Source organism: Idiotropiscis lumnitzeri, chromosome 8 (assembly GCF_059441095.1).
Source record: "Idiotropiscis lumnitzeri isolate Australia: NSW breed Sydney's pygmy pipehorse chromosome 8, RoL_Ilum_1.0, whole genome shotgun sequence".
Classification (NCBI taxonomy): Eukaryota; Metazoa; Chordata; class Actinopteri; order Syngnathiformes; family Syngnathidae; genus Idiotropiscis; species Idiotropiscis lumnitzeri.
This window is the reverse complement of record NC_142398.1, coordinates 16116910-16401380: the sequence shown is the minus strand read 5'-3', so window position 1 is coordinate 16401380 and position 284471 is coordinate 16116910. Positions and strand designations below refer to the sequence as shown.

The 284471-nt window shown below is 39.3% G+C and overlaps 2 protein-coding genes across 2 annotated transcripts; one reads left to right on the top strand and one right to left on the bottom strand.

Moving 5' to 3' along the window:
- Nucleotides 1-67594: 67594 nt before the first annotated feature.
- On the bottom strand, nucleotides 67595-260425 carry ctnna2 (catenin (cadherin-associated protein), alpha 2). The gene is made up of 18 exons (XM_088303017.1): nucleotides 260045-260425; nucleotides 250927-251033; nucleotides 242873-243068; nucleotides 241027-241193; nucleotides 239661-239780; nucleotides 239165-239431; nucleotides 219955-220158; nucleotides 146118-146198; nucleotides 138366-138518; nucleotides 106209-106301; nucleotides 104214-104370; nucleotides 103935-104135; nucleotides 95719-95870; nucleotides 92293-92406; nucleotides 84508-84689; nucleotides 82897-83002; nucleotides 71555-71689; nucleotides 67595-68955 (listed from the first exon to the last, which is right to left on the bottom strand). Exons 2-18 carry the CDS (start codon nucleotides 251026-251028, stop codon nucleotides 68668-68670), a joined length of 2718 nt encoding a protein of 905 aa, XP_088159143.1. The 5' UTR covers nucleotides 251029-251033; nucleotides 260045-260425; the 3' UTR covers nucleotides 67595-68667.
- Nucleotides 161804-165201, top strand: lrrtm1 (leucine rich repeat transmembrane neuronal 1). Its single transcript, XM_088303474.1, has one exon. It carries the CDS (start codon nucleotides 163022-163024, stop codon nucleotides 164582-164584), a length of 1563 nt encoding a protein of 520 aa, XP_088159600.1. The 5' UTR covers nucleotides 161804-163021; the 3' UTR covers nucleotides 164585-165201.
- Nucleotides 260426-284471: the final 24046 nt, after the last annotated feature.

Here is a 284471-nt window from a genome sequence, read left to right as displayed (position 1 = left end):
CTAGTGTCGGTTTGTTTTGCAACAAGCTGGCGATGTGAAGTGCAGTAAACAAACCCTTAGACAACCAGAAGACATTTTTAACAGGGATGAAAAGAAAGGCGGAGAGAAACGAAGATAGTGAGTCAAAAAAAAGTCGCCCGAAAGCAAAGACGCGCAAATATGACGAAGCATAAACAAATGCTATTATTTATAGTTGCGGCGGAGAGTGGAGGGATTGGGGGCGCAAATTGTTTTCTTCTTGCTAGGGGGCGCGTAAACAGAAAATAATTGAGAAGCACTGCTTTAGCGTGAGAGTCAAACCTCTTGGAAACTTGTTAAAGTGTGCCGTTATTTGCCTTTAGGGTTGGCCTTCCGCTGTGTCATATGTGAATGACAAAAGTGTTTGCGATTTTCGGTTGCTTTATTACTCCCTCCTCCCTAGCTTAAATGCACAGAGAAAAGAAAAGAGAAAGAGAGAAAAAGCGTGTGTTATCAGGGAGTTAGTTGCATAACGCTGAAACCAGTGATTGCCTTTGGTCGCAGGTCTATTATTTCCCCCGATGACTCAGGATGGCAATTAGGCGATACTGTATACAAGTCGTAACAAGTACGGTGTGAAAAAGGGAGAGAGGTCATAACAACGGTAGTGTGGGCTTGTCATGTGTACTGAGCCATAAGGGAGTGGAGAGTCAGAGGCTAAGGAGGGTAAGTGAGGATGATGCAGTGAACGGATCTGATCTTTGCGGTGAGTCCATCGCCGAGACACACCAGGCGGAGGTGCCAATTAAAACACGTCAAGGAAGTTCCCTCTCACCTCCCTCTGTCACTTAAAATTGATTTTCTTTTGAGACCTCTTGCCTCTTTGTCAGCACGTATCATTACAAATGTTGTCATTGAAATATTCGGAATAGAGTGTTGATTTCTTCATAGGATGATGGTGAAATCTAAATATCTAATTAGCTAATGGCGCAATTAAGTCATTGGGTGGTTGAAAAGCTGCTCTGATTTCTTATGTTTACTGCAGCAGTCACAATGTAGATTGAAAGTAAACACCTACCAGCTTAGTACAATATTGAATATAATATATGTTCTTGTCCGCGTCTCATTTTCTATAAAGTTAATGGAAATGGCTTTAAGCATTTTGATTTTACAATTTGTCTAAAGAGCCGCAAGGCTGGTCCAAGTTAGAAATTCTCAAAGTAATCCCAGCAAATGAATAATTCATGGAAAAAGTTATGTCCCACTGGGTGAATCCATCCTTTTGAATGCAAATTTATAGAACAACTAGGATAATAGAAAGTTGGAGTGTTTCGGAGAAGGATGAAAAGAAATGGCGTGAAATCAGAGTGTCCTTTTGTGTTGCATTTGAATTGTTCCGTTTAATAACAGAAACGACGGGTCAATTTATGGGACACATCTGAATTTGTTTTGTTTTAAGGGTGGAGATGATTCAACCTATGCATATACTAGCGAATGTTCGTCGATGGAAGCCAGGTCTGAAACACGTCTCAAGTTTTCTAACAACACAATTTGTTCAATTTCCTCTTCTGGTGTCATCAGTCTTTTCCCTTTCTGTGCTATCACAAAAAAAAAATCTCGTAGAAATAATTGACAAAAGAATCATTGTTGAGGTCAAGCCAAAAGTTTTTCTATGACTTTTGGAGTGTAATTTTCCCGAACATTTTTCAGGTTGAATGGGTCAAATTATACGGTTTTGCCAATTTTTGACAGCAATTTGTGATTACTTTTCATGACATACCAATTTTTGCAAACACTTGCTTTTATCACCTGACTTTGCCAAGTCTGCTTTCTGGAGGAGCCAAAATGTGCCAATTTGTGGATCTTTGACAAGATTACGGCTTGTTTACAAAGCGTGCAAAATCATGGATATGCCACAAGCAGCAATATGCTCATACTTCAGGCAACATGTGTCTTTGTGGTTTTTTTTTTTTATCCTTTTTTTTTTTTTGAATAATGTAAATATAACTGTTGCTGTATAATCGTCACTGTCACTTCATACCAGTGTTTTAACTGTTTATAAAAGCCCAAGCAGCAAATTTGTTTTTGCTCTAAGCACTCTGTTTTTGTATCTGTCCCTATTAAAAAAAAATAAAATAAAATAAAAGTAAAATTTAAAAAAAAAATAAAATAAAACTAAAACTAATTCTTAGTTTACTCTCTGCATCTGATTGGTCCAGCCACAATTTAAAACAACATCAAAAAGTGTCCCTATGAGTTTCAAAAATCTGCATAAATTACTCGGAAATCAAAATCCGAATGGAGTTCTCAACAGTCAATGCCACCATTTTCTCATCATTTACTTGCAAGAACTGAAATGCAGTTCATATATATTTATCTCAGAAAACGCTGTACATCACAATTTAACAAGGTAGTATGGGCATTCTAAAATTAATAAACTTTTTTTTTTTTTAGCTTGATAACCTTCAAGATCTGGTTTAATTTGACAGCTTGCAATGATATCCTCTGGGAGTAATTAGCAGATGCACAAGCCAAAGCTTTTCTATTAGCCGCCATGCTCTGTAAGCCATGGATGTTCTTAAAGACATCGTGTACTGTTGGGTTTTGAAATAGTTCATTTCCCATCACTTTTATGTTTAGAAATTTATAGAATCTACCCCTGATGACTTAAACACAAGCAGCTTCATCCTTTCTACTATGCTAAAAAACAACCTGCAGCAAATCTATCATCACTCCTATGACTTTTCGTGCGGTTGCTCCTTTAGCATGTTTGGGAATTTGTGTACAGCTCCATGCTGTACATTGTGTTTTACACTGAACTTCCTAACGGAAATGCTATTTAAACTCACTCTGGGACGAAATGCTGTCATGATTTAGCGTTACTTGCTTTACAGTTAACACGCAGAGTGTTGAAGTGAGGGAGTTTCTTCATGACATGAACAGACAATTATGTCGTCAACTGTCCTGCGGTTTGATGGGCAGTGTCGTTGTGGGTGTGAATTCTTATGGCATGCTAATTATCTGGAATGACAAGATAATTTTGCGCTGCTGAATGGACCCATATTCCACTTTTTAATTGATTTCGCAATACAGACATCATCACTCAGCTGTATCGGGTCCACTAGAAGCCATTCAAAGTTGGATTTAATTATTTCTCTTGCCCTTCATTTCAAACATCGTACTCTAAAGGTAATTATATTCTATGAAATGACCCACGATTGGTAGTGTGTCCACATACTTTCTAATTAAGTAAATGTAATGTAAAACATGTTTGACTGAACTTTTTTTTTTTAACCCTCTAGTTTGAAATAATGAGGTCATTGTGTTAATTCAGTCTGTTTTAACAAGAATAGAAAGACTATATAGTGAGCGTTTATATTGTCCTTGTAAAATATGAAAAAAGGATTTAAAATGCTGCCTATTGATTGCCAATTTGAGAAATTTGAGAATTACCAACTAAATCACGGGTGTTGAGAACCAAAAATTGTCAAGCACACCAAACAACTGGATCAAATTTGCTGGGTTTGTCGATATTTCAGTTAAGCTTCCTGCCCAAAGCTGACTGATGACCACCAATTAGACCAGGGGTGGGCAAACTTTTGGATTGGCGAGCCACAATGGCTTCTAAAATTTGACAGAGGGGCCAGACCAGGCGCAAATGGATGGAGTGTTTTGGTAACCTCAACTCGTCTGAGAAAGAAAATACATTTCATTTTAAATGAAAGTGAACAAAGGTATTACAACAATTTATGTCTTTGAAAAAAACACAGTATTTAGAAAATAAAACATGAACAAGGTTTATTCATTTAATTTTTTTTCAAGTTCGGCGGGCCGAATTAAAACGTTTAAGGGGCCACATGCGGCCCCGGGGCCGTAGTTTGCCCACACCTGAATTAGACGTTGAACCTCCTGTCTAGCACATCCACAAGATTTTGTTGATGTCACGGTTGTTTCTGTTTTACATATTGTTGTATTCCCGAGGCCAGACTAAGCTATGTTCTTGTACATGTGCCCTTAATCTCCTTAAATCTAACACCTTTGTTTTGCCGATATTGAGCTGTTCATGTGGCATCGGGGCTAATGGCCTCTGTCAGCCCATTAACAGTTGGCCCAGCAACCTTTCTGTCACATCTTGCGTCAGCCTGTATTTCCATAACCTTGTCATTTTTATTGCAAGCATAAATTGTAGTAAGGTCAGCCAAGGTTTGCCAGTGTGGATAGAAGCAGGGCATGAGGTTAATTAAAAGACTAAGCCGAATTAACCCCTTGCAAAAAAACCCCACCAACAGCGGAAAAAAAAACAACTTGTGGTCAAACGAGAATAAATTGCATGTGAAGCGCTTTGATGCACATCAGTGACCTGCATTGAACAGTTCAATGCATTGTGGCATGCAGTAGATCCATGAGCAATGTACGCTCTTGCTTTCAGTTTTGTCTGCCACTACGAGTTATGCTTGCCTCCTTGTAATGGTTCCTCCAGGCTTGAAATTAGCCCAATTTACACCACTGTGCAGTCTTGGTGCTGCAAACCAACTGGTTTCAGCGCTCTCCGCTACCGGGAAGCCATACGGCAGAGCAAGCCAAGGACATAAGGGAATATAAAAGTTGTCAGCTTACATGACCAAGTAGTGTTGTGTGAAATGACTTTAGCCCGACATTGTTAACGCTGAGCGGGCTGCCTCCGCCATGCTCGATAAAAGCAAATAAAAGGCCAGATAAAGTGCTGATGGAATGCAGTGTGTGCGTGTGTGTGTGTGGGTGCAGGGGTATAAAGTTTGCCATCAAATCTTTGGCCTCTATTATAGGCAGTGTTTAGCAACGGAGACACACCCTCGGCTCCTTTCACCCTTTAAGACTTCCAGTGTGTCACTCACATTCCCCTCACTCCATCTCTCCATAGGCACTTTCTCATGAGTTACAAATGTTGACTCAAAAAGAAAAATGCACTTTTCACCATCTATCTACTCTTATTGTTGTCTTTCAATTGTTTATTTATAAGTAACCTTTTCCCCTTTTACATTATTTTCTATTATTCAGTACTCTGGTGCTTACTCACCATTCACCAGAATCACGCTCGATCAGATTGGTTCATCTTAAACAAACCCTGGGGTTAGTACTCCGATAGGGTGGTTTGTTTCAAGAGTGTACTGTTCAGTACTGGGAACAACAAACATCCTGCACAGTACCGTCAAGCTCCTAGGCCAGGGATGGGCAAACTTTTTGATTGGCGGGCCACGATGGGTTCTAAAATTGGACAGGGGGGCCGGACCGGGAACAGATGGATGGAGTGTTTCGGTAACCTCACCTCATCGGAGAAAAAAAAATACATTTCATTTTAAATGAAAGTGAACAAAAGCATGACAACAAAATATATGTCTTTGACACACCCCGGTTTTAGAAAATAAAACATAAACAAGGTTTTTTCATTAAATCTTTTTCAAGTTGGGCGGGCCAGATTAAAACGTTTAACAGGTCGCATGTGGCCCCCGGGCCGTAGTTTGCCCACACCTGTCCTAGGTCATAATTTCCTGTGTATGTATAGAAAATATGCCCTGATCAGTCCAGGATGTACTGTTTCCTTCCTGTTGCCCATCGTTAATGGTCACTGCCGTTGCCGACCATGTGTTCCAATAAGCATGAGTAAAAGTCATTACACCGGAAACGCGGGAGTATGTTTGAGAATCATCTAGCAGCTATACGTCTTGACACTGGACTTAATCAGATCGTGCGCTCACTTAACGTGGCGCCTTCCCTATAAGCAAGTGGTGTTAATAAAGGAAATCACGCAAATGGTGCCAACGAGAACATGCAAGACAGCAAGCGATGCGAGAGAGGGGAGTGTTTATGTCAGACTAATTGTATCTGATTAAATCCACCCAAAAAAAAAAAAAAAAATAACTGTTGCTGCAGTTTTGCAGCAGTGAGGAGCCTAGAAAATATGAAGGCATACTACAACCATGCGAGATGTTGAAGCAGTGTTGCATGAGGAGTCAATCTACTTGATTAAGAATTGTTATCCGTTTATTTGTTTTACGGCCATTTTGTGTTTCCAGTGACCTCCATTGTGACATAAGCAATTAGATTGGATGCCCGTGCAGCCCCAATCCAACAACCATGAGCAACACAATACGACACACTGATACAAAACTAGAACACAGTAGGCCTAAAGTCACGCCAAAATGCTCACACGCAGGCCAACTGGCTGAGTTGAGCAAGCCAATCACAGCGCCTGATTTCATTCATTAGGCCACACCCCTAAAATGCAAACATGCAATTGTAGAGAGTTGTTGTGACTTTGCAATTACAATTACACTAAAGCAGTTTATTTATATAGGTTTTTTTTTTTAATTAAAGTGTATGCTATTTCTCATTAAATCATGAATCAAAATGTTTTTGGGGGGCTGGAGCAGATAACAGGCATTTGGATTCTCTTTAAAGGGAAAATTAAAAAAGAAAAATACAAACTTGGGCACAGAGCAAATCAAATTAGTCAAGTCAAGGTGCAACTGCCAAATCAGTAATACCGTTAAATGTTTTTAGTGAATGATTTGGGTTATAAACACAAAGTTAATTTATAAAATGGAGACGCAAAGGAAAGAAAAATTGGAGCAAGAGACTGGTAAATACTGTTCGTGTCAGACTTCTGACTGTGGGCAAAAAAACACTTGACAGGATCGACTGCATATTTGCAGCCTTGTTTGGAAAAAAAAAATGGACTTCCTCTCATCCAACCGAGGGAACACATGAAGTCAAAAGTGATGTGATTGTCATCTTTATCTTTTACGCCAAACCATTTGATGGATACGAGATGAAAATGCCTGTTTACCCCCTGAAAGGCGATGCATCGCATGCAAGACGACACGATAACGGCTATCATCGACGCGTGCCCTTGGGGGCCCATATTGATAAGACACTCATTTCGAGAGAGCGTGTTGAAGGTCTGCACCACCTGCAGGCAGACTTTTCACATGAAGTCGCAGCTCATGTTCTCATTTTCAAATCCTATCCTATGAGGAAGGCATCCAGAGATGCATAATGACAATGTGGTATGGAACGTTGTCTGAAACACAAACTCATCCTCCGCCGACTGCTGTGCAAGAAGCTGAACACCTTCCTCTCCGCTCCATTTACTCAAAAGAGTTGACTCATAACAGAAGGGCAAAGAAAATAAAGTTTCACCCCCCCCCGTTCATATCCTTGGCTCCAAGTGAAAGTTTAGATGATCGATTATAGGGCTCACTGCATTTATTTTGCAGAGTCTTCTTTTATTTCTTTTGGTTGTATGTGGGTGCATTTGCATGTTTTGTTTGTGTGTGCGTGCAGTCAGGCATATATTCATGTGTGGTATATTATAAACTGAGGTGTACATAAATGGTGCGCAGGTGCGTATACGCACAGGAAGTATTAAAACCCCACCAGATTCAATTGTGCCACTCCTCATTTGCATACTTAGCTTTGTGCATTTATTTTTTTTTTTTTTTAGGGAAGTCGAGAAGGAGCTCGCAAAGTGTCCAAAATAGTGAATGTACTGAATGCAATCACTTCATTCATTTCTCATTTTTTTTTAGCTCAGCCGCAAGCATGTGCGGCATGAGAAACTACCCCACAAATGTTAACACTCGCACGGCGGCAACGGTGGCTGAGTGGGTATCTCGGACTTGTTGCGCAGCGGCTTCGACAGTGGCTCAAAGAATATGTCTTGATGGGAAATTGGCCATTGCCCCCGAGCGAACCGCGCCAAACCAGCTGAGCGCGGGTCAGTCAAAGGGATCATGTAACAAACTGAAACAGTTATCGAGAGCCACACCAACATGCTCACCAATTACGTGTTGCATGTATTGAATATCTTTTTTTTTAACTCCTAGTTGTGTAGCTTTGGTATGGTTTTATTGTTGTGTTTATTAATTTTATTATTTTATTGCCACTATTTTACCCATTGAAAAAAATAGTTGCTGGAAGGAGCAGGCCAATACAATTTGATTGGCGGGCCACAATTGGGTTGTAAAATTTGACAGAGGGGCCGAACCAGGAGGAGAAGGATGGAGTGTTTTGGTAACCTCACCTCATCGGTGAAAAAAAATACATTTAATTTTAAATGAAAGTGAACAAAAGCATTACAACAATATATATGTCTTTGAAATACCACAGTATTTAGAAAATTCAACATTAACAAGGTTTATTCATTAAAACTTTTTCAAGTTCGGCGGGCCGGATTAAAACATCTAACGGGCCGAATGTGGCCCCCGGGCCGTAGTTTGCCCACCCCTGCACTAAAGAATGTGAACAGATGGATAGAATCAGTCGCCTTCATGACTACAACTACGATTCATCATTGATACTTTGATGATCATCTTACCGAGATCTCTTGAGGCTCGCTGGCATCTCACACACATGATGCTGGTTGAGGCTTTAAAGGTAACATTTTTCTGCAAAATGTAATTCAACAATTTGTGCGCCCAGGTTTTTCAATAAAACAACGCGATGTGTTGTAGGTGATACGAGATTATGTTTAGTCTCGAATTTGTGATGAGAACACAAGAGCACTATGAATATTATTGCTTTGGATGTTTAAAGAGATACTCAAGGCTCATCACAAAACCAAGATTAATACAAGAACTGAAATTAAAGCAAGACATGTAATCAAAATAGATTCCCTCCAACTTTCCCCTGGTAATCATTACCTTCGTCATCCTTGACCACCACGCAATGAACAATAAAGAGGCGTCGCATTCAAGGGGAGACCACTTTTCCGAGACATCTATTTGCAATAACGTTTCATGTTGCGATTCCTATTTGACTTTAATTACTCTCTCTCCCTTCATTCAAGTTTCCTCATGTTGTTTTCTCCTTGTCTGCCTGTCACATGCTTTGAGTACTTTCTCTTTCTCACTGCAGCCGTCTAGCCCTCGGTCCCTTGGCACTCAGTGAGACACCTCCGAAGCTAGTTGTACTCCCGGTGCTCAGTGATTGCTTTGCCCTGACATCAGTGCGGCTGTCACTGATTATAAAAAATTAGCTCTCCCCGTGCATGGCCCACTCCAGCGAGCTTGCTCGTCTGCCTTCAGTGACGCTTCAGTCCGCTGTTGTTGCTTTGTTTTGAAAATGGCACTTTTGCCTATGCTTTGAATACTAATAATGGAGGATATTACAGTGCTGTAGCAGCTTGAGCAAGTGTTCACCAGCCTGTTTTTTTTTTTTTTTGTATTCAGACACAAAATAATTGTAGAGGGCAAAGCTTATAAATGGAAGACATAGAGATAGTGTGGACATTGTAGTGGTGCTGGAATACCAATGCTTTTGTGAGATATATTCCACTCATGACTGTGCATGGGGCACACATTGTTTTATAAAAAAAAAAAAACATTGTTTAAACTCTACAGTCATATAGGACACCACTGCACCGTCAACGACTGAAGCAGATTATTTTTGTTATTTGTAACTTTAAATTCAATTGGTGTCTGAGGGATAAGAGCTAACAATGGGGCGCAATGACTGGCAAAACTATCACGTAACAGAGCTCTATTGTACAATCAAGCTGACGGCTGGAGCTCTGACACGCTTAATTACTATGTCACAGTCATAAAACCGCCGCAGTGTTGAAAAGATGCATTTGTGTGGTAATTATTGTTGTACCTGCGAGTTTTATAGTTTATTTTATTTATTTATTTTATTTATTTTTTTCTGTGAGTCTGTTTGATTGTTCCCAATGGGCGTGTGGGGCAAATCAAATGAGGTCCAATGGACACATCAGTCCACCCACTTTTTCGACATAGATTTTAAGACCAGTTGTCTGCTCGAAGGTCTGAAACGGTCTACTGTTTTACATTATAGTCATCATTATTACCAGATTAAAAATAAATGGAAAAAATAGACAATTTTGATGCTTTCTTTTTTTTTCTCCTTAATACTTTGCCGAGGTCCGGTGCTTGATATCAGCAGATCTTCAAAATCAGTTGAATCTGGTGCAAAAAAAAAAAAAAATAAATAAATTTTTTAAGTAGCTGCACAACACGACCTGCTGGCCCCGTCTGATAAACGAACATGAAAATTGGTGCGTACATGAAAATTATTCTTTCGCTTGTTTTTTTTACATGCAAAGTAGAACATCAAAATGCCATAGCATCGTCATGTTATATAACCACCAAGCTATTCTCTCCCAATTACAACATAGACACAATTAAATGAGGAGCATTCCCACCTTAAACAGACATTCAATCAACTGCAGACTCCAACGAGCGTCAATGACAAAAAGTACCGTGAAGAGATTCAAACATGAGCTTTGCAAGTGTTTGAAAAGCCATGTCGCCTTAAACAGATGGTAGCGGGATTGAGCTACATTAATGAGAGGTCCCTGCTTCACACTAGTTATCTGTCTTCCTGACAGTTCATGTCCCTGTTGAGGACTTATCAAAGTTTCACCATCATTTTTTTTTCCAAGTTTCCTGACACCTCCATCGCCGAGGGCACTCATTTTAACGTCCTCAAGGCCAGTCAAACGAGCAGGAGGTGATTATGACGACCCCTCGAGGTACATGGGCAGGGTGTCGTGCTACATTACCGTACGCTGGGTAAATATGTACAAACAGCCTCACACGAGCTCCAACCATTTTCTTTGATAGACGATTTTTATAGATCCGCTTTAGCTTGTTTATACCACCCCATTCAGCATGCATTTCAAATAATTTGATGGTGGACCTTCAGATGAAAACAACAAGTTTTCTTTTTACTTTCAATTCGGGTGTAATTCAAAGTAGTCCTAAAAAAATTCATGTGTAAAATTGTAAACAGGATGCATAGGTCAAACATTCCTCAATTCTGAATTTATATTGTATATATGTTGGGACATGTTGCGTAATTTTCATGTAAATGCCATTCATCCAAAATGTCGCTTGCAGGAAATTTGTTCTTTTTTGGGGAGTAGATGATACATTCCAGTACAGCTATACATGTAAAAATAAATATATATATATATATGTATATATATATTTTTTTTAATTTTATTTATATTTGTCCGGCCCAAAAAAATAACAACAAAGCAGTCAGTTGAGGCCAATTCGCTTTGTCACTCACCCTTTTAGTATTGAGTTTAGCATTCTTTTTGGATCAACTTACCCTCAAACTAATGATTTGGTTAAAGTTATTTTTGCAATTTGTAGCTTTGGGTTCCGAGGGTTCATTCGTGGATAGAAAACCAGGCATTAACCAAATGTAATCCGAGGTAGTCTTCCATGACAAATATGAACAATACGTGACAAAAGAGGCGACGCTCCGTAAAACTCAGAAGCACTCCAACTGATGTTGAAGTCGTTTCATCGGTGCTCTCAACATTTTGTCTTTGAGACTATTTGCACATTTGCCTGCAGTTGCCGTTTGAATATTTCAAGTTATAAGAGTGCACTTATCTCATGGTCAACGGACTTTATTTATAAAGTACATGCTGAAATGTACAGTTAGTGCCGCTGAGAGCCAGGGTTGGTTTATTGGTTTCAGCTAGTGTTCTGATAAGTAGAGGCATCTGCTTTGGTATTCCACAGCACGGTTAAAACTGTTAATCCCAAATAAATAAATTCACATACGTGTCTATGAATGAGAGAGGGAGACTGTGTACAAGATATACAGTATATACTATGAACGTATTTTTCTGAGCTGGACAGTAAAGGGAATTAATGCTTATGCGCTGGGCAGAAGAGTTCTCTTAAAGGAGCTGCTCACTAGTGCAGAATGTCCTTCTCACACCAATGAATCGCATACTTTGATACAAGGCATGCTAACCTTGCTCTTTGCTCATTACACCTCTCTTCACTAACATGCCCCACTGACACGTTCTCTACCTCGGTCACCAGGGAGGACAGGGCATAACACAAGGAAACATGGTGCGCTTGACAAATAAAAAGCAGCTTTCCAGCTTTACATGGAATGACTTGTTTGCAGGATAGCCATCACAGGCAGAACACCAAAAGAACATCTGTGAGATCATGCTGACAAGCTAAGCCAAAGCCATGACAGGCTGTGGAGACGAGCGTACCTCTCACCCGACACTGTCACAGTAGGCCAGTACAGATGTGTGAAGCTATCTCTGTCTTTATACTGCAGTTAGTGAGAATGGAAAGTAAAGGCTGCGAAACTGTTTCATGGAATGTGTTTTCATCCGTGTCTGGCACGTTGTTAAGACAGTCATATGAACAGAAGCACGCTTTGACATTTTTCAAAGGGAGAAGGCAATAAACAAGACGAAGCAGGCCACACTTTTACAGATCGGAAAGTGACACCAATGCCATTACTGTTCCAACAAAGTCCTTGCGTCCAGTCTGGGGTCCTCAACAGGGGGGCTCCGACATCACATGTGTCCAACCAATCACCGAATTGTGGCCCCCAAACATCTACGACCCTTTCCTAGATCCGACGTGATTGGTCATTCTCTATTATGGCCACACTTCACTTCCCACAGTCATTTCCGAAGTATAAGGTGCTACTTTTTTCATACGCTTTAAACCCGGCGGGTTATACAATGATTCAGCAAATGTATCGATACATTTTTAAGGGCCAATCCCATTTCTACCCCTTAACCCTCGGTTGCGCACGCTCCTGAGAGCGAAGAGGTGTCCCAATTGTCGCAGGGCTTGTCTAGCTACGTCACCTCGGATCTCCATCGACGTTTTCAACACACCGCTGAGTCCCACGCGCAGAACTCTGATGTATGATGGAGCGAAGAAACCTCCTTCCTGGTGCCATGGCTGTCGCAAACAGGTCATTCGTCTTCCCCGTCATTGAGGGAGCACCGTCAGTAACCAGCAGGTTGCCTTTGTCCAGATTCAGCTATTATCTTGAAAAGTCAGCAATGTTTTCAAACATTACTTCCCCGTTTCTATGACCTTCAAGGGATATCCAGGATCTCCTCTTGAAAGCAGTCACTGTTCAAAAAAATATTGAGCAGTGTCACCGTTGTCCATAGATTCATCATCTGTGGTATCCGACAACGGTATGGATTTGATGTATGCTCTTATCCAAATTTTCATTTGGTCATCACCTCAAGGAGAAGAGCCAGCATGCAGTCCTTAATTATATCAGCATCGGCGATTGCCTTTTTATTTTTGGCAAGAAATCCAGCAATCGTTGCTTTCTTTGTGTAGAGTAGAACAGAGTGACGATATTCCGGCTTCATTCCAAGTTGTCTTGTAAACTTTTTAGTTTCCCTGTGTTTATCTGAATCGAGGGGATGAACTGCATGAAAGTTATATTTTGTTTGAAAGTGCCTCCGCAGGTTGTATTCCTATGAGACCGCATTCGCCTCGTTACAAAGAAAACACAAGAGCTTCTTCTCGGAAATTCTTGTGAATGCATATTTTGCCATTCGCTGCCTATTTTGACTGTCTACTTTTGTCGATAGTAGCATGTACATTTTAAAATGAAGATGAAGATGGGTGCAAAATATTATGGCGCTTCTCCAGTTCGATTGAATAATTTACATTATTTCGGTGATGCTTGGTGGGCCATATGAAAAGTTTTTGTGGGCCAGATTTGGCCTGCAGGCCACAATTTGAATACGTCTGGCCAGTAGAGACAGCCACGAAGCCATTCATTGGCTTGAGCAAGATCCCCCAACTATGTTGGCTTTGGATTCATGACAGGGGTCACATTTTATTTTATTTTTGTACATTTTTCTTTTATTTAATTTAAATGTGTCAAAATTTGAAAAATAGATTTTTATTGCGTTTGTATGTTTTTAATGTAAATGACATGGTTATCGTATTGTCGCACGCCATTGACGGACTTCAATAAAAGGTCTGTTAACTCATTGACTAATTTATTTGCAGTCCTTGCGGACGTTTTTTTTTTTAGAAGAACACTTGCCAAATTGAGTTACCGCCAAGTTTTATCGTAAAACTGCTGCTGCGCCTCATCTTCCAAATTCCCAGGAACACAATGATGAATTGGCTTGCTGTGATTCTGCCTCTTTGCAACTGTGTAGACTGTTAAACAGCCCCGGGATCATATCTAATAAACATTTTCCCTGCACTCATACGCTTTTAAAGATTCAGTCATGTAATATGTCTGAAAGCATAACTTTGTTTCATACTTATTGGATGTAATGCACGAAAAAAAAAAAAAAAAACCTCCGTGCATAAGGCACACCGGATTATGAGGCACACCGTGGATTTTTCATAAAATATATGAGAGCAATTGTGATGAATAGCTGTCAATCAATAAACTTGGCAACTCAATAAGAAGTCACCCACGACTACGTTATTTAAGTTCTGAAAGAGGTGTTTTAGGTCAAGGAATTCAGACTTTTAGCTGTAAAACTTACAGTCCTTACACTTGTCTATCTGCTGGAAATTTCACAAAAGGCAAAAAAAAAAAAAAAGCTCTGCAAAGTCAGGTGCACAATAGCTTTACAAAACTGGCAGACCTCCAGAGAAGGGGGGCGGGGGGGTACTGCTCCTAGGTGACCCCGTCTACAATGTTGGTTGGAACAACAGTTTAAAACTTGACTGCTTCACTCGCTAAATCTTACATCGGTTCAAACCACTGCGGGACAATCTTGGATCCATTTTTCAAACACACTCTAAAAGCAGATACTGATCCACCACAAGTGTTCCCGCAATGATCCAGATTCTAAATCTTAAAAGAAACGACAACATCTGTATTCACGATATAGTGTTCTGTCATACCGCCGTTGCTCTTTGTTCATTCTCACCTTATCTCAGATTATCCTGGTAGATTTCGTCCTCCAGAACAAACATTCACCTGCACCTCCGTTGTTTTATGAATCTATGCATGAAGCAGTACAGAGTCTCTGGAGGCTGTGTTTATGACAACCACCGACACACACACGAAACGCGAGAAAAGTCTTTTGTAGTTGAGCAGTATACAGATGAAAAAGCAGGATCGCATGCCGTCTCAGTACGAGACCAATGCAACACTCCCAAAACAGTCAAAACTTGCGTAAGAGAATGACAAATGCTGAGTCACTGCAGCAGCTATTTAAGTAGAAGGTGTTTCGTCTTTGGCCAAAGGAGAGATCTTCAGACACCCAGTGACATTGTTGATATAAGGTTGTACGTCTTCAGCTGCATTGAAGGCCATCCTATTTGTGTGTTAAAAGTCCCACTGCAGAGACTGAAACGGACTTGACAAGCCAGTTAAATGTATTTTGCCTATCTTTGGTCAGTGCTTCATTTTTTTACAAATCGGCTTTAATGAGTCGCTTTCCATGGTGTGGGAATGCCTTTGCTGGTTCATGGAAGTGTGGAAAATATCTTTTTAGTCAAACAAGTCTACACTGCTCCTTTTTGGCTCTGTCCCGACAACTATTGGAAACTTGAGGTGTTGTTTACTTCTTGGTCCCACAGACCGCAATGATATTGTCTCACATTGGAACATTGGAAACGCACCAACAGAAACGCTCCGTTTGTGTTAGGTCTGACTGCAGCCGTTCTTGGACACGGCTGCAGGAAGTAATTCTAAATCAATACTTTGCAATTATTTTCTGTTATATTCCACCTCTCATGGGGGGGGGGATAATATATTATGCACCCCCCAATTCCTACTCTCCACTGCAACTATAATTAGTACGTACTATTTGTCTATAAAAATTATCAATTCACCTTTGCAAAACATCATGTCCTTATTAACTCATTTAATCCCAGAAATTTTCACGAGAGGAAACCCCTCACTTGCAGCGTTTTTTGGGGGGATTTTGACTGAGTTAGCGAGGCCAACAGAATATTGTGTTCAAATGCTATAAAAACACGGAGCCATGATGTGAAAAAAAAAAAAAAACTAAGACGTATAAATACGTCTACGGGAGGCGGGGACTACGTTTTTGAAAACGTATATGTATGACTTGAGTTAACATTAAAGATAACAAAAAAAGACAAAAATCAGCTCAATTAATTTATTTATATTGTTTATACTCCCTGCATACACTCTGACAACGAGAGCGCCACTGACACCTACAGTTGTGAATGTGTAATTACAATTCAAGCGCAGCAACAAAAACAAATAAAGTATGTTCCCTGGCGTCACGTCGCAGTCTATTTGATGAGGATTGTGATAAACGCAAAGAAAGAAAACAGACGTTTGTGTTAACATTTATCTTTGTGACACTTATGGACCATTAAGTGTTGAATTACTCTCAAATGTCTGCGGGGGGCGGGGGGGAATCTTCGTCAATTTTCTCCAGACTCTGTGGACTCACTTCATAGCATCACTCCATTCTATATTTTTGTTCTTCCATTATACGTTGCAACTGAAAAAAAAAATCATCATACCAATATTTACCAGGCACTTGAACATTTAACATGTTCCAATTGTCGCAACCCAAAATCCATTTTTGAACCTTTGCACCATATTTTATTGACCTCTCATCTCGGATGTGTCGCATCTTTGAGTGAATGGGTGAGTGAGTGAGTGAGGCAGAGAGCTCACGGAGACACTGTTCTCGCCTTTCCAGTGGGTGACTGAGCCTGTGATGGAGGACATGGACTGCTGCTGCGGAGTCATCAGTCACCAACTTGATAAATGAATATGTGGGGTGCTGCGATGAGGGAATTGAGCAGAGAGAGAGAGAGAGCAAATCAGAGCTTTAGCTCTTCTTCTTTGGGCTCACAGGTCTGCCTCCCCATTTTTAATGAATCACGACGTTGATGTGTGAAGGAAACAGAAAATGTGCCATTTAGGGAGAGAAACTATCAACCTGTTCTGTCTTGTCCATTGTCTGGGATTTGAGCAAGAAAATCAATTTGTCATGACACTACGCCGATACAAGTAATTCCCTCGTTCTCTCCCCTCTGCTTTTATCTGATATGCGCACCAAATACAAGCCCTGCGCTTCCATTTTGGGACAGACTAACACATGCTTCAAGCTCATCTTTCAGAACTAATCAGCATACGGCACTCAAAATGTGCTGGCTGTGGAGAGCTGAGCCCGTTTGTCCAAGAGAAAGTAAAAATGTGGCAATGTGGATTGACTGTAATAGTCCAGGGCAACATGCCTCATGGAAATGTGCCTCATAATGTGTCTCCACACAGCACTTGGGAGGAGGAGGGGGAATTTATTATCAGGCAAGAGATCCAGTCATGAAGGCCGACCTGACAAAGTTTTCCCTCGGTTCAATCAATCACGTATCCTCCGCAAAGAGGCGCCACCACAAGGGGCTCTCGGAGGTTTTGCCAGCAGATTTGTCACAGCCAAGGCGCATTTCATTGCCTGCACCGGCACGAAGATGGAATGGTGAAGTAAGGAAGGAGGGGGAGAGCAATAGGTGGAAGATAACTAAAAGTAAATGATGGAAAGGAAGAGGAAGAAGGAGGGAAGTAGTGGGAAAGACTGGATGTTCCGTAGTTAATAAGAAAAAAAAAAAGCCCGAAATCTAAACAGGTTAACGACAAATCTACTTAATGAATGAACGAGCAGCAGTGGTTCGATACATAAAAAGACATTTCCTATACAAACTTTTTATACTGAATATTAATGTTTCATTAAACTTTATTTACAAGACAGCGTTCCATCAGAATAACGTCTTCTCGGGTTTAAAATGTATTTGCTTTCGCCTTCAGTCCGACAACCTTTTCTACAGTTCCAAGGCAAACCCTGGACTATAAGGCGCACCTTTATATAAGCCGCAGCAACTCTTCATTGAAAAAAAAAGGGTTAACACAGGGCCTTTTAACTTTTTCTTTTGATTAAAATAGAACAGACCAAAGAGAAAAAATAATCTAGATTTATTTTGCATATTTTTTTAACTATAGAGCGCCCCTAGTGGTGAAAGAAAAATCCACAGAAAAGCTGTACCGTTGAATTAGCCGCATGGTTCCAAATCTTGCTTCTTAACTTTATGATCAGATTTAAATCCAAATTTAAGTTGGAGAAGTCTTCTTCAAACGAAAACTTGATTCCACCACCTTTCATTCTCTCAGCTTCACAGAATTTGGAAATGTGTTCAACTTTGGAGGATGCACGTTATATAAGCTTGGTGTTAAGTGTTGATTGGATAAGCACACATTGGAAAATCGCCGTAAAAAATGCATTAGGTGGATGAAATAAAAAGTTTCTTTTTTTTTTCACAATTAGTGAAAGACGTGTTGTCCTGTGGGAGCACAATTAAAGCGATGCACAATAAAATGTCCCTTGTCTTCAACGTAAATGGTTCTAATAGACCATTAATTTCCCAACTAAAACCCGCTAATGCAACAACCACAACGTCGACATTTATACAAGGCAAATGAAAGCTCATAATTCTTGAAAATGTGCACTTTTCCAAGTGAGGATCCCCCAATAATTGTTTCATCAAGCATATAAACGTTGTGCTCCTGTCGCTGCGCCCTTCACGGCTTCTGGGAGAGCCAGCTGGCCGGTAGACAACCTCGCTGGTCAGGATGAGGCCATGCTGACGATATTCCTGGGGAAAGCTTTTGGGACGTGGACTGTGCTGCTGGCAGCTGGGAGTGAGGAGCTTGACAAGCATGTCATGGTCCACTCCAGCACCATCTGGGCTTACAATTTAAACCACAAGTTTGTTTTTCAACTCACTTTCTATTTGTTTTGGGCCTCATCAATACAAACAAACCAAAACCATACCATTTATACGATAACAATTTCAATAAATACATTTAATCTTGTTGACCTTCATTCATACCCGACAAATGGATGTTTTGGGGTCCAATCGTTTGGGTGAGTCTTGGATTGTGATTTGACAGACCAGGTGGTCATTGTTTTCCACCTGCTACCTTCTTCTTTTTCTGGTCAGTTAATCTCTCGTTCCGGCTTTCGGGGGGGAAACAACATTCACTGCCTCAGCCTTTGCAGCTGTGCTCCGGCACCTGAATGATGTTGCTGAACCAAAATAGTCAGGAGGTTTGTCTATCTGAATCTTACAACAAATCGTTCGGTGTTCTGATATGACGCAGGTTTCAAATGTGATTTTCTAATTCATTAAGAGCTGATTTTCTTATATCGTTATGTCGTTCAAAACCATACGATACGGAAACGCATGTAAGCAATATTCACCTACACGTGTCCTTATAATTATCCATTTCTTCTTCTTCTTTTCATCCACTATACCAATCATTCCCTGTTGTATTTTGCATTCCTGTCCACTCCTGCATGGGAAGAGTAAAAAAAAAAAAACAATTATATTATATTATTTCCTATTTTAGTAATCTGGTCTGTGCTTGGCATGGATTTAGTTTTTCACGCCAATAATGACATTAAAATAAATCCAATTGCTCAATGTGCGTATTCTTTGTTCAAACACAGTGCATGAGTGTGAAGGGAAGACAGGCAAGGCACTTTTTTGGGTCTCCAGCGAATACATGCTCATTAATTGGCAGTTGGCGGGATCACTCATAAAAGATATATATATGATATTGCTGCCAAGCGATTGAATATTTGAACTGATTAATCGCAAAAAAATCTGCAATTAATTGCAATTCATCACATTTTTGATATCTTGAATAATATATTGGAATTAATCATGAAATATTAATATTTAGAATACAATCTAAGATGAGGCATATTTCAATTATTCTCTGATGTGATATCAGAATGTAAAAGATTTTGGAAAAAAACTTAGTACAGATACTGTGCATGCGCAATACAACTGAAACGAACAGCCCCAGAAGGGTTTCCCGTATCTTTAAGTTATTACCAAAGTCCTCCCAGTGTGCTTTGAGGTAAAAATCCAAACCCATTTGCAAAAACAATGAGTAAAAGACCAAGTTTTATGTCATGGCCTTAGTCCACCCAGCTTTTCGGGCCGGTGCATTGTTAATCAAGTTTAAGGGTTGATGTATTGTCTTTAATCACGCCTTGGAAAGCAGATCAGTCTCTTCATTATCCTCTGGTGGAGAATGCTGACCCAGCCCAAACTGCCACAGGTCTATTATCTTACCATTATTAATCTTTCCTTACTCTCACACTGTAAGCTTGATGCACTTTTTTTTTTGCACCGTATTGCTCGTGTGAATAAATATCGTCATGCATTTATGAGAGTTACGCGTGGCATTTCAAATAAGTGTACCAGTAATGGCTCCTGGAAAAACATTTTTTTATTTTATTTTTTTGACAAGACTACACTTGTTTTTAAAAACAAGCAACCCCACTTTCTCATCTCAAGGGAGCTATTCTTTGTTCAACCTTATTAGCCTCCACAATGAGCAGGGTGCAGGTTCACAGTCTCGGCCACTTAAGTTTGAGCATGACCTTACTTTGGGCTTACAACTGTCTAATGTGCCATGACCTGGCTGCTCTCCAGTGCAAATTCGTATCCACCCAATCAGCCCTGAGCGGGAGCAAATAGGACAGGAAGGGCAAGACCAAGTCATTTTGTGACGTTTACAACTTTCCAGGACATAAATCTACTGCTTCATTAGCTGTATCGGCACATGATGATGCAATGCATTCCAGCCCTATTGTAGCATTGTAATTACTATTTAATTACATCCATCTATTCATTTTCTACGGTTATTACTTGAGCCTATCTCAGCTGACATGAGTCCAAAAGCAGTCTTCCCTGAACTACATTTTCCCACTAACCACCTTGTATATTTCTACAATTCAGCCGAAATACATTTTGAAAACGCACACAAACACTTATCATGAAGTATTTTTTTCTCTCAAGGAAAAATAATAAACATCCACAGACACACAACTTCTATTTATTTATTATCCAGCAAGTCTATGTCAGGGACATGACGTCTATCCATAAAATACTCACAGTGCTTGACTTTTCCCCCCACATTTGGTCACGATAAGGCTTTATCCCCAAATTGAATAAATGCAAATTTCAATAAAATAAAATGAGAAATTACGAGTCCACAAGTTTTGTAGCCACACCTGTATTTCAACCATTTCTCTTTGCAGCACCTCTCAAGCTCCCTCCAGAGATGCTCACTGGCTGAGCCACTCAAGGATATTTGTAGTTGACATGAAGCCGATCCGCTGATATCACGTTTGTGTGCTTAGGATGGTCATCCTGCTGAAAGGCCGACTTTGGCGCTTATCTGAAGTCGTGTACTCAGGGGCGTGTTTTAATCCAGGATGATTCTGCCCAATGCTGCATCATCTTTCCCTCCACTCTGAATCGTCTCCAAGTTCCACATCCTACCAGTGGAAAAACATCTCCACACCACGAGGCTGCCGACAATTTACTTGACTGTTGTTATTGCAACGGCCATGTGATGAGTTGTGCCAGGTTTCCTACAAAATTGACTTGTGGTATTCAAGCCAAAGTGTTAAATCTTTGTCTCATCAAACATTCAGATTTTGTCTTTTGGGCTTTGAGAATCCTTCAGGTGCCATTGTGTCGACTCCACACGGGTTGCCGTGTGCCTTTTACTAAGGAGCGTGTTCCCGTCGGGCCACTCGACCAAACTGTTTGCCTCGTTCCCCTGAGGCATGCTGCATGGCACTCTGACAGAGTGACCATCCGTCACCTCCCGGACTAAAGCCATTCTCCCCCGGTCATTTAGTTTAGACGGGCTTGGAGCTCCAGGAAGTGCCTTGGCAGTTACAAACACCCTTTTATGGATGACGGAGACCCCTGTAATCATTGGGACTTCAAATCCACCTGCAACCCGACATTATTGGCATGTTGCTGTGTTTTGCGTCACATTCTGAAGGAAAAACAATTAAATGGATTTTTTGGGAAAAAGGCTGCAAAATGTGGAATAAGTGAAGTGCAATGAATGCTTTCTGTATTCACTGCATGCATACATGTAATTGCGCAAACAAAAATAATTAAGTAGCTCAAAATCAAAGTTATTTTCTGGATTCCTCACTCAAAGGGACAAAGCTGCAATCCATACAACGAGGATATGAGACAACCCTTAAAAGTCCTGTGGCAAATCACACTGCTACGTTTCGATATTATGAGTAGTTGGCCATTGTTCCAAATTCAAAAAGAGAGAAGTGTCTCAGTCTCAAGTGCACTCAGGGTGTGCTACTTCTTTTTAATGTGACTGCCTCTGCTATCGGCTTAAAGGGAGCGCCAAATGGCCTCTTATCCATCTTTGCACATTAAAGTATTGAATGCAGTGACATAATGCGACATTCATATGGCGAAAAGGCTCTAGAAAATTTTACATTTTGGATTGGGAGGTAAGAAAATGTTTCATCTAATATATTTTTTTAGCTTTCAGCAGAGCAGTCTTGTCATCCTTCCATCCATTATACGTTCTGCTTTTCCTCACGAGGGTCACGAGCATGCTGGAGCCAAGGCAGAGTACACCCTGAACTGGTTGCCATCTTGTCGCAGGGCTGTTTTCTAATTTTTTTTTTTTTTTTTTGAGACAAGGATAACAGTTGCCCCGAACCACCCCCAGCAACATACACTATGATTCAACGTGTGTAAATATTCACAATTCCATTAAGCTCAGAGCTGAAGTGCGCAACATGAGTATGTCAGCAACACAATAATTCTAAAACAACAATATCAGCAAATTTATTGGTTGCACATGCATGAGTAGAGAAAAAAATTACTTGCACTGTCTCAAATTTTAAAGGCAAAAACGAGCCAATTTAAGGGTGCTCTGGAGCTCTGTAATATATTCAAAAGCTTTCCCTTGTTTAATAATGGTGTCATATTTCAGTCCCGCTATATCGTTGTTTTTTTTTTTAGTACCCTTTTTCCAAGCCTGAATTAGTTCCAGAAAATGTCACTTTGTACGCTTTACGCATGAGTATGCATCATATTTAAATTCACATTTGATTCAATAGGCCTATATGCACTCTACACTCCCAAGGTAGAGAAAGGAGTCCTCAAGGGAATTCAGCAAATAGGACTTGAAGAACTGGTGTTCATTTCACCAAGAAATGTTGATGAAAAAGAGTGTGAGTAATGCCCCCGGGGAAAGATGAGGAGATTAGACAGAAAAAAAGTCGCTCTGGTGTTGAGCAGGAATTCACAGCAAAGTCATATTTTATAGTCTGAAGTTACAAATCTCTCTAGGAACGCAGGAAAATACGTAAATGCCACGCTCTGACAAAAATATGCTTCTCTCCCATGTCATCCGCGCTGTATCTTGGATAGAACACCAAACGATTACAAAAAGTTGCCAATAGGCTTTCCTAATTCACATCGTCTTGGATCTGCTGAGCTTTCCCATGTCAGATCTCACGTGTAGATGTGACCTCGAAGGTGGTCTAGCTAATACTTTCAGAATAAGGTCTTTTGTGACTGTCGGACCAGCGTCTTGCATTGGTGCACAACAAGGACGTCTAATTAATTTGACTACAGATATTAAGGATAACTGCCAGGTTGCATAAAATATATAAACGGAAACAATTGAAAAATTTGGAAAGGGCCACAAAGAAACCTTGGAAAACAAATGTTCCACGTCATTCTAAAACCTGTTAAAGGCTGATGTAATTAATAAAAAATGAAATGTGATTTTTCCTTACTATTAAACAAAATACAAAGTGCTCGACACCTTGAAATGAACAAAGATGAATAAGAATGCATTAATTAGAATGTGCATAAATTCCCAATTGCTGGGAATTAAAATTAATGTATGTTAAAAACGTCATCATTAATTTAAACTGTTCAAATCTGTTTTTGGATTCCCGCTTATTCTTTATCTCTCAGATGTTCTGTGTTGAACAGGATCCAAGTGCAATATAGATGACTTTGACCTATTTAAGATACGCACCGAGGAGGTGAAAACTATTTTTTTTTTGTTTTCTCGGCTCCTTCGCTTATGCGCCGTGCTGGATTGGCAATCATCTGTTGAACATTTTTCAAACTGGCCTTTCAATCATTATTCACAAAGTAACACTAAATATAGCTTTTACCCCCATTTTTGTTTCACAAAGGCGCGCCTGAAGATCAGTTTCACCACTTTAAAGCAGCAGCACGAATGGCTAATTAAATTTGTCATAGAATTAGTTGAAGGAACCCAAAAATCTGCACTTTTTTAAAAAAAGCAATAGCCAAGATTAGTTTTACATGTTCCAATGAATATCATAACCGATACTCGGTCACACATCAACCGCCAAATAAAAACACTCAGCCGATGACCAGCTGTGAGCATATTTTTATTCAATAGGACACGACAGAAATGTGCGTAACAGCAGCCAATCAGCATCCAGCTTTTCCTTCTCTACTTTGGTTGTTTAGTTGATGATGTAAACAGAAAGTAAAGAAACACAAAGTAAACAATCTGTCGTGGGCAGCTCTGACTTGCCGTTATGTTCCAAAGATGAAGCTATGTTGACAAGAGAATCTCCTCCTCATCGCCTGCGTGGCGGTTTCTCCAACGCGACGTGGTGTGAAAGGAGCCTTTGTGTAAGGTATAGCTTCCAAAAAAAAAAATAATAATAATACAACAATCCTGTTGAATCGTTTCAACAATTAGCTCTTTCAGAGATCATACAAGGACTAAATAGCCCACCAAACCCCCAAGACAAGACAACAAGAGCATGCAGGGCGCAAGAACCACCGGGAAGCCAAACGAAGCGTCGCCAAGAATCTGAGTTGAACTGCAAAAAGCATGCCAGCCTGCCTCACGGGCACCTCCACCATCACCAATCATCACCGGCAGCAATGCTACTTCAAATATTGTCTCGATATTAAAATGTTTCATGTTTCCGGCAGTGTTGTCGTTGGCACAGATGACTGAAAATAAAATAGGATTGGAATTGAAACAAGTTGGAAGTTGACTAGTGCTGCAGTGTAGAACTTTGGAGATTTCATTGTAATCCTGATGACTGTATTTGTTGAGTAAAACTAAAAAAAAAAACAGCTATTGTCACCCTTGTTAACAGGATGGTCAGTTCTAATCCAACCTGGACTATTTTGGAACATTAAAAAAAATACTTTGAACCATATAACACTTTTTCGTAAATATTTTTTTCACTCAATGATTGAGGTCACTCTTTCAAATTGCAATATCTACGATAAAATTCTAATACCATCGCAAACATTCATACTCTATATGATGTAGACTCATAAATAGTTTCTGGTTTTATTAATTTCAATAAACAAACATTTTCTTCATACCTACCTGTTCTCATTGAAATGTCATCATACCATTGTTTGTCAAAAAGAAAAAAAACTATTAATTTTAATAGCACGGTATTCACAATTCTCCCTTCACAAATTAACCTTTACATTTGCAATTTGGATCCCATTTCTATTGCTGTTCACAACCATTAAGCATCTTTGGTGACTCCTCCATCTTTGTTATTGTTTCGAAAAACAAAACTATAAGTGATGAATTGAAAGCGAGAACCCCACTGAGAGGTGGCTTTTTCCTCCGGATGGGGGAACCTAAAATGTTAACTCCCGTCAATGAAAATGTCAACATATGCAAAAGTTGGTATACATTAAAAAAAAAAAAAAAAACACCTCCAATACTTTGTTTAATATACAAAATAATCACTCTCAATTTTAGAGTCTGGTTTAGTTTTTATTATAAAACAAGCAAATCATAAATTTATCCAAATTTATGTGTAACTTTCCGAGGAGCCGCTGCTCTTCCGCGTTGCTTGGTGCAAATGATCATCTTGCACATGCCTAATTGATGGTTCCATGTTCATCACGTGCGCCTTTCTGTTGAATGGTGCATGTTGCTGCTCGTTGGAGTTGTTGGTTATTCAAGTACGTTTCAATTTATAATGGGTGAAGACGACTGAATTTATGGCAAGCCGGGGGGAGGTCAAAACAACACTTCTACACGTCAATGGGAGTTTTAATAAGAACAGGATGCTTTTAAAATATTTGATATAATTCCATAAACATATTTTTGTAAGAGTGACCACATTATTATTATTTTTTTTTTTGTAAAACCAATAACTCCAAGGGGGAAAAATTGTTGTGCCACATCAATACAAATAATCACTTTTAAAACAGGAGTTTAAAATAAATGTGTTTCGCATCTATAGAAGCAACTATGTTCTATAGGAAAAATGGAATAAAGCATGAAGTAGATTTTGAAATTAGAAATTTTTATTCGCACCGAAAGCAAGGTTGCCACTAAAATGCTCAAATAAGAAATGCCGATTTCTATAATTACAAGTATGTAAGCAGCAGTATTATTTGCATACTGTCCAATTTCACCAAATATTCCATGTAGCTGTGAATTTAAATGCCTTTCAATCAACATATTACATTCACTCTTGAGTTATTTCTGTTCAATGTGAAAAGAGCTTCAAATATTGCAAATCCATCAGTCGTTCTACTTTTCTCCAAAGCTGCCTCCATTCCCCAGTGATTCTAAAATTGGAGCCCATTTCTGGGCAATTGTATTCAGGTCCAAAGCTGAAAAGGACTGGCATATGCAGTGGCCCTCGAGGGACTCTTCTAGTGTTGGCCGTCTAATTAGGTGTGGCTACCGGCTTGGCTCACCGGTCTTTTCCACATATGCACATTCACCAATATGGCAGTCAAGCAAATTCCAACCAGTACTTGAATCAAGTGTCTGGGGTTGAAGTGCAATGGCCAGCCTCGGGGGAGAATGCGAGAGAGAAAATACTCAGAGAGAAATTGTTATAGTGAAGCGATGACCAAAAAAAAAATAAAAAATGTAATTGCGGTACGGTATAATGGAGTCCAGAAAGCACGACCAAGAAGAAAATACAACAGAATCCAATCCAAAGTACCCCACATACTTCGGATGTATTCTGTTGTATAATTCGGGTTTGTGCATCTGAATACAGCAGTGATGTTTGACAAATGAATCTTGGGACTATTTGGATTGCTCCGACCATGGACTTTTTTTTTGTTTTTTTTAACTGGCTACAGCCCAATCGTTTTGAAGTATTGGCACCCTTGCGGAATGAAAATGTGTATTGTCGCAACTCCATGTTTCATGATTTGTTGTAGTCACTGATGGTGATGTGCTTCATTTGCCTGACATCAATGTTGGCTTGTTGTCTGTGCAATGTGATTTACTTGCAATTAGCCCATCCATCCATTATCTTATCCGCTTTTCCTCGCAAGGTCGCGGGCGTGCTGGAGCCTATCCCAGCTGTCTTTTTGGGCAGTCAGCGCGGTACACCATCCAGCCAATTGCAGGGCACACAAAGACAAACAACCATCCGCATTCCATGCATGTTTTTGGAATGTGGGAGGAAAGTGAAGAACCCGGAGAAAAGCCAGAATTGAACCACGCGCCTCTGATGTGCGGATGTTCGTTTTTAGACTTACCTTCCAAGCAGACAAATGGACCCTCTGTGAATGTTCTGCCCTGATGAAAGTCTTCTGAAATAGCTCCCAGGTCGTACGGAACCGTACAGGCGCCGTGTGAGCTTTACCCTAAAATAATGCTTGTTTTTAAACTTTGTGACTATATTCGCCATTTATTTCTTCAGGCAGGAAGTTAGGGTAAGCCCAAGGCAAACATACTTTGGAATTCAACTGCCTCCAAGGAGTCAAGTCTTATGTCCTTTGGTACATCTCCTTCTCATTTATCTTACTATCAAGTGAACCATATAGGACGATGCTTCATGAATAAAAATGCCCTTTGGGAATTTGCTGTACCAAAGAATACAAAGGTGTTGAGGAGAAAAAAAAAATCAAACTCTTTCACCTTTCAAAAAATAACCAAAGGCAAAGTACATTATAAATTGTTCATGACTGGCAGTTGAATAATTCAATTGCTCCTTATTTCTCAGCATAGTAAAAATAAAATGAAATATTAAAAAAAAATGCTTTTAAATTATTGCCTTCCCTTAATTATTGACTTTTTCCCGTCGACCATTTCACAAGGGTATCAAGAGAATGCTAAGAAGAGTCACACCTTTAATTGGTGGCATCTCTGCAATTTTATTACTCATCATCGGAGTGTTTATTCAGAATCAGAATCAGAATCACAAATCCCTTTATTGTCAGAGCTCCCCTCTCCAGTGCAATACAACAATAATTCAGTTCATTTATATGATGATTATAAAAAATGCCATTTTACTATTTAGCAAACTGTTCTTGTATAGTTTTTGTTTGATGTAATGAACAGTTTGTTTGTTTCAATACTTGAATATTCACGCAGTACTTATTGCATGATTTTTTTCAAATCTGCTTCCCATAGATTTGGTCATTGTTGCCAACCTGTGAAGTCAACTTAATAATTGTGCCAATATAAATACATAATGTAAAAAAATAAAAAAAAAACATTTGGGGGTGGCTACAGACACTTGTACTAATTTTTAATATTTGTTTGATTGATTTGATGGTTTTGGTTTGGTATTTCGACTTTAGTTTCGTAGCTTTTAGTTCTGGGTTACGATTTTGTGCTGGAGGATTTTTACTTTGCTAACGAGCTAATGTTTTACACCTGTTGAGTTGTCACGGTTTCACCCAATTGACTTGAACACCTTTAAATTGCCAATAACATCAGCGTGAAAGTGACTGCTGGAGAAGACGCACTGTGGTTTAATTCTCCCGGGCATTCGTGTTTGGCACGTTTAAATTTTTTGGTGTGTTTTGCATTTTAAAACCGTAAAAAAAAAAAAAAGAAAATCGAGCCAACTGTCTCTGCTCTTTTGTGCTTGCTATCCACCACTCGTGCCTGTCCTGATCACATTCGCTTTATAAACATACGTCACAATTAATTTAGGCTCAACGCATTGTTTTAAGTATTATGTATAATAAATCGAAATTGAATTGAAATTGAAATTTTATGATGTCTTATGACCTTTAAATTCCAATCAAACTTGCCTCAAATTGTCTTTTGGCAGGTTCACTCTATAAATACGCCTCACCTCGGTCATCTCTCAACAAATAAACAAACAAATGATGTTAAAATAACTTTTACTAAACATAGGAGGAGCCTCGGAGTGAATATTAAATGAATGCACCACTAGAAGAGCCCAAATCGAATTATTTTCTGTAATAACGGATTCCTCGACCCGGCGCGGTCATGAACGCAAGTGTGCCTTGCGGCATTATTTGCCTGGTTGTTTTTTTTTTCATTTCTGACCACAAACTTTCGGTTCATACGAAGTCCAAGATGAAGCCACAACAGTAGCCTGCTGTTTTCAGCAAAAATAATGCGAACCTGCTCAGCAGTTCACGTCAACCAGACAAAGCTGGCATCTTGCATATAGCAGCAAATATGCCAGACAGTTCCCTGAGCAGTGCGCGGAGATCAAACGCAGTGATAAAAGGATAATATTGCACCATATGTGTTGGATATGGAACGGCTGTCACTAAATATTGTCATATTATCTTTATAGCGTTCCTAATAGGTGGGGTTGGGGATTGATGAGATTTAATGGCCAGATCTCATACCATTGTTTAAAATGAATGGAAATGAAGGAACGTTCAGCAGTAAAATGTTGAAATGTTGTTTTAGCATGCAAAACACTTGTTTAACATTTTCTTTACAGTACATCGGCAAAGTGCAACTGATTGAAACAAATGATAAAAGGAACAAATGGTGGAATTCAAGGAATGTCACAAGCTCTCGATAGATCAATGAAACACGGTTTAAACTGTCCGTGCTGATTGGGGAATTGCGTTTATCTCCCTTTTCAGTGCCTGTTTCAGCATTTCTGACAGATGTAGATTTAAGTGTAATTTGGACAATAAAAGTCGCATTTACGAAATGTCAAAAATAAAATTCACTGTGAAGAAGACATAAATGTTTGAGGGCAAAGAACGCTGTTGAAGAGTGATTTTGAATCGGCGTTTATAGCTTTTGTTGATTATGTAGTGACGAAACTCAACCGCGGGTTGCTGGTAATCACTTCCAATTTGGGAAATATTTGCGAGATGGAGGAGGTCTGTTGGGGGCCGTGATGATCAGAACCAGCCTTTGAGAAAATGTATATATTATTCTGAAACTCCCGATGGCCAAGCCTACAGATTCACGCAAGATCAAATGTTAAAGTGAGGGAATTCTGCAAAAAAAGTTTTTCACCTGACTGTATATGTTTCAAATTACCAATATTCTCATTTCTAAATTCTCAAGAGATGATTTTTTTTGCAGATTGTGTATTACCACTAAAATTTTGGACCTTGGGGATGAACTAAAAAGACTTATGGCACATCTCTTTTTTTTTAGTTATTATTTATCTTCATTGTGGTAGAGTTCAGGACTCAAACAATTTTCTTTTTCTTTATTTTTTTTCCCACAGTTTACAAATAGCATTTTTTTCCACGCCTGTGTGATACACACAAACCTGTATAGTTAATAAATCTATAATGCTGATAGTTTGACCGTGCAACCAATGCTTTGAAGACCTTGAGATTACTGCGGTACGTCTGAACAAAATTTTACTCGGAAGAAAGCGAGTCCAAGACCAATTAACTCATCCAATGTCTGCTAGTAATAAAATAGAAACGGTACAATCAAATATTCACCAGTATTGTAATTTTATAATGAGGTAAAAAGATGTGTGTGCGTGTGTGTGTGAGTGTTCGTTGCTAATTTGTCTTTTTTTTTTTTTTTTTTTTGGCCTCTACGGGGCATTTTCTGGTTACCAGTCATCCTGATTCCAATAGATGACCCATGATGTTGCTCATGCCTTCTCGTCTCATCCCACTGTGATCATCCTTGAGGGAAACAGGAGTAGAAACAAAATGAAGAGGCTATGAGAAGACATGGAGCCTAGCAAGTCACAGGGCAATGTGACCAGAGGCAAAATAAACAAAGACTTCTGCGCCTTCATGGTGATGTTAGTCCATACATAATTAATCAGCACGTTCTTGAGGATTAAAAGTAGCGTGAAAAAGCATCCGGCTTTGAAAGGAGCTTCTCATGCAGCCAAAAGCGATGTTCATCACAACATCTTTAATGTTTTTAATAGGCGTCGCCCACCATTTGTCTCAAAATAATCAATGTGAATACTCAATCAGAATATGTAAAGGAAATGTCAAAAATGTTTTCCATCAAGCAAGATGCAAATTTTCCGCATTGTATAAGATACTGTACAGTACATTTTCAGATTAACCACTACTTTTCAACCTTTTTATTTTTTCTTGCTAATGACTAAGATGTTTAGAAGCACTCTACAAAATCATAAGTACCTTGGCGGGAGTAATTGGGAATTGGAAGTTCTAAAAGCACTTTGAATTAATAAATTATGTTTGGTCAATAATATATATTTTTTATTTGATTTAAATTCATTAAATTAAAAAATATATATTTTATATATTTATTTATTTAAAAACTAGATTGATAGGAATTTTCAGCTCAATTCAATGAAAACACATATTTTCTTCAATTTTTTTTAACTGTTGATCTCTTTATTAGCACAAAGGAAAAAATCAGAGCATGCCAAAATGTGTCATCTCAAACAACGTACTATAATGAGTCTCGTAGGGCTGAATGATTTTAAGGAAAAAAAAAAGATTGCGATTTACAGTGACATTTACAAACATGACAGAAAATGCCATTATACCATAAAAACCATTAAAATCTAATAATGCGCACTCTAAAGTGGTTTTGTGTGGGGGCGGGGGAGTTCTTTCTCCAGTTTTTTGCCCTCAACTATAATTTTGTATTTGTGTTATTGTGTATGTGGAAATAATTTTTTTTAAACCCCAAAATGTTTTACATTTCTCTTTGCGTCTTGTCGCTCGCCTCCTCGGTTAATTTGCTTCTAGTTAGTGGGGTTGTTCATTTGTCACCACGGAGGAGATGATCCATATCGCACAGCTTGTTGCTGCTGCAGTGCACGGACTTGCATATAGTTCAAATAAAGTCCGTTCTGCTGCGGCGCAAGATAGCTTGGCGCCAAGCATTCAAGCAGTGGCGAAATAAAAATACTTTCGGGACTACTTTTTTTTTTTTTTTTTAATAATCAGTATGCAGGTGTTTATTGTGACCTGCTTTGTGAGCAAGGGGCACAAAAGCCCTTTTAAAAAAAAAAAATGCAGCTTTGACGCTCTCGAAATTGTGTTGTCTGAGATCGCAATTTTGGCCCCAAAACGATAAATCGTTCTGTCCTAGTGTCTTGCTTTTCTTATTGGTCACATTAACTGAGTCAGGAAGAATGTTTTCTTTTTATACTGTTTCAGCAAAGGAAATAGGCCAAATAAAAGAAAAATGGAGCAAAATGTGTTTGTTGTTGATAACTTTATTAATTATCTGGACAATCTAGAAGGCTGCAGTACACCAAGCGGGGGAACTTGAAAAGCACAACTCAAAGATATATCCTCATTGGCCAAAAGGCATGTTGCTATCAGACATCGCAACGGGTTCAAACTGCAAACATGCCCAACCGCGAATGTCGATAAGTAAAAGATCTTTACTGTTTACATGGCCAAAATACATATTTGTAACTTTTTATTCTTATGCTAACTAAAACAGTTAAAAGTCATCAATGCACTCCCAATTTGTTAGCTAAGATCGACGTTTAAGAAAAATGATACCAAATAAAGTGTGCAAGTATCGATACCACTGTATCGATACTCCCATCTCTGTCGTCAAAAGTTTTTGGAACTCCAGCGAGAGACCAGAGGGCCACTAAGTCGGGTTACTATTCCAAATAGTACAAAAAAAGGAACTTGGATAAAGTTTGATATCATTTTTCCAGCAACTCATTAGGCAGGGAAAGCCAATAATGTCCCACAAGCACTCGCTGGAAGACGTGACATGCCCGCAAATCCTAGCATTGCCTCATGACTGTTAATTCAAATATCTGGAGAAGTAGCACACTGATTAAATCATGTGACTGCAATGAAACAATGTCAGGCTCGACGTACAAACATTAGCAGGGAACTGTTGCCGCTCTGTGCTTATTGTCCTTCATCGTGTGTAAGGAGGCCTTTATGGCTGATTTAATGGCGCTCTTTTTGTGAGCGGCTGAGATGTGAATGCGACCATTCCTGTGAGATTGTGTGTCGCTTTTTGTGCGGCTGTGACAGACAGATTGTATGGTGCCATTATTGATTTTTCTGAAATTGCTTCACATTGTTACCTGGTAAATCGTTTGCATGGTTTTAAAATGATTTTTTTTGTAGTTGGAACCCTACAAGAAAATACGAGTCATGGCACTGCGGACAGGTGAATTTTTACGATCAAATCCTTATTGAACTGATTTGGTTGTTAGTTAGGTTTGTGTAAATGACCAAATGGATCTTTTGGGAATTTCAACTCCAGATATGAGGGCCACCCTCAGACTTCACCGAATCACGCCTCTTTGTTGGTTGTGCACCAATTTCCAGGTTACTCACAATGTGTGTATCAAAACCCTAGACAGGAAAAACACCTCACCGTGAAAGTGTGCAAGAAAAGCACATAAGAAATTGACTTAAGCGCCGAGAGGAGAACCTGCACCCAGGTTATTAAATAAAGCATGAAAAAGTCACTTTATGCTAATTTTTCATCTTTGCTTTAATTTACTCAGCCTTTTTTGTGAACCGTTGTCGGGGTCTTTGCTTGATAATGAAATTAATAAAGGCACGGGGAAGGTCTCTTGTCAGCAAGTCGGTATCAGGTATGCAACCTCTCTTCAGACCCCCAGGCTCGGTCCACCAAGAATTGGATCAAAGTGAGAAAGAACAGTGTCATTTGTCCAGTGTGCCTGTCAGTTTTTCAGAAGATCTAAGAGAATGAATCCACCGGCAGGAGCAAACAGTGTGAGGACAGAAACAAAATGATAGGACAGAACAAAGTAGCTGTCGCTCACTCAAGAGACGGCTCGAGGTCACAGTGTGGCAAGCATCACCCCTCTGGGAAATTCCTTCACACAAAGACTCAAACAATCTACCATTCTCCTGTCATATAAACATTTAGTGCTGTATCTTTTTTTTTTTTTGCAGTCATGATTCCACGGTTGGGGCGGCACAGTGGATGAGTTGTAAGCAAGCACATCTACAGCGTCGCAGTTCTGTGGTTGAGGGTTCAAATCCGGGTTCCTTTGGGGAGTTTGTATGTTCAACCCGTGCAGGTCATCGTAGACTCAAAGTTGTCCTTCGGTGATTGTGAATCACCGCCTCGCCAACGACCCCAGTGAGGATAACAGAAATCAAATATGTAGGGCTGCAACCTACACGTCACATTGGACTTTGCTCCTGAAAAGAAGGAACATTGTGCCGCTTGATGCGCCAATGTGGTGATTATGAATCGTATATGGAAGTTCGAGGCCGAGAGTGAATCACATGATGTTGACATTTGCTATCGGTTGTCATCTTTGAGGGCATGTCGGCTTGTTTCTGCTGTGCTTCACTGGATACTCATTAACACCCGTTTATCATTTAATTGTCAGACTTATTCATTCACTCGTACATCCCATAAATGACCCCGGAGCATGTTGGGCTCACATGTAAATGGCTGGCCGATTTACATGTGTGGTTCAAGAAATAGCAACATCGTTTTAATGTCAAGCAGAATGACGCTCCAGCCGTGGATGTTTCACTCAATTACCTAGATAGACTTTCGGGGGGAAAATGATATTATTTTAATTTTATTTTGAATACAATCTCAGAATAAAGTTATGATAGTGAATGAAAATGAACAGCATAATTTCAGCTAAAAATTGAAAATACATTTTTGTGAACAAAATCAAACTAGTGTTTGTTTGTTTTTTTTGGGGGGGGGATAACTTACATTTTACATTTATAAAACTAACTAAAGCTAACTAATTATTACAAAACTGTCTTTTGTTAATCCATGGGTGGGAAAACCTTTTGATTGGTGGGCCACAATGAGTTCTAAGATTTGACAGAGGGGTCGGACCAGGAGCAGATGGATGGAGTGTTTTGGTAACATCACCTCATTGGAGAAAAAAATTACATTTAATTTTAAATGAAAGTGAACAAAAGCATTACAACAATATATATGGATTTGAAAAACCACAGCATTTAGAAAATAAAACATTGACGAGGTTTATTCATTTAATTTTTTTTCAAGTTCGGCGGGCCGGATTAAAATGTTTAATGGGCCGCATGTGGTCCCCGGGCCACAGTTTGCCCATGCCTGCCTTAATCAGTTAATTTATGAACTACCAGGGTTGATTTTAAATGCATTTATTCCTGTTTTACTCTACAATCATTGGCCATTTTTTAAACTCCCTAATTTTTGTTTCATGTCCCAACACAAACATATTCATTTTTCCAAGACGCCTGATTCAGGTTGTCAAGTTCAAAGATTGAGTTGTGAAATGCTTGCTCTTCTGTCTGTTCTGTTTTTATTTAACCTCATGTATTATGTGTCTTCCTTTGTGCAACAAACCCAAATGATGACACATCCAAGAGGCTGCTTGAGTCAAAGGCCATATCAATGCGTGTAATTTTGTCAGCAGTTTTTTTTTTTTTTTTTTTGGTTTTGTTTCTTTTTATTCATTGTTGTTTGATTGTTCCAAGTCACCTTTGACAGTGCATTGTAGGAAAAATAGTCGATGGTGCATCTATTTAATTTTTATTCAACCATTTCTGAAAATAGTCTGACTTAAAAGTGGCAAACTTACGACTCAAGAGTCCCCGAGATGCAGGGCACTGCTGCCAAAATTAACAACACAAGACCCGGTTCAAATGATTATTAGCGGTAGCGAAGAGGCTTGATCACAAAACGACTCAGATAACCGAGAATAGCAGATGTTTGAGAGTCTTATTTATTTTTCTATGAACCTGCGAGAGATGCAACATCTTCATCCAACACAGCTCATAACACCTTGCCGTAATGACTGAACCTCTTTCCTCTATGTAACGTCATCAATTATTCATCTTCTGGTACTGTCTCTTATATTATTGAAGACTTGCCCGCTGGCCTGTAGTGGAACAGACAAACTAATTAGAATATCACAGTATGGGGCACAGTCAAGCTAACGTTGTGCTTCCATAAATGGGCATAATTCCAAAAATGAAAAAGGATGTATTGGATGGATGGTAATATTTTTGGCGCAAGTGGTTAAAGGGGCGGGGCCACCTCGGATGCCATCAATAAAATGTTAAAGTGACAAATAGGATGAGTCAGAACGTAAATAGACATGTCGTAAATATTTTAAGATCTTGGCCGAGTTGCTTTGCGCGGCTTCAGTTTTTCTCATCTTGTTTAGGGAATACGTACCTTACATTCGTCATTCGAAACATGGTGCACGTGTGTGAGATGAGTAGAAACACACGAGTAAAAAAACAAGTGCACTTCTTTTTTGAGGAATCAATTTTCCGAGACTTTTCAAGATAGAATTTCAAGAAATCCCTCCTGTGTAATTTTCCATGTTCATACTCCTCATTGTGCAGCCACGCACACGAGGTAACGTTCAACAAATACACGTGCGATTATGGATGAATCTGCTGGCGAGTACGCTGGCAGTCGTAGCCTGAGAACCCATCTTTAAGACTGTCTGCGAGAAACACACTTTGACGAAACAAGCCCTAAAAAAAAAAAAACAATGAGTGAATTTTGTGTACTCAATATAACAATTTGATTGGCTAGTACAACATGATTTACTCCACCCAAGACTCACACGATAACGTGCATATTGTTCCATGGAGATTGAGCATTGGAGCCAATCACCATGAAAATGAAACGGGATTCACATGCTTTGTGCATATCGCTGGTATCAGGCGAAAAGCTCGCGTCGTCACTTTTCAGGAGACCCCTAAAGTGTCAGCTTTGTTCAGGCGTTATTATTGTATGCAAGCTCTTTTCAACACTCAAGGTGTTGTTTAGATAATTTGTAAGAAATAGCAGCCACGCATGTGAATTTACTGTACCAATAGTATAGATAAATTTGACATTTTTTCCCGAGGCCAGTGATACGCAAATTAAAGATTAATACGTGTCGTATTTGACACAGTGTTACATCACCTTCCCTTGAACACCTCAGTAAGATTTTAGGAACTGAAGAAACTGTTGAAGCTTTGTTGATTCTTTCTCATTCTTGCTTAATGTTTAACTTCAGTCGCACAACAGTCCGCTGTCTCTGTCGTCGTATTTTGTGCTTCATAATGTGCCTCACGTTTTCTACGGGAGACAGGTCTGGACTGCTGGCAGGCCAGTCTAGTCGTCATACTCTTTTACTATGTATCCAGCTGATTACATTCCGGCTATTTTCCTTTTTGGACCCAGAGGACAAAACATCTAGTTGAAATGTGGACTCGTCAGACCACAGCACAGTTTTCCACTTTGGGTGAGTCCTTCTCAATGAGCTTTGGCTGCTGGCGTTTTGAGATGTTTCATTTCTAGCTTCCACTTTGTTTGGTCGAGCGTTAACTGCTGTTAATTGACACTGGTTTTCTGAAATGTTCCTGACCCCTCATGGCAAGATCGTTTTCACGCCGATGTTAGATTAATGCTTTGCGGCCTCAGGGATCAAAGGTCACCGGTATTCAATGTTGGTCTTCGGTCTTGCGTGCGTCCGAGCAAAGGTGACTCCGGATTCTTTGACGGCATTATGGATCATTGATGTCTGTTTTTTTTTTACTCATGCAGTGGTGAACTTCGTCCCATCCTCGCCTGTGAACAAGCGAGCCTTTTGGGGACGCTGCTTTTATACCCAATGATGACACTCACCTGTTTCCAGTGACGCTATTCCCCCGTGTAATCTTCCAAACAGGTCTTTTTGAGCATTCATCAACGTTCCGAGTCTTTTGTTGCCTCTTCCAAAGCTTCTTGTGAATGTGTTGCAGGCATCGAGTTCAAAATGAGAGCATCTTTGCAAAAAAAAAATTAAATCAACGTTTTTATTAATCAGTGTGAACATGAAATATCTTGCTTGCTTATTGAATTGAAAATGGATTTGCAAATCATTGAATTCAGTTTTTATTTGCGCTATTATACATTATTGGGGTTTGAATCACGCCGTTTGTTGATCGAGTCGGTGACAAGCTTTAAGCAAAATCAGTCATTGTTCTCGAGCCTACCTACACTCGCCAGCTGTCCACCGCTATTACACACACACACACACACATGCACACACTTACTCAGAGCCAACATGACAGCTTGGCCCTGCGATGCAGAAAGTGATAAGCTCATCTCCAAGTGTATGTGGTGCTAGGGGGAAAAAAAAAGAGAGAGAAAATGAAAATGAGAAAACCAACGAAAAAAGGAAATGAGTGCAGTGGAGCCAGAAAAACGATGGAAGCGGGGAAGCGAGGTTGGGTGGTGGGCTAACGGGGTGGGTAGAGGGGGGGGGGGGGTAAGGGGATAAGACAGGATAGAGAGATAAAAAGAGAAAACAGCAAAGCGAGCGCAAGACATTCAGGCTTGAGGACCTGAGCCAGAATGAGCGGACAATGAAGATGAGTGAATGATCCTCATTTGGACTCGGGCGTGTAATCACAGAATAACCACGTGACAAGAGATACAATTACAAGTCTGCCATTTGGAATAAGAAAATGGAGACATTTGGGCATGTAATGAAGAGCCTGTAATCTGAGGCCTAACTGCCAATGTGTCAGCAGAAAATGTATGTGTGGTCATAAATGATCTTTAGCTAATGTGTCACCACAGAGTTTCAAGCCCTCCCATCTGCTTCACACCTCATAGCTCTGCACCAGCGACCAATTTCCCGCCGCATCGATTGGTGGTCAATTCCAGCCTGGGAGAGAGAGGCAACTCTTCTTCTCCATGGATTTTTATGTCACAGCGATGACTGACTGCAAATAACCACTCCACCATCATGTGCCTCTTTCCTAAACACACTTAACACTCGGATGCCGTTATGTGCTTTATGGGCGGCACGCAGATGAGTTCCATGTGGCCAAAATGAGACCCAAGTTTAGGGAGGGGAGGGGGGGGATGTGTCGCTTGTTATGGTAATTGTATAAGGTTAACCGTGCATTTAACTATCCACTATAAGTTCAGCTCATTAACCCTGCCCGTGGCTTTCCTGCATGCCACACTTAGCATTAAAATACGATTGTGCTCTATATTCAATTTGTTTTCGAATGCAACCTTTCAAGATGTCTTTGATATCAAACAAAACTACTTTTGTCATATATTTTGTACTTATTCATATTAGCAACGGCAATGAGTCTGGACCCAGCAGATGTAGTTGTGGGGTAAAAAAAAAAAAAAAAGAATTATATAAATATTATCAGCATTTACAATACTGGAGTTGAACTGCATCACTCGGAATGTCGTTTTTATTTATTATTATTTTTCAAATTTCAGACTGACATGTATAGGATTGTTTTTCGATTGGTGAGAATGACATGCTAATTATGCAAATCAATATTCTTGTCATCCCAGCAAACGGCCTACTTTTGTGGACTTCCAAGGTGGTGCCATGGTGACGTAACACATACACGATGAACATGAATATTGCTTGAACATCATACGTGTGTCCTACCACCCTCTGAGTATTTCTCCTAGATAACTATTTATCAGGTTCGAACAATGTATTTCCTTTTTAATGTTGGATGGATCCAATAATGAAAGAGTTGACTGAATAAGCATCCATCCATCAGTCCTTCCCTTCCCATGAGGCGATGTCAACTACTCCGTAAATTCCTTTAAGATACTCTCTCAAGTGACTCATCCTTCATGAACTGTCTCTCACCCCCACCGAAACATTCATTGATTCATGAACGTGGCGATGATGCTCATCCTGCAGAGGCTAGTGCGGGCGCTGGAGCCAAGCCAGCCCAGCAGACCTTGTGAACCCTGTAAAGGTCGCAAGTCTCGCACATGGCTAACACATGGAGACAGCCGTTCGCACTCACATCCTCACTTAGAGGCAATTAAAAGTCATCAATTAACTTATACGGCATATTTTTTATTCAGTGGCAAGACGCTTCAGCAAATGGGGGGAAAAGTGACTTTACCGAGAGAAACTAAGCACCGGCAGAATGACGACCTCGTTGGTGCTAACCGCTTAACTACTAAGTTGACCTTCAAATTTATTTTTTTTCTTTCCCCGGTAAGGTGGAACTTCTAAAGTCAGATGCAATCAGTTAAAAAATGCTGGTCAATCTTCGATTTACTCAGATTAAGAATAAAAATCAATGAAATTAAAAATGATCTTTTTAAAAGGATGACATTTAGTACCGGGAAGTAAATAAGCACACTTCTCATGAGGTGTACTCAAGTTTTTCTACATGAAATTAAAATACACAAACCTTTTTATTTATTTAAGAAATGAAAACAAGTGCTATTGGGATGCCTACCTTCAAAAAGCATTTTTCTTAAAATGTCAGCATAGAGCCAGCTCAAAGGAAAGTGCATCCCACAATTCAAGGACAACGGGCTGAAAATCTCCATCAGCTTTGCATTTTAATTTTAAACGGAATCAGCAACAGAGCCAGTGACCACAAAATTGTGAAATGACGCCATACAGCATGGAGACGCCTGACCAATGAGCTCCATTAGTACATTTTCTTCCGCTATTTTGTACTACACGTTGTGGTAGGATTGTGAATGTATGGCAGGTGTGGCCAAACTACGGCCCGGGGGCCACATGCGGCCCGTTAAACGTTTTAATTCCAATCATTTTACATCAACATGAATATTTTCCGCCACAGTTTTATGGAACTCCATCATTCGAAAGTGTCCTTGAGCAAGACACAGAACACCCAGTTGCTCCTGATGCTGCGTCATCAGAAGACTGAATGATTAAACAGTCATAAAGCACTTGGCGCACATTGAAAGTAGAAAAGCACTATTCAAACGATATGGTTAGTTTTTGTTCTTTCTTTTTTTCTAAAAGGCCACCTAATAACAGTACAAATGTATTTTTTTTTTTAAATCCCGCATTTGCTTTAAAATCTTCAAAAATGACTATAAAAAACATAAATATGAGTTAAATAAATACAAAAAATTACATCTGAAACAAAAATGCTTTGTTAGCATAAATGCTGTTTTCCATGCAGACGAGGCCTGTTCGAATTTCGACCAGTGCCACAAACCATTGCGGGCCTCAGGCCCAGATGGGAAAAAAAATGGATGGCTTGCAACAGCAGGTGCGTCCGTCGGGGGAAAAAAAAAAATCAAACAAAGCATGCAAGTGACACACCGCGGCAACCCCTGATGGGTTTGGCCTCAACTTGAGTTAAAAATATTTACAATAGTAAATCGAAACTATTTTGTCTAATTAGATAGATTTGTTTCCAAACTACCGATTTCGCACTTTAAAATTAGTCTTTTGAGAATAAAAAAAAAAAATGCCTGGCTGCAGTTTTAACAGTACATGCAATAATAAAAAAAAATTAAAAAAAGCGGGAATGAGGCACAAGCAGACATACACGCTTTTCATCAGACAGCAATGCTACGTTTGATGCTGGCCGCGTGTTCAAACACTGTGCGGAAACTTGCTTTGCATTTTAAAGTGAAAAGCCTCCTTTGCTCTTTAACCTGCGCCAATGATTTAGGAGGGCTGGTCATGCTCTGATTTCATTAAATTCATTAAATGCGCTTCAGCTACTCCCTTGCTTCATTAATGAATCAAAGAGGTAGGTTAAAGATAGCGCTATGCTAATAGGCGGTTCGTGAGACAGGAGCAAGATTGAGGTAGACATGGTGTGTGAGAGAGCGAGCGAGAGGTGCTATGAGGAAGCCGGGGCGGGGGTGGGGGGGGGGGTGGGCGAGGTCAGATTCCGAAGTCGTTAAGGTCATTTAAGATGAGGTCTCTTGCTGCCTCTGTGACATTTAGGTCATCAATACAGAGCTGTGAGGACCAGAGAGGCGGTAAACAGCAACACGAGTGCCTGAGTGGGTTGTGTAATGATGCCCTCCTTTTTTTTTGGAAGCATCCGAGTTATGTGTCGGCACACAAATGCTTTATCCTAGATTCCAGGATTTGAAGCTGTGAGGATGCGCTTGTGTGCAAACATCTTTTCAAGCTTTGTATAAATTAACAAGTGCTCATTTGCAATCGAGTTGGTTGTATAATGTTTCGTATAAGGAGATTTGGATGCATTTAAATGATTTATGTGCACTGTTTTACGAATTGGGGCATTATTAATATTATCGATTCATTTTTTTGTTATCATATTTCAGGGCTGGAAGTGATGTGAAGCGTAACCACGCCGTCACGAGTCAATCACAGGGCACAAATCAAGAAAGTCAACAGGCGAGGCAAACCATTAGACCATGAGTGACTGTTTAGTTGACAGATTCTGTGAATTTATTATCAATGTTATAAATGACTAGATATTTGCCATCAATACTTTTGACAATTGCGTGCGTGGAGGTATGATTGCAAAGCATGTTGGTTTAATAACCATGTGGGCAAATTAAAAACAGCGGCGCAACTCAAACATTGAGATAAACAATTTCGTAGCTGTAAGTTGTGGTGTTTTTATGAGGTGCGAGGTCCTCAGGAATTTTGTTTCTTCAATGCAATAAACACCTAGAAGGAGTCTGAGCATGCATTGAATATAAAATGATTGCAAACCGAGCAGAAATATTGACTTTAAAAAAACAAAAAAAAAACAACAACAAACACTGTGGATCCATTTGTAAAGTTGGCACATCATGTTACTTTATTTTTCTGAATTAATTAAAGTTGAGCAATATACACTCCCCTGGAGTACTGGAGCGGTAAGGCCAATTCCTTTTTTTTTTTTTTGTGCTCTAGATCAAAAACATTTCAGCGTGACATAAAAAGGTGAATATGAGACGACGGATCAACATTTCAACCATTTATTTGGATTCTATTCAACACTATTTTTAGTATGATGCAATGTATCATTATTTATGTCATTATCACTCCATACACTTATTAAATTGTCGAATTTTTCTGTTCAAAGTTGGATCCACTGCGCTTTAACGTGGTTCCAGCCAGACTTCTGTGAAAAGTGTACTTGTTCACCCAAGCACTAAATTCCGGTTTTTCACAATTACGTGTCACTCTTAGTTTAGCTTAGCGATTAGCATGGCTTAGTGTAGCTTATTTGCTGCCACTGAGGTGATGGAGGAACTGCTTAGCCAAAGTCAGCCGAAGCGCGATGCCAGTTAGCCGGTGTGACATAAACACCACTGAGCTTGTTGCGTCCGTGACGTAAGCGCGTATGCGCCTGCTTCTGCCATTCAGTCTTACAAAGCTTGCAAAGTCTTGGAGTAAACTGTTTAGAATCGCTGATTCTCCGTTTTGCTCTAAATTGCGATGAAAAATCACTTATTACGATACACGAGCTGTATGTTTACTTTTGAGGGATGATAATTTAATTTCTTTTTTATTCGTATTGTAGTTGTAGTTTGTGGTTGCATAAATCATAATGAGAGGAGCGTGGAACATTTTGTTGACCTCAATTAGTTACGTCGGGCAGTCAAAATGAACGGGAAGTAGCGCGAATTAGAGATGCGCAACTGATAAATTAGCAATAAATGTACGTATTGTGGAGGAAAGAGCTGTGCTCATTAAGTACCCGTTTAATTTGTGATGTTATCCTGATAAAAGTGAACATAGAACACAATACAGGCATGAGTATAAAAAGGCTCTTTTATAGGTTTTATTAGTCTGCAATGTTAAGTGTTACAATGTCTGCTAAAAAGGGCACTGCCACCGTGGAGTCACGGCGGCCATTGTTTATCGTGCAAAAACCACAGAGTGGGCCAAGTATTAAAAATGCATAAGATAGCTTCTATAGGTTACTGCTTTCACTGCTGTTTCTATAAACAGTTTACTGCTGGTATAGAGGTCACTGATGAAATATATCCAAATTGCGAGCATTGTCTTTTGGCGTACAATTAATATGAGTGTGATCATCGACACTTACTTACTCAGTAAATATTGTATCGTAATCATAGATAATAAAGCATCTTGTGACCAAAGCACACTGACCAACCCTCTGGGGGGTATCAACCATGAATCAACCACCCCAAACGCGTGAAAGGGGCATGTACCTGAAGGCAAAGTGCATATCTGGCACATTTCCATTGACCCCCATGTGCATACGCCAGGTACAAATGAAATGTCACAATGGGAAAAAAGCCAAAAAGCCTTTTTGAAACTTAACAGACGTTCCTCTCTGTAAAGTATTGTACATATGCAGTAAATGAAACGAAGCAGATTCCATCTGCTGTCATGATACTCTTTGGTCGGACTTTGCACCCAAGTTGCATATCACCTTGGACGGTTTCAAGTCAAAATGGTCATTTTTAGCATCTTCCAAAGGTTTGATGGGGATTTTAATGAATTTACTGTGCCATCAAAGATTATATTAAAGAACATATATATCATGACTTTCGTTATATAACCCATTAGAGCAGGGGTAGGCAAACTTTTTGATTGGCAGGCCACAATGGGTTCTAAAATTTGACAGAGGGGACGGACCAGGAGCAGATGGATGGAGTGTTTTGGTAACCTCACCTCATCTGAAAAAAAAATGAAATTGAACAAAAGCATTACAACAAGATATGTGTCTTTGAAAAACCACAGCATTTAGGAAATAAAACATTAACAAGGTTTATTCATTTAATTTTTTTCAAGTTTGGCGGGCCCGATTAAAACATTTAACGGGCCACATTTGGCCCCCGGGCTGTAGTTTGCCCTCGCCTGCATGAGAAGTCTGGCTATTTTTTAAATTAGTGAAAATTTTTAATCTGATTTCCACTTCACTAATTAAATAAATACGAACAGACTATAAATTAATATGCTCTTGACAATGTCACTTGGTATGTATAAATGATTATTTTCACCTAATTCTTTTTTTTCTGCAGTTGCAAAGATGCTTGGATTACTGAATCCAACTTGATGCATCCCACAGTATCCCATTTGAAAGTATTTATTTGTGCTGATTTATTTTATTTTTTTTTGAATAAAAATGTAAATTTTTGCAGCATTTCCGTGCCTTGGACAAAACTCCGCATGTCACCTCTATTTCGAAACCAATACCTTGGCTTACCGCCACACGGGACAATGCAATTGAAAATTAGCCGACGGTGCTAAAGCAAATGAATGCATGTTTCTCTTGGAGATTTGACTGCTCGCGTCCCTTATGACTTGTTGGGTATTTGTCAAACAATTTAGCAAATTTCACGGCGTATCAGTGGCAACTTTAGAAGACGCATTAAAAGATAAATGACAGTGGGAAAGTTTCATGGCTAAATGTCTGGGGGAGAACACTGGGGTTGACAAGAATGTAGTAACATCAAACGCTTTCATTATTGTTCACACAAACAGAAACAGCCCACACGAGGAGGCGTGATATGTTCTTCTTTTATTATTGAACCAATTACCTCATGCGTACCGCTGACAGACGTCTTCATGAATTTTACATAATCTTCAGGCCTCCGTCTAATTCCACCTACAAGGATTGAATCTCTCAAGCGGGCGCGTAGAATGCTTGAACATGAGAATCACTCAGGCATAAAAAAAAAAAAAAAATCTAATTCAGAATATTCCATATGTAGCGTTTAATATTTAATAAAATAACACTCTATATTTGCTTGTTGATTTATTTATCTTTTTTTTTTTTTACCACCTTTGGGCATGCATAGTCTGCTCTTGAGAGGACTCAAGCCTCTCTCGTGAAATCATTGATAAAAGTCGACATTATGCTGTATCTTGCCGATCTCACCTTGAGAGGCAGACAAGGATGAGGTTTTTTTATTTCAATAGCACACGTTGAAGACACACTGTTTCCTCCTCACTCGCCAGTGCTCATGCTGGCCGAACATTTGAATCAGGATCATGGAGGAATTGCTCATTTAATACATGATGCCGTGCATATTTGGTCACCAAGTTGTGTGGCGGATTTGTTAGTGGTAAGCACATATGATGAATCCTTGGGATGTGTAAGACGCTGATAAGGCGGCCTTTGAGGCTAAAAAAAAAAAAAAACAGTAATTGAGTAATTGAATATGTTTCGTGATATGTTTGATTTATTTCTTTTTTTATTTTAAATTATTTTTTATTTTTTACTTTTCTTTTGAGATAGATTCAAACTAATTTGACCTTTTTCGGACAAATTGTTTTATCGACGTAATGTTATGCATGTGATTTGCACGAATAAATTGGTTGCTGCCTGTCAAGACAAAGCTGAATGCAAATCAGTTGCGTAGTTTTTGTGATATCCAATATTTGATGAATTGTTGCAGCGCCCTTCAAAAATGTTGAAATAATTCAATGACTGCAAATGGTCGTTGCTTGGTCATATTTGGAGGTCTCTGATCAGAAGCGGTGCAACTTGCTCGCTGTAACTTGCGATGCAGTCAGGACATTTTGTGGACTGCGCAAGGTAGTTTACAATCCATTCTCATTTATCACAAAAGAATTCTATTTGTGCGATGGTAACGGTAAATGTCTATTGGATTTTCATTGCTTTCTCATTTTATAGTTCAGTACCGGGAACGGAAATAGGTGTGCGGAGAACATTACGCGTCCGGCGACTGATAGCGATACAATATGCTACAGGCGTGTGCTCGGTTCCCAATTCTACATAAAATGGTGATTGCCTTTGTTTGTTGAAGTTGATTCACAAAAAGACGGATTGGATTTCACTAACAGTTGCGAAAAGTGCTGAACAGGAAATTTTATCATTTGGATATAGTCCTGTCAGTGGTTGACTAAAAAAAAAAAAATCATGAATGTAATTCATTTTATTCCACTGGCATGGTCTACTTGTGCACATTGTCCTTTAATCCAAACATCTTCGTCCGCTTCTCCGGAATCGGGTTGTGGGGGAACACGTCACCAGGAGCCACTTCATCTGACTCCTCTCAAATCACCAGAGCAACGTCCCTACTCGGAGCCCTCCCCATACGACCGGACCTCTCCCCATGGAGGAAACTCATTTGGCCCACTGGTATCCGGAATCTTGTTCTATCAATCACGACCCACAATAGGTGGGAACGTAGATCGACCGGTAATTTGAGAGCTTTACCTTTCTGCCTGTCAATCTCCCACTCCACTTTTGGCAGGATCTCATCCCGGACGTGGAGAGGACCCTTTCTCTGTTTTCCTATTGAAGGAGCTGATTCTCATCACAACCGACAAATTCATAACGTTGCTTTTGGAAGAGATCTTGGAATGAAAAAAAAAACAAAAAACAAACGGTAATACCTACCGATATGACATTTTTTTTCTTAATTTTCTTGGTATCTGTTCTAGGATAGACAAAATCCTTTCAAATTAAAACATTGCTGATTAAGACATGGTTATTACTTAATTACTAAATATAAGGTAACTGCGTAGTAACATGTTCATGTCAGCTATCCGGTGATAAAGTATCACTTCCTGTTCTAACAGAATATTTACAACACAATTAACACATTCCAAAAAGATGATAGCGGTTACTTTGAATTATGGGATGTCAAGCATGTCATTTGACCCCTCTGGGGCCTAAATGCAAAGATGAGCATTTTGCTAGCAAGACAAAATACGTCAAGGCTTGGTACAAGCCGATCTGTTATTAAAATGCCTGAATTTCAGTTCAAGGAGGTAAAAATTCACGAGCGCAAAAATCTTTTGCATAACTACCAAGCAACTTTTTTTTTATTTGATTTTCACTTCAGCCAGTATGAAACGAAAAGCCGCACTTAAATCCAAACTTGTGTGTTTCTAAATCTAGCAAACAGCTGGCTAACTGCCCTGTGTTGTTTTATGCCAAACCATGACGAGGCCAAGACGTCCTATCCTTCAAACAGCACCAAATTTAAATGTTTTAACGCATCCCATAAAAAGCCAGCCAAGATTCTGGGTGGCTGGATCCAAATATGCAGATTTATCAGAGCGAGTCTTTTTGAGCTGTGAGCATACAAATGTCACGTCGGCAATCAGCTGATGAAATGCATCTCAATTAAAAACAGAACAAAATTTGGAAAAAGTGATCAATTGAAAGGTTATTGCCCGTGATGGGAAAATGAAGCTTGAAATTTGCTTCATGAACCAGTTGTTGCATTTGTGAGTCCTTTAAATAAAGGTTTTAAAAAAATGGCAAGTCAGTGTTCTTTCAGCTCAATGTTGAACAGAGAGTGCCATCTACTGGAGTCCAAGAATACTACAACTGGTTCATGAAGCACATTTGAAGCTTCATTTACCCATCACTAGTTCTTGCTGTTATTTTCTCCCAATATGGACCCCATATGATAACAACTAGCAGAACCAAGCACGTGCACTCAACTAGAGTGGCAAACAAACATATCTGAGCCCAAATGATGGCGGAGTGCTGACGGCTCTCAGCCTTTCCTCCATCACAAGGATGATTCCTGTCACAGACGCAGCCATCCAGTGTGGCATTTAGACCCTTAATTGACCCTCCAGAATAAAACCACGAGTCATGCACTGGAAATAAGGCCCCATTTGCTGACTAGATTGGTTTCATTATCTCTCATCATTCACTCAAAGTGAAATGACATCACAGTAAAGGACGCTCTTTCTTCTACTTTCTTTTTTTTCCCCCGCAGAATCAGAACCAGAACCAGACGACAGACTCCATCTGTCTTGTTATTAAGTGTCCAAATGCTTTCTAATCAATGACAGTTTCAAAACTGCAAAGGCACATTGTGGGATTTTCTGACAACAGAAAATGGCAAAGTAGACGAGGGGAGAAATGACACACTTCAGGTGCCATTTTCTCACATTAACCCAGACTGGGATCGGCCGGTTGAAGAGAAGTCAAAAAATAACGGAAAATAATTGCCAGGCTGTCAAAAAAATTGCTTTACGTGAGAATTGCTTCATGTTGCAAAAAAAAAAAAAAAGGTTGGGGACTGAAAAACGTATGTCGTCTTAATAATCATTTTCTGTTTCTTTTACAGAAAGGCAAACTACGTTTACATCACACGGAAGCCAATTAAACGATAATTACTGTAACAAATCAGCATTGTTGGAACGCTAATTTTAATGAATAAGGCCAGAGGGTCGAGGCCGGAACTGTACCGAGAGAGCTGCCATAGGGCGAGGGACTGAGGGTCAAGTGCCCGGTCCGCTTATTTGCATGAGAAAGGGACAAAAAGATAAGTGTCCAAATTGTGACAGATGTCTAATTGTCTCATTTCCCCCTACGCTGTTTTCGACTCAAATACACTTCCACCCATTTATGCACTGATGCTTTTTTTTTTTTTGTCTTGCCACGGTTACAAGTATTGGACTTTCCTTCCTATTTGAATAATGTCACCAAAGGTCAGCAGCAGCCGCTTTGGCAGTTCCTGTTCATCGTGTGATCTTTCTCTGGAGAACAGTGTGCTACTTGTAAGCCAACAAAGTTACTGATCCATTTCTTGTCGCAACTCTTTCTGGCTGAACTGTCACTTTGGTCACCAAACCAGTCTTGCTGATATTACATCGTCTATTCTTGAAAATCAGGCATCAGAAACGGAGGAAATGACTTACGCTTCACTGACGCCTGCATCATCTCACTTGCTGATGTATTTTGTGTAGAAAGGCGAAAAAAAAAAAAAAAATCCCCCACAGCCTCGTGTGTGCCTGCTGCCATGTTTTCTTTGATGCACCGTGCATGCTTTACCCAGGAGCCTTCTGACAGCCTGCTGCTAATATTGCTTGAAACTCTGCAGAATCAACTTTATATTTACTTCTTTTTAACATGCCGTATATCGTCTTCAGAAGCCCTCAGCGTCCTCTAATCATAAATATGTACTTTATTAGAATTTTGCGTTTACGTTTACGTCAACATTTTACAAGCAAACATCATTTTCCTTGCTTAGCTTTTCATTGTGTTCCCCATTTTGTAAAGCAGAAGGGAGCACTGTCAAATGAGACCCCAGAGGCCAGGAAAAGGGCAAAGGTGCATCCATGTTTGGCCTCTGTCTCTCATTCCCGATCCGCTTGGATCAATAAAAATCTCTTTCCCCGCAGGTGTTCTCCCAGGAGGCCGATCTGAAGACCGTTCATCTCAGCACACTGGATATTGTTCCCCATCTGTGTAAAACATACACGTGATGTGTTGAGATCCACGTTTTACCTCAGCGCTCATTTGCCTATCACAAAAGATATATTACAAATCCACATGACAAGTTTTCACCTTGTAACTAATTTTCGTAGCCTTCTCTGCCAAAACATTTCTAGCATAGAATAAGTTATTTTTTTGGGAGTGAAAAAATGGCCATTCTGGCAAAATAGCCCTTTTAAGTGACTTACTTTGAAAAATCAGATATAACTTTTGACCGCAAATATAAATCTTCAAAGACAAACCAAACCCTATATATATATATATATATATATATAAAAACCAAACCCTATATATATATATATATATATATATATATATATATATTTTTTTTTTAATTTATATATATTTATATAAATTTAATATATATATATATATATTTAATTTTATATATATTTAATTTTATATATATTTAATATATATATTTAATATATATATATATATATATATATATGTGAGTGTGTATATGTATTCAACTCCAATATTGTCTTTTCGTACAGTAGATGATCCCCGACATCACTGATATTTCTCTTTGAATTGCAACTTTATTACTCACCAGTGAAAACTCTCCATCTTCCACTGTTCTAAATCCATCATTGTCTCCCGTGTAGAATATCCAGATTTCGCAGTTCTGAAAAGATTGACTGGATCTGTCAGAGAAGTCGAGAGCCTTTACCGCAACAGATTCACTGAATAATGTCATTCATGGGAGGGAATAGATGGATTTTTAAACTGCGCACCTTGGGAGAATTGTTTTATGCAAAGTGGGCTGTGCAAAATATCAATATTCAGATATAGGGTAGACTAGTGGAACTGATTTTTGATGATTATGGATTAATGACCTGGGTGGAGAAGCCACCGTGCGACTGTCAGGCTCCCCGCCTTCTGCTTCTGCTGCTTCGTTCTCACACAAGTCGAATGACTTTTTCTCTGCGACGACCAAGGTGCTGTCTGATGGCCATCCTCAAGTGCTCTTTTATTGAAATTCACAGGAAGGAAGGAATCCGCACGCTCAAGCCTACCCCTCAGCTGCGGGTTCTGCTGCTATCTTTACATGCATACTTGCTTGGGCTATTATGGCTCTCAGCACTTTCACACGTCGGTTTGAATTCACTCTGCCGCTTGGAACAGAATTGCACTTTATTCAAAGGTGGGCACCAGAGGCTTTTCCGAGCTGGCTGAAGGGCAGAATCGACTGCATGCAGGTTGACTATTGTGAATTAAAGTCAATTGTTGGTCTTTTCCTTGCCAGATGACGTCAAGTCTTCGGGTAGGAATAATACGATTTGTTCGTTGGACATCAAGAATAACCAAGTAGAAGAGCTGCTTCTTTTTTGCATGTCCAAAAATGTGATTTTGATTGAAATTAAATTTGAATAATTGAAGCTTGGGAAAACACTAATAGTGGATTCTTTGCTTTGTGAAAAATATTTTTATATTACTTGAAACTGAAAGATAATTAATTGAATGATAGTCATGTACTTTTGTGTATACAACTTTTGGATGAATTTTATGTGCTCACACAATGGGAACTCCACTGAAATTAAAATGAACTTAACTTCGCTTTTCCTTTACTTTACCCAATTCTCCCGTCTATCCTCGTTGACAGACACACACCTAAATGCTGATGTCAAATACCTAAAATAGTCGTCGTTATTTTCACCAAACTAGTACAACTTGTTTTTATCCATGTATCTAAGCGGAAAAAAAAGGCTCCATATTTCCAAATCCAAAGAATAGCAAACTAGAATTTGCAAGGCATTATTAAATGCACCGACTTTTGCTGCATTTCACTGCCACATTGTTTCCTCTAATTGTTCTCTTACTCTGCATGTTAACATTCGTTAGACACAGCTTGTACTTTCCATTCGCTCTTTGTGGGGTTGGTTGTTTTCTCGTATAAATGTGTTGCTCTGTAATTACATGTGCACTATTAGCACTAACAGTGTGCAAACAAAATTAACCTGTCAGTGTTTCACAATGAGTCACTTGACCCGGAAAATACTTTCACCAACTCATGCTGAACGTAATTGTATTCCGTTCTTATAGCCAATTACAAACCAATTTTCCACAAAGAAAACATCCATCAATCTAGACTTGAACCTCTAACCTCAATGAATGAAAATAGTACATGTTGGCTGCATGAAGCCATATGTGACGGGCGTTTATCAGAGAAAATATCCACGCTTGCGGTGATGTGAGGAATTCTATTCTCGACACATGCCAGGCAGTAAACTTTTATTGCTAGCTTGCGCATGCTAGCTTGCGCATGCTAGCTCGCGCATGCTAGCTCGCGCATGCTAGCTCGCGCATGCTAGCTCGCGCATGCTAGCTCGCGCATGCTAGCTCGCGCATGCTAGCTCGCGCATGCTAGCTCGCGCATGCTAGCACTCATGCGAATGAGGGATCGCTGTCAGTAATAGCACCTCAGACCGATTAGAGATGTCATGGCAATACATGTAATCGACAACGGCAGGGAGGGATTTCACTGGTCACCACACTCCTTAGAGTCACGGTTTCAAATCAATGTTGAATTGTTGGAAGGACTCCTGTTGGGTTATTAAAGAAGCCAGAGCAGATTGAAGGGCCACGGAATGATATAGTCGGACATGTTTGTTTACGTCCCTGGACGAACAGGGTTTTTTTTTTTTTTTTAGTTTTGTGCCGTGTACAATGTACACGACAGCAGAACGTATTCAACGTTTCCACTCTGGAGGGTGCTTTCAAATTTTTGTGTATTCAAGCCCCGAAATGGCGTCAGCATCTAAACCAAAGGCACGGCCGAATATTTTGAAATTTATACCCGCCAGCGTCCTCGTATAAACGGGCCCTAATTGACAAGGGTAATTTGGCCATTTAATGATTTAATTAAGGGCTGCCTTCACACATGAGGCGGAAAAAACTTTTATTGACTTTATGGTTGATTGAGTTTGGCTTTGCACTTGTTGTTGTCTTTGAAAGCAAAACTCTAATATCGGACCTGTGAACAGCGCTGCCGCTGGTCATCATGCTGACTTAAAGATGTTCATATGGCATATCTCCAAGTAGAGTTATATTTTTCAAGAAAATTCAAAAACAACTTTTGGAATACGTACAATTACATTTTGGTTCACTGGACTGGCATTCTCTATCTGGACACAGGTGGTCTTTTTGAACATTTTGCATTGCAACGTGACACATGCTTTTAGCCGGGGCCGCTTCGGGAGCGTCAATGTCGGATATTGACTTTATATGTAATCGCGCCACGAGAATAGCTCAACTCACGTCCGGTATCACCGCGGTATATCTTGCGTCCTCGTTTAGCGAATGTTTAGTGCATCTGTCAACAAAACTCATATTTGTGCGAAGTGTTGAAGGCTATATTTTTAATTGAAGCAATATTAAAATTAATAAAAAAAAAAAAAAATTTTACATAATTTGTTTTTACTTTTCCGGATTTTCCGATTCAATTGGTGATTTTGCATATATTAATATATTATCGACTGATTTCAATCCAGTTGATCAGATCTGTGTCAAGTCTAGTAAAAACTCACAACACACCCGTGACACTTTGAACTACAAAACTGACGGCGTATCATTGCTGCAGAATAAATGACAGAACCATCATCTCACCCATGTATGTTTTCTTCTTTGTCTTCTCCGTGCCGATGTATGAACTTAACATGAGCAAAAAGTGGATTAAAAAAAGCAGAGAAGCGCATTTAGCTTGTCCAAAGTTGCATGTAAGGATTGGGTTTTTGCGTCCCTTTTACGCTGTCATCCCAATTTAGGCATCTATCTGTCACCGTTCACATCAAAGCAGCCCTGATGGGCCGCACAACCTATCCTCATAACAACAGGAGATGTTGCCTTATTAAAAAATAATACGAGCTGTTTCATGAGGCAGAAAATGTCTAGAGGAACATCTGTGAAACAAGTTGGGTATTAAATATGTAGGAGCAAGATTCAAAATTCCTTTTTGCATGGGATGGCAGCGCTCGAAAGAGAATCCAGAGTGTGGGCCCCCAAGCTCATTCAAGTGCTGCCATCCTCTCCATCTGACAGCCAAAAGAGAAGGAGCCCCCCCTCTCCAGCCTCCTTATTTCCAAACATCTGGAGGGAGAAAGCCGTCTAAATGTTCCTATCAATGTCAGAAATTAGTGACTCAGGCCTTTTTTTTTTTTTTATCAAAATGGAAAAAAAAAGACAAGCAAAAAGAAACTATGCAGAGATGTATTGCGCTGTGTCGTTTTTCTTGAAAGCATTTGTGTAGGAAAAAGTGTGTTCATTAAGGCCGTTTTTGTTCTGAAGAGGCGGTCCCCGGAGACGGCCAGACCAAACTGGAGAGGGAAAAAAAATAGTGGGAGTGCTCCAGTATTGGTGCAGTCATTAGATTAAGAGAGCGGCATTTCAAAGGTTTCTTTACTGGATTTCATTACCATTTTAACTCATTCACGAGAAAGAATTATTACAGGGATACTGTCTCGTATATCTCAATAATGCAATTTTACAAACCACAAATAACAGTTAATTAAAACTTTAATTTTCCACATAATTTCTTTGGTAGTTAAAAACAAAACAAAAAAAAACGACCGATTGCTTAATATTAACTAGATCATGTTTTAGAAAATATTTTACATTTCCGTGCTCATCGGGATTGTCATGTAAAAAAGATGTACATTGTTTCTTCGGCTTTATTGAGATTCCGATGCTGCACTTGGATGTTTATGTTGTATACATTTCTTGACATTCTTACATATTTCCCTGAACAGATGATTATCTACTGAGTTGACTTCATATTAGATGATGAAACTAAAAACAACTCAAATATACAGTTATGCCCCAAATCAGTCTTCCCCAAGATATCAAAGTTAGCATTGGTGCATTGCGAAAAGGGGGAACAAACAGAATTTGTGTTATACTTTGTTCCATCCTCTTTGTCAATACACAATTATCATGTATTAGATAAAATGACCCGGATCCTTTAGAACGGTGCAATTTTACTGCTTTGCCAGGTTCTTTCGTATCAAAATCGCACCATCACAATATATCCGTGGCAATAGCGGGTGCTAGGGAAAAAAATTACTTTAGTAAAAAAAAAATCTATATAAATTAGTGCTGTCAAGCAATTTAATTTTTTAACTAATTAATCGCAAAAAAATCCGTAATTAATTGCGATTAATCACTTTTTTTTTTAATACAATTTTTTTGTGAGGCTTTTAACTGGTATTTACTTGAATATTATTAAGTGTGTGATCCTTCAATGTGATCTAAGCTTCGTCATCTTTACAGGATTTTTTTTTTTTTTTTTTTTTAGAAACAATTCTCAAAACTTATACAGTACATTTAGTTGCAAACACCACACTCCAGCAGCGCCGGTTTGCAAGGCCCAGTGGTAACTTAAGCAAAATGTTTTGTTCTGAGATCATGTGCTAAAGATGTACAGTTAATTTGAAATTTGGCTTTCCAAAATTATGCAAATTAATGTTTGAAAAAAAAAAAAACTGAGTTAACTAAGTTAAAATATTGAATTGCGTTAATTTTCTTTTTTTAATTAATCTTGAGTTAACGCTTTAATTTTGACAGCCCTAATATAAATAAATAAATAAAAGAAAAGCTCAATGAACACCGCATATGAGTGTGACCACATTAATTACCCATGCACCATTATATGCAGCCAAAACTACATTTCATTTGATAAATTAAAGACAATTTTACAATTTCATTCATGTTCTCTCGGTGGGCAAGAGAGGACCCGGATGCAAACACGAACGCTTAATCGAAACTGCACAACTAGCTGCTGCCCGCAGTGATCCGATGCTAAAATACACACAACGCAAATGTAGGCATTAGCTTCCTGTTGGGACCGAACAATCTCATGCAAATGAAAAAAAAAAAAGCATCCGCACCAAAAAAAAAAAAAAGGCAATCTCTGTTTTCCAATTTGACTTCAAATTGGAATTTAAGAAGGCCCCGTTGGCGATGTTGAGCTTGTTGTTATCAGAAGCCACAACTCCCGCGCTGAGCCACACGGGGGGACGTGCGCTTTTCACATCCCCTTGAATAGAGCGAACACGTATGGCTCGTATATTATTGATACCCGTACATCGTGCTGAAGCAGATGCTCAAGTTTGCGCAATACTGCTTCCATCAGAAGAAGTGATCATGTCACGAGCAACACCGCAAACATCCATCCGATCGACGATCTGCGGCATGAAAGTGTGGCGTGGGCGCAAAACGTTCGCATGAAGTCGACGCCATTCACATCGCGACATTCCAATAAACAACAAATCTCCGGTCGTCTTTCAAACCTGACTGATATTTATAGATTACAACCCAATAAATGTATCCAGATGAGTCGTGATTTCGGTCTCCGGGCTTTTCATCGAAGCGTGGGGATCTTCTTTTTGGTTTTATTGCTCTCCTTCACAGTTTGGACCTTGAATCGCATTTTGCCAGCAGTGGTGACATGAAAGGCAGCATTCTGAAGTGCTTAGTGCCGGTGTGCTTGACCGGCTGCCTTCTATTCCTCCATCAGTCCGAGACATTTGGCCAGGCATGTGTGAAAAGCTCTGTTATCACATGAAGAGTTTGCTCTCTGACCGTAGGACACGTCCAAGCACGTTATCATCCGTCAGATCGTCCCATTGTGGCGCTTTTCCTTTGAGTCGCACGCACGGATTGCAAGTAAACAAGCACATTTGCGTATGCTGATAATCAAGATGTCATTTGGAAATCTGTAAAAATGTTCTCATAAAATATATCCAGGATTTTTTTTTTCTTCCACCTCCCCAGATCAATATTCAAACAATTCCTCATTGGAGTCTCATTTGTTCGTGTTATTTTTCTTTTTCATTGCTCATAGACGCCTAAAAGTGGGCCATATTTCTGCGTTCAAGCATAGATTCAGCATGATCAGCCTCTGTGGGAGCCGGCACCGACCATAATACTGATTGATAGCACCACTTACAAAATGCAACAGATGCATTTAATGGCCAGTCCAACATTTTTATAATTAAAGGAACACCTAAGTGTCTTACCCTAAGCTGTCGGCGCTATTAAATGCAGCCGGAATGCAATCGTAAAGGGATGGTGTGGAAAACAAATAGCACCCTAAATCCATCAGTGGACAAAGAGCGATGATAGCATTGTACTTATTCCCGATCCCGGCATATTTGGGTTCTATTAATGTGGGACACAAAATAAAAAGATCCATCCATCCATTTTCTTGCGCTTATCCATGGCCGGGTTTAGCAGCGAATCCCAGACTTCCCTCTCCCGAGCCACTTCTGCGGGAATCCAAAGACGGTCCCAGACCAGCTGGGTCGCATCGTCTCTCCTGTGTGCCCTGGATCGTCCCCGGGCCTCCTCGCAGTGAGATTTGCCCGAGCCACCTCATCTGGGATGCCCGAGCCACCTCATCTGGCTTTTCTTGATCGCGTCAAGAAATGGCTTGACTCTGAATTCCTCCGAGGCGACGGAACTTCTCATCTCTCTTTCTTTGTTCCGACATTCCAATCCTACAAGGTAATCCAGCATCGCTCCATAAATGGAAATCTGGAATCAAAACTTGGAATTTGGAACCAAAGTTCCATTCTTCTACGGCACATGTGAGAGTGGAATTTGAAATCTTGCAATCTGGGTCATATTCTGCAAAATATAGGGCGAGGGCATTCACAATGAACCTGAAACCACCGAGCCCAAGGAAAAACAACCAATCAGAACCTTTCGGCTAGCTCTTTTAATCGAAATGCACCAATTTTTGACTTTGTACCAATCAAATATATTTAAATATATATAAAAAAAAAACTATGGCCATTTGAAAACAACTCTCGTCATTGGTAATGAATAATTACTGTCGTTTCCAGGGAGCCCACTTTGCTTTCCGATTCTGTATTTTAGTCCTCTTTTTTTTTTTTTGTATCACTCCAAGTGGATCAGCTCAGGCTGACACAGTAGTAAAGTGGTCAATGTCATCACCTCCCAGCAAGGGGGTTCTGCTGACCGTGGGTGTTTACTACGCTCCATTTGTCAGTCTTGCAATTGACTGCGGATCCACCAGTTCCTTCTTGTCGCTTTTCCCATCCTTGCAATAGCGTCTTAGAAGCGTTACAACTTACATGTGCGTCTTGTGTGAACTCAATGTCATCATTTTTTTTTTTTCACCAGTACATATCCTGCTGTAATGTCAACGCAAGTTAATTGAGTCTTTGTATCGTTCCAAATCCGTTGTTCGAATACTCCCGGGAGAACTGTTCGAAAATTGTTCAGTATTCTGAAATGCTTTCAAGTGAAAAACAGTTCCATCATCAGATACGGCAAAGTCAAAATAAAGTTGACCAGTTGTTGAGTCAGTATTTTGTGCTCTTGCGTGATACCTGCAGTCAAGATTTATTGAATATGGAAACATCGCCCGCTGTGCGCTCTGCGGTACATGCAGGCTTGACTCCGTTGCGCTGCGGGAAGCTGCTGATGCTTTGGACTTGACCTTGTCGTGGAGGTCCCAACATGCGCGGTTGTTGTCATTACTCAATTAGATGGAATTAGGCGCTGGCTAACATGACGGCGGCATGCTGGGAAAAGTGAATAGGAATGAGATTGCGGGCGGAGGCAACATTTGTTGTGGCAACATAGCCAGTCACAACAGGTCAGTTTAATGCGATGATACAAAAAAAAAGCCGACGGATGTTTGCGGCAGAAGCCAACACGCAACTCTCACGTTGTTCAGTTAATGAGGAGCAAGGGAAGGACATATTCGTCGTGGCTCGCTCTCTCGGGGCCGCGATGTTGGTGGCGGATGTCGGTGGGTCAAGTTGTTGTGGCTCCTTTCTGCGAGGACGCGTTCAAATTCAAGTTATGGCATTTAAATGCATGAGCTCGTTTGTGTATTTTGTTGAACCCGCAATTTGACAAATTAGCATTCATACAATATGTCTGTTTGGAAGCAAGTACTGATGACTCGCTGTAATTACACACCAAGCAGAAAATTGTTTTTGCTCTCAGTGTGTGAGCCTTGTGGAGACGGAGAAAAGCTCTCATTTGTAGTTTACACGATGAGATGTATCAAATGTGTTTCTATGTCCTTAATTGCGTTCAAGATTTAGTGAATGGCGGGCAGTCCAAGATTGCCTTGAGATTTCATCGCATCATTGACAACAATGTGTGTAAATGATACGTTGACCTTTGACCTGCACAACAAGCAAACGATCGCAATCAGCTTTCGTCTCTTTGCTCATCTGAAATAAAATACAATATGAATTGGCCAGTCTCAATAATCGCCGCGTGCAAGTCCAAGTTGCCCAAGTCCGGTCCTCGAGAGCCCCCGTCCAGCCCGTTTTAAATGTCTCCCTCCACCAATATTATTCAAATCATTGGCTCATCAGCAAACTTTGGAGAAGCCTAATACGAATCCTCATCATTTGAATCAGGTGTGTCGAAGGAGGGAGACATCAAAAAGAAGCGAGTTGGAATTTGTCAGGAAGAAAATGCTAATTACTAGGGAATGAACCGTTAACTAACACAACATACTCAATGTGTGTTCGTTTTTATCTTTTAGAAGGAAACTGTTCAAATGAAGACTCAACAACGGATCCAAATTTGTTCTGATAGGCTCTTCAAATCTCTCAAGTACAAGTCAGATATCTGGGCTACTTTTCTTATCCTCGCAAGGACCCGCAGTCAAGAAAGAAGGTTCTAGATGGGTTCTAGGTCCTCATCTGGTCCCGCCCAGCATTCTGCAGGCTTCCTCATCTTTTATGTGGATGTCTCTGAGTATCCCAGGATAAAATCCCCAATTGTCGTCTTTTTAACTCATTCACTACCAGCCGAGTTAAAAAAACAAAAAACAAAAAGGATCTTTGACGTCTCTAGCCGTCATTGGCAGTAAATGAGTTAAGTGTGGGTGCTGCTACTCGGCCATCTTGAACCCCAAAAGTCTCAAATTTGTTGTCTGTGCATAAGGTAGATGTGCTTTATTTGTGTCGCGCCATGTGAAGTGCTCACCACTGTACGTGTATGCTATAAGTGTGCGTGTGTGTGTGGGTGTGTGTGTGTGTGTGGTGCAAAAGTGGGGTGCAGATCATTGAAACTGAGTAATGCATGAATAACACGCGAGAATATTTTTATTAAGACCAGTAAACAATTACTTGTCATTACTTTGCATGGGGCTCTCGAGGACGGGACTTGAGCACCCGAGTTATAAAAATAAAAAATAAAAAAATAAATGTTTTCCTTGAGAGAGAGCATAGACAATACATTGCATTAAAACGTAAAATAAAAACGATGTCGAGTCTCCGCGTGAGGGCTTCTGTATTTCATTGACAGCTTTCATGCTGGCAACCCACGCTACGCTGCTCTTTGCTCAAGTTTGGAGCTGAATTCTATAAGAAACATTGAGACTTTTACAAATCCAATCGTACTACTTAATGGACAGATAAAAAAAAAAAAAACACACACATTTACATTCCGGAAACACAAACATAATATGAGAGGCAGTGCATTCTCACGCTGCAGAACAAGAATTCCAATCAAGGACTGCCTATAGAAAATGTAAAACAGCGTTGGCGTTCCTTTCGCACACGTTCTCCTCTGCCAAATGTCTCCATTGAAGAGACTCCATTTAAAAGCTGTCATTAATGAAATAGTTGCTCAGATGATAATAGCGTCGATGATGGAAGGAATAATTCTTCTACCCGTGTATCTCGCTCCCTTATGTGTGATAGAATTGCCGTTTGGAACGTCCACCAGCTCGGGCATAACAAGGAGGTCGCGCTCTCCTTCCTCATTCAATTACAGACGGACATAAATCAAGCTGTTATTCCAGACAGTTTGGGCATCTGCTGACCGCTTTATTATGACCTTGTTCATATTTGCAAAGGGTACTTTTCCACCGTTGCCTCTCTATTCCTTGGCCCTGTCTGGATTAAACAGAGACGGTGTTGGCTCATTAAGGTGCCATCTGCCGGAAAGCAAAATGAGCAAAGAAAGCAGAGCCCGCACCTCCAGCCGGGTCTAATTATCTCCCGTTCACAATCGGCGATGGATGTGATCGACTGGAAGTTGTTACATAAGAGAGGGCTAATGATGCGATGGGTTTTTCATTATTTTATTTATTTTTTTCTACAAGCATGGAACACTGCGAGGTCCACAGATTCGGAGCACACGTATTTTCAGCCCTCCAGAAGTGCGCCATGCACTTTTTTTTTTTTTTTGTGACCACTCAGAACACAATGTTGATCGTATTTGAATGCAGCCAAAACATGCCCCCAGCAGAGAAGGAAAGCAAAGAAAGTCGCAGCTTTTCACCCACTGAAATCACCTAAAATTAAATCAGAGAACATAGAGGGAATGTAAGGTTACAAATGTGGCTGGAAAACATCTTTTGTACTTACCAGCCTCTGTGGCTACTACTTTAGCCACGGACCACTTTTACTAGCCACAAAAAAAAAAAAAAAAAATTGTCCAAGATGTGGGGAATTTAGAGGTGCCACAATTGATTCGTTTAATATTTGTCATTATTTTTTTACAAATCAGATCAAAAGTAAATTGCATCTTATTGCATCAACAAGCAGCTTGCTTTTGCATAAACATCATTAGCAGCTAACTTGAAATGTTTACGTTAAGTGTTTAGTGCACCTTAAAACAGAACCAAAACGATGGATAATCATTTCCAATCACGAGGAAATTGGTTATAACCTTTCATATGTAAGAATCTGTTTTGACTCTTTTAAATGTTGTGCATTAGAACATGCTTTGATGTCGGCATAAAAAGGAAATATCGTGAGATATTTTCAATTTAGTGTGCATGCGTAGTCTTGAATGTTAACGTTGCCCCCACCAACATGGTCGCCACTGCCAAGTGTCGCTAACTAGCACAAATAGCTGACTGAGAGTGAATCAGCCACAACTTGCTTTCTTTTTCGATGGTCGTGCTGTGCTCACTGTCACGTTGCCATGAAAAGCAAGCACTTTTTTGCAAGTTTTCCATCACACGTTCCCCTCTCGTATTTTGGATGAAAAAACTTTCTGACTCGTTAGCCGTGATAGCTGTTCTCACGTGACAGATACAACGCTTCTATCTTATTCATTTTTCTTCTATTTGCATGCGCTGACCAATAAATTTGTTTCATTTTGTAGCGCTGTAGATATATTTCCATTAGAGAGCTCTATGACGATTTCCTTGCGATGTCTGTTTCGACTTATAGATAAGTGCTTCTCAAATAATTGGGGCGGGCCCCCCTGGGTGGGTATGTGACCCTGGGGAACATGCTTTTTTTTTCCAGCGTACCACAATAAAGTGTAATTACACATCCACTCCAGTAGTTGGCAGTGGCGCTCTCCTTGCCCAGTTTGCGCGGCGTAGGTGTAGGTTTGTTTTACAACAAAGATGAGAGTGGGTGGTCATGGGGGGGGGGCAATTGTTTTTTTCTTGCTAGAGGGGGGGCGTAACAGAAAATAATTGATTTAGATCAATATCGACCGTCGGTTGGATGCGGGGCGCACCAGCCATCGCCGCAAGTTAGAGCCCCTTTGTGCAGCCACATGTTGTTAAAATGATTGCAAACTGAAATAAAATACTGTATTCACTTTCAAGAAGCCAAACAATCAGGAAGTGTTGGAGAGTTGGCGCATCATGTAATCAAATCAAGCAAATCAATCGCTCGTCCATCACCAGTGATGTTCACGTAAGATACATCCATTATCCAAAGTGCTCGTCTTGACGAGAGTTGCGTGCTGGAGCCTATTTCGGCTAATTTCGAGGTCGTAAGCGCCGACACCCTGAATTGGTTCACACTCACAGTCACGTTGAGGGACAATTACAGAATGTTCAATAATCCTCCCATGCGTGTTTTCAGAATTCAATTTGACGATTTGTAATGGGATTTCGTTGTTTGACTATGACACATTGTTGCTTTGTTCTCACTTGTTTTTGCCGGAAACAAAAAAAATGAATAAAATGGTCAGTTCAAATTTGTGCTTGACATAATATTACAAAAGTTTTCTCCCATTTACACTTGAGTCAGTTTCTTACGCATCTTTCTTGAAGGCGCTACAGTTTTCCTGTCAAGACCCGTGCCACGACAGGATTCTCAGTAAGTGCTAATGCATCCCTCGATATTGTCATCATTTTTGGCTCTTTTTCAGAAGTACAATATTGTTACTTGTAGAGTGTATGTCGGGTAGAAGTTTCTTCACACTTTTGACATTTTGACACGTCTTTCCTGATAACTTACATTAGCTTGCATCAGAACTAGAAAAAGAAAGGTATGGTACTCTGCGATATTTCTTTCTCCCCGTTGTTACATATCCGAGTTCCGAATGAATTCCTTCAGTGAATCTTACATCTGCTCTATGATGTAACTTATCGGTGCGTTCTTGTACGAATGTCTGCAGAGTAGAAAATAAAACAAATCAATGAAATAAAACATTCATTTTATTTACTTTTTTGACCTTGGGGAAAAAAGATCTGAAATTATAAAAAAAACAAGCTGCTCTGTCATATACGAATCGTTTCGCAAACGATTATCCAATGACTATTCGATTAATTACACTGGGAATCACCAATCAAAGGATAACTTTTTTTTTTTTTTCCATGGGGAAAATGCCTGACGATAATGACTCCTCTCCACAGAACACTTGAGTTTGCCAAACTTGATGTTTAAACTCGATACTAACTTCAAAGTAAAGTGCTTTTCAATGACTCTTGGGTCGTCAATAAAGTGCCTCTTGCGGCCATTTATAGCTTCTCCGCTGCCAGAGGATATGAAGACTTAATAATAATAAAATAAAAAAATACATTCCAGCAGCAACTGTCATGCTCGCCACATTCTTATTTATTTTTCTTAGACATTTCCTACAATAATCATGTCACGTTACACCCAATGGGCGATCGCTAGTGATGGGAAAATGAAGCTTCACATTTGCTTCATGAATCAGTTGTTGCATTTTTGAGTCCTTTCAATAAAGGTTTTAAAAAATAGCAAGTGAGTGTCCTTTCGGCCCAATATTGAACAGAGAGTGCCATCTACTGGAGTCCAAAAATACGACAACTGCTTCATGAAGCAGATTTGAAGCTTCATTTACCCATCACTAGCGATCGCTGCTAAGCCATGTAGCTTTGGAGCATGCTATGCTACGATCATTTCACCAAAGAAGCATTAACTTGGCAACGGTAGGATATATTTCATTAGCTAATGAATAAAAACAGACAATACATCCTCGCTTTGTAATCCGACAGTGAGGAGCCATCGGCTCGTCACGCCTTTACGACCCCACCTCCGTTAAATTTGGTCCATTTTAATGAAAACAAAAACAAAACATCCACCTAACCTCATCCAGCAAATGTCATGTGGACTGATGGATTGATTCCAGACATCATCTTTATAAAATTCTTAAATAATTCTTCTTTCCTTTCGGTCTGAGTGCATTTCAAAAAAAGCCACAAGGCTCACTTTTAAGCAACTTCCCGGACGAGTGAAACACGGGCCAAGGCAGAAGTCATTAAATGTGGGGGCGTTTCTGTTCTGCAGGTTACACACAAGGCCACTTTCCCAGGGAGGACACGGTTTGGCTCATAAAACTCAATGCTCCTCATTCTAAATGATGACTGAAAAATTAATAGCGCAACACAATCACTTCAGGACTTCATCGTGAAGAATAGTAAGAAACTCTTGTGAAACCATTTCAGTTTTAACTGTTTTGGGGGCGATGAGCAAAACAATCATGTCAAAGTATTTTGCAGCTGGTGGCCACAAACCGATTCCCGTACTTGGTCCTTTCTCACCACCCCCCGCCCCCCTCGCCGCCCCCCTTTTGACTTCTTTCCTAGTGCTTTCATCACTAATCGTAGCAAGAAGTGGTACATGCGTCGCACAGAGGGTAATAACTTAGTGCAGCTCCCCCAGGGTGGCACGTTCATGCATGCCGTGGCCTGGAGGAGAAAGCAGAAGACAAAAATACAGCAACAAAGGAGGAAGATGAGTTGAATGAGGGCTTAGGAGGGGGGCAACAGGATAGTTATCTCCTCTCCTTTGGGCAACAAGGAGGAAGAGAAGGAGCTCCACCAGTGATCTACAAATTTACCTCCAACAGGACAAAAACGATCACAAATTCCCAGGCCACGGGAATTGCTTATTGATGTGTTTCCTTTGATAATTCTTACATTTGTCATATAGCACAGCGCTTTGAAGTAAAAAAAAAATGCCGGCGCTCACTCCCCTTATTCGACTGTTGCCAAGTAAATTAGGAGGTGGGCAACAGCATTTAATTATTTAATTCATGAAAAAATAGAGAATAGATAAAAAAAGAAAATGACAGTGGAAATAACTTTTCTGAGCATCATAAATTAGTGATTGAATATGATTTCGGGATGGCGTTGTGTTGATGTTGGTATCAACTATCTCAATAAAACGTTTTTGGCGCTGGTTACATTATGAGTTTGCAGCTTCCATTTGGATGACGATGATGAAGAAAAAAACTGTTAGCGGAGGTTGAACAAAATCTACAAGTTGTTTTTCTTCACTCATTCACTGCCAGCTGAGTAAAAAAAAAAAGAATGGATCTTTGACGTCTTTAGCCGTCAATGGCAGTAAATGAGTTCATTTGAGGCACCTGAATGACCGAAGGAGCCGTGCGATTATCACAAAGTGCAAGAGAGAATTTTTTTCGAATAATCGTAAGATGTCATTTAAGACGCACTCAAGACTTTGCCATGCGACGTTTCAGTTGGGCTATTCTTCACAAGTGAGTTCTTACAAGAGCCAACTTTTTGGGGGTCCTTCTTTTCACCGTCAGCTCTCATATACATACTTATCCAGCGATCAAAGACATTCGACGCATGGGGGGGAACCTCTGGCTGCTGTGAAAAGTGGACACGGCCCCTCGACAAATCTGGCCTCCATCCTCCTCCGGCTGACGGCAGGAAAGGCTGTCACGAGTGCCGACCCCAGCAAATGTACCCCTAAATTATTCAAACACGATCTTATTAATATGCCGAATTGTACCAAAGGGGCTTTTCTTTTCCAGTTTGTTATTCTTTCTCCACACAAGCGGCAAAGTTCAGAAAACAAAAGATTCTTTTTTTTTTTTTTTTCCTCAGTGCAGTCTGTCATGTTTCATTTCGAGTACACAGATGTATGCACACAGGGATTATTGTAGTTAGATAGCGTCACAGAAAGGGAATTAATCCCTCCATTAAGTGGACTGTGTAACAATGCGTCCCTCGTGGCCCCGTTTCCTAAATACAGAGTACTTTGGTGATGCATGTCGTGTTTAATAGCCATTAGCAGCACAACGAGGACGCCACAAAAAACAAAAAAAAAAACACAGCTGTATTCATGCCCAGCGACTGAACTGATGAATTCTGCTAAACGCACGACGTATCCTCCTCGTCGATATTTCTTGATCTCAAGATCTCAGGTTGCGATAATATCGGGTTGCATGGGGAAACGTCACACCGTGTTGAACGGAGCTAATTGACAGCGGCGAGGAGTTGCAGTCACAACTCAGACAAGCTCATCTGTGGCGGGCGCTCGCAAATTGTTGGTCGTCGCGGAGAGCTGCTGGCTGCGAACATTCTCGGCTTGCCTGCTTTGCTGACTGAAGCTGTTTTCAGCCTTTCAGCCCTCCCGTTCTCAGCCTCCATCCCTGAACAAGCCAACAGACTTAAGAGGGATTGACAAGGACTTCATTGGTCAAAATGAGATTATGGGCCTTGACACAGTCAGCAGTTGACTTTGAGACCGTGACACCAACGAGCCGAAGCTTACGCTGTTCATCATACGGATGGTGGCGGAACGGACAGTGGTGTGATGAAAGTAAGACTCCAAAGTACCAGAGCGGACGATGAGGCCACTCAAGGGCATTCTGGGTAAGGAGGAGTTAAAGACACGTGAAAAGAAAACATTTGACTCCATTTCGAGAAAAGATTTGGACCTTTAAGGATTATCAGAAGAACAAGATGGTTTTCGAGTTGGAAGATTCAAGATCCATCGTCAAGAAAAGCCGCGTCACCACCAAGTGGGATCGTTCAGTTCAGTTCAGTTCAGTTGAGTAAATCCTGATCCGACTGAGCTACGGGAACCGTGTGACATGACGGCAGTAACTCGTCAATGAATTAAAAAAAAAGTCTCAAATGAGATTTTCCACAATTAAATATCCTTAAAAGATGCAACAGACTCAATTAACGTCGCATAGAGATGTGTCATTTTTTTGCAGTAGCCATCAACATATCTCGTTCTTCGGACCTCATTCATGGGCCACAAAGTGAACAAATGTGACGTTCAGTCCCTCCTCGCCCCTTCGAAGAACAAACGCAATTAAGTTTTAACACGCGTTGGCCAATCAGAATGCACGTTCCAAGCGCCTAATGGGGACAAGAAATGTCGAAAACGGGTGGGGAGCCAAATCGCATTTCGCAGCAAAGTCACATGACGTCCGCGTTGCTCACACACGCCCATTTGAACAATTTATCCAATTTGCTTCTCAAACGGGGATCCGGATGTGGGTGCGAGATAACATCTCAGGGAGGGAAAACAGGATTGTGTTGTGCAACTTTCAGTATTTCTTCACCCTATCTTGTTAATTATTTTTCGGGGGGAGGAGGGGGTGGGCAATTGGAAGCGCATAACAGAGAAAAGGCACTCTTTACTCTCGTAAGTGAATTTATAAAGCAGCGGGTGTTGGTCAAACGCTCAGATAACACACTTGAACCTGAGCATTAGTCCGTAGCGCCGAGGCCAACTTGTGTTTAAGCATTCTTGTCTTTGGATTTAATCGCAGCCGGTACCTTCATTTTTGTTTATTCTCGGCTTTGCAAACTACAAAAAAAAGTCAAACTAGCTGCATAAATGGAATTGTTTTGTGACAGGAACTACACATTTCCAGCCGAGTGTGCAAAGCGGCAACAAAGAGCATGCCGGGTGATGCAAATTGGAAGTGTTATGTCCTGCAAATGCAACACTAATAAATAAACATGAATCTTTGAGGGCCAACTTGGGGGATTTATTAGAGATAAAGGGAGCGTATGCACGGATTTTCAGAGCAAACCACAACTAGTCAAACCACTCGGGTTATATTTATACGCTACACAACTTTCAGTCAAGGTTATCATAGTTAGTGATGTCATCATTAAATATCTTTAAAAAAAAAGAAAGGCAACACAATTTGGATGCTTTGGATAAAAACACTGTATCGGAACAAGGAAACTACTCGGATGCTGACACTTCTGGGTATCTTAAACAGAAGTTATTATTCCTACGACTACTGGTTACATTTGATTTCCCCCCCCAAAAAAACAAGATAAAAGAACGAGGTATACCAACCCCAAGAGCGTCTTCTCTACAGCACAATCCAGGATTTTCATTCAGACATTTTAAATGTGTATACAAGAAGCCAGTCGGCACCGTGTTCAAAAGACTGGCCAACAGATTTGTTTTTTTTTAATCAGAGATGTGGGTAAACCTTTTCAAAATGACTTTTTTTTTGGCGCTGATTTCGGTATCTGGCCTCGGCACATCAGATAATTCTAATAAAAATACAAATAATCATAATAATAACAATAAATTATTATTATTATTAATAATAATTTATTCATATATTTAGCAATTATGAATAAAGAGTTTGGATTTATTTCTGAAAGGTAAAATGACAAATCATTGTAAAATGTATTGCGCAAGCTTTTATAGGTCAAACTTAAATAAAGCCATCTCTGATTAAAATGTGCTGTTGACCAGGGTAAGACGACTACAATATCAACCGTCATCATTTTTTATTTTTTTTTTTAAACTTCTTCCTGATATGTATTTTTAATAAGTTCCATATTTTTGTCACAGTTTGGCTGTCACATGTTAAGCTACGATAAGATTGATAAATAGTGTTACTCGTGTGTGTGTGTGTGTGTGCTGGCTGTTCGAGAGCCACAGTCTTCAAAGGCGCCCGAGTGTGGCAGTTGAAAATGTACTGTCATTCTCCTGAGGTGCACAAGAGTACACGCGCAGGAAAAACAGGTGGGCGAACATGATGTAAATCTTTCCTTGGGTGTTTTTCTTCTTTTTTAGAAGGAGTCCATAGCCTTGAATTCGCTGAGTGCCTGGACAGGGGAGATGTGTTTCTTCTGAGAGCCTCGTCGCACGCGAGTCTGGCACTCCTCCGGTTTCTCCCTCTTCACCAGCGGCTTCTTCTCCGGCGCTTTCATGCGCCAGGACACCACGGGCGAGTTGACGGCGGCGGTCCCGTACACCTTCTGGTACTTGGTGGAGGCCACGTACGAGGCTTTGACCGTCAGCACCACGGCGTTCATCAGGTTCTTGGCGGCCTGGATGAGCGAGGTGGCGCTATCCAGCTGCGAGAGAGAAACACTGAAGGTCAAGTCCAACGAGTTGGATTGTTTTGCGCATGAGGTAGCATTAAGCGCAGCTAGGTGGGAGAGCTTCGCCGCGACCGTCAATTAAGCGGCATAAAGCCGAGTGTTCGCGATGTGACGTCTTCCTTTGGCGGCTGCTAATGAGCGGAGGCGGGGTCAGGTGCGCTCTGATTCCGTCTGTTTTGTTTGGCTGACATTTAAGGGTCGCCGGCCAGTGGGCCTCCTCGGACCGCACGCAGAGACAAGTCAACTGCTTGGTTTTAATGAGTGCGGATTCGAGCCGACCACCATGAAAAGGTTCAAATCTCAGCGGGATGCGCGCATCCAACATGGGATAAACATGTATACAAAAGTTCAAAGAAATAATGATGAGGGTGCAGGGAAAGCCACAGACGGATAGATGAGAGTCTTTTATTTGAAAAGTGCAGAGTTGTGTTGAATAAAGTACCGGTATTCCCGACTAGTGAATTGTAAAGCGTCAGCCATGAACATTTGCGACCGTTGGCGAAGGGATGCACGTTCACGTCGGGGTTCGTTCAAGATCAGAAATGTTTGCAAAATGTTCGCCAACACTTTGAAGGGTTTTACAAGTTGCAAGGAAAACTGAACATTCAAGCGTTTAAAATTCTGAAGAAGTGTCAGATGAATGTCAGGCGACTGTTTGGTGAACATTTTGCGACGAGAATGCAATATTCGCTATCTTCGCAAACACTTGCAAATGTGGCGGGATAGGATCACATAAGACCCGCAGACCACATCGGGCGCGTCCACAAGTCTTTGAGCGGCGAATGTTGTTTTTTTCGTCAGGGTTCGCAAAGAGATTCCATGGTCGCAAATAGTTTTGCTTGTCGCCATCAAATTTTGAGCATGTTCACAATTTGTTTGTAGCCTTGAACGAACCCTACCGAAAAAAACATTCACTACAACTGCAAAAACTTTACATCGCTGCTTCTCCATTATTTCCTGTTACGCCCCCCCCACCTTGCACGAAGAAAACAATTCACGTGGGCAGTTCTTTCTCAAGTCTAATTTCGTGTTAATGTGATTGTGACTTGTTGCATAAATGTCACATTAAATATCAATTAAATCATTGTCCCTTAGCAGAGCGAAATTGATTAAAATAAATAATTTTGAGACCTATTATTGTGTAGACCTCAAGTGGCGCATACGACGACGACAACAAGAAAATGTTTAAAACGTTAAAAAAAAAAAATAATCGGACAAATTAAATTCTTTGAGACACTATTATTATGCAAGTTCCTTTTGGACCAAATTTATATTAAAATAAAAAAAAAGTGCAAGTGTAGAAACTCAATTTTGGTTTCCTTCATTAAACCAATCGTAAATTACAGCTTTGTAATAATTTTAGGTTTTGTAAGCGCGGAGTGTAATAATCGAACGTGTAATTGAATTTCGATTAATTGCACAGCCTGAGAATGGCGGGAACGTCGTTATTATTATTACTATTATGATTATCTGCATGCGTCTCTTGGTCAATCAACAAATGAAGATACAAAGAAAAGCAAAGTGCTGTCGAAACAATCTCACAGTTTACTTGAACTTGTAAATTTCCTCGACTGCAAATCAACACCTTCCGGTATGTTGCGGATGCCTTCCATGGAAGTCTATTTTTGATCCATAAAGCGAAAGACGTGTTAAGGAGAGGTGTCCATGCAGAACCACTGATGGTCTACAGAAGACGGAAGGAGTTCCGCATATGCACCTGATATGCAGATGAATTTAGCGCACGCAGTACGATTAATCAAACCTGAGCCAAATTGCAATTGTTGATGACGGCGTCTGAAAGGCACTGCAAACTGCAGCGCTCTGCAAATCCATATCAAGGATGTTTTCCGCTTGTGTAAACATTTCTGGAACCCAAATTATTGTGATATATCGTCGTGTCAGCAAAGCAATTTTTAAGTTTCTGATTGCGTTAAATTGGAAGCCGGTCACACGAAGGAGCCGGAGCAGAAATCCCCAAAAACCATTTCCTTGAGTTTGGGTCATTTCATAGCACTGTGACAACTGCTGCTTGGCGCTTGCAGTGCTCTCCAATTTTTTTTCCAAACCATGAATGCGCCTCTTTTAAACACGCCAGTCTTGATCATTATCCCACCTGTTGTCAACGGTGCACGCTGTGTAACGAGTGAGTCGACAACAACAAAAGCGATCTGTCGGCGAGAACACAACTTAGACCGCAGATTTGGGGTTTTACCAGTTCAGGCCCAAAGTCATTAAATTGCACAATTTGCTGATTTTATTTTAAAACCGTTCCCTCGTGATAAATAGTTGACATGCTACAGCAATATAGGCTAATTGGACACTTAAGTTGAACAATGATAATAGGATCCGGGAGACATAAAAAGCCGAGCATGCATTTTCGTGAGTCTTATTAGATGGAATTGGCTGAGAAACACCCGCATCGGTATTTCATTTGGAAGAGCCATGGCTCGGTCCTCTCACCTTCACTCTGACCTTGAACTGAATGCAGTGGGAGAGTTGCAGCGCAGAGTATAAAACACTGCTTAAGTGTAGTGATGGCCCAAAGGTGACAGTGAGTAGTGGACATACTTACTCCAGACACAATGAGCTCTCCGCCCAGGTTCTGCACTTCAGCTTTCACTTTGCTGCAGATATTGAGCTGATGACAGTACAGTGCGATTCTCTGCAGATAGGCCAGGAGATCCTGTTTGCAGGCCGAGTCGGGACACTGGATGGTAAAAAGAGAAAAAAAAGAGTTAATAATAGTCGTGAGTTGCTGCTGGCGTCTTACACAGCAGGGACGTGTGGGATGAGATGTTTTCCTGTTCTGTGCACTGTGTAGGGAGTGCACAAAATTTTTTTTTATTGAGATTGAGGGTAGCGTATTTTTCAGAAGCACGTAAAATCTTTTTTTTTTTTTTCAAAAAGGACTTGTAATCCGTTGCGCCATTTGTATGGATGTCATCTTTTCAGTTCCTCGATTAATTGAAATTCTTTGCTTTTTACTTTGTTTTTATCATAGCAGAAGTAGAACTACTTTCTGCTTTTGTGTCTAAGGATCATTGGAAACGACATCCTCCTACCTTAACGCAGCTGTTAGACCAAAACACAAACTGAACATTTGTGGCAGCGTGTTTCCAGTAATACAGCGTGGGACAATATCATTGCGGTCTGTGATCCCGGAAGGTAAACGACACAGCTGGAGCGGCCAATAGCTGCCGGGTCCGAGCAACAAAAAAAATTAATTAAAAAAAAAAAATTAAAAAAGGAGCAGGCTTGGATAATGGCGAGTGAGGGAGCGTGACAGGCTAAATGTTCAGCAGGCTAAAGTCCGATTGTTGACATCATGCCGTAGTTCAGTCGCTCTGCTAGTGACCATTAAAATAAGTCGGGTCAAGAAAATAACTGAACTGGTGACGTCACCCGTGTGCCAAAGTCAACGGTCACTTTCAATAGCTTTTAAAAATGATTAACGTTAAACATGAACTATGTAATTGACAAAATGTATTCAATCACTTATAAACATGTTATTACCTAATAATAGTCCAACCAGTTTTAAAGCGGCAATCTGTTAGGTTTTTTTTTTTATCTCAGAAGAAAAGAGTTTAATTGTACAAGTATGACTGATTCCATCTCGTGTCAAATTGAAAGCGGCAAACAATGCAGACCCCAAAACAGCACGCTCCATCATTTTGTCAACGATAACTCGGCAGTACACCACAGCGAAGGAACTCAAGATGATGTTGATGCCGGGCCGTTTGTGTGGCGGCGTGATGAAGGACAGCTTAAAAGGAAATTGGAGTTCTGCAGCAGCGGGACAAAGCCAATCATAAAATCGAGATTCCCGCTGATTCTGATGAACAACAGTCTGCACCGACAAGGCACGCTAGCGATATTACCTGCGGTACGTCTCGTTCCGTTCGTCCTGTGACTATGAATAAAGATTAGCAAACAACTGGCGCAACAGCTGGGCCTCTATTTCTGTGGCAACAATGCGTCGCTCGACAGTGTTGAAGAGTAAATACTTTTTGGCACTATTAATAAGCGGCTAAAGCGGCGCACATTTGCGTCCTCATTTCATCTCCTTACAATGTTTCAGCATATTGTGTTTATTTATTTATTTATTCATTTTTAGGTTAGCAAACACAAACCAGATTTGTACTCAGCAGCCCTTCACCAAACGTCCATCTGACGATGACGTGCATTTCCACTTCCTTTTGGTCATGACTGCACGTGCCCAATGCAAGGGCATTTTTTCAATGCACACTTTTTTTTTTAAATTTATTTAGTTTTTTTACAGTTCCTTTTGGTCACGACTGCACGTGTCCAATGCAAGAGCATTTTTTCAATGCACACTTTTTTTTTATTTTTTATTTTTTTTTTACAGTTTCTTTTGGTCACGACTGCACGTGCCCAATGCTAGTGCATTTTATCAATGCACATTTTTTTGTTTTTTTTTTTAAATACATGCAGCTTTTTTTTCTGATTGGGATATATCAAAATCGGTTGCATAGATTTTCTTTAATTAATTTAATTCTGTTAACTCACTAATGCAATTAAAACAACGCCTTCTGTCATTGTCAGGTGGAGATTAATATATACAGTATGATTTTTTTTTTATCCTTCCTGTTGGTCTTTGAACAAGACGGAATCTGAAAATAACCACCTCAGTCTTGAGCTACTTCACAGTTTGCTCACTAGATCTCTCTTCTGGAATCTTTCCGAAGTCTTGGCCAACTCATCCCCCGGTGGGTTAAGAACTGCATCAGCTCCTCTACCACTGTGAGCATAACTGTGAGACAAGAGGCTTTTTTTTTTTTTTTTTTAGACATAAATATTAAAGGTACCTAACTAGAGCATTCAGAACAACTGCGTGGGGAAAGGCGCGGCTCATTTTTTTAGCTTGCATGTTCGGGCAGTGGGGGACAGAAGACATCCCGCTGTGATATGAATATCCCCCACCAGCACCATTTCCTGCCCGCTGACTTTGAGCATAATTCAAGAACATATTTTAGTCCTTCATTCAGATTAAAGTATATTAAATGATGAAAAGGTATGATTATTATTATTTTATTATTATTTTTTTTTTTTTTTGAAGGAGTCGTTTGCAGCAATGGGCTGGCCTGTATGAGAGCAGTCAAGCGTCGGAGCTGCCGGGAGCTTCCTGTAAGTGTCTGAATGTAGCCTGCAGTGCAGCTCAATCGCACGGAGAAGCCAGTGAGGCAAAAGGAAGCATCTCCTTGGGCGTGATCACTGCTAACTGCACATCAACGCATACACGTTGCTGCCTCGGGCCTGTTTGATGCACACATGACACAATTGTTCCCGTTTGTACTCTTGACTTATAGTCCAGTTGGACCACAGGCTGCTTGTTGAAGTAAAACGCTACGGCTCATTGACTAACCAGGCACTTTTTTTTTTGTCCCCCCCCCCCCCCCCCCCCCGTCAGTGTGGTAAGCGGCTTTCTCAGACCACTTTGCCTCTCGGAACGTTTTGGGATTATTTCGTTTTTTTCAGTCCGGAGGCGTCAGTTTATGTTCCTTGGGTGAGTGTGTTGTGTTAGAATAAAATGGACGGAATAACAAAATGTTTTCCTGGCGGATAATTGAGGAGGATGGTGTGAACTTTGGTGTCCAAATGACAGGTGCACGCGATCGCGGGATGTCAACATGTCAAATAGAAGCGTCACCTCACATGGGGGCTGCAAAACAAGCTTCCCTGTTTTTTGCTTTTCCTCTGTAATTATAATACTTGGTTGGATCGCTTAGTTCCCTTTTATATAAAAAAAAAAAAAAAAAAGAGAAGTTGAGCATTTGAAATGAAAGCATAGTGACAGATCCCAGTCGTGCATGTTACACACAGTTCGAAAATATGCCTTCCAGCTGACTGGACCACTGCAGTGATGTTAAGATGTCACCTTCTTTATTCAACAAAGCTGGTTGTTTTTAGATTTGGACATCCAGTATCTGACACTAAAGAAAAACGCATGCTGAGTTCTCATGAATAATACAAAAAATGGTTCCAGTGGAGGTCCGTGAATGATTTGAGTTTCAGTGACCAAGCTAACATGATGTGATTTTTTTTTATACATTTATAGCATTATATGTCTTTATTTGCCAATTTGTAAGTGTAGATTTAAGATGTAAAATTTTGCCTAACACTGATTGACCAACAGCCAATTCCTTAACCCATGTCGGTCGAGTGATAGGTACTGGAAATATGTGCAAAGTCATATTTAGTAGAGAAGGCTTCTCAAATCATTCATCTGGAGTTATTGTTTTAATTCATAATTTCAGCCCACAATCAAATCTAAAATTAGGAATTACAGTATGCAAATGACATTAACTCCAACCCCTCCCTTGCGATGGAGAGCCACGCCCCTTTTCAGATCACACCTCCGCCAGAGTTGTGAGGTGCTCATCTCGGATGTAAAACGGACAGCTGGTCAGAAAGACCCATTCCGCCCAGTTTATAAGTGTCTATACCTGAACTTGTTCCTAAAGTCCTTCAGTAGTCGCCAACATGACTTTTACTGGCGCCAAAGTTCAGATTCTCAAAGCACACATGACATTTCTCTACATGGAGATTATTGAAGCTGTGCTACAAAATGCTTTGACATTATCTTGAAATGTGTTATACATGCATACAGATGAGATGAATGAGCCGATAAGGTGGATAAAAACGGCGAGCAAACTTGGGGGTTGTCTTATCACAGGACTTAACTTGCAACAACAACCTGTGACTTTCTATTTGAGAAACAATACAACATTCGGAGATACAGAATGATTACTAAAGAGTGTAATTCATATTTGAATACTAATCATCTTGCAAGGTTATTTCCAAAATGCGTTTTTGTTCGTAACTGCTTGAGGAGAAAGTCAAGTCAGGAAATGATACAGCTGTGATTAAATCAAAATACTCAACTTTCTTGTCTCTTCTAGCTTGAGGCATTCATCAGGTCAAGCGCTTCTGCGTAATTAGCAAGACATGACAATATATTCAAATTAATCCCACACGTGCTGTTCCACGCTCCAATTTGGAGCGCAAATGAAGGGCCAAAATAGATTGTTACGTCTGCAAATTACACATTTTTAATCTTTGGCAATACGCATGTCATTGTTGTTTTTTTTTTTTTTTTGCACCCATTTTACATGTTTTAATTAGGGCTGTCAAAATTAAAGCGCCAACTCAAGATACTTTTTTTTTTTTTTTAAAGTTAACGCGATTAAATATTTTAACTCAGTTAACTCAGTTTTATTTTTTTCAAACACTAATTTGCATAACTAGGAAAGCCAAATTCCAAATTAGCTGTACATCTTTAGCACATGATCTCAGAACAAAACATCCCAAAAGTTACCACTGGGCCTTGCAAACCAACACTGCTGGAGTTTAAATGTACTGTATACATTTTGAGAATTGTGTCTAAAAAAATTCTGTTTAGATCGTATTGAAGGATCACACACTTCATATTTGGTGATTTTACATTAATTACAATATATTATTCAAGTAAATTCTGGTTAAAAGCCTCTCAAAAAATAGCAGTAGAAAAAATGCGATTAATCGCGATTAATTACTGAATTTTTTTTTGCAATTAATTAATTAAAAAATTTAATCGCTTGACAGCATTAGTTTTTATATGCATCCGAATAATATGTTTTGGTTTCGGTCATAAATAATAATATCAACTCATTTGGCTGAACCTGGATGATGCATGCATCCATTTTCTACCACGTATTCTCTCGAGCATCACAAGTAAGCTGGAGTTGATCTCAGGTGACTCTGAGTGAGAGGTGGAGTCCACCCTGGACTGGTTGCCAGTCAATCACGCAAACAACATTGGAGACCACGCAAACTCCTCACAGAAAGGTCACAGTCGGGATTAGAAGCGAGAACTTGGAGTGGGATTCAAACTTGCTAACCTGGAAGGCACACCTACTGAAAAAAAAAAATGCTTTCATATGACGACAGGCATTCCATTCACCTCGCCGGTGAAAAGGTAAACACATGAGAATTTCACCTCAGTCTGAAAAGGCTGCTCACAGAGAATGGAATATAACTTGGAAAACTGAGTGTGAAAATCAGCGGAATGTGAAGCATTGCTAAGGTAAATTGGGTTGAAGTTTTTTTTTTCGATGTCGAATGCGGTGCTTAAATGACTCTGGAAGACCTTCCCTCCCACCGCTTTGGAATTGCCTCGCGCTTCACACACACGCTCATCAATAGGCCTGATGCGGAGTCATTGTGACAAGGTTTGCTACTTAAGGGACCTGTCTGAAAGCATTGGAGCTCAATTGGAACTGTCAAGGTCCAGTGCTCCCGACAAGCACAGGTTACCCTCAATAATGTGCAAATGCAAAATACATGTCGTCTACATATGGAATAAAGACGTCAAATCAAAATTATGTTGTCAGTTAAGCCATCAAATGAACATGCTTGATAAAATAAAACTGTTGTTTCTTGGACTATAATGACTTTTCTTTTTTTTAATGTTTTTCCATGTAGGAAATGGAAAGCCGTAATGAGTTCTTTCAGCCACTTACAAATGATATCATAAATGCATGATTTGATTCAAGGGCATGTTAAAAATGTTTTTACTTTATTTTTTTTGCTTTGTATAAATGCTGCAAGAGGGCATCTACGCCACAGTAAGTCACTCGCATAAATCCGCTTTTCCATTTGCCATGGCGGGTTACACTGTGCCAGTGTCAGTAAATTGAGGCTGATTGGCTAAAATTGCCTTATAGTTTGAGGTAATGGTGCCACATGTTGTTTTGGCATGCAATTGAGAGTCGGATAATGTAATATAGTGGCAGAGATATTGGTGTGGGTAGTGTTTTGTTTTTGTTTTTTTTATACGAAAAGTCATACATTAGCCCGGCTTTTTTATTATTATTTATTTTTATATTTTTTATTTTTATTTTTATTTTTTCTTTATTTTATTTGATCTTTTTTTTTTTTTTTTTTTGTGCGTGTGATTCCACCCGAAGATTTCCGCTAAAGTGTTTTAATCATTTCGAATATGATATAGACGTATCTGCCGTTTTACGAACATTAATTCATCAAGATGGAAGTAAGTCGTTCATTTACGTGGTAATTGTGATTGTTTTTACACACTTTTATTAAAGTAACAGCTTCATTAAAACAAGTTACAAGTAGATAAAAGACAGGGAAAAAAAAAAAAAAAGCTCTCTCGTCTGACGCCATTTACAAGTTCGTAAATGTCAGCCGGCTGAGCATTTATGTCAAGGATGCGCAACAGGATGTCGCCTGGCTAATCCGACTGAACCGTATACACGACTTCTAATGCCACCCCTGTGAATCCAAATGAAATTCCATTCAAATTCGGCCTGATTATTCCAACGGACGACATTGACATGGGGTTGTTTTTAAAAAAAAATAAAATAAAAATCTTTTGAACCACAATTCAAAAGAAGTAAACTCTACATTTTCATTGATTATTAGATCAAATTGATCAAATTATTTCTGTGACCTCTGTCGGGTTCTTCTTTTATCAATAGAGTGGCAGCAACACTTTTGTTCATCTTCATTTGCTTACAGTCTAATTAAATACAAGGCTCCATGAGAGCCAAATTTGAGGGGAGTTTTTTTTTTCCTCTCACCCGGCAGTAAATCCAGTGGTAAACTTTAAAAGAAGGTCGTTCTTTATTTTCATGAAACTGAAAGTTGACGTGAATTTCAGCTAGAAATGACACAACCAAGTGGAAGAATGTCAATATTTGTTTTTCTCTTCTAGATTCTATTTCTATGAACGATTGGATATTGTAGTCGACGAGGGGTCGGGAACTTTAAATACTTAAAAATTAATTGCGAGCCACAAAACCCTTTTGATAAAAAGGATAACACCGCTTATGTATATATATTTTTTATCTGTGAGTCAAGAAATAAGAGCCAAATCCACAGCATCTTTAATCACACTTCATTTACAGTCGCAGTTTTCTCCGTTTAACCGTCATATTCACAAAGGATATTGCGCTAATGAAATGCCAGTGCAAACACGCCCACAAAGTTTGACAGCTGAGTGCAGTTTGCACCTGTTTTCCCCCTGAATGCACACCTGGCAAATTAGGAATGCTGGCTTTGCACCAACAACGCCGCGGCAGAACAATGGCAGTTATGAAGAGAAAGATGAAATTGTCAGAACGTGAGCTTGAGGTCCTGACAGATTGATGATCTTGATTAACTCATTAACTACCATTGACGGCTAAAGACGTTAATTTTTAATTACATTTTTTTTTTTTTTTTACTCGGCTGGAAGTGAATGAGTTGATAACAACAACAAAAAAAAAGTCTGAAAATATCCAAATGATCAATTTGATATTTTGAAGTTAACGGGCAAAAGTGTTTTCATCATTTAGTGAAATAATCTGAAGCGAGCGCCAATTTATTCATTTAATGTCCATAAAATACATTCTCGGCGTAATTTGGGATGATGTGTCGGCGCGATCCCTCACATTGATCGTATGTTGCAGGTCCAAATGCATCCCCAGCTTTCTATCGACAATCGCGTCACACAAACAGCGTGTGGCTATCAGCCTTGGCGTTTGTGAATTTAGACTTTATCAATGAGGCTCATTTGCATAGAGTTGAGTCATTTCTCTAGCAAATTGCATGCATATTACCTCATTTAAATAGGCACAAATACCACCGGTGCACCGAGCTTGGCATCTCAGTTCGTGATGCATTTCACCATCTGTGCGTGTATCGGTTTGTTCCATTTTTACCGGTGAGCGCCGCGGAAAAGCCACAGAATCCTTCATTTTTGCCATCAAGGAGCGGATACAGAGGTGAAATTTGATGTATGTCGGTGCTAATAAATAAAATTAAAAATTAAAAATTAAAAATTAAAAAATTAAAAAATGAAGAATAAATAAATAATTAAATACATAAAAATAAAAAAATAAATCATGAAATCATTAAATACTTAAATAATTAAATGAATAAATGTTTTTGTGCTGGCCTTTCTGGTATACCAAGAAGACCTGCACAAAATCTCAACAACATCAGCATGCTGGTCTTTGCTGCGCGTTTTGTAGCATGGATTTGTATCAAGAACAAAAATGAACAGTGAAAAAAAAAAACGCTTCAACTAAGCTTACGTTCAAATAAAAGAGTCAATGTTTCTTTGAGTCTTCCGCGTATTCTTGATATAAAAGCCCAATTGAAATGATCCACCTACAACGAACTGAAACTTGCGTCTGTGTTCCGTCATCATTTCATGGTGCGCACTCTCGGTGGCATGCGAAGGGTCGTTGAGGCCCGATCAGAGCATGCGGTTGCAGAGAGACTTTCACGCATCGGAAACCAATCGTCAATGGCAGGGAGAGGCGCTGGCGGAGAATGAATGCCCGCTTGCCAAAGTTTACAGTGGTGGAGCGAGCAGTCGTCTATTAACTTTGATACAAAAGAACCATTTCACTTAAAAGCGTCAAATATATATTTGCAAAGTAATAGCCAGCATACCACGTCAGGGTTATAAAACGTCACCTTCACACGATTGTAAGATGTCGGGTTAGGTGAGCGATGTTTGAAAATGCAGCTGAAGTAGGGCAGAGCTTTAAACGTTCAACTTTCTTTCGATTTCTTTTCTTGGATTTACCCATGGTTTAGCTACCGGCAGCCGAGGAATTCTCGGCGCCAGGTGTCGCACATTGGCGGCTGTGACAAATATTTGGAGAACTGGAAGTATAAATGATGTTTGATTTTTTTTCTTAATGTTGCAAGAGCACCATCATTGTCAAATTAATAATTAATATATACATTTGAAATAATAAAATAATTAAATATAATAATTAATAAATAAATAATAATATAATACACACACACACACACACAAAATGAAACACTATTTTCCAAAGTCACAAAAAGCCACAGAAGTTGACACCTGATCTAGAGTATTGTAATCACCTATACATTTACAAAATTGTTATATTGTGAAAGGGTATGATTTTTTTTTTTAACACGGAACCTTTTGACCCCGAAAAATGCGTTACATAAAATTTTTCATTTGCATTTAAAACATGCCCAAATAAAAAATTCCATGAAACCATCAAAAAGTTGACGTCATTAGATGCCAATTCGCCAAAACAATATCTCGGCAAGTGGATCCATGACTTTTCAAACTTCGAAAAGCAGTATCAGTCAACAAACAACAGCGTCTACAAAACTTGACAGCGAGTGAGTTTGTTATGGAGGACATACGACATCAACATCCTGGTTCCACTTTTGTTTATTTTGCCCGAACAACAGAAAGAAGGCAGCTTTTACATTTCACTTTGAGTTATATCGTGTGCACTCTACCATTGCATTCTTTCACTTTTTGTCCGAGCTCCCTCGCAATTGTTCAAACCCCCACAAGGAGCTTTTACCTCAGGTTATAATTTACAGTCCACCCTGTGGAAGCTGACCCGAGATCAAAACACAAAATGTCAGAAAGGACTGACACTGCAATTGCAAACAAATGTCTTAACACATGGAATCTTCTCGAAGTATTTATCTCCAGAGAAGATTAAAACGATCAGCCTGAAGTTGTTTTCTGCAGCGTAATATGCTCTGGAAAGCAGGACATTGTGACATGAGGGGGACGGCGGTGCTTTTGACTCGTATTGCCTCCGGCCAGTTGAGTTGCTCGGCACACTCGAAGGCCAATTGAAGGGACGCGCATTCTGCTCGGAGCTGACAGCGGAAGGCTTGTTCACGTACAGAATATTAAGAACATGCTTTTGAAAAAGGCCATCGAGTGCAAAGAAGAGGCGCTCATAAGCATAATGCGAGCCTCAAGAAATGACGAGAGTAAATATTCTTTTCTTGAGTGAGTTTGTTGTATCTCGCTGAGTGTTTGTGTTCAAATGTACGTGTATTTTATAAAGAACACTTTGGTCCCGTTTGCAATATCCATTTTATAAATGGAGTCTCTTACTTTTTACACCTGCAAGGCACGGAAAGCGCTTCACAATGACTTCTCATTCACGCACTGATGACGCAGCACCAGGAGCAACTCGAGGGGGGGGGGGGATCATTGTCTTGCTCAAGGGCACTTTGACATGCTCAGAAGGACTGGAGAGTCGACGCTCAAGCTAAACTCCATTTCATTATCTCAGAACCAACGTATCATTTTATGACTGAGGCAAAAGCAAATACTGGTTTGTTTCACTTACAATATGGACTCAATAGATTTCTGTTGACTGACTTTTTTTTTTTTTACTTTCAGTTGAAAAATAAATATCCAAGCAATACTGTGTCGGATGGAGACAACATATTCATCTTGTTTTTTTTCCATTTTTAACGTTTCAAAAAAACCAGCAAGCACAATGATCATGAAAGCGGCAACAATTATCGCAAGACTTTACCAGCTCAAAGCAGTTCCTATTATTTTCACAAGAGCTCACCTTAATAAATCAGTCTTGTGCCTAAGCTGATTCGCGCTGCTTATTAGAAGTAGATGAAATGAATAACATTATGCATTACCTCCAGCGGTGCCAACATTCAAACCGCCTTCCCACTTCATTTGTACACACATATACACGGCGAACACGCCTATTTATTTTCCCTGCAACCTTCCCGAGGCACAGCACTGATTGATTAGATATTGAAAGTGGTCTGTCAGCGTGTTTTAGAGAGGTACTCATCTGATAATGGATGCAACACCTCAGCTGCGAGCTAATTATATTAGAGACATAACTTGGTTCTGCTGTCTTGCTCTCCGCGTTGGCCCCGTTGGGACACAAAGTCACGGAGAAAAAAAAAAAACAGTCCGTCACGACCGTCTGGCATGTCAATTCCCACATCAAAGATTACCAATTGCTGTGCTCACTTACTCCAACTCAATATTTGCTTCACTGACAGCCATGATGAGAAGTCAAGAGTGGCTTTTAGGACTGATGGAAAGGATAAAAAGAAATCGAGTTGCACGGCTACCTGATCGGCGACAGCACGGGCCAGTTTGTCCATCCTGGATCCTGCCTCTGCAATCTTCTTGGCTGCGTTGATCACATCCGAGGAGTTCTTGAGAGGGCCTTTGCCTCTGGATGGACGGAAAAAAATATTAAATGCAGCGACGGAGGACATTCCGACAGTAAATGCGATAACGTTTTATCTTGCTCTTGCCCGTATCCCGTAAGCTTGGGGATATTGAGGAGGATATTGGGAAACAAAAACAGCAAGCTTTCAGCAAACATTAGAAACAAGACTGAAGTAAATACTGATCTAATACAAGTCTCTTAGCAAAATTACAGAATTGCTTCATACAACAAAGGAGTTCTGGCATTTTGCCTTAAAAGATGGACCAATGGAGGTTTATGACCACAGACCATCTCAAAGGCGTGGCATAAAAAAAAACAAAGACTTTCAACATGCTGAGACTTTTTACACGGTAGAACAGTTGAAAAAAAAATCTGTTGAGTTAGATATTTATGCTGGTTAAAATGATTTTTTTTTTTCTAGCGCAGCTTCCCAGATAAGCGAATTTCCATTCATTAATTGTAGGAAGACTTGCCACCTTATGACAATTGGACACATCGACAACTTTTGTTTGTGCAGTCACAATTGAGACTATGAGGTTTGTTTTTGTTTTCAATGCTTGTTACTATTCTTACATACATAAATATTTATTTATTTATTTATTTTTTCTTTACAGAAAATGGGGATCCTATATCTAAAATACTTGACCGAGGCAATTCTCTTATCTGGACTAGGTGTGGGAAAACTACAACCCGGGGGCCACAGGCGGCCCGTTAAACGTTTTAATCCGGCCCGCCAAAGTTGAAAAAAAAAAATTGTTAATGTTTTATTTTCTAAATACTGTGGTTTTTCAAAGTCGGATATTTTGTTCTAATGCATTTCATTTAAAATTAAATGCATTTTTTTTCTCCGATGAGGTGAGGTTACCCAAACACTCCATCCATCTGCTCCCCTCTATCAAATTTTAGAACCCATTGTGGCCCAACAATTAAAACGTTTGCCCACCCCTGATCTAAACACTTAATAATGAACGTGTTAATTTGCTTTTCATAGCTTGATGCTCACTTCTTTAAAATAGTTTCAACCAGATTTCTCTGAAAAATATATCATACACTTAAAAACACATTAGCTCAGCGATCTCTCTTCTTTCTCTGTGTCGCATGCGTTGCCACCCCTCGTCCGCCTAATTAGGTGTTCCTTGGTATTTCAAATAATGTCATAGAATTTTAAAGTCAAACTTTTCATAAAAAAAAAAATAAAAAAAAAAAGATTATAACACTATCAGTGGGATTGAGTAATTTCCCTAAAACATTTGCAGGATTTAATTTTCAGTTTCCTAACCCGGACTGAACCAAGTCCGTACGCAGAATGGCTTTCATTCCAACTCCATTTTTCCCCACACAGTGCTGATGAGGATCGTCACGTCGGACTCGTTAAATCCGTCAACTACGATACTTGACAAATACATCACTGCGCGCGTCGAAATGAAAAACCCAAGTGAAGAAAACAATCGAAGCAAAACCGTGGAGCTGTGAAGGGCTGTTAAATTGTATTGCTTTCACTTCTTACCTGGTGAAATCTGTCATTTCCATCATGATCATACACATCTGCTTGGCGAGCACGATAATATCGTTGCCGTTGTCATCCCATTTGGCCACCTCGGCGTCGAGCTTGCATTTCTCCTGTCTGAAGCTCTCCACTTGCTCTGCAATCTTGGCCTTCTCCTCCTGGGGAAGCTGAGCCATGATGGCCTGCGGAAGACGAAGAAAAAAAAATCTAAACATAACACAGTACTTGACAAGCAGAAAAAGGGTTCTCCTGGAATAATGAATGAGTCTTAAGCACTGGCTCAGAATGAGGAAAATGCCAGAGGAGAACAATTTAGGAGAAGAGTGGCAATAAGAATGGCGAGCAGAATTGAGGAAACTGGTGAATAAGAACACGGATTAGTGAAAAGAAAATAATATGGAGGAAGTGTCGGCTGTCGTCGCTTTTTGCTTCTTTCTTATGTTAATGCGCGCTACCAAAGTCTGCTTTTCACAAAAAAATAAAGTTCCAAACTTTACATATACTGGTTGGACCGTTTCAAAACCCTTGACATCTTATACCCATAAAGAGCTAATATGTCTTCTCTTACATTTTTTTTTTTTTCGCCAAGTGGCCGTTAGGGGCAGGTACAAAATGGCATAAATCTTGCGGCAAGGTCATAGATGCGGTAAGAATCCTGGATTATTTGGGAGGTAAATGTATAATTATCGCACGTATTAAACCAGATGATGAATAATTCAATTTTTTTTTCAATATTATGTCAGGGAGGTGGGAGTACCCTCGTTTCCATTAGGTCGATTATATTGACTCAGTCCAGAAAAAAAAAAAAAAGCTACCCTTGTTTTTGAAACCTTATCTATTATTAACGGTCCTGCAAGATTTTGTATTCTCTTACTGAAATAGTCACGCTACGTTTTAATTCAATTTCATTTCCTCACAGCAAAGCTGGTGTGGGTGTGTGTGTGTGTGGGGGGGGGGGGGGTGCCGGGTGAGCTCAGTGAGAAAGTGCATCACTCGGTTCATCTTCGCCTGCTGGAAGCGTCGTGAAGAAAAACGAAGCAAAGAAAAAGCAAATGCCTTGTCCACCTTTTTTTAATTAAAAAAAAAAATAGTGCGAGAAAAAAAAAAAGAGACGAGACAAAAAGATGCGTAAAACAGATGCAGCCGTCCTTAAGCACTGGCCCTGTGATCAGCATGTGTGCACAAAAGACACAACTGCATAATACAAACAAACAAAATTGGGCCCTCAAGGCCTCTTTGGAGTTGCGCTATTACTGATGCCAAAACACACAACATCAGTGTGAGTGTGATCCTTTTAAACGGCATGCTGGGTGAGAAAACTGCTCAAATCGACATCATCTTGACATGCATTTACATCGCATTGCATATTGTTTGCAGAACTTAGCGCTCAACCGATGCACACTCCCACCATCCTTTCAGTAGATTTGATACATCGCTCAATTCAAGTGTTTTTTTTGTCTCAGATACACAGCGCGCAACCACATTTCCATCATTTAAAGTCCCTACTCTTCTCTTTCTTCCTTCGAATACATCTTTCTAATCTCCTTCGTCGACCAACAGTAGTCCAATTCCCACCAGCATCCTGTAGGTGGCGGTAGTTGTTAACCCGGGCCTCGACCGATCCGGTATGGAAGTCATATATTTGATTCGCATGTCTGAGTTGGTCAAAGTTTGACGTCGGATGCCCTTCCTGACACAACCCTCTGTATTTTTACGGGCTTGGGACCGGCACAAGAAGACACCGTCTTGTGCCCCCTTATGGCTACATTCTTCATATTAGTAAAATCACATTTTTGTATATTCATAATGATAGCCAAGTAAGTCCCACACGTTCAGTTCCTTTGTAATGCACATTAGGCCTGCACGATATGCGAGTTGAACATCACGATTGCGATGTGCGCATGCGCAATAGTCACATCACATTTTTTTAGAACACGGAAACTTTTGGTTTGTTTCATAAAAGCAGCATGCTGCACTTTGCTCTACATTGTTGAGACGACACAGACCATCTTGCTCACGCCCCCTGCTTATTAGTCATTAGCCAGAGCTGTAGAATAAACAAAGCAACGTCTTCCCAAACAGAGCTATTTGAGTCATCTGGTGAAAGGTTTTCTAGTTTCAATATCGCAATGTACATCGCAGCCTCCCCAAAAATCGCAATGTCATTTTTTTCCCCCAATATCGTGCAGCCCTAATGCACATCTTACTTTTGTTGCACTGACCACCCGATGAACACTTTTGAGTCCAAGTTCCTCAAGGAAACTCATTCCTTGATCTTGAAGTTCATATGAATTCAGATTATAAATCTTGTAATTTGACTATTTTAATACTGCCCAACGACTAGTCGAGGCAAAATTTGAAAAGAGAACCAATGGTAGTGTAGCGATTCTCTTAGCTGACATTGGGGGCTTGTGGCGAGGGATCGATTCCCAATTAATGTCCCATTCAGTGACTCTCCACTACCGTATTCTCAGAGTTGAATCCATTTCAGTTATCATCATAGCGCTACCGCGTATTGACTCTGGACAGATACAGGCCCTTGAGCTTTCACTTAAGTCCGTAAGTATTTGCACTTCATGACCTACGTTCAATGAACACCAAAGAATTAACTTGGCATCGATCTGCCTATTTTCCTTCCCTTTTTTTATGTTTTCCACTGTACTACACGCTCGAGATCAGGCGAGTGTGTTGCGCACCGAAGCAGAACCGCGCCGTCGTTCGCAAACGAGTAACAAATGAAAGCTTTTGAGTGAACAGAGTGAATGGAATCACGTCATGAATTGATTGCTTCCTTTCTCAGGTCAGCTAAGCACAGCTGCGAGCATGCCAGCCGGGAGTGGAACTGCCACGCTCTGTCACGCTCGCGAATCTTCGGCAAATGAAGCAGCCAGCGAGCAAGCGAGGGAGGGACTCTACTCACGCTGACTCGTGATTCGTTCACTGCGAATGGAGGACAAGCGTCACGCAGCCGACGAACACAACTAGCGTTTATGCGCTACACCGATATTGCCGGGAATTAGCTAGTTAGCAACTAAGCGAGCTGTATGTTTTCGCAACATAAAGGACTTGTATTCCAAAGCAGGGAATACGTTTTTTTTTTTTTTCATTGCAGAGCAGTTTTGCCAATCTGTGACTTCATTTAAGGATCAACTTTCAAATACTGGGGAGCAATTTTTAGCAGGTTAACTAATCCCAGAGAATGCTGTTAAACAATAAAAATACGACAACATAACTAATGAACAATTCATTTATTTATTTATTTATCTATTTATTTATGTATTTATCTATTTATTTATTTATGTATTAATTTATGCATTTATTTATTTAATTTATTATTTAATTATTTATTTTAATACAATGAGCAGTTTTTATTATTTAAATTAAATTCTGAATAGCGGCAAACAATATTTTATTGTGCGGACACAATTTTAAGTGATTCGCAAACTGAGATGTGAAGCCGCTTGAATGACTTTCAAACAAATCATTTCAATGAGCCGATTCGAATGATTCAGTACCGTCAAAAGAACTTCCGTTCCCATCACTGACTGTGACCTCGGGATCCAAAAGCGTTCGCTTCGTGCGCTTGCTGTTCAATTCTTTGCTGCAACAAACTTCTGGCATCAATTATTCACTTGACGGATTATTTTACAGTGCACGGAGGGATGCCGGTGTCATAATGGTAGTGGTCCGTTGCGAATCACAGATCTGACGGTTTTTAGGTTTTACCTCTCAACTCTAACAAGTAAAAACTGCAAATAGCATCAGAGAGTGCTTCTTCTAAAAGGAGGGGGAACAAGAGAAATTTGTAGTTAAAAGTCATTTTCTAAATTTAGGGATCGGGTTTTGAAGAGCGTGAGGGTGTTGTTTGGTACTTCAAGTCACTTTGAAAGAGGTGTGACAAAAGAGAGAGGAGGACAAGAGCAAAGAGCTCGGAAGGAAGAAAAAAATGAGAGCGCCGAGGTAAACGTGAACCAAGTGGGACGTCATTGGGGGGGGGCGGCAAGTCACTCGCTGGAACCCTCCCTCGCTTCCTCCTTCTGCACTCTCTAGAATTCACTTATCCTCAAATCCCTCCCGCGACTTTGCTGATAACAACAAGGAGTGGGCCCCGAGAGCTTAACATAGTTGCAAATCCAGCCGAGGGAGTGTTGTGCCAATATACGCCGCGAGTCAACGTCAGCGGCGGATTAAAGCCTTTTTCCGGTTTTCTTCACTGAACGCGGCAACCCGAAATGACTTTAATTTTGGTCTATTTGAAATAAATTGTCCAGACGCTGGCGAGTTCAATTTTATGGATGACCTATCAACACTGTCATCCAATCAGCGCGCAAAGTGATGCCGCCAGCGTGCTTACGGGGTGGGGTGGAGTGATTCACCATTCAGTGTTTCTGCTGAGAACACCAAACGAACTATTATAAATCCATCTCATCATACATGATGCCTTACTTGAATAAGACATTTTGCATACCGGAAGTACATACAGTCAGATCAAACCACAACAGGTAAAGTCTCTTGAGACAGTCCCGGAAGGGTTTACAGACTATCTTTTGCCGGTGAGCAAAACACATCCAGTAAAATACAATTTTATTCATATAGCGCATTTCACAACAGCTGGAGCTGTAACAAATTGCTTCCCATATGGCGTCATATAAATTAGCAAGTAATTAGAACACAAATTAAAACACATAAACACATATACACCAGATACCAGAAGAACAGCGGCAGTCTGAAAAAAGCTAAAAAATACAAATGTGTCTTGAAACTACTTTCAAAAATGGACAGAGAGGGGGCTTGCCTAACAATCAATGGGATCCCATTCCAGAGGGAAGGACCGGCAACAGAAAAAGGCACGACCCCACCTGAGGCTCCGCCTAGTCCTCAGCACCTCCAGCTGCATTTGGAGAATCAGACCTGAGGCAGCGGGCAGGTGCGTAAGGGGTGGAGGAGCTCAGAGAGGTACGCTGGGGCGAGGCCATCTAAAGATTTGAAGACGAACAGAAGTATCTTGAAGTGAACTGGGAGCCAGTGAAGAGAAGCCAAGATCGGGGTTTATGTGATCCGTCTTCCGAGCGCCAGTTAAAAGGCGAGTGGCAGCATTTCGGAGCAGTTGCAGCCTCTTGAGCGAGGGCTGGCTGACTCCAAAGTAAAGTGCATTTATCTAGCCGAGATGTAACAAAGGCATGGATTACTGTTTCTGAGTGCTGCTGGGAAAGAAAGGGCTTTCCCTAAGATGGATCGAACAACGGCACTGAATTCCGGATCTAACTTAAAATCACTGTCTAGTTTAAAACACAATACCGCTGCCAGGATGGCCGAGTGGTCTAAGGCGCCACGTTCAGGTCCCAGTCTCCCCAGGAGGCCTGGGTTCGAATCTCGAATTTCCCCATTGTGGGACTAATAAAGGGAATCTTATCTTATCTTATCTTAAATCTCAGCAGGCGTATGTTGGTTCCTATGGCGGAAAGAGATTATGTGTCCTCTTGTCTGTTTCAATACAAACACAATTCCACCAGTATGCTCTTAGCATTGGCATGAGAGGGCAGGGAGTGTTGTCTTGACAAGACAGGCCGAGGCCAACCGGGCATATCAGCAGTGGTTTGCAGCAAACACATCTTTTATGGATGTGCTCGGCTTCTGCATGTGTAAATGTTTCGTCGCTGAGGGCATGAGACGGTCTAATGGTGGGAAACATGCAATATCAGTTAAGACTTTGCGGGCACAAGGCCACAAGTATTGAAAGCTTTGCATCATCACACAAATGACTTTTGATCATGCTCTCTGGCTCAATGTCAACAGCTGTTGCAATGAGCCACGTCAGCCTTACGTCCAACTTATATCACAGCCCTCACACCGACGCGATGACAAAGAGACACGCTGTGACTTTAGACGGTTCCCAAAATGAGCTGCCCACTCATAGCGAAGCTGCCTGCCAGGAAAACTCGTTTGGTGCTGTGAAACAACTTTGCGTGGCAGAGCTGGTGCGTTTAAGCTCAGATGGCTCGACAATGTTACACTGCAGGAGCCTTAGTGGGAGTGTACAGTACATACAAACGACTCAAAATACTTCACACCCCGGACCCCCGCAGACTCCCCGGAGCAACATTTGTGATCCAAATGCTAGGCTCTGTTCTTTTGGTTCAATGGCTGGATTTCCAACTTGGTGATCTTCAAACTTTTTGTCTTTGGATTCCTCGGAAGACTTGAACTCAATTATTTAAAAGACAAAAAGTTACAAGGCTCCTGCGCGGTATAGATTTGTGGATGCTGTTTTACACGGAACAAAACACCACAACCCAACATGGAATTCATTGAATGAGCTGTCATTTAAATTCTCTTTTACATCCCAGCAATTATTCGTACACTACCGGTGCAATACATCATGCACACGTCAATCCAAGTGAGATCGCTAATGATCTAAAAGGAACGACGTTACTGTAATCGTTTCCCTAAATTAACTCCAAATCCAATCGGCCAGTGTTTCCTCAACAGTGAAAAGTGTGCGTTCCAGAAAGCAAGCTGGTCTTCTATCATGAGATTGAATTCAAGGGACTACTTAGCTCCAAATACACAAAGAATAAAATGTGAATATAAAGTGTCGAGAATTGACTTGGTACTACTAATAAGCTGCAAAAGTGTTAATGGCAAGGGAGCAAAGCACTTGTACACATTTATTCATTGAGCATTTAAACGAGCTGAATTTAGCATAATCAGGCTCTTGCAGTCACATAATATTTCATTGTTTTGTCGGTAATGAAGGTAAGCTAAGGTAACCGATATTTTTAAGCGAGATACGGCATGTAATATGCACATGCCCGGTTGTGCTACTTTTGTGTTGTTAGTTCAAATTTAAATACACCGCCCGATAGTAGGAAGAATAGCACATCTGTCATCGCCTTGGTAACGCAGGATGGCGTATTAAAGGACAATGCATATTCATGATATGGTAGAAAACCACTCAGCCGCAATATGTTGGCACCATAGTTTTATTTATTGGTCTGTTATTTGTGCACAAACCTGATGCACACAGCATGAAGGCCAAAGCAGTATAATGCAGGCCTCGCGCCACAGAGAAAGGCATCGGGCCAAGTCACACGCCAGCCATTTACAAATCATTCAACATGGAACACACCACTAGATTTTGTTTTTTCTACAACTTGGGGAAACAAGTGTTGATATCCTCCTAATGGTCGTTAAGATGGACCCCAGAGATATATAACTATTGTGCAACAAAAGTCAGACTGCGGTAATCACCGTATCAGCCCTGGCTTGGTAATCTACTACATTGCCTGCCATCAGAGAGGAATTTGCCGGGGGATTTTTTTAAAGGGCTTGAAAGATATGGAATTTTTTTTTCTGTGTAAAAATGAGACCAATGTCACTTATGTAGAACTGTTGTTAGAGTAGATAAAAGTAAAAATAATCTGAAAATAGTGACCGTTTGAGCGATGATTTTGGCCGACGTTTGAAGGGCCATAATCGGGCCATTTAATCAGCTGGTCGATTAATCGGTCAGGACCTTTATACTTTGTTACAGATGAATGCAATTTTACTCTTAATATTTTTTAATTGTGTGTATTAGAAATAATCTTAATTTGAAGGATATATAAATTTTGCCTTTCATACAAAGTAATTGAATTGAGGAGTATGGATTGAATTGCCAGGAAAAAGTTGCCACTTGTGCCCAGGCGTTATTTAAACAAATTTTGCCCTTTTGTTTCCATAACAAGCGAGGGCAGATTTATTCCATTGAGTGGCACAATAAGTGAAAGAGCGATGTTTACTTACCCGAGCACTTTGTCCAGCGATAAGCTGATCATCTTCAGTCTGGACACTGGTCCTACTGCGAGTATCGTAGTCCTCTTGTTCAAAGTCGGAGTCATCTTCAAGCTCTTCTGGCGTCTGTGACAATCACCAGGGAAATCAAGAAAATGATCAAATCTTACAGCCAACATACACCACCCTCTTATGTAAAGTATTATTTGTGCTTAAGAATTATGAACACAACAGAAACTCTCAAACTGTGTGCTCTTGAGGCGGTACAACTAAGAATTTGAACCAATATGTACAGGAAAGAAAAATATCCTTCTAAATTTGACACAAAAGAAAATCCATGAATCCATAGGAATGACATGAGTGTGAAGAGAAGAAGAATGTGAGAGTCAAACAAAGTAAAACTCACAGGCTATGTCAAATGTTAACAAACTTAGCATTGTTTTTGTAATTGATGCACTGCATTTAAACAACTGATTTGTGAAGCTGTGACACATCGACTTACTTACTTACGCCCATTTTTATACTTGTTGAAATGCTATTTAAAAATGGCCCATACAGTAAGTACAAATAAAGACTTTTGTATCTATTCAAATGATGTCCTTTTCTTGAAACGACAAACAAAGTGAAACCCAAATAGTTGCCCCGCTTACATTTTTCAATCAAATGAATGTGAAATGCACAAACAAACCATGGACGGAATCTGTCCAATAACTGGAAGAGTTAGTGTTTTAAAATATACGGAAATGGTTTCAGAAGCAGCCAAAACCCCTCAAAAGATGACGAATACTAGAAGGACATGAGAACTGCATGCAAAATCGCAGCCCCCTCATTAATTTAAATGAGCCATGATGTGCAATGCAATGTGATGTGACATTGCACTCTTTTGTATAATCACACATCATCACCTGCTGATCCCGATCTTGAGGCGATTCTGCTGTTAAACACGAGAGAAAATGTGAAAAAAAATTGGAAGACATACTTATTGTGATGGAGTCAAAGATTTAAACACTATGTGGATGCCGAGAAGATTAAAATGTTTCAAGATACAGTCACAAATTTATTGGACCGCCTGTCATATAAACGAGAATGTAGTCTTGCGGACTCACATTTTCGCCGTGCTCGCTGCATTTTTATCATTATGAACAGAAATAAGGAATGGTAAAGCAAAAAAATCATTTTTATAGGAAAATTTGAGCCGGCTCATTCAACCACGAAAACGTTTTTTTTTTTTTTTTTGTTGCTGTTCAGGACGCTGAGTAAATAACTGTATTTGATGGTTTTTATATTCAATCAATGCACAGATTTTTTTCCCCCTCATTTTTTGCAGTAACAGAGTTGATTTAAATGCCGTTTGGGTGGCGGTCAAATTCACTTGTTAAGTACTGTAAATAGCCAGCCCTTTTTTAATTTTTTGGGGGCTCACTGCATCTTGAAACCACACCTTAATGGATATTTAATGGAGTGATTTGTCTTATTGGTTGGACAGACAAGAAAAATCGTAATAGTCACGGGAGACAGTGTAAACACTGTTGCGTACTTTCTTATATTTAATGTACGAGTACTTTCCCGCTTCTCCATTACGTGCATGTGCACCAATATAAGGGGAAAGGCAGAGCTATGCTTTTTAAAACTTTCATTATCCTTTTATGCTCTTCTCAATATCTACCTCGGAATTCTAAATACTGTGGCAAATTGGTTTCTTAATCTAATGGCAGCTCATAAGATCTGTGCAGCAATAATAATAAAAAAAATCCTAAAGAGATTTTTCTCAGCTTAAGTGGGAGCAAAATAAGGGCTGTAACAATATGTGCTCATAAAGCATTACAGTTGTCGTCGGCATTTTTTTTACCGATATGATAGTCAGACAACAGAGAAAGCGGTTTCCTTGTCGGAAAAATTTGAACATGGATGGGATTATGAATCCAGCTGGTCCACGGAAGTTCAAAGCTGCCTGTTTTACATTATTTACCAGCATCAAATTATTTTCCATAATTAGATTTTTTTCATGAGCTGCGCCGGGAAAGCTTCCAGCCTGCATAAAGTTGAATAAATGAATTACATGGTGACTAGAGAAGGGCCAGCTCGGGTACAGAATGCAGATAGTTTCATTTCAGAGTGCGAGCTGGTAGAACTGCGACAATCATGTTGTTATTCATCCTTCTTATTGTGATACGCAGTTAAATGACCTGCAAGATTTATTGCACCGGTGTGACGTCTCTGAAATGAGATCTATTAACGTAATATCTGTCAGGGCTGAAATGTTATTCATCCCAACCCAGGAGACAATATGATGCCAATAAATACAACTATACTCGGAAATATATGCCATTTCCTATAAATGAGTTCACAGGAAAATAATCTAATGAACGGCATGTTTCACAAAGGATGTATTGCTTCAGATGGACGGTTAAAACGATTTTTAACAACCGTATATTCAGTCAGAAGTGCATCTTTGTGTACCTAAACTCTGATTTTATTTATTTATTTATTTTTACATTTTTTTCAGCAAATCAGGTTTTCAAGGTATTTTCTTTTCTTTTTTTTTTTGTAACCCATAAAAGTACAATACAATTTTTACCATGCATTGTAATGTGATTTATAGTTATGAAGTTTAAGAAAACAATTCCACCTATTGATCACCCAATCCCTTAATTCATATATATCACTAAGTATATTACTATATTACTAACATATTATAAATCATGAATTCGACTGAAAGAGAAATCGCATTGGATGATCGCGCAGGCTGAAAAGTGTAGATTTAATCCAAATAGGGTGCCGTGCAAAAGCAACCACTAGATTTGTTGTTTTATCCAGATTATAATGACTATATAATAAGAATTTCTTATTCATCATGGATAAAAGTAGCATCATCATCTGGGGATTTTATCGAGTTATTTGAGCAATTGAGAAAAGGCTCAAATGGTTATGCAACATAAGCCAAAAAACTAAAATTGGGAGCACAAATTTGAATTTATATTAGATTTCCTGCAGTCAGCACAAGTTCAAACATTCGCCCTAGCAATATGGAACGTTATGATATTAGAATATTTGCATTATTAAATGTCCCTTGGCATAACTGAAAGTCATTCAGTCGAGGCTAAATTGGGAAACAAAAATTGTGATCGGGTAACATACTGCATATGACTAAAGGAAGGTTCTGGAAGGAAGATCTTTAATCTATTTCAATTTCAACATTTCTGCTGTGTGTAAGATCGTCTTTATGTAAATTCTCAAGTTTTTGCATGGATTCATTTCTTTCTTGCTATGTTTAATATGGAAGAAAATACTTGTCTGTGGAGTCATGAAAATTAAGTTGACATAATCAAACAGAAAAAAAATGTAATTTGCAAAAATCTTTAAAAGCAGAAAAAAAAATACATAAATACATTTATGGGGATCAGGTCAAACGTCTTCAAGAGAAGCAAAGTGACATACCCTTATCATGAGGACAGCTTTCCTGATATCCCGAACACCATCGTAGACTAAACGGGATGCGTCGATGAATTCGTTCTCCTCAAAGGCCTGCGGCGGGTTTGTACTCAGCGCCTCGATTGCTACCTCCACTTGTTCAGCAAAACGAGGCATGACTTTTTGGGAGAAAGTGGGGGGGGGGGGAAATGAATTAGAAATTTAGCAGAAAGTGGCAACTGGATACTCATTTTACCATTTTGCATTCTAGGAGCGAGGAAGATCTGAGTAATGGTATCAAGCATTTTGTTAGGGTAAATATTTATAGACACTCGAACATCTCTGAACGACTGCAGCAAACGTAACCACATCAAAAAAATAAATAAATGGAAAAATCAAAAGTGGCATAACGCAACCTCCTATTGCCTCTGAATCAGAGGCTTTTGTGCCATTGAGTTCAAAGAAGAAAATCCGCCCACTTAGCCTGTCAAATCACAAGGCCACGTTAGAAAAATTATCAAAACATTTGAAGCGGAACAAGAAAAATTCCCATTTTCCTATAGAAAACTGCTCGGTCAGAGGTGACGGCGGCAATGTCGGTGATGCGTTCGATTGAATTGTGCTGAAATGAGAAATTATATCGTACAAAAGGAGAGCACGGGTGGCGATACGAAAGAAAAAAAAAAAAAACCCACAGAACTGACAATTCGACTTACATTGATCTGAGTTGTTATGAAACGTAACGGTAAAGGTCCTTTCTTTTCAGTGTTATTTCATCGTAAATATACTTGCTTTGTCAAAAAAAAAAAAAGGCAGAGAATGACCTTCAACGCAAGAACGATCTACAAAAGTGGAACCTTGGTATAACAGACAAATTAGGGGGGAGGGATGACCGTCTTTTACGTCAAAGTACTTTGTTTTATGACCTACATAAACCCAATATCGTACAAAATTGTTTTGTCTTTTATCGTGACCTAAAAAATGCCCAATAAAGTCAAATGTGAATGTATAATGGTATACTCTTAGTCGGTTTTCTTTTGTCGGGCGAGTTGCGAATGTATTGGATCGATGAGAACTTAACAAAATAAAAGCCAACTGTATAAAAATTGCACGTTTACAAGACGCGTGCAGTACTGCAGAAAGAACTCCCCTTTAATAGGTAGCGATGATCCGTTCCTTTGAGTGGCGTGCTTATGGCGATGCTAAGCTAATGTTGCTAATGCTCAATTTCCCCTTTTTTTTTTTGCTCATATGCAACAAGTATCTGACTTTTTCATTAAGTGACAACATTTCTATTTTTTTTTCAAATCTGAACTGGGCCCTTTTCACTGGATATAAATCCGACATCTGTTGTCTGCTTATATTTCATCAAAAGCCAAATATGTACTCCACGCGGAAGGGAGTGCCCGGAGGGAGACGACTGACAAGACGTCTTCATTAAATGAGGAACTGGATGAGCGTTGCCTCATATCCCCAAAATATTTCGACCTCCTCCTGAGTCGCAACTCTCGCGATATAAAATGCTCACATTTTTTAAATCTCTAGCAAATCAGTTACAAAACATCATTCGATAAATTCATTAAAAAAACACATTTCATGGTGAGAGATGGAACAATCGCATTGCAAACAAATCTCACTCTCCCAAACACAACTACCATCTCAAACCGCTGCTTCAAAAATCCTGTAATAGAGACAAATCTGACAGCCTGGTGGAAAATCATCAAGATCGACTCCCACACCATGCAAATACACTTGGATATGGCACAACTTTGACTTCAAACAATCGTTTACACGAAGGCCAGTTTAGAGCTTTAAAAAGCCTTTCTCTCGCACAACACATTGTCAAACTAGAACACATATGCAAACTAAATCCAGAAATCAATCAAAAAGTCCATATCCATCCACTGGAACCAACTAATAGAAATAATGACGTAATACAATTGACACATTTAATCAAAGTAATAAAAAATTTTTTTTTTTTTTAAAAACACGTATACCGTCATTGACGTCAGACCACTTTATAGCAGTTCCAGTAGCTCACCGGAAGACCGACTTAAACATATCGCCTCCAATTGATTGATTTCTGCGCAGAGAGGAATAAAAATAGTGTTGTGATGGCAACCAATACAAACTTATATCTAATGAGACATGCGAGAAAACGGAACACATATCTTTCAATATAAAGTGTCTAAATTGAGACACAGATAAACACAGATTCCTGCATCCACAAAGGATGATTACTTTCGCCCACTCTGGACTTGCCAATTGGATCATTCCATTTGAGATTCTCTCCATCGCAACAACTTGGTTTAGAGGGGGATACTTCAGTATAAACAAATACAACACATATGTGGCTACATTTGCTTTTAGATGCTGGAATATTACACAAAAAGAGCTAACTCATTTTGTTTACTGTAAGTAAGAAAACAATTCACATGAATTGAGCAAAATTCAATTAACATCAACAAATGGATCAAACTGCCAAATTAAAACATACAAGGGGGGAAAAAACAGCTTCAACTAACTACATGATCCATTTTTAGGCAAAGATGGATCCCATTCTTGCCGCTCATGGTGTGCTTCTCAATGAATTTCTGCTCGGAAGAAGATAACATTTTATGCTTCCTAACTCTCCGCTTTAGCGATAAACAGTATCATTTGCTTACAAAATTATAGACCTCGACCACTCCCATCTACTTTAGTGGAAACGCAATTACACTTTATTTATAAAAAAAATATATATATATATACATATTTTTTTATTTTTTTTATTTTATATATTTTTATATATTTTGATATTTTATGATTTATTTTTTCCTTGTACAAGGTAACTATGCTACATTGTGAAATGGTGCTTTCACAATTTAGTTTTTCTTCTATTAAGGGATAACAGAACAGTGTTTTGTAAAAAATGTCAGAAAAAATAACAATTTTAATAAGGTTATTAAAAAAGTTGACAACAAACAAGTCTGGCAGCTCAATGGGTAATCTTGCACAAAAATGCGTGTGACTGGATTCATCTTTATTTTCTCTCCACCGAAGACGGATGAACTGAATCTATTAGTCAGCAAGCATTACAGGTGTACATATCAGAGGCATACCTCGTTTGGCGTGAAGCTATGTTCCAACAAACATAAAAGGCACCACAAAATCTCTCACTTTCTTCATTTTTAATTTAGTTTAATCCACTTACTGGAGCAGCGTAAAATAGGCTTTTGGGAATTGCTGGGAAGGCATTTTAAATAAAAATATTTAAATGTTCTGCAAGCTCTTAATGAGCAAGGTTGCTGATGGTAAGGAGCAATTTCACTCATTCCGGTTGAGAAATGATGAAGGGAATTAAATGTGACCATGTAGGAATGGATTTTTTCACCCTGCAGGCTTAGGCACAGTTTAAAGTAGGAAGTTATGCAAGAACAATGAAGAACCCCTAGTGCAGAGATGGCGTGCCCCTCTGAGGTGTTTAACAAGCTCTAAATAGCACAACCCATTTTTTTTTAAACTCTCTCTCTTTTTTTAACCTAATCCTCAATTCCACACGAACACAGTTTGGGTAGTGAACTGCAAAAGCAATCGTATACACATAAGCGCCATAATTTTTTTTTTTTTTTTTGCCTGTATCACTTGGTGCATATGGAGTCTCTTAAATTTATATTGCTAACCCTGAAAAATGCTTTATTACTTACCAACAGGTTTATGAATTGAACACCCTATAAAGACCTCTGCAAGCTAAATGAACACAACTGAAACAAAATACAGTATGGACCAAATAACATTTTAGAAATCCGGCCCACAACTTATGAAGAAACAATGTTAATGCATCCATCCATGTTCGATACTTCCTGTCCTCATTTCCGTCATAGGTAACTGGAGCCTATCTCAGCAGAGGTAAACCCTGGACTGGTCGACAGCACACATACTGTTTTGACCAGATGTGGGAAAACTACGGCCCGGGGGCCACATGCGGCCCGTTAAACGTTTTAATCCGGCCCGCCGAACTTGGATTCAAAATTAAATGAATAAACCTTGTTAATGTTTTATTTTCTAATTACTGGGGTTTTTCAAAGACATATATATTGTTGTAATGCTTTTGTTCAGTTTCATTTAAAATTAAATGTATTTATTTTCTCAGATGAAAACACTCCATCCGTCTGCTACTGGTCCGGCCCCCCTGTCAAATTTTAGAACCCATTGTGGCCCACCAATCAAAATGTTTGCCCACCCCTGCTTTAGACGAACAACCATTCACACTTCCTCGATGCATGTTTTTGGACGGTGAGAGGAAGCAAAACTCAGGTGAGCTCAGGGGTGGACAGACAAACCCACACTAAGAAGCCCTAACAGAGTTTCAACCCCGGCTCAACGGACTGAGGCAGACAAGCTAAGCACTGACTCACCGTGCCGCCATAAAGCATTCGACATTTAATATTTGTTTGATTTTACTGTTCCCAATTCCTGAAACAAAACATTCAAAGACGTGAACAGGAACAACCTGTCACACACATAAACGTGTTTGCCCCATTAAAAACTTACTAGTGTGAACATGGTGCTTTTTAAGAGGCTTCTCCTCTCCGACCAAGTTGTGCATTTAATTCCCAACAACTTCTCCTCGAAATATAAATGATCATAAAAAAACTTGCAGAGAGAGCGAGGGTCTTTTGAGGATAACCAGCTTTGAACGTGTGCCTGCTCCATACTACTTGCCACTGAATTCAATAATTACGAAAAGTATATTAACGAATACAACCTCAATATGCTTTAAACATCTTCTCTACATAGCATTGCCTTTCCAGTCAGAACAGACAGCAATTTCCGACCATTTTGATGGTAACAGACAGTATGAAACACCTTTCCTTCCGTTGCAATGATCCCAAAAGGTACAGGCATGACATGTGGGCCACTGTCGGAATATGTGTTATTACTCACTATAAAATCCTGACGAAATCCCATTTAACATGCCCCAATGTAATAACTAGGAGTAATGCCACCCCACCTCTTGAAATGGCACACTAAGTTAGACTATATATCAGTTTTTTAATCTACCCTCTCCAGGCACCACATTAAATGATTGACTTTAAAATGTGCCGCCCTCTTTTTGCAGAGGAGATTAGTTTAAACATGGCGAGTTACAGTAGTTGGCGGGAAAGTGTCTTGGAAGAAGAAGGGAGGAAGAGGTTGGGAGAGGAAGAGTTTTGACCATAACCACTTTCCCATTAAGCTATTGATTTCTCCTCCTCTCAAGGACACGATTCAATCCTGGGCCGATGTGTAGATTGTCTGTGAGGAATCTACGGCTCAGCTTTACACGCAAGAGCTGTGCGCCTTGGGCTGCCAGTATTTGGTCGGCCCATTAATCTGATCACACTCAATCTACGTGAGAGAAGGATGGGCAAATTGAGACAAGGTTATAGGTCAGGCAGTTGTGATAAGTGTCCGGGTGGTGACGTGGCCCTTGAAACAAAGATGGACAAGTAGTCATGGACGTAGACAAACACGCAATTGATTGACAACCCCACACACACACACACACACACGCGCATGTGGTTATATAAACATCAACTGGGTTATTTATGAAGCATGTCATGCAACATTAAATGTTGGTGTGAATCACGATACAGTCCACTTGCATTAGGGCAGCTGAAGCCGCATCGGCTGGTCAATGGAACATTCTGAACGTGCACGTCACAGGTTGGTGAAGGACGTGTAAGATTGTTCGGGTTTGAGAGTTCGTCTAGTCCGTGTGACTGTGGGAATGTTAGTTGATCAATCAAGGTCAGAGGTCACTAGCGGTCTACAAGAGCGAGGGCCTGGTTGAGAGTGAGATCAGGACTCTCAAGTGGGAAGCATAAAATTCTCCAAAATGACTTGACGGTAAATAATTAAGACACGGGTATCACTATGATTGTCACATAAATTCAAAAATCCATCTCAGTGCTTTTGTCTACTTAGCACATAGTAAACGTTCCAGAATAAAAGTTTGAAGCCTGCACACCACAAAGAAAATGTGGGTGGGGGAGGGACATCACGTCAATGAATTCCACAAAAAGCTGGAAACACTTAGTGAAATCACCGGTGACAGCGATTGATTTTCTGGAAGAGTTGAGTTAATTGGACTTGGTACCCTCTAAAAGTGTGTGGTCCTGCATCCTTTTCCTTTTGTTCAGCCACATTGAATCATCTTTCCCTCGGCTATAGATTTCCCCTTGACTGTTATCAAATCCATAGACTTCAGGTCTTTGAGGGAGCGAGGGAAGCAAAAGTTCAGGAGGATCAATAAGTGCTTCATGGTCCAGCTCAATTGTGCAGTGTAGCCCTTAAAAGAAAACGCAGCTACAACCACTAAACTTAGACCGGGAAGCAAAAAGTTCTTTTTTTTTTTTTTTTTTTTTTTTTTTCAATCCAAGAGCCAACATGGGACAATCATGTTTACTATTTCCCTGCCTCACCATTTCAATTACATCATTCAATTAAGAAGATTTGTTAACTGCTACATCCTCCAATTTTCACCACCTAATATAGTTTTGTATTTTTCAGATCATTTTAATGGGCAAAAATATCCCTCTAAACCAAAGTTAAGTTTTGCAGACAAAAAACTGCAAATAACATTCACAGCATGTATTGACTCTTATCATAGTGCAGTGCAGCTCTGAAACCACCAGAAAACGTCCAGGCATCTTTTAGTGTGACTTTTACTGTCACTAGGACATAATGCTATGTGCTAAGCGACAGTGTGTTGAACAACTTCAAGAATCAATATCACTCGGGGAGCATACTGTATATTTCAGTCAAAGCTCTGGGGAATACAGTATGATGCACTGACCATACGTTAGTGTCGATAAAATCTCTATCAAACGACGATGATAAACTCAACGAAACGCAAATTCCCACGGAACACGATTTTGTCGAAGTCTGGGTTGCCGCTAACTCAAACTTGCTACTTCATAGGGGATAAATGGAACAGCAGCAGAATTATATAGTCTTAATGTGAGACGAGGTGATCGTCAAATGAAATGAACTTTAAGTGTCCACTGTACTTTATCAATTAAATACCTCAATCAAAAGAAGAGAATCGTGCAATAATCGACGAGAATGTGCCTATGACAGCATCAAACTAGTGCTGCAGGAGGTCTATTAGGTGGCGGCGTCGGTGCCAGATGAGACTCAGACGGATGACCGCGTGAAGCATGTGACTCCACTGATCCCGTTTGCAATTTATCAGCGAGTTTCAAGGACAGACGATTGTGTTAGCAATAATCCCGGCGCGCGGACGCAACACGGGAAACAACAGATATCGGGTCATATAGTAAATGGGCAATAATGAGAGCGGCGGAAATGAAGGAGGAACACGTGGGTGACAAACAAGAATGAAATTATGCAAAGGTCTGGCTTTGGAAACCCATTTCACCTCTTTCCATTTGCTTATTACGTCACTGCAATCGGTGCATCATAACGGTGTTCGACTTTGTATTGGGACATTAAACCTAATTTTGTGGATCCTTGTCCTGACTCCTCTCGTCTTCAATTTGCCCTGATTTAAAAAATAAATTAAAAAAATAATCACTAATGATGAATAAAGCCAAGAGTGGAGTGAACATGTGGCATCCAGGGCTTGTATGACAGCCAAATAACCGATGTGGGACACTGAATACCAAGGCAGGTGTGTTTATAATTTTTTTTACGTCACTAGGAGACGGACAAAAGCCGGCCAATTTGCATCATTTTTTTTTTTTTTTTACAGTAACACCGTCAACACAAACAATCAATTCAGTGACACTATTTAGTTTCCAAGTTCTTTTGTTTTTTTTTTTTCATTTTACTGACTGCAATCTGTCTCAAACCTTTACCATCAATGAAACGAAATACAACTGAAAGTACAAGTACTCCTCTTTTGAATGAGACTGACATTTAAAGCGGCAAACGCAAGGTTGCCTCCGACATCACTGAGAAATTGTGACCCATCTGCATTTTATGGGAATTGCGGGAATTCTGTATAAACAGTCCAAAAATTGGTTGAACTCCAAATTCTACCACTTTTGGAGTGTTCCACCGTATTTGGGACATATTTTAGGGCACGGCACTGTCCACCCCTTGTCTGACTTCAAACAGCCAAATGAGCATGATTAGCAAGACTATTTTCTTTTTGATATTTGCAGATGAGCCCCGCATGATTGTGTTCCATGAATTCTGCCAAGTAACGTGCGCAACCTACACCAAAAACATGAGTGCATTTGTGACGTACTAACCCGTTTCAGAGAGGAGCTTGATGGATTCCAGCACACGCTCAGTGTAAACGCCCGGTTCATAGTTCTCCATCTCCGCATTTATAATGTGCACAACTCGAGCGGCTCGGCCCCGGATGGCTCCGGCAGTTCGGTCCAGAGTGTCCACGTCTCCCTCTTGAAGCGCTATGACGCATTTGTTGACATCCTCGAGGATGTGGTTTTCTAGAAAGAGGAGCAAGTGACCGTCAGTGGAATCTGAATGATATTTTTTTGATTTGACAACTCTCGACTGTCTTATACCTGACACAGACAGGAAGTCGTCCACAGAAGTGATGTCATCCACGGCTTCGGTCAAGATGCGCACTTGCTTCTCCCATTGGTCCTTGAAAACATCCATGTTGTCCTGGGCGACTTTACTTTGAGGTCTGGCAGCCAAAGTGAGGGCGGCGTTGATAACCTGTCAAAATAGAAATAGTTCAATTCCATTGGCACTCAGCCTCGAAAGCAAAACACATTCTGTGGAAGTTAGAATTTGAACTTATTTAGTATTTGAATTTGAGAGTTTGGGGTTCAAGTCTGGGCCAAGTGGACGAATCTCTTCCTCATTGGCTCGAAAGAGTTTGCTCACATATGCCCCCTAAACGGCAAGCATTTTTCAGGCACTTTCAGGACCACCCTACATCTTGACATAAATATGGTGGAACCTCCAAGGTCAAAAGTCAAATGTTTTGGGCAAATGCTCCTGTATAACAATAGCTATATAGCTGTGAGACTTGCAATCATTTGCAAGACTTTTAATTTATCCCATGAGATTAATGACCTCTAAGGGATTAATTCCTTTTTGGGGAGGCTGGTACTACACCAAATTTACTGCCACAGAAAATAAGGAATAATGCAGACTATAGAACCAAAATGGACGCGCAGTCCACAAGTCTCTGTGTGCTGCTCAGAGACTACTGCTAATAATGAATGCAAAAAAGCGGAGTTTAATCTTTAACCTCCTCTTCTGAGGATAAATGGCCAGAAATAAACACACATTTGTTTTCTCGGTTGTCATGCCTTAGCTCCAGCAATGCAGTCTTGGACTCTACAGTCTACACCAGGTGTGTGCAAACTACGGCCCGGGGGCCACGTACGGCCCGTTAAACCTTTTAATTCGGCCCGCCAAACTTGAAAAAAATTAAATGAATAAGCCTTGCTAATGTTTTATTTTCTAAATACTCAAACACGGATATTTTGTTGTAATGTTTTTTTTCACTTTCATTTAAAATTAAATGTATTTTTTTTTTCTCCGATGAGGTGAGGTTACCAAAACACTCCTTCCATCTGCTCTGTCAAATTTTACAACCAATTGTGGCCCACCAATCAAATAGTTTGCCCACCCCTGGTCTACACGGTCAGCGTTGTTGTGTTTTAGTATTTCCTCTGGAATAAAACGTGCTTCCTTTACTTGCATTACAAATTTGAGTGTTTTGTTGAAATGTGCAAATGTAGTGTTCTGTGCTGTGGGATTCCTCGTTGGTGTCAGGCCATCGTTTTGTGAAATGTGAAGCAAAGTATGTGACGTTGCATGATCCAATAACCATTTTACAATGCCAAAGGCCAGCATTGCTATGTCCTCGCCTCTTACTGCACCCATCTTAAATCTGGAAGCTTACCAAAGATCATTTTGACCCTAGCAAGGACAGCACCAGACGGTAAAGATCTTGGGATCTCAATAAGATGTTGATTCTTAAATGTTTTATGTTTTAGCCTTAACTCATTTACTGCCATTGACGGGTAAAGACGTCAAAGATCCTTTTTTTTTTTTTTAACTCAGCTGAGTTATTTGGCAACAGAGGCGGTAACGAGCAATCTATCTATCTATCCATCTTACCCGATTCTAAGTTTAACATATTTGTTATCTGCTATCCCTAATATCCAATAAGATTTGCAAAGTTAAATGATATGCTTCTCCTTTGTTGTACATCGAGATCATTTCAAACCTCATCTTATTTGTTTCTTACAAAGTTGGGTCCTCTGAGAAAAAAGGCCCGCTGTTAACCCTGGAAACAATGTATTGATTTTAACTTCCACTGGTGCTTACATCCTGAGAAACAGCACTATAAAATCCTCCTACGCATTATTGATGGATGGCTCCCCTATTCTGCCAACCTGGATTCTTGAAGTCTCAGCACCATTCCATTTGTTAAAAAAAAAAAAAAAAAAAGGAATCCTTTTTAAAATGCCTTTTAGACATAAGCACTCAACACAGGGGTTTGTGCGAATGCTTTACAACGCGGAGAAAGAACTCACCTGTGGACAAAGGCTATCAATTTGGGTTGCAGCCATTCGAACCAGCTTGACACCCTCTTCATTATTAGAGATGGAGCAAGCCAAGTTGGCCACCTGAATAATGAACGGCAAAGAAAACAGAAAAAAAAATGGATTTCATGTCACTTACATTGCGCATATTTGCAACACTCACATTCACAAAAATGGACAATTCAGTCATCAGTTAACCAACCATGTATGTTGTATGTATGAAGCCTTACATGGAGAAAACGACGATATACAAAAGTCACACACTGGAAATCCTGAGTCGAAATTTGCGCCCGGAACCTTTACCACGTCGTGCTGCCTTGTGATATTTCAATTAGCTTTGTAAATCAGCCTTTGTTCTCCGTGTGCAGACTACCAAAGGTAATTCAATATGGCACATGCTCAGTTTGTTCATTATTCTGTTTTGTAGTCTGAGGACACGGGGGTGGTGTCATACTGTGCTAGGAAAAAAAAGGATGGAGCAAATGCTGAGTTCAACTCGAGTAATATCTACATGCCACGCAAAGATAAACGTCAATAGCATCACCACAGAAAGTATTCGGTACGCTAACAATGAGCAAGTACCGGAAGAGGCCTTCAGCTGAAGCAAGACAAAGTGATTTATTTCAACGATCAACTTCCCAAATGCGAATCAAGAACAATAAGCTTGATGAGCTGACATTTCGAACACCCTTGTGACGCGAGACCATTATTGAGAAATCCGATTCACTTCGCGAGCCACTTTATCGTTGTGAAAATTGAAATTCCACACACAACTCATTGCAGTCCATTTAACTGCAGGTCAGGCTAATCGTGATACCCATTTCCCCTCCTTGGCATGAAGCGATATTTTGTTGTTTGTGGAATAAAAACAAGTTTAAAACCCGCAATAATAAACTTTTACATCTCTTGCGTATTCTTTACGAGCAAGCGATGTCAACATATCACGACACAGGCTCGGTCTTAGTTCATTTCCATAACTTCGAACTGTACAAGGCTACAAAAAAAAAACCTGCGATGGGAATACGGCCGGTGTTTGAAAGCGAGCCAAACACATGGCTGTTAGCAGCAAAGGTGCCAGTCTATATTAGCACCGCTAGTGCTCACATGTCGCCGTTTGAGGCAAATTGAACCAAATCAAATTTGCGTTAGACGACTCTGGCTTAGAGCTCTGTCTCTTTCCTCATGACAGCAATGAGCGCATTGATGGATTGCCGTCCTTTTAAGCGAGCGTGTGCGGATGTGTTTAAAGTGTCTGCGCGTGTGTGTGTGAGAGTGGGTGTGTGTAAGGAAGACAGAGAGAGAGAGAGGAAGGAAGACTGCGCTCTTCACATGAATACGAGTGGTTAAATGAAAATCACTTTGGAAAAATAATTTAATAGAATGTTTTGCATTTGGGCATGCATTTTTATGCCCCCTAAAATTGCCCCAACACACACAAAAAAGATCCTATTCCAACTATTCTTGGAAACAATTTGTCCGATTCACAGTCTAATTGCAGTAAGACCCGGTGTCACCCCTGTGCTTATTTCTGCACAGGCTCATGTGAGTGTGAGAGGCAAAGAGCTCTGCGGAGGCTGGAAAGAAGCCCAACAGACCCACTCCCACTGCCTCTTAACCAGCACACGGAGCTGGAAAAGGTCCAAGGCCGCAACATCAGCCAAACTCACAATTGCAATTATTTCAGAAAGTGTTTGGTTTTTTTTTCATGTGTGCGTGTTTTTCCTGAGATAGAAGCTCAAACCAGTCGAGAAGTTGAGATGGATGGGGAAAGAGCAGTCAAGGGAGCGATCCCCTCTGAATGCTCATTCTTCATTTCAGCGTTAAACTATTGATTTTGTCATTTCACCCGGCCTTGAATAATCTCTTCAATTCTAATTTGATGAAGGCCTTCGCTGCGTTTCAAAGGACGGGCATTCTTTTGCCACGCAATCTAAATCACCCAAATGGAGCCGAGTAACTGGAAATTGATTGAAATGGTTGCGTCAAAGAGCACTGAAGGTGGCTAATAAATCAAACAATGTCCGAGCTGTCCGCCTTTATTGCCGTTCTACTGTATGTACAGAGTCGCAATCTCCATGTGGATGAAAGAGAATAGCTGAGCTTTTTGAATGTTAAAGAGAACAAACGGTAGGGGTTAAATACTGGTTTTATCTTGAGACTTCATAAAGTGTCCAATATTTAACCAGTTTATATTACGGTTAACCCACTTTGACGTGGCTACAAATAGTCATCAATCAAGTGTTAATTCACTGGGGTAAATTAACTAGCATTGGTTTTTGGTTTGAAAATTCTATTTTCCTGCACTCCGCAAGTAAATGCAAAAAGTGGAGCGCACTCCCCAGCGTGCTGTTACGCGCGCACTTGACCCCTTGCTCATGTTCACGAAAGCCGGTATGTGTTGTGGGCTGAGGGCCAGCTTGCATGAGAGATTCTCAAATGGGCCGATTTCAGCCAGACAAGAAACAGGATGTGTAAAGAGTGCTGTAACTTAGATTTTTGCGGGGTATTTTGACTAAAGTATGTCACTGATTGGACACCTGGTAACTCTTTAAAAAAAAAAAAAAAAACACGTAATAGGTCGAGTTTATGAAACTGAACAACTTTTTCACGATGTGATTTTTCTTATTCGTAAACTTGCTGAATTGCCATTGCGAGTCTGGATGAAAAAAAAACACAGTCGCATACACACACAAATCTTTGTTAACAAAGATAAAAAAGGAACGCACCAATCAATCAATTCTGTTGACTTCACCAAGGTTCCACTTTTGGAACATTTAAGATGAATTCAGCAGAGAAGGGAGCAGTGGCACAATAAGCCAAGGACAACCCCGCCATTTTTGATCATTCGCCTCTGTTTTTATGAGAACAACGCCTTGTTTGAAAGAAAAAAAACATATTTTTTTCAATCATTTTATATTTATTTTGACACAAAAGTGACAATTGCCTGTTGACCAATCTTAGGAATTGAGCGGAACTAGCGCCGCCCTTTCGGCGTAGCTCTGTCTGATGTCGGCCTCTGGCACAACATTAGAAATTGAGCTGACTTGTTGCTTGCTTTACCACAAGTTTAGTTCTCATATTGCCATTTATTTAAGCTTGTCGCCCCCCCGTCTGTACGCGACTAAGAGAGTACTACACATGCAAAGGGAATCATTTTGGACAAGTTCGACATTCTTCCGCATCAGTGTGGTTTATAAGACTCCACGGGCATGTAGGTGATTTTTCCGGAGTCATTCTGCTATCGTCCTGGTATTCATCTGTCTTGCCATTAAATCTGCTGGGTGTTGACTCACGGTCCTCTTTCTATCCATGTCTAGTCATTCATAGTATAGCGCGCATTAAAGATGAAAGAACCACAAGTTCCTACAGAACTTTTCGGCTCTGGTATGATTCATACCACACAGGCAGAATTGAGTGGGTCCGTTATTTTGGCATTTAAAACCAAAACAATTGGAACAGCACTGCTCTGGAGTGGCATTCCATTTCTTCAAACAATCATATTCATATGTTAAAGTTGTTATTTAGGAGTACGGACCTGAACCCACGTGATGTTTGTCAAAGGCTCTCTCAAGCGTTTCATTGTCTTGAAATACTGAGCAATAATGTTTCCTCCTCAAAATTCATCATCTTGAGTGCAGAGAGAACGCAGCTCATTTTTATCATTTACATTTGTGAACATGCCCAGACGGAAGCAAGCAATGGACATCACCTCACTCCCCAAAATAAGAAATAAAGAAGTGCCTTCAGGGAAGAAAAAAAAAATGCATTGTATTGCAGCAACTACTGTTTAGTAGTGATGGGTAAATGAAGCTTCAAATCTGCTTTATGAACCAGTTGTGGTATTTTTGGACTCCAGTAGATGAAACTCTCTGTTCAAAATTGGGCTGAAAGCGCACTGACTTGCCATTTTTTGAAACCCTTTATTTAAACCAACAGTGCCATCTAAAGGAGTCAAAAAATACAACAAGTGGTTCATGAAACATCTTGAAGCATCATTTCCCATCACTACTGTTTAGGATGTGATTTTTATTTTTTTGTGGCATTGCTATATTGGCAGTAGCCCTTATTCAACATGTTTGAGAGCCTTAGTGATGCCCTGATGGAGACATGAAGCATAGGAGCGTATTTTCATTGATAATTCATATCTCCTGACACATCAACATGAAAAGTCAGGATCTAATCATGTTCTACACATCCAAAAGCTTTTAACATTTGGTTTCACAAATTGTTCAAAAAAATAAATAAATCCAGCATGTAGCAGCAGCCCCTGCAGTGATTATCCTGGGACACTTGAGAAGCAAAATTAAAAACAGTGAGTAGAAATGGGAAAGGGCAAAACTGTTTCGACAAAGCAAATATGATTAAAAGTAGTCCCCGAAGTATTTTTTAGACTGACAAGTGCTGCACCATCCATTTCTGGTTCCTGCAAATCTGACAGATGCGACGTTTAAAAATGTGTGCTATGGATGATTGCTTTTTGAGGAACTGGAGATGACAACTTTCCAATTGGCTGAATCATGTAAAGGAAAAAAAAAGGGGGGGGGTAGGGGGCTCACCAAACTGTGCACCGATACCGTGCAGTGAAAGAGTAAAAACCTGACACTACTTCCGCTTTATTCATTATTGGAGGCTGAAAAATATTTTATTTTGAAAATTGACCAGATTCTCTCGCTTAAATCGGTCTATGACGGATTCTTGCATTTCAAATCCTGGACGCATAATGCAAATATTTTACCCACAAGCAACCAAAATGAGTCTATGCAAGAAGGAAAAGGCCCCATGATGAGACCACACAAGAGCCTTTGACCACGAAGAAAAAAAAATAATCATCACAGACATAGTTACCATTTTAAAGGGTTGTTGCGACCCTCGATATGGTGTTGGTGCCGCCAGGAAAGGTATGTAAAAATACACAAACATATATCCATACACACACACACACACACACACCCCCCACACGCACGCACACACACACACGTAAATGTTCTATAAAATGTCATGAATGAAAACAAGTTTCTTTTTTTTTTCTTTAATTCTACGGCCGAGTCAAATTTAGAACAGCATACATAACTTGTACTAGTTGTTATAACTTAAGGAGCATATGTGAATTTTAAAAAAAAAATTATTTAATTTAATTAACATGTGAATCCGGTGTATAAATATTTGTTCTACTTTAGAATCCTTCTCTGCATATAAATAACCTACTAGTGAAATAATTTGATATTAAGGAACGGGAAGGACTAGATACGTTCGAAAATAAAACATTAACAAGGTTTATTCATTAAATTTTTTTTCAAGTTCAGTGGGCCGGATTAATACATTTAACGGGCCGCATGTGGCCCCCAGGCCGTAGTTTGCCCACGCCTGATGTAAACCGAGTTGATCTATAACATCTTCAGATGATTTTCTTTCCTTCCTTTCTTCCAATTGTTTATCTTGTAATGTGTTTAAATGTTCAATGAATCAGTCAATAGAACATGACCTCTCTTCAGATGCTTAAACAGACATCGGCACCAACAAAATGAAATCACACATGGCTTCGGACACACACACACACACACACATACTGTATACACATGTATACTAACTTTAAAAGTCAATAAATCAGTGTGTCAACGTTTCAACAGGACAGGAGCAGGTATCAGGGGCATATCATATGCAACCTGAAAAAGAATGGCAGCCCTGCTCACCGGGGTACTTCTATTTGCCTCGTCATGCAGTTGACAGCTCCTAGCCGTCTCCCATATGTCTGCACAGACATTGCATGACCCGGAGGGGACAAAGGTAAGGCGCGAGGAGGCACTTGGTAACGGCATATGTCAAGGCAGTTGAGTCGACAGGGGAAATGAAACAATAAGGGTTGATGACCCATTGTTATTTACTATGAACAATGCCTTGGAAAAATCAATGGCTATTAAGAACGTACATACTTTGCCCCAGGAAGAATGGCCACCGGACGCACCACGCATCGTAAAACATCCATCGGGGTGGATTAAGCAAGAATAGTGTGGAAAAAACGTTTTGAAACTTGTTTGTTATGATAGAGGATGTCATGAATACACTTATCAAGATTGAATTTTACTGGGTTTTATAAAAGTAAGTATATGTTGCAAAAAAAAAAAAAAAAACTAAAATTAGACCAGGATATTGCAGAAAAAATCTGTCTCCTCTCTTCATTTGATTTCATAGCACAGACAGATCATGACTTGTGAACTTAGGGAAGAGTTGTTTGATGACCGAGTATGATTGCTATGTCTCATTTTTACCATTTTTCTTTGCATGCGCGCATGAGAGACCAACTGTTCTCCCTGCAGAACTCAACTCATCATTTTATTCTAAATGACAAGCTCACTGAGAAGAATCTGACAGTCTCTATCCTATATACAGTTGATTTGTCTGCCTCACGCCGACAGACACTAACTGATACTTGCACACGTACTCACATGCATGCATGAACAAGTACACGCACACACACAGCCACACACACCGTTGATATTGTTGATGTCTAATCTCAGGAGTTCTTGAAAAACACTGATTTTATGTCAACTTTTCGTCACATAATAATTACTGAAGGATTGTGTATGCAAAAATGCAAGCAAATTTGATTGTGCATGCAAACAGATTTGGAAGCTACTCAACTAACTGGGCACAACCAGGAAATCTTCTCCTCTTGTAAACATTTTTGAAATATCTTCTATTATTGCTGTGAGAGATCATCTATTCAGCAATGCAATTTTGGGGGTTTTGAATAATCCAAGGATTGATTTGGGGCCAGTCACAAGAGGGAGTCATACAGTACGACTAAAGACAAAAGCCTGACAATTGGTGCTTGCCTCTCCGAGAACAGTTTTTCCGTCGCACTGCGTTCAGATAGAAATGTAACGTTCCAAGTGATTGTTTCCAACAGCGCGCAAAATCTGTTCGAGTGAACACAAATTCTCGCATCAGTTATTTGGGATCTCAGGCATTCGGGACCATAGCGTAGATCTGCGTTGACAACAATACATGGGGAAAAAAAACAATAAAACAAACAAAAAAAACACAAAAACAAAATCGCCTCTGATTAAGCTCCCTATTGGCATTTTTATTTAGTTTGACAATGCAATTTCTCATCATTAAACAAAAACAAGTGGGAGGCTCTCAAAATGTTCACATCTGTTTCTATGCCCGTGATGTAATGGGCAGAATAATTCTGCTTCAATTATAATATTGACTTTAGTCATCCCCAAACCAACGGCAGACTTTGATCTAAGATTTATAAGACTATTTCATGAACACCATTTTCAGATTTTGTGGACGATATGATGGCTATATGCTATATGGCGGACACACTGACTGATTGAACGACAAAGGTGATGTTTGCTTACTTTATATCAGAATCTGAGCGCTGAAGTGCAAGCTCCAGTAAACGTGAAAATATTTGGACTCGTACGGGAGCAAACTGACATTTTGTTTTTTTTTGCAGTTGGATAATGTAATTTCAGATTCATAATTCATAAATATAAGGAGAACGGGAAATTCAAACTTGAATTGAAATTGAAACGACGGGTCCTGCTGATGGAATACAAAATATGTTTTTCAGCCACTTAAAATGAGACTCACTGGAGTGCATCATGCTAATAACTAATTGAGACTAAAATAAAAAATAAAAAAAAATCATGAAACAATTTAAATCAGAATGCACTGTCACAATATATTCTTTCAAACCGCACAAACAAAATCCCGGCATGTGGCCATTTAGCAAACAAAAGTCATTTATTAAAAACTAAAATATGTAATCTGGTTTTGTGATGCGCCTCGGATCTACATCATTGAGAAAGCCGACAAAATGCAATCCACTTCACCATCACCGTCATCTCCTTGACAACCATGGTTGAGTTTGCAAGGAATTCTGACAGACAGTGATTTACAGGGCTCTTTCCTCTGGAGTCGTGGCTAAGGGATGGATATTCCGGCAAAAAAAAAAAAAAAAAAAGTGTCTGGTTCGCTTATAAATATGATAATTTTGCTGCAGGCTGTTGGGGAGGTAAACCAGCACTGCTTGTAGGAAGACATTAACATTGCACATGAGATAACGCGTGGGGGGGGGGGGGCGAATGACGACACAGTTCAGATAAGCACAGTAACGTGTGTGCGGCCACAGATGAGCAGTCGCACTGCACCACAAAGGAGAGCCGAGGCACCTGATTTAACACAAAAGACCAAGCTAGCTATCATATTGCAACACGCCGTGCGGTGCTTGTTGAAGTACTAAATGTCAAGGAGCCATGATTCTTCAAGTGACCTCGTCCACGGGCTTCAAATTCCGGATGTCTTAATGAAGAAGGCCATAGGAGGAGAGGGCGGCCTCATTTGCAATCATAGCCACAATATAACATTTTATCAAGCTCACAAAGGGACGCAGGAAGGTAATTGGAAGTTGTATAAACAAATCATGAAGTCAGATGTACAGAATAAACGTGAGTTTATACTCAATGTGTGTGCGCGTGGCATCACAGGAAATGGGGTGGCTCTCTAAAGCCAAAAGAACACAGCGTCTCTAACGTAGCCCGAGTGCACTGCTCACTCAACATCTCCTTTCTGTGAAGCAAGCATGAGAGCCTGACTGTCTTTTTTTCCCCCAGACTTCATCCCCCTCCTCGAAGAAGCTATTGATTTCTCTTTGCGTCCTGCCCTCCATATGAGTGCTAGCCAAGCAGTTGGGCTTGGCACAAAAACATAATTATGAAAATGGACCGCTGGGTTGTTTCGTTTAATCTATTCGTACAGTCGCCGAGTCCTTCCGCAACAGAGGCTATTCAAATGGGTTGCAAAGAGGCGACATTGGAACGGTTCGACCCTTTGCATTCTAAACAACAGTTCACATCAGTCGCCATCTCAAAGAGTCTTGATCAGAAATGCATCCGGTTTGGTGCAGATTCACGTTTTACAGTCAGCATGAAAGTTGAAGCCTCTTGTCAAATACGAAGCGCCATCAATTTACACTGAAGGGCTCAGACAGCAATTCACCTCTCCTCCACTTGCACTTGAATGGGCAGTCAGACCAAAATGGAACTAAACATTTTCATGGCAGTCAAAAGAAAAGGTTGAAACGCAAATCACCTGCGCGAGTATTCATTCACGATTGCAGATGCGCAATAAATGATACAGTGCCTCTTTTTAATGTGGCCACACTATTCGGTTCAGTGTATGTTGACTCTTAGAAAACAAAGTTATGCCGTATATAGTTAGGTTAAAAACTGGTCTCACTGTCAATCGTGGCACTTGAAAAATGTATCTGGTGCCGTTTGCCAGTCTATTTAAAGGGGAAGTAAACCCAACATTTGATGTATTTATTTATTTATTTTTTTAACAATGTTTTCTGTTTGTCCCCACAAGTCTAAACACGGCCTTTTGATTAAAATTGTATTTGCGGATAATATGTTCAGCAGTGAAATACACCCGTTTTATCAGCCATTTTGCCACTGAAAATTATATCACCGTTGCTCACCGCTCAGGTAAATACCCAATCACAGATCAACTCCAGAAAACAGGTGGCCCGTGATTGGTCGTTATAAACTGTGATGTCATTTTTAGTCGACAACAAGTTACAAAATGACCACCTCATGGTTAATTTATATTCCACAAACACAATATTAATTAGAAGGTTGCCTAATTCACGTACAACATATTATTGCGAAGAAAAATGTTTGGGTTGACTTCCCCTTTAAGGTCCTGGCAGGCTAAACGTATGCTTGCAAAAACAGGCAATGAAACAGGCAAAATGATTAATTGCATTTCCAATATAATCCCGATGAAAAAAAAAAATGATTTGATAAATGCAAAAGCTGCAATTTGACTGGTCAGTGGGAGCAGAGCGGACTTGAGAAGAGAAGTTCAGAGCAGGCAGAAACGTCTACTCTGTAATTAAAGCATGCTGCCGTAGGTGCGCATAATTTTTGCCGTGAGTTTTCTGCCTCATGAGACCTTGAGGCGAGTATCTAACATGTGTGATCTTTTTTTGCCTCGCAAGGTTATTAAAAAAAAAAAAGTGCTTTGTGTATTTTGTGTTTCGGCTGCCGTCATACAGAATGTTGGCGCGTGTGGCTGATAAATAGGAGCGCGTGTGCGAAATAGACAACCCAGTCAGGATGTGAGCCACCACGACTGTCTGATATGTGCTGCGCATGTACAATAAAAGAGATGGATAGATTTACGTGTCTCAGATATTTGCACACAAACACACATGGACACAATAGTGTTTATATTCTTTGTTTACATTGCATTTGTGCGGCAGAATGATCATGATGTGCTGAGCATCCATATTATCATATTAAGCTTCATTTGCCTTCATCTTCATTTCCTATATTGTACAATAGATCTGATATTGTTCAATGTAACAAAGATTAATTCATTGCCCAAAAATTTATTTTACATTGCAAAAGTATTATGAGGTCAAATCGCAATTTTATTATTTTTTTTCAAAGCCCGAGAAAAATGATAAAAGAATCTAATTGTTAGCCGGTGCAACCGTGCGTGTTACCAAGTCCGTTAGCATTAGCGCTACTGCACAAGTGCATCTCATTAGTAAATGAGTAAAACATTTGCTTGTGGCTCCTCAAGACTATCAAGGTATTCGAGAGAAGAATGTGCTGCTCAGTGTGGGAAAGTTTTGTGTCAGTCGCCCATGACATGTCACTCGACTCAGTTGCACTCGACTACACTATCCAGCACGTTGCATCAAGTGGGATTTCACTTAGCCTCGTGATTCGGTTTGTAGAACGGGAGAATTCCTTGTGACTACATTTTGCCCAGGAGAAGTTGAGGATATATTTTAGAAGTTGAACTACTTTACCGGTGATTCGCAACCATCGTTCTGTCGAACGCAAGGGTGCCATTAGTGATAATCAAGTCTCAGATTTTTCACTTAAAAAATGTTTGCCGTGCCTCGAAAAAGAGTTGCGAATGACTGCATTCGACTACATTGACTTTTTCTTGATAAGCGGATCACAATATGTTTTCCGTTTGCATATTTATTTATTTATTTGTTGCGGATCCATGTGAATTTTGCAGGTGTACCTAATTAAGTGTCTCTTTCACTTCAATTGATAGACTTTCAGTCTCATTCCGTTTCAAAGTGGGCAAGATTGTGGTTGATCCAAAGTGTCTGGCACCACGCCAAATCTCCTACAAAATGTGAAAACAGCAAGACCTTGACATTTCTCCACGTCACATCCTTCTGCCTTCTCACATCAATCTGATGCACAAGAAAAGCATGATTAGTCCTGCCGCATAATAGATGCATGCGGTGGGAAAGGTCAGCAGTTGTCAGACCTTAATGCCTAACCTTTAAAGTGGGGGATGGTCGGGGGGAAGATGAAATTAAATCAAATGAGCAGTGGGAATAACTTTTTGGAACGCTGACTATTTACGTATGTAAAATCAAGGAATTCTCATTTTACATGAAAATGTGGAACGTGGTGGGTAAAATGATCAAAGATGAAAAGATCACAGTTCAGGGAGAGCAACAACATTATTCTTGATTGGCGAACATGATTTCAAATTGCTTGTCCAACAAAGTCGACATAACTGTCTGTTGAAATGTCACAGCGACAATAATTACATACATTGTGAGAAGAGTTATTTTCTTATAGGTGACAAAGTGTGTTTTGAGGATCTAAGAGACCGCCATCACTGACTTAAAAGTATGGATAAAACATAAATACTCCTTAAATCGATATCCATCAATCAAATTACAGTTTCCTCACAAGTGTCGTGGGCGTGCTGGACCCTATCCTAGCTGTGATTGGGCGAGAGGCGAGGTACACCCTCAACTGCTCGCCAACCAATCGCATATTTTGATAAATAAAAAAAAAAAAATGTAAAAATTATATGCTACAACAAGGCAGCCCATTAGTGAAGCCGCTTCCCTGAAAAAATTTGGGTGAAACTCAAAACAATGAAAATGTCCACAAGCTATCTATTAATATTAATATTAGTTTCCCATGGAAATCATATTTTAATATAATATATTCTCGAGAATTCAACAGTGCTTGTTGGTCGTATCCACTAGTGTCCTGAATTCTTCCTCGACTGTTCCAGATTGCGCAACACTCAATGCAGACAATCAATTTATTATTTAGAAATTAATTAATTAATTGAGTGCTTGATTAGTCTGCCCATCCCAAGGAAAGATGAAAAACAAACAAACAAAAAAAAAAACGCAACAACATTTATTAGGTATCCCCACAGATGGTCCACAAAGTCAAAACGGCTTTTGCTTGGAAGGCTTTCGAAAGTGTCGACTCCATCTGATATTCTCTTGCAATCTTTGGCTTGTCCCATTAGAAGATAACAAATCTATTTTTGGTGCCTTCCTCTGGGGTGATGATGCACTACATAAAATGTAAATAATAAATGCGGAACTTGGAAAACACTGTACCATAAAACAGTAGGAGTTGGAAGGCTCAAACAAGCATTGCTCCTTAGGGAGTCATGATTGAACATCTCCACTGTAAATAAGAATTTCAATCTTCACTTCCCACCTTGAAAAAGCTGTTTCGTATGAAGAACTCATTAAAAAAAAAAAAAGGGCGTCTTTATCGGAAACACTGGCCTTAATGCTTTGTGCCTTATGACCAGCCGGGCCCAAGCCTGCAGCATTTAAGGCTATTTCCATAACACATATAAAACAGAAGGCAGGCTGTAGGAGTCGCGATCAGGGCAGTTTCACAGCTGCCATCTCAGGAGTGTTGTTACCGCGCTGGGTAATTGGATATTCAAAACCAGGCCTTCTGTTGAACCCATACTGACACCAAGCTGCGGTTATAATGGTGATGCTGATCATATTTTTCATATGCATGGCTGAAGCCTGATAGAGACGTGTCAGAGAACTATTATTTATGGTTGCCAGTCTGAACAAGAGTGATATGATGTGCTGAACGCATTTCGGATTGGCAGTTTAGGTCATTTGCATTTTTACTCTCAATTATCAGCCCAATGACGGAGGTCCATAATGGTTACAATATCATAGTTGATTGGTAAATCATTTCATCTCTACTGGGTTATCTGAAAGAAAAAAAAAAAATACAAAAAAAAAATACAGCTAATGGTGAAAACAAAAAACAAACAAAATGCGGAATCGTAACAAAATTAATTGAAGAAAGAGATAGACTTGGACGCGCTAATTGTTCTAAACGGTTCATCACAACAGCATGAAAACATTCGAGGGATCTTTGCAACGCAAACAAAACAAAAGACCAGAGTAATTGCTTGGAAATGGTGAAGCAATTAATATCTGGAGACAGCTGTCTTTGCATTTCTTCTCCTGCTTGCGCAACGTTTGTCTTCCATATTTGTCATTTCTAAGCCATTTCAAACATCAGAAATAATTCGCTGAGGCATGAGCTGACTGGCGTACAGAATGCCGCCGTGTTTTGACGAAGAATTTATATGTCGCAGTCCTAGAACATCTGCGAAGCACATTCATTTTACAGCAAGTCTTAAACTTTTAGCATAATGAAAGCTTAATGATCAACTACACGTTTGACATTATATCCATCAACCCATTTTCTTTTGATCATCAAGATTAAAGGTTTAGCAACTTTGTTAATGGAAGAATCTACAAAAAAAAAAAAAAATCCCAATCACACCTATTGAGCATTTAGAAAAGGGCTCTCAAACTCGCCATCCCATCGGCCTCACATTTAGAAGGAACATTGGCCTGAACGACCCCCGACTTGGCATCAAAGTTTAGGCTTAGGACAAACGGCACATATTTTTTGTTGAGTCAGCCATTGCGCGAGTCGTTGCCCTGATCGTTTTAGATCTTTTATTTTCACTTATAGGCTACCGTAGCTCAGGCTTATGACAGCTTCCGGTGGTGTTTGTTGAACGCTAATCACGTGATTGAAATGTGACACCACGTGGACGGAATATCTGTACGGCGTGTGAAGGGACCCGCCCCGCGAAAAGTGAAAAATTGCAAATTAGAGGTTGAATTTTTTGGGAATTATTATTTTGAATTTTTATTTAGGAAGCGGCTTAGATAATGGATAGATGGGGATTTACACCACTATTACGGCGTTACAACCACCCCAACATGGTTCCCAACCTTCTAAATACAACATATTTAACTTGAAGAATGGATATCAAACTGCAGGCTGTGGGAGGAACGTGTTCTTCAAGCCCGGCAATCGCCGATTATGTTGAAGTTTTAATCTTTATCCTATCAGCTCACGGGATAAATAAATAAAAAATGGTCGATTTTGCGCCGGGAACCAATCACGCGTCTTGTATAAGTGCCCAAGGGTATGCACAAAGCCTCAGAGTCAACCCATCACTTTGAAACAATGCGTCTTTCCGGAAAATGGCTGCCAATTTTTCTTTTTTTTTTTTTTAACTGAGTCACATTTAAAAATAACGATACCTGACGTGTCAAATCAAAGTGCAATGGAAGTTGAATCCCCCTAAACATTTTTTTTTTAATAAATCTATCAGTGATGTGTACAACATACATGAGACCAGATGTGTGTCCTGCCGCACAACTCTCAACCAACATGACAGAGATATGCCGATAAGACTGCCCCTCTAGTAAGAGAGTGAATTGCTTCTTCTGCTCCATTAATCAAATGACAATACACTGTGACTAAGAGCAGCTTAGCGAGCCTCGCTAGTCTGCATTGACTCCACTTTCACTTAGCATGGAAGTACGCATTCAGGCACGATGACAGCAACGGACGCAGTCAAAGAATTTTAAGAGCGCAACAGTTGCAGTGGTTTCCATAGATACGGACAAGAATCGCCTACCACAAGTGACACAGTGCAGAAAAAAAAATATGATGAGATACTGGGAGCTGTTGAAAACTCAGTTTACGAAAGAGTATCATTCCATTAAATTAAATGAAACAAAATCTCCATCTTGGGCTCAATCACAATTTGCCCAACCAATTGAAATGTCCCCCCCCCCCCCCCAAAAAAAAAGCCAAAGCGTCTCGTGTTGTTAAAAGCTGATTTTTCAATGTCTATTTGACTCTTCCTCGCATTGCTGAAATTAAAGCCCAAACTTAAAATATCCAGCAGCAGCAAACCAAAGACGCAGTCTGCTTCTTTGTTCCGTCACATGGCGTGCACGGCTGTAAACTCGAATTAAGAGGAGTAGTTAACAACGAGCAATATATTTTTGTAAAATTAACACCAAATATTACATTTAACCAGCTTACTTTACAAACAACTGTCACCTCTGTGGCGTGAACAATGTTTGATTTTCAGTTCATGTAGCACAATGAATAGTCGAGGTGTCTCCACAATAGCTATGGTGGAAAAAAAAAACAAAAAAAAAAAACTAGAATGTTAGAATTTTTTTAATATTACAAGATCACCACAATCGTCAAACTTAGATGCATTTGAAAAATAACAGATTTCTAAATTATATTAAATATTATTTATTAATTATTTTCCGGTCATATAGAGCCACAGTAAAAGGAAGAAAGCAACATATTCCTTCCTCACTCAAAGCTATTATTACGGTATTTTTGATTCATCAACATTCAGTTAAAATCCATAAATTGAAATTGATTTTTTTTTTTTAAATGACATAAAATTCAATTTTAAACAATGATTGTTTCATCTTTTTAGGACCACATAAAATGGCGTGACAGGACAAATTTGGTCTGCATGCCTTGCGATTGACATTCTCATTATGTGACGTACACAAACAATGGCGGCGTCATCAGCAAGCGTATGAGGATGTATTTTTAAACGCGTGCAAGAAAAAGATTTTGTTTCATTTTATTTTTATGTCCGACCGCTGTTGGCCAAATGAACTCATCCCCATATTAAGGATTGAACACCATTCAATTGTAAACCAACTCTCTGTGTCACCATGACCATTCAATCCCACGATTAAAGTGAAACCCTTTTACGTAAAAATTTCCAACAGCTGAGATGCTCAAAGCTGAAAATCGAGCTCCGCAGTGAGTCGATACCATCCAGTCAAGACAGACCGACAATTCCCAAAACACTTGCTATGCTTTTACACTTAAAATTGGACAAACGACAATGATATAGCTTCAGTTCAGCTTTGCAGAGTAGCTAGTACAAACATCTCCTTCTTTGTGACACCGCAGGGAATGAAACTGCTCTGTGGTGTACTTGTCACAAGCGGCACAGGAGCAAAGACTGTTTTGTTAGCCCGCGTCTCACTGGAGATGTCCACTTCAGTCTAATCTCCAGGGAAATGGCCACAAGAAGTTGGCTGTCAGATAGGAGAGCTGCTGGCTCACAACAGCACAGGGTCAAGAGTGGAAACATCCCGCACGCCAAGCCAAAAGAGATGTCGATTGGCCGTTAAAAACGAATGCCTGATCAAATGTTTCGGGAAGAGTGAATCGTAGCATATTGTCGCGTGGATGTTTCAAATGGCAACTTTTATATTTCAGCATGCGATGCATGCAGTATGTATGCGCGGAGCACACGTGTGTCATGTGGAGGCCAGCGGGTTGCTTAAAAGCGGGATATTGTTGTTGGTGCCTGTATGGGAATATTTAGCTGGCTAACGAGCATTAAACTGAACCCTTAAAGGGGAAGTCAACCCCAAAATATTCTTCACAAGAATATAATCGATGCAGCCCCACAAATCGAAACATTCTGATTAATGTTGCGTTTGTGGAATATGAGTTAAGCCGTAAAATGCACCTGTTTTTAGCCATGTCAGGAGGCGGCCATTTTGTCACTTCTGTCAACTGAAAATGACATCACAGTTGCTCAGGGCGACGCTTATAACCAATCATGGCTCAGGTGTGATTGGTAACATTCACACACACTGGACCGTAATAATGTCGACAAGACCAAATTACAAGGCATGTTTTGCGTGCATTTTCTGCATTAAACACGACTGTGACCTTGGCTTTTGTTGGACGTGAGACTCCTTTAATTTAAAGACATTAAAAGCGGAGCGACCAATAATTAATAAGAGCTCGACAGCGCCAGCTTTAGTGCCTGAAGACAACCCCGTTGGACCAGTGACATCACGCGCGCACCGGGTCAACCGAGCCTGGGGGGCCAGTGGGCGGACCCAGCTGACGAAAATACTGAGTTTTCGGGATCTTTTTTTTTTTTTTTTTTTAATTTTTTTTACGGAGGAGTATTAGATCACATTATATCCCCCCCCCCCAAAAAAAAAAAAAAAAAACTCAGCCAATAAAGCCCAGCTAGGCAGTGTATCAACACCTTTGGTCTTCCTTCGCTTGTTGGCATAGCAACAGATGAGTTGCGTTCAAGTCACTCTTTCCTTTTTCACGCCAATTACGTCACTAAGTCTTTGTAACGTGCCAAATCATTCTCTTTTATCATCTTGTCGTTGTGCTCCACTGACCAATCAGGAAATATCAGAGCATCAACCGCTGTCCTTACATGAGCATTATACAAATAAAGACTTGACTTTGTGAGCAAGTATCTATCTAACCGCTGTAGCAGGCTGAGCCTACACCTGTATAGAAGAGTCACGGGCACAGACGTATGAAATAACAAAAGTCACTTAGCACTTCCCAAGGAATTATCTTTGACTTTATGATGGAATGTGAAGCGCTCTGCGAAGGCAATTTCAAACGAAGCCTTGCATAAAATCCGCTTCCAATGTTCTGACGTTTAATGATGGTGATTGATGAACTTCAATGCTGGTTTATTTGAGCATGTGATCCGTTAGTTGCGCAAGCGCTAGAAATAGCCGCAGCCGAGTAGAATGTTTACATATCTGTGTTTGTGTAATTGAGAGAGATAAAATTGAAATTTAAGTGCATCCATTTGCGCGCGCAATAAACACAGCCGGGAGCATACCGTATACAGCATTGGATGCAGCTTGATACATTGGAGAGTTCTTTGCATGTGCCCCCCCCCCACACACACACACACACATCATAATTCACTCGTTCTACGTCAGCAATTTAGACAAGTATGCCTTGCATAATGTGCCACTTTAATGTAATAACAGAGCGGGTAAATGTGTGAAAAAAAAACAATTTGCAATAATAAATAAATAAAGAATCCCCTGATTACAATCAAGACCCCCCATTGTGTACTTCCGAACATGTCTTTTTAGTCCCACTTTGTTAAGGGCTTAAAAATGTTCCCACGTCAATGACTGACTCATGATTAACTCATTCAATACCATTGACGGATAAATACGTCAAAATCCATTTTTTTTTTACTGGGCTGGTCGTGAATGAGTTAAAAGTGTAATTTAGCATTAAGAACCACAAGGTGTCTGTTTGCCATGGCGTTAAAGGCAAAACAAGGAACTACTGCGCAAGCGGAACACATTTTGGCACAACCTTGATAAAAACTTTGAAAATCACTAAAAGTTCAAGAAAAGAACACTAGATAACCTTGAGCTTGAAAATATATTATCCTCTTCCGTCCCTGACAAAGCAAAATCCATCAACCATTAAACAATGTTTGCTATTAAAAAAAAAAAGTGCCTTTTCAGCAATACACTTAGTAACAGTGACATTTTTTTTTTTTTTGGACATTTTTTTTTTTTATGTTGGCTTTTATTGTGGTGAGTATACACTGATTCTCCAGCAGTGCCTCTATCCACACATTCACTTATTTAATATGTTTTATATTTTAGCAAGGGACTTATTAACTGACAAACCGGCCAATCAGTGGCCATTTTATTATATACACTGAGATAATTTCAGGCGATCAGAGATCTGCAAAGCATCATATCTTATTGACATGGAGGCTGAGGGGCGGGGTGGTTGGCGATTAGAAACACTCTCCAAGTAGGTTGCTGCACACTTGTGCAACACATAAAATGACAACCACGACTATAATAGCGCTTAGAAGTGTTCTGACCTTCACCAAGGCCAAACTATTAACAAAAGTAGGGAACACTGCGGCTACAGTCTAGTTTATAGTGGATGACACAAGATGAAATCAGCGATTCATTTCTATGCCGGCTTACCTCAATCAAAAAAGAAATCAAATCAAAAAGATCCTTCACCCGTACCAAATAAATGAATGTCTTCCATGGAAACGAGTTATCTAATTTAACAATTAACTAACATTAGAGTCCCATGTGAAAACCTTGGACAAGGTTTAGACTTATTTGACCTATTAAAGTTGCCACGGGACCTTTATTCACTCAAGTGCAGAGAGGTCGATGAGTGGTAAAGCTTTCATAAGGACCATTAATCTTATTTTAAAAACATAAATAAAAAAAAAATTAAAAAAAATCTGAATTATTTATTATTTTAAATGACAGCTCCAAACGAAGAAAAGGTTGGCCAAAGGCAGATTGGGCCAATCTGACGGAAAGGAATCCCATCCATCCTGGAGCCTTTTTCAGCTGACTTTGGACAAAAAGGTGGAGCACGCCTCGGACTGCTATCTAATAAAAAAAACGGGACCTCTGTTTGAGAACATACAGTATACAGTTTATGTGCAATTTTAATTACAACTTCACAGCATCGATTTTACCTTGCGCAACCCAAGCCTGGGGTAACGGCTTACAAAACTAATATATTGATTTCTCTCTGACTGGATCAAATTAGATAGTGTAGTTGTACCTTAAGTTGTGTGCGGCGAGTGCATATCACCTTGTGAATCACCGTTGACGTATGTGACCTTGAACGTACCTTGAAAGAAAATGCATTGTACCACTTTTCAGCAAACATCCTACCAGGACACATAGATGGAAGTGCTCACGTGCACCACAACAAAAAACAATTTACCTTCTGTGAACCCATGTAGCAAACCACTAAAACAAAAACACCAGCTGGGTCAGTACATATGGATTAAATTAACTCCAAAAAATATTTGTCCCTTGTAAGGTACTGCATTTATTGTTCTAATGAACAGACATTGAGCAATTTCCGTAAAAGGTGGTACTGAAACGATATCCACTCACTAAAAAATCTGGTTGATGCACGAGTAGGTCACGTGGGTGGTAATGAATAATACAGAATGAGATGTTTTAACTGAATGTCTACAATAGATTTATGGGAAGAAATTCTAGTTGCAGCTACAAAACACAAATATTTTCATATGGTGTCGTAGAGCTCACCCAATCCTAATTTGACTTTTTATGAGGAACAAACCCCTTTTTAATGATGACTAAGAAATACTGAACATCAGGTAGATTTTAGTCGGGCCGAACAAATCGGCCATCGGGCTTGTGATGTGGTTGTGGCCAATTGGGAAAATGACAAAAATTGCCTCCAAACGCGTCAAAAGTGCCACGACCAACTGTGCATACTTACTTGGGTAATATTCTTTCAGTTTATGTTTTCCGTGTGGTCCCTGAAGTGCACACGGTTGGCTCATGTTACAAGGTGAGTGAAATGTTATGTTGTTTTAGTTTATGAATACGGCCGGAGGGTCAATGCTGAGAGGCTAGACAGATCGCGACTCGAGAGGGAGGGGGGGGGGACTGGCCGGCAAAAAAGGGTCAAGTGCCCAGCTCTGAAAAGCACTATACATGTGTAATACCATTGTAGTAGTCAAAAACATTTGGTAAGCATTTTTGTTCTTGTGTCTTTGAACCACTGCTGACAAGTATTTAATGAATTTGACCACTTTGTGCCCAGTGTAAGGGAGACATGTGTGAAAGACGCCGTGTTTCATGAAGAGCTCAAATTACTGCTTCAAATCATTGCACTTCAACTAATAAACTATCTGGGACAAAACCATCTTTTTCCCCCCTTCACTCACCTAATTAGTCAGCAGTGGGCAGCGCCCGACATCCTTAGCTTGCGTTATTCTGCATTTGTACTGTGGTAAAAAGCCGTGGCTCTAATTAGGAGGGATGATCTATTTTCCATAATGAGAATTGATTGCTTTTCTTCTGCACCACCAAGCATTTTCTATCTTTCTCTCTTTCTTTCCAAATGAAGGCGCCGGACTCGTTTGCTTGTTCTCTAACGCAGACACACTTCAGAGCTGTAACATAGAAAAGGACTAAATGAAGCTCTGTGTGATTAATGGGACTAATTTCCAGAAGATTTGATTTGGCGATGACAGCCCACTTCACCTCAAAAGCCTTTTGATTACCAGATTTAAGCCCGAGTGAAAAAGATAAACTGCTCACAGATGACTGTCTCGCTATATTCTCCTGGTCACGTGTCGTGACAAATTGACTTTCACAGTTGCATTATGCAACAAAAATAGAATATTTGAAATGATAATCATATTAATGATGATGATGATGTTGTTATTACTATTTAGTATACTATTTACTACAATCCATTTGGTGTTCGGGCCTTCAGTGTGGACTTAATCTACTTTTTGACGGAGAACGCCACCAAATGTTGACTTTCCGTCATTTTATTAGGCAGTGTGTATATGCATTAACAGTGCAAATATTAATGCCATCTGATTCCCTGAATAAAAGTTGAAATTAATTAAGTATGAAAATAACAACGCTGTCATATGGGACATTTTTGACCAGCTCACGCAATCACTGCGAGATGTTACTTGTTTCCTGATCTATAGCGCTAGAAAAATGTCGTCAGGTGTTGGCATAATTTAGACAGCACTCCTACCCATCTCAGGTTCCTTTGAGAGAAAAGAAAAAGAAAAAGAGAGATTTATTCTCATCCTCCATGTATCAGGTGCAATTGTTCCATTACGGTTGCATAACGTCCGAAAACTTGACGGATTGTCACCTGTGCATATATTTATGCATGTCCAAGTGATACGCTGAAAATGGTAGAATGAAATTTCTATTCCTTTCACGATCGAAGATGGCCTCTGAATCGAAAAAGAAAAAAAAAACAAAAAAAACACAACACTAGTCACATTCAACGTAAAAAAAAACAAAACAAAAAAACAATTAGAATAAAAATGTATGCGCACATATATATGCAAATCCCAATGATAGTCTGAAACTATTAGAATGCAACTCATATTCTTTTGGATGATATTAATTTTGTATGTTGTAAACACTGCCTCATTCGTATGCATACACATTTCTTAATAAGTACGTTTTCTGAGCACACCTGACCCGAAAACAGCGCAGATTTACAGCATGCAACATGTCACAGAGATTTCGCGAACTGGTCAAAAATGTCCAAATGGGCGTGCACGGAGGATGCCATTATTTTGACACATAATCAACGTAAACATTTTGACAGTTGCAGCCTTGATGTTTCTACACCCTACCTAATACAATGAATGAAAATCAACGTTTAGTGATCCGTCCCTTTAATACCAGCACGACCTCATTGCAATGATAGAAACCATCAATATTACCGTATACAAAAATGACCCATCACAATGTCTACCTTTTCAGGGGAAGTCTGAATATTGATTTTAAACAACCTGGCAATTTCTCTTCTTCAATCAGCCATAGTGACAATAGAAAAAAATAATAAACACTGTATTATTGTGAGCAGATGGCTACAGTTGTGTGTTTTTTTTAAACTTAACTGTAATAGTTTTTCAATCAGAAGAAAAAAAACAATGAAATTATGGTATGCCGGCTGGCTAGACTTGTGTAGGGAATCTGAAATCTGATTATGTAAAGAAACCAATCACTAATTACTAATACTGGCCCTGACCATCTTTTTTTAAGAACCACAAAGTTATCCGTCAATTTCACTGCATTGCATTATCTAAAATATCTCACTCACTAAATCTTCAGCATCACAAAGGCCTATGACGCAACAACATGCAGTGCGCCTAAATTAGACATCTTGTAAAACAGTGAGCCCGTGCTATAATCTTGTCGCCTCCCATGGGTGTCAGAGCATTCTAAGCTTTGAATACAAAGGCGGGATGGGGCTTTGCAAGTCGGTGCCGATGCTGTGTAAACATCGCCGCCGCTGTTTGCCGCTTATTTAGCACATGTTAATATTACATGAGAAAGGGGAGCCCTTTGATGATGTAAGTGAACATTCAAACTGGGGCTTTTCTCTTCAGGGAAGAAGGAGACAGGCGGAGGAGAAGGCCCTGGGAGATTTCGTTCACTTCCGCATTAGCAATCCAGCATGTGCGGGATTTAATATGAATAGAATTGCTTTTGTTGTTGTTGTTACATCTCTGAACCTACTGTAGATTACACCGCAATCAGTTGTAGGCAAATGAGATGAGAAAAAAAAAAATCGATAATGAATGCATGTTGTTATCATTAGCATACCATAGTCTACTGAGAACGCTTCTTCATTGTGGATTGTTTAACCATCGACCACGATAAGTCATGAAAATGCAAATCTACAGGACTGAAGTGGAACCACATTGACCCAAAATGAACAGAGTGAGCATGAGAGTCACGCCTCTGAGTACAGTGTTGGATTTATTTATTATTTTTCATTTTCATATTTAAGTAAGCATTCATTTTGATACAACTTTGTCAGCTTTTGTTTTTGCGAGGGGGGATATTTTGGAATAATACACTTAAATACAAACATAATGTTAGCATCGGCGAGAATCCTCACGTTTCCAAAACTATGATTTTTCAGGAAATCATGCACAATTGCTGAACCATTGGCATTGTCAACGAGAGAAAGGCATTTTCAACAAATTTGACTAGTCAATAATCAAAAAAAAAAAAAAATGACAGATCCGTGTGGCGACTTGACCAACAGCATTTGTGGAAAAAAATTCGGAAACTGGCCAAATTTGGAAGTAATGCTGCAAAACATGGACCACAGCTAATCGGAGGATGATTGTTGTCCATTAAAATCCTTTGAGGGTGTGGTGCGGTGGGGTTAAAAAAAAACAAATAAATAAAATAAATAAATAAATAAATAAGCCACTTTTTTCAGAAAATGCTGACAAATGCCAATATACATTTTCCAATGAAAATAAATAAATTAAAAAAATAATATATATATATATATATATATATATATATAAATTCATTACGCAATTGTACCTCCAACCCGTTTTAAAAACATTCCCTTAATAATAACTATGAAGCCATAAAACAGTCACGTGCACCATTTGCTCGTCTCTATTGTCAGCTATGAATTAGACATGTAGATTTTGGCTGTGTGACATGTATAAAATATTCAAAAAAATTACTCTTAGATAAGAAGATGATTCCATTCAAAGTGTGTCCAGACACTCAAACTCCAATGTCATCCGAACAGCTGCACGTGACAAGAACAAGAGTCGAGAGAACAGACTCTTGATGAGCCATTAACCTGCCTGTCTATGAGGGGAAATAGACAGCGACATGGTTTCATTTCGCTTTTATCAAGAGCTTGTAGTTGAGCTACAGGAAGCGTTACACAGTTTGGTGTTTTAACCATGCTGACTTTGAAGATCTCAGCGTGTGTGTGTGTGTGTGTGTGTGTGTGTGGCTCTCAAAAAGCTGTCAATGTGTTCAATCAATCCAAGTCATTTCTCAGCTTCAGTTCAATGAATTGTATGTATGTTCAAAGAATTTAGCAGTTCACTCAGGTTGCCTCCCAAACTCCCCCACATCCATGGCAAATTTATTAGCGACTTGTAATAGCCCTTTCATGTGAATATGAGTGGGAAAGGTTGGCAATGTGCCCTGTGATTGACGGGTGACAAGTCCCCGAGTGTGTGCTACCTTTTGACCAAAGTCAACTGGGATAGGGTCGAGCTCAGCCATGATGCTGAACAGCATCGGCAGTAAAAAGGAAAAAAAAAAAAAAAAAGGGGGAGAATTTTGCACAGGCACTTCCGGGCTAATCCTCACATTTGAAAGGAGAAAGATTTTAGGTTTCTTTTAATATGAAGCAGGAGATACATGCCTGCCCATGAAGTAATCAGAAAGATAGAAAAAAATAATTTGCAAGTACCCAGCAATTATCTGTTCTGCTTCAATGACAACGTAGTCATGTAAAATTAAATACAAAACTAACTCTCTCTCTCTCTCTCTCTCTCTCTCTCTCTCTCTCTCTCTCTCTCTCTCTCTCTCTCTCTCTCTCTCTCTCTCTCTCTCTCTCTCTCTCTCTCTCTCTCTCTCTCTCTCTCTCTCTCTCTCTCTCTCTCTCTCTCTCTCTCTCTCTCTCTCTCTCTCTCTCTCTCTCTCTCTCAGCACCTAGCTGAAAGGATGTTCAAGGCAGGCAGTTTTGGCGGCATGGCAATGGTTGTTACTCTCTTGATCGCAAGTTACGCCAAGCAATTCAGCACTTGGTGGGAGGCCAGGTGTATCTCCCTTGAGCAAAGTTGGTCTTAGAACCAACCAGCATGTGTTGGAGAGTTGCAGGAGCAGAACTGTGGGGACAGGAATGGTCCTCTCCAAACCACAGGACATCATCCTGTAAGCGGCTCTGAAGATGAAACATATCTTATTGGATTTTTTTGTCAGTACAATCTAAAAATTCTATTTTTCATTTAAAAACAAATATTTATAGTACTGTATTTGGAGGAGCTCAAGGTCATATCAAAAATATTCCCTCAGTATGTTTTATAAATGAATGTGTCCTTAAGACTTGAAAGCGAACATTACTCATTGTATGTTAAATAAACCAGGCCCATCTTTGGTTTTCATACGAAGGGAGGAAAAGTGACACATGGATACTGTGTCACTCTATTGTTCAGACTTTGGGGAAAAATGAGATGATAATTGAATCAGAGATAAAAGGGACATTATGGGGCATCTCAAGTGAAATGACTAAGCCCCCATGGACTCATGACATTGTCAAGGATTTCTGATTCACTCTGTATGCTATTAGATGGCTCTCCTTTCGCAACTCTTCTTGCTTAATACACTTAGTGTGATATATTGGGGGTGGGGGGGGGGGTTCAGTTTCACAGAGCATATAGCGTGTTGGGGAATTCCGGCACTGCTTTTTGTCTCAGAACTAGCTCGTAATTGCTTGAGAACGATTTAGTCTGATGTGTCACAAACACTGCCACCAATCAATTGTACTCGGTGAGGATAATGGGGGCCGGGAATTGGCTTTTGGAGGGCGGGGCTGTCTCCAGATGAGCACATACTTAGTGGCAAAATAATTTCAATGTATTCCTCTCTAATTCACGGTTAGACACAGTAGAGATGTAAGAGAAAGAATATAAATGTCATGTCGAGGTTAAAAGATTGGTTGATTGCATCCTGGAGCACAGCTGTTAATCTCCAGAAAATGGCATGATGACCAAATACCCCGGAGGCACATGCACTGACTCAGAGATATTACAAAGACACCAAAAGGGAAATCTACTGAGGATGTCAGTGTTTGCAATCAGGATAAAAGACAGCATTTATGTAGCTGGTCTGTACGCAGCATGTGTTTATTGCTTCAGCGCTACATTTGTAATATGTTTGAAATCAATACCATTTCTTCATTATTATTTATTGACACAACTTCAAAAGGCCACCGCAAAACATTCGGTTTTAGTTAAGATTACCGGTCAGACCCTTCGTTTGATTAATCCTGCATCTGAAGGTCAGACGGGGGGGTATTATTAGCTACTGTGTTGAATTAACAAGTCTGTCGCAGAGAAAACGCAAACTCCATTCAGAGATTTGAAAACCGAGCCTCATAACTCTGAGGCAGAGGTGCGAGACTAAAACAGGAAACAATTCCATTGAAAAACAACTCTGAATATGCTCGCAAAGACATACACATCTTGAGTGGGTTGACTTGTTGTTGCGCTACAGCAGTACATCCTCCATATTGGATGTGGCAAATCCACCCGGAAATAAATGCAGGATAATGGATTGAATTTATGAAGGGCCTGCCAACAAAGTGTACAGTTAATTAATCGCAATCAAATATAGTAATATTTATGGAATCTTTAAATCAAATATTTGAATAATTATTTTTCCTTTCATAAAAGGGCTATTTCAAAATTTACCCTCAGAGTTAAACATATGTAAATTGCAAATGAAGGGTGATGCAGTTTATTTTTCATTTTTTTCCTGGAGCACCACAAACGGTAGGGCCGGGCCACAAATAATTCTCAATATTTAAAACAACCATGTCCACAAAGCAACTTGCTTCTCAAAGTTGCTTGCATCTATTTTGAAACTTTGAAGAAAGAGAAATAGGCTATCCACGAAATAGCACCCTTTCGAAGTTCACTTCAACAAGCTGTTCATTAAAGTTTTCTTCTTCCGATTGACATTTTGTTACCAATTTTGAAATGAATGAATCCACTTCACTCAGGCCCAATAATGGACACGGCTCAGACTTTGAAAATCTTTTCATAGCTCTCCTTCACTAGTGACAGACAACTAAATAGCTTACGTGATGATTCTGATTGAATATTTAATACCAATCCTAATGTTAATAATACAAAATATTTTAGGTTTATTGATCTTATTGTAATGAAACAAAAAGTCACAGTGTGGTCTTTCGGGCTGATATTTTTTTACAAATTTATTGTTTTTACCAAAAACTAAAACCAGACCTACTGCCGCTGGGCAAGTATATTCCGAGTATGCCGTGTTTACATTGTGGAAACAGAAATTTGACTTGCTGGAGCTTGTGTATGACATTAGCAGGTAAACATCAATATCTCCCCTTTTGAACGGCGCCATTGACCGTGTGTGTGACGAGCAATTGGAGACCTATTTGCACCTCCGATTGTGCGTCCGTTTGTCACCCCCCCCCCCCCTTCCCACAATAGTGACAGGGGGGGCTATTATAATGATGATAATCGGTTAGATGAATTGAATTCTACAATGATTCAGAGGCAGTCACCCACAATGGTGTCATATTTCTGAATGAAAAACATCCGCAGAGTGCAAAATCAGTCTGCCTGCGCCTCGGTTAAATACACCAAAATGGCGTTCGATCACCTGTGCAGCAAAATACACCTTCCAGTCAGTCTAAAATGTAGTCAACTTTTTTTTTTTTTAGCAACAAATTGCGAGATGTGCTGGTAGGCTCAGAAGTAACAGCTGGTGAGGTGCAGCGCGTCTACCAAATTCACAACCACGCTGAGCTAGATCATTGCCCTGGCACAAAAATGACGATGCACCCGTTTTTACTACTTTCTGTCACCAAGTTATGAGATGCGTCAGAGGAGAGGTTGCTTCATGCGGCGGCACTCCCAGAGAAGCGCAACACAACCGCCAAACTTGCTTGACGAGACTTGGGCTGACTCAATTTTCCTTTTTCCCAAAATAGACCTCATAGAGTAGAATTAGGATGTCTGACTTCCTCATCTCAGGTTGTTTCAAACAAATAGAGTTGGAGTTATGGCAACATGACTGCACTTGACGAGAAAGACGAAGACCGAGTCAAGGTCAGGGGAAACTTTTATTCTGATGTTGGAAAATGATGGAGCGTTACGTCCTTTTTATGTCCAGGAATTTCTGGCACATTTTCCCTGCAGTGGCAATAAAAAGGAAGCATGGCAACTTTTCAAAAGATTGGATACTCATCTTGTGCTTCAATTAATAATAAGAACATATCAGTGAGGAGTGTACTAATGTACTGATGGAAAGCTGGGCATGCAGCATTACTAAAATGTTATGAGGAGGCAAAATATATACTGACATAATTGTGGGTGTTTTTTTAAGAATAAAATAAAAAATCACAAATGTATTATAAATATATACATTTATCACAGTAAAAATGCACTTTGGCATGTGGAAAGATAATTAAAAAAAATTAAGCGATGATGAGACCTTTACCTTAAGGACAGATTGAATGTGAATCATTTTCATGAGTTTTTATAAATATAGACCACAAGTACAAGAGCTAATGATTTATTTAGATAATTGCTCTGCACTCCCAGCATCAAAGTACACGTTTGACATCTCAAAATAACCCCATGCAAAGAGCAGAATAATTTGTCATCTGTGTGCACATGGTTGTGCTACAATGGTCAAGGGAGTTGCGATGAAAATAAAATGTGTCCCGTGATGTAATGAAAGACAAGTCAACGAGAGCGACTGAGACCACTGATTGATTGACTCAATCAGTCGACATCAAAAACAGTCACAATTCATCACATCGCAAATAATTCCTGGATTTGTGTTTCTTTACTCGTGAATTAACTGATGAAATCCACGCCCTCTTTGTAGATTCAAAAATACACATTCTAATTTTGCATATTCACACCTGACAATGCCGTTGCTTAACAGATTTGAACATCGACCAAAACTATGAATCCACTTCAAATGTGAAATCACATGCAACTTAACTTCAACACCAACATTTTTAATTAGGCCCGTGTGTATCGTATTTCCTCAAAAATTGGCCTCCACTCGAATCGAGATCGTGTTTTAATGAAACACCTAAAACAATTAAGTGACTCGACTGAAATGGATGACTCTCGTTATCCCCTCAGGATTGCAGGTGGTGACTGGAATTGCCTCTGTTTATAGGTATTAGCTATTGTTCAACCACAGGTATTAAAAAGTTAACAATTGGTGACTCCCGTCTATGAAGTAAGTGACCCGTGATACGGGACACTTTATATTGCTTGATTACTCTCTTCATCATTTGCGTGTGTGTCATCGTATCGGTGTTACGACACAATTGGACCGCTTTCTGGTCAGGTCTATAAATCACTGAACGCTTTGGGTCCTGAATACATTAAAGTAATGTTTATTGAACGTATAGTTGAGCTCTGAGTTCCAGATAAATACGGTGAAGCAGCATTTAGCTGTGATGCTGCACACTAATGGAATAAATTACCAAGAGAAGTGTGTGTCGGCGTCGTGTCGGCAAGTGTGAAGCACATTAGGTTGCCTTGTGTATGAAAGTGTTCATGTCAATTGAAATTTTTCACTTTTTGAGATTTTACAATGACACAAATTAATATATTGTGTTAATAGACCAACACTAAGTAGCCCATCATTGGGCAATGGGACGGAAATTCTGCGCTATTTATTTTTACATTTTAAGCAAATATAAATCTGAAAAGTTTTGTGTGCATTTCTTTTCAGTCTCAAATGTTCCAGTCAAAATCCAGACCTCAATCTCATTGCCAATCTGATGTAAGACTAGAAAATTGCTGTTCATAGTGGCTCTCATCCAATCTGTCCGAGCGTAAATTATTTTGCAAATAAGAATGGGCAAAACGTTCAGCGGCTAGATGTGCAAAGCTGGTAAAGACATACCATCAATAATAACCAAAAAAAAAATAATAAAAAAAAAACTTCCAACAGTAATTGCAGCAAAAGCTGTCTGTACAAAGTATTGAGGCAAGACGGCTGAATGAAAAACGTTTTTCAGAGCTTTATTTACTTCAAATTTTGAAAACTACACATCATTTCTGTTCCACTACAACAACTTTACGATACTCGTGTTTTATATATATATATATATATATATATATATATATAAATTTATTTATTAATATATATATATATATTTATTATTATTTTATTAATTTTTTTCATGCCTTATTTGATCTGCATTTGAATATATATACAAATGACCTCAGCTACAATGACTACACAAGTATATCGGTAAAAATGATCCCGGCTAAATACAATTAATTTCTGACACTTCCATTTATATTCGGGAACAAATATCGCAAGCAGTGTAGTCAGAGTAAAATACTTCTCATCTGCCAGCACGCTGAAAATGCACATGCTTAAAATAAGTTATTGCACCGGAAATGTCTCTTTAGCATACAAATGACAGCAAGTGTCAAGTGATGCTCATTTCCAAAAAAAAAAAAAGAGACATCATCAACAACCATGAGAGTTGAAGAATGCAACAAAATGTTCAAGTAGATTTCATCTCCCCTGGTGTGAACGACGCTTGAAGGTCGGGACAGACTTTAAGGGCGACATCCGTCAGGTATCCTAGCTCATCAGCAAACAGTCGGGGTGGACCGAAAGGTCATTCAAATCACTCTCAGCTCAAGTCAAAGGAAGCAGCGGTGTCGTCTTAAGTGACAGTATGTTAAGCAAAAGGTTACTTTGAATGGGCCATGAGAACAAAAGGGAACTCCCTCTCAAGGGCAGCAAAATTTATCACAGGGTCCTCGCGTTTAAGCCTTTTGAAAACCTTTTGAAGACCTTTCGAGAGCTCCATTTTCACTTTCACGTTCATATACGCAAAGGGGAAAAAAGGGAAATGAAGGTGATGCGGCGCAATCAAAAAGTACTTGCGGTTTGTCTGACAGGAACATTCAAGTGAACGCAATACACGCTTGCATTTAATTGCAAATTATATTGTATTATTAATATTCCGCAAATAATAATATCATGTGGACATGAGGTTTAACATATTGTTAAGGTTTAAGGATAGAATTCCAGCTTTGCGTCTTTTCCCATCCCACGGAAGTTTCGCTCACTTCCGTTCTGGCTTTTGCAATGTCGTTCAATGTTGAGGCTTTTGTAGTCGTGCTGGGGTATGTAATTGTTCGGACCATACTTGGCCACCGTAAACTAGAACAAACTCCCACGGAGAGTTAAAACTGAATCATCAAGACAGAAAAACGTCAACATTTGTGGGATTTTTTTAAAAGTGATCAAGTTTACTTTAACTCATTTACTACCATAGACGGCTAAAGACGTCAAAGATCCATTTTTTTTTTTTTTTATAGTTTTTATAGTGGGCCTCAAAAGTGTTTATTCAGCAGACTTCACGCGAGTACTAAACGCAGCCATGTCAGATCACATTGCTCATATTATCATAACGTGCCAAGCATGCCAAACCAATTTCCAGAATGAGAGCTTACATGGCAACGCCACAAAAATTCGTTCATTTCTTTTCATTTGACTTTGTTCATTGGTCAACATGACTCTCACATTAGTGGAGAGCTCAAATACATACAGTTATTCCTTCCTGCTGCTCAAAATAATCAAAGTTACTGTCAAATGCTGCATGGTTACCATGACGACGTCAAATCCACTCCTGAAGCACCAATGGCAAAGGATGTCAGCGAGAGTAACGAATGCACACTAACGCAACTAACATGAACGCAATACAAGCTCATACGTGCTTCTGTTTCCCGACTCGAAACTTAAGCAGTAGCTTTATTCCGCCTATGGAAGCAACATTCTCCAAATTAGCTGCGGCCTTTCCATGCATGACGTAATACATGTCAGGATGCCTACAGTACTTTCTTCAATTCCTTTCAGTTCTTTTTCAAATGGGTCTGGTTTGAATTGCCTTTTGTCAGTTAAAATCCTAATTGTATCCCAAATGCCCTGACCTGCTTGATTCTATATTTGCACATGCGATATCGCTCGGCGAATAAGAATGTGTGTGTGTGTGTGTGTGTGTGTGTGAAGAGGAGATAGAGAGAATGCATGGACATGTATAATTTATGACTGACCTCCACAAGCTTGTTGGCATGTTCACGGAACACCTGGGCATACTCCTTGACCTCCTTCTCATTTCCACTCCTAGCCGCTTCGATGAGCACCAACAGAGGGACGTTGGTCTCCAGAAATGAGTCTGAGATGTGGTCCATCACTGCTTTTCTCAACTGGAATAGAATACAGATGGAGTGAATGTTGGGGTCAAACACATCACCATATTCATTCGTTAACTTTGTGAGAGCGAGAGAGAGAAAGTGAAAAAGGGGAAAGTAACTTATTGGGACGGAGTGCAGATTGCTTACGAGGCGTAATTTTCCCCATAAGGTCGTTTTACGACAGTAAGACACTGCAACTTTTATCTTTGTTTATGGAATGATTTTGCAGCCAAGTGGCAAGGGACCGGTTGTTTCATGAGAAAGTAAATGGCCCCCTGTGGTACTCACTAGGATGTCTGATGAGATGCTGGAGGGAACAGTACAGAAAGCATGACAGACAGGTGCTTTATCTTATAGAGGGATGAGGTTAGTCATGTAAGACCCCAACCAAGACACACAAGAGATGGGGGAGAGGAAAAATAAAGTGCTTCCCTCACACGTGCAATGCATATTTAGGGGATGATGAATATGTCATTTATGTAATATTTGAACTTAGACGACATGGAAAGTGTTAAATAAAAGTCTCGTGATTTAATGACCTTTTTTGCAACAATTATTTGGACATAGTAAAAAAAAAAATGCAGATGCACATAATTATGTTCAGGAAGTAGTCAGTCAACTTTCAAACTGATGGACAAACACAAACGACACAACTTCATACTTCTTAGTTTGGCCTTGGCAGAAGTCCGCACTATATCCAAATGACATTGCGACTAAATTACTGATACCTGAAACATTTGCATGATATTGTCTACAAAGCTTGCTGGCAAATAAATGTTAATCAAGAAATGAAGAAGAGTGAACGGAGGGAGAGTAAACAGATAACGGTGATAAGCTAATTAAAAAAAAATAAACTTGCAAGTCACCGGGAAAAATTACAAACTTTTTTTTTGTACTCCACAGAGGGGATGAAAATAAAGTAGACGGTCTTTAAAACCAGACAATCCATCCTGAGGACCTTTAGTGAGACTAGATTAAGGTTACTCTAGTGGACATGACATGGCTGCTCAAACTGTAGACAACACTTGCATCACTTTGTCAAGTACGGCATAATCCCGGATCGGTAATTTAAAGAGCGGCAATGCCAGGTACAGAACATGGTGGTTTCTATGCAATGGTGAACGTTGCGTATGTTTCACCGCATCACTGCGGTTGTGCTTTGTTGCGATCCAGTCATCTGGCGGAAGGGATGTGGAATGTGGGCAGATATATATCGCACAGATGCGGCACAATCACTAAATCTTGTTTCCAGAAGGCAAAGGTGTGGCGCTATTATTCTGGGATTTTGTGTGGAAAATGGACACCATTTGATGTTGTTGTTGTTTTTTTTCCTGTTATTAGCTTGCTAGTATCACTGCAGAAAATGTGCAACACAGAACTGTTTTAGCTCTGACTATCCATCCATTAATTATCTGTTTCGCTTTTCCTCACGAGGGTCGCGGGGGGGGGTGCTGGAGCCTATCCCAGCCGTCTTCGGGCAGTAGGCGGGGGGCACCCTCAACTGGTTGCCAGCCAATCGCAGGGCACACAAAGACGAACAACCATCCACACTCACACTCATACCGAGGGGCAATTTACAGTGTCCAATCGACCTGCCATGCATGTTTTTTTGGAATGTGGGAGGAAACCGGAGTACCCGGAGACATGCACGGGGAGAACATGCAAACTCCACAACCTCTGCACTGTGAGGCCATCGTGCTAACAAGTCGTCCAAATTAAATGCTTGACAAAGGAATTATTTTGGGCAGTAGACATTGTAGATTTTCTATATCTGAGATATAGGTCACAACAATTTGACGTTTACAGTTTATTCAGGAATGCAAAAGCAACAATAACAACAATATTTTTGCTTGTAGTCATGGGACAAATCGAGAAACGAACTCTACGAACGACATTGGTAACAACATTTGGTAATCCACCAAAATGATTGAAGAAAAGGCTGATGAGAATGTTCAGTCTTGGCATTTGTGTCGATACTAAAAATTAACCGCTAGCTAGCTGGTGAGTGTGAATGAACAGTTGTGCTACGACATGCACTATGTGATTTTGACAGATTCAAATAAAAACAAAGCTTTTTTGGGTGGGGGCTGGAAATCTACAAGAATAACATTTTGGGAATGTTCACAACTGGAGACACCTCATCCTCTTATCTCTAGATCTAACATCTGCTCTTATACTTCTTGTGTTGGCGGCGGTTATCAAAAAATTAAAACTTAGCTAAAGCCCACAATCCCACCGAGGGGGGAACATTTGCGAGTCTTTGCAAAGGTAGCGTATGTTGCGTTCTCGTCAGGGTTCATTTTAGCTTATTGAAAATTGATCCTTGAGCTTTGAAGATGAGAGGAATATTTCTACAAGTGTCCTTGCAAATGTTTTCATCTGCTGACAATAAACGACGTGTAAGGAAAAAACGCATATCTCAATGAATAACTATTCTTATGAACATAATTTCTTGACATAGCGACTGCGTCATCAGAAGTGTTTAGCAATTTGTGGATCATACGCACGCCACGCTAAAAGAGTGCGTCGTCTTTTGATAGATTGGGATTTTACACAAGGGGCCGAATTCACAAAGAACCTTCAATTGCACTTCATTTGCAGTTTGCTCGGTCTTAACAGACGATATTGCACTAATGACATCGCGACTCCAACAAGCCCACAAAGTTTTACAGCTGAGTGCAGTTTGCCCCTGATTTCCCCTTGGTTGAAATACCGCAAGCCACACATCGGGGATGGCGCGACATTTGGGGTAGGGAGGGGCTGTAGTCCCATCGGGTATCGGTGTAGCTCCAGTGAAGCCTCATTTTATTTGATGTTCTAAAATATACTGAATTTCTAAATTATTTTTGTGACGGTCAAGCAAAAAGAGCAAAAAGAGCAAAAAAAAATCTTGGAGCTGTCTTTGCCATACGTGGCACAATTTAAACGGCAGAGCAAGGGCATTTAGGAAGAGAACTCGTGCAAGTTTCCACACAAACCTCAAACAATAGTAAAACAATAGCCTTGATATTTCGGAGTTTATGGAAATAAGTGTTTTTCTCATTAAGTGACTTTAAGCTGTAATAAGCGCCTATGAAGAGGAAGGCGTTATATTAAAAAAAATAAATAAATAAAAAAACATCTTGTCATTTGGGGAATTTTGTTTTATGCAATACATAATAAGTAATAATTTTTACTCAAGCAAATATTCAAATTAGCAATCATATTTGTATATATTTAAAGCACTCTCCTTTTCTTTCATTATTTGTACACAATGCTTTGATCATTAAACTTCCTTCGCTAACCGACAGGCATAAATCATGTGGTTCATTCACAGAATTCAATTCCATCTTCAGGAAGCCAAAACTATGAATCTTGACAGGGCTTTGTAAGAGAAGACGGCTCTCAGCATCTCTGACTGTTTACAGTTGCACTTTGCTTGATGTTGACTGTTCTTGTGATTCAGAACACATCTCGTCGGGTACCTTGGGGTCAGCGCAGGAACAGTTCTTATTAAAATGTCAAAAGCAATCACGGCATGAAGGGCTGAAGTCACGGCTGAGAGGAAACAGCCTGAGCAAATCAAAAATCAAGTAATAACTCTCACAGTGGATGTATATCAGAGAGTATGGGATGACAGAAGAGAAGACAGGAAAACTACTACGGCTAAGTAATTGATCAATTGATCATCAACACTATATATATATATATATATATATATATATATATATATATATATATACATATAGATATTTGTGATGAAGTGCTGCTTCCACTTATGAAAATACAACATATATGGTATGTTACTGTCTTTTGCAGGCTTGCTTTTTTTATACTTCTCTCGGGGTAGGTATTAGTAATCGCTCGTAGGTAGTAGTTTCCTTGGAGCAAACCCAAGCGAAAACCTCGGTCATTACGACATTGAAAAGTTCACTCAGCATGAGAGAGATGGGCATTGGCTCATTTACATGATATAGAAATGACTTAATATTAAGTATGGTTTCAAGTGTATTTTGATCAAATGTCAGACGTGTTTTTAAATGCCCATATTTAATTATTTACAAATTCTGATCGAGATATGGCTTTTGATACTTTATAACAGCGTTACTACAACATTTCTCAAGATCCTAAATGCAATCTTGTAAAACTCAATTTGCAAACTCCCAAAACTTCTAGAGACCAAACAAAAACATTTTTTTCCCCTCTAAATCTTGAATTTGCGGATTGTGGCAGCTGTTGTGCCTCAACTCCATAACCCAAAACAATTAGGAACAGATGTACCAATCAACAAACTAATGGCAAAAATGGAAATGATTTCAACATCCCATTGAGGAGAGCAAGAAAAAGGGAGCCAGACAACATGTGAGGCTGCTGTGCCATGGGGAATCCCAGAATTAGCCATCAGTCAAATAAAGCCCACAGAGATGACTTGACAGATGCATTCATTACACACCGAATGAGAAGGGCTAAAACACAAGGCTCATTTCAAACAACTTATTCAGCTTGGTTACTAAATGCATACCAATTAAAGCAGCACGCCATTTTGAATGCTCACTCTTTTCCAAATGCAAACTTGTACGTACTCGTGGCCAGAGACATCGCACGCTCACCCGGGCAAACATAACTCGCTTTCCTCTCCACTCGCATTTATGATTACAGTTGCACTTTGGAACGCAAAATCAAAAGTTTGATCTTAAAAAAAGTTAGTGCACACAGCCAACAGCAGTCACAGCTTAATCATCAACTCATCCCGACTGCAAATCTCTCACCCGGCCTGACATCTTAAATTATTCCAGCACATCAAATTTCAGTATTTAAGTCTAGGAATGTAATGTTTACGAAGTGTAAACGTCAAGGATTTCCTATAAACGTAAGCGTGTGCAAACATAGTACGGGAATTTAGGATGGGCATGATATTTGAGTAATTGAGCGAGATTTATATTGACTTTGATCATCACCATTTTCAACACTTTAGATTTGTCAACAATTTGAAAAATAACACCCACTTGTGTGGACTGTGAGTATTCGTGAAAAAAAACATTATTTTTTTTTTTTGGATGTCCGTCATTCCATCCATTGTCTAAAGCAGTGGTCTTCAATCCTGTTTTCCATCTCTCGCTGCTGCAACACATCTGATTTATGTGATCCGATAATCAGCGGATTCTGTAGAAGCTGGATAACAATCATGATCACTTGACGCAGGTGTGTTGCAATATATAGAGAAGGAAAACAGGCAGGACTGTGGACCTCGCGGAAGACGATTGAAGACCCTTGGGCCACCCCACCACGACATGGCCACTTTGGACCGCACAGACGAAAGAAAAAAAAAAACATGTCGTAGTTTCTGTTTGTTTATCATCCAAGTCTGAAAAATATTTGATTTTGCAAAATTTTGCAAAATGAGGAAGAAACAGACCACGTACGAAGTTTGTTTGGCAAGTGAGCAGTCGCTGGGACGTCCACTCTGGACTGTATTCCGCCTTGCCGCCACGTTTGGAACGCGCTGAGCAATATTTCCCTCTGAAAACATGCGTTTGGCAGTGGAGCGTACAAGGTTGACATGTACAGCGGGTGAGAAAACGCTTCGTATTCTTTTATACTCACCGTTGAACACCAGAGATAATGGTCTCAAAAGGCACGTTTGCGCCAACCTGCTTTCATTTTCCCGAACGCAGACCGCCATGTGTGCTTGTCTGCTCATTAATTGATCCGGCATTTTAACAAAAGAGGCAGATCCGTTTGAAACGGCCATAAAGCAGATGTGCTCCTCCCCAACGGAAGGTCCTGTACTTCCACGAGGCAAAACGACACCTGATGTGGAGTATTACAATATCAAAGCTCTTCATAATGCCGCTATAGGTGCTTTGCACCCATTCTGTCAAGCCAACTCTGGAGTCAATAGAACATACTCTTTAAAATGAGTACCGCCTGCCAGCTAGTCAGACAGCCTCATCAAATGGGCCCCCTGGGAGGAAGGGAGTTATAGTTTCCCATCTGGAATAATTCCCTTGTCTTCAAAAGTTGCAAAAGGACAAGGTCGCAACTCTTCTGTTCAAGTCGAGAAAATGTACCGTGACACCGAAGTTTGGTTCAGGAGCAAACTGTAAATGTCTGTGAAGAGTGTGTGGGGGTGGGGGGGGGGAAGTAAACCTTGACGTTCCGTTCAAATAGGAGCCGACCTTTTCTCAAAGAAGCCTTTTTGAATACAATTTCTATCAAGAAAACGTGTGCAGTGAAGTTCCGTTTCTCTGTTCGAGGAATCTTGGAGATTTTCACAGTTGGAAAGAATGACTCACCCTGCCTTCTTATCCTTGTGTCATTTTCACCTTTATCTTTATTTTCCCCATTCACCATGATAAATATTTCTTAGAGGAATGGGGGAGTTCAAAAAAGAAAAATCTGAAGTTAAGCTACATTTTGAATGTGCACTGTACTTTTATTTTGCAATTTCAGAGAGATAATGGATGTTACCTAGAAGGACATACGTGTTTTTTTTTGGTTGTTTTTGGTCCTCTTATTGTGAAATAACAAATAATTCCACGGGTTATTCAAAAGGTCAAACTCAAGTGTTTACATGCTATAAGAATGTACAGGACAACGGGAGATGATCTTTTCCGCAGTTCAATAGCACTTCTCATGGAATGTGTGTTTCTGCCTGTTTCACAATATCGTGTTTGTCCTCTTTATCGGTGTCACGGACCAAATGGGCACAGAATCGGAGGACATCGACAACATTGAGAAGTCGTGTCCGAGCTGTACTTGAGGCCTGATTGGCTGAGCAACTTGCCGCACTCAGGTTGACGACATGTACCATACCTCGAGGTCAGCAACCACAGCGACGCAATTGTTGCCTAATTCACTACCAGCCGAGTAAAACAATGGATTGGATCTTTGACGTATTTAGCCGTCAATGGTAGTAAATGAGTTCATGTTGGTCTGGAGCAGAATTGGTATTGGATTTATGAATCCCGCAAATCCCCACTTTTAGGGTAGCATGGAATGAATATGGTCTAAACCCACCGCTCAAATGCTTGCTTTTCGCTTTCAACGTGTCTTTGTTTGTCTTGGCTTACATCTCAGAGAGTGTATGCTCTCTCTTGCGGAGATGAGGTTTTAGTTTCAAATAATAACAAATAGAAGTGCTATGTTTTTTATCCAGAGAGAGAAGGAATATGCACTTTAAAAAGGGAGAACTTGTTCTTATCAAGAAGTTGCTTTAATAAAAGCGTGAAGACGATCACAATTTCGGTTTTAAATAGGTGATTGAGTTCCGATTCAGAAGCAGTAATTTATTTGGAGGGCTATTTCTCTCAGCCCGGAAACAGCAAACGTTTGGCTGGACCAGATTGTTTTAAATTATAATTTTTAAAAATTATTACAAATCAGAAGTCAACTAATTGGTTATGTGTGTCTTTTTTTTAATTTTTTTTTTTTTAGGTTGAAGTAATATAATACTTTGCCCTCTACTAGTACACCACTGAGGATATTGCCCACAACTCCAACCACAAATATTTGTTGTCATTTTATATAAATAGTTTTTTTCCATGCTGACCTTTACTCACTCTTAATTTTGCATTTCCATTGGATAAATACATTAAAGAATCAAATTAAATGAACGTAAATAACACCAACCTGCCGACGTAGGTCTCTGGTCTTCTTAGTCATCTTATCGATAGCTGAGTTCAATGGATCTCCTTTCTCTTTTCTGCCAGTCTGTGGAAAAAACAAATTGCAAACAGCAGCAACAACATTAATGCAGTGTTATTGTTTAAAGCTTTTCAACAGAACATATGTGATGCCTTCAGTGCAGCGCATTTTGAAAATGCACTTCATCAAAGAACTCCGACTGACTTGTCAGTTCTCCACGACACACTGAGTCCATTTTCAATGTTACCTAGCAACTGTACCTATCTGGCAAAATTCAATTTGGCTGTTGCCAGTTCCCTCAAGGATGGCTTCCTCACATTGCCAATTGTTCCTCGTGTGCAACCACACGTGTATATGACTCTATACTATTTTGTGAATGAAGGAATAATCAGACGGAATTGATGAATGCAAACACGGCAAACTGTAAGATTAATATTATTTTTAATGTCATCTATAGAAAGAGAGGGTGATTCACGTTAAATGTCACTGGTTTTCATTTCATTTGCATGTATCCATAATACGCTACTGAAACGTATCGGCTCTCAAGTTTTAATGCAAAAAAATAAAATAAATCAAAACAAATGGATATATTTAAAAGTAAGATTTTTTTTCTGCCTTATACAATAAACGTTCTACTCATTATATTAATTTCTTACATGAATCTAAATTAATGGAGAAAAAAGTAAACATAATTTGAGGAGAGAGAGAGAGAAGTGTGTGCACGCGTGCGTGACAGATGAACTAAGTGTGTGACACCCCTAACACACTAACAACTCAAAAAATAATCACAAATTCCTAACTAACGTATTTACTATGATTAGCTCAGAAGTTATTATGACAGTTAAGAATATACAAATGTAAAAAAAATAAATACATGAATAAATAAAAAAAAAAAGGGAACTGTTTGGGTCTGGAACATTGATATACAATTCTTAATTCTTAAATTAATTAATTCTTCATATTTCGTAAGAGATAAAAATCAAAGTCATGACTTTGTTAATTCAGCATGAAAATATTTTTTGTTGTGCATTTCAAAAGGTACTGAGATGATCAACAGATAAAAAAAACAAACTGTGATCTTCCGACAAAGCAATACCAGCATACAAAATTAGTTGTGTTGTTGCTAGGCAACAATCCTACAGTTTTGCCCTGCATAGCATGAAGGCAAGCACAAGCTCATAAGCCTTTGCAGGGACGTGTATGCCTCCTAGCATCGTCCGATGATGAATTAGCTCCAGAAGCATCAAGAAATAATAATCTGACGCCTGCATCATACAAGACAAAGTCATTTTGTGACAAAACCACCAGATGCTATCTTAGATACGCTGCATCTGGATTTATTATATTATCGATCCATATTAGGGCACTTTTGATTGAAATCGGAAAGGAAATTAATTGGGTATTCAGCGCTTGGCCTGTATGCGCTTCAAAGCGACGCACGCAGGCATGTGAATGCATAGCTGAGCTCTTCTATGCCAAAGCAAAGGACATGACATAATTAGTCATTGTGCTGCTGCCTAAAAAGACTAATGTGTCCTTTAGGCACCAGTGGGACGAAGCGGATTAAGGATGCTCAGCACCAGAAAAAATATAAAAATAAAAGGAGCTTAACAGGAACATTTCTGAGGACACTCGCTATTCACCCAATTTAATGCATAATCGACAACCTTTATTGAACTCGGAAAAACAGAAAAGAGACAGTCTGTATGTCTCATCACGGTTTTGCAGAATGAATGCGCGCACTGCTTTTAGGAAATGTCCCACAACCACAGTTAAATCTCGTAAATCTGTGAATAATTTCATCGGAGTAAAGCAGATTAACAAATCAAAGTACTGCCTTGCCTAATGGGACATACAGTACCTGTCTCTTGTCATGTTAAGATCTTTGTGATCATTATAACACAGAATTGTGGTGAAAGGCATCCTGGAGATTGCGCAAAAAAACCCATAAAGCAACCAATTAAAAACACCATGCATGAATTTCCCCATCACAAATGTTCTAAACAAGGCAGATCAAAACGCTGAATCATAGGTTAGGCAATGTGTCACACTAACACTCAGCCTGGCTCAGTCAAAAGGATTCGTACACCAGTTCTGGCTGACACGCATATGTGCGTGACAAATCAAGTGGAACACAGAAGCAGACTCCCCACGTTATGTTTATTTATGCGTCTACATTTTTATCTCTGCTGGCGTTCCTCCAGTGCCATTCAGGTGTCCCCTGTAAGCAATTGTGCTCTTGGGTGCTGTGCTATTCAAAAAAACTTTACACTACAGTTGGCTGTTGATTCAATTGTCTCTATTGAATCGTTTTGGACTGCCACGTAATGGAATGTTAATGAACGTTATTTTCTTCTCAGTTAAAACGATTCCAAATGTTTCTCCGCATCTATTCCAAATGGCAATCATTGTTTAGCTCAACGACTTACAGGATGTAGTTTCCAAAAGAGAGCATTCTGGAAAGTTTTTAGGAATAAGCAACGATGCATGGACATTGGCCACCGATTGTGATCGGACGGTTTTTGGGTATGTGATTGGTGATTGCAGATCAAAGCCATTCTTTAGATGATCGTTCAATCAAATTGTTCCGCACCACTGTTATTATGGCAAAATGGCTGTATTTCTTTATTTATTCACATATTTACACCGTGGCAGACCTGTCGTCACATTTATTTTTCATGCGTGACTTAACGTGAGTGACACCCAGTGTTTAGAAAAAAAAAAAAAACAGTTGCAAACGGGTTAAAAATGGAAACTATGCTTAAATGTTACTTGCAGGCGGCAAATGAAAAATAAGAACATTTTTGCAAAAAAAACTTAAAATTGCACATGAAACAAGTCATTGTATTGTGTTTTTATTTATTTGATTTACACAATTTCGGAATTTCATTGGAACTGGGCATTGTAGATGTAAAATTGTCAGTCAAATATCAGATAAAATATCCATGCAGGACGGATAATTCTCGATGCAAATAATGTCCGATTGTAATCTATAACATTGTCTGCGAATGCTGATTATGTGACTGTCCAAGCTGAAACTTAAGAGCTTTCGAAATAAATTCATTAAGGACAGAAACCTTCGTTTAGGCAGTCCGGTCGTTACTAGCAGACGTTTGAATTGTTACATTATTCTTCGTGGAAAAAGTTCAACATACAGGGAACAATTGAGCAGAAAAGTTAAGTAGACAAATAGTTAGTCTGAAAAACAAACCACACTATATTCCATTTTAAAAAAACATTAGTGTAAGGCCTAAATGCTTGCATTCATGAGCTAGTAAACAATATTAAATATTTACGGCTGCATATCAAAAAAGCCAACATACTGAAATGAGTTCCGATCAAATTTCTGCATAATGTGGAGAGGAAAAAAAAAAATCCTTGCACAATACCATTTTGTGTTAATCGTTTGAATACAAGCCCTCATACAAATAACTCATATTAAACTGTTAAAACATATCAAAATATAGGTCACTAAATTCATAAAAACAATTGTACTTGTCCTCATTCAACAAAAAAAAAAAATGTCTGTCGTCTGGCATCAAAATTCATCGAAAGCTTCCATCTATCCATCCAGCGCTTATCCACATTTGGGTCAAAGGTGCCTGGGAGGCTGCGAATATTCTGGACACACATTGCCACCAATCTACAATTTAGAGTCTTTACTAAACTAAACTGCGTGTTCTTGGAAGATAGCCGTCTTACGCGCAAGGACAGAGAAACTCGACACAAGAACCTCCTAATTGTGACGCAGGTGTGCTCAGCGCTGCATCACAATGCTCAGTGAAAACAGTTTTGTTTCCCGCAGCAACGATGTCAATTTGTTATTTTTGCATCATAAAAAAATAGACCCAACACAGGCTTTAGATGGAGAATAAGAAGAATGCCCGCAAAAAGAACATTATGGTTAAAAAAAAAACTAACAAAAAAAAAAAAAACAGGTGATCAATATTTGTATGTGTTCGCTCAATAACAGTCCCGACAACTCTGTGCTAACAAATTATTGCAATAAAAAGTGACAACGGCAGAGAAACCATAAAACAGAGGACGGGCAGGATGAATCCGGTGGCTCATCGGCAATAACATGGCAAATCACAGAAATGGGCAGTTAAATCAGAGGCAAAGCAGTCGACAGCTGGGGGAGGACAAGGGGTATTTTGTCGCATTGTCTCCCAAGATCAATGTGTTAAATGATATCAATTCCGGCTCCTTGTCAATTCAATTAGGCAGGAGTGAGAGGTACAATTACCGTCCAATGTGGTTACACTGCCGGTGGAAGACTTTAAAAGGAAGCCAAGCTGATAACGAGGGGGTGAGGAAGTGTTTGTGTGAGCCTGGGGTGGCGTTTGATAATAGTGCTAACATGTTGGTCAGGTTACCAGCGGATAATAGGGAGCTAGACGCTCATTAAGATACGCTCAGCTCCCTCGACTGGAGCGCCACGGACGGGTCTGTTTTGACTTGTTCTCATTAAGTGGACATTAAAGGGGCACCGCGTGTGGATCAGCTACTGTACTTTCATTAAGGGACGCTCCAAACGAATGCGGATTTGAGTGCTTATTATTGTTTTGGCGTTTGGGATGAGCAGTGTCGTTTTCGTCAACGATGACCGTGATCATGGGTGCATGGGCAAACTTTTTGATTGGAGGGCCACAATGGGTTCTACAATTTGACAGAGGGGGCCGGACCAAGAGCAGATGGATGGAGTGTTTTGGTAACCTCACCTCATCGGAGAAAATAAATACAGTTAATTTGAAATGAAAGTGAACAAAAGCATTACAACAGAAGAACTCAACAGATTCAGTGAACGCAGCCCCATGTGTTGCTTACCCAATGATTTGCAGCCCCCCCCCCCTCCTCCCTTTCACATGATTGCCCAAAGTATCTATAACGGTGCTGCTTGGGACTGGAATACGGCTGTCACTTAGAGTTAATGCAGTCGAGAATGGCATTGCTTGAGGTGGTTCCAGAGTGCCTTCTGGTACTTGCGTATGTTTAATGGCTGATGCCTGTTTGCTTACTCCTCTCATTACACAGCCTCGTGTTTAGACTGTGGGCCTGTCATTGGCTATTAGCATCTTGACGGTCAAGCAGGCTATGGATGTGAACCAGCATGGAGCTCATCATCATGCTCATCACATGTCTGAAATGAATAGTTGGGGGCAATGGGAAACACAAAGCTGAAATAAAGTATGAGCGCAGGAACTGTTTAAAATCATCTTTAGTGTTTTTTTTTATTCAGAGACCAGTGCTCTGGAATGGCCTATCCAAGAAGAAATGTTTAAACATGACTGAAGTCTTATTTATATTCTGCTGCATTTAGTTGAACTATTCGTTGGCCTGTTTACTGCCGTTTAGATTCCCCTTTCTGCCCCCGACTTGAGAATTAGGTGATGATGAGCGATATGGAAGACGCTGATTGGCTTCCACAGCAACTGACAAGACAAGATCGGAGGTTGATCACATCATTTGAGGCGCTGCTATGGAGATTTCAGCATTTCAGTTCACCTACAACGCTTCATTTGTTTGACTTTCAAATTATCTACTAACACGTCATCGTATCATAACACGTGTTATTTGAGACTTTCTTACAATTAAGGGCTATATAAATAAATGTGACTTAACCTGACTATTGTTGAAACTCCGAGACATAAAGAGCTGCAGTGTTGTCTTTTTACGAGTCTTTTATTTTCGTTTCTCAGCTGCGCAAGTCCGTTGGAGAGACGTTCAAAGAAAAACGTAAATCAGTGTTACCTTCGCTGGCAATGGGAAAAATGAGCAATATGCCACAAAACACAAAAAATAGCAAAATAAATGTGTTTGAGAACACAATTCCGAACCAGTTTTATCTCCCACATTGAGTTGATTCTAAAATGATGCATAGATATAATAATAATAATATATGCATTTTTATTTTACCGTATAGTATGCGGACATACGCACGCCTGCAGACATTTACATTTACGTACTTGTGCTTACATATGAGATTCTCACGATTGAAATAAAGCACTGATGACGTACCCAAACATTGCCCATTTCATTGTTCTTCAAACGGATTGTTTAATATAACGTGTTTTTTTTATTTAAATTTTTTTATTTCAAAGTGGCCGTCAATTGTCATCCTTCTTATGACATTTTTGGATAACTAAGAATCAATTTTGGCTTTCGATACGTGTAAGAAATATGGAGTGCTGCACTGCTTTACCATTTCAGCATCTCTTTGCGATCTACCTGAGAAAAAAAAAAACTCTCTAGACACTCTTTAAAGACGCCAACACTTGCATAACGATTGCAGGGAAATTGTGAAATGTATGAATGGTGGAAGCTCCACAAATAAAAAAAAATACAAATAATAATAATAAATCACCCAAATAACATAGAGCAGGAAGAGTTAAAGTGTGCAGGAATGGAGCCAAGGGTTTTAAGTGTATACATTCAAGAGTGTAAGGAGGGATGGAGGAAATGCCTGGTTATTAGTGCAAAAGCAGAGCATGAATAAAAAATAAAAAAAGTCTCGTCCTGCAGCAGCAGCAGCAGCAGCAGCAGCATGGCCAGTGAGAGCGTCGCTGCCTACAGTCTCCCTGAACTGAATAGCAAGTAGTTTGCGAGGGAGGGACTGAAGGAAGAGGAGCTGGGGAGAGGAGACATGAGGGGGTGGAGGGAGGGGGGTTGGGAATAGGGTGGAGAGGGTGAGAAAATGAGAGTGGTGTGATATCAGTGAGAGCAGAACTGCGGTAAAGAGAAAAAGAGTCAATGGGGTGAGAAGAGGGTCTGAGTATCATTGATGTACTTTTGTTACACTGCAGAGAGGAAGAAAGGCTATTTATCACACGCACTTTGTCTAGGCTCACGCACGTGGCTTTGGGGGTGGGATGAGTTGCATTTTATTTCATTTGAAGGAGCCACTGTTTTAGTTTCAAGAGGAATGTCGTGGAAGATGGATAAAACAAGAAATCGGTCCATCCAATTTCAGGATCTGTACTTAATGCTCGGGGACTTAAACCCATTTCATCACAATCCGCTCTTCCTTCTGTTGCATCATTCCAATCTCAGCGAACGGTGGATCAGAACAAACAAGACATGAACTGAGGGATTTCTTTGAGGACAAGCAGGGGCACAAGCAGGTATTAGTAGTGAATTTTTGGCTGCAAGGGGTCAGAAACCTTCATAACTGATCTATTATTGTGTGTTGACTCAGCATCTCGGAACTCCTCAAATAATGCCGTACATTGGCTTTTCTGACTCCAAACATAAAATAGCACAAGCAAGATCAGGCACGGGGGGGAGGCAATTTGTGCCTCATGAAATATTTGTTGCATTCATGAAGCATACAGCCAAGATCTGGGAAGTGAAAATATGCAGCGTAGTGATGGGTAAATGAAGCTTCAAATCTGCTTCATGAACCAGTTGTAGTATTTTTGGACTCCAGTAGATGGCACTCTCTGTTCAACATTGGGCTGAAAGCACACTGACTTGCCATTTAAAAAAAATAAAATTAAAATAAACCAACAGTGCCATCTACAGGACTAAAAAATGCAACAACTGGTTCATGAAGCAAATTTGAAGCTTCATTTTTCCCATCACTAATGCTGCGTTGAAATGAACCACCTCATAATGTGTTGTGGAAAACAATGAAAGCTAAGCGGGAGGAATAAAAAAGAACAACAAAATAGAACATGGAACCCTCAAAGTCACCAACAGACTCTTTCATGACACTGGGCAACTTTCAATACAAAGACACCGTTTGCAAAGGTCGAGGTGAACGCGGTATTTAGTTCTTCTCCAATGACACTCGGCTTACCCGCATTTTGATTTTAAAGTCATTATGCTTGCAATGCACCGATAAGCTATTTTATTTCGGCAAGTAGCTGTCTTTGTTTGAAAAGGATTAACAACTTCCACAATGTTCACGATTTTTCATGTGAACTTGTCCAGAAGTTCATTAAAATAAACTGACACGAGAGGAAGGACTACATGGGACAATTCCTTCTGTGTTACTCACCAAAAGGCAAACTAAAGGATCTTTACAAGATTGCAGTTGTTTTTTGCATTCAATCTTGAACTGTGGCAGTCAATGCAAGCAACATCATACATGATATGATTATGGGATTACAATTTCAGTACCCCAGTGCCCTCATGCTGTTCAGTGGAGACTTCAATCATGTTCCTCTCCGTCATGGATGAACAACTTCACACATGTAGAATGTGCAACAAGGGAGAAATCACCTGCGGGCATTGGCAGTTGGCATACAGAAGTGTCGGTATTTGAGTTGAGTCATTTGTTGAGATGGACCAAGCGAGCTTTTTGCTGACTACCTTTGGTGCGGGCATAACGAAGCACTTTTTTTTTTTTTTTATATTATTATATTACTTATACCTTTAAATGGCCATTGTGCATGAGCCCATCAATTCCAGGCATTCGATTAGAATTTTTAAAGTATTCAACACTGGTTAATTGCACTCAATCAAAAAAAAAGAAAAAAAAAAGTAATATATATATATATATATATATATATATATATGTATATAGATATATATATTTTTTTTTTACTGTCAAAACGAACTCACTGTTTGAGCTCTTAACCAAACTGTCTGAAGTGCACAAATTTAAGCAAGTGCAGCTCCACAAACCTGAACCGACTGACAGCAAACCATTCAGACACACTTTGGTTCCATTACATTTCTCCCACATGTTACCTTCCAAAAAATACGTAAGGGTATCATAAAAAAATAAAATAAAAAAAAAAACAGGTTTCTGTATGTCATTACTGTATGTTTCCTTAGTTCACAACACGGTGCAACAAGAAAATGTGCAAACCCAAGCACTCAAAGTAAAGTCGATGCTTGTCAGGGATCACCCGGGCTCGGGAGAAAGATGTGTTTCTGTAAGCCTGAATAATGATGAGTCAAGATGCTCATATTGGTGGGCGATGATCTGAGGTGGCTCTAATCTGGGATTATTTGGGGAAATCATCCTCAAATCAGGCAGCCAGCAGTATACAATTAAACAGACGTGCAAATTACAACACAATGGCTCCGCATATTGTATAACATGGCCACCATATTGCGTGCAAATATGGTAACGTGCTTGAGTCCGGAGTTGTCAGGTTTTAATGATGCAAGGTAGAAATTCCTCAAGACCTGATGCTGTGTGCCGAAGGAGTGGAATTTATATGGCAGACGCCATCCTTTCAACTAGCTGTTGTCAGTCCACCCACAAACAGCATATTTGCTAAAAACGGCATCAAGTACGGGCCCGGAAACAATAAAATGGCCACCTTGTGGGGCAGACTCAGAGCATGAAAATAATTTCCTGTATCCAGGTTCCCTGGGGTGGATTTGAAAATTCACTCTGACACCCATACACCACCCTGAGACTGAGGCAGAGTGTGGTCTCCTTGCATTTATTTCTGAACACGCTCTTGGTACAGGATTTTTGTCTCCTTTTTTTGGCATGTGACAGCGGCCGGGCCCTCTCTCTCTGTTTCCTCAGTCGCCACGTTTGTTTTTTTTTCATCAAAAATCTTTTTCTTCATTTTTGTTTTACGTTGCAAGGATCAGGCCAAAGGATTAAACACCCGTGCTCTGCTACCAAAACCGACAAATTTTGTCAGCCACACGAGACGCCGAGAACTCCGCCAACTGCGCCTCCGAAGAGGGCCGGGTAATTTCATTCGCCAGGTGCACCACACCCGCTCATCCCATGCGTGAAGCATGGCGACATTTTTCCTTATTGTCTTTTTCTTTTTTTCCATTTAAATTTTTTTCGCTCCAACTTCATCCTACCACGTCTTGTCTTCGCAACTTGGTCACCTCCACAGCGGTGCTCGAATCTTCGCAAAACTAAATTGTATACTGTGTGTGCTTAAGTACAAGATATTAATGTCTAATCTTCAAAAACAAACTCAAAACGCTTTAACTGTAGAAGTCATAATTGATTTTTAGTTGTTTTTTTTTTTTAAGTCTTTTAAATGTGATTTAAACAAAACAATGTGGTGCCCCTAGTGGCGGTTATGCGCATTGCAGGCAGTACAATCCAACCACTGTTAAATAATTAAATAATTTATGACCCAATATCACTCCACAATTTAAAAATGCAATCCAAAAATGGCCAAAGCGAGACTTCTTATTTTCCCGAAACAACGAACCGATTACGCTCTTGAAAGGAGCGGGTGCCATTTATCAAACTGTTATGAAACAGCACAAGTGCGAGCCTTCCGAAAGACATGAATCAATGTATATTTGAATTCCTCGAACTGCCAAACTAAATCAAAATGAACACTGATATGATCACAGATTGACAAACGCTCGACTCGTCCGATCAATCAGTTACTTGAGTACGGCACGACCGAAAATATTGTATCTATCGGCTCGCTTTTTTAGCGATAGAACCTATATAACTACAGTCGACGGTCACAGAAAATGTGAAAGTAATGGCAAAACATGTTTAATATTTGCTATGTTTTAAAAACGCTGCCAGTGGTATGTCTGTATTCCGTATTTTGCAACCAGATACTCCGTTTTATTTGTTCAGGGAGAAAATATTCAGCAAAATCGCGCCTACCGTTTTAAATGACAGTCAGAGAAACATTTATTGATTCAATTCCATGATTAATTATATTCTGTTCTGTTGCAACACGGTGAGACAAGTCCTATTTTCAGGCAGTGGATTCCACTTTTTTTTTCATGTTAGATGATGAAACAATTGCAAAATGCATCGTTAGATTTGACTGTGAGAAGCAGTATGGAGTGCGGTTCACAATATGTTCATCAAAAGTCTTCCTCATATTGAACTAAATTGGTCTCATTGTATCTGACTGACCACAAACAATGACTTCTAACAATTGACTACAACATTGTTGCATCTTCTGCAGCTGAAATGGGTTATTTATGATTCAGAGGGGCCTGACACTTTGAAGGAACACGTGGAATGGTGAAACACTGAGCAAAAGGGAAGAGATATACACCCACTAGCACAAGGACAGCTTGTGGATTTTGTTCTCTTGTCAGAGGATTTACCTACCATTGTCTGTTGCCAGAGACAGCAGTCTGCTTTTTAATCAAGGATGCAGTTTTCAATCCTTGTGGCTTCATGATGTGATAACAACAATGTTTTTTCTCTCCTCTTCAGACCGCATGATTGCCACACAAAAAAAAAAAAAAAAAGAAATCCATGGGTTGAACAAGGATCTCGTTGTCTGAACATTGTGACTTGACGTGTATGTAAATAAACGTTAACAAACAACTCCGTGTGTATTATAAACTCTCGTGCTGTGCTTTTTATTAGGATATTTTGCATCACTTCTAATCAAGACGCCTTAACAAAGCTCGTTAAAGGAGCTAATTTAAAACACATTTTAGAAGTATTAGTAACGTGTTTGTCATCATGCTTTCAACACGTTACCACAAGCATGAAGAATTCCAGCGCACTTTACCCTTTAGATCCTATTAAATAGGCTTGTTGGCAGGGGGCGGTCCTGTCTCATACATAAGCGGTACTGCTGAGTGCGGCTTTGATTTCACCATAACTAGAAGTGGAGCTCTGGGATATGTGACAATTTTGCAGAGTTGTGCCGCTTATCCGATGCTAATGCTGTTTTGTGATTGGCGGAATAACACTGCAACTTTGCCTAGCGAAAGGGTTGCGCTGAAGTCCATAGAACGTATTTTTATAAATAAGCGGTTATATATATATATATATATATATATATATATATATATATATATATATATATATATATATATATACATACATATACATATATATATATATATATATATACACATACATTTACATATATATATATATATATATATATATATATATGATCTCTCAATTACATTATAAGATCTCCTCTCTATGAGAAAAGACACATCTCAAGCGCTAAATAAAAATACTTTTATCAGCTCATTGGTAGAGCATTGTAATCTGTATATATATATATATATATATATATATATATATATATATATATATATATATATATATATATATATATATACATACACACATTCTAGGCGAAAAGGCATATAAACAAACACGCACACACAAACTAATAGGTATGGACCATTTTCCATTTACATTTGTTTTTAGCAAAATGTAGAGCACCATTTTTGATTTGGCATTCATTTGGAATGTATCAGTGTGGGGTCTCGTACATATTTTGGCGTACATTCAGCAGAAGCTAAAATGGTCCAGCTGTCAAATGTTGACCTCAACTTGAACTTTTTGGTTAGATTCCCAACTCAATGGTTGCGAGGAAACAAGTTAGAATAGCATGACATCATATCAGCGAAAAGGCTTGTGATTTACCAATAAGTAAAATAAAGAAGACAACCACAACAAGGAGTAGTGCTTCATGGAGACAGTTTCATAAAAAAAATAAATAAATAAATAAAAAAACACAAAATAAGAAAACCCCTTTCTCAGTTGTCATTCTTAATATCTTTAAATGTTTTGGTTTTCTTATCGAACACAACTCAGTCACGCTGTTTTGTGTCGACCACATTATTCAGAGTATTAAAGTAGCTCCATCAATTCAAAATTCATGGGGGTGTTTTTTTTTTTTTTTCGATTAAAAGATGGATATCCTTGTTCAACTCCAGAGATATTTCAAACTTTCAAGATGAAGGGTTTAGCGTGCTAAACATGAAACATGAGACATCCTTGAACTACGTATTCATCTGCCTCCAACTTCTCGGGGACTTGCTTCACACAAGGAACCCTAATTATTGAGACACACAAGTCAAAATTTTCAAGAATTTCAGGCTTTTACATCACGGACTCAATTCTGCTCTTCGTCGCTTCAACAAGAGAGGGTAATGGATACACGGATGCTTCTGCTCAAGGTGAGGCAACGGACTAGCAGTCATGCTTAAAAAAAAAAAAAAAAGATGCTGCTTCGGACAGCAAAGTTAAAAATTGGGCTTAGTGGCTTCCGGGTGAATTTCTCAGTAACTGAACAGCATAACACAACAAAGTTCTTTGGCAAAAAAAAAAAAGAAAAGTCACAGGCTAGTGTTTGGTTATCTAGAAAGCCATAAGACAGACCCAAAGAGAAAACCAAGCTTTAAAGTCTCTGTACATCGCCGTAAATGTTCCACACATTTCAGACTGTGAAATGGTGTCCTAGGAGATGGCTGGAGTGTTTTGGTAACCTCACCTCATTGGAGAAAAAAAAAATACATTTAATTTTAAATGAAAGTGAACAAAAGCATTCCAACAATATATATGTTTTTGAAAAACCACAGTATTTAGAAAATTAAACATAAACAAGGTTTATTCATTTAATTTCTTTCAAGTTCGGCGGGCCGGATTAAAACGCTTAACGGGCCGCATGTGGCCCCTGGACCGTAGTATGCCCACACCTGATCTAGAGAGTAAAAAGGCGCTCTGCACTATAGGCCGTCCCAGTCAAACTTGGGGAAGACTCTGGATTTTAAAGTGCGCCTTATGGTTGTAAAAATACGCTAAACCGGAGTTACGACAGATTTACACATTCAGTTCGGATGTATCTCAACTTGTACAGTATTACTTAAGGAGACATTCTCAGAAAAATCCCTGCAGACAACAACCTGGTTAGAAATACTGGCCGGTGTAGAAATGGACTCTTGTTTTAGTTTCAAAAGAATGTTTGACACAGAGAGCGTGACTCCTCAGTGTTGTGACATGGCTAAATCACTGCCTGCTTTTCCGTCTCGAGGGGATCACCTTGCGTCGGACATACTGTGGCTGCAAAGCAATTCAGACGGCCATCAAATCTCACTGTGACTCACTGTTTATGCACACAGTCGAGGAAGAGGGGCCAATGAGTATTTAGCCGTGTGAACTCTCGGTGAACTTTCTGCTGAAAATTAGTCTCTGCTTTTTTAATAATGCAGTGTGTATAAATATCACGGTAAATGCGGTACAAACTATTCTTTCTTTAATGGTTGCAAATGTCTCATTGTTCACTTTATTGTTCCAGGATGTCTTTTAGTACGTGCGCGTCAACCCACCATCAATGTCTCAAAGCTATGGAGATGGATTTCTCTGTTCTGGAACACTGATGGTGCGTGTAGAAACAAAATGTGCATCATCACAAAAGCATTGCTGCACTTTGGGAATTTTCCTCCTCTGAAAGACTTTCTTTAAAACTCATATTGTTAAACCTACAATGTCAGCCACTGCAAGTATACTTGTCGGTTGTTGAAAATCTGCCTTATAGTTCGGAAGTTAGTGTTTCAAATCCTGGATAGGATAGGCTGCAGTTCACCCATGACCCGAATGCAACAGAAAATGAACAGATTTACTGTGGACTCTTCCTCGGCAAAAGTCAGCTGCTTACTACGCACTTATTTATAGAAAGATTGCGTGAGTAATAAAAAAACAAACACGACAGTGAATAAACAAACTCAAGTCAACCCTCCGTCCACGGAAAGCAACCTCAATCTGCCGAAGGTCCCTTGTCTACACAGAAGCATGACTTCCAACATCACTGACAGCCACACTTGTATAAATATCTCCACCACAATCCTTTTCCCAGCAGCCCATCGACATTATCTCTGAAATGGAGGGGCCAATTAGTCATCATCCACTCATCCACATTGTTTTGCTGGGCTCACACAGTCACACTGATTCAATAAATGATTTCTATAATGGGATTGTAATCATAGATGCAGATTTTATTTTATTTATTTTTTTTTTTGGGGGGGGGGTTGTTGATGCGATCACTCAAATGCATACAGCCTAACAATACACCACAACTTCAACGCACTATAATATTTAATCTAGGTTAAGGGATGGATCGTCATCCGATTTTTTTATATGCATTGTCCTCGTTTCAGTAAGAAATATGCACAGATGCAAACTGATTTTGCCTGATTTTGGAAAACTGATTGATCTCCGATGTCGCATGAACTCAAATTTATTGTTTCAAATAATCATTTGTGACAAGGTGGGCGACTGGTTGGGCACATCCACCTCCCAGTTAAGTGTTTGGGGTTTCAAATCAGGGCTTTGGGCTTCCTGTGTGGAGGTTGCGGGTTCACCGCATGCCTGCAGCGGTTTTCTCCCTTGTTACTCAGGTTTCCTCCCAGATTTCAAAAACATACATTAAGGTAAATTAAGACTGTAACTTGTAGATAGTTGTAAATGTGAGTATGAATGGTTGTTTATTGCAACCATTTCAGTGTGTGACCTCGCCTAAAATCCGCTGGGATAGGCTGTAGGACACCCGTGGGAAAAAAAAAAAAAGAAAAAGATTACTTTACAACTGTGAATTAATACAGCTGTTCCCACACGTGAGGTCAATGAAGGTAGGCATTATTTGGCCTGATGAGAGAGCGAGAGAGAGAGAGTGAGAGAGAGAGAGAGAGAGAGAGAGAGAGAGAGAGAGAGTGAGAGAGAGAGTGAGAGAGAGTGCGAGAGGGAGAGAGAGAAGTCCTGAGAGAGAGAGAGAAAAAGAGAGAGAGAGAGTGCGAGTGAGAGAGGGTTTCATTAAAGTGCTTGGTTTAAACCCAGCCCATTTGGAATATGTTAATGTATTGGGTACAAATAAAAAAAATGCAGCAAGAGAACGCAAGGAGGTAAGAAGGGAGAGGAGGAGAAAGAGGAGGGGAACAGCATGACCAAGTGAGTGAGCAATCAAAGCAGAGAGAAAGAGAGAGAGAGAGAGAGAGGCGAGGCAGAGAGAGAGTGAGAGAGAGAGAGAGAGAGAGAGCGGGCGAGAGAGAGAGAGCGCCATCCGAATTGTGAGTGGCTTACGACACTCAGTGAACAGTCTGTGTTTCTGCATGCACTGTCAGTGTACCGGTCTGCTGCGAGGGATTGCGCGCTCCTTTGCCTTCCATATTTACCGCCCCTGCTTCCCCACCAGCACTAACCTTCAGCACCCTCTTCCAGTCGGCTGAAAAATCACCCGGAGAACAAGAGAGGGAGTGAAACCTGCATGCCGCCGGGGATGCAAGAGGCTGATGCTATTTTTTTCTCTCTCTCTTTTTTTTTTTTCTTAAACTGAGATGATCAACTGACATGGAATATTGTCACATAAGAAAACAGTGAACTGGGTTTACCTCTTCATTTTATTTATTTATTTTCTCGCCAGCCATCGACCACCGAAAGCATGATTAACCGCTCGGACGGATTTAAACCTTACAAGTTAATGATTGCTTCCGGAGATGGCCGATAACATATATCCTGGCAGACTTGCTGAAACTTGAGCCAGTAGGGGAGGAGAAAAGAAAAAAAAAAAAAGAAGATATTTCAAACAATGTACTGTTCTCCTCGTGATCATTGCAGCAGAGGACTGCGGAGGAGCTGAGGGGACCGAGCTCATGCATGCAGACTGGGGAACTTGCGCTTTCTACCATCTCCCCACTTGGATTCCTTCTCTTTCTGTCTCTTTCACTTGAGGAGAACTAAGACATTGTAAGCCTGCCAAGGATCTGGTGTCCACTGAAAGGAGAGAAGGGAGGGGGTGATGGTGAATTTGTACCACAGTGGGGTCCTTTTTAGATCCACACATAATTAGTGTCGGGGGCACAAAGCGAGACGCTGAATGGAGATTGTCAGCTTTTGGATAGGGGTGAGTAGGAATCTTTTCAGATAAACATCGATCCATGAGGACGTTTTTTTTTTTTTTTTTTCCAACTCTCCTCTCCACCCACCGTTTGATCTACATCATAAATGAAGAGACTTTATCGTTTGCATTTCGGACAAGGATTTTTTTTTCAGCTGACTAAATGAGAAAAAAAAACTAATCCGGTGTTAAGCTAAAATTCATACAAGGGGTGGGGAAAAAAAAAAAGCAAAGATAATAAGTCAAATATGATGTGTTTATGTATGATGTGATTGGTGGACAAACAATATCCAGAGTGAATTTGCTTGGTCAAATCCCTGGATATTTACGCTGATGGATTTCCTTTTAATTGGACTGTATCTAAAGTGGCCAGTGAAGAAGCCCCCCGGGTTGATACTGTGTTCATTGGGCATTTTTTTAAGAATGGTCCCCATGGTGGAGGCGGTTTGTCCGAGGCTGTGCCGCTGCGACAGCAAGCTGCTATATTGTGAGGGCTTGAACCTCACCGACATTCCCCAAAATCTAAGCAGCGCCATGGGCTTGTCCATGAGAGAGAACAACTTGACGGAACTACGCGAAGGCCAACTGGCCGGCCTGTCACAGCTTACCTGGCTCTACCTTGACCACAACAGCATCGACATTGTGGAGGAGGCTGCATTCGACAAGCTAAGGCGGGTCAAGGAATTAGACCTGAGCAGCAACCGAATTGAGAGTCTGCCGAATGGTACCTTTAGGCCCCTCCCAAACTTGCGCATCCTGGACGTCTCGTACAACAGACTGCAGGCCCTTGAGCCTGACTTGTTTCATGGCCTTAGAAAGCTCACCAATCTGCATTTGCGCTACAACGCTCTGAAATTTGTGCCAGTACGGATTTTCCAGGACTGCCGGAGCATGCAGTTTCTCGACTTGGGATACAACCAACTGCAAAGTCTGGCACGGAACTCCTTCGCCGGACTCTTCAAGTTGACCGAGTTGCATCTTGAGCACAACGAACTGGTCAAAGTCAACCTCGCCCATTTCCCTCGCCTGATCTCGTTACGTACGCTGTATATGCACAACAATCGAGCGACGATCGTTGTCAACACCCTGGAGTGGACGTGGCATTTCTTGGATAAGATCGACTTATCTGCCAATGAAATTGAGTACATTGAGCCCCACGTTTTTGAGAGCGCACCCAACCTGAAGGTATTGATGCTCGACTCCAATCGGCTGACTTCCGTGGATCAGCGCATCTTGGATTCGTGGGCCTCCCTGAACAGCATTACCCTGGGAGGGAACGACTGGGAGTGCAGCCGCAACGTTTGTGCCTTGGCCTCCTGGCTGAGTGCCTTTCGAGGGCAACGTGACAATTCGCTGCTGTGTTCAAGCCCAGACACGGCACAAGGTGAGGATGTTTTGGATGCCGTCTATGCATTTCAGCTCTGCGAAGACCCCCCACTGGAAGTTACCTCAGCGGGACTGTATGCCTCCACAAGGGACCTGGTCCAAGGTGGCTCTGTGTTTCTCGGCCCGTTTACACCCAACCCTTTCGACGGTGAAGTGATCAGCAGTTCTTCCACGGTCACAGTTGGACATGACGACCTGGAGAGCACCATGCAGATCCACAAGGTTGTGACTGGCACGATGGCACTCATCTTTTCCTTCCTCATCATTGTGCTCATGTTGTACGTGTCTTGGAAGTGCTTCCCAGCCGGAATAAGACAGCTGAGGCAGTGCTTCAGCAGTCAGCGTCGTAAACAGAAGCAGAAGCAAAACATGCAGCAGATGGCTACAATTTCGACACCGGAGTACTATGTTGACTATAAGCCGAACCATATTGAGGGAGCTCTGGTTATCATAAATGAATACGGCTCCTGTACTTGCCAACAGCAACCTTCTCGGGAATGTGAGGTGTGACCTGGGGTGGACAGCACGTTGTCACCCTCATTAATTGACCATCAGCTATTTTTTTTTTTTTTTTTACACACTGGAAAGGAAGGATTAAATGTATATTTTGGCCCCATTTTACGCAGCTTCTCACTGTGATATGGAATGAGTTTGCGTCACGCAGCTGATCATTTTGCTGTGGATTTCCTGCTGTTTCTTGACTGATTTGAGGCCGCGAGGCAAAAATGGGCTTCTGACTTTTGGAACTGTTGATGTAATAGCAACAATGAGAGGAATACATTAGAAGCTATACCCTTTTTTTTTTCTTCTCCTGACTGATGGATATTTTAGCTTTAATGTGTCTTTCTACGACAGGACATGTAATTAAGATGTGGACACACACACACACATTCACACACAAACACACGACAAGACATCAAATTGTTTGTATTATGGTGAACAATATTTGACATAAATCTAACATATATAAAACATATTTAAGTTGCATTCAAAATGTAAAGAGACAACTATGTGTAAAAAATGTTAAAAGAAGTGCAACTGTGGATAAAACTGAACACGATATTTCTTTTGTAAACTAAAAAAGAAAAAAAAAAGTTTAAATAAATGAATTGCTATTCACAGTGAAATCATTTGTATGTGAGACGCTTATCATAAAGGATTGATGACAACAGTGCTTGGAGAGCAATACCTCTGCAATCCTTTCACCAAAACAAACAAAAACAACCAACAACAGCAAAACTATCTAACCAACTCGATATGAAAGAAGCAGAGAGATATTTGCATCTCATATGTAATGTCCATGATCGACATTTTACTCTATTTTAAGTCACGTGTGTTGCTTCACCAGCAGTGTAGTTTGACCGTCTTTTGCTTTCAAATCAAGTGATTATATTTTAACCAATATCTGCGTACCATCAAAGTAAAAAAAAAAAAAAAAAAAGCAGAATGTCAAATATACAAAGCTGTCACTCATTGCTTCTTACTTTTTTGGCTGTTCCGGTGACGTCACTGACTCGAGCACAGAGAGGACAACTAACATCGAAGGCAGGCATATTTATATTTAAAATGCAGATTTTAAATCACTAAAATGAAGTAACCCACGAGGTTCAAGGGGGGGAATTGAACAAACAATAATCTGTGTTTTCATGTTATGTAAAATGTTTGTTGTACACATTTCCATGTGTATATACATATATCGGTATATATATATATATATATATATATATATATATATATATATATATATATATATATATATATATATATATACTTTTGTTGGTGTTGTGTACAGATGTTTTGTTTCCTCTGTCGTTTGACACGAGCTGCTGTATTTTGTGGGAGGAGGCGGAGACTGTAAGACGGAGATGGAGGATCTCAACGACTGCAGAAAGAGGGAACAGACTGCTCTCTCGTGTGCATACCTTCACAGATTGTTGATGCCTTTTGCCTATTGTACACTAGATTCTGACTCCCGACTCCCACCGCAGTGGAAGCGTATAATGACTTTGCAATGAATTTTGTGGAGGAAAAAAAAAAATGCAGCATCATTTTGTGTTATTTTGATATAAATTAAAATTATGTTTACAAAGTGTTATTCAGCAGGAATAAAAAAAAATACAACCAAAAAAAACAAAGAAAGAAAACAAATATGCTTTCAGATTTCACTCAATATAATCTTTTGAATAAAAGAGAAAGATGAAGCATGCTTGACCTTTGGCTAAATGGGGTCACAACAGTTGCCACTCTGTTAAAAAAAATGAAAATATTTTGCTGATTTGTCAGAAAAATTGGTGATTATTATGAATAATAATATTTATTTTAGTGGGGGGGGGTATTTGTCCTTGAATAATTTTCTGAAATTCCAACTATTTCAAGACGCACCCAATAATTTGCAAGCATGTGCTGTGCATGAAGGTACATGGTCTGCACACTCAAAATATAATCGATGGAAAATGTATTTTGGATAGACGTATCGAATCCTCAAAGTATTCCCACTTTTCAACCAACATCAATCGTTACGGATGTTGAGGGGGGTGAAATGTTCAAGTTTGAGGTGATTTATCAGGGAACATGTATCGAGGAGAGATAATGGTTATTAGTTGCCATGTGAGATTTATGATCCCGTTCATATTTGACCCATTTTGAAGACTCCACATGGCTGTTAATCATAAGCCGATACCCCCGCAAATGCAAAACGCTGCATGCACAATGAAACACAAGGATGAGTATATCGATTGAAATGATTCCCTCATCATCATATCCGTCAAGTAATCTCGTCCTTAGCTGTCCTTCAAGCTATGTCACAGCCCGTTCGACATGCGGATGATGAATCTCGGGAGTGTGGAGCTTCATTTGTTTGAATATTGGATGGTGTCTGGCATTGAGGCCAGTCTTGGCACCGCCATTGATTTCAGTTCACTTTTTTTTCTTAAATAAGCGACCAGAACGAAAGGTTATCCAGAGCAACTGAATATTTTAAAAGCTTGGAGTCCTAAGGGCTGACATTAAACTACGTTCGACTTATCTCCGTTCCTGCTCACCTATACTTTCTGCTTCTCCTTTTGTCTCTCGCCGTTTCTCTCTCTTAACAAAGAGGGGCGGGACACAACAAGGTATTGAACCGATGAAAGATCATATCCCTGCATGGGGTGAGACTTTCCAGACGGGAGATATCTGTTAGCTAACTAGATAAATGATGCTCAATGAAAATCAAGAGAGTCGAAATTTAAACACAAAATTCAACGTGATGAAAATACTTTTTGGCGTTGTTACAGGATAATTGTAAACTAATTGACCGTTTTAAACCCACAAAGGTTTCTTTTTGACTAAGTTTACATGCAGTAAATAAACTTTTCAGTATTCTGGTTTTTAAAATCCACGTAAAAGCGCACAATAACCCGAATGAACACTTATTTAGCTTTTTAGAATATAATAATTCAGAATATAATGCCCGGGTTACTCCTTTTCTAACCCGAATATGTGCACACTGATCGCACAGGACACTCTCTGTGTGCTCAGCCGCAAGGAATCTTGGTCTTTGTAGTACAGCAAGTGAGTGTTTGGTGCGCAACACGGCAGAAATACGCAAGTAGTGCTAAACGGAACATCGCAAAAGCGGAGCGTTCCAAAAGTTTTTCAAATCCCGAATCTTGAATGATAAATAATTGTGTCATTTCAATCTGATTATTTAAAAGTGAGGGATAACTATCCGCCATGTAAACGGGTTATTCCGAATGACTTAAAAATCTGGAATTCTGACCTTAACTTGAATGACTGCCTGTAAACGTAGTCACTGTAACGCAATACGACTTATACGTAACCATCTGGGTGCAAAGTCCAAGTCCTTCCAGATGAACTGCTGGCGCACGGGCAAATTATCGTGTTCCGATATGACTGTCGGACACATGACACACTCTGCGTCGTTTGCAGCATTCATTGTTATGAGCCCAGCTGCTTGCCAGCTGCATGACATACAATACGTGCACATTTTTAGCTCTACGTGTGCACAACTGAGCACATGCACACGGAATCTGCACGCAGATGCTGTGCATTTGTAATGATATGCAACTACTGATACAAAGAGGAAAGGTCACAGCGATCCAAACATGAAACGTGGTGAAGCGCAGAAAGAGGAGCATTCGGTTGAATTAGAACATCAGGTAAAAGGCCGCTTATTACATTTCAAGGACCCTAAACAATACGAGTAGTTACAAGCTGAAATAGGTACGGTTAAGTCTGTCGTAGCATGTAAATCTGGTCATGGGTTGGATTGAAACGGAAGCATTGCAGCATAAAAAAAATGTGGTCCAAGAGTCAAAAGACTAATAAAATAAAATAATGGGTGTGATCTTAGAGCTACATGTTTGTAATTTCTCAACATCTCACACCTCCACAACAAATAGGATTTAAATCGAATGATGTTTAAAACTGGCCAGAAAATGATCCACAATGGGGCCTGAAATATGCACAAGCTGCTAATTGAATTGTATTTCGAGCCAGCACTCCAACCAGCCTCGAAACACAGACTTGCATATCATATTTTGACAGCTTGATCCGCCGACCAGTTGTGAGTATTTAACAAGCCGGAAGGGACAATGGCTTTTGCCGTGTGCCCTTATGACAAAACGTCACTCCACAGACAAAAAAAACAAAAAGAATGGCTTGCAGCAAACACCTTGACACACAAACGAAATCCTTGAAAAAACAAATTAACCTAGCTTCCTGTGAGCGGTATTGATTGAGCAACATTCTGCCGTGTCATTGGGGCGAGGGCTGTGCTGCATAATAAACATTTAACACCCCCTCATAACGAGATGCAGAGCTAAATCACGGGTGGCATGTACTGCAGTAGGCTGCAAGGAGATGGTGATGACGAATGGCAACGCGTGGGCGGCTTTGCACTGCTTCTTTTATAACAGGTGGGTTATAATCAGGATCACCGCACTAATAACGAACGGCAGGCTTCGAACCTAAAACCTTTTGTCGGACCGGTTCTCTCGTTCTACAATCACTTCTAAATGTCACCTTCTTTTCAGCATGACATTACGACATAAGAAGTCAAGGAGAGCCATTTGTTTGAATATGCTGCTCATGCATGCACTAAAAAAAACAAAAAAAACCATAGGAAAACGGCATGTATTATTTTGAATAATAACTACATCTGCATATAATGTAATTCTTATGCAACAACCCCCCCCCCCTCTCTCTCTGATGAAAGGAGCAAACTGTCAGAATATTAAACTGATCAAAACAGACACAGGTCCAATAGGGCACTTTAATGACATTCATTACTTGGGCTAATTCTGCAGGCAGCCTATAGCGACCGCCTCATTTGCATGCAGTCGGGGCGCCACTGAATAAATAATAATGACAGAGGAGTCATTATTCTTACCTACATATGGCACAGTAGGGAGACCTGTGGCTGCTGCTGAGGGGGGGTGAAAGTACTCCGAGAATGGGGGCAAGCTTGGAAGTTGAATACTCATTACATTGAGTAAGATGAAGATAAAAGCACCGCAAATTGATGGTCATCATTATTGTTATTATTCTCATCATCATGGTCATTATTATACATGAGGTGTGTTTTGTTTTTTTTAAATGACTAAGGCTATGGCGGTTCTTACTAATGCTCTGCCTCACACTTAAAATAAAACACCAGGGTCAGTCAGTCAGATAATACGTGGCAACAGCTGGGTCTGCATCTGGGACTCCATGTAACCAGTCTAATAGCACATGTGGGTCAGTCCCTAATAGTCTGAGTATTACGGTGGCGGAACTAAAAAGCTTTACCCAGGACTGAACTCTGGATTTTTTTAATGTGTTATTATCCAAACACACAAATCTAAATTGTTTTGAAAAGATCGTATTTATATTTGCTCCTCAACTAGTTTAGGCCGGGAGTGTTTTTTTGTAGTTGCGCGTAAGGCTCAAATAATTCATATGCTGCTGGCCAGATTTTCGAGTGATAGTGATTTTTTTTATTTTTTTATTTAAGAGTTGTCGATTAAACATTCACAACTTGCGTTTTTTTTCTGACAAGAATCATGATCATTTCTAGCACATTTGAGCACAAGCTAATCCATTATTAATTATACAAGGATCTGGAACTCGTCAAAATGTATAAAATAATAAGAACAATTTTTTTTTGTATCAATTGCCAATAAAAATAACTACGTTTTGCCATTCTATGAATTAAACGACACCGTAAAATCAGCTCATAGGAAGAGAAGCCTTGTAAATAATGGAATATATATATATATATATATATATATATATATATATATATATATTTATATGTGTGTATTTATATGTGTTTTTTTTACCAAATGAATAATTCATTATTCTACATATTCTAAATACATAATTCCTTGTTTCACAAGACTTTGACATAGCATAAAAATGCTCTCCCAAGCATTTGCCCCAAAGGCAGTTTTATCAGCCCTTCTTATTCACCATTTTGCCAAATGAATCACCATGACAACTGCATCATGCAGTCCTATTCGTAACCACATCGCTTCATACAAACTGAATCGCAGAGATGCTTTGATTACATATTTCAAAGGCAGCAGAGCAAAACTGCAGGGCCTCCGTTTTGAGCAAAGAGTTAACACAGGTTAAAGGAAATAAAAAGAGACAGCATTTATCATTTCCTGTTTATCTGATCAGTGTCACGGTGAATAAATGCTTTTCTCCCGACTCTGTGCTGCCTCTCTCCTCCCAGCCTGAGAGGGCAGATTGGCATCTCAGGCAGCAAATGAGATTGGCTGCATAAATGGGACTGCTCCATTCTCCAAGTGTCAACCGCAAGGAAACTGTGTTTACTGTTTACCAAAGCACTGCGCTTAAATGCATCCTGGCTGCAATAAGTACTTAAAAAGTGCTTTTTTTTGGGGGGGGGGTCACGATTTGCACTGCGGTGTTTATATAATTATTTAAGATAGTGAAATTAGAACGCATGCAAAAGATGCACTTACCTATCATTGATGAGACGGTGATCCCGTATGGATGGGAAAAAAAACGAGAGAGAGAGAGAGGAGGCTTGTGAATATGTGAATTCTAGGGGCATTTATGAAATCAAACAAACTTTTTCTCAGCTTCCAATGAAATGAATGAAAAAAAAAACTAATGTCATCCGATTAGAGCATGATGTCATAACAAACAGATGTGGTATTGAAACCCAAAGCGAACCCAAAAGAAACCTGACAAGTTGGAGAGCAGAGGAAATGAGTTGATACACACCGTGCACATATTGTAAATGCATATCTAACCTCTTCCTGCAGATGTGCGAGAACATAATCACATATGCAGAGCACAATACAGTGAGAGAAACTAAGAAAGCCTTCTTGAAGGAAATGAAGGAAAACAGATAAATATCAACCATCAGTTTCCAAAATTCAAGGACAATTAAGGTAAGGCTCTTCCGAACACTTTATTAACGATGTAACTCATGACGGCGATAGCAGAATGATTTATGAAGTCGGCAAAACTATTTTGTTTGGCAATTTACAGAAAAATGCATCCAAACTATCGTCAAGACTTCATCAGAGGAAAACAAGGGGAGGGTCTTCTATTGGTCAAGTCAATCACCGGACCTCAGGATCCCCAGAAACAAACACAGTCAAGGCCGGGAAAAGCAATCCGTGCAATGTTTTAATTCAGTGGGATTACGATTGGATTTGATATGGTACGGCTGTATTTTTTTTTTTTTGTTATGGTCATTAAAATGCAAGACCATGTAAAAGCTCTCCAAAGCCCAAACCAGTCCCGATGATTAAATTCAAAGAAGTCACAAATCATTAGCAACATCAAACCATTTTATATCTGGTGTCTATCTGTCATGAAAGCCGATTCAAGATGTATTCGATCCAGATGGCGATACATCGGCCGCAACGGTTTTAAAATGAAACCATTCAATTCAGTTCATCAAATCAAAACACATGTTCCGATTTGAATCGGGTGCGCATAAAAACTGCCAACTGCATTCTTTAACAAATGCGATATCATCCAAACCTAAACATTTTGTTGAGCCACAACGCCAATTTAAATTGAATGTTGACTGTTCGGAATGAATGCATGAAGGTGCTCCTTATGCAAAAAAAAACAAATAAAAAAAAAAAAAACATCATGTCTTGTTTATCAGTCCTTATTTTTCCAATAGGATAAACTACACAACTAGATTAGCAACATAACATTTTAAAATGAATATTTTCTAGGCATGTAAAAAGAAAGAGGATTAAAGTGCCCTAACACAGATCTGCCTCATTTGTTATAAGCGTTCTGACCATCATAATCCATTAAGTGTCAACTTCGGCAGCAGTAATTCAATCAATCTCATAATAGAAATGGTTGCTCCGAGCCCCTGCTGCGGGGCTTACTGATAGTGTTCTAAGAATGACAAGGGACATTAAAATGTTCCGGTGCATGCAATCCCACACCTCACGCCCCCTACCCCACCCTCCCAAAAAAAAAAAAAAAAGCATTGGCTGCGCTCCGCATGCACCAAGGACATGCAACAGTAAGGTCGGGATCAAACATCGGTGGAATACTGAATAGGTTGTGGAGATTCTGAGAACCGGCTCATCGTCTCATTTCAAAAGGTAAAATGTCTCGAGGAAAGCAAAAGGTAGAATACAACTCTTGGAAAGTTCTACATACTGTTAAAGTGCACCACAATAGACAGTTTGCCTTGATTTCACAATAAGACGACTGTTAACTCATTCACTACCAGCCGAGTAAAAAAAAAAATAAATAAAGTATCTTTGACGTCTTTAGCCGTCAATGGCAGTAAATGAGTTAAGAACAAGCCAACGTCAGAAAACAATTGGCCGATCAAAATTGGGGCTCATGAATTTATATGAAATAGTCCTCGAATCCAGTCAATGTGATTCGGCTTGGGAATCAAAAGGTGAACATCTTAAAAATCTGCAATGGAGCAAAAGAGTAAGAATCCATTAGAAACTACGAGAGTGAGCAAGAATTGGTTGTAGAAGAGCTACTTCCTTATTTATTTGGAACGTATTTCTTTCAAGTCCCCGGTTGTTAGCGTCGGGGTCATTTAAACGGTGGGCCTGGCGTTTGCCGACAAAACACAGGTCGCGACGACGGTTGGTTATTTTTAAGACTTATGTGAACAGCTCTGTACATGACATTGTGATGAAAAGAAGATTGCCTTGGCACTTGCTGTTATGGCGACATTAAAATACACGCTCCTGGAGAGTGACGAAAATAGACTTTTGCAGACTTTACTTTGAAGGTGCACTCGGAATTGTTGGATGCTGATGAAACGTAAATGCATTTGGGATAGATTGAAAAATCAAAAAAATATTTTATTAATATATTATTTATCTACCTAGCTGTCTGTCTGTCGGCATATAGGCTGAATTTCAATAGTGGCAGACAAAAGATGATTACTGCTTTTTAAAAAAATAAAAAATAAAAAATAAATGTTTTTTTTTTTTGTTTTAAACTCAAATGTGAAACACGGCTGCAGGAATTTGCAAAGTCCTCATGTCTAATTTTACTCCTTTTGTGGCTGTTCCGCCACTCTTTAAACCTTTTCTTTTCCTTCCCTTCCACATACAGTACTTATTTAAAGTGATGTATCTCATTTCCCGAGCGGTCTCCACCTCCCTCTGGCTCTGTCTTCTTCTTTTGTAAATTTAATGCTGTTAGGGTACCAGATAAGTCAGCCGTGAAGAGTGGCAGAAAGACTGCTATGGTCAGCGATCGATCCAAGTGAATACATGCAAGAGGAATTTGGTTGCCAATAAAATGGTCTGGCTGAGTTATTAATCCAACAAACACGGTCACATGAAGATGTTTACATGCATTTAAAAAAAAAGTTCTCTTTCGTTCATTTGTACTTAAGCGTTTTGACTGAATGTGTCAAATGGTACACAATGGAGATTTGATTTCCAGACCAGTGTTGCCATAGTTACCTTAAAAAAGTAATTCAGCTAAATATGTATTGCTCGAGTTAAAAAGTAACTTAGTTCCATTACAGAGTACTTGTTTTTAATAGGAACTAAATTAGATTAAGAACGAAATCCGACTGAGCGGCAAAAGGATCGTTTTTTTTCCGTCGGGGTTTGATGCTCGCCCAGACAATCGCCAACTCACAGATCAAGACTCATGCCTTCTACATAATCACACCATCTCTGTATAGTAATAAAAAATAAAAAAATCGACATTTAATTCCATGACACGTTCCATGTGTACACAAAATATATTTATTTATCTTTCTCGTTTAAATTTACATGCTGGTCTCATCCCGGGCACACGTGTATACCACCAGTATGGTACTATGCAAGTACAAACATAAATAAATAAATAGTGCAAGGTGGAAGACAGTGTCACGCAAAACACAAAGCCTGAGTCACACACACACACACAGGAAAATACTGCACGGACCAGATTGCTAATGGCGTCGAGTGTCTGCTCAATCACTAATTCTAAAGCAACATGCTTCAGTGGAATTTCTAGACCTGTGAAACGACACAAAGTCAACCAGTGCTAGTCCTACAAACATGTTTCTGTAAAATGAAATCCGAATTAGAGAGTGCACAGAACATCCTACTTTCTGTTACAGAAAAAAAATAATAATATGCATGTACCCTGCGGGCTAATGTTGTTTCCTCCTCTGTTGAAGGCCTGTGGGACGAGTGTGTGGGAGTGGGAATGAGGATTGTTGTTTTAAAGCAGGCACTAATGAAGCCCATGGGTACGCGATGACAATGGTAATATGTTTGATGAGAAGGTATTTTGTCAAGTTAGTGCGGCAGAATTGGCTTACACGTGATTCCAGATTTGAGAGCTTTTGTTTGGAATTGGGTCTGAGAGAATAAAAGTTAAGTCAAAGTTGGAAAATAGCTATCCTTGCTGTGCAGTTTCACATTACGGCGGATTATAGCAAAGGCATGAAAATGAAAATGATTAAAGCGGCGGTATTTTCTTCATATTTATATTTCTTTTCGAAATTGGAGCCCTGACTTTTAGAATATGAGAATGTGGAATAACATTCTACAACTTGAAAGGTATTCCCGCAGATTGTTTACTTTTTATTCGTCAAATCTTGAGGATATTTAGAATTGGTCACACTGTAAACAAAAAAAAGTAAAAAATAAAAATAAAAATCTATTTAAATAAATTTTGTTCTCGCAGACATTATAAGTAATTTTTACAAGAAGAGTTTTTGAGTAAATGTCACTAGTTTATTGAATTAAAAAAAAAAACTACCCAAGGGAAGTTAGTGTTCATTTTTTTTCCACATAGTTTATTTCATACACAAGGTTACTCAATGAGATTGAGGCTCAAACCGACAACCTCCAGATTGGGAGATGGCTGCTCTACACCTGAGCTGTGGCTCTGCGACTTGGGGTGAGTATATTGCCGGGATCTCCAAAAGGAGGCCACAAACTGCACTTTGGTAGGATTTAGAGTTTTGCACGTGACACAAATAATATACTAACAGAATGACGTAGTGGCATGGCTCAGGTGTTGAGTGGCCGTCTCACAACGTTGAAGTCACGGGTTCGATATTTCTTTTCCAATCCCACTGTACTGTTATTTTTACCTCTACAACTGATAATGCATAAACGATTCAAAATGTGTATTGCAACATTTCACGCAAAAGGATTTTAATGTCATGTTTTTGTTCTGAAAAGCATCATTTAGGTAAAATATCAATAAAAATGGTAATTATAACTAGCATCAAAAGGTCTTTGTGGATCACTTCAGAATCCCATGCAGTAATATGCTATTACTACATAATATAGCAATTATGTCCATACTGAACATTAATCAGTTTAAAACACGCAGGACATTGAAAAATGCAACTCATTTTTCTACCGGATGCTAAAAACAAGTCAACAAAGCCACGTTCGACACGGTATTTGTTTAGGTATAATAATTGTATGTGCGGAGCTAGACAAAACAACGGGGACTGAGAGTTAAAGGTTTGGAGAATAGAGCGAGTACAATGCCAAAATCCAATAGAACCAGATGGTCCCCAGAATGAGTACCGCCGAGAGCAACCTACCTTCCCCCTTCACAATTTACAGTGTGCGTGGAACGACATCAAACCCCCAGCCTTCAATAGATGCAAAGGAACTGTCTTCTACATTGCATTAGGAACACAATTACATTTTCACATCCAATATTAAGCTACCCATTAAGCATCAACCTTATAATATGTTTCCATTTGAATTGGATGCTGAAAAACATGGAAAAAAAAAAAAGCAAACAGGGAAAATAGTTGATTACCCAGAAGAGGGAAAATACATAGTAATCAGTGAGAACAGCGTTTTTTTTTTTGTTTTTTTTTTCCACAAGTGCAACAAACGGCACACCAACACATCCCACACTCGCAGTGAGAGGACACAAACTTGTTCCTGGCCGCTGTGGGATGAGACACATCCTTCAATCATGAATGGTTACGCCATCTCATTTAAACACACGCATTACGGAAATTCACTGAATTCCCCACATGGGCCTGCGGAGTTCAGACATAATCATGTTGCAATTGTTTTGCTTTCGTCTGCTAAGAAAAATGCTTTCAGACAGTTAGGATGACGCATTAACAATAATTCCACACCAATATAAGCACTAAAGCTCACCAAGAGAAGAATGTTATAGGCTCAAACGATCAAAATGATTGTTTTTGTCCCACATGGACATTCGGGGGAATTATTACGTCCATTAAACAGAAAACAACAAGAAGTACATGTGGCAAAAAATGCTTTGATGATTGAGTACTGGAGTGTTTTGGTCAAGTCCTGCCATAAGGGCCTCAGTAGGGGGTGGAGAGATGGGATATGCTCTCCAGTTATTGTTGTTTGAGAGGCCACTGAGCCTCTTGATCCCTGGGTAATCTCCAGCTATCTGTCTGAGTTATCACCTCTTCTCAAATAGGTCACCCCGGTAGCTTCCGCTTTTTAGGCTAAACACAATCAAGAAAAAAAATAAATAAAATACACAATCAAGAATCACAGATAAACAACCATGTCCCAGATTTGAATGAAAATGGAACTAGCGATCACATTTATAACAGAAATAAATTAAAGAATTTATCCTTGTATAATAAATACAAAAAAAAAACAAAGAAAATGGGTTACTGCCTTAAGGTATACATTTTGATTTAAATATATAGTATGCTACTAAATTAACTACCGTATTTTCCGGACAATAAGCCGCTGCTTTTTTCCTGGATTTTGAACCATGCGGATAATACAACGCTGTGGCATTTCTGTGGATTTTTCTTTCACCAGTAGGGGCGCTCTATAGTTCAGAAAATACGCTAAATAAATCTTGAATATTTTTTTTTCTCTTGCGTCGGTTCTGTTTTAATTAGCAAAGTTGTTGCCGTGTTAAAAGGCACTGTTTTAACCAGGTGTGTGCAAACTACGGCCCGGGGGCCACATGCGGCCCATTAAACGTTTTAATCCGGCGCGCCGAACTTGAAATAAATAAAATGAATAAACCTTGTTAATGTTATATTTTCTAAATACTTTGGTGTGTCAAAGACAGATATTTTCTTCTAATGCTTTTGTTCATTTCCATTTTAAATTAAATGTATTTTTTTTTCTCTCTTTTTTTTTTTTTTTTCCAAAAAAAGAGCTGCTGCGGCGTATATAATTTATACTCCGGAACTATATCAAAATACTAAAATTAAAGTTTCAAGAATTTTTCGCTGGGAAACTTCACCCATTAGCTCACTCACAGAACAGAACCAGCACAGAATCATTTGCATCGGCAAGCATAAATACATCCATTCAATGAAGATGGGCGAAGTGACCCACTGAGTATGCCACCTCCCGGTGCCCTGGGTTGAATCCCAAATGTAACCATTTAGGAGGGGAAATTCACATGATTTTGACCTCTGAATAGATGTCACCGAGGATGGGTGAACACATTGTGTCCCATACTGCCGCGCTTTATATCCAATACATCACTTCCCATTATCTAGTCTACATCCCGGTCACACTGCAACACTGCGGACCATTGTCTTGAGGTTTGGTGGAAAACAGGCAGCATCGGTCATGATTAAAAGAACAATTCATCATCTAAACCACTGGCGCTTGACAGCATTTCCAGTATCATCAAAAGGTCTTTGTGGTGCCCTTCCCCGAGAATCTCATGCTCGCAAAAGACTGGACAACAAAATACTTTATGTGTTATCATCACAGAGGGAAGCGTTATCCTCTCTTAACATCCTTTGTGAAATGGGGAAGGCATAGAAGCGTAACTTCAATTTGCAGTGTTATAATTGTCTTTCACCACAAACGAGGTGAAGAATTTTGTATATTTAACATAATCCTTTAAAAGATGATGAGAATGGCACTCGTAGTAGTGACGGCGCAGCCTTAGTTGACCTACTTAAGACGCAAACTTGGGTCGACAGTAAAAGTAAAATAAATTAAGTTGTTTCTACTCTGACGGAAAAGAAAAAAAAAAGCGCACCATTTTTTATTCAAGTTGGGTTACTTGATTGTCTATGACTGGCTCTACTTAATAAGAAAAGAGGCAAAACAAAAGGGATGAATACATTTTGTCTCATTTTGCTATTTATGTAGCTTAAAAAAAAATAACTACACAAACAAGCATGCACACAGTCCAACTTCATCGTAGGTAGGCGGTTGCGCTGACCAAAACAATTTATTTTATGTGAACCCCCATCAAACTTTCACGGGCATAATTTTTGCAAGAGATAACAGTTCTTGACAGTCCCACCCACATTTCAAGCCTTGAGGATCTGGAGCAAATGCAAAAAGTAAAGCTGCGGGCCTCCTTTTTGCTGCATATGCCTGATATTTGCACCGTCACTTGCAGCAGTGCAGAGTTTTGTGGAAGGACATTTGGGTAGCAAATTCATTTGCCTCCGAGTGACTTCATTTGAGTTGCTTTTGATATGGCAAATTATTAGTGCGCTGGTGAATACAAAAATGCTCAGCTTGCTGAAACATGCAAAATAAATGGAAATACAAGTTTGTAATTACTCATGTGGTGGCTTTAAACTCACAAGTTAAAACATCAAATCAGCCATCACAACAGACTAGACGAGAGAGCTGCTGATCGTGCAGTCACTTGGGTCACGTGATGGTTCTCAAATTCTGGGCATAATAGCAAATAGAATGTCTTGAATTGTGATTTATGGATCTATTTTATTTTTTGCAATGCAGCCCCCTCCAATTGTCCAAATCTTAATGCGAGGAGTCAGTGAGCCCGAACACTTTTGTTCTTGTTGAAAAAGTCGGCTCTTTTGACAAGATTTCTGGTACCAGACAAAGGATGTTTTTTATCTACAATTTTTGAGATAATTAATATAGAATTGTACGGAACGAAAGAGAATGAGTTTGTACTTCAGTACATAAATGGAAATACAGATTAGTAGCTGGTGAGTGGTCTTTCACTTTTCCACCTATGAAAACAGTCAAATCGCTTCACACTGCTGTCGCTCGTGATGGGAAAATGAAGCTTCAAATTTGCTTCATGAACCAGTTGTTGGATTTTTGAGTCCTGTAGATGGCACTGTTGGTTTAAATAAAGGTTTAAAAAATTGGCAAGCCAATGTGCTTTCGGCCCAATGTTGAATAAGAAGTGCCACCTACTGGAGTCCAAAAATACTACAACTGCTTCATGAAGCACATTTGAAGCTTCATTTACCCATCAGTAGCTGTCGCAGCTACCTAAGGATGACATCTCATCAGGAGTAACTGGAGGTTCAGTTCTTGCTCAAGGATATTTTGACCTGGTCACAACGGCTGGTGATCAGATCCACAACCTATAGGTGGGGAAAACAACCACTCTACCACTGAGCCCAGATGACACCAAGAATTTCAGAGTCCCCGCCTGCACGGTGTGCATGATGGCGTCGCGTTTGGATATATTAAAAATGGCCGTTCGGACTGGAGTCAAAAAAAAAAATCTGATACGTGTCCGATCTAAGATCACATACTAAAGCGGCTCAGGTCAGATTAATAAAAATAAATGAATACATTGTGATTGAGCCATTCTGACCGCCGTAAAAAAACGGGGCACAAAAATCCAATCTGAGTCGCGTTTGTCTGCAGTGTGAACCCAAAATGGCGGACGGGACTCAGTCGTTGTAGAGTCGAAGCGGCGAAGGTGGAGTTCTGTGTAACCCGAGGACCGCCTGTGTTCTTCCTGATTTGGAAAGCACTGCAGCAAACAGCATAACGCAGGCAATGTAACATGAGAGCTTGAGAGCCAAACGTTGCAGATTTGCACAAATCCAGATTTTGAAGAACTTCCAGTCAGAAATGTGAACGTATCTTTTGAGCTACAACATGCGACGCGTGAATACACGACCCGGCATATTTAATGCCCGTTTGCCTGCTGAAAAGTTCTGCTGAATTTTGATATGTTGAACAAATCTTAATGGCTCGATGTGTGTACAAAATAAAACAAGGTCAAGTGAACAATGGTTTTGCTTTGGTGTTTCTGTTTCATTGATGTTAGATAATCATATGGAGGGGAAAAAAAAAAGAAATTTAATCCAAACATCCTATGAGGTCGCTTTTGGGCTGCAGCGATGCCAAGACAGATGAAGGCCAATCGTAACCCAAGGCTGTTTTAAGGAAGAATGAGGTTTGGTGACAGTATTACATTTACCTGATCTCCCTGGGGAAGCAACTTTATGAAAAACAATGATGAAGGAAACTTAGTACAGTCGATTTTTACCAAGGTTGCTAAACACAGTCGATGATCTAATTTGCAAAACCGCCTTGTCTTGAAGAATATTTCCTCCCCTTTGATAGAATCTCTCCAATCGCCAGACAGTTTCTTCTAACATATCAACATCCGTAGTGAATTCAAGATGATTCAAAGTTTTGCGCCTCGCTGCACGAGGTTGGCGGTGGTTTGGCACTGTGCTCCACTTGACTAATTAAAGTCTAAACAGTGCACGAATAAATACAGATGGGAGCTGCCATGCAGCTGGCTCCAGAATGAATGCCGGACTTTCAATCAAGTCAGACATCCAAATTTTCTATCAGTGCTGTTATTGAGTCACAGTGGGAACAGACACAAGACGCCAAATTTGTGGTTGTTGTGTTTTTGAGAAATAAACAGAAAGCATAAATAGAGATGAAGCAAGACAAACACAGAAGGGGGTAAAAAAAGGCATTCTATGGTGCATGCGTATGATTTATGAATCCATATTTATCCCGGGATCTACTGCTTTGGGCTTATAATATAATATAAATTTTATATATATAATAATTATATATATATATATATATATTATTTTTTATATATATATATTTATTTTATATAAATTAAAACTAAATTGACTTGACTATACTGTTGTGAAATGCGTTAAAAATATTATCATTTTTTTCTCAGCACCTATTTGTAATAGGCTAAGAAGAAAAAGAACCGCACTTTATAAATCCTGCGGACATACACAGCTAGATTGTACTGATTTGCGTTATTGCTGAGAGGAGGGGAACACTGTGATGCCAAGATCGAGTCAAATGTGCAAAGACAGAAACACCTCGTAGAAGCACGAGAACAATGTGCAGAAATCAGCCGAGTACACGCTAACATCAACATGAGACTCTTGCAGAAGAGAACAGTCCACCCCCAACGTGTGGCTCAGTGACAGAAAGTCATGTCCACAAGCTGTCAACCTTCCACACAAAAAGCCCACGGCAAATCCTGACATAATCACTTAAATGTCTGTGGAGTGTATGGCTCTTCTTCAGCTTCTCTCCGAGTAAGGAGAAACTACTTAACAACTAGGTTAACAGTTCAAATAGTCCTTTGGTGCTTGTTTTCTTTACATTGAAGTTTCGCAGAAAATCTCAAATTACAATCGTAAAAGGAGCACGTTTTCTTATGCTGTATGATGATTTGTGCCAAACAAAGATAAACCAAGCTAGTAACGGACTAGGAATGTTTTAGCTACAATAATGCAGATTACAAACGGCCACAGTGTACCGTATTTTCCAAACTATAGGCCACACCTGTATATAAGCTGCAGCAAATAAATAAATAAATAAATAAATAATAATAAATAATAATAAAATTTAAAAAAATGATAATAAAAAATAACAATAAAAAAACGATATACAAGCCGCACCAGACTATAAGCTGCAGTTTACAAAAATGTGTTGTGTACTTCATGTACAGAACAATTCTGTACTGTGAATGCACATGAAGCTACATAAACAGATTGTTAAAACAGATTGTTAAAACATAGTTTCTGAACTATAGAGCGAAAGAAAAATCCACAGAAAAGTTGTTCCGTTGTATTAGCTGCATGGTTCAAAATCTAGGAAAAAAGTAGCAGCTTATAGTCTGGAAAATACAGTAAATATGTATGTTATTATTCTCAAGTACAATCAAATATCGCAAATAAACGATCAACCCGTGTTTGCACGGAAATTCCTGAAGGATATACAACATTGCATTTCACATGCTTCTCATGCATTTCTATTGTAATAAAATAAATATATCCCTGTCATATAATGGGCAATTTTAACGATTATGTTAACAACAAAACCCACGAACCAATGTCTGTAACATGCACAAGTCTATAAAAAAAATATTGATTCCCCACCACAACCGTTAATTGTCTGGCTGAATAATGTGCACCACATCGAGATTAGCCAAACGTGAAGAGGACAAGGCTGTAAAATATCTGCTCACATTCCTTAAAGCAATCACAACTAACGTTGTACCTTAAATATGATAAACTCTCAATTGTATTGGAAAAGAAGCACAATGAATTAGTATGCAGCGAATGTATTGTAAAATATGCATTGAGGCCATTCTGAGGGGATAAATAAATCAATGCAACTCTGGAGGGAGCGTTGGACCAAATGTGGAGAGCTCTTAGATCAATGGTCATGTGAAGATCTTTGCATGTTGGACCATGCCTCACGCTTTTGTTGTTTTTTTTTTTCGTGGCTCTTCAAGACATTGTGATGACATATATCAGCCCTTAACCATTGACGGGTATAGAAGCCAGAAAATGGATTTATTTTACCTGGGCTGGTCGTGAATGAATAATGCAATGTAGACATGCACATAATATTAAAGCAAAACGACTCAAATAAATATGGTGGTTATCTGAATTCACTTAATTACGACAATGCAGGACTGCTGGTGCTGCAGGATGGTTTCATTGAAATTCCCCACATTGTTGTCCTTTTCTCGCAGCCCGTCACTTGCGCCCATCAGCTTGGATAACGGATGATACTTGTTTACGTTTGAGCCCTGCAGCACAAATATGATATGTTTGCGGGGAGAATACATCATTCACGTCTCTCTTTGATATCAATGTATGGCCTTGAGCTTTTGTGTGACTGACAAAAGATGAAGTTCACAGTCACGTCACAATGCGCAACGTGCAAAGGAATCCTGACAAAATTAGCTCATACGTTCGAGGAGCGAAACATGTGAAGAGACGAACATTTTCAAACTAATATGTGGATCCAAATGCGTACAACGGCAAATAACCGCGAACATGACAAAGCGAAGGGACGATAGAATCAAGAACGGAATCTTCATACGTGACTTGACAAACAACATACATCCATTTAATGTGTCATATTTGTCAGCCCTTGTAGTAAATCCCCCCCCCCCCCTTAACGATGTTCTAGTTTTACTGGAGCTGTTTGAGAGAGGTGCTGATTTATTTTAACAGTGTTTCCTGAAAATGTAATGCGGTTGAAATGTACTGTTATACTAACATTTTATTACCTCCAGTTCACTTTACTGCCTGACCTTTTTAAGGGGGCTCGCTTCTGGGGGAAGGCCATTTGACTACATTTTCTTCATCGACGATGGGGAACCGCGTTTGGCTATTTATACGATTTATTTATTTTAGAAGACAGAAAAAAAATGTCAACTATGTACAGTACCGATACAGTTCCATAAAATAAAGTATAAGTCAAATTCCTGATTTCAGATGTTTTTTGCTTATAAATCACATGGTTCAGTATAGCCTAGCAAGCCAAACGCACTTTGTTTTTGGTATGAAAGAAATCGGTCTGGGCCGCTCGCTCTCGACTCTTGGTTAGAATCGTGCAATCAAATTTGTTTATTTGCTGTTACATAATTAGTTTCATTCTGAATTAAACTCCGTTTTGAATCAGCGGATATACATTTTTGTTCCGGGCGCAAGTCTAGCGCAACTAATGCTAGGTTGACACCAAATTTGTTGTTGTGTTTCCGCCGGCACATTTGAATTGCATCGAAAATGTCCCAATCTGCCCGTTCGGCATGGTTAAAAAAAACTAAACTATTTTCACGAGTCACGTGGCGGCAGCCAATCAGCTCCAGCACGTACTATGTCATGTACACTTGGCCGGTTGTTTGAAAAGGGAAGAAAGAAGAATGGAGGAAAAAAATTCAGCTGTTGAACTTTAGTTTAGTTTAGTTTTGTTTTTTTAAACCAATATTGTTTACATTAGCTATAGAAAGAAATTTTGCCATTTTGGTCTTGTGATATTCACGAATTGACCCGTAGACAGCATATTATTGTCAAGAACATTTTGGACTTGAATTTCCCTTTCACAACTCTTATTTAGCCGAACGTGTGACGAATGTGCAAAACAAATGAAATCAGGAAAGGTGCAAATACTTCTTCACGCCACTATCATATTATATAATATAATTATTTCAACAGAAACTAATTATTTTTGAACGAAAAAGTGAATTGCTTTGAAGAAAATAAAACAGAATAATGAAAACAGACAAGCGGGAGGCCAAACTAAACCTATTCAAATTAAACTTGCTGACATTGTGTTATTCTCCTCCAATCCATTCAGAGAGCGGAAATGAAGAGTGTAACTGCTGTCGTCGTGCAGGCCGTCCAATTGTTTCAAGAAGTTATCGAGAATCAATTCCACACAATTTGAAAATGAAATGATTTTCTCCTAACTAACCGACATATCTTTCTTTTCGCTCCCATGACTTTCCGAAATCAAGAATGCACTAGCTCCCTTACCTATGCCTTGCTCCACGCCTTTGCCCAAAGCATCCAAGTCAACTCTAGCGCATAATGTCCTCACGTATTTATTGCAGCACAGCAACAGTGAACAGTATGCATCATAGTGAGTGCTATCTTTAGCCTGCACATCTCCCCATAAGGGAGTCAACAAAATCCCATTTCCCATGATCAATCATCTGCTGCTAAATTAAAGTGTGAATTATAGCTTTTATTCATTTTCATGGATGTGTCTTAAATCGCTCTCAATCCTCTGGTCTCAGATGAAAAAGAAATGAAAAAAAATGGGTATGGTAATTTGGCAAACATTTTTTTCTTTTTGCAGCAGCAGCATGCGACCATGAGTATAGCAGGGATAATTAGGGTCTAGTTAGAGGAGAAAATGCAGCAAAGGCTTGAATTTTAGTCTGATTGAAATTCCTAATTTAGCACCTCGTTTTTAATGTGGCAGCCACACTTCCTCTCCATCCTTTAAGCCGTCTGAAGGTTACTACTAAAGCAAGTATGATTGAAAGTAATCGCCATTTGAACAAGCGTGAAACACACCACAAAAATCATATTAGTTAGAAAGAGTATCAGCGGGTGATGATAGTCAGCTACAAAATAACAGGTACAATATTGCGTACTGTGTGTGTTGTCTCGGAGCAAACCAGAACAAATGAATGAATGAATGTTTATTTTGAAAAAGGAGAAGTAAAATAATAATTATACTAATAATTACAACACAATAAAAGTAAAATCTAAGAGTCTGGAAAACGAGTCAAGTCAGTCGTTACGTTAGGAAAAACGTAAAAAAAAAAAGCGGACAGAAGAATTTGATTCCAATTATCAGGCTGATTACCAGGGCCGATATTTGGCATTTTGCCGATTATCATCTTCTGCCTAAATGAAAAGCTGGTTTATTTTCGGTTGCTGCTGCACACTATCCTCTCTCTGTCTGCTGTGCTGGTGGCCCTGCCTGCAGAAGCAGATTGGCCCGCCCACAGCACCAACTGATTGGTTCCTTGTGCAGCAGATACAGATAGCAGTAAGATGCCTGTTTGCTTTTTCACCTTGAGTCACACACACTGCCAGAGAGGTCCCGGAAGGTAAGGCAACGAACGGACTTTTCCCAAATTTGAATAAATATATATTGAATACGATTTGCCGTAGTAAACTTTAAAGAGCAGTTTGTTTTCATTGAACTATAAGACATGCAGCTGAGCCCTGAGTTGTCTATTTTCTAAAAAAGCTTCAACATGTTGTAAATCACTAAAGTTGTGTAATAAACATGTGCTTAAAGGTATTTAACTTATGTCAACTTTTGGAGTTTTTATTTGTCAAAATTTTGACACCATTTGACCCCTTTTTTCAACAAATGAATATCGGTTATCGGCCTCAATGGCCAATAATAATCGGTAGCTGCCCTATTGAAAATTCACTTTTTAATTTCTTGCCTACAAATACAGCATTTGGGTCTCGAGTACCTGCCTCACACATCATATATTAATTACCCCATCACAAAAAAACATATCTGTAGTGCAGCCATAAATATTTTGGCCCAATTACGACATCACAGTCTTACTTAACGCTCGTCCCTATTGTTTCATCTGAACTGCAAACGTGCATCACCATTTTCCCGCTTCTTCTCGGGTGTTCCTGTGCTGCTCATCTCTGCATGCACAGAGCCGCTTCACATCATGATGCTGCTCAGCTACCACACACACATCAAATCTGTCTAAAGAGATCGATTTTGTGCGGTGTAATGTTTATCAAAGCAACTCACATCAAACTGTGCACAGCACCGCAGAGATTCATGTGAATTATCTTTTTTTTTTCTTTGTTTTTAAAGAAAATGGGGGGGAAAAAAATGTTAGTTTCAAATACAGACACGGTCGCATTGTTAATTATGCACTTTGTTGGAACAGGCCTGTGTTCATGAAAGGAAACTATGATGATAGGCCTCCTTAATGCTTTTCCTTTACTCAACTAATAACTTGTCATGTAACAAGCTTCTATTTTGCTCGTGGAATGAAAGCTAAATATTTGCTAGAGCCCTTTATGAGGCAACAAATCATCCGGGCAACAAAATTGGATTTGCAAAATGCGACATGCCTAGATGCTTTATGTGGCATATGTGGCAAAAGAACTACACAGTGGTCTAAATTTAAAAAAAATTGGATGACGCTTTAATCATTTTCTTAAAACATTTAGACATTATGATGATAATGAAATGATTACATTATATATATTTTTAAATCAGTTGCAGGGCCCAGCTGTTACGCTAACAAAACTGTACATTTTCTTCAAAATGCAAAATTGTCCCCACGTGTCTTAATATTTTCTGGAGGGGGGTATGTTTCTCTGTTATGCAAATGAGCCATGAGAGTAGCGAATTTTTTGCAAATAGACCGTTTCGCAAGGAGCACATTTGCCATACTTACTACATGTGTTGTTGCCGGCTGTACAAACAGAGGGAGAGAAGGCAAAAAGAGATTCTACAGACTCCGGAAACCGATCACAAATCAGCGATTTCATGCCCAGATAAAAAAAAAAAATAATAAAAAAAAAGTGAAAGCGGCTGGCTGCAATAAACAGAGAAAACATACCAAACCCAAATTACTTTCGAATTTGCTTGGATCATTCTCGGCTGAAAAATGATTGTTCATTCAATGGTTGTATTTTTATCGCATTATTTAGATTACCCTGATCCAAAATAATAATAATAATAATAATAATAATAATAATAATAATAATAAATGAAAAAAATGACGATCCTGGAGTGTAGTGAGTTTGTGCTGGTCTTGCTAGCAGTCCCAAAACAAAACACAACCAAGACAGTCTTCTGTTTTTTTGGTTTGTTTATGCTGGGTATTCCATTTCAAAATGATCTAACTAGAAAAACAATTTAATGACAAGTGTGTATATTTTATGTTCATGTTGGTCTGCGAGTTGCTAATGAAACCAGCACAAAAACAAAACAAAACCAAGTCGGTCTAGCAGGGTAGGCTCATTTCAAAATGATGAAACCCAGAAAGTTATTTCATGCCAATTGAACAAGTATCTTATTTCATAGGTAGTGCTGCATTTCTTGGACATAAGTCACAGGGGCCCTTTCCCAAAGTCTAGAGGCAGCCTCGACATAAAACAACAGAAAAGCCACATGAGAACACCATTCCGCAAGACCTGCAATGCAGTAGCAGTCTGCACATAATATCTTAGAGGAGGTACACGACGATCCAGGGGTGTAAACTAGGCTCCCAGACTCTCTATGAATGAAGAATTTTTGCTCTCACAACCTTCCGGGAGCCATCGTAGAAATTGTAAACACACACATCGCGAACCCAGCCAGGGTTGAAAATGACGTAGTGGACGAGATCGATTTAAGTCACGGCGGCAGTGCTTTCGGGTCAGTAATCCAGTGTTTCTGTTGAAGCTTGTAAGGGTCCAAATCGCCTATGAAACACTATTTGCTGGCATAACGCGCACTCGCCTGCCTGCTCAAAGTCTCTGTGTCGTTCTCCATCGTAACAGACCGTTTAAATGCACTAAAATCGTGTAGTCGCATAAAGGAGTCACAAGCGTATGCATTTGCAAGGAAAATGTCGGACCGCATGGGATTGTGGGATATTGGGTTATTTTATTTATTGTACACTAAATAAGTTGATTCCAATGGATCCACTCATCAGATTGGTGAGTTTATTCCACTTTATTTTTTTTAGACTTACTGATCGGTGATCAGCTCCAAAATCCCAACTGCGCAAAGCCCATTTTATTTACCATGACGACAAGGGTGGAACTAGGGAATTGCAAATAAGCCAGCCACTACTACTTAAACAGGCCAGAGTCTGAATCGAAAAGTGAAGTAAAAGCAGCATTGGTATTCATTCGTTGAGTCAGTGCCTGCCCATCGCACTCCAGAGACCCAACTATTTGTACACAAGCCATTAAAAAGTCAATTGTCCATAATATGTCCCCTTTAATGGCCACACAATTGAAAGAATAAGTTAACCACTCCAATATCAATTTGTGAAAGCGATAAATGAGTCCCTAAACATTTAACTTTAATGATGAGTGCATGGTAAAAGTGTGCAACTTTGATAACAAGTAACAACTTGGCGGCCAGCAGCTGCTGCGTTATGCCGAGGAAAGTTAGTAAGATGAGGTTTCGGCCAATATTCTTATATATCTGAGCAAATTTAAATACCTGAAACAATTTGTTCCAATACAAATTGGACGAACATTCATATTTGGAAACGTAGCAGAAGTTAACCTGCCCCAACCCTGACGCAAAACTTCATTTATAATTTTTCAGGATTTTATACTTATTTTTCCGTCCCAATGTCATTTTTATGACATATTAAACATTTTAAAGTGATGAAAATAGCTGGAGAAAAATCTAAAAAAAAAAAATCTATTGACACCAATTTCCTTGTTCGCTCAAGTACGGCAAGTTTTTTTTTTTTTTTCCAACTGTGCGGTCCGGTCCAAAGTGGTCAACGGACCGGTACTGGGTCGCAGACCGGTGTTTGGGTACCGCTGCTGTAAGATATAATGCAACTTGCATCAAGCAATGATAGGGAACTCAAGCACAATGTGTTTTTTGTTTTTCTTTGTCATTTTGCCGGTATGAAGATTCCACCTGGAGTGAAACCATGCTGGAAGCTAAAAAGCACCACTTTTTCCAATAAATTTTTGATTTTCTGTTATTTATAGCATTCCAAAACATGATTCAAATCCATACACGATAAGAGTGTAGAGTGGATGGAACCATAATGAGTAAATAGTTTTTCGTAGGCACAAGCACTGAAGCCAACAAATTAGCAACCTTCGTGGAGGTGGTGGGTTGGACAAAGTTAAATCGGTTCTCCTAAGTGTGCTTCTTGTGTGTAGGTGCAACAGACTGCATCTAGGGCAGATGAGAAAAGTACTTGTGTGTGCACGTTAGCCCTGAACACAAGAACACACGTACCCATGCGCTGGTTGTTAATTAAAAAAAAATATATATATGCCCAAGGCTCACTTTTAGAGGCAAAGAGGCTTAGTTGCAAGATGCAGAGAGATAAGGGGAACGAGAGAGGAAGTGAGGAACAGAATAAAAGAGGTATTGAAATCAAGCGTGGAGATACAGATTTGTTTAGGCTGCGATGACCCAAATGGTGTGGAGTGTTTGCTCAACAGCAGACAAAAAGCAATCATTATTTGAGCACTAAGGTGGATTAGTAAGGCTTACCAGGAATTTTATCACTCTTCCATAATATAATGTCTGGTATTAGCATAATGCAAAAAAAAAGAAAAAAAAATGATTAGACATACTTCAGTATGGAATTGTATAGGGAAAGGACGACATTATTCCGCGTTGTCGCAACCTTGCGTAACTCATTTATTAAAATGATTTAGAGACTGTTACAACCAATAGCATGATCAGGTTGAATCATGTTTTTTTTTCCTTCATGAGAGTCATAAAAAAATAAGTCTCAACAATTCTTAACCCACCGATAGTGGTGATCAGATGTTAACTCATTCAATACCATTGACGGATAAATACGTCAAAATCCATTTTTTTACTAGGCTGGTCGTGAATGAGTTAATATAGAAAATATTCAAAGTAGGGCTGTGCAATTAATCGGATTTCAATTAGCATCAAACAACATCTTGACTGCCATCTGCTGCTCATGCCAATCATCTCTAATTTATTGGACAGTTTAGGATAATATTTAAGTGCATTCCATTAAAAAGGAAAACAAGGAAAATATTTTCAACTGTCCTTGTTGTTACATTAAAACTAGCAGGTGACCAGCAATTAGCCATTCGAGTGAGGAGGCTATTTGTAATTTTTGTTGAATTTGTTGCATATGTCAAAGTGTTGTGATTGGTTTTGGGTCAGTTGCTATGGTACTTGATTTTGTCACACGGTTTGGCGTGGCCTAGTGTGGCGCTACAATGTCTCGATTTCTCCCATGCATCTTCGTGTGGTGCTCTACCACTGCTACATCCAGCCCTCTTTTTTTTTTTGTTGCTTCATGCCCTTCATTGCATTTCTGTAAATATAATTTTTTGTTTTTTTTAAAGTTTGCCACATCCGGGTTCTGTCTGCTTCTGTGGCCAAATTCTGCTCCTCGCGTCACATCAACATCCCGAACCAATCCAAAGCAAGCACTTGAAAAGACAAATAGATTGAAATGATGTCAGCAATACATTGAAAAATGGTTAATGGACTGAAAGGGACGGGACGAAGACATGATAAAATGTGATGGACTTCTGGTGCTCTCTCGCTCGCTCTCTCTCTCCTTGGATCGCCATTTCCCATTTACCTGAAAACCTCTGCAATCGTCAAGACTGGTTGTTAATGGCGGCCATATCTTCGGACCACTTTATTGCTTCCCAAGAGACGCGTACGCGGCAGCTACACCGAAGGACTCAGTGTGCGTCGCATCCCAGCCAAGCGGAGAGCTAGCATTACAAGAAGACGTACCTCGTAGTTTGACAAAACACAAGTCAGAGTGACAGAACAATTCCTGGACCAATTTGTTTCTACCATTGTCGCCAAAATGGAGACTTTGCAGGTGCTTTTAACTGACATAGCAGCATAATCAAAGTCAAGCGCTTCATGCAGGCTCTCTCTCTCTCCAACTCATCGATCCCAGATGCAAACACTGCTTGTCTTCCGAATGAGTTCACAATCCTTTATCAGTGTAAAGGGTTGACGATGATATATATATATATATATATATATATATATATATATATATACATATACACATATATATACAGGTAGTCCTCGAATTATAACATACTCGACCAACGGGATTTCGACTTTACAACGGCCATTAATGAGTTTAATTTCAGTCCGAATGGACGCCATCCGGAGCCCAAAATGGCCAAAACGCTAAGCTATGCTGTAGTATCTAGATCTAATTCTCTTCATAAATGTTTAGTTTGACAACAAAATTCAAGTGGGAGTGGCATTAAACAACTTGAAACTTAGTATCACCACCACCATACACAATTAAAAAATAACTTAAACTCATAAAAATGTAACTAAAACAAATAATTTTTGAAACATTTTAATTGATTAAAAAAAACAACAAACCCACTGCGAAAACTAATTAAAACTGACTAAATCAAAAGCTAAAGCAAAAACTAAAGCACTAACTATAATAACAATTCCCGAAATATCACAACCCTGGCTGCCTGACACGCCCCCCAAAAAGGGTTTCTTCAATTTAATTCTTTAACGCCTTCTTTCCCAGTGATTTCACACTTTGTGTGCATGTGTGCGTGTGCGTAATACTTATGCGCACAGATGCAATGCAACATGACATGTCAATATATTACTGCAATTAAAGCAGAAGGGTTGACATTTCCAGGAAGTGAGCATGAGTCAATTTCAATCAAGACAGCCATCTTAAATTGCACTGGAATGCATCAAATGGATGTCAAGTTGTATGATCGCCTCCCCAAGAAATAAGAATCACAAAGTGGAAACATTTTCTTTTCAAGACGTGAATTGGGACTGACATTTAATACAGTCATTCGTCATAAAAGGTACCATTGTCAAAGTCTGTAATCCATCCAAAAGATGTGATATGAAAGGAGCTAATTAGAAAGCCTGTGCAGTTTGTTCACGATCAAAAATGGCCTTCGGGCTTTTTTAAATATGTACATGGACAACAGCTGACCAGATATTGTATATATACCATGGAGATGGGCAACAGAAAATAACTTCTGGTTCAGTCGGCTCTCAGCAGACCTTGGCAACATTGGTCTGAGTGTCATCCACCCTGAGGTGCAAGTAGAGAAAAAAAAAAGTGTAGGATAAAATAATTGAGGGCAGCTCAAGCATGGAAGAAACTATACCAAATGTATATCTGTCCTAATGGCCATATGGTGGTGTGCATGCCTGCGCATGTGAACAATACATTCAGGGGACGCAAAAGCAAGCAAGATGTTTCCTTTATCAGTTTGTATCATAAACAGCAACAACAACAAAAAATGGTTTCCACTTCATGTGACGTGACGAGAAGACTATGCAACTAGAGTGGAGATTAAGAAACATTCAAGTTAAGTTTGTGTACATTGCAATATTAGTGAAAAATGCAATTTAAAATTTCGCTATCAATAGAAAGGTATCTTGATACAAATATCTGGATGAAAAAAAAAAAGGTTATATACGAGTCAAGGGTATATTTTCCATGCCATATTTTATCAAACCATTTATTCACCACTGCACCGACTTTGCTTCAATAGTGAGGTTGCGAAAGCACCGAGGGACTTTTCAGCTCGTATGATGAAATTGGACTGGATGGCGACTCGAGTCTCACAGTGGGTGCTGGAATGAAGCTATCATTGTATAAAGAATCGGTTTTCCACGATCGTGAGTTCCTGTTCTGCACCGTTCCCTTCGGGGTGCTTATATAAAATCCCAATTTTCCTGACCTTGCCCTTAACTTGTGAAGAGAGGAGCAAGGTTGACAAGATATGCTGCTAAAAGCTTTATACTGCCGCGTGATCCAATATTCCACAAATGTTGTCATTTTGTTTCACTTATAACGGAAATACAATCAATGCTAATTTTAGATGTTTGTATTTGCGTTGTTCAAAAGCCAAGCTTGGTTTTTTTTCATTCATTCGTGATAAGGCTATACATGTCAAATGTGTCTTTACAAATGTTTATTTCGGGACCGTGTCTATTTTATATTGTTTGTGAGTATGCAACGTGTAGACCCAAAAGCTGTTTTTAATCCCATTCGGCAGCCTGCCGCTGTGGTCCCAGTGCTCTTGTCAACCTAAATGGAACAGGTAAAGCATTGAAGCCTTGTGGGGCAGGCCTCACACCTCGCTGGTACCTGACTTTAAATTGGCTTCTTCTCCCGCTGTTCCACACCAGTAATTACATTCCCCAGCCAACAACAGCAGAAATGAATGTAGATAAATAAGCGTCGGAGGGCAAGTTGTAGCTATTTGCATCAAAGTTTTTCTAAAGTAAAGACGTACAGAAATCTATGGTGTACAGCTTTGTCCTAGCGGGCTCAGTAAATTAGCCCGGGGGGCAATAGTAGATATTTCTTACACAACCCAAGTCAGTTTACATTTTTCAAGCCTTAAATCTAGTCAGTGTTGGATTTCCACATGGTGCCATTCACTGTGGATGAACCGTCTTTTAACTCTCCAAGTGTCAAAGTCCATTTACAATTTCCCGTTAACTAAGACACTAGGGCAGGGGTGTGCAAACTTTTTAATTGGCGGGCCACAATGGGTTCTAAAATTTGACAGAGGAGCCGGACCAGGAGCAGATGGATCGAGTGTTTTGGTCACCTCACCTCATCTTAATTTGAAATGAAAGTGAACAAAAGCATTACTACAATATATATTATATGTCTTTTTTTTTCGAGTTCAGTGGGCCGGATTAAAACGTTTAACGGGCCACATGTGGCCCCCGGGCCGTAGTTTGCCCACGCCTGCACTAGGGTGTAGTCTGTATTCCCTAACGTTCTCCGGGTTATCTTAAAAATCCACCAACACACTGAACAGAAAAAAAAAACACTTTATAAAGAAGTAGTTAAATATGATGTTGACACATCATCAATGGCTCAAGATTCAAATGTGTCGAGAACTTCTGATGCGGTAGACTCAATCATTATGTAAATGCGCTAAATACACTTGTGCTATACCAAGAAATGTAATGTGTATCGAAATGATTACAACTCTATGCGCTTTGAGTTTTGGTTCAATATGTTGCCTGAAAGGAAAACGGAGCAAGATAATCACGTTTTAATCTGCCTTGTGCACCAATGTCAGCAGATAAAACTTTATATCCGTGGGTGTTGCATAGCATAAAGCACCCAAGCTTAAAGCCAGAAATTAAGCAACCTTGAAAAAGCCTGAAGAGAAAATTTGAAGACGTATTGATTAAGTTCCGGATGGGTGGGACACAATCGGCCCCTACATATTTCTTTTTGAACGCGCTTGCATTTAAACAGGTCACAGTGATGATTGTAGTCACATGATTGAAAATAGTAGACTAATTGTCGTCTCAAAATTCTGGGCCAGATGATTTGGAACAGATTTAAAAACTGACATAGTGATGATCATAAAAGTGGAGTAATAGTTAAGGAGAGTTCTATGCAAATTTAAGATGGTTATTATTTGAAGCAAGCATAGTTGGCCCGTCTCCTCGAGGCGGAACATGCCGCATTCTCCTTCTTTGCACCCTGCTGAGCCCTCATGGTCAGATTGCTGTTAGGGGTGTTAATAAGTGTGACCCTCTGGGCTTGTACAATCATCTCCTCTATTTTCTCACTATCAAGACAAAAGTACATTTGGGTTCAGAGCTTGAGTATAGTTAAAAAATAATGTTTTAAATTGTTTGTTTATGACATCAAACAATGTGATTTCAGAAAATTTAATGATGTACTTTGGGCCGATAAAAACTCTAAGGGGGAGCAGAGGGACAAAAAAAAAAAACACAGGCAAAGCAGCACCATTGTTGACTGATGAGGCACATCTGCTTTTGTTTTTATTCAGACGTCAGAGTCTTCACCTCGAAACAGTTGTAATAAAAAAGTAGGTGTCACAGAAGTTTTAGGACTACTGTCACAGAAGATTCAAATCCAAACTAGTTTTACCCTTCAATGTAATCGCACTAGAGAATTTAATTGTGACCTCAGCTATCGGCGGCCATTGAACTTTTTTCAACAAACCGTTATATAGATTTCCTCTCTGTCAGGTTATCAAGCAACAAGCAGAATGAGTCACGTTAAGATCAATGAAACCAGACTTCCTAAAGAAAGTCATCACCACTGATGAGTCACGTGTTTGTGGACGAACATGGGGGACAAAAAGTCAGAGCCTTCAGTGGAAGACCAACATTGCCAAGGCCAAAGAAAGCAAGATAGTCGCTAACCAAAGTCAAAGGCATGGTGATCGCATTCTTGGATAAGAGAGGCATCTTCCACTGCAACTTCTTGCCACAGGGCCAGACAATCGACCACCAGGAGATCAACAAAGAAATCATGTGGAATTCGGCCCAAGTCTGATTTGTAAATAAAATAATAAAATTCCATTGCGACTGTCATAATAAAAATAAAAAAAAAAAATAAAAATAATTAAAAAATAAATCAGATAACGGTCACACATAGGCCAAAAAATAAATAAATTTGATCTGGGTCGTATTTGTCGGTAGTGTGAACTTATCCAAAGTTATACAGTATGTGGTGCAGTGGGTCCTTGAAGAATTAAAAAAAATAAAATAAAAAAAGAGAATTTCACATTTGTCACATAGTTCACATCAGGCATAACTTGGAGAACATTGTAAATCAACAAAAACGTTGATGATGCAGGGCGGCACGAACCCAAAATTTAGAAAATGAAAATGGTGGATGCGCCAAAGATGTGGCCATAAGCCTAAAAATTACGTCATTAGATGGGTTTCATCACCATTTTCAAATAAATATATAGTTTGGTCTATAAAGTATACGTAAATAATGTCAGGTGCAATATTGCAAAATAAAATTGTTGGTCACATTATGATCGTATCATATGTGTGCAATTACACTTTTAGTATGGTACAAAATAATTACGCAACTCCATCAGCAGAGGCGTGCCCGGCTTCCATATCAACCTCCCACCTCCCACCTGCCCTCCAAAAAAAAAAAAAACACAAATCAGCCACTTGTCCTTTAGTAAACAATCTACGCGAGAATGCAAAAGTTTGCTTGTTGCCAGGTTACAGTCCGCGGGAAAAAAAAATCAAGCTGCAAGCTCATCAGGGATGCAAAGGTTGTCCACAGGCTGTTCAGGCGCTTACTGTATATCAGAGGGCAAAAAAAAAAAAAAAAAAAAAAAAAAAAAAAAAAGCATGCTGTCATAATTCCATAACTACACCGAAGCCTTTGTGTCTCCTTTTCAGGTTGCTTGTCTCAACACGAGTTGCAGAGCGTCTCTGGAAAACTGTCCTCCTCAGAACCCATTTGGAGGCTGTCATGTCTCATGCACTATTTAAAGTCTTCTTACTTCCTAATTATTGACGCTCTTGTCAGTGTGCACTTTGTTTTGATCACCTCCTACGCCGCTTTGTTTCAAAGTGCCGGTATTAAATCTCAAAACACTTCCCCCACTATTCATTCACTAAAAAAAAAAAAAAAAGCACTCCTACCTCAAAGTCACCCAGGGAGGTCTCGGACAACACAATGGAGTCTTAGCGCGTGGAAAGAAAAATGACCACATTTATTTTTAAGCGAGAAACTAAATGAGTTAAATCACATCCCCAAACCTAGAGCAAGCACATTCTGCATCCACTTTTCATGCTGCAGTAATTGATTCTGCCGTTTTCTGTCGAAAAAAGTATTACTCGTAGTGAGAGGCCAAACCACCTTGGCAGCATGACATGTATCGCAGTTTAATGGAGGATTCGTTATTATTGACAGGTAACATGACCAAAACATAGTGCTTAACTGACGAATGATTATTAACTCCTCAGGAATAGAAAATATGACAGCACTCCATTGAGATGTGCAAATAGAGTCTGTGCAAGACCAGCAAACCCGTTTCTGTCGACTTCCAAATATAGTTTGGAATCATATTTGTCGGCTTTGTTTTTACCTTGATGTACTTTTATCATTTGCAGCAGTTTTACACAGGTTTCACTGGTATCATTATTTATTATACATACATCTATATCATAACCTTGTATTCTTAATAATATAAGAAAAAAATAGTGTAACAAATCAAACAAAAATGTGACACACGTTCAACTAATGGTAAAATAAACACACAATATGGATTACCAACCTTATGAATTCATTAATTAAATTATTATTTTTGCCACCGGTTATTTGTGTTTCATGGTATTTATTAGATTTATTTTTATTCACTTTGCTTGTTCTATACAAAATATGTATTTTATGGCTCTGTTCACACTGCAGCTAAATTCAGATTGTTTAGACTTTAGAGCATATGAAACATATGCATCAGATTTTTTTTTTCAAATCTAACCTGGGCCTCTTTCATGTGGATATAAATCAGATTTTCTAAGTGATGCGCCTGCAGTATGAACCACCAATTTGTCATCAAAAGCCCAATATTGCCTCCACACGGGCGGGGTAGCGAGTGTTGGGGAGACGACTGACATCGTCCGTCAATCTGCAAAATTGTTTACAACAGATGTTGACTTAACATTTGACTTTAATTTAATCCCACTTGAAACATGAAGTAATAAGTGGAAAATATGTGGTGATCGTAATAATTCAGCCGTGTAGATGCTTCATTTATCACGCCCGGCAATGATGTGATGTCATCTTTTGTAGACGTCTCCATTAAATGAGGAGAAGAAATTATAAGTATTATATTATAATTATAAGTTGTTTTTTTTTTTTCATTTGGCGCATGACACTTGACGTTGTGTTTTCTTTGCATGCATGTCACTTTACGGACGCGTTGCATTCACATTAGAAGTTGCATTTGTTTTAGTAAAAAATCTGATTTAAAAAAATCCAAGTTGAGCCCTGCAGTGTGAATATAGACTATGAACAAATTAAAAAGGATCATATGAAATTGCCATTCATTTCAAAGAAAAAATGCTAGACTTTGACACTTGGACGTCCAAAAATTGGATGTAATATATTTACAGTTGACTCCCGCTATTCATGTGGAATAGGGACCAAGCCGGCCCGCAAATAGCGAAAATCTGTGTATAATTGATGCCCATTGAAATGCAAAAGGGCACAAAAAATATTTTAAGCACTACATGTATTTTTGTAATTAATTATCCGATTAATCGGTAATATGTCGTTTTTTCCAGCCAGAAATTGGCATCAGCTAAAAGAAAAATAATCCATATCCATTGGCCGGGCCCTATATTTTCTTGACATGGCTTTAGTTGATTTTGGTTAGTAGCTTTTGTTCCATCCATACTCTTTCCCGGGATTAATTGTGACGGGCATTTCATCATTACAAGCCTGTAGACACAGAGTGGGTTTTGTTATGTTTGTTTTGTCCACAAAAGAATGGAAGCAAGTGTGTCTGCTGTCATGCGTTGCCTTAGTAGCTCTGAGTAATCACTGTTGTATCGGCACACTTCACTCCTGGCAGTGCCACTCAAAAGAAAAGGAGCCATAAAGAATCGCTGCCTCAGACCATTCACCCACGGGCAGCTACCCGAACCCTATAATTTCACACAAAGGTGTCAAATGCGAGTGGCATGAGTCTGCAATCATCCCCATGATAGCCTTGCGATCGTGTGATGCAGCAGAAATATTTTCTCGCAAATGAAATAAATGCTGTGTTGAGCAGGTTTTCTTAAATGTAACAATCTATCGAATATTATGAAAATAATCAAACATCGTCTAGCATAATTGAGGGTTACCGGCCACGATATTTTTTGGCCATTGGTTTTTTATTTTTTTTTGCTTTTGAAGTTTTGGGATAGAAACAAAGATTATCCCCAAATAGCTCTGTTGATTGTATATTTAAATTTGCTTCTAGGCCAGTCCTTCAAACCACACCTTTACATAAAACTGGTCCATGGCGCAAACAGGTTGGTGACGGATGTTCAAGAACATGTGATCAGCCAGATCTAACAAGGCTGTGTTCGTCATGGCAACAGCAGAGTAATCTCATCAGTGAGCATCAGTCAGTCTTATTGTATTCATCTACAGGGTTTCGGGGCCCGGAACATTCAGCATTGATTGCTTTGCTTGACTAAATCCTGGTGTCAGAGTAGTAAAAACAAAACAATGAAGTTTGTTTTTTAGGTATTGTTCAGCCCTCTTGGAACAAAGGCCACCAACAAGATTTCTCCAACCAAGCCAGGCCTCAACCAGTCCCTCCTCTTGCTTCCAGACTCCCCCACGCCCCCCCAAAAACAATTTATTTTAAAAAGCAGCTACTGTGTTGATGAGTCCTGATGTAAACAGTATTTTGCCAAGAAAATGAAAAAAAAAATCCTATAAATAAATCTTTTTTCTGCTAATTCACATAGAATTGCTAGCAGGTGGGCTTACGTTCTGAAACAAAAACGGTGTAAGGGTGAATTTACCGTTGCTGAACCGCAAATGTGCGGGGGTTGATTTTATAAAGATGGAACGTGGGGAACAGCTCCAGTTATTTGGTAGATGAAGAGCTGCAGGCGACGGGCAGCGACTTGAATTTGTTAGTCACGTAAACTACTCCTTTTACTGTGTACTGCTCATTTAACAAGTACATCCCATCCAGCATTAAATGATAACTTAGAACACACGGCAAATGTCATTATAGTCTGATTTCTTTCTTATTTTTAAATCCTAAATGATTTAAATACGACACTTGCTGCACCACAAATAAAAAAAAAAAAAAGAAATCTACATCAGCACACGCTCTAACGTCACATTAAAGTGACGCAATGTTTAGCACTGTTGTCGGCAGAGGATTTTGCTCATTCAATGGTTGCGTGAGTTCTCTGCAGGGAGTTTTCGCCAACTATGCAAAAAATTTTGAAGACTTTATATGCTATGTAGTTGGGAATATTTGTCTTTCTTTGTGCATCACCCTACCAATGCAATTGACTTGCAATCCATCCGGCGTGTACCCGGTCTTTGACCCAAAGTCTACTGGGAGATGTTCCATCTCTTCTGTAAATCGGTGTTATCCCTCTGGAGCAGAATGTAATACTTTGTTTGAGTTGTCATGTTTAATCCGTTCTGCATTTTTTAAAGTATCTGCTGTTGAGAAGTTTGCCACTTACATGCAATATATAGAAATCATTTCAATCCCACAAAAGAGAATGCAGGAAGTAATTTTAAAACAAACATGTCATTATGACAGCTGAAACTAATGGAGTTGGATAGAGGGAAGACGTTTCAAATATGCCAAACAGTAATTTTACTTGCACCCAACCAAAAATTGGGGAGGAAAAATATGGATAAAAACATATTCTGAGAAGATCAATCAATGCTCTTGGCTTGAAAATGACTTTTATATAAAAACATAAATGAGCCATCTATGCAAAGACTTGTAAATTTGGTCTGAATATAAACTGATTTCTGCAAAATCCCAAGTTGGTTGCATAGTAATCGTATCAAATCAACCCACCATTTTATTTCTGGCGCTCTCACTCATGCCTGGATATAAAACATAAGAAAAAAATAACCTCTGTAAGAAAAATGTATCCTTCTGGAAATGCTTGTTGGTATATCTTGTGAATAAATAAAGGCAAGAACTCTAATTAAACAAGAAGAGGCTCTAGTGTAATAAGCATGAGGCATGTATTTATGCCAGGGCCTTTTTTTAGGGGCAAGTGTGCCTTGAAGTATGAAGTCTTTTACGAAAATGTGTTTTGAAAACTGTGAAAACAGACATGCATTAATAAATGCCCACTTAAAGTGCAAGAAAAAGTCAGCACCCCCCTCAGGTCATTTGCAGAGCATTTGGCTTTTAAGTTAACAGTTTAATTATAGAATGGCTAAAAGGTGGCGGAAGTAAGAACCGGAATAAATGCATTGCATTGCGTTAAAGCAAAACGTGTCGGAATATTTATTATAGAAGTCAGAAATGTCGAGAAATTTCAAGAGATTTGCACGTGAGTGCAAGCGTTTTTTATTTATTTTATTTTTATTTTCTGAAAGAGTTGCTGCAGCTTATATACGGGTGTGCCTTATAGTCTGGAAAATGTGGTACATTTTGAAATATATTTTAAAAAAATGGCACAACATAAAACGGTGACTTGTTATCTGATTGACCACTTCTTTGAATTCGACATTGTACCTTCGAGAGCTCACGGTGTCGCCCAACCACACTGAACCATTGCACTGGCAGAGTGCTTAATCGCTTCTGGTTCCCAGAATGTCCAAAATTAGAAATGGGGGCACAGCTTACAACTGACTGCAAGCCATATATGGCAAACATTTATTACCGCATTTATCAATGTGAACGAATTTTCTGAAAGAAGACTTCAAAACGGCTCTAAAATCCTCCATAACATCCAAATTCATGGGAAACAATTGATGATTTAAATACATAACCTAATCTGCTGCCTACGCTGCGATTTAATTTGTGCTATTTACGGCAAGACAAGTTGCTTTGTGTTTTTCGGGAAAGTGACATAGTTTGAAATATGACAGAAAGTTGAAAGGGGAAGTCAAGCGCCAAAAAGTATTTTCACAAAATTTTTCTATGAAACCTCAGTGGTGATGGGACAAATATTAGCCAACGAGCTCTCTATTTAGTATTTCAAACAGATAACATATGCATGGGAAATCAACACCTCAAAGACCACAATTTAATCTGTTTTCATAAGAGACGCCAATTAATCAGGAGAATAACTGGCTCTCAGTAGGGGGGAAAGGGTCAGGAATAGAAAATAATTGATGCACGCCAGACAAAAGGTGATTTTAATTAAATCCTGTCTCAAAGCAGGGGCGGTTACTTCAATGTGATATTATGGAATAATGTTTATTCAAATGTTTTTACAGCAGCCTATCATGCAGCTTGATTATGATATCAAAGAGGGGCAGACAGCCGGAACTCCACCCGGGGATCGGATTCAAGTCTGTGATACAATTGCTTCACACCTCCAGGTAACTTTACCTGTTTTGCTGTGCACATTTCAGTTTTTGGTTACATTAAATGATCAGGAACCTTTGTTCAATACAAGTAAAAGAAAGATCCAGAAATTCCATCCAACTATAACTGAGAGGGAAATGCTGAATAAGGGACTCCAAGACTGTCCCGACTGAGCCACATGACTGACTCCCATCTAATGGAAACACTGCTTTTAAAACCCAACTCAATTCATACCACCGCGCTGGGAATTCCTCCACACAAAAAGAAATAGCTTCCTCGAATCTACGGGGGAAAGTATTCGATTGGATCTATAGTGGCGAGCTGCATATTTCTTTTGACAGGGCTCCGGCATAGAGATTGATCCGGTGAATATAACAGAAGCTGGAAAAGCATTCAAAACCGATGTAAGGAGTGCGATGAGTGCCATAACAAAAAGAAACCAACTGGGATTTGTGGCAATCTCACGACTTTGACGCATGACTACTCAGGAGTAATTCTGAAAAACAAAACAAAAGGAAAATAAAATTAATATAGAATACAAGCTGTCGCTCTGTGATGCGCCGAAAAGTGCGCATGACTTGCATGTCAGTCGTATCATAATGAATGGGACAGTTTAATTTTTGAAGTATTAGTCAGTGTAAGCAAATTACTTTTTGGCTTCAACGAGAAAGCAGGAAAAGCGTTGTGGGCGGATGTTTTACATCAATCCTATATGCAGTGGATATAAAAATATCTACACACCCCTGTTCAAATGCCAGATTTTTGCGATATACACTTCCAAATTATTATGCAAAATATTTATTCTGATTACCTTGTTGATCCAATGACGTGTTTCAAGTCATCAATAATCAAAATAGGATACAGATAATTACAAAAAAACAAAAAAATAATATATATATATATATATATATTTATATATATATATATATATATTTTTTTTTTTTTACAAAAAAAAATAAATAAATAAAAATAAATAAATAAATTAAAACATGCCTCCCAGAGTTGCTCTTTGGATATCTTAAGATTGAGCATGCTCCAATGATTCTTAATAGTTTTTAGGTCAGTAGAGCTTGCGGGACGGACTGGGGGTTTAGGGGCACGCCATGAGTTCATTGCCCATTACACCCATACAGTAACAGACAATAATGCAGAGGCACTAGCTGTAGCCACAATTACAATGTCCCGTCATTTTCATATGTCCGGCTGTGGGGAAGAACTTCCAAAGAAAAAAATGTTTGAGCCCGGCTAAATTTAGCAAAAACTTACTTAAAATCTTCCAAATGCACATGAGAAAAAAAATGTTAATGTGTTTCCTAACTATAGCCTCACTCTGGCCATTCATTTATCATATAAATGCAACATATAACACTTATAATATGTACGCTTTGCGTTTGTCTGCCACCCTGTAAAAAAGGTAGTGAGAGGTTGACATCAGTCTTCAATCCCATCATAGCTTTGATTTATTTATCTGACTGGGTCCATATTTCATGATAAATCAGTTTTTAAAGGTGTCTCCGGAGAACCCTCAGTCAGGATCTAGGATGGACAGACACAGTAATGGAAACTATTTGATTTATGGATGCATGTCTTACCGGCTACCAATTCTATTGGGCTCAAGTACACAATACAATCATGTGGCTATATAATTTCAAAGAAAAAACCCAATGCTGGACATACGGGGGGGGAAAAAAAGCGAAAAAAGCTTGTCCAAATGGATGTCAAATTTTCAGAGGTGAGAAGGGGGCAACCGCCATGTCGTTATTTACTCCCGGTTGTTTACCCATGGCATAGTGATTCAAGCAACGGGTTAATAACTTGGTGTGACCTCAGATCGACACTGATACACTATTCTCAGTTTCTCGAACGCCACCCATCAGTACAGCACTTAACGATGCTTCCAAAAAGATAAAAATCAGTGTTTGGTAATTAGTTTGTGACAGAGCTGTGCTGGACACCAGGTACAGTAAGTGTTGTCTTTAGCTCCCATAATGTATGAGCGCAATGTATACACTACAATGCCTGTTAAGACTGAATGGTTTTGGAAAAAAATTTTTGCATCAGTGTTACAATTGTGATATATCTTTTGCTCAACAAACAATCAATAAATCTATCGAGCTATTATACATAAATGTACTTACGTATCTGGTAGCCTCAAATTTAAATTGGAAAAGACACGTAATGCGAAAGAAATTATACTGATTTGTATAAGCCAGTGGTTCATAAATATTATACATCAAATGCCACCAAAAAATGGTAGTCTCGCAAAGTACCACCATAATGACCAACATTAAAATATAGTAGTGTAGTAAGGCTAAGTGTTCGTTCACAATTAAAATGAAGTCTTATTCATAATTAAAATGATTTAATAGTGTATGGAATAAAGACACACAGACAGTATGTTGTTTGCATTATTATTATTATTATTATTATTATTGTTATTATTATTATTTTTATCAAACAGTATATCTCAAACTTTTCTAAAAATATGACTGATCTGTACTTAACTCATTCCCTGCCATTGACGTGTGTAGACGCCAAAATGTGCATTCACTTTACTTGGGCTCGCAGTGAATGATTTCATGATTCAATCCAAATGTACTGCGCGAGAAAGTTAAAATGAATAAATAAATTCATGGCTACAAATAAAAATTCATCATTCTATCCAAAACGCCAATGCATGCTGCAGTTGAGTTCTTCCTCTCTCTCATTTCAAATAAAAACACTTTTTATAGAGTTGAAATCACCACCAAGCAGCGAGCTGTCAAGAAATTCTTTATTTCAAAACAAAATGATGACTGTCGGCTGCAATCACGGCGCAACATTGAACTAGTACTACAAAGTACATTCTACTTCTCTCTGGCTCTGTTTCCTTTCCCCCTGCCCCTTGACTCCCTCATCCAATCACAAAATACACTCGGTTACCTTCATGACCTCGCAGCGGAAAGGAAATGACAGAACTTGTGAACAACCTCCTCAAAGCAACTGCTTGCAAGAATATGCAGTGATTATGCGGTGTACCACCAGAGAGAGCGCACCCAACTGTAGCCGCGCTGTCATCGTAATTGCCGCTACCGAGTAGTACTACCTGTTAAATCATTGAATCCATAAAACATACATATACGTTTTCAAAAATGTAGTCCCAGCCTCCCAAAGACGTATTTATACGTGTTTTTTATAGTATTAGAACACAACATTCTGTTGGCCTCGCAAAATCAGTTAAAATCCAGAAAAACGCTGGAATTGAGGGGTTTCCTCTCGTGAAAATTGCTCTGATTAATTGAGTTAAATGTGCCTTATGTCACGTGAAGCCTTTATTTGGACATGTGGAACAGTCACTCAGCGATTAATTGAGCTGTCTTGTCTATTGGGGTAAAGGCCACGATTTGAAAAATTACAGTATTGACATGGCTAATGGATCGGCAGTTTCTCCACTTGCACACGGGAAATTGACACCGAAACAGTTAAGCTTTGGTTAGCATGCCAAGTATTGCTTATTGGAGGAGCGCTCTTGATATAGAGCGAGTAAATGATACTGCATTTGAGAGTATCCCAAAATCGTCTTTGTTGTGGATGGGGATTAAGTCTGACCCGCAGACAGCTATTCATCCAGCTGTTTCTGTTTTCCGGTTCACCGCACAAAAAAAAAAAGAATAATCATACCCTTTCCCTGGCATTTTAATAGCACTAATGTCCTCCAAGAGTTCATGACTGCACTTCAATGCATGACTTAAAATATTGTTTGAACAGCCCTTAGTCACGACCAAAATTGGTATTCTTCAAGACTGTTTGTCTCCCTGGCTAATTTCCCAAGTACATTGAAGCTTTAAAAAAGAGTGGTGGATATTTCATTTGCATTGCGACCAATACTTTATACTTGTCTGTAAAGACATTTCCTTTGGGTGTGCAAACGGGGGTGGCGCACACTTGTGTTTACAAAATCAAACTAGAGAAATAAACTTGACTGGAAAAAAAAAAGCAACGGCAAGAGGGAAGAAAGTGTTCGCTGTTAGTCTTATTTGATAACAGTGCAGCGTTAATTTTAAACAGGCTGGATTAAACGGAACTCCTAGAATGGTTCAGGTCCTACTTGGAAGAAAAAAAAATATTTTGTGACGATTGGATGTTTCAAATTTGATCAAAAGGCCACTGCATGTGGAGTGCCTCAAAGGTTCATCGTTGGGCACCTGTTGTTCAGGCTTACCCTCGGGTCAAGTGCTTCACAATGCAAATGTTGGCAATCAAAGCTGTGCAGATGACGCAAAGCTATTTATATCTATTTCCCCAGATGACAGCAGTTCAATTAAGGAGTTGATTCGCTGTTTGAATAAAATTAACAAGTGGATGAACAAAAATTCCCTTCATCTTAACAACAACAAAAAAAAAAACTGAGGTAATTTTTTTGGGCAATAAAGGAAAGAGGGCTGCTATTAGTAAATACTTGGAATCACCCTTTTTATTATTTTATTTATTTTTTTTTTTTATTTATTTATTTTTTTTTTAAATGTATTAGTTTTTTTTTGACCAGAATAAAGAAATCTGAATATATTCCTTCAGTCCTAAATACTTTATGCTGGCTCCCAGTCAGCTGTAGAATATATTTTAAAAATCTATATTTCCAAAAGACTGATTGATTTGGGACCTGTCTACATTAAGGAAAAGGTAATTTCGTTGAAAAGTCCGCACTCAGGTCAATTAGCGGATTTAATGCAAACATGGCATTTAGCTGTTATGCAAATGGAATAAGTTACAATCGGAAGTGAAGTCAGCACTTTGAATAAATTAGATCCAGATTAAAAATGATGGTAGACGCGTTAAGCCTCACTGGGCATTTCGTTCCTTGCCCCCCAGTGCATGCAAATTTGGTGACAAAAAAAGTAGACGACATTTTAGATGGCTAAAAGGAAATTTATTCTTCAGTGCAGGTGGTCGAACACTTTTTTTTTGTTGCATTTGCTGGAGAAGCAGGCAAACTAATTCGGCCCCTATCCAGCTGAGCGTTCGTCAGGGTTCGTTCAAGGTTGCAAATGTTTGCAAAACGTTCCCCAGATGCTCGCAAACTGTTTTAGTGATTCTTCTTATTGCAAGCAAATTGTGACCATGTTGAGAATTACCTTGCAGCAAGACGTGAGACCAGGCCAACGTGTGACCAGCGTTTGCGACCTTGAGCGAACCCTGAGGAACCCTGACGTGAACGTGCATTTTTCTAGCTTCGCCACCAGTTGGAAATGTTTGCCCCTCGGTGGGATAGGGCCGTTGTGATTTTGGTTGAGTGATGTAAATAAAACTGTCTTGCCTTCCCTTTCCCAGTAACACAGAGAGACCTCTCGCTAAAAAGCAAGTCCTGGTTTCACTTTATTTTAGTCAACAGCAGCGCATGCTTTTGATATGTAGCCAATTTGCCCCCAGTATTTTCCACACCTAAGGAAATAACTCCAATTGTTCATTTGACAATGACTCGCATTAAATTTTCAATATTGTTAATGAACATAGCTATAATTAATGACATGAGTAAATGAGACTTGATGAGGCTTGCATGTGATGTGTTTAAGGGCCATGAGTGGCCACTCGCCCCGAGAAGCCAAGAGTTGAGTCATCACCCTCCGGGATCTTCTTTGAGAACAACGCTCTTATAGACATTAATTGCATCATTTCCCTTACTGCACTAGCCTCAAGGAAGGTCAGACGGACAGCCGTTTTTCCCCTAAACCTGATTTCTTTACGTATATTTTTGCCCCCCTCCCCTCAGTCTATTCGTTCTGGTTCGGCAGTCGAGGAGCCACCCTGACTCTCGATCGCTGTCCTTTCGCTTTGCCTTTCCGCATCGTCTTTGTTTGACTGCCGGCCCGATAGCACAGACTGTGGTCTATTGTCTTTGACAGCTCCTAGTGGCTATTACAGCAAACAAGAACAGCGAATCATCGGACAGCTGATATTTTAATAATGTCTATAATAAAAAAACTTGAATTTCAAGATCTTTTCAGTAAGAATTTGATAGATTACTGTTTTTTGGGCTAGCAGATGTGAAAAACAGTGACATTAGGAGAATAACGGCAAAGAGGCTCCGTTTTGCTCATTTTGGAAAACATGAAGGTCCATCAGAAGCATATTATACTTGTGCAGTGTGGTATCTATTTTGGTTGTGGTTCTGGCATACTCAACTTCTCTGAACATGTCCCGAGGCACAACAAGACGTTGCGATTCATGCTTGGATTCCACACTGATCCAGGAAACAAATACAATATATGGATCTAAGAATGATTTCATATCCACTAGAACAGGGGTGGGCAAACTTTTTGATTGGCGGGTCACAGTGGGTTCTAAAATCTGACAAAGGGGCCGGACCAGTAGCAGACGGATGGAGTGTTTTGGTAACCTCACCTTATTGGAGAAAATAAATAAATTTAATTTTAAATGAAAGTGAACAAAAGCATGACAACAATATATATGTCTTTGAAAAACCACAGTATTTAGAAAACTAATTAAAAAAATTAAAAAACATTAAGGTTTATTTATTTAATTTTTTTCAAGTTCGGCCGGCCGGATTAAAACGTTTAACAGGCCGCATGTGGCCCCCGAGCCGTAGTTTGCCCACAGCTGCACTGGAACTTAATTTACATGTATTTCATCGGTTTTACTTTCCATGAAAGTGAAATTTATGATATACATCCAGGTTGATAAAAAGAACCTGCGCAAAACTCATCCGTCGGGGTTAGAGATCAGGGAATTGGATATAGTAGAGCTGATAGTTGCACTCCCCTTGATGCAAAGCTAGAACACTATTGAAAGTTAATACTTAATTACACGCTTCCACCACTTTGATTCTTACACCTTTACTTTGTAAAACACTATCAATATTTCACTATGCTGGACTAATGATTGTCTGATACCCCAGAGTCACCTTGCCGCCGAGCGACAATGAAATATAGACTTCTTTGACAGTGATCACCGCTGATATTCATCGCTTTCTCACATGTAACTCCATCTAAGTCTTAAATGGGGGCTAATCAGCAAAGAGCACACGTTCTTGTATGTCATTTAATTTTCTGAACCGGTCTAACAAGGTAAAAGGTTCAAATGTAAAATATTCAACTTATCTAATATAAATATATGCAAGGGGCAAACATCCCCTCGTTTGGTTCACTTAACCTAATGCGATCTTCGCCATATGCACTGCAACTCATGTGCCTACAGGGCAGAATAATTTATGTCCCACTGCCTGAGCACTGACACGTTGTATCACTGAAACAGCATGAGAAGGCATGATAGCAGTATTGAGTGAGGAAACAGGATTTCTATGATATATAAATCAAATTCACTGTTAAGGGATCCGTAATTTTGCAATATAAATGATTCCTCGGTAGCTATAGTCTCAAATAAAAGCAGCCAATTTGTATTCCATTTGCTTAAAAAGGCAAGTTATTTAAAGCCCACCAAAAGTACTTTGTTTGATTTAGATTACAAATGACCTCTTCTGGACGCACAACACCACAGCAGTGATAACGAAGGTCCACCAGCGTCTGCACTTCCCGAGGGTCGTCAGGAAATTTAACCTGGGCAAGAAGCTGTTGCTGGCCTTCTACCACTCGTCCATCGAGAGCCTGCTGACTGACTGTGTCTCTACCTGGTACGGCGGCTGCACTGAGGCAGATAAAGTGAGGCTCCAGAGGACATAGACACCTGTTCGACCTGTTGCCCTCTGGCAGGCGCTACATGTGCATCAAAACAAAGACTAATCGACTGAATAGCAGTTTCTTCCCGATAGCCATCTCCATGCTGAACTCTCACACACAACTACCCGTACCTTGTAGAACGGCCACATAATGTGTTTTCATTTATCCAATTTCGTATTTTCTATTTAATTATTTAATGTTCAATTAATCAAATTTATATATTTAATTAAATTATTGTTGTACTGCATTGGAGAGGGGAGCTCTCTAATCTCGTTGCACCGAGTGGGAACCGATCCCACGCTGCCCGCACTCAAGTCAGGCAAATGTACCACTACACCATCAGTGACTCCATCACAATGAATAAAAAGAAAAAATATACTGCAAATCGCTCCGGAGTAAAAGTCAATTTTGGGGGGATATTTATTCGACAAAAACTGAGACCAAGAACAATAGAGTTTGCAGTGAAAGTTGCAAAATCCGGCTGATTTTTGTGCATTTGTCCAATACAGCAAAGGTAGAATACTAGTTGGTTATTGTGCCTTTTGTTGCTGTAAAGTAGTAAATAAATTCTTGCTTTTCATGGATGCATGCTAGTGGCAGCAGCAGCTGTAATATTGTCACCCATTAGTTGCCATGACGACTACTTCTTCATCTTTGAAGAGGCTGAAACACTTAAATACCTAAATCATAACCTCGTGTACTATTAAAGAGCGATCTTAACCATTATAATGAACGGGGATTTCATCATGATTGGTTTAATTTAAACTGGAGTAGAATAGAACAGATCCCCCAATGTTGCAATGTCATGGACTTATTTTACGAACATTTTAAATAGACATGCTTCTTTCAGAAGATTTAGAGTTAAGAGGCACGATAAACCTTGATTTTCGCATGAACTCACAGAAGCTATTCGTACGTGAAATGTAGGCTGGGCAAAGGCGAGGGCTACAGGTTCTTCTACTGATTGGACTGTTTTTAGAGCTCGAGGAAACAAATCTTCCTTGCTCATCAAAAAAGGCCATATATGAGTATTACTCATCTGTCACCACAAAAAAAAAATTAAATGAGCCAAAGAGGTTTTGGAGAGCTATAAAATGTCTTCCTGTCATAAACAACTCTCCACTCCAACGTTACCCACATTTGGAGTTAATGAATTGCTTTAACAAACATTTTGTTGCTTCTGGAACCTTGTTTGGTTGATCCAGCTCACCAGACACGGTCGTATACGGGGCTTTTTAATATGGCCTGTTGAACCAACCCCAAAAAAAAAATAAAACATACAACCAATCAATTACTCCATCTTGTCACTGCAATGCACACGTTTCCCCATTAGGTGGCGCACTGACCATTGCATATTTGTGGGAGTAAAAAGTGTCCGTAAAACCACACCCACTGTTTGTCCGGAATCACTATTTCTTCTTCTATTTTCTGGGTGGTTAGCAAATACTTTTGTTGCATTACTGCCAGTGGCCAGTACAAACGTACTTCTGATACCGTTTACAATGTAAATCAGAGGAGAGGTAACATCAAGCAGGCTTTGAACCAAAATAAAAATGTCAAACTGGGAATACTGACCAAAAAGAGAGCCTAGCGCTTTCGCACATCACATTAACAACCATAGCACGATTGACCAAACTATCAACAAAAATCGGTGTAATATATGGAATTTACATTTAATTTCTAGGAGAAGATGTTATTGTGTGCGTGTAAGTGTGTGTGTGCGTGTGGTGGGGTCATCCATGGCATGATACGCTGCAGATTTCTGAGAAAGGATAATTAACAGACCGTGCATAAAATTCCTTTTTTGTGTTTGAGACAAACTAAAACACTAACAAAAATCAATAATGCATTACAAAAGAACATTCAAGATCTGAGTGTGTATAGCAATTGTGATCTGACAACAACAAGCTATTCCCGTAAAAGGTCATCCTGTTATGAAGCTTTCTCAAATAGCACAGTTCCCACTCACTCTCGCTTGACACAATCACTCATATATTTACAAGAGTTCAGACATGCAACAACCGGAAGCCTCACTAATGCATTTTGTATTTATTTTATCTGTGCAATGAAAGTAATTACTTTATTTATAAACACACAGATGAGTTTGGGTTTCTGTGAATAAGAAGTATGGAAGAAAGTGTAATTCTGTTGTACAATAACTGCTTTAAAAAACAGAGAGTGCCCAAGAATCAGTTTAGTTAGTTAGTTAGTTAGTTAGTTAGTCCAAAATAATGACTTGGCATTAACAAGAAGCTAATTTTTAGTAATTCAGTGTTTCATTTGCAAAGAAAAAAAAATACAATTTATAGCAAACATTAACTCATGCAAAGACGTATGTATATATATATATATATATATATATACACGTTTTCAAAATTGTAGTCCCTGCCTCCCGAAGACGTATTTATACGTCTTAGCCTTTTTTTTTTTTTTCTGGCGTCATAGCTCCATGTTTTTTTCTTTAGAACACAATGTTTTCTAGGTCTGGCAAAATCAGTCAAAATCCAGAAAAGAAATGCTGTGATAGAGGTGTTTCCTCTTGTGAAAACGGCTGGGATTAAATGAGTTAAAAATAATGTTTCATCTTTTTTATTATGACAGAAAAATGTCATGATTGACAAAAATTCAGAATGTCATGCCTGGGCTACTCCTTTTCTAACCCGAATATGTGCGCATGTATATGCCGATCGGATTACCCTGATCACGGGGGGACAATCTCTACATTCTCAACCGCAAGGGATGTTGGTCTTTGTAGTACACAACAAGCTGAAATGTGCAGTGTTTGGCGCGCAACCCACCGGAAAAACACAAGTAGTCATAAACAAAAGATGGCGAAAGCTCGAGTAAATACGACACGACGCATTTGGAGTGAAGAGGAAACAGACGTCTTCATTAATCTAGTGAGCGACATGAATGTAATTTTGCTAATTAACGGCTGCAGGAAAAACAGATGATGTATAATTGCGTCATGATGTCCGTGCGTCGCAGCAGTTTCAATCAGGTTATTAAAATACGGGGGGTGGGTGGGGGGTAACTCTGGCCGCTCAAGCCTTGTGAACATTTTTACCTTAACCTGAATATTAACTATCTACAGACATACATTATGGACAAGGGCATCAAAGCAAGGATTGAAATGCAAACAGTTACACACCATTTCTCTGAATTGTGGCCTGCATTCTTGATTCCCCATTGCATTTAGCCCTCTGGATCCATAACCCTTACATATGTAGCAGTTAATACAGTTAGAGCCCAGGTCTTTGCTTGCATGTCCGTCCACTTAATGATATTAGTGTTGATTCTATAGTTTGATCAAGCTATCAATGTCAATCACGTTTGCGCTACTCAAAGCAGCAAGCCCTTGAAGCCAATTGGCATTGCAAAGCGTGGGGAGGCGCAGAGTAGAAGGGCTGGCAGCATTTTAATGCAATAGAGTTGCCAGATCTGAAAGCTTTTATTGCATTAATATCTTCCTGGATAATTCCATCGGGTCTCCTGATATGACCTTTAAACCCAATTAAAGTCTCATTTCTTCAATCACTTCAATCCTAGATGATGATTGGTGGGTGTTCATGTGTTCTGATATGGGGGTTCTCCCAATAACAACAAAGGATTGTGTTTCTTGTTTCCCGTAAAGTAAGACATAATTGTAATGGACAATGTTGGGCAAGCAGCTTGGAAATATAATGAGATGAGATACAAGTTATTCGACATTAAATTGGGCTTACTCACACGAAAAAGTGGTTACACTATAGTACAGTGAAGCTACTTCAGTTGGCGGGGGGCTCGAAAAGAATATACATATTTTAAAAACGTGCATTCCACTATTGGGGTGTAAATCAACACTTAATTCTAAAAAGAAAACGATGTTTCAAATGATGTCGCCAGGAATAGCCGAGACAGGCTAAATAAAGCAGGTGTGGGCAAACTGCGGCCTGGGGGCCACATACGGCCTGTTAAATGTTTTAATCGGGCCCACCAAACTTGAAAAAAAATTAAATGAATAAACCTTGTTAATGTTTTATTTTCTAAATACTGTGGTTCTTCAAAGACATATATATTGTTGTCATGCTTTTGTTCACTTTCATTTAAAATTAAATTATTTATTTTTTCCTCCGATGAGGTGAGGTTACCCAAACACTCCGTCCATCTGCTCCTGGTTCGGCCCCTCTGTCAAATTTTAGAACCCATCGTGGCCCGCCAATCATAAGGTTTGCTCACCCCTGGGCTAAAGGGTCGCCCCGCTAGGCCAATAAATAAATAAATTGAAAAATAAATATTGAGGCACAAATCCTGAGAGTTTAATTCCGAGAGAAAAGCTGAATCAGGACACAGGTTTTTATTCAGTGTTTTTGTAAAAAAATGTCAACGTTATAATTTCTTGTATTGCTATTGTAGTCACGATTACCTTCGTATTGGGTTCTTACAGTTTAATAATGGAGTCATTTGCCTGTGTCAATTGTCTCACAATGTGTATGCATGAAGTAGAGTTTGTGGATTTTTCTGCATCTACAGGTGTCTCGTCCTTAATCTCGCTCATGACGGCATTTATACTTGTCAGTTGGGGGCTTGCTGATTACAGCCAAGCAGCAGTGGGCCTCCATTTGAAACATTGTATTATTCTAAGAGCGCCTTACTCATCTATTTTTGGAAGTCTTTTGGAGTTCAGAAAAAGTTCAGTCCGTTATATTGGAATATACTCTTCATATCATGCTCTTGAGTTCCAGAAAGGATTAAACAAATAAAATAATAAAAATGATAGAAATGGTTGAAAATTCATTTTGGATGTTCCAATGCACTGAGTTGCCGACACCCCCGACAATTGAGTAAAAGTATCTGTGTAAAAACAGTGCATTGTCATTTTCATGCAAAGGCAGTGGCATCGTTCAATTCGGTAGATGCACGATGCCTCACTGGGCGTTTCTGCCTCGCCTCCCAACTCATATCCAAATCTGGTGAGAAATGGTACACAAAATATCAGACTGGCTGAAAGGAGCTCTACTTTGCAGAGCTGATAGTGAGATGCTATTTTGGTGTATTTGATCGCCGCCCATTCGGCACTTGGCGAATGTATGTTGTTGATGTTATGGTATTTCATTCAGAAATATGAAAAAAATTAACTGCCAATGTCATGCACGGGCCGCAGCGAGTCTATTTCTATTTCTATTATAATCATGCATATTGAGGCTTCGACCGCCCTGACTTTGATGCAAATGAGGGATGCCACTCTGATTTACCGGGAAAAGATTATTTCCAGCCCATAACGGCACAAAGAGTCGCAAATTGCCCGTTACGCCCAATTCTTCCAGGACAAAGTTTGGCAAAATACTAAAAGAACGAAAACTCCACCCATGTGCAGAGTTAGACTTTGCTTTGGGCTCGACTTGAGCTCGGAACTAAACGAGAGCCCTTTGAGACAGTCATTTGATTCTCTGACCCTTGAGTCAGATAAATAAAACATTGTGAGTTATACGTTTAATATGTGCATATAGTCCATAATTGTGATCCAGCCTTGAGTGGCAAAGAATTTTAAATTGTTCAGAGTAGGAGGTTAATATGTGCCCGGTGGATTGGAGCTTGTCGAGGAGTGCATTAGGTGTTGACAGATGAGAGGGAGGCCATGACATGCTGTGGCTAACCTGTGATTTATTGCTGGGTCGAGGAGTCTGGAGGGCCAGTAATGTGGGGGTAATAGGAAAATGAGAATAAATTAACGGAACAAGAAAATCGTACAAGATGTGTTGAGTCAAATTAGTATCGGGGAAGAAAGATCATAGCATTTAAACACGTATCAGATTGATGTTTTAATGTTAAAATGACATTTTTAATATTCACTGGGATTAAAAAGATGCCTTTTTATCTGCAGAGGTAACCACAATTCTTACCACAGGGTGTGTCCAAGAAATGTGAAATTTGTCATTTGATTGACATGCCGGGCACCCAGTCCGAAACGTGAACATGTTCATACAAGACCGCTAACTGGCAAAACAGTCTCCATTTTTGTTCCGCCTACGTAATCGTAATATCCATTCATCCATTATCCAACCTGCTTACCCTCACGAGGGTAACGGGTGTGCTGGCTCCCGACTGTCATCGGAAAGTAGGCGGGACACAGGGGAACTGGTTGCCAGCCAATCGCATGGCACACAAAGACAAACAAGCACCCGCGCTCGCACTCACACCTAGGGACAAATTAGAGCATATCTTTGGAACGTGGGAATAAACTGGAGTACCCGGAGAAAACCCACGCAAAAGAACATGCAAGGGAAGGTTGGAACATATATCCCTTTGACTGATGCTGAAAACGTGTGGGCACCCCTCTGGGTTATCATGTTAACCCAACAGCCCTGACTAACAGATTACAAAAAAAGGATCATGAAAAATATTGAAGAGAAAGTGACAAACTGTGAAAACACAAAGAAAAGGATGATCAAAGACTTGCACATGAGTCACTGTATACTTTCTGCTATAGTCATATCATTGTCACTGCATTGAAAGAGATCACAAGGCACGAGAATTGGCTGATATCGACCTAGATAAAATGAAAAATTCAACGTCAATATTAAAGGCATGGATGAAAAAAAAAATCAGTTGAGCGAAAAAGACGAGCGCGAATAAAAAAAAAACACCTCTTTCTTCTTTATTACTGTGTGTAAACGCTTGTAAATCTTTCCCCCCTTTGAGATGTGCGGTGACTCAGGTGAGGTTATGTTTTCATTTTTAATGTCAGGTTAACAACTTGAACATCAGCCACTGGAGAAAAAAACATGAACAAGCAGAATAGATGGGTCATGTAATGAGCTTTGCTGGCCAAAAAATGCATTAAAAAAAAAATCAAGTGCAAGTGGAGATGACAGAATATGCGATAAAATTATTGTAAACTAAAAGGACTTCTGTGTAAAATAAAAATTTTAAAAATACATAACCATTTTCTCAGCACTTCAATGACTAACTTGAGCTTGTGCTGCGTGTAGCGGATCTTTGATCAAATAGTGTGCCCTTTAAACAGCAGACGTGATACTGCATCATTGACTTGGGCAACATTTATTTGTTGACCAGTGACACAAATGCTGTATACTGCATCGATATAGGAATGCGGCATCAACGTACCTCACCACCTCTCTTTTAAACTGCATGGTACTTTGCCATTTATGTGGACACTTAATCCTTTCCCTCTTTATGTACTTAAAAAAAAAAAAGAAAAAAAAGTGGGCCATTGCCTTTGTGGCAGACAAAAGCTCGAGCCTTTTGTTTAAACGGAAGCCAAAAAAAGAGACATTTTAGTGGTTAATGAACTTTAAAATGAAGAAATTGCAAGTTGAACTAGTGTGAAGCTTCTCAATTATTTTCTGTTACGCCCCCCATAGCAAGAAGAAAACAATTTTCGCCCCCCCATCACCACCCACTCTCCGTCGCCAAAAAAAAAAAAAATAGTATTTTCATTGCAAAACAAACCTACGCCGCAGTTAATACTCGAGGAGGAGAGCGCCACTGCCAACTACTGGAGTGGATGTGCAATTACACTTTATTGTAGTATGGCGGAAAAAAAGCATGTTCCCAGGGTCGCACCGCGCCCCCCTGAAAACACTTTTCTTTTGATAACACTCGAGTTCAGCAAAGCAATATTCGGTCATGGCCTTGCATTTCCTCCACAATTTTACATGGTTCACATGTGGCTTTCACTTCTGTTTCATCACGAAAATCAAATGTTCATATTCGCCGTCTGGTGAAGTCAGCAGCATAAACACACAACAACACACTCTGTGACTGCATGAAATAAGTCGGCCCAGCTGTTGTATGAGCATTCTGCATGGCAACTTCCAGGAACACTGTGTGGAAAAAAACCAAAAAAAAACCAAGGCCATCCGTCTTCCCTTAATGATCAGCCTACCGCACCACCCATGTTTGGTTTTATGTGCCACATCCAGCTAAGTGTGAGATGAGTGAGCTCACTATCACACTCCCTAAATCCTTCTCTGTACTGCTCACAGAGCTGCCCAGTTGCCCCTTTTACCTGCCATGGCTTCTGGCTATGGCTATATTCTGCCCAAGCTCCCTTGACCCAGGCTGGTAATGCATTACTCCCTAGATCAATTGATAGATTGGCCCTGTCTGAGCTGCCGTAACTAAATCAGCTGCTCCTGATGATTCAGCACCAGCCAGGGAGCCGGGCATGCTGTCACCAATCACAGATCACCAGCAGCTAAGACAGGTATGGACATTCTCCTGTCACTTGAACCTAATTTATGGCTGGCTACCACATTGATTAACCTTGTGCTTTGGTTCAAGTTTCCTACAAAAAAAAAAAAAAAATGCTGCCTTTGGATGCTGGGTGTGACTGAAAAAAAAGTGGAAGTGGTTGCTTACTTTTCTTATTAACATTAATAACATCTTAGTAGCCATGCTTGTTTACAGTATAACATCATGAAGACTGTAATTAGCAGTGTTCTATCTGATATACAGGGTACCTCCCAAAAAATTGAAAACTACTAAGACTAACACACGGAAATTGAACAGTTTAGGTGCTGAACATCACAAGTTTATTCAGGCACCAATTTCCTAAGTGTGGGATATGTGCACCGCTTGTGACACAGAACACGTGAAGGTGGTACTTCAACTCTTGGCAAACATGCTATGGCATGTCTCCGGTGACATTATCTAGTGCGGAGGTGATTCTTTTCCGGAGTTCATCAAGAAAAGCGGGGACATATATCAGTTCAAATAAAACATTGCAGGCAAAATATTGATCTGTTTATAAACATTCAGTAAAAATGTGAGGTTTGGCTAAATTATTATAATTATAAATGGTGACAATTAGTTTTTTTTTTTACTATATATCGCGCCTAAGGTTGAACATTGCAACTTGTAACTTATGGCTTGTACCTTCTGGGCTCGCCACAGTCATACACTCAAAATGTGATTAGCTAAAAAAACTATCTCTTACAAACAGTCCAATGAATGAGAAAGGTTTGAAATTACCAATACGTATTTATAGTACATTCAATAGACAAAATACTTTTAATGGGGAAGTTAAGATGAGGGGGAGAGTCATTCGCTACCGGCCGAGTAAAAAATAAATAAAAATTAAGAAAATTTTAAAAAAATTAATCTTTGACGTCTTTAGCCGTCAATGGCAGTAAATGAGTAAAGATTATGATAACCTTTTGTGTGATGCGAGTCTGTACATAGTTGCAGGGATTTCTTTGGACGTCCAAACTGATCAGAGTTCCCTTTTGGATAGATTGGATTATTTTGACTTATCTCCAAAGGAGCATACAACATTAGAATCGGTTACTGTCAGAATGTTTCCTTTTACCTATCAACTAAAAAGGTGCTTTTGTTACCACTCGAATAGTACATCCCACCCTGCATGGTTTTGGATTCCTAAGTTCTCCGCTTGCAGACAGAGTGAAAAAGAACCCCTGTCCAATATTAAGTCAATATAGAGGGGGGGGGATTGTGTTTCCATCCGGTGAGTCTGCATTTAAATGCACTCTGTCTCTATCGATTGACTATTTCATTGAGCAAAAAAAATGTTATTAAGCAAGACTAAGTGAAGAGCAGTGATGTTAAACTCTATGCATTTGCCCATCCGAAATGACCCAAAATGCAACTGCATAAGTTGCATTTAAAAAAACAGAACTGAAATGCTGTGGTATGCCATCAAGCTGTGATGACAGAATTATATCGCATTCTAGGCAATGAAATCAGACAACACTTACATTGTTCATGTACTCGCTCAGCAAGTCTTGAAGGGCCTGTCGAACAGCATTGCACTCAGCCACGATGCGTTCACGTCGGTCGTCACGTGTGCACGAAGAGTCTGCCATTAATGCGGCACCACTGATTATGCTCTCCAAGCGCTCCTCCAGAGAAGGCCGGAAACGAGCCTCGCTGAATGTCAAAGGGTCCAGGATTATTTTGTTCTGTAACCACAATAAGAGAGAACAAAGGGTATTCATATATATACATATATATCCATCCATCCGTTATACAGGCCGCTTTACATGTGTGCTGAAGACTGTCCCAAAAGTCTCCGGGCAGTAGGCGGGGGTACACCGTTAATTGGTTGCCAGCCAATCGCAGGTCACATAAAGACAAAACAACCACTCATATCGGGTCCGTCATTTTTCATGACAAACCAAATTGCAATTGTCAGTGCAACGATCCATCAGTTAGTCCATCAGATGCCCGTTAATACGTCAGTACCACCCCCCCCCAAAAAAAACAACACTGCTGGAGTGTGCTGCTTGTGGGCAGTTTTGAGAAATGTTTCTAAGAAAAATGCCTGCAAATATGACCATTTCGATCATATTCAAGAATCAAAAGAAAGCTATTAGAACAGTCTTTGAATTAAATATTTTTCAGATCGGGTGATTTTGCAATAATCTCAAGATATTGTTCAGGTAAATATTACAAGCTTCACAAAAAATAGTAGTTGAAAAATGTGATTAATTAGTTGAAACATTTAATCACTTGACAGCATATATAGCTATATCTATATATATATATATATATATATATATATATATATTATATTTATTTATTTATTTTTATTTATTTATTTTTTCCCCGAAGACCTAATTTTTTCATAACATATTGCTAAAATGTTATTTTGATATTGACATCTCCACTAGAAAATTAGAACTTTACACAGAGGACCTGAAGAATGAAAGCTGTAAACAAGAAAAGAACATAAAGGCTTACTGAAAACATTCTCGCAGGGCTTTATTCCATTGTTATTCAAGCATGATGTCAGGTACCAATTATCATAGGGCATTCGGGATAGTTGTGGTAGAAAGATTAGAAAAGGCGTGATTGACAACAGCTGGGAGGTTTTTGAGGTAATTGGCAAAGGATCGAGTTCTTTCCCATCAGAGAACCATAAAACGATTGATCGAGCCAGTGCACCGCTCCACAATGTGGGATTTTTAATGTCATGATTAATTAATGTGTTGTTAATGTAGAAAGAATATTTACATTCTGTCTTGATAGCATCTCATGCATGACATAACAGCTGTATGATTTATTCATGTTTTATACGGTAACTTTGGAAGGCTGTACAACATAAGGTTGAAGGAGTTAGTCTTTTTTTTTTTTTTAATTCACTTTTTGCCACTTTTGTTACAATTGGCAGGATAAAGCTCACATTAGAACGTTAAATAAAAAACAAACTGTGAAATAAAATAATCCTTCTCTGGCCTCATATTGTACATCTAATTTGATTTTTAAGAAACTGCCGCATCTGTGAAAAAAAAAAAAAATCAGAGGCAGAAAGTGTGACCAATGAGATTCAAGCATTTCTTTCCTTGGGATTCGGAGCTCTTGCTAACTCCCAATTTCACCTTGCTAGCAAACGTGAATGTCTGTTTTGTCTCGGCTCACACACACGCAACACTACACACACACATACACCGGCAGCAACGACACGTTCAACCACAGTTGGAAAATCAGCCCTCCCCACAACAGAACAGCAAATGGCCCGCAAAAAAACAAAAAACAAAAATCCTCCTACAGTAGCAGGACTCTCGGGTGTAGCCAATTTGGATGCCTGGGTGCCCAAATTTCACAATGATACAACTGGAAAAAAAAAATCGGAATTTGCAAGATAGCAAAGACGGGACCCTCCACCGATTGGCTGCGCTCCAGATATTCTCGTACTTTTATACTTATCACGGTGAGCAAATAGCAAGGTTCCACTCTACTTAATACATTTCAAAATGAACATATTTTGACATTTTTTTCGGTACGCCAGCCAATCTGGAAAATTGTATGCATATGTCAAGTCAACACCTCATTAGCCAAAATACAAACAAACCATTTGTCAGTGGCACGCAGCAAAGACAACAAGTATTTGAGAAACAGTTAAGAAGCAGAAGCAAATGGATTGCAAGAAATGAACAGGTTCGCTGAAAAAAAACAAAAAAAACAAACATGAGGTAGTTTGAAGACTTGCGTCTACATGATGCTGCATACGTTCATGCCTCCGAGTTGAAAATAGAGAGGTCTGTCCATACTGTGTGATTGTGCCGATTGACAATTTGTAAAAAAAAAGAAAAAAAAAAACTTTTTTGTTTGCCCTATAAATAGACCCCACTTTGGAGAAACCTAACTTTACCCGGGGACACAAATTCACATTTTCGAAAAGGCCCACATACTGATCGACTCAGTCTGATTGAATCAAACATTTTAAATATGCAAATATACTGGAAAGATTTAAACAAATGGAATTACTGTACGTTTATATTTTATATGCAGACTGTCGGACAAAGCCTCAACACCATCCACTAAACCATTTTGAATAAGAAAAAAAAAATGACTGGCGGACTATTTTGAGGGGCACAATGACAAACTATATTTGCAGAAAACGGTCATGCTGAAGAAAGGTTTTGAACGATCGAGGGGTGGGGGGGGGGGGACATTCAAAGCGCGGATATGAATAAAAGAATACAGAAGCGGGATGTTACATAAAGTATGAAGTGGCGACATGTGGCTACATGTAGCCATGAAATACAAGTCATTTTCCTCGGAGGGGTAAACATGCAACCCAAATAGCCCCTTAAAATTAAGATGTAAAGCATTCTTGAATCATTAAAACAGACAGAAGATGCAACTAGAGCAAAGAGATGAGTAAGAGCATTAATTAGTAAGAAGAAAGGCAGCAGGAATTGAAGCTTAAAATGTTGTTTTCCGAAAACAGGGGGTGCACACTGCCCCCCCCCCATTGTGCTAACTGCGTCCAGTGCAAATACATGGTTAAAATTCATATTCATTGAACATTTGCTTCTTGATGGTAAGTTCCATAGGATAACTCCGAGCTGGCCGTTACAACTTCTTACAGAAAAATGAATTTCTAATTCAACACCGAACATACAAGAATTTTTGCGAGTCAAAAGCCTTCCCGTGGTTAGCACTGCGAGATCTCGTTTCTTCTCACTGTTTCCATTTCCAAAAGAAACAAACACTTATAGCTGACAAAATACTGTTTTAACAAATCCTTGCTCAGACTTGCACAAATCTAAACAGAACAGTCGCAGCGCATTCGCCTCCATGTTTGCTTATATGCATTGGACAAGCTCTGGTGAACAAAAGCATTTTTCATCTGTAGCCATGGAACCCTGCAATAACAACTTGGCAAAATAAAAAAATAAAAAAACATTTCATAAAAATGCTGAGCAGCAAATGTGCATCACTAGGCCACAGGTCACCGTTTCCGAAAGCAGAGGTCGTAAACCTTTTTGAAAGTGAAGCATTATGTTATTATTGTGTTATTATTAATAATTAATAATATTCATTTAGGAGAATGTAATAATTCCACACAATAATTGAGAAACAGATAAATACACGAAACACTTTTTATTCATAAATACCTGCCAGTGTTGCCATTTTAAAATGAATACTTTTACAATATTCCTAGAAAATCACAATGTCCTATCTCTGGTGAGATGCTTTTGGAACAGCCCTGCGGGTACCAAGTTGGTGGCCCCTGACCTAAGGGATGATGGTTGCAGAAGTGTCCTTGCTGGTGGTTGTTGCAGTTTGGACTTAGGCAGACTTCCAATGGACATTCTCAAATATCAGGTGATGGCTCTTTTGACCATCTGAACCTTTCCAAGTCACCAAAAACATTACCCTTTAGTGAAAAATGGGACGCACCGGATCATAATGCTTCGGGAGAATAAGTGCTTTTGTCAGATTGGAAGGGGAAGTCAACCCTCAAAAATCCTTTGTAATAATATGTTGCGCGATTCTAAATATGGCATTCTGATGAATATTCAGTTTGTGGAATATGAGTTAAACATCAAAATCCTCCCGATTTAAACTATTTTAGCGGGCAGTCATTTCATCACTTTCGGTCGACTGAAAATGACGACAAGGTTGCTCAGGGTTCAGGTAACGAGCAATCCCGGGTCACCTGTTTTCTAAAGCTGAGCCGTGATTGGTTGTTAGCTGAGCCCTGAGCTACTGCGATGTCATTTTCAGTCGACAGCAATTGACAAAATGGCCGCCCCTGGACTTTTACGACTCAAATTCCACAAACGCAATATTAATCAGCTGTTTCGAATGAAATGCAGTGCAGTTAACTTTAATTTTAAGTTTATTTTAAAGATGGAATGACGGTCACAACATGCCAAGGTTGAAGAAAAATCTACGCACAGTTAATTTTTTTTAATGTACCTGTGGTTTGTGAGGTAGAATATGCTGCCGATGTCTATGATGTCATGCATTATGGCGGAGCTCCGTAGTGGCCTCGGTATAATAGTGCTTCTAACTCTGTTATAATGAGAAGATAATTATCTTTGTGGAATTCATGTTGGTCTGTTCAAAGATGTTTAATCAAACAGTTTAACAAAGCCCAATAGACTACTATAACTTTAAAACAGCTAATCAGACAAAAGCATTTAGCGCACAGCTGAAGGTTTTATGTTGCTGTGAGAGATTCACAAGTTTTGTGTCCTTTCCACAACAACGCGCACACATGCATTGAAAGCCAAGGACGTACAAATCAATCTCAACTTTTTGGAGGCTACAACGGATGAAGGTTGCCTAAAGAATTGTGATAGAATTTTGTTCAAATTGGCTCACACACAGCAGTTGTCTTCGCAGCTGAGGCCCGGACTGCAGGTAGGCAAAGTATGGATACTCGTAATCCACCTATTGACCTCCCAGCAATAGTTGCGAGGGGAGGAAAAATGCAATACCGCACATCCTGTTTTCCCACCGAGCGTGACAGACCCCATCTCTAGAGTTTTGCCCTCCACAAAAAACATATGCTTTCCACACATTGTGTCCCTGTGGCTAAATAATAGAAATAAATAAACTAATTTTACTTTAAATATACACATTGCATGCACAAAAATGATGGAACCCTCTAACTCATGGGTGGGCACACAACGGGTTCTAAAATTTGACAGAGGGGCCGGACCAGGAGCAGATGGATGGAGTGTTTTGGTAACCTCACCTCATCGGAGAGAAAGTAAATACATTTAATTTAAAATGAATGTGAATAAAAGCATTACAGCAAAATATTTAGAAAGTATTTAGAAAATAAAACATGAACAAGGTTTATTCATTTATTTTTTTTCAAGTTCGGCGGGCCGGATTAAAACGTTTAACGGGCCGCATGTGGCCCCCGGGCCGTAGTTTGCCCACCCCTGCTTCTAAATTGATATTTCACTCTACAACCCTTTAGTACAACGGATTTTCACCAACATTTTTGTACGCAAGTGTAGGCACGTGATAAGCATTCTCTGAAAGTATTCGCACCAAACTCGCAATATTTTGGATGATTTAAAAACGCAACACAGTTCGACTTGTTCTCATTCAGGTTACTCGCGAGTTGGAGCCTATCCCAGTTTGGTCTGGTCACCAGCGAATTGCAGGGCATTTATAGACCAGGAACCACCTGCATTCACATTCACACTACAGGTGAATTTAGAGTATTCAGTGGACTTAAAATTCTCGGATTTGGAATGTGGGTGGCATGGGGCAATCTACAAACTCCATATAGCAGGCGTGGGCAAACTATAGCCCATTAGACGTTTTAATGAGTCCCGCTGAAATTGAAAAAAATTAAATGAATAAACCTTGTAAATGTTTTATTTTCTAAATACAGTTTTTTTCAAAGACATATATATTGTTGTCATGCTTTTGTTAACTTTCATTTAAAATTAAATGTATTTTTAGAGGTGATGTTACCAAAACACTCCAATCATGGTTGTAGACATCACATATGACACTCACTCTTTGTTATTGTAATTTGATTATCGTATTTTTATGCTTATCTCACTGTAAGTGGCTTCAATCGTTTCACACACAGATTCAAACAATATGAAATTGACATAAAAAGGCTACACTGCAAAGGGCGGAGAAGGCGGCACAGTGCGACGCCGACACTGTTACTCTGCGCGCTGATATGAACTGCAGGCCTTATCTGACGACATCCAAATAAGTGGAGAATAAGAGGGGAATGTGGAGTGTGATGAGAGTCTGGTTATGATGTCTCCTGCCTCAAGCTGCGCGTAAAAATGATTCAGGCAGATGCTGGAGCTCAGCTTTAAACACCTCAGTAACATTCACATAAATGCAAGCATGGGAGTGCCGTGGTTGTGATGACATGGAAAATAAATGTCGGCTTTGCCTTGAGACCTAATGGAGCTGACGGAGGAAGTAATGGCCATTGTATTGAAAGGTATGAGGGAAACTCTTTAAAGAGATTCCACATTAACTATCTGCCCTCCTCCGTCTTTAGTGTCATCAACGTAACCTCTTGGAAAAGGCAATAGACAGTAGGGTAGGTATCACTGTTTTTGCTTTATGTCTCATGATTATCATTACAAAAAAAAAAAAAAAAAAACAACAACAGGTGATACAGGACAATAAAAAATTAATTAAGATTTCACTTTATTTTCTTCTTGGATCATTTTTATCTAAAATAATATATAATAAATAGATAGGATAATAATAAAATAAATATAAATAACATGAAATAGGAAATATAATAACCATACATGTGAAACACAATTAGGTTTTCATCCATGGAACCTTCAAAACCACTTTCATCCCAACGTTTTAAGGTAAAAGTAGCTGAAAAGTTGCATAAAAACCCAAATCATGCGCAATGTCACACAAAATGTCAGGGTCGCACGGTGAGCCTCTAAATTAGTGGTTCTCAAATCATTTTGCAAAGCAGTGAAACCTGGTTTGAGAAGTTGAGAAAAATTAAACATGTGGGAGGTTTAAAAATAGTCTCAGAAAATGCATGCACATAATGTACTGTTTCATTTTCAAACAGAGTTTCAAATGAATCTGCCATACCGCCAAAAGCATATTTCTAGCTATGACGTCTGCTAGCCAAAAGGCTTAGCAGCACTGGATTTATTTAGAGCAGCTAGTGACGGAGACCACAAAGGAGCATGATTTCCTGATGCTTACCCAGTATTGTATATTTAGTAACTTTAGCATGCATCAGTGCTGTTCAGAAAAAAAAAAAATCTGAATACGAATACTGGAATTTACTGACTATAAAATGCACCTGGTTAAACGCTGCAACAGCTAAATTTCGCCGTTAAAAGAAATGTGTACATAAATTGGACACTTTGTATTAATCGCCACGTTACGTTGGGACATTAGCAAAGAAAGAAGTCACCCAGATGGATTAAAATAAAATAAAAAAACTTCAAATTTTTTTTTTTTTTTTTGAGAACACATTTTTCGCCCTAAATGCCAAACGCAGCTTGTAACACACTAATCAAATTTGCCGACAAGCTTCGCCACACAGCAGTGCAACCTTTGGAAACCAGTTTGTCGGGGAGACACAGGGTCCCATAAATAAGTCCTTGAGGGCATTTTGCTGGTTGGACTTGCTCTCCTGTCATCTGTCGCAAGCAATGGCGAGATTCGGTCACCGACTTTAACCATCGCTGAACGTGGGTTAAAATTTCATCCATGTAGCTCGAGCTCATACGGAACAGCAGGCAGGCTTGCAATTGAACATTACTCGGACGCACACAATAAGTCAGCTACACGGATAGAGAAATGAAAGATCGATGTATTTTCATTACATCTGGTGTCGAGATTCATTACATGTCGTATCCGTTGGCCCGACAATGAAGAGAACCTTTTCATTCCAATGTCCGCCCAAAGGATTGGCAAATTATGAATCTGTTTCTAGTGTGAAGCAAATATAATCTTTGAGTAAAGCACTCCCCAATTTTGTCGAAAATAATGAATACACCTTGCAGTCAAAAAAATTAAATAAAAAAATACGCTCACTCTGACCAACCTTCCAAATGCATCAGGGGGTACGTGCACCGTTTCCTTTGACAGATGCCTCCATCATCATTGGAAAGCAGGCATGAAGTGTCTAATTTGCATATGAATATGCCTGCAATTTATTTTTTATGCTTTTCCGCCTTGCAAAGAGATAACCCCAAAACTGTAGCCACAGCCACCTTTTCAACGCTCACTCATTCTTCTAGATGTTCCCTCTTAGCCTCCCAATAACCTAGCGCTCATCGCTGTTTTTTCCTTATTTCCCCCAATTCAGCTGTGCCCAAAACCAGAACACCATTCATTAGCTTCTGAGACTTCAAAAACACATTTACTCAATAAAACATGGATAAGTGGAAATATTTCTGTACAATAGAAGCATGTATAGAAGCATTGGTGAATATTGCTGCTTATGAAGCACAACTGACCTGAAAAAAAAAGTTTGCTATGCTAAAGACAAACTAGAACAATGTTAACGGACCAAATTTGAAAGTACCAAAAGTAAATAGTGAAAAGTAAACAACAAAAAAACTTTTACCAAAAGTCAGTTTTGAATGCAATATGAGGCAAACAATGTACTTTAAACGGACTTAATCAATTGTATGTGATTTTTAAAGTGCCCATGGCCAAAGGTAGATGAATATTATATTATATGATTATATAATATATTATGGGTGGGTGAGATACAGTAATGCAAAAAAAAAAAAAAAAGATTTACAGATTTCCACAAAACTTTGTGGAAGGACGGTGGATGTGCGAAGGAAGGAATCATTAAATCTTGGCACAGATTTGGATGAAGAGAGATCCAGTTTTTTGTTTGTAAACAAGCTGACCTTGGCAGACCGCTTACTAAAATGTATTTTCATTCAGTGGCTCCTTTCTTGGCCCATGTCACACTCCTCTAAAAAAAAAGAAAAAAAAAAAGAGTTAACCAGTTTTTGCATGTGTGACACAGTCGATCAACTCTGCATGGCTTGTTAAGTCGAGTCAAATACGACTGATACCCTTGCCAGATTCTGAGTTACGAGGATTTTTTTATTTGACCATTTCATCGGATATTGGCACACTAGTATATCATTGTGTGTGTGTTTTTTTAAATGTTACATTCACTACATTTTATAGTTGAACAAAAGGCTCAATGCCTAAAAAATCACAGATAAAAGTCAGCTGAGAACAGTATAATAAAAAAAGACAGAAAATGACAATAACTTGTCATAGTATTTATAGCGCAAAACCCCAAAAAAAAACTTTATACAAAAGGCCAGTGTATAAATAATAAAGTATCATATCCTCTTACATCTCAAATTTACAATGTAATAAAGAGTTAATTTCTAGATTTTATGAACAAAATGCCGATAAGTTTGTGTTCGTCTGTCCACAATAAATTTTGTAGAGTATATTCTACATGAAAAAAAAAATATTTGGGACCGTAAAACTGACCGTAAAAATTGAACCTGAGAATTTTCACTGAATAATTTTACTGTTTAAGTTTTTCCCAGTAAAATGTACTTTACAAATGTAATTTTTTCCTCATCTTCTACTTAATCAACTATTAATTTTGTTCTGAATCCTAAAATAATCTTTTTATTTTGTTTTTGTCAGGCTGTAAATTTCCCTTTGGATATTAAAATAAAAAATGTCCCAAATTGTAGGATTAATAAAGCCTTATTTCCTGATATGTCCAAGGACGTTGAGAACACCCACACTACATGAACCGCTTCATCAGTACCACCCGATTGAACTACGAGGACAACCGGGTGAATTAGTGTTTAATACAATTAAGCGTTCACGCATCACTACCGCCGAGGAGAAGGACTGGCGGTAAATTTGAGAGGAGTACATTCAATGCTGACGATATTCCGACATGGGAGACAAAAATGGTTTCCACACAAGTTGACTATAATGTGGTCTTAAATGCATGTTTGATAAATGAGTTTTGATTTCATAAGTAGAAAAATAAATTTGCAAATGAATGTAGGATGGAAACAGCCAGCCAAGGAAGGGTGAAAGTTGATCATCGGTTACGTGGCATTTCTTATGCCGAGCATACGTCGGCAAGAGGCATAAAGCCATGACTTATACGCTTTTGGTTGCCGTTGAGGTTGAATGTGAGAGAAAAGCACAAAACAGCGGAAACAATGCACAAATTACACGATGTAAAAGACTGGAAAAGGGATAAGAGTTCAAGACGTGGAACTAACACGATAACGATATAATGCCAGCACGGCAAGGCAGCGAGGCAGTCAATCTCACAGCTGCAAAGATTTGACAATGAAAGAAACGCTGATTTGGCATAATCAGCGAGGCATCAACTCATTAAATGAGAAGAGCCGTTTCCCCACATTAAATACATCAACGATCAACTGTGACCTTGAAATGACCAAAGCACGGGTGCAGGAGTGACTTTGCACATTTTCGAGAGAAACCTCACCGGCGGTTTCGCAACCGCCCCGGCAGTCCAACTTTAACACTAGCCAGAAGTTGACGAGCTAGCTGCTGAACACATTATTACTTGTTATGAGATTTAGGTTGTGATTGGATTATTTTATGGAGCGGATAACTTCTGATTTATTTATTTTTTTTCATGGTTGCAGTTTTTAAACCAATTTCAATACAATACAATTTTATTTACATAGCGCATTTCACAACAGCCGGAGCTGTAACAAAGCGCTTTCCATATGCCGGCATGTAAATTAGCAGGTAATTACAACACAAATTAAAACACATAAACACATTTACAATAGATACCAAAAGAACAGCAGAACAGTGAAAAGAATAAAGAATTAAAATGTGTCTTCAAACGGGGCGGGCTTGCCTACCATTTAATGGAAACTCATTCCATAGGGAAGGACCGGCAACAGAAAAGGCACGATTTCAGAAACCAAATCGGTTAAAAATTAAACAGCTTCTCTGAGTGTTTTATGATACAGGTGTGCACCAGCATTTGCAAACATGATGCATGTCATCAGCAGTGACTACGAACCCCAGTTTGGTACCCTGCATTTAGAGGAATTTGGTGAAAGTAAAAATCGTGTGTATATGCAGGATGCACTGAATTACAGAATTACACAAAACAATCCCAAAATTGCTGAGAGATGGTTATAGTCACTCAAAAAGTAGTCAACAATCAGATGTTATCTTAATTTATTCCATTCCAGAAGCCACATCAGGATGAACAATTAGGAGTGATGGGAAAATGAAGCTTCAAATTTGCTTCATGAACCAATTGTTGCATTTTTGAGTCCTGTAGCTGGCACTGTTGGTTTAAATAAAGGTTTTAAAAAATGGTAAGTCAGTGTTCTTACGGCCCAATGGTGAACAGAAACTGCCATCTAGTGGAGTCCAAAAATACTACAACTGGTTCATGAAGCACATTTGAAGCTTCATGTACCCATCACTAACAATTAGTTGACTTTGGTTACTTTACCGACAAGATGTTTTGCAGCGTTTGTGAGATCAGTATTTTCCACATTCATAAGCTTTGTCAAAAGATAAAACATTTCCTTGAAGACATTATTATGATCAAGCAAATAATGCTTTATCATTAAAAAATGAAAACATATCTACCTTGTAACATAAGCAAATTGAACCTGCTAAGCAAAAGCGGCCAGGCCGAACATCTTTAAGTCAATATCGCGAGACAAATCTATACAAAAACTGAGCTTAAGCAAAAGATGATCGTGAAGAATTGGCCTTAAGGCTTATGAGCTCCAATTAAAACTAGCATGGAACTCTGATTCTTGTTCACCAGTGACTCAACTCTTGCAGCTCGGCCCTACATTACTGTTTGGATCAGAAAAAGATAGGCAAAGGCTAATTACGGTACAGCAATAAACAAACCGATGTTTCTTTAGCCCCAGGCCGTCTCCCATTATCGGAGATGACGCTTTCAATTCATATTTCATTTGACAGTCGCATCTATCCATGCAGAACACTTGCTCTGTTGTTTTTGGAGTGTCTTGACCACATGGTTCTGCATCTCTCTATATTTGTTTTATCCTAAGAAGCATGAATGGTTGAATTCTCCTGAGCGATTATGGAAAAAAATAATAGTTGATGCTGAAATCCAGATTAATATAAAGGAGTATTCATTAAATTACACGTGTTTAGGATTTACTCAACTACCAAAACTACCAACATAGCCTCATGCCCATTCATCCCTGCATGTTGAAGATTTTGTTCTTGAACATTCTATAATAAATGCAATTCCATCCTAAACTGATGTGAACACTCCATTGCAAAAAAGTGCATTTCTGGCGCAGATGTAACAGGACAGCACGATGAGACAGAGTATAACATCCGGTGTGTTGGTATACACAAATTACAATATTCGTCCCAAGTGGTGAAGTGGTCCCCAGCCACAAATACTTTGCCATCCACCTTTCCGAGGATTTCACCTGGAGAGCCGAAACAATTCCTGTCTGCTAAAGAAGGCTCAGCAATGTCCTTTCTACTCCCCGGGAGCTGTCGTAACAGGCTGGAGAGCTGTGCCTGGGGGAGCTTGTACAGATGTGTGGTGGAGCGCCTCCTTAACACCAGCGCCACGGTATGGCACAGTGGATGCTCAGCTGCAAAACGGAAGGCTCGTCAAAGGGTGATAAAGGCTGCTCAGACCATTGTAAGGAAGCAGCCACAACTGAAGACATCTTTACCAGAAGATGCCGAAAAATGACTCCCTGCATCACTAAGGGCCCACCTCACACACACACCTTTCTAACTTCTCCCCTCAGGCAGGAGGCATTCGGAGCACAACCACCAGACTGAAGTAAAGCTTCTTTTCGGGACAGTGCTCTGTAGCCCCAACATCAGCCCCCACATCATCGTCCGAATGACTATTCATCCCTAGTTGAAGACTCAAGTCTTCGTTTTTTCAAATACAAAGACCTTCATGTGGATTTCGAGCTTCTTACATTTTTATTCCAGCTGCATCCACACCTTGCTGTATTTGCATCTTTACTAACATTCAAACCAGGAAGCATCTTCTAGTGATAGACCGATTATTGTCGCCGATATTTGGCATTTTGCCGATTATCGGCATCTGCCTTTTTTAAACTTTCTAGGCCGATAAATTAAACACTGGTTTATTTTGTCTCGCTCTAGCACATATCTCTCTCGCCCTCTCAATGTGCTGGTGGCCCTGCCTGCAGAAGCAGATTGTCCCGCCCACTATCTTATTGGTTGCTTGTAGCAGCCAATCGGCAGTAAGCTTCCTGATCAGAAGTCCCACGAGCAGAGGAAGGAAAGGCAACAGACTGCAGAAAATTTAGTAATGTCAACTAATAGAAACTATTTGCCCTAGTAAATGGATGTTTTTTTTGTAATTGAACCATAAGACATGCAGCTGAGCCTGGGAGGCCTTTTTGTTAGACTTTTAAAACAAAGTTGTCTATTTTACAACATCCGAAAAATCTTTAATATGTTGTAACTCACTAAAGTTGTTTAATAAATATGTGCTTAAAGGCATTTAAACTAAGTCAAGTTTTGGAATTTTTGTTTTTCAAATTTTTGACACCATTTTAACCCTTTTTTCAACAAATGAATATCGGCTTCAAATATCGGTTACCGGCATTCATATCTACTAATAACCGGTATCGGTATCGGTCCTGAAAAAGCATATTGGTCTATCACTAGCATCTTCCTTGGCTTTTTTCCTCATATTTATTGTATCTTATTTTGCTGATTTAGTTTTTTTTTTCATTTGTTTTGATGCTTACAAAAAAGAAACAAAAACAACTACGACAGATAAGAACACACTGATAAGCCTTCCCAACCAATTACATGTCACTGCACAGATGGATGCATGAAGCATCCAGAAAGTCATTTACATGTGGAGCCACTGTTTGTTGGCCGCCATGCACACACTGCATTGTGAAAGCTTGTAAATCCAGTTAGCCAATGCCAAGCGAGAATGAGCACATACTTTGTACATTGTGGCTAGAGGCTCGAGGACATATTGGAGAGTTTTGCATGAGAATGCAATAATGCTACCAAATGGTTTAAGAAAATGCGTGAAATCACACCAGCATTTCAAACACCTCTTTTAGCTTCAGATGCATTCGGAAATTACAACGGCAAGAAAGCTAGAGGACAAGCAGATGGAAATAAAGGGGCTGTAAAACCATCCAGTTCATCTTTCAGTTCTGCCGCAGGCTCAAAGCAACTATCTACCATCGCATGCATGCTGCACTGTGCGCAGCACACACATACAGTAATTGACAAGGTTATCATAAAGGTTTGCTAATTCCACTGGATTTCCTCAAGGGGGTGATGGCATCTCTCTGGGGGTCAATCTCGGCTCAGGCTACAACTCTGAAAACAAGTCGTCGCATCTCAAGGCTCGCGATACATCTCAACGATAGAAGATAGAGCGTCACACGTTCTGCAAAAACACTGCAAGACGATGCAGGCACTTTGGCTCAGCTGAGAATGAGCGAGCTCTAAATCTCTGTTTCTAAGGACTTAAGGGAAAAGGGGATAAAAATGGAAAAGACAGGAAGAGGGAGGTGAACTTGAGAAGGGAGACGAGATAAAGGTAAGCCCACACTGCCATCTCCTGGCCATTCCATGAACTGATGGATGATTTCTTAAAACTGCCGCATCGGCTTTGCGTTGATGCACTAAAAGCAAATATGACCTAAAATGGGGCATAAAAATGGCCCTGATCATTATGTATAAACAGAGAAATATTCAAATATTATAACACGGAATGTCTGCTTGAAGTGGACAAAATGAACTCAACAACTGGAGAGGATTCAGAGTTAGATAGCAATCACAGGTAAATTTAACACTTTGCCAATCTTGGTTCATCTAAAAAAAAAAAACAGCAGCAGCTGCAGACAATTAAAAGGGCTTGCTTTATATAACTCATACTTGAGCTGACGCCTTTTTTTTTTTGTTTCATGATGCTCAAAAAGGGCTGTGAATTTGCTTTGCAGTCAGACAATGCTGAGCAAAACAGTGAAAGGCGATACAGACGGGGAAACTAACAGACAACAGTTTTCTTCTCCTGGCAGAACCAGAATTGACTGGACAGATTTTTATGACACAATATGGACAATGCAATTGCAAGGTGAATGAAAGTGTGTTGGCATCCATTCGTATACGTGCATAATATTGATCTTTCCTTAAGTACTAAGCAAGAAAAAAAATCGATCGTAAAAAAAGTATCTATTGAGGTGTTTTTCAAGTATTTCGATTCTTATTTCAATCAGTTTGAAGTAAATCACTACATAGTAGGAGTGTGCTGCGACCTAGAAAGAAATCTATGCCTGTGTGCTACATTGTCTTTCCCCGACATCCCCCTGGGGCTTCGACTCCATCTGTCCTCCCACAAATTCCCAAATAAAGACTTTAAAAGGAAAGGGGGTCCCTTTATGGTGAGATTTAAGTCACACATGGTGTACTGTTACACAATTCTAATGTCACTTAAAGGGTGGAGGGGGGAGGGGGGTCGGATTGAGGGGGGTATGGGGGTTGGGGGGCATTTTATTCATACGATGCCCTTTCACTTCATGAATCAATATCGGAACATCGCATTAAAGGAAAAAGATAATCTTACCTTTGTGTCACGCTTCATTCCGAGCTGCTGAGTCATAAATGTTCCAACTGGGGCCCATTAGAAACATTTGAATATGTAAAATGAATTTTAAAAAAAGAAACAGTGTTTTTAGGCTCAGAATTAATGAGCTTGCGTTAAATAGTTTATAATGTAAGTCATGACAGGTTACAACTCACTTGATATTGCGAAGTCGCAAGTATACTATGACATGTTCAAAATAGCAACTAGGGATATGTACAAATCCCTGATGGCAAGCTTTGCTGGGGGATGTTTTGAATCTGACAGTGATTGCGACACATCCTGGGGAGAACTTTTACCTATCGGTGCTTGGTATTAAAATAAACTAGATAGCAACAAAATGCCGAACATATGATTACTGAATTTTAAGTATTGAGCGTGTTCATGGGGGTTTGGTGCCTTGCTCAAGGGTGTGTCCACAGTTTTTGGTAGCACTCAGGATGCATCTTGACTTCAACGGTTCTCCGAAACTATTAAGCCGCTACTTTTGCTGAGAAACTCATGCTTTTAATGAAATAAGTGTTGCCGAACACTGCTTGACTTCAATTTTGTTGAAAGGTCCAAGCAAACTTTCTTGTAAGAACTAATGAAAACGGCTCTGGGCTGACCGATTTCAGAAAAAAAAATAAATAAATCGATTCTTCTGACAGATATTGCAATATTGATTCAATTAGCGATTTTTCTTCTCGATGTTCAGTGACCTTTAAAAACAAGACATGCCATTAGAAACAATAAAAGTTAATACTGTAATAATGCAAGGACACTACTAAAGAGGTTTCGTGAGGAAGCAGTTCTTGCTCAAGTTTTTAAAAACTACGTTTGACATCAAACCTCTTCGTCATGATGACGTCAGATGTTTGCGTGTTCCGGTCTGAGAGTGTCTACTAAATTGCTTATGTAGCTTATTTTGCATCGTCTTATTTTACGTCTGCATACGTATTGATTGAAATACAACATTTTTCTTCATATCTTCCGGCTCTCCGCCCTAACACGGTTCAAGACAGACTTCTGTTAATAATCGACTCTATTGTAAAAAAAAGAAAAAAAAATATCATAAAATATTGCGTGCGTATATTGTGAGAAATCTCGAGAAATCATGATAATTAAGCATTAATGCAATATATTCACAAATCTGACATCTACTGAAAAAATGTGGAAGAAAAAAATTATTGCTTTGAAAACTGAACTCATCATTATTAAGATACGTGTTGTTACTAGTTTAGTTATACATAGTTGCTTTGCATATCTAGAAAAGGTTTACATTAAGAACATTTTATGGGTAATAATCGTAGTAGTTGTCCGGTGTGTCACCCCCCCCCCCCCATTTTAATTTTAATCCCCACACCCAATACCATGTGCAATTATAATTTGTCAATAGGCTTCAAGCTGCTAAAAAATGCACGACAGGCCACAAATGGCCCCTGGACCACAGTTTGGACACCACTGATTTCGCAAACCTAACTGCATGTCTCTGGAATGAGGGAGTAATCTGTTGAAAAGCCATGCAATCACAAGGAGAGTCTTTACCCATCACTGAGATTTGACATTTACTAGTCCACAATGCTGCCCGACTATTACAGGCCAAAATGACTCACTGCACCTCCCCGCAAATACATTTGTATGCTGCCAGGGATTAATGCGAAAAAACAAAACAGATTGGTGCCTGTGACCGTGTTAGCTGTGGTGGAAAAACGGGGTCAAGAGAGTCCTCAGGATGTTTTCTACCCCTAATTAAAGAGCAGAGACAGCAGCCATTTATATTCCTTGTAGCATGAAAAAAAAAAAACAGTGCTGCAGACACTTTCACAATAGAGGAGATGAGAGGTACCATATTCATTCCTTTGGACTATGATAAAATGGAATTGTTGTTTACCGTGGTTATTTTCGTCACAAGGCTTCCCAAGTATGCATGACCTAGAATTTGAACATAGGCAAAAAAAAAAGGTTCTTTTGTCATTCACGTTTTATGAACTGAAATCAATCCCTGATATTAAAAGCCGCGCTGTAAGATTATTTGGTTGATCAACAGAGTCCCTCCTTGCAATACCGTATCAAAATAAATAAATAAATCATCTGTGCACGTCTTTATAAATGCAGCTACCTGGTGTGCATGGGCATAAAGGACAAATTCCAAGAGCTTTGAGTCACAGCTTCCAGTATCAGGTCATTACGATTCTAGGAGCATCCGAGCGCAGTCTGTGTCATGTCTCTGTGGTAAGTTAGGAATTAAACATGCACCAGCTACAGGCGGGCACAGAGGGCTAAGTAAAGGGCAATTTGTCTCATTTAATTGCTGTCTGTCTGCCTGTCAACTCAATCAAATTATGCAGGCCGTGGCTTTGGGAGAGGAGAGATTTGTTGATTCATCAAAAAAAAACAAAAAAACATTTTTTTTTGGGGGGGGGGTTGTTTTCGATGGCAATATTACAAATTAGAAATTAACCAACTGCTTGTAAATCCTCACAGTTGAGGAAGCAAAACAGATACTTTGAACACAAATCGTCACCATTTCAAGTTAAGAAATAAGACAAAGAGGAATAATTCAAGTGCAAACATGAAAGAAAAGGAAAATAAAAGCATTTTTTTCTCAAATTTGAAAAATAAAATTTGGATCAATTTAGAGCAGGCTTTCTTTGGATTCTTTGATTGTTGCTGGTTAACTGGGGGTGCCAAATAGTCACAATATGCTTGCACTACAAGTATCGTTGACAAGGTCCTACTTCAGGAATTGAATCCTACTTCAATAACATCAAAACGAAAGAAAATAGAATACTGCATTTTTCGAAAAATAGGTAAACAACTGCTTAAATATGTATTAATAATACTGACCAGGCCAAAAAACGTGCATTGCTGATGCATCAGTTAATTATGCTGTCACAAAAAAAAAAAAAAGCAGCAGAGATCCCAGAAAATGGCATTCTATTTAAATAAGCTCCGGATGATGCTTCATCACGGTTGGAGATAATTAACCCAAGAGAGCCGGCAAACACCAACCATCACTTGCACTGCATGCAAAATTGCAGTGTGCAAGCTACTACCTCAATGGCAATGTACAAACACTAGGGGGCAGCAATGAATAACAATTTGGAGCACTTTTTTCAGCTTCAAAAGACCAAACACTATTTTTTTCTTACGATCCAAAGTGGAAACTGAGGTTGAAAAAAAAAAAAGTAATAAATTAATTTAATTCGTGACTCTGTATTTAGACTAGCACAGCTGCATCCTGGGGGGGGGGGCATTTATTGCACTTATGTGCTTACCACTTTGTAAAACACAAATTGCAGATTTTGCATTCATTCAACACAAGCATCAAGATTGATTTGTGAGAATCAGCGCCAGCATCAATTAGTCTGTAAAAATAAATCTGGCTTAATGTGAATAAAACCTTGAATAAAATCCTACTTACACAACCAGCAGTGAGGTCATGTCAGTGATACACTAAAAGGTACAAATGTTAAGATTGGATGTCTTACATTGATCCAATTGGACATCGATTATACTACGCCGCATTTGCTGTGCATGTGAACTGAATTCTTGAACATATTGATTGCATTGATCGCAAAAAAGTGAAGCAGGGAACTCACATCAAACTCATTGAGGGCAGCAGCCAGTTCCCCGATGCAAGCGTGGCTGTGCTTCTCGTCGGTAGGCGAGGTGGCCTGAGCGGCACTGGAGATGCCTCCGATGGCCTCCTGCACTTGCTTGAACACGTAGTCCCGGTTGGCGCGCGTAGCCGCCACGTCCGGGTGGCGCAGGAAGGCCTGCGAGGCGGTGTACAGCATGGTGGCGTTCTTCTTCAGAGCCCCACGGGCAGCGGCCATTTCATCTCGACACTGAGGGTCCTTCAGCTCCTGAGGAATGATGTTGAGTTAGCACTTAAAAGCAGATAATAGTCAGGAAAAAAAAAGATTTGAAATTAAGTGGATTTGGATTGAATTAATTGGACAGTTTTTCAAAGCGGATTAAATCCTGTTCAATTAAAAGTGACATCTGCAGCAATGTAGACTAGAAGTTCTCACATTTGACTTTTTTTTTTTTTTTTGATGAAGTAAGATTTGGAGAAGAAGGGCATACAGTTACCTGCTGTCTGCGGGCTGCTACATAATTAAGCTTGACCATCTCTTTGCCAAATTCTTTGAAGCGGTTTGCCAGGTCCTGTTCATTGGTTGCATTCTTAACTCCCTCCAGGGCCTCCTCTACCTGTCACACGCATAATGATCACACAAAATAAATTGATGCGCACAGAACATTTTCAACAAGGCTTTAAGCAGTATATTTTAATGACATATTCATCCAGAAACGCTATAGCGATTATTTGGCTGAATGAATAAAAATGATTTTCCGCCAGCATGAAATTGCAAGCGGATTTAGAAAAAAAAAAAAAAAAAAAAAAAAGACAATAACCGTTAAGATGTGCAATTTAAAAGGGTCTCAATTCAGCAATCACCATCCATTATGTGGGCACATTGTGATTCGGACTCCTTTCCATCCCTAATGAAAGTGCTTTACAAAATGTAATGAAAAGGAGAGGAGTGAGAGATAACTTTGAAGAGGGCTTTGATGACAAGACTTATGCTGGCTTCATCTAAGCGTCTCAAGAATGGATCTGGAAAAAGGGATTGAGAAGAAAGTGTTGTATGATTGGAGCCCAATGTTTGTTTTAATGACACTAATTAAATTTGTGGGGGGTTTTGTATCCTTACATCCTAAAGTTATCCCATTTTTATCATTTATTTTTTTTATAAATTTAATCATTTAATATTTTAATAATATATAATTATTTTTTGGGGGGAAAGTAGTTGCTTTTTGGTTTGTTTTCTATTTATTTTTAGAATGAAATATGACATTTGGAAATGCACACGGAGATCATTGTACTGTTTTGTAATTAGATGTCAGGAGATATCATGAACTAAATCACCTGAAAATACACAACACTTATTAGCAAGAAGGATAAGAATGCCAGGCTGAAATGTACAAAAAAAAGTAGCTAGAAAAGTCTAAAAAAAATTCTGGGAGCTGGTTTTATGGACTTATTAAGGTTCACTAGAGCGGAAAAAAAAGGTCACTGTTTTGAGAAAGTAAAGATCTTCACTCGATTCCATAAATAGAAGCTTATCTGTGAAACTACATGGATGTGATAACAACTTGCTGCGTTTTTTTTCTTCTGGAATGAGCTCGCTTATCTTCCTTGATGATGTAGCACATAATGAAAGCAGCAAAATGAACTCAGAAGTCTACAGAAACATTATCTGTAGACACCAAGGGCCAAGAAGTGGAAGATTTTAGATTCTCCAAATTAATACCCAGACATAAACGACATAGAGCATGCATTTTACTTGCTAAAAGGCTAGAGTGAAGGAAGTTACACAAAAGAAACATCTGAAAGAAGCTGTGATGAAATGGAAAAAAAGAGAATTCAAAAGTTTGGCAATGTTATCAATCTTACAATTTTAAGATGGGCCAGCAGCCTCATAACGTCAGCCATGTCGGCAAGGATGAGCAGGCGTGTGACAGCAGACAGGAGGGCCCGGGCAGCCCTCACCATGGTGCCACGTTTCACAGAAGAGCAGGGGTCATCGGCAAACTCTGAGGAGGCAATGCGCATGGTCTCTCCTGCAAAAAAAAAATTGAAATAAATATAGAGTGAGGTTACATTTACAATACGTGTTGTTGTGTGAAAACGATGGGCTGTAGATGGCTGATATGTATATGAATTTAAATATGGTGTGTCTAATTAAAGTGAAGTTTCTAAACTACGGGCTCAAATTGACTTTATTAGGAAGATGTGTACTGCAAATGCCACCAATTAAGTGCTATCAGCAAGTAACAAAAGTTAATGTAGTCATTTGAAAGTGTGAACCAGATTAGGGTGACATCAATTTGCAATTGTAGTACTGTTTAAAAAAAAAATAAAAATCCCGGGCCAGCATTAAGTGTTGTTTTAGCATGACTAAGAGATTCAAAAACCTTGTTGTATAGATAAACTTTCGTGCTGTCAAGTGATTGAATATTTACAACTAATGAATTGCAAAATCGTCCGTAATTAATCGCACTTTTGAACTGCAATTTTCGACGAAGCTTGTTTGGATATTTACTTGAGTAAAACCTTGCAATTGGTGAGAAATTAAAACATACAAAGTATATTTTGAACATTTCTTTAATCTTTGAATGCAATTACTTTTCCCGTAAAACACAACCGTTGAATGATACACACAACTAATATAGTATTTGAATTTGGCATTGAAAATTATTTTGGATTTCTCCGATGACCCAAATTACGGAAAAGTCCGTCTTTGCGCCAGTGACTCTCCTCTAAGATCAGCTGTAAAATGAGCAGAGGTCAAATGACACAGGAAGTAAATAAACCCGAGTTTATCTGAGAAAATTTGGTAAATTATCTCCAAAGTTATTGCTTTAAGTAGTAATTTTACAATACATGAACTAAGGCTGCTTTCTCTGATCAGTTTTGAATCAGGCAATCCAAACATTTGGTCACATCAAACCAAACGAACCATCCCAAAAAGAAAAACATTTTAAAAAGTGCTCATCGGAGCATTTTAAGGCAACACAGACGTAAGAAAAGAATACGTGTGTCATGAATCAGTCACCAAGAGCAATATTTTTCTAATATTTGCAAATAACCTAGGTTAAGACAGAAGTCTGTTTGGCTTTGTGATGAGCTGCGAAACGGTGACTGTCCAAAGAGGTTTGCCTTCCGTCTGAAAGCATGTGCATAATTCAACAGTGACAAGAACTGAGCGGAAGACGGCATAGTGACATGGATCGATTCCATGAGGACAAACTTAAATGTGTTCATTTCAAAATGACCTTTGCAAGGTGAACGGTGCAATTTTACAGGGAACATCTCATCCTATAAAACCAAATGTTGCTTGAGACAAATGCCGTCCGAATAAGACGAACACAATTTGCACATTTGTCACATTCAATTTTTGAACGTCCACATGACTACTTTAACAATCTATTGCTTTGTTAAAAGTTTTCATCTCATTGACGTAGCATAAAAGCTTTGTCGCGCATGAAAAAGAGAGACCAACAAATTCAGGTCGGTGCTGAAAGCAGCAAGAAAGAATCAGAGCTGAGCGCGCAGTAAAAAAAATGAGGGCAAAAATGTGTGCTGTGGTCAATTTGCTCTATGAGCTGATGTAGTTATTGAGAAGAGAATCCTAATTTCTTCCTGCGAGGGTGAATATTTGAGTCACCGAAGTGTATTAGCATGCCAGCTTCATGCATTTTGCAAAGAAGAGTCACAATTCGAGAATAAACATCGTCACCTTGCTTTCGGACATCATCGACAGCAGCAATGAGCTCCTCTTTGAGATCCTGGCTATCTTTCGCTATCTGCTCGCCCTTCTCCAAGAAGTTCTGTGTCGCCTGCTCAACTGAGACTGCCAGGACATGAGCCTTCTTGGAGCGGCCCTTTTTCTTACTGGATGGCCCTTTGTTGCTCGTGTTTACCAAAGTAGTCACCTAGGAAACACAGAGGAGGACATAGTTGTGATTTGTTGCGGTCAAAATTGAGGGGGGGGTTAAAGAATCACAAGCATCCTTAGAAATTGATTTTACTTTGTTAATAGTCAACACACAAAAACATATCAGTTGACTTGCAGAAAATCAAGCCACATTGTGAGACTTAATAGCTGTGAGCATAAAGTGAATATATAGTCTTCAAAAATGCTGAGAGACACTCAATGCATGTTTTCCCCGAGGAAATGGTCGACTGTAGTTTTAAGTTGTAATATCACCAATCGCAACTAGATGGCAGACATGTCTTAGTTGGGCTTCACACTGCCCTATATTACAACTTGATTAGGCCGACTAATTTGTTGCGGATTTGATTGATATGAATAAAAATAAACAATCAAGATAGAAATATTTTGCGAGTTTTTGATTTCTAAAAAAATAAAATGAATTATTATTATTCAACAGTTTTGTGCCATCCTTGAAAGTTTTTTTTTTTTTTTTCAGCAAAAGAGATCCATTGGGGGGAAAAAGTACAGTATGTGGATGTTTTGTTTGCTTCGAATCGTTTGTTGTTGGGTTATGATAGTGCATCTTGCATGCATTGCAAAATGTATTATCAAAAACAAAATACATTAAGAGCACGCATCTTGCACATAAACACATTTTGTCTCTCCAGCATCTATGTTGCCCATCCCTGCCCTAACTGCATGACAATAAACACTTTCAACATTTTTTTTCTCAAACTGAACCCCTTTTTCATCTCCTTAAAACACATACTTCTGCATTCATTCGGGCAGGATCTGAAATCTAAAAATGGGCTTCACCCTAAAAAAAAGTTAGACACCAACTTGGGTGCAATATTTCAACAAGCTTTCGCAGCAATGTTCTCATCTTGTCGGCAAATGCAATTCCTCATATATTTCTTTTACAATCTCTACACACACATTCTCAAGCTCCAACAGAGAGTTCATTATTAAGTGCAACTGGGTGGTTATTTCAATCCATGTTTGGAATCCATACCCCATTATTACTGAGACAAAACAAACCTGTGTGCATGCACACACACACACTCACACTCCTCTTTATGTTAGTGATGAGTATTACATTACAGTAGAGATCTTTTTATTTTACTATTTTTAATCAATTTCTGAGATTTTTTTATGCTTCTTATTTACATTGTTATCTATATTTTGTGCATACACATCAAGCTACTTTTCGGCGGGTTTGCTTCTGTTTAAATACGCTAATTTGATAACAGCAGTAGCATCCATTTCTCATTTGACACAGCTCCGTTTAATGTGAGAAAAGGTACGCAGTCATTGTAGTAATGGGAAAGTGAAGCTTCAAATTTGCTTCATGAACCAGTTGTATTGTTTGACTCCTCTAAATGGCACCCGATTCAACATTGGGCTTACCATTTATTCAACTCCTTCATTTAACCCAAAAGTTCCATCGAGAGAAGCGAAACAAATATCACAACTGGTTCATAAAGTAAATTTGAGGCTTCATTTTCCATCACTAATGCGTTGTATAGTTTTTTGTTTCATAGAATAGCAATTTATTTTTTTTTTTCATAATACCCACCACTACTTCAAGACAACATTATTAAACAGTTCATTCCCTACAATTGAAGGCGCACTTAACAGTTATTATATTGTACAAATAGAAGGCCAAACTCAGACAAAAATTTAAAAGGGACTGTTTATGTTTCTAATTCATTTGAGGTTAAAAGTTACGCTTCCACAAAAGAAAAAAAAACAAACAAAAAAACTATGGATGGATGGACCTATGTATACAGACTAATTATGACCAAAGACAAAACTCTTAACAATCGTGTGCCGCGGCAGAAACATGTAGTAAATATAGACTCAAGGAAAGTATCCAATCACTGCGGTTAATGAAATCCCATGGAAATTAAAGGGGCCAGGAAAGGTACATCAGTCGAGATAGAACTACAAGATGGACATTTAAACATGTCATGTTATTCTCTTCCTTCAGTTTGGATGTTGTGTTAATCATGCAGGCTGTAGCACAATGTGGCCAAGTGATTTGAATAAAAGGATTTCGCGAATTTACAACCATACTCAGTACAAGTGCAGAGCACCGACAAGGCGAAAGAACCCAAGCCTAGTGGCCGATACCGCTGCGGCAAGCAAAGGGGTGGTAATGGCTGGGTAAAGCAAAAGAAGACAACACTGATTGCCTTTCCTTTCCGGTTGACATGGAAAACACCCACATCTGTAGACGGCGGTCATGCACATTACAAACTCCTCGGCAACTAACAAATGAACGAAAGAATGGAGGCGGTATACACGATTGTGGCTCAGTTCACTGAACGTTATCCAGATCCATACAACATGAATACTGTCTTTCAAAGATCAAGCAACACCCTTGCAAAATGGTTTTGTGGAATAAAAGCTGTATTAGTTCTGAACAAAGTAACAACTTGCTAGAAAAATTGGCAACAAGTTGGAATTTTTTTTTAACACTGTACTAGCAGGACAAGGTTAATGGGATTTCAGTGCGGTCGAACATAATACTGTTGCTGAAAAAAAATAAAATAAATAAATACAAATTTAAAAAATAAATAAATATATATATTTTTTTTATTTTATTTTTTTTTTTTCATATTCAAGTCACAGCTCCTTGAAGTGTTGTTCTTCAACCGTGGCTTAAAGAGCTTTATGTATATTTAATTACGCCCTGAATAACCTCACAGCAGGCACTTTGGCTCAGGGAACGTATCTACCTTCATACAGATTTAACTATGTTATTTTTATAAAAATATAATGCTGTCTCTGCACGCAAGAGCCAGAATATCCCAAGAACAAGCTTATGGGAAAAACAAAAGACTTTATGAGATCAACGGTGCATCTTAGGTGGGTGTTGAAGTTCTTGGGTTGGCATCAGATTCACCCTTATATTGCCCGGGAGTGCTGTTATTTTCCAACACCTAAAATGTAAACTGCCTTTGGACTGAGGTAAACCTATCAGCTGCTGTTATTTATTATGATTGATATTGTTGCGCTTAAAGCGATATTAATCAATAGTATGCCATGCTGGATAGAATTTTTATCTATGTAACTTTCAAGACTCACTTGTATCTCTTCATTTGTCTTATTGACAACCATTTAAAAGTTTCCTTGGATTCCAGTCATCTGCAGAACTCCCAGAAAGTCCAACCAAACACCCTTGAGACTGGTGAACGCAGCATTGAGGAAAAACAGCCGACTGTTTTCAGGCTGAGCGATAACATCAAGGTGCTCCAACAATACAGTACAGCTTTTATTAACGTTGTCAAGGCATCCGAGTTCACTGTCACTTTTCCAGCGACACAAGCACAAGACAGATTGTCTGGCCGGCTAACTTTTGGAGCATGATCAGCTCTGACAGCCATCAAACTCAGACTCGGCTTGCTGCAGCAATGACGCAAGTACAACAGACTGCAAGGAGAAATCGCTTATATTGTTGACATACGATACGTGATAGGCAAAATAAGGTGAAGCGAATATTTTTCGATAAGTGGTTATACAAAACAGACCTTGACTATTAATTTAAAATCCTTCTGATAAGTGTAATTGTTTTCATCGTGGATTTTTTTTTTTTAAATACCACACTTGGTTATTTTCTGAACAAGGAAGTACGAAAGCATTCAAAAGGTCGTACATCGGTCATCACGTTGCCGCAGTGGTAAGACGAACCTTTCCCTGCATGGTGCATGAGGGCTTGGTGTGCATTGTGCTCCTATTTTATTGCGCATCAATCGCATTAATTGCCATGTGGCCTTTTCTCACAGAAGGCTGGCCAGCGGATTCTCAATTCAGTTGTAAATCCCCGTGGCCCTTCGTAGATGTTTAATTTTCTGCTTTCAGCCTCTGACACGTGAATGATAGGCTTTGATTTAAACACAAGAGAGCGTGCGTTTGTGTAGAAGTCAAGAAACATTACAGCAGGCACACAAATACTGTATGTGCATTCGAAGGCTTTAAGAAATCTTTGTTAATCCAGTGACTCTTCTTCGATGAAACGTTGAGCACATAGCACCATTATGCCCAAATGTAACAAGTATAGTGAAAGGAAAGGCTTGCAGTGGGAGAGCGAGTCACCATATTCTCCAATGTGCATGAAAGGGAAGAAGCAGGCAGCTGTTTAGATTTCTGGCTGCAGCGATTCTCCCGTCCAATCATAAGGGAAGTCAAAAATGTCCTTGATAATATATTCTATGCCGCACCACCAGTCTAACTGCGTATTCTGATTAATAATGCGTTGGTGGAATTGGAGTTAAGTAAAAAATTGGCCCATTTGTATCCGTTCTAGGGGGCGGCTATTTTGCCCGCCTAACTCGTCCCTGAAAATATAAATAGTATCATTTGTCAATAAAATTGTTTAAAGTACACGTCTACATAGCAGTGTATCATTAACATGAAAGAAAAAAAAATCATAGTTTTTTTTTTAGTCTTTCTTCGACTTTCTTTTTATCAGTATTCATTATTTTTCCATGGTGCCGCTTAAAGCTTTGTTCCCTTCACTTCATATTTTCTACTCTGTGCGCTTGCTCGGTGCAAAAAAAACTAACACCTTATAGCTAATACTCCCTGGGCACACTCTGACGATGAGAGAGTGCCACTGCCACCTACTGTAGTGGATAGGCAATTACACTTTATTCTAATAGGGCAAAAGAAAATAAAAAGATCCCTGGGGTCACACGCCACTGGCAACGCAACCCTTGAATAGTCCAAATGTTAATCCTAAAAAAAAAATAAAAAATGTATTTGCAAAATTTACACTTCCAATTAACCACTTTTAGTACATTGTCCATAAAAACTACGTCAAGTGTCACCTGAAATAATAAAACACAAAGTCTGCACCCAGTGTGGCCTCTCTTTTACATTACACCTGTGATATTTAAAAAAAATAAAATAAAATCACACATCTACTTTTCTTCTCCTTTCATCCCTGTCGTCTGTCTCTCTTGTGCACGCATTTAACAGATTCTACACAGGAGGTTCACAGAATGCTTTGAAGATCCTAAATGGATCCGCTGTATTCTTCTTGTTGATTTGCTCAGCATCACCTTGCCTTTGGCTGTGCCATTACATCACAGTCTCCTCGTTAGAGTGCCCGAGTGAACCAGTGTCAGTGTGAGTGCTTTACCCTTCTGTGCCACTCTCTTCGACATTACAAGGGATGCATTCATTTTAACCTTGAACTCTCCAACCGGAGATGGGGTACTGCAATCATATGACTTGAATAGACTCAGACTGGAGTTGCCATTGTAAGGAATTGAGACTAATTAACATGTAATTTCTTGAATTTCAATGAGGAGGCACTTAGAAACAGTAATATATGCTTTTGTTTACATCTCGGCTCGATTACTGTGATGCACTTTGCTTTGGAGTCAGCCAGCCCTCCTTCAAGCGTCTCCAACAGGTCTAAAATGCTGCTGCTCTTCTTTTAACTGGCGCTTGGAAGACGAATCACATAACCCCAATCTTGGCTTCTCTTCACTGGCTCCACGTGCACTTTAGAGTTCGCCTTAAGATACTTTTGTTCGTCTTCAAATCTTTAAATGGCCTTGCCCCAGCAGACCTATCTAAACTCTCCACCCCTACACACCTGCCCGCTGCCTCATGTGTTTGTATTTTAATTTGTGTTCTATTTTCTCGCTAATTTATATTACACCATATGGAAAGTGCTTTGTTGCAGCTCCAGCTGTTATGAAATAAATATATATATATATAGGTCTAAATAAAGTTGTATAGCATTGACTTGACTTGCTATCTAAGAGACTCGACTTTGACGAACTACCTCACGTAACAGACAAGTCATTTTGTATATTTGCATTTTAACAGTTAACCTTTTTAGAAATAAATGAAAGAAAAATTATTTTTTTGTTTAATTCATGCGAATTTGGCAATCCAACCAGCGTCTTGTTGGTGGCTACACAAACACCAACGGAGATGGGAGCAGCTCCAAAAAGCTTTGATTTAACTTCATTTGAGCCTAACCAAACCCAAAAAAGGCAGGTAAGCTAATCACAATTGAGCTCTGGTTCAAGACCACTAAAATCCACAGTGTAACCTCGAGTCATGAATGCCCCTTTTATGTCTATCTTGGGCTAGTGACAGTCATAATCCATCGACAGGACATGCGTTTCAAAAGCAGTCATCTTTCTACGGTGGATAAGAAGCAAGAGAGCAGACGAGCAGCATCTGTGCTTGGCAGCTGTTCAGAACCCCTGGAGCATCCCATATGCTGACAAAGCAAGGTAGCCTAAGCTGCCTGAAATCAGATGAGTGGCTCTTCTGGAACATCCTAAGTACTACGAAGATGGTTGAAAACAAAAAAATCCAACTCCTTCTTTACTATGTTCACATTCTAGGGTGCCTTTGAAGGGTCAGTTTACAGTAGAAAAATAGAATCTCAACACAGGAATGAATTATTAACATCAAATGTAGCGTTCCAAAATTGTCAACGTAACAAAGTACTGGGAAAACATGTAATTGACAGCGCTTTTCGAACATCTGCCATCAATTTATATTAAAGTGCAGCTACTATTTACAAGTGTTTTACTTCTCCAGATTGGTCTTGCTCTTGAGTCTGGATTAATAACTTGTTTTTTTCCGTTTTTCTAGGTAGGGTGGTGGGCGGCGGGGAGTCAGTCTTGTCATCACAAATCACAAATATGATCATTTTTTTTATTATTCTCAGATATTTTGGAATATTCTGAATTGGGAGATCCTCGAAAATATTCTTTAATAGTTCATATCATCTCTGTCCATTATTTGAAAATGAATAGAAAAACACTCCAAACTAGTAACACTGCTAAAAATAAAACAACTTTGAGAGTGAAATTTCATGGCTTTTAATTAAACTAAAAGATGAAGCATAGCACCCTTCATTGCCTCCAAAAAGCTCGACTGCTTCTGTGTTATCTTAATGGACTATGACAGTGACTGCAGCATGAATCCTGAACCCTTCCCAAAAATTAATCTAGTGACTGCTGTCTTTGCAAAGAACACCCAAATTGATTCTTACTAATTCATAACGCCACACAGCACGAATACTAATACTTTATAGATGACGCCTGAGATCAAGCACTGATCATGAAAATGATGGGGCGAGTACTTACCATGAATGAATCCATCTTAAAAAAAAAAAAGCAACCAGTGTCAACATAGCCTCGTCAGAAAAACGAAAAATGCTTTGACAGCTCTCTCTGGCTGCGATCTCTCAAACAGAATGCTTCAGCAGAGACGTCACAAAATAACCTAATAATGGAAATGTCATCCAAGTGGTGGAATTAGGGCAGACAGCTCATGAGATTAGTCTATTTGGTTTTGCCAAGTGGTCATCATGCAATATTTTAGCTTACAAGGTGGAACATGTATTTTTTTGCGAATAAAAAAAACAAAAACAAAAGAAACCAAAAAATTCGATATACTGGATGGACAAAGCATATAATTCATTTGCCAAACACACATTTTTATCAATACAGAAAATATATACAAAATGCTATTTCCACTGTGACATATTCAATAATTACATCAGTCAATCTAGTGTTTAGCTTGTTAGTAAAAATTCAAAAATGAACCACGCAACATTTTAAGACATAGGGTTCAAAAACAGAAAATAATTACCAGCGTGAAGTCGGCAAAGTAGAGAATACTGCAATTATGAATGTTGCGCTGCACACATCTATCAGAATTGGTGTCAAGCTTTTATTCTCACTCTCTTCTTTATCTCTAACGTGACAAATATGCTATTATAACAGTTGTAAACACGAACAAAGGAGGCGAGACGCAGTTCAACAATTACATCAGCGCAATCGTAAACCACTGCATCACAAGGTTTAGGGAATTACCTGGGTAACGAGGGGCTCCAGAAGTCGCTCCACAGTCAGCGTGCGGATTTCAAGACTCTTTGGGTCCCATTTCAACAAGATCGGGGAGGTGGCGGTCGTCATGGTCTCTGTTAAAGTCAAAATACAGAAAAAGAGTTGTAAAGTTTCATGCAATAAAAAGAATGCCTTTTAAAATAAGATAAAATAAGCATTGCAGTACAATGATAAAATGTTGTAACATATGACTGAACTGAGTGAAAAGGTGCCGCCCTTTTGTTTTATGGGTCATTGAAGAAAAGGATGGCACAAAGATATTGTGGTCTGGAACTGGAATGGACGCAGGCAGTAAAAGAATTGAAATGATGGCATAATGAGAAATCTGATTGATGGTGTTAACTTTTACACTTTTGTAAAACATCATGCACTGATGCAACTTTTTTTTTTTTTAAACTAGCACCCGAGGTGCTCGAATTTCTAATAATAATATAATTAGACTTGACACTGATCTGATGGACTGCATCGAAAGTAGTTGATCTTCTGCATTTTATGCAAAAACACTGATCACGAATTAATAGCGTTCATGTCGTTTTTTTTTTTCATTTTTGTTTTTTTTTGTACTGGTAAAAAGTCCCAAATCATTAAATTTATGTAGTGTATTATTTATTTCATTAATATTTCTTCAATTCAAAATAGCTGTCATCATTCATCGTAAATTACATCAACAGGCAGGCGTGTTGTTGGAACTAACACAGAAATAGAAACATTGCTTAAAAAGGAAGGTGAGTTCCAGAAACTACATGTTGAAAATGTGCAAAGACTGAGAACAATTCAGTCCTGAATAGCTGACGTACAGAGTAAAACTCATTTTTACCCTTTAAGTTGTCCGAATATTTTTAGACAGTTTAGCCAACCAATGGCATTGTTTCAGCTGAGGTGATTCGGCGCATTTCCTTATTGATGATAACTTGCAGAGTTAGACCATCAATCAAGGTATACCGTTTTGTGTTATTTGAGCTAAATCGTCTCTACCGTGTGTCCACGTGTGTGGTGCATGTCGCAAGACAGCAGCAAAAATAAACGTGACGTTGTTGCTTAACGTCAAGACGTTTATACTATTAAGCCACGGTGATTAAGAAGTTTTACGACTCACTGAATACCCTAATCAGGGATACTAATGCATTTCTACCAGAAACGCTGACTACATTTCCATGAATGCAGGAAAGTCTAATCTTCTTCCATTGTTTTATCGTTCTTCAACTCATACATTCATTGAGATAACTTTTTTTTTTTCATTCCAAATATCTACAGCACTTAAGGATACTGGATCGTGAACAGCTGGCATGGCGGTAGCAGGCGGTTGTTGCTGTGGGGATGTGTTTCTGCAGAAAGCACTTTCAGTATGGGCCAGCTGGGACAGGACCAGTTTGCCAATGAGGCATGTGGGGACTAAAGAATGTGTGAAAAAGATTGATAGATCTGGGCCAGAAGCAGTTTTGCTAAGCACGGTGAGTTAAGATGGAACAACTGTAAATGTGACAAGACGAAATGTGAGGAACAGCTGATAGTTTGATAGCTAAAAAAGTTTGCTCTCGTTTTGTGAATGTTTTTTTCGACCCTGTATCACAAAATGGGACCATTTCCATTATTTTGTGTGTGTTGTGATCTACTGGTTTTAGAATCTACGCATGTACAGAACAATGCATAATAGAGGTTTATCCATTAATAATGACGTTGCTAATGGCAACGGGTTTCTGTCCGTCTGTCTAAAACATGGCTTATGACAAAATTAATGCTAAAAGCTTTTGAAAGAAAAGAAAATGAATTTGCACACCAAACCAAAAGAAAATAACGTAATTTGACAACTTGAAATAATTATTTGATCCTTTTTCTGCGCTGTAATTTTTGTAGAAATACTCGACACAATTCTGAAGCAAAGACAGTCATGACAGATTTTCTGTATTTTTCAGATTATAAAACAATTTTTTACGTAGTTTGGCTCCTACTGCTACTTATACTCAGGTGCAAATTTTACATATTAAAAATAGAGCTAGACTGGCACCCAAAAATCTTCACTCCCCTAAAGCAGCTGAATCTTTTGAACGATTCTTTTTGATGAATGGATTCTAATGTGTGATAAAATCACCGTGTGCAATTGTTCTTTAGAACCTAATTTCATATAGATTCACCGGCAACGGCCTCCACGTTTCACGTCTTAAATTTCCCCAGAGTCGTATCCTTTGTCCAACCTAATTTTCCACTTTTAACTTAACAGGCCTTAATTAAACCTGTGTTTGGTGATCTTCCTTTCAGGCATGCAACAATAAACGAGAGCTTGTGCACCAGAATCTGAGAATCTAAGATGATCCCCCATCGCATGTCGATTTGTCTCAGTGAAGCCACACGAACATGGATTAAGTTTGCTGTCATGGACGTATTAACAAATGAGGTTAATACATGATAAGCATTAACTGGTCAAAGAAATAAGGTCATATTGAGCAAAAAAGAAGCTTTTATCTTTTGCAGTACATATGCAGTAACACAGAGACTATCTCACAAATCAAATAAGATCATCAGATGATTGTGGACATTGATTGATACTAGGGCTGCCTTGCACTTGTGACTCCTTCATGTGCCAGTGTCGTGCGGTGTGATCATATTACGACATGTTACGTAGGATTATTTAAAAACATCATTCACACCATATAACCATGTAGTCGCTGGACAGAAAACATTTAATAATAACTTTTTCCACATTTCTAGGTAGAAATCATAGAAATGCCTCTGGTTAGCGTATAGATTTTCAGCAAGAGAAGAGAAGAAAAGCAGTTGCCGAACAAAAGAAAAGTCAATGCACCAAGGCAGAACACAAACACTGGGAGGGTGGAGCAAGCATTGGGGTGGCTGGGCCCCCAGATGCAGCCAATGGTTGGGATGAAGAGACGGGTGTATTAGAAACAATTGAGGTTGAAGAAAGACAGAATAGCAGATAAGAAGAGTGACTTCAATGGCCTCTAGCAAAAATCGTTCACAGATTTGGCTGGAAAAAAAGAAAAAAGAGAATTTCCAACAAGCTGTATTGTACTGATTGTCTACGAGAAAATCCTGGATGTGTGCAGACAAATTATGCACAGTTCACCAAACAACATTGTTAAGCCCATTCATTAAGTCTCTGTGCTACTGCTAAATACATACAATATACATGCAATTTTTTTAAAATAACGAAAAAAAAAAAAATTTAATAAAAAAAAGATCTGACTATACCGTTATTCCACCATGGAAACTAACACGTTTTAAATTGAATGTGAGCTATTCAATCTGATGAATCACAGTGTCGGTCCTTCAAGTTGTTAATAGAAGTAATAACGTTTAAATAAGAAATAACAAGGATGACAAAAACATAGCCAGAAACCTCAAACGTCTTGTGTGCATTTGCAATAAAAAAAAACAGTTCTTACTTTGACAATAAGAAACCACCAAAAAATGTTAAGTTGGGTTCAAAATTGCAACCATCAGAACAACAATAAACCAGTACCAGGTTTGACCAGGAACAAAAAGTCCCATGGCTAACAGGAAAACAAGAAAAGAAAATTAAACTGAAAGATCTGCCTGACGTCACCTCCCAACGGTCCAAAGTCTTCACATCAGAACATTCTAAGATTATCCACATAAATAACACGACTTGAGTGTGAGATGAATAAAAGGTGATGAAATTTCTCAAACCATTGATAAAAACCTGCGTCTGAGCTGAGCTGCCTCGGTCCAACCACAAAGCTCTTGTCGTCATTTCAGACAATCAAAAGTGACAAGGCAAGGAAACAACTAAGAAAAAGGCTATCATGACCCAATCTGGTCCAAATCAATACATGTTCTCCCTTGAGAATGTGACACCTGCAAGAGAGGCTGCGGGAGAATGATTAATACGGTGAAAAGATTTTATCCTCACCTGTGCCATACTGCTAACTAACATGTTTCTCTCGAAATTCTTAAACGTTATATGAAAAATGTCTCCTCCATGCAATCAATTTTCCTCTGACAGCTCGCTCGCAAAGGAGTGTCTCTCTTGAATTAACAATGTTGTCAAAGCACAACTTTTGCAGCGTACGCCTAAACATTTCCTGCCAACAGGATTCCCGTAAATTGGAATGTTGTGCAGTGGGCTGTAAATCCGGAAAAATCATTACAGTGGAAAGGTTGAGAATATTAAATGTCTGCAAGCCCAACAGAAAATGTCATGCACACACAATCAAGACTTTATTTGCCTTAAAAAGTCGACACAATGCAAACCTGTAAATTCAAATAACCCGATGTTGTGCAATTCAACATTTGGCCAACATATTTGGTGAAAATGAGTCTTTTATGCTGAACAAATTATGAACACTAGAACCGCCATCATCTATCTCAGTTTATTGATAACTACACGTTTGTGTGTCTTTAACCACGGGATTATCAATCAACATCTATATGTATCTCGATAGTGATCAACATCAGTATAAAATATGTTTGATAGAATTTTTCGATAGTAAAAATCAGGAACAAAACTCTGAGCCTCGGTCCAGCCAAGCTGGCCCATTTTTCACTAACAAGATTCGCCTGCTGGCCGCTGTCAGCCGCGGTCTGCGTCCTGAGAGTTGACACAACTTTAGTGTAGTTAAATGTCCGAAATATAACCAGTCAGGGTTCGGGTGCGCATTACTGCACTTGTCTGCTGCAGCATGTGTAAGTGGAGAATCAATCAGCTTTGTATTTTGTATTTTGTGGAGGTGATCACATGAGCTCACGTTTGATGTCAATAATCCAAAATCCCCAAAAAATCCCAAATATTGCGCAGAGCGCTTTTACACTTTCACAGGTTGAAGTGGACACGAGTAGGAATATGGATTTGCATTTTGGTGGCGATCGGTTACTGTTTTATACAACAGAAATGTCAAAGCGAGCAATATTACCTCGCTTGCCTCCTTGCTGTGACGTAGACGCTGAAACCGGAAAAAAAATAACAAGCCGAGCTCCAAAAGGGGGCGTGTCAATTTGTCGGAAATCACATCACAAAAAAAAAAAATCACTGCAGTCTTTTAGGGGGGAGCATTTTAGTACTGTCATTTTTGCATGATAAAACTATGATAAATTTATAGATTTAGATTTACTATGATAAAAAAAACAAAAACGTCCATTTAAGCGAAAAGCATTTGCGGAACACAAAAATATGTGAGGAATAACATTAGGGATTCTACTGAGTGTTATAAACAGACCATTTGCTGATCGTGGTGGGTGTAGTTGTAGTTTTAAGCACTCAGACCAATAACCTCTCTCTCTTTCGCTGCACCTATTTACTGCTGACACTGAATTTTCAACCACTGCTGGATCATCTACTTTATTGTCCCAGCTGAAACAATAGAGCTCTTTTTATTTTTTTTGGTATTCTTACAGGTCAGAGTGGACAGTAAAAATAGCAAATTCTAAATAGAGTAAACATCATATGAATACACAGTAAACAATTCCAAACAGTTCTTCCAAATAATTACCTAAGTGTTGTTTATGGATGATGGAATTAACGGGTAATTAATTATAAACGGGTTTGAACCATTAAAAATGACAAAGTGACGAGTGACATTTGTTCTGTGCTGTCTCAGTAGACTGATCTCAAAATCTTTTAGAACGTTATCATAACTCCTGTTGCAGCTTGCCTGGCTACCATGGCGACCTTAAATCCCTGCCCCAGAGTAACGCTGACAGAGGTTCCGTGGGACTCAGCCAACACGGCCTGCTGTCCCTGGAGACAGAAAGCACTGTGGCCATTGATTGCATTGTCACATTCCTGAATAATGGCTTTTCCTCATTCCGAGAATTATATTGCAGATGACAAACACTAAAACTGAACCCAAATAGTATATACAAGATGAAAGATTTCAGACAATTATTGTCACAATAATAATAAACTTAAAGTAAGAGCCTTAAAAATATATATTGCGAACAACTGCGCTTTGTTTGGCCTTTCGGAGCTCCCGACCGCCTCAAAATGGGGGCATTTTGCTTTGAAAATCTGAGACCGTGCAATTAAGAATTTACTTTACTAGTGCCTGTGCGACCAGTACATTTTCTGATATTTTTAAAAATGAAGAATTTTGGTTGCTGACAAACTTGTGCTCCGCAGGTCACCCTATTTATCAGTAATATCATGAAAATTAGTGGAGTGAATTAGGGATGTGCAATCAATTGAAATTAAATTACAATTACGATTATTGCACTCAATGATTACAAAATTGGCATAATCGTAAAAAAATATTATCGTGGACAGATTATATAATGTTACCGTATATAAAACATTGTAACAATAGTACTCATTTGACAAATACTAAAGTGTGTATACTTGCATTCACAATTTGAGCGTTTTATTGAAAGTGTTTATTTAAATGTTACAACAGTTCTACATCAATTTATGATATGTACAGCAAGTAAACTCCAATGCACTGTTTGTTTTCTACAAAGAAGCCATACTCCAATTTATACATTTGCACCTTTTTTTAATTTTAAGATAAAATAAGTTGGATTTGTCTTAATATTGTTTTCATTTATACATCTGCAGGGATGCAGCTCAAATTCCCCTCAGTGATCTCATATAAAGCACGAACTAGCTTATTAACTTATTACGATCTGGGCTTGTTTGATTTTCAGCTTTCCGTCGTGAGCAAAAATCGCAACAGTGACAAATGCACCTTCTGCCGCATTTAGAATGGGACAAACAATAAAACACGGAGAGACAAAATGAGAACACTAGCAAACTGATACAGTTTGCCACAACTCACATCCAGACACACGAAGACTAGCAGGCTATTTTCCTGACATCACTCACGAGACCATGCCCTTTAAAGGCGAACACACATTCGCTACAGCTGCTGTTGAGACATGACTTGCCTCAGCATACAGTAATTAGAAAAAATGGATTGTTTCTTACCTGCTCTTTTTGTTTCATTATATTTCCATACAATATCATGCTATTTCTTTATAAAAATAAAAAAAATTATAATCATAAATGGTGGTGTTTCGAGGGCTGAATACATAAATGTCATTTCAACACATTTCAAACAGGAATATGGATTTGAAATATGTTAAAACGGTTTACGGTACAAGCCATGTTCTTGAGACTTTTTGTCTTTTTTAGTCTAAATGTTTATTTCATATAGATGGCTGATTTGAATAGATCAACCAAAGCTAAAGTAAAATATGATTAATTTGGATTAAAAGTACAGTAAGTGTGGAAAAAAAAAATTCAAGCAAGAAAATCTGTTTTAATTTGATGAACCGATTTTTTTTTTTTGCATCGGTGCATCCTAGAATTGTATCGCACCCCTATGTATTAAGTAAGTATTTAATTGTCTTTTATGGAGATAGAAAAAAATAGGTATAAATGTATTTCACATTGCTGATGATTTGTTGTTTCTTTGAATTTAGTTAACTTGTATAGTTTGGCATCTGGAAAGCTTTTACAAATTGAATTTATTTTGGTAATTGCAAAAAAAAAAATCTGAGGTCAAAAAGTGTCATGTTGGATCCCAGCGGTGTTACTGAATCTATTAAACATATAGCTATTTTGTTCATACAGAACACATTTTCATTTTTTCTTTATTATCTTAATTCTTAAAAATAATGTGGTTAAAATGAGAAAAGGGAATATCTTGGCAGAAGCAAATCCCGGCTCAAACAATTTCAATTGCAGATTTGATTAGCAATAATTATTTTGGCATGAATGTGGAAAGTAATGACACGGCCAATCAGATGACATAAAGACATGTTCGGAAAAAATATGCAGAACATCCAAGTAAACATTTCTAACAATTGCAAGTCTCTTCAGCATCATCAGAACAAGATAAGTTTGCTACAAGGGCTGTGCATCTGACTTGTCACTAGGACTACAAAAACGTCAATGAAGGCTGTTAGCAAAGAAAGATGAGTTGAACATCACTGCTTCTCAGCTCAAGTATAAAATAAACACTAACTTTATCTCCACAAATGCAAACTGTCTAACCCATCTGACCAAAGACGAGAGCTCCAAAACATCAGCAACAATACAGCCTCTATGTCACCAAGAATTTGAGCATGCTCCGGTTGTCTATCATAAGACCAGACTCTAAACACCGCCACTCAACGGACGGACCCTGTGATTCCTTATCTCCAGTTACAGGAAGAGAATGTGACCATCTACACCGGGTCGAAACTGCACAACCACAGATTAACATGGAGAGATGTGCAATGGGAAAACTTCACTAGACTGCATGCACCTAGCTACACAAAAGTCTCTTGCAGCACAATGAAAGTGATATTAACCAAAACAAATGTCAAGGCAAACAGGAACCCAGCAAGTTTTATTGTATTTCAAATTCTGTAAGGTTCACCGTGAGTAAACCTTGATAGACTACAGATGACATTTTCTTAAACACAAATACTGGACTTAAATATTTGTGTTTTACAGTCTGGTTGTAGTTGATCAGTTTTTAAACGTGTTCTCACTCTTCTTAAAGGAACCATGTAAGGTTACACTCGTCAACACTGGGTGCCTTATTTGATTTTCTCAGTCAGTCGTGTAGGCGAGCAGATGAATTAGATCAAAATACATGGGCACGCAATTATTGAAAAAAGAGAGATACGACAGACAATACGTTAGCAGCTAAGCAGCACATAAAACGTTTTCACGGTCTTCATCGTGTTGGAAGCGCGGCCGTAATTTTACGAGCACAGAAGTGGCAGGTTAGCTTAGCCACGAAAGTAGCTAGCAGGCTAGCTTGCATCTGCCCGAGTCGCTCGCTGCTCGGAGGCGGATCGGGCGTTCAGCACTGGGCTCCCTGGATAGCAGCACCCGGTGACGATAGCAGTGAACGACACAGATTTATTTTTCTACTGAATTCGAACCACTCGTCTGAAGAAAATAAAAACATGTGAGCACAGTGCAGACGACGTCACTTTTTGGTTTTCCGTTCCAACCTGGTGATATTGAACCGTTCTGCAAACTAGCCGAGGCACAATGAAGAATGAAGCCGGGCGGACCTCGCCTAAGCTAATGTTAGCTTGAGTAAGTGCTACGAGAGGGGGGGATGCTAGCAAAAGCACCTGCCACATGACAAATCGCCGGCTCAACTCGTAAACCCACCTTCAACCTTTACAGATGATCCTCAAAGTGTGCAGATCACCTTTCACGGTAATGTATTCCCCAAAAATCAAAATCCTCCTCTGTGGTAAAATCTCGTATGAACAGTGAACGCTCTCCTCAATCCCGTGGTGCTGAATTGTGCTTTTCTCTTCTTTTGACGGGATCTTTGAAGAACAAGAAGCCCTTGCGACTTCGAAAAACTCCCGGCGAATTCGGACTAAAGACCGCTCCCAGACCTCCAGCCACAACAACGGAGTAGGCAGGTGAAGCCGATGATGCACACTAGTAACGGGAAAGCTTGCAATTTAGTGGGACTGTGTGGCGCATCCCACGCTTGTCAAATCAGAAGCGGCTCCGTCGCTTGGCGCATGCGCAGTTCGACGCTTGAGGAAGCGCCCTGATACAAGCACATTGAGGGAGGATGCTTGAGCCAATCTTATGCGTTTGGAGCTCCATTACACTTTGAGCCATATAGCCATTGGGGAATATCATTTAAACTGGAATACTGAGCTTTAAAACGCTGATCAAGAGTTTTGTATGTATGTACTGTACTGTATGTTATGTATTTGTATGCTAATACAACGTATAAATATACTGTATTAATACAATTCTAATTACTTTAATTGCATATAGAACGATATATTTTACTTTATTTTATTTTCCTTTTATTATGCTATTCATTGCATAGTGCTTTTATGTAACCTATTGTAATAGATTTTGATCCTGTATTTTTTAAAAGTGTTCTATTCTTTTCCACATTCAACCTATCTTGGTCATTCCAGAATTGGAGGACATTTGGGCTTCAAAAGGCTTGAAAACTAAACCTTAACTTTGATCAACTAATTTTCTGCTACATAATCGCCAGCTCCAAAAATTTATCTAAAAGTGATGTCTGATTTTTTTGTAAAAAAAAAAAATAATAAATAAATAAAAAAATTAAATAAAATAAAAAAAAAATAATGACCTCACTCGTTCATATGCCTTTATTATTAAATCTATTTGTTTTCAATGAACAAAATGACAGCAAATAACACATATTTTTACACATGAGCTGCTGATAACCACAACTCCACCCACAATCTCCACGTTCAGACTGACGTCACCCACTACGCAAGTGACCCCGCCCACACATACACAAGTGACGATGAACAGATATTATCATAGTAATAATAAAAATCTATCTTATAAACCAGTTCTCCGGGGATGTAAACATGAAGCAAGCAAAAATTATTTATCGTCAAAACAGTTCGGGTGCAGTTTTATGTACACCATGATGCACTGTAAGACATAAAATAACATTTATTTATTTGTTTAAGAGCGACATTGCACAACAAATGCGTTGCACAGACCAGGAATAGCTACAACCTAATTAACATTGTTCCTCTTTGTTATTTTATCATCACTAACAAATAAGCACAGGCGGTGATGCCCAAAAACACGTGCAAGCTGCAATAAAACCCACTCAGTTGCTAGGGTAGAAAATGTGTCCTTATTTCAAGACTCCTTTTATAACACTGCATAGACTTCATGATTATTATGATTATTGCTCAGTTATCTTAAGTACATGTCGAACAAAACCATTGTCAGTCTGTAGTCATTTAGAATACGATTACCTTTTGAGACCTGATGTGTGTTTTGCTGCAATGCGCCTTACCTGGAAATCGACAAAGTTCTTCCATGCATGAGAAAAAGTCCCACAGCTTATGACTTTTTGGCAGTTGTCACTTTTGCCTCCCTTCAGCGTAGTAAATGCATAACGACAGATGCTCCTTCAATTCTCCTGTTCGTCTCTCATTCCTAAACTTGCTTGTGTAAAAAGCACTACCATCAGGTCAGACCATAAATAATCTGAGGTGACCTTATTTTGCTGCACAACAGCAATTATTTACAATATTATTGAAATCAAACTCAAAGTTATCGTAGTAGCACTGAAATACGTTTACAAAGGCATTTGGCTTGAGAATCAGTTTCATTTCACTGTCAGTAAAAAGGACGGTCATAAAGAAGAGATATTTTTCCTCGCCTGGTCGGTTAAACTTGAGAACAATTACAGAGTTTGGAAGCAGGAAATCACTGTGAAGTAATGACTCCCCAGGAAATTGGATTACATGGCTCTCCTGCCAACGTAGCTGAATTAGAAGGGCCCTTGATGCTCTGCAGCTGTGGCACATGAACTTACCGAGCATTAACAAGCTAAGAGTCACGTAAGCAGTCACCGTGGTGACATTAACAATAATTCAACTGTCAGGCAAATGTGTGGAGCTCCAGTGAAGCCCCTCCAACATTTGATGTTATTCACAATTTTTCTTTTGTGATCGGGCTGTACCAAACACAAACACACACCAAAGACAAAATTTGGGAAAATTCAATGAAAAGGAAAAACGCTCAGCTTTCCTGTTTGAAATCATTTTTACCCGTGCATGTGCAAAGGCTGTCAGCATTTCCAAAAGAGCTAAAAGTATTTATTTGACAGTAGAGTGGTCCACTAAATTGATGTTTGGCATCTCACATGGGATCAATTCCCGCTTAATACCCCATTCACATTGACAATGCAAGTGTTTAGTATGCTTTTAGCCCTGAGTCAGCGGAACTGAAAATGGCTGGATGTGGTGTATAACTAACTGCGCTGCATAATGATAAGAAGAGGAAACATCCGCAAAATTAGGTCTAATGAGTTCACAGGGATATAAGATGTACCTATATGCATCCATCCATTATCTGTACCGCTTGCCCTCACGAGGGTCACGGGGTGTGCTGGAGCCTATCCCAGCTGTCTTTGGGCAGCAGGCGGGGGACACCTTGAACTAGTTGCCAGCCAATTGCAAGGCACACATAGATGAACAACCATCCGCGCTCACACTAACACCAAGGGATCATTTGGAGCAGGGGTGGACAAACTTTTTGACTGGCGGGCCACAATTGGTTTCTAAAATTTGCCAGAGGGGCCGGACCAGGAGCAGATAGATGGAGTGTTTTGGTAACCTCACCTCATTGGAGAAAAAAAAAATGCATTTAATTTTAAATAAAAATGAACAAAAGCATTGCAACAAAAATATGTCTTTGACACACCAAAGTATTTAGAAAATAAAACATTAACAAGGTTTATTCATTTAATTGTTTTCAAGTTTGGCGGACCGGATTAAAACTTTGAACGGGCCGCATGTGGCCCCCAGGCCGTTGTTTGCACACACCTAATTTAGTGTGTCCAATCACCTTGCCATGCATGTTTTTGGAATGTGGGAGTGCACCGGAGAAAACCCATGCATGTACGATGAGAACATGCAAACTCCACACAGGAAGGCCAGAGCCGGAATCGAACCTACAACCTCTGCATTGCGAGGCCATCGTGCTAACCAGACGTCCGCCATGCCGCCAGATGTACGGGCTAACTTGTGATACAGTGTTGGCTCTGTTGGTACACCAAATGGAGAGGCGGTTAAGTGTGCAAAGATCCAAGGCCAAACTTGGGATTGTTCTATTTCCTAAGTGAAATATTGAAGAAGTTGCAAATTTTCATTTATCGTACTGTGTCTCGTGTTTTATCAGCAGATGCTTTCTCTTCACTTCTGCTATACTTGTTTAAGTACATGGTCACATTGAGTTCGATAATCACTGCTGCAATCACCAAATCATGCTTCTTTTCTATGCCGCCACTCATCATTATCTTCACTTCAATTCAAAGGCACTCCTTGATAGGCCGCGGGCTGCTGTTTTCAAATTTTATCTCGGTCTCAGTGGATTTTAGCCGATGGGAAAGAGCCCTGCTCAACGGGACAATCAGATATTCTGACTGAAGTTTGGCCGCAATAGATTGTCTTTCAGTCGAGACTGCAAGATCAAGAATGACTCATGTCGTTCATTTCGCAGGACCTGGAGGTTTGGTTTTGAGCAATAGTTAAGCTCGTAGCTCGTTGTATTCCGAATAAAAAGTCAGGATTTAAACTTACTCCTCGGTTAACTGCTCTATTTTTGCTAATGGCGTCTTAAGTCATGAATTAAAAATTGTTCATGATTTATTACATGAAATGCAATTCATTATTCAGACGCCTGTCAGACATGATACATCAGTGTCTATGTTTAAAGCTTGCCACGGAGTGTGAAGGGATGCTTTGTAGTGTGTGATCTCAAACGGATGGATCATAAAGTTGGGAGCCTGCAATGTAACATGCGCCAAAGCTAAACTATAACGGTTGATTAAGTTTGCCAAGAGGGTTTTTTTTTTTTTTTTTTTGTAAGTCTTCTTTTTTTTTTTGTAAGTCTTCTTTAGAATATTTGACCACTCCTGTCATCTACCTATCTTGCTCAAGGACATAATGATGGGAGAGTCTGAGAATGTGCATGCTTTTGTGGGTTGGAATACTAAAACATGATAACCTCATATCTTTTTAATACTCCCTTTCCTGGGCCTTACCGGCAAGTCAAATAAAATGCTTGGAGGGACAGCTTTGACTGAAAAATATGAAACCACTGCGGATTATTCATTCACCTGAGGAGGAAATGGCATATTTGTGATCATGTTGCCCATTTTGGGGTGTGGGATCAGGCAGTGGCTTGATTAGGTAAACTCCAAAGTTGCAGCGAGGGTGTTTAGGAGATAAGGTCTCTCACACACTACAATCGGTTTAGTATCCATCGCAAACTCATTTTTAACCATGAGGACCTCGACAAAATTATTGTAGATTGTTTGACACAAGACAGAAATTGACAGCTTCTTTAAAAAAAATATGAGTAATATCTACCAAATTGATTTTGAATGCAAAATTTAAGTATAAAAAAAATGATTCATCAAACTATCTATAATTTTATTTTTACATTGCTTAACCTCTTTAGGTTCACAGCAAGATCCGGAGCCTATCCCAGCTGACTTTGGGTGAGAATGTTTTTGGAATGTGGGAGGAAATCAGAGTACCCGGAGAAAAGCCACACAGGGACGGGAAGAACATGCCGAATTCGATCCCACGACCGCTGCGCTGTGAGGCTATCGTGCTAACCAGTCGTCCACTGTGAAGAATAATTAGTCAGATGAATTTCACATTTGTGGAACTCATATCTTCTAATATGCCCTAAAGGTAATTAAAATTAGTTTTCTTTTCATGACATCCATTTTCAATTTCATTTAAAAGATACCGCCTTATTTCATTTTTTGTTATCATCTCCTGGTGCGTCCTGCATTGCGGATTTGTGTGCAATCATGGTCTCAGTTGGGGGGCTTTTCATCCCCCACTGCTTTATATTATGTTTGCTCATTCATTTCTATCTATGTTATTAAAATGACATAATATTCGACGTAAAGTCATTTATTTCCTGAAGATGAGTGTTAAAAATCTTAGCACCCGGATGACAAAACTGATACTTTAATGAGAGAGACAGAGAGAGTGACAGTAGTACACTTTTAAAATTAAGAGTAATCTAATTAGAACATGAAGCAACTCATGGACTCCTCTCCATTTTGTCCATTGAAAAATTACAACTAGTTCCCTTTCCCCAAAATATATTCGTTATTTTTATATTTATTATTCCAAAATTGTGACATAGTGACAACTCTACACAACATTGGATACCCGATATTTTTTTTAAAATGTGCATCGTCATTAAAAAGTCATCGACAATGACTCTCACCGATTCATAGAAATTTCCTCAAATGTTTCAGTGTTAACAAAATCCAACCTGCTACATATCAAAAATGTGGACGGTTTTATTGCGAACAAGGGGGACACACTTCCTGTGCAATAGAATTTTGCTGGCCTCTTACAATATAAGAGCAATAAATTTTCATAAAATGTATTTCATAAAGGGTGCAGAATAATAAGGAGAACTTTACTTGAATTTTCAAGATATTTATCTTTTCAAGCAGAACGGTCCCATAAAATTAAAAATTCTTCCTTTCTCAATAGTATAATAGGAGAGTTTTAAGTTTTAAGTTTTTCGTCTTCCTCTATAAAAATGGACTCCTCTACATTGTCATGATGTCTTCTACTCTCTTTAGCAGATGCTCACTTTGCTGAGTGTGTCTGGACAAAACTAACACGCAATACAATAAAACAGTCCTGCAATAATTCTGTCGCTTGTGAAAATTACAAGGTGCTTTTTCATCGTGGTCCTGGATTTTACACCTCTGCTAAGTAGGATCAAATTAGTATTTGCAACCCTCAGTAAAAGAGAGCACTGAACGCTGTAATTAATGTAGCTTTGTTATGCTTCCTTCATTTTATTTTTATATATGTCAGTGAATAAAGTGTGTGTGTGTTTGTGTTCAGTCTTCCTACAAGGACAATATCACCATGACGGAGTGTGAAAGGGCTTCCCACACTCCAGCAAGAAAATCCACTCAATCTATTAACTATTCATGCTTTTTTTTTTCTTGATATCTGCTGGGAAATTCCTGTGAGCATAGCAAAACAAAGAAGAAGAAAAAAGGGAGACTGAGACAGGTGAGGATGTGGAGGTGGCACTGGAAATAGTGTTTGCATGCAATACTTGGACAAAATAAAATATCTGTTTTGTTAGGATTGTCTAGTTTAAAGTCTAAAAAAAAAGAGAACGCTGTCCAGCTTCAATTAAACGACAGCACTAACAAAACTAGGTTATCATGTTAGTCATGGCTTTTGAATCTTCTCAGCTGGATAAAGAGCCTTAACTTTACTTTTGTTTTCTAATCTTTCTCAGCTGTTAGCCACTGAGGAATGGACCTTTCTGTTGGGTTAAAAAGAATCAATGACGATAAGGATGTATATGGAGAAGTATGCCTATAAAAGTCGCTCGTAATTCCTGTTCTAGCTCTTATCAAAGTTATTCGATGACGTGAGGGCTCTGGAGTGATTCCACACCGAATTTGCCTCAATGGACCTCGCTTTATTTATGAGGGGACACAGCCAACTTGGAACAGAAAAGGGACATTTAGACTGTAAATCTCAGCAGAGCTTCTTGAATCTTTCACAAGTTGTTTTGTGCAAAGAGTACCACTCATTATATATATATATATATATATATATATAAAATAGATAATAATAAAAACATTTCTTTTTTCTTTTTTTTTTTTTGTAAACACAAAGTTGGAAGTTGGAGAGGCGTGATTGGTGATCTCATTTGGAAAGCCGGAAATTGGCTTTTTACAACCGGAGTTAATGTGGAAAACATTTTGGTGGCTCTGAGTTGATTTTACAAATGTCTCATTACGGGATGGCTGAGCGTTAAAGAAACAATAAAGATTCAGTGTAGTTGCCTATTAACAGAAAAGTACACTTCACACTGGGTTTCACATTGTTAGTGGTTAGTGAAGCACTTTATGTTCATGTGCTTGAAAATAACTACCTGAATAAACCAGGACGTGATGTGGTTTCCTTCAGGACACTGCAGATTTTTATACAACTCAATTACAACTGGAACGAGATCCTAGATTTTTCTCCATCTCTGTGGAATTCTCTTTTGTGTAACTGGAGTTCATATGTCCAAAAAGCTATGAGATTGTGTTCTCGTTTCCATTTATCGGCCTCCTGTAATTTCTTTTAATTTTGGTTGAATGCTATCCACAATTGATGATATTAAACCTGATTCTATTAAAAAAAAATAAAAAGCACTAAATAAATAAATAAATAATTGAATTAAAAAATTCAAATATTCTCATTGTAATATTTGTTTTCCCTTATACTCCATCTCTGGATATTACTGAGATATCTTGCACCTTTGTTTCATAATCAAAAGTCATGAACTCACATACATTGCCACTAGGTGGTAGAATATAATAAACATTTTGTGTATCACTTGCACAAAATAGGGCCTTAATATTAAAGCGGTATATTGATTTTATGAACCCACCATATTACATACATCAGTGGCTGTAGATACTCCACTCACACTCAGATTGATTTGCAGGAGGAAAGCCATTTGGTGATGAGCAATTCCTCACATGAACGGTGACTATTATGCTGAGCCAGGCAGATTAAAAATAAATTATTGTTCCCATTCACATCTCGGCCACAAGGGGGTAGAATAGCGTTAGGAAATCAACTTCATTGTGTTCTTGACTCTCAATTCAGGTTTTGCTAATGTATATTTAATTCCTGATTCAGACAACCTCTATCGCTCGAATAAGAACACAAAGCGACTGTCCGGCATAGCCACAGGGTTAAAACATAATTTGTGTTAATAACATTTTTCTGCACTAAAGCGATGCTTTGCAAGATCCAGCCAACCCTGACTTTGAAGCCTTGCTGCCACTGCTCATCAGCTGAGAGTAGAATGTGATTACCGCTGATATAAACCAACACACTCTTCAAGATTTGACTAGTGTTTAGTCAAGAAGGTTCATTAACTCACCAGTATATCAAGAAAATCATGAACACTCACTGGTTAGTAGTGAAGCATTCTAAAATAGCTTAACGTTCTTCCTAACTTCCATCCGAGCTGCTTATCCCCACAAAGCGATATTTATATTGTGTTTGATTGAAAATTGAAATAAAAAATGCATGCCTTGATCAAAATCAGTGTTTATTCCAACAATTAATAAAACATACATAATTGAAGTGAACAGTGCGAAAGAAATGACCACCTGTCTTGTTATCTGAAAAGTAAAAAATTAAACAACCATGACATTGACTCACTAAAATGATTTTTTTCTGATCAGGAATGCAAATAAATAGCTATAATTTAACATTTAGTCAATAAATATCAAAGTGCGGCACCAGCACTGGGCAGTCCGTCCCGGGGGCGGAACGGGGGGGCGGGGTGAATAGTATATTTACTTATGTACATACAGCAACATGAAAATGCTCTAAGATATGTCACCTCACATAAAAAATAACTATCCAAAAAACGAACAACAAAAAATTGCCACAAGAGTATTAAATACTCACTGAAATGGAATCGAATATTGTCAGTTCACTTGCACGAGTACAGAGCAACCACATTCAATTAACATTTATAACTCCTTTAAGCGACATAAAACAAACAATGCCCTTCAGAGGGGGATAGAACGGAGAAGCATGATGAATCGCCAAATAGTGCCACAATTTTCTTAGATGAAAAAGAAAAACATTAGACGAGAGGCAAAAATAAATAAATAAATAAATAAATAAATAAATAAATAAACTCCAAGGGTTGCTCCTATCAGGGAGGGTCACAGTCAGGATTAGGAAAAAAGGCATATAAATAGGAGGCAGAAACAACAATGACTCAAAATCTTGTGGAAAGGGAGGGTGGGCCGTGTTTCTGGGGGGGGGGGGGGGTGGAGGGGTGCAGATGTAACAGGCAGCACACCTTGACTATAACTCGGGTTGAGAAGCAGACATTGAGGCATAGATGATACAGTTATGCATCGCATTGTGTGATCACGTGAGTGTGAGCGTGTAAGTCTGTGTCCCCGATCAACAGTTGGCACTCCAAAACACATTGTCTCGTTGCCATGGCGACCACCTGGCTGAGTCCTACAGAGTGACACAAAGCACAGGAGTATGGGGTGGAGTAGATAGGGAGATAAGGAAGGCTTCATTCAGCATCTGGCAGCATCAACATCCAGGAGATAAAGGACCAAGTTAATTTAGGAATTATTAAATAATTTCCCCATCTACTTCTCCCATTTGTGAAGTGTCTTAAAATTCTCACTCAAATTACGATTGCGCTTACTCGTCACCTGAGTCTGAGACTTGACCACACGCCACAGCCCATCAAAAATGGCTGGCAGCTTGCCTGTTTTCGAGGGTATTGCCATCTTTTTTTTTTTTTAATTTTGCAAAAAAATCTGAAATTTGACAGCTCCAAACAGCAGAATACCTGATATCAGAGTTAGGTTAATCAAAGTCTTCCACATCCTCCATGGAAATAATGGACAAGCATGCACTTATTCCAGGAATCCAAAGCATACCTGGCCGCAAAGGTTCCATCCGGACAAACACGTTCGCCCTTTCCTGTTCTTCTTGTCAAGAAAAATCTGATTGATTGTATTGAAAGTCCATCTGACAAAATCCCTCATTATGGATTTTTGGAAAATAAAATGCATGGGGAGGCTGAAATGACAGTTGAGACAAATGATTATACAAGTCTTAGTCAGCAAACAGGGAAGATAAGGGCAAGGAGGGGAGCAAAGTAAAAATCACGGGCGTCAGTTTGAACCAAGAGAAGAGAAATCCTGTATTTATATTGGATAATTTATATTGTAAATAAAATATTGTGCAAAATAACCACTAAAATGCAACCTTGAATGGTGAATAAATGATTTCCTTTTTTTTGCAGCAAGATGTTCTCCACCATGTCCCAGTAAAGATTTTCACCATTTTCACATCAAGGCAAAAAAGAGGTGAATTCAGGGCTAATAGAATATTAGAGAAAATTTACATAATCTGGATAATCCAGAGCTGTTCAGTGTCGCTAGATATGAGGAGTGTAATTACATAATGTATGGCAGTGGTTCTTAATCTTTTTTCAATGATATACCGTCTTTGAATTTTTTTCTTTTTTTCATTCAAGTACCCCGTAACCAGCACAACGGATTTTTGGATGAAAAAAACTACTTAAAACAGAGTGCAGTGCCATCAGTGTCTGATTTCTTGAACTTTGGTACTCCATTTGTAGAGGTATTCCTGGAAAGATTTAGAAATGAAACAAAATAAATAAATAAAAAACTAAAAAAATACCTCAATTTAATTATAAAAAAAAGTAAAACTAAACAAATATTTTAACAAAATATTAGCAACATAGTACAGGAATCTCTATTCTCAAAACTAAATCATTAGTTGATTTTAAATAATAGCAGAAATGCAAAAAAAATATTATTCACAATTTTTTTTTTCCAATCCGATTTCAGCTATCTTGTGTTGCCAGGTAGATTTCATAACACCAGCTTCGTCTGTGCTGTGTAAGTGAACGAGCGCCCAGGGTTGTTAGGCAATTGCGATATCCAATCAGATCACGTGAGCCGAGGTGTTATAAATGATGTTGTTATGAGAGGTATTTGTTCAAGTCGGACTAAGCAGGACTTCACGGACGGGCTATATATAAAATGCACGGCCCGCCACTGCTTCAATCTCTCGTACCCCCTGAAGTGCTTTCACATATCCCCACAGGTACGCGCACCACCATTTGAGAACCGCTCGAATATAACACCCTGTCTGTCATGATTTGATGTGTTTCCACACCACATGGGGATGCAGCCGTCACAGTGCATCATTTTTGGATTTGAAAATGTCGGCTGGACTGACGTATAACGTACATATACTGTCGTTACGTCTTATTTGTGTTCGTCCATGACTTTGGATGTGCACTGTTATGATTCAAATTTTACATTGTGCACTGACATATTTCCCTGTGGATGCTCCATTATAAGACTGAGGGAATAAATGCTTTTCTGCTACCTGCCTCATTTGTGTAAAAACAAACTTTCCTGCAGTGATTTGGGCCACTCAGCACAATACATTAATGTAGAATTTTACAAACCAGTTTCAAATAACTGTTCAAGACCAATTTTAGGACATTTTTAGAAAAGTAATCAAGTAGATGTTGGACTCTATCATTATCATAAATATAGTTATTTATTTTTTTTTTTTTAATGCACAAGAACGACCGGGCAATTTCCGGAAAACGTAATGAGCAGAAAATGGACGTAGAGGAAACCCATTACAAATTCATGTAGAACCTAACGTTTACATTTTTTTAAAATTAAAAAAAATACACAAGGAAGCTGGTAAGGCAACTATTAAGTCTTTTTAATATAAGTAGCCCTCGTATTAATCGAGTTGAATATTTGCCATTGAGTGTGTCTTCACCGAGTGTGAATGGCCTGTGATTTGTATCCAAGGGAGAGAGCTCAGCTGTTCACTCCAACTCCTTTCAACTTGATTATGCATAGGCAGCTCTAAAATTGGATACCATTTATGCTGAATGTCAAGCCAATTATGCTCTCATTTGCAATCAGGTCGGACGATGACGTCCAAATATGCCAGAAGGTGAGATTTTCCAGTTTATGGGAAAACGTATCAATCATTTGCATTTGTTGGCTTGAGGTTGTTGTAGAATCTAAAAGAAAACCCATACATTTTAGCAGCAAATTGACGCGTAATTAATCTGCTTTCCGTACCTATGAAAGCATTTTTTTATTTTTTTTATTTTTAATGAAACCAGTCAATACGCCATCATGAGTTACTGTCCAGACTGGACACGACATTTTAAAATTTTATTTTGTATACAGCTGGGATTGGCGCAAACACGCCCGCGACCCTTGTGAGGAAAAGCGACTCAGATAAAAAAAAACTAAAAAAAACTGGGGAGGTGAAGGTAATAGATCAGCAAAGAGTTTCCTGTGAGCCTGCGAGTAACTTAGCATTGATTTGCCATTTGACCCAGAGGCAGTAATTGAGACTAATGGAGGGTCTTTGATGGGTTACAAGAAAAAAAAAAGAAGAAAGGAAAGGTGAAGAGTGGTAGTACTCTTTCATTAATAAAAATGAAAGAGGAAAGAAGAGAGTGAGAACACATGCTGCAATCATCCTTTATGATGGTCTGATGCCGCTGACTGTATTTTTCACCTGCTGCGTTTCGTTGGAAAAATATTTGCCTCTACTTATTGAGAAGAAATGACACTTAATGAGGGTGAAGTGCACATCATTTGTGGTGTGTGCGATCCATCTTACACATGCATAGTTAAAACTCATTCACTACCAGCCGAGTAAATCAAATGGATCTTTGACGTATATATCCGTCAATGGGAGTGAATGTAAATGTGCAGGTGGGTTGTAACATGCTACAATTACTCTGATAAAGTTATGGTAGTTAAATAATTTAAAAATAATTTTTGGGCTAAATTGCACTTAAAGAGTAGTTTTAAAGCAACATAGTCTTTATTTTTAATTGAGTATTTATGTTAAGAAGAAACTGTACTTTTACTTCTAAAAAGCACAATGACACAATCAACTCTGTTTTTTATTTTTACTTCTGTTTGTTCTGCAAATTATACTCGTAAAATAGGGTTGGAATGATATAAAACAATCAAAAGTAATGGTTCAGTTTCAATTCTATGAGTTCTGGGAGAACGGTATAGGGGTCATGAAAAATTTGCAGCTAAGAAAAGCAAGTACTTTCTGTAGGGTCATAATATTTGGGCCTTCCTATGCGTTTTATAAGCCCTGTCTAAAGACGGCGGTGTGAGAACAGGTCTCCCTATATGTGCTCTCAACTGGACATTTCTTTGCAAACTCATTTCCTGCTAAATCCATGAAATAAATAATAATCTATGAAGGGTTCTTCACACCTTTGTGGAAATAAATTGGGTGCTTTTTGCATAATCTATATAATCAAAAAACAAATGACATTGAAAAAAAAATGTAATATGGTTGGGATTGTCTTCTTACAGCATCAAATATAGTTTTTATTTTGTTCATGAACATGGTGACAATACATATTAAAATCTAATTTGATTCCAAAATGTCAATACAACAAAAACATTTTAACTAGCCATATAATAATATTCGATGCCACTCAGATTTGACAGATGTCAAGGCAGATGCACCACGACACCATCAGTAATTATTGGGCAACAAATAAACCGATCGACAAGACAGTACACCACAAAGTCTGTATTTTGTGTTAATCCAAATACACCGATGGTTTGTTTCATGTGTTCAAGATTAAAAAAATTCACCAATTCTCTTTATGCGTTATTTGCTCAAGGATACAAAACTGAATGTCATTTGATCAATTTTGTCAACTATATCGATCAGTATTGGAAGAATCTGTAAAACTGAAAAAAATTATTGGTCCTTTTTCATGGCCAAAACACTCCCATGTCTTGGGTGTGACTTCAGCGGCAGAAAAAAAAACATCTTGCATGTATTTTCCAGAACTATAAGTGCTAATGATTACAACCCAAGAAAATACGTTAAGTGTCAACGCAGTGATATCGGATATAGGCCAGTTGGAAGTAGAGATAAATGGAAGTAAAATATAGGTGGGGGGGAAAATGGATAAAAGCAATTAGAATTGGGTGTCAAGCCAAAGTCATAAAAGAGGCTAGCGATGAAGGGGGAGTCCACTAACTGGAACACATTTCATGGACAAGCTCAAACTCAACAACCTTGATTGCAACATCCACAAATCTTCAATTCCAAATGAGCCTTTCATTTCCCTTGAAATAACAGCAACCCGCACTGAATATAAATGACTTTATTAGCCCTCAACTTCACCGGGCCTCATGACATCAGCATTTTCAAACAACCTTCAGTAAACCTAACAATGCCATATTAAAAATGCATAATCTCGCTTTTCGAGGTCATACCTCACGTTTTTTTTTCCCGCCAAGTCTCCAGAAATCAGAGAGCAAAACTAATGTCGTGTGGAGTGCAGCATGCCTTATATTCCTAAAAAACCGACTCCACAAGAGAAAAAAGATAAGATTAATCCAATTATTTATCTTTGTTTCTTATTACATGTAATTACACTTGTTTGGCTCTCAATAGAGGCGGACACCTCTGTTTCTGCCTCTCCCATCTCTTTATCTTCCGTACTGTCCTCGTCTTGTGTAGTCTTGAGTCTTAACTAGAAGACTGGCCTCTTCTTCCAAAAATCTGGATTTTGTCAGCCGGTCTCTCGACAGAAAATTCCTTGACAAGAAGAGTTGGAAGAGGAGAGCAGGCTTGCCCAGAATTGACGGTTGCAACTGGAAAGACGATTCCTGGAACAAATGCAAGATGGTGTGTCGACGTAATTGGAATTCTGATAACACGTATTGTTCGGAGCTGGCAGCTTCCTGAATTATCGTAAAATTCTGCTGACGGCTGTAAACAAGCAGCCGCTTTTTTTCGGTGTGTGACAAGCGGTCAACACTCAGATTCAGGCTATGAGTGAACTTCATCTCGCGCAAATTGGTCAACAACGTGGAGACGTTGGCGAAACGTCTTGATGAATTGATTGCCAATTCAGCTAATTGATTACCTCCGAGCGAAAGGACTCAGGTTGACTGAGATTATTGTCAGCCTGTTCCCAAAACAACCATTATCCGGACTTTCTCCCAGAAGTGATGCTGCCGGACGCTTATCCTTCACTTTCCCTCATCCTCTTCCTCCCCGTGATGGCTCAGGTGCGCCGCGGATGCACTTGCCTTGAAAGGGCTGCAAAACAGGATACCGGAGAGTCTTGTTTTTCATCTCAGAAAGCGTGCGCTCAAGCGAACTGCCAGGCTTCCTGTTCCCGTCTCCCTCTGTCAGACTTTGTTGTTTTTGTGTTTCTTGGACGAGTTGTGACTGAAGACAAATTCCTTGTGTGTTTTTACACAATTGGCCAATAAATCCGGTTCTGAAATTGGATATAGGTAAAAACAAAAAAAAAACAAAAGGACCTCTTAAACCAGCAGTGTAAATCTATCCTTAGTTTGAACTCGATTTAGACGTTGAGTCAGCTGGTGGGTGGAAGATATTTTTACGAAGATATATCAATCAGGGCTCTCACTGACAAAACCAATCCTCACGGGAGATGGTCGTAAAAGTATCATATCAAGGTAGCGTCCCTGATTTCTAGGACCAAAATGAAAACCGTGTCATAGCCATTCATCAGCACAACTTCACAGATCCAAACGGGAATTTCTCTTGACATTTTCACATGTTGACCAACTTTCTTTTTACTTCTCATTATAAGACATTATTTCATTTACTTAGAGATTTAAAGGCCCTGCTTTTTTTTTTTTGCTGCTACTCATTTGTTTCTGCCGGTGACACCATAAAGATGAAATCTCAAGTAGCGTGGAACTGACTGAAAATTGACTTGAGTTAACTTGCTTGCGTATTTTTTTTTTTCTTTTTTTTTACAGTGACTTTGTACTATCTTGAGACTTAAAGGTTACGATTGAGACTTACACCTCTGATCATTTCCCCCCCTCAAACGTTATTTTATTTTAATGAGTTGAGGGGCCGCTCAGAGTGTGGGTGCGGGTCACATGCAGCCCACGGGCCACCCGTTGGACTGATTAGAGAAAATAAATGCATCATTATAGGAGATTAGGTTCAAGTTAGTGAAGGTCTCGTGGTTTATTAATTTGTTCTCTTTTTTTTAATTTTTTTTTTTTTTTTATCTGACATGTCTTATATCAACAAATTAGTTTTCTTATGGTGGTTGTAATCAGTTGCACTAAGAATAACCAGAATAGGCCAAATATTTATTTTAAAACAATGACATTTGACTGGAACATATTTAGAACTTTAGTCACAGATTGAAAATTTGGATTTTGTCACAATTATTATTTTTTTAACTTTTAAGCACCTTAAAAACAGAGGAAGGGCCTTCAATCCTGTTCCTCGAGGGCTGCTGTTTTCCATCTCTCCCTGCGGCAACACACCTGATTCAAATGATCAGGAGCTTTTACAGACCTTGCTGACTATCTGATCACTTGAATCTAGCGTGTTGCAAGCACAGATGGAAAAAAATCAGGACAGCAGACCTCCAGGAACAGGATTGAAGATTTCTAGGCTTGATTTAGCATTCTAATCTCCAAAAGACAAGCTTAATCAGAGTTTAGGCTCATCTATTTTAGGCTTTCAAGCTCCATACAAAAAAAAAAAAAAAAATTACACTCATTGATTTCACAGGTGGCAAACGTTCGACTTCACTCGGCTGAGGTCTTTACTCTTTGAGACGGCTCGGAAAACAACAATATTTCACAAATCAAGAAAAGAAAATCATTATCCAGCAAAGTGGACTAGAAAATGGTGCAGAACTGACGTGGAAAGATAGCAGGTAAATTATAGGTGGTGGTGGGGGGGGGGGATCATCCTGATAAATTCCCTGCGGGGATATTTTTAGTCGGCTGAGCTGAGTAATGATAATGGTGTAATTGGGTTTAGTGTTTTAATGCAGCCTCAGAAATGATTAGAACGCCCCTTGGTAATGAGAGCTGCCATCAGTGTTTATGACTAAATGAGACTAATGAGACATCCATCTAAGCAAACGGCTGTCATCATCTCAAAGTTTCCATCAGGGCTGAAGATGTTGCGGTCTCTTAATGGGGACGCCAAGCAAAACAAAACAGTGAGGACAGTGTTTGGGAGGTGATGTTATTATACTGCTGACAAAGGCACATAATGAAAAATCTCACACGCAGAGAATCCTATCAAGCTTGTTTGCCCGAAAATTTCAATGCCATTTTGTAACTGCTTTCATTAGGGAATCAAATTGGATTTTAGGTTACTCTTGACTAAAAGAAAGTGAAGTATATAATTATTTGTAGCTCTGTATAGATGTCCTCTGATTAAGTGTTTTTTTTTTTTAATCACATGAATAAATGAGTGAAGTAAATTAGATCATTGTGAGTGTTGGGGGTCACACAGAAAAGAAAAGAAATTGGAATAAAAACTATATACTCAAATAAAAATTAAATCCAATTTTTTTTACATTGATAATGATGTTGTTGGGATTATTAACTTGATCTTCTCAGGCAGGCCTGGGCAAACTACGGCCCGGGGGCCACATGCGGCCCGTTAAACGTTTTAATCCGGCCCGCCAAACTTGAAAAAAATTAAATGAATAAACATTGTTAATGTTTTATTTTCTAAATACTGCGGTGTGTCAAGCATTTAAAATTAAATGTATCTTTTTTTTTTCACAGATGAGGTGAGGTTACCAAAACGCTCCATCCATCTGCTCCTGGTCTGGCCCCTCTGTCAAATTTTAGAAGCCATTGTGGCCTGCCAATCAAAAGGTTTGCCCACCCCTGTTCTAAGGTGTCAACATTACCAGAAAGGTAATAGGATTAAAGTGACGTATCAATTTCACTGTGAATTATTGCAATGTGACAATAGTGAATCAATCACAAGAACAAGGAGGCATGTTAATTAAGAATAGGCAAAGTGTGCAACATGATGCAGGTCAACAAACGCAACACATCATTCACCTGCAGAACATCACTCACACATGCACGTCAAGCAGATGAATGAACCACACCGTATTCCATCGTAAAAACCCCACAATACACAACAGCACCATCTGGAAGACGTAATAAAAACGAACTGTCATTTTTACACACTCGGATAACGTCGCCCTCCCATCTAGAGAGTGATGAAAACTATGTGGGAAATCACATTTTCAGTTTCTCAAAGTAGTTATGCGGCTTTTATCGTAGCCACTGCATCGCGATGTGACATCACCGAGTGCTCAGGTCTGCCATGTCTAGAGAAGATTTTTGTTGGTGCAATTCCAGTCAGAATCTCGGTGCCTGATGAGTACCATCGATCAATTCCAATGTCAAACCATTGCATAATACTATTTTGTCATATTTCGATTTGGTAATCTATTGTAGATTACACCAATATTATAATGCCATGCTATTAGAAACTCGTGAATTAAGGAATTACTATTCACAATCATGTATATTTTGGTTACACTTTAAAACCACTTTGCACGACTATGTCCTGCTGGCGATAGTTGTTTTCCAATTATATGGGTCCCATTTACTGCATTGGACATGAAAAATATTAGACATCCGGAAGAGTGTGATTCACAGCCCCCAGAACAAACACTATATCACGATGACATCAGCGGGTATATATCAAGGGAAATAGAAAGAGGAAAGAGCCACAAGATGAAGTGCTTTCACTTCCAGCTTTTTTGAAAAGACGCAACAGGTAATTCACTATCCGACCCTGAGGAAGAACTCGACACCATCAGGCAGTTTGGATGGTTAATCCCCATCAGAGGATGAACGTATTCTCTGTTGATGAGGACAAAAGAAATCCGATCAATTTGGATGCTATTCTTTTAATCTCTTAATCAGCTGAGTTGCTCAATGTTTGTTTATTTGTAATCATATCCGTGAAGTAATTTATCTACAAATAAAAAGCTAAAAAAGAATGACTTCAGTTCAGTGATTCACCACTGCCAAGTAATCAAATTAGTAATTCTATATATAAAACCAAGGAAGGTGATAAAGTGTGTAAACACTGTAAAACAATCATTTCCTTGAATGGTACTCAGTCGAAAGTGGAGGTCGGTGCCAAAAAAATCATGTTGAGCCAGACAATACTGTCGCACCACCGTCAAGAGGGTGGCTATAAATTCAAATTACACCAAGTGGGCGTCAACACACCCGCCAATCGTCTTTTATCTGTGACTGCACCGTTTGACCCCAATGCAAGTTGACTGTAACAACTATAGGTGGTTATTCATTCCTCAAGCTAAACCTTAACCGGTTCTAGCTTAGCAGCCCAATTACCAAATGTGTGGAAATATTTTGTGTTGTTTTTGCCTCCTTTTACTGACTAACTTAAATGAATGGTAATTTGGTAAATCACATGACACAAAAAAGCCAAATATAATAAGAATAATGATAATAATAATAATAATAACAATAATAATAATAATAATTTCCATTTAATAGTGAAAGTTGTAGCATTTAAAATTCTACAGGAGAAGCCCCTTTATCAACATGAAGCATAATCATCCAGGAGTTATGAGGACTGCCTGCAACCCAAATCAAATTTCATGTCCCGACAAATCCTGCAGATTTAAGTTAGACGTTGGTCAAAGTGAATGCATCAGTAAAAATTGCAACCACAACCTGTAAAGTTTTTGCAATAGCCTCAAGATTATTTCTTGCCCCTTGAGCTCTTTAATAACACAAAACACAGAAAGAATTACAATAGCCTTTTTGTCATATATATATATATATATATATATTAGTGATTTGTGAAGCTTGTATTGAAGGCTTTTTCGGAAAGAGTACAGAGCAGCAACGGCTCGTCATTTGAGCTCAGTCACCTTGTAAGGGACTAAAATTGAATAAATTATAAATTCAATGAAGATATAATTTAGAAAAATTACTTCTAATTCACATATCCGGTTTTCCACTGTCCACAGCTAATAATGTTGAAATGTTGACTTTAAAGCTGACAGCATATCTGGTCAAGCTGCAGCCGATGTGAGTGCCTGTCTGCCTTTGATGGTAACAATATGGCCGCCGTGGCTACGTGGCGGCCATATTAAAACATCTTCTATTTAAAATTCACAACAGCTGCCTTGATGTAAATTATATACAATAGGAGGTGCAGTCTTATTCCCCTTTTTCCCAACTCTCTGGGCTCTGCATCTTCAAGTAAAGAGCAAGCAGCCGGCCGCAGCTTGCACACTTGTGCCACTGCTCATTTAATTGCGCACTCTCGTCAGGTGAGATTCAGCCCTCTGATCTTTATTTCTTGCGTGTGAGCGACTGGCCCTAAAGCGAGCTGATTTTAAGAAGACAAGAAATGTTGCAAAGTGTAACAAGATGCCGTTTTTTCTTGAATTTTGAGGTATTTGGACGAAAGCATCATATTAAGACACATGGGGATTTTTTTTTTTTTTTAAATTGTGAAAAAGTACTTCATATATCTCCTTCATGACATTAGAAAATCCAACAAGTGGTCAATACTATTGTGAAAATTACAAATGATGGCTGCATGGAGTGGGTTGGCCTGTTTGCTCTTTTCACTTTGTGGAACAACCGAATAGTTCATGTTCAATGACGAGATAAATGACGTAGAAGGAGGAACAACACACGTGTAATCTTCGGAAATGCCATGACCACGTTGAGGACAGAACTTTTCACTCTTTTCCAAATGAGGCACTCCTAATCCATAATGCTCTCGAAACGTGTGTAAAGGCTGCAATTTACGTTAATCCCGCCTGTCCTCCTCACTCCTTCAATCACCAGAAACTACTGTTGTACTTGCAGACCTCACCAATCATGTCCAGCTCATGACAAAGTGCTGTTTTCCCCTGGAATATAAATTATACATTAACCTTTCAAGAGACTCCGGTCTTTGTGGAAGTGTCGCGGAAGGCTGAGGGTTGATGTATGACTTTTTACACATGATGTGCTCACTTTTAATTGCAAATGCTCACGATCAATATGACCACTCTTGAGTTTGCTCACTGGCGACAAAGTGAAATACAACTTTTATGTGATTAGCCAAACCGGTTTTGGCCCGTAGTGTCTTGCCAGAATTGGCATTATATACGTGAGGCATGCTGGTAATGTGAAATTAAAATTTCAGATGGTTAGAATTACAAATGTTTCAAACATGAATATAACTGCTTAGCAATGATTGCTACTGTATAAAATGAAAATAGAAGACAAACTAAGATTTGAACAGTAAAAAGAGAAGACGTTACGACGGCAGTGAAGATCAACAATCATTTAATGAACGTAAAAAATGAAATACAGACCGTATTTTCCGGACGATAAGCCGCTACTTATTTCCTAGATTTTGAACCATGCAGCTAATACAAGGATGCGGCTTTTCTGTGGATTTTTCTTTCACCGGTAGGGGGCGCTCTATAGTTCAGAAAATACGCTAAATAAATATTGATTTTTTTTGTTTCTTTTGGGTCTGTTCTGTTTTAATTAGCAAAGTTGTTGCCGTGGTTTGTTTTTTATGTACCTATATATGTATTCACAATTGTTCTGTGAATGCTGTAAACAACAATTTTTTTTCAACATAGGAAACTGTGGCTTATAATCTGGTGCGGCTTGCAAAAAAATTATTTTATTTATTTATTGATTGATTTATTTTAATGTATTTATTTATTTATTTATTTATTTTCCCCAAAAATATTTGCTGCGGCTTTTATGCAGGTGCACCTTGTGGTTCGGGAACTACGGTCTGTGAATGGATGCCAAACTGGACTGGAGCGGATTTTACAGCAGAAATTCATCATGTTTTTCTGTTGTTACTTGGAGTCCTTGTTGGTACTTGGAGAAAGCCCACACAGGCACGGGAAGAACATGCAAACTCTACTCTGTACTGTGAGGCCGTAACACTATATTGGATGATGAAATTTCCTTGAAACATTATTATTACATTTTCTTTTTAGCATGGCCATGTTACTTTCCCTCAGAATGTCGCAAAGTGGGGACCCAACACACACACACACACTTTAGGAACTACATGTAGATATTTGCAATGAGTCATCACCCTCAAATCTTGCTCACAATATCGGCCTGACTATCCTGTGACATGTCAGATTAATAGTCAGTGTAGGGATAAAATTAGGTGAGATTTAACTCCCAGCAGTGAAAGCAACCAGACACATTAGCCTGATAAGATGAGGTGATGAAGTGCAAAAGATTTCATGAGATTAAAAAGTACCGTTTAAAAACAATCAGTTCATTTTGTACTATCTGATATAAATCCATCGATCCGAGCTGACTGTGGGTGAGAGGAGGAGTAAACCTTGGAATGGTTGGCAGTCGTACGATATTTCTGGATAGTCTTAGTAAGAGTCGACTCTCTTCACACATTTTGAATTTCATGCAAAATACAACATATGATACATATACGGCATGTATTACAGTTGTCATATCCTATTTTGACTCGCCGTCAGTGCGTCATTTCAAATTTTCATTTCCTTTCCAGCTCTTCGCGTTGCTTCCCAGCCTGTTTACAGCACTAAAAGGTCATCAGCAATAGCTTTTTTTCCCCCCCTCTGCTTTGCGACTAATTGCTGATCAGCATCATTGTTGTGAGCGGGCCCAGAGTTGCAGCGAACACGAGTTTCACCCTGAGACCGGGACATTCAATACGATCAACAAAAGAGTGAGCAGTCCCTCCAAAGCAATCACTCATTAGCGATGACATTTGGAACCTGCGGAGGGCGAAATACAAAACAGGCAAAAATATGGACTTTTAACCTATCTGATTAATTATTTTCTAAATACTCTGGTGTGTCAATTTTGTTGTAATGCTTTTGTTCAATTTCATCTAGAATTAAATGTTTTTTTTGTCTCAGACGAGCTGAGGTTACCAGAACACTCCATCCATCCGCTCCTGGTCCGGCCCCTCTGTCAAATTTTAGAACCCATTGTGGCCCGCCAGTCAAAATGTTTGCCCACCCCCTGGTTTAGTGAGACACTTGGGCTTGCGCTTCACCGAGGATGTTTGTTGTTTTGACGGCAGCGAGGCTGATGCCTCGCACAATTGTAGAAATGTCGAACAGCAGTTTTCCAATTGCAAGCAGTGACCGATTTACACTGAGAGGAAAACCACCAAGCATTGCAAAAATGTTGCAATAGGAAAGGATAATCCAGTACCATTATGTCATGTGCCAAAATCTTCTCTTCTCCAACATGACCCATGAAGTGTTATTAGACACTTCACTGCCAGGATGATTAAACTGTCACCCAGTGACCATGGAGCAAAACAATTCCTCCTTTTCAATGTCCACTAATGATGTCTTATTAGCTGGCATTGTGTTGCCTTCATTCTTTCTCAAGACACGTCTCTCTTCCTTCGATGCCTCGCTATCTCGCTCACATCCGGGCCTCTCATCTCGAGCATCACCTTGGATCCCGGCCTCCATCCTGACAAACACAATGAGGCAGAGCTCCACTTTTGGAGTCAGGTCACTCGCTGTTTTCCCAAGTCTTCTGGGAGCTCAGGGAGCTATTGTATGGTTGCACACTTTCCAGGTGCTGAAAGCCTTGATGGCTTCTGAACACAGTGAAGAAACGGGCCATTGAAATTCTGGATAATGGTTGTGATGATTGGACTGGCTGGCCCGAACCTATTTTGCTCTGAATGCAGTCGGCATTTTCAACATCTTTCTCTCCACGCTGACAAACATATGCTGCCTGTGGAGATTATGGACATGTATTGTGATTGCTAAAATGCAAATGAAGGGGCAATAATTTGGTCAGCTGAGAGTGGATATTATTTTGTTCAATATGTCAAACTTTTGGAATGCATAATGGCCAACAAAAAGCTCTGCTGAATATTAAACAGAAATATGTCAAGCAAATATCTCAATCGGGAGAACATTCCTACTACTAATTTGCTTTCAATATTTGTGCATCTGCAATTACCTACAATGATATTTTGTTGCTCTAATGCAGGGGTGTCAAACTTATTTTTGCGGACGGGCCACATTTTAGTTAGGGCCTGTATGACTGTGACGTGTGAACCCATATAAATGTATGACCACTTCACATTATTACCAATACACAACAAATTCATGGAAAGCCAGTTTTGAAATCAGAACCCAGTAAGTACTGGTAATTGTTTGTTCAAAAAAATTTTTTAATTTATTTTAAAGGAGGAGGATTGCAAACAAATAAATGAAATTATCTCATAATCAATGTTGTTAAAAGTGAAGAAAATGTTCTAGAAGCAGGAAGTTGACGCACACAATTTGCCCTCCGCGGGCCACATAAAATGAGGCTGCGGGCCAGATTTGGCCCTGGGGCCTCGAGTTTGACACCTATGCTCTAATGACTGAATCAATGCTGTAAGACCAGTTTACTCATCAACAAAATGCAATTTTTTTTTCTGGTATGACTGCACAAGATGTTACCCAGACATTGTGAGAACAGCAAAATATTTTGCTGTAAAAAAAAATAAAATAAAAAATAAATAAATAATAAAAGCCCCATCTGCGAATAGTTTTGAGGAGAGAAATTCTATCCGACATTCACACCGGTTTCATG

Excerpts from the sequence above, each read along its gene's own strand:
- lrrtm1 (XM_088303474.1), top strand. The coding sequence starts at position 163,022 with ATGGATTTCCTTTTAATTGGACTGTATCTAAAGTGGCCAGTGAAGAAG.
- ctnna2 (XM_088303017.1), bottom strand. The coding sequence starts at position 251,028 with ATGACGACCGCCACCTCCCCGATCTTGTTGAAATGGGACCCAAAGAGT. Across the intron at positions 146,199-219,954 it reads TGAGCGAGTACATGAACAAT|ACTGGCAGAAAAGAGAAAGG; the intron begins GTAAGTGTTGTC and ends TTTTTTCCACAG. Across the intron at positions 106,302-138,365 it reads ATGCCAACAAGCTTGTGGAG|GTGGCCAACTTGGCTTGCTC; the intron begins GTCAGTCATAAA and ends TTCATTATTCAG.